The sequence below is a fragment of the Artemia franciscana genome, chromosome 5 (genome assembly GCF_032884065.1).
Source record: "Artemia franciscana chromosome 5, ASM3288406v1, whole genome shotgun sequence".
NCBI classification, from domain to species: Eukaryota; Metazoa; Arthropoda; class Branchiopoda; order Anostraca; family Artemiidae; genus Artemia; species Artemia franciscana.
In genome coordinates this window covers 7,711,718-7,991,640 of record NC_088867.1, presented here as the reverse complement: position 1 = coordinate 7,991,640, position 279,923 = coordinate 7,711,718, and the positions used below count along the sequence as shown (strand labels likewise).

At 35.3% G+C, this 279,923-nt stretch overlaps 4 protein-coding genes and 1 long non-coding RNA gene across 7 annotated transcripts in view; 1 reads left to right on the top strand and 4 right to left on the bottom strand.

The window, feature by feature from the left end:
* Positions 1–42,030, bottom strand: part of LOC136026943 (tRNA-uridine aminocarboxypropyltransferase 2-like) — a gene marked incomplete in the record, with an annotated part of 42,715 nt that extends 685 nt beyond the window's left edge. Inside the window, 3 exon segments of the mRNA XM_065703803.1 lie at positions 1,197–1,386; positions 11,473–11,658; positions 41,813–42,030. Of these exon segments, the coding sequence (XP_065559875.1) occupies positions 1,197–1,386; positions 11,473–11,658; positions 41,813–41,892 (456 nt within the window).
* LOC136026944 (uncharacterized) lies at positions 11,626–43,338 on the top strand. Of its 2 annotated transcripts, none has more exons than XR_010617460.1 (2): positions 11,626–11,713; positions 43,191–43,338. It is a non-coding gene; the product is annotated as an uncharacterized LOC136026944 (long non-coding RNA). The 2 variants fall into 2 exon arrangements; XR_010617459.1 differs by lacking the exon at positions 11,626–11,713 and adding an exon at positions 41,481–41,703.
* Positions 43,339–130,424: 87,086 nt separating this feature from the next.
* LOC136026942 (uncharacterized) lies at positions 130,425–233,598 on the bottom strand. 2 transcript variants are annotated; one of them, XM_065703801.1, is made up of 7 exons: positions 233,475–233,598; positions 227,474–227,685; positions 212,913–213,045; positions 203,555–203,694; positions 199,877–199,975; positions 195,072–195,216; positions 130,425–130,649 (listed from the first exon to the last, which is right to left on the bottom strand). In XM_065703801.1, exons 1-7 carry the CDS (start codon positions 233,524–233,526, stop codon positions 130,576–130,578), a joined length of 855 nt encoding a protein of 284 aa, XP_065559873.1. In that variant the 5' UTR covers positions 233,527–233,598; the 3' UTR covers positions 130,425–130,575. The 2 variants fall into 2 exon arrangements, with proteins under 2 accessions (XP_065559873.1, XP_065559874.1); XM_065703802.1 differs by lacking the exon at positions 130,425–130,649 and adding an exon at positions 189,845–190,090.
* An 11,832-nt stretch (positions 233,599–245,430) lies between these two features.
* Positions 245,431–245,892, bottom strand: LOC136026828 (uncharacterized). The gene has a single exon (XM_065703530.1). It carries the CDS (start codon positions 245,890–245,892, stop codon positions 245,431–245,433), a length of 462 nt encoding a protein of 153 aa, XP_065559602.1.
* An 11,404-nt stretch (positions 245,893–257,296) lies between these two features.
* LOC136026826 (craniofacial development protein 2-like) lies at positions 257,297–257,890 on the bottom strand. The gene has a single exon (XM_065703529.1). It carries the CDS (start codon positions 257,888–257,890, stop codon positions 257,297–257,299), a length of 594 nt encoding a protein of 197 aa, XP_065559601.1.
* Between the last annotated feature and the right edge of the window lie 22,033 nt (positions 257,891–279,923).

The following is a 279,923-nucleotide window of genomic DNA, read 5'->3' as shown; positions in this document are numbered from 1 at the left end:
AATGTATTCACCACATAATCACTATAACGTACATAAAAATATATTCGCTACATTGTCAAAATAAATTCGCTATAATCTTATCATACGAATTTATTAAAAGCTATGAGGAAATAATTCATCCAAGATGAGTTTAGGGCCACTAGCTGATTATTCCATTATCATACTCATGAATAGTAAAGTGTTTATTACTTCTTCTAGTGGTTTATAAAAATTATTTTTCTTTAAAAAATAATGGTTATTTCAATTTTCAAGGTAAACAATGTCTTCAATCACATAAATCTATCTATATAAAAATATACTGTTTGTACCTGTTTACCTCTGTTAATCTGTTATCCCGTAGCAGTAGGTACTAAGGGTAGCTTAGTAAACACAAAACACGAAACTAATAAATATACAATAATAAAACTAATAAACTAATAAATAATACAAAAAAAAGTTCAGGCGTTGGTTTCAAAGAATCATAATTTTTAGTAACTCCAAAACCAATAATAAATGATACACAGAAGTAAAACACAAAACTAACAATTGAAAAAAAAAAAAAAAAAAAGAGTTCAGGCGTTGGTTCCAAAGAATCTAACTCCAAAACCAAATTTTCGGCATTCGGGCTTTCCCACAGACTGCGTTGGATAAATAACAGATTACGTTGAAAACTTATTTACCTTATTTATGTTAATCTACTGTACTACTTTACTTCTGTTCTCTAAAAAATCTACTGTGGTTTTTGTTTAAGCGATCAACAGTTAAAAAAAAAAAAAAACTAAAAAAAAAACCGAAAAACTAAAAAAAAAACAATAAAAACAAACAGAGAAACTAAAAAAAGAGTAGTAGTTCAGGTGTTGTTTCCAAAGAATCATCATTTGTAGTAACTGCAACTGCAAATTTTCGGTTTTCGGGCCTTCCAACAGACATTACGTTGGATAAATAGTTTTTGGCACTGACACCCACGTGCTGCTGGGGCACGCAGCGCCACAGCAACGCGTGGCAGGGGTCAGTCCTCGTTAATTATAAAAGTTATGCAGCCAATGATGATAGCCAGGAAAAAGGGGACTAATAGAAATAATACATAGGTCAGTGCTGAACTGGAATAGGGTTTATTCAAATACTGTAAGCAACTGAATACCTTGTAATTAAAAGAAATAGACTGACATTCAATCTACAAACCCACCCCTCTATTCTCCGTCATAAAAAGGGCTTACCTTCGTTAAATAGTGTAATACAGGGCTGATATTGTAAATAGCATTAGCTTGGGCCCAAGTGCCATCTATCAAAATAATAGTATAAGGCCGATCAAGCTCGACAGCTGCTTCATAGATATTTTTTGAATCTCGGCCAGGATATAAAAGGACAGTTGATTTCGGATCCAAAGAGATTCCGTTTTCGTGAAACCTGAAATAGGTTAGGAGATATTTATGCAGCTGTATAACGGAGGGGGAGGGCTGTCTTACTGAAAATTTAAAATCCTTTTCCCAAAACTCGCTCATTTTCACGATTTTGGCTCCTCCTCCTAAATAAGTCTCTGAAACCCCAACTAAACTGTTGACTTTCCTACCAATGAACACACGTTATTCAAAAGAAGATCGGGAAAGTTTTTACCGGAAGAGAGGATCCTGGGCTTCAAAAAATTGATTCTAAACCAAAATATGTTCCAAAAAATTTTCCCAATTTTTTTCATTTAATATTTTTTCTTTAAAGATATAATGACTATTCTTAAATTAAACGTAAACAATGTCTTTCATCATATTAATTAATTATTAAGGATGGATAACTAACGATTATGGTGAGGAAAAATAGGACTAATTAATCCATATATCAGTGCTGAGCTAGGAGAGGGTCAATTTAGATGTTATAAGAAACTCTACTTACTACTTTTATTACTAACAACTCAGAGTAGCACCAAATAGGTCAATACAAGTAAGCACGATCCTCCTTCATCCCAATCTATTCAAAAGCTTCCTCTTTAGAACCAGGACAGGTTTCCTCAATCATCATGTGATACATGAAAAACAATTGTTACAAAGGATAAAGGATCGATATAGCCCATTGTTTCATTAGATATAGCTGAATCCCATTCAAAGATTAGCCCACAGCCCCTAGTAAATACTACTGCAACATTGGGTACTCTTGGTTTCATTTCACTTCCGCTAGCATGCTCAAGATCAAACACTATGAGTAAAACCACTCATAACCAATAGGAAAACATGTTATCTACGAATTATATCAAAAATCACTTTCAGAATCGAGGATTATTATTTCTTGTTTATTATTTTTACAACTTTCATTTTCAAGACTCCTTTAAAAATTATCTTCATTTTTTCGTTTGATTCCTTTTTTGCTTTGTTACCAGAACTTGCATAGGATAATTCTTTTAAGGGCTCATGTATCCTTCAGGGTCATTAACCTTAATTTTTACCACACGGTTAACAAAACAAGACTTAAATGCATTACAGAATGTTGACAAACGGCTTACCATTAGGAGGTTATAACAAAGATCTTGAATGGGGGAGGTCAGAAATACGAAGAGAACATCAATTTCAAGTCACAATCTTTCAATTTTTCCAGGGTACCACATGATAGTAACACACATAACAGGTTATATAATAATAACAATGAAAAAGCATAACAATTGCAAAAGAAAACTAACATAATAAGGCACATAATACCATAAAACTTGCATAATTACGCAAAATGTCGCAGACATGATCAACATATTTTAAATTGTTCAAAGCTACATGGATCATGGCTACAAAAAAGAAAAATGAAAATTCTTCAAGCACACCGCATAAAATAACTTTCAACATTCTATCGTCAACCCTCCAAATATCTCTCAGTGATGCATCCCCACCTTCCGCACATTCTTAATATCCAGTTTACACTTACTTTTTGAAATTCTGACCACCCAATCCTTCTCATTTACCCCAATCACAAAAGTTTCTACCCTCAAATCCTTCAACCCCTCACAATTGCACATAAAGTGCTCTAAGTCATCATTTTCTCCGCACATCGGGTAAAAATACAGACCCTTTCGTGACCTAAATCTCCCCAAATACTTCCTTCTTTCATCGATAGGCATACAATTACCCCTCACTGAAACGACCCACCTTATATCCTCCCCTGAAGTCCCACTTTAAAACAATATTCCTCCTCCCATGCCTTCTTGACCTCCACGTACACACCTAGAGACGCTGTCGCGGTCCGACTAGCCTGCCAGAGCAGGATCACCTGCTCTTGCAGTACAATCTTTACTTCTCTTGCCACGGATCCTACTTCTCCTCCTATGCCTACCCCCCTGAGTCCAAATTCCTGACATTCCACAACTATTCAATATTTTCCTTATTTGATTTGGCCATGTATATTTCCTATTACCATTTCTCTGTACGCTACCTTAACTAATCTATCCTTAGGCAATGATGTTATCCCTCTCAAAACTTAACCACTTTTACTAGTTTCTTGGTCCTAAGGGTATCTAGGGCTAAAGCCCCTCTTACTAATAGACTATTAAACCTATCATTTAAACCTAACAGTCTCTTAAAGTACCTGAGCTGAATCCTTTCTAAACATATCCCTTTCTCACATTCACACAATTCTGATCCATAATATACTACTGAAATCAATCTTCCCTCAAAAATTCTCCTCTGCAGCTTAATATCATTTAGACCTAATTCTTTAATACTACGTCTGAGGAACATTTCCATTAGCCTATTCCCTTTGATTGACACTTCCTCTATATAACTCTTCCGTTTTCCATTAGCCAATAAGTTAATTCCTAAATAATTAAATTCTTCAACTATTTTTATTTCCTCCCCTCTATAGCTAAATCTTAGCCCCCCTGTTTTCCCATAGTCCTAAATATCATAACTACTGGCTTATCTATATTCAAAGCTAACCGCTTTCCCTTAAAATAATCTGAAGCTAAGTCTAGGAGTTTTAAAAGATTTTCATTATTATCCGCCAGCAGCGCTATGTCATCTGCGAATAGTACTAAATCATATTATTTGTAAGCAACTTGACACTTGGTGCCTTTTTCTGCTTTAGATACTCCTCTATATCATTAACAAATAGAGATAATGGCCAAGGAGACAAAGTGTATCCTTGTTTCACTCTTATCCTCCTTTTTACTACCCTCGATATATGTCTACCAAGCCCTCATTGCCAAATGCATCTTAACAATAATCATTACAAATGCTCTTGGCAACCCTGTTTTCTAATAAGTTTTTTATCAGTAATTCTCTATTAACTCCATTAAACGCCACCCTAAGGTCTAGAAACGCTACAAAAAGCTCATCTCCCTTTTTCCTAGTATATTTTCTAATTAAACTATGTAAAATAAATACCTTGTATATAGTACTATAATTTTCTCTAAATCCTGCCTGAACTATAGCCTTCTACACAAAATCTTAGAGAGTAGCTTACTTAATGTGTTCCCTAATTTTATAACCCTACAATTCTCATGTTCTTCTGAGTTTCCTTATTTTAAAAGGGGTACCTTTTAAACGTAATTTGAACGTATGAACGTAACTATTGACGTAAACCATTGTTCCGGCCATTGGGGAATCTCTATCAACTTTGAAAAAATAATCGCTATCATCGGTATTCCCCAAACCCGTGTCCACTTCAAAATGATTGCTGGTATTCCATCTGTTCCAGGTAATGATCGACCTCTCATCCTTTTTAGAGATTTCCATACATCATCTTGGGTTAGAGGCTGAAAAAGCTTTTGATCTTCTTCTGTAAAAGGTCTATGTGACCGTTGGCTTTCTAATCCTAATATGTTCCTAAGATCTACATTTCAATATATTTACAAGAATGCAAAAATTATTAAAACAAGAGGCAGCTCTACCGGCTGCTACGAGACTAATAGATATTGGTAAAATTTAAAATTGGTACTAGTGTTGAAAAAATCCCCAACGCCATCTGGCATTCAGCGTTTGTGTAAACGCCAGGCATAATTCTTCGACATATTAGGTCTTTTAAATAGTTAATTACCGCCAACTGCTGCTGATTTGTCTCTTTTGACACTTTAAAAATTTAGAAGAAGGGAAGACGAGTAAAAAAAAAAAAAAAAAAAAAAAAAAAAAAAAAAAAAAAAAAAAAAAAAAAAAAAAAAAAAAAAAAAAAATCAAATTACGCCTTTAGTAGCCTATAATTTTACAGTCAGCTAGTCCACATAATCTGACAAGATTTACCTGTCAAGCCTAGTCCTACTTTATGCAGTCTGGGTTTAGAGTAAAATAAACTAAAGCTTGAAAACAAAAGGATTTTGGCAAATTTCTCCGTTAATTCAACATTAATACAGATAAATAGCCTCAGTTATTCTGTTCCCTTTGGAATTTCATATTTTCTTAATAAGCATACCAGAAGCTGCAGTAAAAGTGGCGCTAATCTTTTTTTTCATATCATCTTATGTTAAGTCACCAAAGATCCGAATCTTATCAGGTTCCTATAGACTATGAGCTGTTACAACCAGGTATAGAGTGAAAAAGTATATGACACCTTTAGGAATTTTCCGGGAGCGTAACATGGAATTTTATTCTTGGAAAAAATCACCTTTGTTAGTTTCACATACTAATAATAACATTAAATTACTTTTATTAGTTTCACATACTATTATGTGACCTTATATGACTCATTAGTTTAACATATTAGTTTCAAATGCTCTTTTGTGTTTGTGACCTTAGGTGACTATTACTAGTTTCACATTTTAGACTGACATATTCTTATGTGACTCTTATCAGTTTCACATTGCTAGTTTCGATGTAATAGCAATCACAGTGTAGGCACCAGGTCAATGGATGACTGCAAGGAAAAATCCAGTTCCCAATATTGTCGAAGCAGTAACGGTCAAAGACTCCGTAGGCTGGAAAGGAGGTCAAGACACCATCATCCCATCTATCATGAGGGATACACAAACAATCTTAAAATTCCGTGGAGTAAACTAAGGTTGATAAAGTTTAGGAAAAACTATCAGTTGTTAAGTTTCACACTAGTTTCACGGAAATAGATGAAAGACAAGTTGAATATTGTCGCAAGAAACAAGTGCTGAAGCCAGCTTACAGTGCAGAGATCCCTGTTTCCGAAGTGAAGAAGAGAGATTTTGCGGCCCTTTGCAAAATGAAGGTGATTCCATAGCCGTTCCATCGTGAATTCGAAAGTTTGAAAATTTCAAAGGGTATAAAAGAGACAGTTCTTGAGTTTGATGAAAACGAAGAGGCGGAAGAAAAAACGAATCGTCTGAAGACTAACCAATGACTCAGTGATTTAAAGTCTTTACTTTATGTATTTGAGTTTGTGTAAAAACAGTATAACTGAATTACATTGTTTTTCGAAATACACGTTTTCCGCTTGTAACTCTGCCATAATGCTATCAGAGATTTCGTCGGGCGGACACCACGTGCCAGTTTTTCTATCAGTACTGCTTTAGTTAAGTTGTTTTGTTCTTTACACGGGATCTACTATAAAAAGCTACCTTTCAATAGAATAGATGTATAGGTTTCAATAGCATAACTACTAAAGAGAAAAAGTTATCATGTTTTTTTTTTACTTCCTGATTAATTTTGGAAAAGGTAGATACGTGGTTTCTGCTTGACAACGACGATTTGTATGTTGTATTTATGTGATCTTACCCCAAAGATTGTTCAACAGAAATACTCCCCCAGAAGAATAGCAATATTAAGGTCCGTATTTTCTACGTTTGTAAACAACATAAAATGGATTCATTTGTGCTAAAATCGTCACACAGCTCAATCGAATGTCCTGTGGACCGATTTCTTGTGCTTGAAGACCAAGAATCACGGGGGAACCAGATCTTTAAACTCACAAAACTTGACTTTATTTATCGTCTTGCTTTTTACCGCGTGTAGGAACTACTCACCTTTTAATTTTGAAACCTCTTTTTAAGGCTCAAATTTACTAGCTATTTTCCTTTTCAATTTTACTGAGTGAAAACTCACCTCAAAATACAAGTATAAATTGAGCCGGAATTTATCTTTAATTGCATAGTTAAATAAGACTTGCTTAAAGAATTCAGCCTAAGTTGAATTTATAAAAAAATGACCATGTAAATAACTTTCAGAGTCGACAGTCTTCCATATTCCCTTCTTCTAAAAAAATCTACGGTAAAGACACTTGAGTGCAGAGATGCACTCAAAAAGGTTAGAAAGTGGAAACACTGCTAGTGTCTAGGTATTGGGGCAAGATAATAAAATAGAAAAAGAATAAACACACTAGACCATACTGACCGCGGAAAAAGGTTAATCCAAGAATGTTAATTCTCTACTGGCTAGAACTGACACAGCCTCACAATAGCAACCTCGGGTAGAATATGCAAGGTGGGTAGGTTTGTCATAATAATAAGGCTATGCTTATATTCTCAAAAAATGCAATGACAAACCTTCACAAGGAAAACATATTCCCAAAAAATAATCCCCACCCGGATTCCTCCGGACTCGGGCTGTTTCTTAGCCCATATTCATCTTGTCCCCCATTTGCTGCTTTACCTCCAAATGTAAAAAAAAAGGTTATTGTGTTTTACATTATGCGACAAATCAGCAAAAAATCCACAAAAAAAGCATTGGATATCATGCCGAAATGAAAAAAAACTATCTACTAATATGATAGACAATGGCTTTCAAAAATGGCAAAAAGAAATGGGGGTCGTATGCAGTGTTGTAAATGGTAAAATTGGGTATTTTACGTGTTTTACTGAAATTTTACGAACCCCCATAAAATGGGTATTTTACTTATTTTACTGTTTTATGTAATTTAAGTGTTTTACCACTATTTTACTTAGTTTACCGGTATTTTACTGACATATTTCACGGGCCCTTGTAGTTTTCAATCCGCAAAACCACCCAGAGGCTGGGAGAAACAGGTTTGGATATGATATTGTTATTGTGATTCTTACTGGTTACACAGCGGGGCAAAAGAAATGATAAAATTATTAATTGTGCTGATTAATTTCGCTGTGAAGCATTTGTGACTGAGTGATAAATTGGCAGTCAACTAACTTATTCTCTTTTAATGAATAGTTTATGTAATCTTTCCGCTTATACAAATTCAGATAGCAATATCATTTGCCCCATGGGTCTATAACATTATTACCCTGACCTCAGTCTCTTTTATTGGACAAAGATCAGAGAGCGATAAAGTACATTAAAGTACACAAAATTATCTTAAATTCTATTTAAGTCCCTAATTATATTATATTAAATTATAATTATATTAAAGTGCCTAAGAATTATCTTAGATTAGAGTCCTCTATATCTACCTTCTTTGGAGAGTCAATCTAGTCACCCTGAAGGAAAGGCAGCATAAATTTCTTTGAGTTTCACCAATAGACCTCTCCATAATCCCAGACAAATTTGCTTTACCAAGTCAATCCCCCCCCCCTTGACCTTATAATAATTGTATCTAACAAATTTGGCATGCAGCTCCGCTATACTTTAGCCCCCTCTCCTTAATGTGCAAATATATATCCCAAATTATATATTTCCCATGCATTCTGCCAATACGTCTCTCTTGTTTAAGCCCGTGTGCCTATTAATTGAATCAACTATGATGAAAAGAGAACTAGAAGAACAAGAACGAAATTTTGAAGTTTTTATATATATATATAGATAAAATACTTATCCGAACCTAAGCCCTGTCAAAGCAATGAGATATTACCTTAGGCAAAAGATTACTGAAGGGATAAACTAGACTGTTAATTATATTGGCGAAACTTGGCCCAAGTAAAATTCAAATCATAAAGAAAATTGATTAAAAGCTGAACAATTGAAAGATTTTTTTTTAAAAAAGGAAAAAAAGCACTCAACTGGTCTTGTAGCTACACGGCAATCTTATAACACCAATTTTACCCTACATTTGCTAGGGAGCAACTGATTTTATCTAGTTTTACCCTAGGGAGTACCTTATTTTACCCAATTTTACCCCAGGAAGTGCCTTATTCTACCCAATTTTACTTTATTTTAGATTTAGGTCTCAATACCTTTTCTTGGGGGAGGGGAGAAGGGCCAAAGGCTAACTAGTGTTACAAAAGTGCTTATGTTTGCGTTCAAGTGGCAGCCAATGGAACCCTGCATCGGAGGCTGTCAGCTCTTCACCGAATTGTTAGCTTACGGGATTTGACTATTGGTTCCTTCTTAGACGACCAATATAGGTGTCCTATTCCGTTAACTTGGTAAGATCATTGCCAAGCTCCTCCTGGAGATCCTCGAAAACTGACACAACGTCATTAATAGGAAGAAATGCTTACTTAGTTTTGGCGCTAACCAGACAAATAACTGGCCTGTTCGGCACCAATGGACTTAGAATTACTTCCGACGCCCACTTCGATCGGACGGCTGAGCTTTCCTGGGGATCTTATGCCAATCTCTGACCGTGCCTCCGGAAGCCTCCCCATGGTTCAAGGTCCCATTTGAACGTTGGCAAATATTTCTATGGTTAAAATCTGAGTTGCAAAGTTACAAGTGGGGTTTCCACTGGGGGGGGAGGCTATTTCATATGGGAGAAATTTTCAATAAAGAATTCCCCACGTTGAGGGAACTTTCTAGGGGGATTATGCCAAACCCCAGACAAATTTGACATAATGATGGCTTTAAAAAATAATGAATTATTCACTCTGTCAATTTGAATTTGTACCTTTTAACCAGTTTTATGTGGATTGCGGTTTTTAAAACTTTTTATTGAAATTTTTGTCCTGTTTGTGTTTTTTAATCCTGAAATATAAATTCGACCTCTTGGGGCTTGTGATAGCAATTTTTTGTAATAAATATCTTTTCTTACCTGAGATTTGTACCCAGAGATTGGTTAGACCTAACAAGTTAAAACAAGTCCTATATTACAGTGGGGTATGTCATCTTCATCCGCTATGAACTAGGTACAAATAAAATATATTGATGACAATACACCTTTACTTTACTGAAACATTGGATACTGCATTGGAATTACAAGTATGAGCTAGGATTGGTAGCAGAATCGTGAAAACTTGTATTGCCCCATCACTAACCTCAGAAACGGCAAAAAAAACGGCATACAAAGGCAAAAAAAAGCATTGAAAAAGCCTTGGAAAGATATTCTACGTAATTTCGATGGGCCTAATCAAATACTTACCGACCAGGACGCAAATCTTCTCTAGAAGGGGCTAAAAAAAACAAAAATTCTAGATCATATCAGCAAGACCGTTTCTGTACTACAAGTGATGGATCCAAGATTTTGAGTAGATGAGGGGGACGGCCTCTACTTAAATTTCGATGACCTTCTTGCTGCTTGGGAGATTCTTACAGGGTAAGAATATTATTTAAACCAGTAATTTTGAAACCTCTAAAACAATATTAGTGAAATTGCTGCGGCCCTCTTTTTTTCTGGAAGGTTCTTGGTAGGAGCAGGGCTAAGAAAATTTTTTGCCTGACAAATTTGCAGATGGAGGAGGTGAATTGAAATATAATTTGCATTAGTATTTTTGCAACTTTAATATGAAGATGTGCGTCATTGCAGTGACCTAGTTTATTTTGCCACCGAATGTGCTTTTTGTTCATCCAGAGACAAAAGGAAAACCTCTTCTGTTCGGTCTGTTTTAACACAGGAAATGAAACAAAATTTCCTAATTGAGTTATTAGAACAGTCGAAGCTGTCAACTGCAAAGTCAAAACTTGAGATCGCCGATATGATGTATTATTTCAACTAATTGCCAAAGCACGAGTGGAGACATCTGGATTTTGTTCTAATATCGACGGAACGAGATATAATGAGTTTTATGAATGTACCTAAGGTGGGGAAAAAAGAACTCAAGCACTGATGGGGTGAATGATGGGATGAAAATTTGTCGTGGGAATAAAAAAATGAGCTGAATTGAATAATTTCAAAGACCGAACATGTCATTTTCCCAATCCCAGACAGAATTGGCCTTATGAAAAACAAAACAAGTACGGACGAGGTTGGGCCAATCAAACTCAAACTTTAGCTAGATTCTGAAACAAGCTAGATTCTGATACGCTTATAATTGATTGAACAGATATTTGAATAAGAAAAATGATAAGGCTAATTCAACAATATTTCCAGTGTGAAGTTAGGGGCAATATTCAAACTAAAAGCAGGAGACGTTAAATCTAGTAAGCACAACTTAGAAGGAACAAATCCAAAGAAGACTTAAGTATAAAAAACTCATACCAATTATATGAAGAAAAGGTCTTGTCCTAGAGAGTAAAAGGCGATTTGCTATAAGACTAAATTTTAGCACGTATGAAAATAGCAAATAGTTAGAGGCAGCAAAAACGTCCTGAGGAATTTCAGGAGAGGGAGAGAGAGAGAGAAAGAGAGAGAGAGAGAGAGAGAGAGAGAGAGAGAGAGAGAGAGAGAGAGAGAGAGAGAGAGAGAGAGAGAGAGAGAGAGAGAGAGAGAGAGAGCGAGAAAGAGCGAGAGAGAGAGAGATGGGGTGGGGTGTTGGGGGGAGGGAGATAGCGAAAATGACAATCCAACCTATTTGAGTTAAATTTCTTCCCTCTTATGATTGTGCACATTCCATGTTGCAGACCGAGCTTCAGCATAGGAATAGTTTTCAAATTCCTTTTTTCTTCGGCTGGATGCTGCAACACAACAACTCTACCCATGATTGCTATTCTTGGATTTGGCAGACTTGGGCACCAGCACACTTTTTCAGGACGACTAGAAAATAAGACAGAAGAATTTCATGGAATAAACTTTTACTTTAGAACACGAGGTATAGTTACACTTCTACACTTCACTAAATTTTTATTCTTATAGTAAAATAAAAAGAAAAAACTTAAATTTGTTTCGCCTTTTTTTTATAAGAAAGTTTTTTTCCTCTTTCTGATAAAATATAAATTTTATTTCGAGGCTTAAAAAAGGTCCAAAATGAGTTTTAATAAAACAAGCGATGAGTCTCAGTCTATTCTTATTCTACCTTAGCCTATGAGTCTCAGTATATTCTTATAACTGAGTCCAATTTCGACACGAAGAATAATACTGATTTCGTAGGTTTAGAAAGATTAATACATAAATTTTCAATTCAGAAACTTCAAAAGAATAAATAATTGGAATAATAACAATAAACTGAACTTTTTTTTATAGACTAACTATTATATCTAGTATGCTAAGGTTTTTTCCAAACTAGTATTTAGTACTTAGTTTGGAAATAGTGGCATTTTTTTTTTTTTTTTTATTATTTTTTTTTTTTTTTTTGCTTAATGAATATACAAAAGTGGAGTTTTTCAAAATGTAGGGCGAGTAGTTTTTTCACTTTAAAAAAATGAAAATAACAACATATGTGTTTCTCAAAATAAAGAGTATATTACCCTACCCCCCACCCCATTTAATTGATGCTCCTAGTTGGAAATGGCCAAAAATTTTTTTCTTTCTTGTAAACGCTGGAAATTTGTGATTGCAAAGAGAAAATTGGCAATTTAAATAATGAAGAAATATTTTAAAACAAGGAATTAAGCAAAAAATTAATCAATATTTAAACAAGGAATTAATGATTTTAGCGCAAAAAAATATTAGCAAAGGAAGGTGAAAATACTGACATGACTTCAATCAAAATCTTCATCAGTAGATGCACAGTTATAACGAATTCAAAAATAAGGTTTTTACACACCGGCCAGTCGTTGAAATTCCTTGCATTGCAAAAAAAAAAAAAAATCAGATGACACATTTGTCAATAGGAAATGTTTAACTCTCAAAAATCGTGATTTTTCCCTAATTTTTAATAATTATCACAAAACTCACTTTCTAAAGTTTTAGTAACACTTACGACCCCTAGTAAAAAAGAAGCATTTGAAAACAATCTATATATTTTCTTCTATTGTTGGGTTTGTACATAAAATAATAAAAGATTAAATTATGCATAACTAGCTGTTGGGGGGGCGCTTCGCGCCACTCCAACACCTAGTTGGTGGGGGCACTTCGCACCCCCCAAGCCCCCCCGCGCGCGTAAGTCGTTACGCGCCATTGTAGTTGTGTCCCTGTGTCCCACCTGTGAACACATATATATATATATATATATATATATATATATATATATATATATATATATATATATATATATATATATATATATATATATATATATATATATATATATATATATATATATATATATATATATATATATATATATATATATATATATATATATATATATATATATATATATATATATATATATATATATATATATATATATATATATATATATATATATATATATATATATATATATATATATATATATATATATATATATATATATATATATATATATATATATATATATATATATATATATATATTAACTACGTAAAACTTGCGAATATACAGCATTCTTGGCTGTCCCATTGTCTGTGCATATAAATAGATTGTCAGGTTTACCGACTCTTGAACATGCAACATATAATTGTCCATGGGAAAAACAATCCGTATTCAGATCTATACCTCATTATTCTAAAGATTGCCCTTGAGCTTTGTTGATGGTGATTGCTAATCAAACATTCCCTGTGTCCCCACTGGCATTTATAAATCCCCCCTGTGCCCCCCGTCGTCCCCGTTGTAGTTGTGTCCCTGTGTCCCAGTCGTCATTTATAGTCGACAAACATGACGTCAGTCGACACACACGTCCCAGTCGTCATTGTGTCCCGGTGTCCCAGTCTGTTTTCCTTTCCTTTTTTCCTTTTCCTTTTTTTCTTTTTAGTTCTTTTTGGTTTTTACCTTTTTTTTTAGCTTTTTTAGTTTTTTTTTCTTTTTAGTTTTTCTTTGTAGTTTTTACCGTTTTTTTAGTTTTCTTTTTCTCCTCTATTTTTCAGTATTTTTCCTTTTTTTAGTTTTCTTTTCTTTTCAGTTTTTAGTTTTTTTTATTAGTTTTTAGGTTTTTTCTCTTTTTAGTTTTTCTAATTTTTACCTTTTTTAGATTTTTCTCTTTTTTAGTTTTTAGTTTTTTGCCTTTTATAGTTTTCTTGTATTTTTTAATTTTTTTTGTAGTTTTTACCTTTTTCAGTTTTTTTTTCTTCTTTTGTATTAAGGCTAAAGCCAAGGTTCGAACCTGGAACCTCTCGGACCTAGAACCTGGAACATAACGCTTTACCAACTCAGCTACTTCGACTTGAATACGTTCAAGCCGAAAATTTTTTAAGTTTTTTTTTAGTTTTCTTTTCCTCCTTTATTTTTCAGTTTTTTTCCTTTTTTTAGTTTTTTCTTTTCTTTTTCAGTTTTTAGTTATTTTAGTTTTTTTGTAGTTTGTACCTTTTTTAGTTTGTTTTCTTTTTTAATTTTTAGTTTTTTACCCTTTTTTAGGTTTTTTTAGTTTTTTAGCCTTTTTGGTTTTTTTAGTATTTTCTTTTTAGTTTTTTTGTAGTTTTTACCTTTTTTAGTTTTTTTTCTTCTTTTGTATTAATGCTAAAGCTAAGGTTCGAACCTGGAACCTATCGGACCTAGAGCCTGGAACATAACGCTTTACCAGCTCAGCTACTTCGGCTTGAATACATTCGTTTTTGAATTGGTATATGAGGAAATAATTAAGCCGTCATATGCGGACAGACAGACAGACACACAAACAAACAACTTATTTTTATATATATAGATAAAACATACATAAAAGTTACTTTATGAGCAATATTTATTTGGATCAATAACAAGATTAAAATTATTTTTTGTGAAATGAGAGGTCATTATAATCTGGTTGTCTGAACTGTTAATTTTAATCTTAGCCACTTGTTTCATGTCCAATAGCCTGCTCCTTGCACGATACAGGTACATATTTCAACCAAACTCCGGTGCAGCACGTTCCCTTATCAGACTGTTTTCATAGCCTTAGGGGTATGCGCACCACACTTTGGAAAATACTATTTTAGCCCAAACATATAGGAAAAACCAACAACATATATCCAATAATCTTTTCTACCACGTAATATTTTCTCTGGAACTCATTACATCCAAGCAAATGTTCCCTAAAATTGTAACAGTAGTATCTTACAGAGAACAGCACCCATAATTCTAGCGCTTATTAAGATAACTGTTGGCTTTATTATTAGCAATAACAAATCAAAAAATGATCGCAACTTCTTTGATCGTGTAAGAAAAGTGACTACGACCAGAAACAGAGGTTTCACCCACTTTTTGTAAAGAATATCTCAGACGTTCTATATACATATTAAATATAAAAAACTAGTTTTTTAACTGAAAGTAAGGAGCGACATTCAAACTTAAAGCGAACAGAAATTTTTGTAGATAGAATTTTTGTAGAATTATAGAATTCCATATTTTTGTAGATAGGAACTTGAAATTTTCGCTATAGAGTTCCCTGATACGCCGATTGAGATGGTGTGATTTTCGTTGAGATTCTATGACTTTTAAGGGGTGTTTCCCTCTATTTTCCAAAATCAGGCAAATTTTCTCAGGCTCGTAACTTTTGATGACAAAGACTAAACTTGATGAAACTTATATTCATCAAATATATTATTATATATATAGAGATATACAGATATATATTATATAGAGTTTCGTTTACTATTGAGCCGGGTCGCTCCTTACTACAGTTCGTTACCACAAATTATATATATATATATATATATATATATATATATATATATATATATATATATATATATATATATATATATATACATATATATATATATATATATATATGCATGCATATGATATATAATTAGCTGGGCTTAACCAATAATGCCAGGCGACTGCTAGACAATAGATAATATAATCTAGCTTTGTAACGTCTTAAGTTCCTCCTTCCTCCTTATTCCTCCGCCAGATTGTAGAGACACAATAGGTTGTTAAACTCAATCACTACAATATTTACTAGAAAGCTCCACAACAACTTTTTCTTTCCCTTCTTTCCGATCTCGTCTCTCCTGGTTTTGTGAAGCATGTTGGGCCCATAATATACAGGAAAAACTACATAAAGAGCTTGAGCAAGCTACCACGTCGAGAACAACAATAGTGAACTGACGTCCAACTTCCAAAAAAATGATTTTCAGCATTTCGATCTTGTACCCATTTACCATGAAAAATCATTGCAATACTTGTATTGCTTACAAGTTGAGAGTTAGAGCTTGCATGCATAAAGCATCTTAAAAGCGTCTTAGAATAAATTTAAATAGTTTCTTGGTGATGTATAATCAAGGCAGTTTAGGAATTCATTAATTTTTTTATTATTACTTGAATACTACGTAGAAAATCCAAGTGGACTTTGCACAAAGTCGCTGCCAGTGCGTCTACACTCTCTTTCCAGGTGACCTCGTTTCCGAGCGAACTAAACTGACACGCGGTACACCACAAGGTATGCTACAAGCCCTTACAGTCTAATAGCTGTAATGTCTAGAATTTGGCGAGAGATTCAAGAGAGACGTCGATGATCTTTCCTGACTCGAAAGCATTTCAAAGAGAAATTAAAATTGTGGCCACAATTCATTAATGAAACAACCCGAGTCTTTCTTTAACAATGTTGCAGCAATGGGCTCTAGCTCAAGCAAAAAAGAATTAAAGTGATGAGCTACAAGCTGCTGAAGTGAGACCTCCCATGCCAACAGCCGTGTTGCCCAGCAGTCTCTATTTTCGGACGTCCCTTTTAGTCTTGACTAGTCGTTTAGCATGCCCGTCACCAGTCTGGTGAAAAAGATCAATTGTGCCTATCTACTCTCAATGTCATTAAGGCGAAAGTTAGAGGAATCCATCGTTAAATCCGAGAAACATCGTTCACTGTTCCCCCATCCTCCTAGACCAGTCAATACTTACACCCTTCACAAAAACCGACTTGTGCTACACAAACGCGGTACAAGTGGTCATATGATTATTTGTGCCTAATATTCTTAGCGTTCTTAACCAATAATGACAAGTGTGTTTATTTACTCTACTTGTATAAAACATGCATTTAGTCGGGCTTTGATCACGACTATTATTGTTTTTTTATTTTTATTTAGATAAATGATTCCAATACTAGTTATGTCTTCATAAGGTTCTACTGATTTCTGAGCATTCCAGGCATTTCCTGCTTGGTTTTATATCCTGCTGGGGATATAATTTCCACTGGGTTTATTTCCCAGTGCCTGTTTTGGTACATTATTTTCCTGCTCTTTGACAGTTTTAACATGTCAATGTATGACACAATTTGTACTATCACTCCAAAGTTGTTGGCTCAAAAATACGACGGAAACTGGTCAAAATCGCTTAGAAATTTCCTTATTTTAAAAGCAAGTTTAGATCCTTCTCTAAGAAAAAGCTTAAGTAATCTCAAAACTCTGGCTCAGTGAATGGATACATATGAGACTAATGAGATCAAAAATACGAGAATCTTGTCCTTTTGGTGCAACTTACAGCTACAGACTTGTCACAAAATTACTTAATTCAGGGAACATATACCTTAATAGTTTCTAGAGCCTTGTAGACTTAAAACACAACTTATTTGAAATATAGCATCAAGAGTTCAGCCCATTTTGAGCTGTTAATGATATAGCTTGACAAAAATAATAAAGCTACCATCGGTGACATATACAGGAAGTTGTGCTTTTTGAGAGTAGGGAGATGAAAATATACCCAAAATGACACAAAATGACACATGACATTTGTCATTTCATCTTCTACAAAATGACACAACAGTTCTTTAAACTCAAGATTTTCTAAGCTAGGGAGGAAGGTCTATCTTCCCTATTCACATATATGGGTGAACTGCAAGAATTTTTTATTAAATTAATAAAAAAAAAGTTCTTCAAGGAAAGGCAGAGAAAAATTTTAAATTTAAAACGACCCCAAACTATTGTCAAAGAATGATTGAAACCTAAAATGAACAGATATTAAAATAAATAGTCAAATCAAAAATAAAAGTAACAGGTACTAAAAACGATGAATAATTAAATCCTAAAAGGAGTAAAAATTAAGATGAATATTAAAGTCAAACTCAAAATGAATAAGAAGAATGGCTACCCCCCCCCCTCTAACCGTAAACCTTCTAGAGCCTACAGTGTCATTTGCGTTTTATTGAACAGTGACCTTGACCTTGAAGTATTTTGAACAGTGACCTGGAATTTTTTACAGCACCAATAAAGAATGAAAAATAAAACTACTATAATAATCAAAATGCCTGGAAAGAACTAATTAGAAAGAACTTAATGTTTATTATAAATGATATTAATTATGAGAAATCTTGGCAATTCAAGATTTTATGTAACAGTATTTTTTATTTTTCAATATTATAATTATAAAATCTATGTTTAAAATACATATTCGTCTTTCAGTCCTTTTCAGACTGAAGTATGAAGTCTTTCAGGACTTGCCAATTAGTTGAAGTATGACAATCCACATCTGTGGATAAGACACATGACAGGCTAGACAGTGGATTTTTATAGTTTAATGCCGTGTGGTCAAAAAGATGGATAACCTACTCTTTTATTGGATTGGCAGGGTAGTTTATTGAAAGGCAACTGGCTCTCCGTGTCCACCCCTTGTAAATACGTGAAGAAGTTTCTTGCCTTTTTCGTCATTTTTTGCACTTGGAACATAAAAAAAATCCTAAAATGTATTTTTCTTAATATAAATTCAATTTCTGGAAGTTTCGCCATGATTTTTGTTTTAAGAGCATTTGTTTCCTATTTCGACATCTTATGAGATAAGATATCCCGAGGTTTTTGAAGCATAGATAAGAGATGCCTGTTCGGTTGTACCTGCGAGATTCCCATTCTCGAGCCTAGTACCAAGAATGGCGGCGATTGAGCAATATCATCAAAGGGAGTTTCCAACTGTGAGGTTTTCACCGGGACAGTTTCTCGTAGATTATAGGGAGACAACCTATAAGTCGTCATCTGTATATAGCAGTGTTGCCACTTATGCCGCATTTCGCGGCATTACGCCGCGATTCTGAGAGAAATGCCGCATAAAATTTTGATCATGCCGCATGCCGCGAAATGGCTTTTTATACCGCATTTGTTCCCGTATGTAAAATTTGTCCAACTTTAAGTTTATTATCTTTCGCGAATGTTTTTGTTGCATAGAATGGGGATTTCAAAGTTTCGCGGAAGTCAACTACGGACCTTAATTAGTGACCCGTCGGTCGGCAGCTTGTCCCCTGGGAGGCCAGTGTGTTCGAATGGGGTTGAGTTATTTTTGCCGGTTAGACGAAACTTTGACGTTTGAGTTTCTCAGTTCATCTCATGACTTCATGACCTCTGTTAGCTCAGCCCAAGTGTTTTCATGCCAAGTGTTTTCAGAAATGTTTAACACTTCTTCATTTCGATCAAACATTAGACAAAAATGGCCGTTGATGTAGATTAATTTTAGAATTATCTTTTTCAATTATCTTTTTTGCAAGTATATAATTTATATTTTAGTGTTACGAAGTAGTCAAAATAATCGAAGGTCTCTTGACAAGTCTATATCCATTGAAACTTTGAAAAAATAATTGTTGTTAAACAGAAGGATACATGGTTGAACAAAATTTCTTTAAAAGACTGCTTTGAATGGGGAGGGGCTTTAGAAATTGCTATGATCCAAAATAATTATAAGTAGACTAGCTGTTGGGGTGGCGCTTCGGGCCACCCCAACACCTAGTTGGTGGGGGCGCTTCGCGCCCCCCCTAGCCCCCACGCGCGTAAGTCGTTACGCGCCATATTAGTTACGCGCAATTGTAGTTGTGTCCCTGTGTCCCACCTGTGAATATAGATAAAAGAGAAAAGATTTCTCTTTTCGTTATAGATATATATATGTTTTTAAATACGTAAAACTTGCGAATATACACCATTCTTTGATGTCCCATTGTCTGTGCATATAAATAGATTGTCAGGTGTACCGACTCTTGAACATGCAACATAAAATTGTCCATGGGAAAAACAATCCGTATTCAGATCTATACCTCATTATGCTAATGATTGCCCTTGAGCTTTGTTGATGGTGATTGCTAATCGAACATTCCCTGTGTCCCCGTCGTCACTTATATATCCCCCTGTGCCCCCGGCATCCCCGCTGTAGTTGTGTCCCTGTGTCCCGGTCGTCATTTATATTCTCAGTATCCCGGTCGTCATTTGTGCCCCAGTGTTCCAGTCTGTGATTTCTCTTTGAGCGTCCCGGTCGTCATTTATATTCCCTGTGTCCCGGTGTCCCAATCTTCATTTGCGTCCCGGTGTCCCGGTCTGTAATTTATCTTTGAGTGTCCCGGTCGTCATTTATATCTCCCGGTCGTTATTTGTGTCCCAGTGTCCCAGTCTGTAATTTCTCTTTGAGTGTCCCGGTCGTTATTTATATTCCCTGTGTCCCGGTTTTAGTTTTCTTTTTTTCCTTTATTTTTCAGTTTTTTTCCTTTTTTTAGTTTCTTTTTCAGTTTTTGTTTTTTTTTAGTTTTTTCATTAGTTTTTAGTTGTTTTTTTTTCTTTTTAGTTTTTTGTGGTTTTTACCATTTTTTTAGTTTTTTACCTTTCTTTTAGTTTTTTAGCTTTTTTAGTTTTTTTAGTATTTTATTTTTAGTTTTTTTTGTAGTTTTTACCTTTTTTAGTTTTTTTCTTCTTTGTATTAATGCTAAAGCCAAGGTCCGAACCTGGAACCTCTCGAACCTAGAACCTGGAACATAACGCTTTACCAACTCAGCTACTTTGGCTTGAATACATTTGTTTTGAGCAGCTTCCTCGGCTGTTGCCATTGTAGGTTCTTCAGTCATTTTACAATTAGAAATTTCTCTTTCAACGATCTTCTTACAATTAAAAATTTGTCTTTGAACGATTTTCTTAAATACCTGTGTCCTGGTCGTCATTTATATTCCCTGTGTCCCGGTCGTCATTTGTGTCCCGGTATCCCAGTCTGTAATTTCTCTTTGAGTGTCCCGGTCGTCATTTATATTCCCTCTGTCCCGGTCGTCATTTGTGCCCCGGTCTGTAATTTCTCTTTGAGTGTTTTTTATTTTTATTTTTTTTTAGTTTTTACCTTTTCTCTTTTTTCAGTTTTCTTTTTCTTCTTTATTTTTCAGCGTCACTATGAAATACATATCGCCGAACCTTTGTTATTTTTAACTAAAATCTGGTATGCATTGATGACCTTATCCAAGTCAAAATTCCAAACCCAATCATCATCGCTATCATTTTCAGTTTTGATATGTTTTGACTCTCGCTGTCCAGGTGGATTTTCATCTAACTGCGCGGTTTTGCGTTCTTTAGCCGCAAGCCTGTTTTCTTGCTGTTCTTGTGATTCCTCGGCACGCTTTCTTTTCTTACTTTCTCTATCAGCCGCAAGCCTGTTTTCTTGCTGTTCTTGTGATTCCTCGGCACGCTTTCTTTTCTTACTTTCTCTATCAGCCTCAAGTTTTTTGGCATAGACTCTTTGAGCAGCTTCCTCGTCTGTTGCCATTGTAGGTTCTTCAGTCATTTTACAATTAAACATTTTTCCGTCCACGATCTTCTTACAATTAAAAATTTGTCTTTAAACAATTTTCTTAAATACTTTTAATGACGTCATCGTCATAACAAACATGACGACAACTAACTTTATGACGACATGATGACATGACGTCACTCGACAAACATAACACACATACAACTTATTTTTATATATATAGATATACGTATAATTTGCAAACTGTCTTTCCAACACATCTCCCTGTGGACATATGCTGTTCTACTCCAGACCTTTGTGTGTTGCTGCTTTGTCTTTTGGTAAATTTGGAGCAAACCATATAACTAGCTTTCATAGAAAGTAAATATACCACTTGATGCGTTTTTATCTGCTCTTTATGAATATAATTATCGCTTCTAGTGCAAATTCAGATTTAAGCACTTTTTTAGCTCTTAAAAATGACAATAAAAAAGTATGACAGTTCATATAACTGACTTGCCAAACAAGCAAGCATGCCACTTGATGCCTTTTCTTATGTTCTTTGCAAATATGATAATTGCTTCTACCACATTTTCAAATTTAAGAACTTTTTAAGCTCTAAAAATGACAAATTTTCAAAGAAAATACAAGTTATCTCTCATTTCCAACAAAATAGTACTATGTTTTCTCTGTGTTATTTTCAGCAAAATAATACTACATTTTCTCAGTGCTAAAATTATTTATAATAACGTTAGGTTAGGTTAAAATGTACTTGAATCTGAATTTGTGGTAGAAGTTATTAGTGTATTTGTAAAGAGCATCAAAAAGGCATCAAGTGGTAACTTATTGATGGGTTGGATCAAAATGCTGAACATGCTCAGAACAAAACACTACAAAAAAATAATATAGCCTATTGTCACTTCTATAGCTTATCTAGATTAGAATGAGGATAAAAGTACATTATAGTATAAATTTAAGTTTTAATTTCTTGTTCTGTGCTTTTAGTTTTGATATTGTAATTCCTGTTATTTGAGCAAAATGGTAAAATTTTAGAGTTGCTACTTGTTGCTCTCTTGAAAAGGGATTAGGTTAGAAAAATGAAACTTTCAGTATTCTTGCAAATCCTGGTAAAAAAAATATACTCTGGGAAGGTATTGCCAAGCTTTTATGTTCACCCTCCTCTGATTTCTAAGGCTTCAACATTTGCCTATTTGACAGGTCCTATACCTATTGGAACTTTGGAAAAACAACATTTTACCTTAATTTTCAGTTAACAGTTTCTTTTTCTCTGGTTTTAGTTCTGAAAATGCAATTCCTGTTGCTTGAGTTGCATTTTAGTTGCATCCGTGAGTTATTTCTAAATTTAGGAAATGTTTTTGTGGATCTTTAAAACCTCATAAATTGGTATTGAGCAAAGTTATGAAGCCGAAAACAGTTTTGTTGTACTTCATTTAAGCAAAAAAATCTATTTTGTAAGGTATCTCTTTTATATAACAAAGATTTTAAAGGTCATCAAAGGTCAGAGCCCTCTAGAGGGAGGAGTGATGGTAGGTATATCAAAATACCTTTCTGGTACATGCTTTTAGTCTGTAGACCCGTCCCTTAAAGTTAAGTTTTATTACCATAGGCTTTTCCAAGATAGCAAAAAGTAGAATTTTACCAAGCAAAATTTCAGGCCACATCAATTTTTCAGAAATCAGACCAGATTAAATTAGAAATAGTCTCTTCCCCAATTCAAATATATGGGGGAGTCGAGGGATGGTTAATTCAGAAAAAATAGAAAAAATGAGGTATTTTTAACTTACAAAGGGGTTAATGGCTCTTAATGAAATTTGATATTTAGAAGGATCTTATTCTAAACATCAGAGCTCTTATTTTAAGTCCTGACTAGATCTGGTGATATTGGGGGGAATTGGAGAGAGAAACCAGTGGAAAATGCCTAGAGTGAGTGGAGAGATCAGGATGAAACTTGGTGGGATGAATAAGCACAAGTCCTAGATACATGATTCTAGAATAACCAGACTGGGTCTACTCTCTTTGGGGGAGTTGGGGGGTTCAGTGCTTTGGCAAGTTTGGTGCTTCTGAACGTGCTAGGGCAATGAAAAAACAAGACCAAAGGTTCTATGGGATCCCAAAAATTCAATATTTAATCCAGACATTGGGTTTTGTCTTCGCTAGATCCAGTCTTCGCCAGACTCCTTGGACATTTTTATTCTTAAAGATCTAGAAACAGATTAAGGCCAAATGGCTAATCCTCTGAGAAAACCAAGTTCAGATTTGGATTCAGCATGTGTGTTTACCTCTATAATTATAATAAGCATGTGTGTTTACATCTATAATATAAGTCATATCTATTTTGACGATACCGATCGAAACGATCCTACCTTCTGCCAATTTTCCGGTTTCGCCGAAATTCCGGAGCTACTTGTCTGGCGAAAAATTGAAGCTCAGAAACGAATTTAGCGTATCTCCTTGAGTCCTTACCCCTATTTCCAACATCTAGTCAACTTCAAATAAAAAATATAAATATAACAAATTATCCGGTTTCAGCCAGATTCCGGACGAAATATATGTCCGGCTAAAAAACGATTGTCATATACGGTTTCAGCATGCCCTCTTACCCGAAATCGAACATCTTATCAACTTCAAATAAAACTTTTACTTTTAACTAACTTTCCGGTTATTGCCGGATTACGGGCGAACAACTTATCCGGCGAGAAGATGGTTTTCATTGCCGTGTTCAGCATGTTTTCTTACCCCATAGTCGACTATCTCATTAGCTGTTTAAAAATATTTTGTCTGTCCCTTAATTTGAATCCCCACCCCTAAGTGTAGGGCTACAGAGCCCATCTACAAAATTGACCTTTCCCTTGACCCAAAGGATCCTCCCATCGAGTTCCATCAAAATATCTCATTCTCTTCGACAGTTATCGTGCTTAGGCTACAGGTACAGACGGACAACTTCTGCAATGTCATAGGTATCCCTCCACTTACGTTTTGGGCTCCCGACAAGCAAAACAAAAGAAGTCCAAAACGGATGATAGTTGAACAGGCATCCACAATGAACAAGACCAAAGGTTTCTATAGAATCCCAGAATTTAATCTGTGATCCAAACAATTGGCTCTTGTAGGTATCCGTTCTTCACTGGACTCCTTAAAGTTTAACTGAAAAGCAAATTTTTGTATGTGTATTTTAAGTGAATACAATGCAATATCGGATTGTGTTAAGAGCAGTTTTTGGCATTTTTACTGTTTTCTCTAGCATGATGTTCAGAATATTTAAGGCCATGCTCACAGCACTAAGTTATACTATGACGCGGAAACTTTGAACCTCAATACAAACTCGGCTTTTCAGTGGCCCAATCAAATGAGCTTGGTTAACACTGCTCAGTGCGTGAACGCCTATTTGTCGTAAATCGTTTTCGTCAAGCATGCAACACAGCTACTAGCTGTAGAGGTACCCCAAATCTGACAGGGAATATCACTGTATAGAATTTTATTAATCGCGAATATATTCAAGTAATGCATACAACGGATATTTCGGCCCTTCTTAGCAAGGGTCCTCGTCAGGCTGTCAAACTTCATGATCAACAGGGAAGGATACTTTCTCTGAATAGGATCGTAATTGACATATCCGTTTGATACGTTGCTTGAATATGTGTGTCCAAGTCAGCAAGGGCTCAAGTCATAGCAACGAAGTAACGCATTTTCATTTGGTCTTTCAGCCCTTTTCGGTAAACAAATTTTACTATTCAGATTTAGAAACAGAATTTTTCATTGAGTGGTTTTTGTTGTTGGGTGTTATTTTGTACTCTCTCTATTTCTTTCCTTAGATTACTCCACTATCTTAAACCTATAGAGTGGGTCATAAATATTATTATTATAGGATAATAGTTGCGTTTTTGCAGATACCATGGTATTCGATATACGGTCTAAAGTCGTTTCTGCAGCTACCATGGTATCCGATACCAGGGTCAAAAGGCGTTTTTGCAGTTCTCGTGGTATCTGGTCAGCTACCGCGGTAACTGATATTCAGATATCACGGTCCGACCGTGGTATCTACTCGTTGTATTTAAAATGTAATCTCATTTTCATCAAATTTTGTCAAATTGGTGAGAAAGAAGTTCAGCACTTAGTTTTGTAATTGGATATCAGTTTTTCTTTTGGGATGACTTTTGAAAAGTGCAATTTCGGCAATATAATAGTCATTTTTGCAGTGGACCGTATATCAGATATCACGGTAACTGCAAAACCACTAACTGCAGATCCACAGTTACCGTGGTAACAGGGGTATCAGCAAAAACGCAACATATGTGTGTTTACGTCATATCTACTGTGACTCGACGTCATATCTGCTTTTGACGAAACTGATCAAAACTTCCTGCCTTACTTCTGCCAAATTTCCGACTCCAGCAGGATTCCTGGCGAAGGATTTATCCGGAAAGTATAAAGGGTTCTCAGCAGGCTGGCACTGGAAGAAATTAAAGTACTGCAGGTTCGTTTCTTTCACCAGCAAGTCAATCCATGAAAGAAAGGACATAATAGCTAAATATTTCTCTTTTTTATAGACCAAACGTGTTGCAACATAATGGCAGAAGTGATAGATATCGATTACTACTACTACTACTAATAACTCACTGCAGCACCAAGCCGCCTGAGGCCAACACAGCTACGCACGCTCCTCCTCCAACCTAATCTATTTAAAGCCTCCCTCTTTACACCCTCCCAGGAAGTTCCCATTTCCTTTAAATCCTTATTTATGACATCCTCCCAACCCAGACAAGGACGACCTGCTTTCCGTGTAGCCCCAGACGGTTGGCCAAAAAGGACAATCTTCGGTAATCTGTCATCCTTCATCCGTAGAACGTGGCCTAGCCATCTCAACCTTTCTTTCATTATAGCCCCAGAAAGCGGGATTGAACCACACTTTTCGTACAACCTACTGTTTGAAATACGGTCAGTCAGCCGGGTACCCAGAACAATCCGTAGGCAATTTCTCTGGAAAACATCTAGTAAATTTTCATCTGCTTTTCGGAGTGTCCATGCTTCAGAGCCATATTTGACCACTGTCATCACTGTAGCTTCCAATATTCTAATCTTGGTTTGTAGGCTTATCTTTCTATTCTTCCAAACTTTTTTTAACTGTGAAAAAACACCCTGAGCTTTAGCTATTCTACTTTTAACATCTTCACTGCTCCCACCATCTTTACTAATAATACTACCAAGGTAACTGAAGCTCCCAACCTGATCAATCTTTTCGTTACCTAAGGTCACCTGTTCATCTTCACTTATTCCTAACCTTAGTGACTTAGTCTTCTTAACATTAATTTTCAAGCCTATTTTAGCACCCTGAACTCGTAAAACCTCTAAAAATTCATTCATTTTGCTCACACTTTCATCTAATATGCTTAAATCATCAGCATAATCTAAGTCCAGGAGCGTTCTTCCTCCCCATTTGATTCCATGGTCTCCAATTGCCTTTCCTGTGCTCCTTAAGACGAAGTCCATCAAAATGATCCATATAAAGGGGGATAGAACACAACCCTGCTTAACTCCTGATTTAATACAAAACCAGTTGCTAACCTCATTTCCTACCTTAACCGCAGCAGTATTATTCTCGTACATAGCGCAAATCACTTTAATGTATTTTTCTGGTATACCATATAACGATAAGACCTTTGTTAACGCTGTTCTATCAACAGAATCGAAAGCTTGCTCATAATCGATAAAACTAAGGACCAAAGGTGTTTGACAACGAAGGGACTTCTCAATTATTAACCTAAGAGTGAAAACATGGTCGACACATCCTCTACCTTTTCTAAAACCGCATTGTTCTTCCCTTAAAACTTTATCTACAGCATGTCTCAGTCTAAAAAGTATCATATTACTCAGTAATTTGCTACCTACAGAGACCAGACTAATGCCTCGATAATTCCGACATTCACTCTTGTCACCTTTCTTATACAGTGGTTTAATTAAGGTTTTCCTAAAATCATTGGGTACTTCCCCTTTTTCAAAAATCATGTTCATAATCTTCAGTAGCTTATTCCTAACCTCAGAGCCACCATATTTAAGGAACTCATTAATCATACTATCAGCACCTGGGGCCTTACTATTTTTTAATCCTTCTAGTACTGTCGCTAAGTCTTCCTCACTAAACAAATCTTCCTTCACATCCAAGGTATCACAAACTTTTTCATTTTCATCTATATCTTTTCCTGCAACTGTATCTCGGTTTAGCACATTCTCAAAATGTTCCACCCATCTTTCTTTAACTTTTTCCTTATCACTAATTGTGACCCCATTTCTATCTTTAACTGGGACTAGTCCGGATCGGCTACTCCCTTTCAATTTATTAACATGCCAGTATAATATTTTACTATTATGCCGTCTAGCCGCATCTTCCAGATCCTCAGCAATTTTATCCATCGCCTCCATTTCACATCTCCTTAGTTCATATTTTAATGCTTTCTCCACTTTCTTTACATTCCTTTTGTTTTCATACGACCTATCGCTCAGATAATTCTTATACAAACCCCTTCTACTCTCTATTAAACCTAAAGCTTTTTCACTAATATTCCTAGTTGCTGTCTTAGCACTCTTCCCTAGGACACCATCAGCAACTTCACAAATTGTTTTTCTGAAATTATTCCATCCATCTTCCACATTGTCAAATTTTAAACCCTCAAGTTTAGTACTCAACTGTTCCTGGAATTTTTTTCTCAAATTTTCATCCTGAAGTCTACCAACATCATAACTTCCCGGGAGGGAGTTACTCTTCCGAAATTTCAGCTTTAAATTAACCTTAGACACTACTAGATGGTGATCTTTACTTTTAACATCAATAACGGCACTCCTATACACCCTAGTATCTTGTATTGATCCTGCTAGTCTTCTGTTTACAATAACATAATCAATAAGGTTTGCTGTCTTACCATCACGTGAATACCATGTCAACTTATGGGCCATTTTGTGACCAAACACCGTATTGGTTATAACTAGGTTGTTATACCTACAAAATTGCAAAAGCCTATAGCCATTACTGTTTTCTTTTCCTACACCAAAATTACCTAGGCTAGGATACCATCTATCCCTATTTCTACCAACCTGGGCATTGAGAACGGTGATAAAGACTCAGACGATAGTGAACCCTCCAACAAAAAACCGAGGATCACAAAGAAAAGGGTAGACCAAAGATACAAGACTGAGTGGGAAAGAGAATCTGACTTTAATGAATGGTTACGAAAAGGAAAGGTGCAGACCAGTCAAAACAGTGGATATTTAGCTCACTGTCTTTACTGCAAAAAGGATTTCGTTTGTAAAAAAGGGAAACACGACGCAAAAAGGCACAAACAGACCAAAGCTCACGAAGAAAATAAAAAAGCGTGGATAACTTCGTCTTCTAAGACCATGCCATTGAGTCTTCATTTTTCTGGTGATTCAAAAATCGAAAGAGTGGCCACTGTTGAAGCGAAACTAGTGACATTTCTCGTTGAGCACGATCTACCCTATTCGCTTTCTGAAGACTTGTGAAAAGTATGCTAGGCCCAGATCTTCTAAGCCAGGCCACTCTTGGTAGAACTAAAGCAACTAATATTGCTCGACAAGCGTTGGCCTCTCATTTTCATGAAAAGCTTCTTGAAAGCCTGAAAACGAATCTTTTCTCCGTAGTAATTGAAGAGACCACAGATTCCTCTGTAGCCAAACAACTTGCTGTTTGTGTCAGCTTTTGTGACAAAGCAATGAATGTGCAGGTAGATTTGCTCGCTCTTGTCGAATGCAGCGACGGATCATTGTCTGGTCTATTCAACCAGCTAGTGAAGGTGAGGGATGATGTCAAGAAGGCGGGTGTCCCTCTATAAAACTGGGTCAGATTCTGATCTGACACAACAAATGCTATGATGGGGATAAACCACTCAGTCAAAAAACTTGTTGAAGGGAAATATCCCTGGGTTACAGTTGTGAAATGTAGCTGCCATCTGTGTGCCCTAGTTGCAAGTTATGCTTGCAAAAAACTGTCCAAGAGCCTCGAAAATCTATGTCGGACTGTGTGCAATCATTTCAGGCACAGTGCAAAACGCCAAGATGCATATAGGAAGGAATTTCAAGTCTTTACTCAAGTAGAACAGCACAGATTCCTTGCTTTGGCTCGTGACAACACACTGGTTGTCGTTTCAAAACTGTGCACGCCGTATTCTTGAACAGTGGGATACTCTTACGTTGTACTGGGACTCGTTGGTACTTGATGATCCCTCGCATGCTAATGATCATGTAAGAATGACACTAAACAACCCATACTCGAGGGTTATGATGTTTTTAGTCGAGTACGTGTTGGGAGAGCTGAATGAGTTCAACACCATCTTCCAGTCTGAAAAACCCCTATTTCACCTCATGAAAACCCAGGTAGAAAAACTTCTTCAGACATTAGCCGTGAACTTTATGAAGCCTTCATATGTTAGAACAGTCAACCCTTTTGACATCAATCCGCATGACGAAGTGAACTATCTTCCCGACGAAAATGTCTATATCGGCTACAAAGGGTACGATTTCCTTGTGGGCTCAAAACGAGAGAAGTTACCAGTGGCCGTTTTGTAGCGGAATGTCTCCGAATTTGTCGCCCCGCGAGGGATTTCTGCGTCGAAGATGTCCAACAAATTCTTGACCGTTTTCCATTCTCTGAAAGGATCTATGACCTGGTACACTTTCTTACCCCAAGCTTTAGTTATGAACTGAAAGTTCCCAGTCTTCGTCAGTTCTTCGACTACTACGATTTTGCGCTTTGGAATAAAGCAAAGTTAGAGCAGGAATGGCGGTCTATACCGAGTGTAGCTCTACTTAGTACTTTCGATCTCCCTGACGTGGATGACACGGACACTGTCGTTTACTGGCGCCACATCTTGCAAACGAAGTCACCAAATGGTAGTCGGATGTTCCCAAATGTCAGGAAAATGATTCAGTACTTTTTTCACTCCTTTTCTCAAACGTTATTGCCGATCGTCTCTTCAGTTTGCTCAAGGAAGTGAAAACTGATGAGCGAAACCGACTGAGTGCAGTGACTCTTTCGGCAACACTGAAAACCAAGTGTGGCCTTAATCGCAATTCTAAAGGAGGGATTGACTCGGGCAAGTCAGTGCTAGAGCTAGAACCCGGACTAGTCAAGCGTGTACTCAAAGTGAAGGCTAGTGCCTCTTCTCGTGACTGTAACGTTTTGAACCAAAGTATTGTGTATGGTCTGGCCAAAGATATTGTTTGTGACACACGTGAACAGTCCGATTAATCTTGTCTGTTTGTCTTGTATTATTTATATGAAATTAATCTTGTCTGTTTGTCTTGTATTATTTATCTGAATGTTCCTTCTTGAAGCTTTTGATATCGATTTTCATTAAACATTAATCGAAAAAGGTTGAGATACGAGAATCTAGTTACCCATCAATTATTCTATTGGATAGGCTTGAGGGCCCAAGGGAAAATTGGTTTTAATTTCTTCACTTCACATTTATACGGTTTACCCACCGTGGACTTTCCCTGCTCTGGTACCTCTGCACTTTTACTTCTGTTGCGTGCTTGACGAAAACGATGAACGACAAATGTGTGTTCACGGCCTGAGCTGACCATGCTTACATTTGACCGCTGAAAAGAAGGATAGACAGCACGTGTTTTCTCAAATATATGACAGACCTTTACCACACTTCACTGACACTGAATCAACATTCATACTAAAGCGAGATTGTTCACCCATTCTCTCTCAAAAATACAAAACACAGCTTTTCCGAGAATTTTGGGCATGCCGCGGTTTTTACCGCATTTTGGTTCAAGGATGCCGCGGAAATGCCGCTTTTTGAAGAGGGCGGTGCCGCGGAGCGGTGCCGGTCGAGTGGCAACACTGGTATATAGGTGCCTTTAAATTAGGAATGAAGTGTAAGCCTCAGTTGACTGTTGGCCCTCTCCATAACCTAAAACAGTCATATCATCCTCGGAGCCATAATCATCTGACCTTTAGATTAATTTTAACAAAATTCATATTCTAAAATTTCGATCACATGTCTTTGAGGAAAGAGGAAACAGAACAGGTGTGGAAGGGGTCTGACTGCTCTCAAATCACTTTCAACTCTTACAAAATGAGCTAAAACTTGTATTTCCGATCAAACATATCCCCTCCGAAGTTTCTAAGTAGTATTACTAGCAAAGATGGTGGATACAGGGAAGGTGTTAAAAGTTAAAAGTGAAGAGCCCTTGCTCTTTACGCGAAAGCTCAACTTTTTGTCATTATTCTTTTAAAAGAGACTGCTCAAACGCAAAGGTGGTTTAATTAGAATAAGAAGCTTTTTAACATTCTAAAATACTTTAGTGTGAAGTGAGTTATTGAGGAGGGCGACTCCCCTCATATAAGAAATAATTTCTATTCTTTTAGGCTATAAAGTTGCTGCTTCCCTCCAGTTGCAATTTTTTTATTATTTAATTTTTAATCGTTGTTCAAATAATGTTGAGAAATGTGCATTCACTCTTCGTGAAAAAAAAATCCAAACCCTCCCCCATGAAAAATTCCACACGCAGAAAATTCCTCCATGCAAAATTTACCCTCCAGAAAGTTTCCCACGGACCATTTCTTCCTTGCTGAAAACTCTCCTAGATAATTCCCCCTAGAAAATTCTACTAGCTTTCATTTGAATTATTTTTTTTTCTATTTAATTTCTTATTGTATAGAAAAATAATACCAGGAATTCCCCTCTAGGAGAATTTTCTCCAAACCCCCTTCCCCTTGGAAAGTTCCTTCTAAAAACTTTCCGTAAATCTCCCAAAAATAATACTAGATATGAACAATGGGCAAACATCATAACTTACAGCCCCCCCCCTCATAAAATTTCCCCTGCCTCCCACAAACTTTCCAACTCACTGAAAATTACCCCCGTGGAAAATCCCTCCACCGAAATTCCTCCCGAAAATTTTGCCTAGGTTCCGAAATGGCAAACAATGGGCAAATGGGCGAATAGCATAACTTACAACCCTTTCCTCAGGGACTTTGGGGATCATGCCATCCCCAAAGGTATAGATATTGGACTTTTTGATATAGCCTGCTGAATCAAATAGCTATCTCAAAACTCTAACCAGAAATTATCAGGAAAAAACGGGTGTACGCGGGGGACTAGTTTCCCTCCAATATTTTTGGTTGCTTAGAAAGGGCAATAGGACTTTTAACTTCAGGTCAAATTAACCTTTTCCCGATCACCCCTGGCAAAAAAAAATACAAAATACATGATGTTTGTTCAGATGAAAAAAAGAAAAATGTATTCCAAATTGTTGCAGAGAGGAGTTTGATGCCTCTACACTAGGGTTCTCTTGTATGCTAAATGAGATAGTGTGATTTTCATTAAGATCGCTTGTCTTTTTTGGGTCTTTTATCCCTGAATTTCGAGGGAGCATTGGAAGGTGGGTGGGTTATATGAATTTATAATTCTGACTTGAGATTAGACTCCGTGTGGTATTCTGACTTGGTTTATGCATATTCTGGTCATTAAAAGAGCATGTATGTAGGCCTCATATCTCGGAAATGGCTTGAGAAATCGAGTAAAAACTTTTAGGTACTATGGGAGCAAGGAAAGGAGGAGACCAGAGTAAGAAAAGGTCAAATTTAGCTTTGGAGAAAGGGAAATGACATGCCCATCATCATCTAAAATCCAAGCATATACAAGGTTTTTACACCATAACTTCCTGTGGAGTGTATCTTCATGCACGTTTAGAAACCAAGATAGATAAAAAGGCACTATAGGATGCCAGGTTGTCAAAACGGCATACCTACAAAATCTCGGAAATGGCCTAGGCTACTAATTTGAAATTTTCAGGGAATGTTGAAGGGGAACAAGCTGACCTAAGTTTATGACTTGGGGAAAGCAGAGAGCTCAATCCAAAAACACTTAGTGCATACAGGATACAAAAGTACCATAATTACAGTAGGCTATCTTGCATGAGGAAATTATCAGCTTAGGGAATACAGTTGAAATTTCGAGGCAGTGCTGGATGGGAGGGGGGCAAGAGGAAATTATCAAGGAAAGTAAATTTTGAAACTGTGATTATATTGATTCTTACTGCAAAACATTCTATTTTATTGGGCTGATTTGCTTTTATATTTTAGACCAAGAAGCAATTTGGATTTCAGAACCAAGGGAACCTCAAACAGAGAACAAATCTGGTTGTATCAATTCTTGATGTCCTTTTTTAATAGAATAGAATTTCTTTTTTAAAAATGAACTCAAAATACATTTATTTAGACAGGCAACCAGTTACAACAAAATATAAAAGCTACAATAAGATTCCTATAAAAGGATTATCAATCCATATTTGTCTGAATTCAAAGTTGTAACATGATGATGGTCATGATGGCATCAACCCTACAGAAGGCTAAAAAATTATGCAGATGCTCAAACAATTTGAATAATATTGTCTCTTCTCATATGGTCAGAGTTCTACAAACGCTTCAGCATTCAGAAGGCTTTGGGTCACTAGCCCTGTCTCTGTTTGTGGTGAATTATGTTCGTTTCAAGTTTGACTTGATTATTCAATTTAGTTTCTGTTGGTTTTAAATTCAAGAATTATATGTCTTTATTTATACTCATCTTTGCTTTAATATAGCACTTTAATGTTTTTAATATAGCTCTTTAGATATCACATTATAGCTCTTAGATTTCTTATTATAGCTCTTAGATATCATACAGAAAAAAACATGCACGCTGTTTGTATTTTTATTGGCTTAATTTGGCATAATGAAACAACTTTTGAGGAGAAAGAAGCACAAAAAATAGTCAAACTAATTGATTTTGGCAGACCAGATTAGCAAAATTTTGTATATAGCCAAAGGCTATTTCTGGCCATATTGAGGGGTTGTGGTCTGGGGTGCAATCAAAATGGTGATGATTATTATATTTGGAGAGGATACTGAATAGCTTTTTCTAAAGTTCCACTTCTAGAAAAAAACAAAAGAAATCATGTATTATCACAAGGCAAGAGACCTTAAGTCAACCAGGTCACTATCTGCCAAGCTATACCTTATCAGTATTCTATGTGCCTTTATGTATTTTTTGGGGCAATTTTTTCAGTTTATACAGGAGCTTCAACTATAATAAAATTTTCAATAACCTCAGAATCTAATTTCCTGCTTTTATAAAACATTATCAAAAATAAATAGCCGACTATCTATGATTAAGCTAAGTACTTGGAGGATAAGCTTTACTCAGTGACAAGGAACATTATTTTTAACCTCTTTTGTAAAACAACTATAATTTTGTTTTATTACAGTAGAAAGTAGAACCAAAAGTGTATTGGATGTCTGGGCATATGTGATGTCATTTGCACAAAAAATGTTTTTGAAAATGAATTGAAGCCTTAAACATATTTTCCAAAGCCATGACCAACATAGATTCTTTCCTGTGACACTAGAAAATGAGCTATTACTTTATTCCAAAAATTGTTAATAAACAAACTATAAGCATCAAGTAAATTCACAGCTACCTGGTATACAAATTATTATAGTGAAATTTTCAATAATTTCAGAATCTAACTTCCTTCTTTTATAAACCATAATCATGAATAAATAGCCTACTATTTAAAGTAGGTTAACCTGTTTAACCTACCTGATTAAACAAAGTACTTGGGAGCTAAGCTTTACTCAGTAACAAGAAACACTATATTTAATCTTGTTTCTAAAACAACTTTAATTTTACTTTATTACAGTAAAAAGTAAAACCAATAGTGCATTGGATGTCTGGGTATTTGTGATGTCACTTGCATGAAAAATGTTTTTCAAAATTAATTAAACCCTTAAACAAATTTTCCCAAAGTCCCTATATGAACCATTTTTTTCACACCTGAAAATGAGCTATTAGACTACTTTATTGCAAAAACTGTTAATAAACAAACTATAATCATTAAGCAAATTCACAGCTACCAGGTACATAAATTATTATAGTAATGTTTCTGCCATTAAATTTTAGCATTTGACAAAAAGCAATTAAGAACCCAAGACTTCCTTTACTTATGCTCAAGGCTTTCAACATTCAGAAGTTACTATTTTCAGTCAACAGCTAATTTACAAAAAGAAATAAAATAAAAAGAGGGTCGGATAGGGGGAAAACAAATTTCCCAAAGTAACAAATTATCTAGATTATTTTTCTCACACATGAACATGCAAATAGCCAATTTTCTGAAAAAAATTGTAGTGCTGTTTCTTAGAAAAAAAAATCAAGATATAGGTCTACATACATGACTATTGCTTATTTAATGAGATAAAATTACTTAAATACAAGTTTGGGTGTCTTCAATTCTGGTACACTGATCACATCTACTTACTGGCAAGTAAAAATCGTTTATTGGTATTTTAAATGTGGAATTTGTAAATTTTCAAATTGATTAGTCTAATGGACCAACAATATTCTTTAATTAATTACTTCTAGTTAAACTTCCACTACCTCTTATCCTATTCCGTGTCAAGGTGGCATCTGTAAGACTGAATGGACACAGAACTATCAGTTACCTTAATTCATCCTTTGGAGCAAAATTAAGCTCCATATTGGATCTGTTGTGCTTCATGACAACAATAGCAAACTTTGGGTGGGATTAACATCAGTGGATGGATGAGTAAGATGGACAGTCCCACTCACATTCCAATGACTTTTTTTTTTAATTTGTTTCCAGTGCTTTATGGCTCTTTTTGTGAAGCATATTTAAAGGATTTTCAATTGATAGCAAAGTTTTAATAGCTCTTGGATTTTCACTTTGAGCAATAATGGCTGGTACTATGACTATCACTGAAGATGTTAAGAGGTTTGGAGAGGGTTACTTGGAAAGACTGTGAAACGTTGCATTGAATGGTAGGCTATGTTTATCTTTTAGATAGTGGATAAATTTAAATATCAAAACATTTACTCTAATGTGGGCTAGTCTATAACTTATTTAAATCTATTTCTTGTAAACATAGGCTACAGTATAAGGCAATAATCAAAGAGGAAAAAAGGAAAATACCATTGGATTTTTCTATTCAGTGCTATTTCTTTATATAACAATCACTGCTAACACACCCTCCCATGTAAAGGGATCAAATATAGGCAAAGATTATGTTGTGTTTAAAAGTTTGCATTTTTTTTTGTTCTAGTTACTTTATTTGGCATTATAAACCAACTGAAAAGGAAAAAATAAGCATAAAAGATAATGGTAAACCTGCAATATCAGTATACTTTTTTAAATGGGCCTGCGCTACCCAGCATGTGGGTGATTTGGTATAGCCTGACTGTCACAACAGTTGCTATTATATTTAGACTATATTTAGACTATATTTATATTTTATTTATATTTATATTTATATTTATTATATTTATATTTTTTTTATTATATTTAGACTATATTAGACTATATTTAGAATAAATATTTGATTTATATTAGAATAGATAATATAATGGTGAGATTTATCAGCATTGATAATGGAGAAATTTATCAGCATTGATACTGAATGTATCCATGTATCCATAACATGAATGTTGTGGATATTGTAGACCATTTTCCCAATAAATCATGACAATATCAAATATTTGCATATTATGTGCTAGGGTGCTGGCCAATACATTCTCTTATGGGGATGGGGGGTACCTAAGCATCCAAAGAACATTTTAGGCATGATCCCATGTTTTCATACTTTGTATGAGAGGTTCTTTTAATGAATTGAATGGGTAGATTATTTAGTATAATTTACCTAACTATATTTATAATATAATTTAAAGTATAATTTATATATGTTTATATTATTTAGCTATGAAGAAAATAAATACATCACATAATGCTGATTTTTTTACTCTTTCCAAATTCAGTAATTGCTTCTGGGGCAGATTTCATTTTGAGAACTTAATGGGGCCCCAAAAGATAAGTTTTTTTCTTGTCTATTATTTTTCAACTATGATGTGAAGTTAAAGAGTTTGTTAAAAACTAATTATATATAAAAATTAGCATTTAAGCCACACATTAAACAATTCTTTATGATGTTTCAGTATACTGTTAGCAAGAAAGAAAAAATATAAATGAAAAAAGAAAAAAGAGGATGCATCTCTTCTACCCATATATAAATTGTGATTTTCCTTGTTGTTCAAGGTAGGTATGTAAGTTTCTTATTTTGGAATTTCAACAAAAGTGGTCCTAATGTTAGGCTTTTTGTTTTGCTGGGATACCTATTTTGAGGAGTTTCAGGATTTTCCTGTAAATGTAAAAAATCCTGTAAATTTGTTCTCAAATTAATATTTTACTATTACCTTAAATTGCCACCTTTGGCAATTTAAGGACTTCTCCTTGTGAAGCTCCAGAGTTGATGATTGAATCTGTTTTCTGTGTTATTCAGTGACCAGGTGCAATCAGGCAATCAGACAATCAGTAGATACCCAGTTGAGCTTATACTCTTTAGAGGACCATTCAGCATCCAGTTTTTGTTTGAAAATGTCAATGAATTCTGTATTGACTGTATCTTCAGGGAGTCAGGAAGTTTATTGCAACTGCTGATAATTCTTGAGGAAAAGAATTAAATATGGACTCTGGATAAGATACACTGCTAAACAAGTTCTATTTGATGACCTCTAGTTCTTGAATTAGGACCAACAATAGGAGATAATACTGGGAGGATATAAGCCTTCAATAATTTATTGGTTAGAAAGGATTCACTACTATTTCTCTTGTATATGAGTATTGGGAATTTTAGCTTTGCTAGTCTTGAAGGGTACAAAAGCTCCTATATGCTGGATATCTCTTTGGTGGCACATCTTCCAAAACTTTAATTTCTTTAATGTAAATAAGGGGAGACTAGAGACATCCTAACTTTGAGCTTGGGACTAATAAGTTCTACATAAAGAAGACTAATGACTTTAGGGGAACAAGTGAAAGGGTATGCTTGACCTACTCCAGAGTTGAACTAGCACCAGCAGCAGGCTCCTCAGCATAAGTAACAGGATGCAGTGAATATCCACCACAAAGGTAATATGAGAGTATGGCTTATTTGTGATGCAAATGAATTTTATATTTAGATTCAGGATGCAATCTAGGTTTATATTTGCACATTAGGGGGTTGGGGCATATACCTGTTAAATACATACATTCTATGAATTTCTTGGAAAAACAAGGAAAGAATTGATGATAAGAGTTCTCCCCCTGCAAAACATATTGACTTTGATTATTCTGCATGTTATGGAGTAAGAATTGTTTTCTTAACATTTTTTAATATGCTGAGTTGGGCTCCAAGGCTTATAATACTGGTTGGCTAAATTAGGGATTTGTATATAGCCTATATAGTAACACACACACAAACATATATATATATATATATATACTAGCTGTTGGGGTGGCGCTTCGCGCCACCCCAACACCTAGTTGGTGGGGGCGCTTCGCGCCCCCCCCAAGCCCCCCCGCGCGCGTAAGTCGTTACGCGCCATAATAGTTACGCGCCATTGTAGTTGTGTCCCTATGTCCCACCTGTGAATATATATATATATATATATATATATATATATATATATATATATATATATATATATATATATATATATATATATATATATATATATATATGGTTTTAACTACGTAAAACTTGCGAATATACAACATTCTTTGCTGTCCCATTGTCTTTGCATATAAATAGATTGTCAGGTTTACCGACTCTTGAACATGCAACATATAATGGTCCATGGGAAAACAATCTGTATTCAAATCTATACCTCATGATTCTAATGATTGCCCTTGAGCTTTGTTGATGGTGATTGCTAATCGACCATTCCCTGTCCCGGTGTCCCGGTCGTCATTTACATCCCCCTGTTTCCCCCGGTGTCCCCGTTGTAGTTGTGTCCCTGTGTCCCGGTCGTCATTTATATTCCCTGTGTCCCGGTCGTCATTTGTATCCCGGTGTCCCGGTCTGTATATACATTCGTTTTTTAGTTTTGTTTTTCTCCTTTATTTTTTTCCTTTTTTTTCTTTTTTAGCTTATTTAGATTTTTAGATTTTTTAGTTTTTTTATTAGTTTTTAGTTTTTTTTTCTTTTTAGTTTTTTTGTCCCGGTCGTCATTTATATCCCCCTGTTTCCCCCGGTGTCCTCGTTGTAGTTGTGTCCCTGTGTCCCGGTCGTCATTTATATTCCCTGTGTCCCGGTCGTCATTTGTATCCCGGTGTACCGGTCTGTATATACATTCGTTTTTTAGTTTTGTTTTTCTCCTTTATTTTTTTCCTTTTTTTTTCTTTTTTAGTTTATTTAGATTTTTAGATTTTTTAGTTTTTTTATTAGTTTTTAGTTTTTTTTTCTTTTTAGTTTTTTTGTAGTTTTTACCTTCTTTTTAGTTTTGTTAATTTTTTTTTTTTACTTATGTCCTGGTCGTCATTTATACTCCCTGTGTCCCGGTGCTTTGTTGATTGCTAATCGAACATTCCTTTTGTCCTGGTCGCTTTCTCTTTGAGTGTCGTCATTTATTTTTTTCTTTTTTAGTTCTTTTAGTTTTTACCTTTTTTAGTTTTTTTTAGTTTTTTAGATGAAAATTTTTTTTAGTTTTTTCCTTTTTTTCTTTTTAGTTTTTTATTGGTTTTTACCTTTATGTTAGCTTATTTTTCAGTTTTTTCCTTTTTTTTATTTTTTTTTTATTTTTTATTTTTTTTAGTTTTTTACCTTTTTTTAGTTTTTTTAGTTTTTTTTAGTTTTTTTAGTTTTTTAGCTTTTTTACTTTTTTTATTAGTTTTTAGTTTTTTTTGTAGTTTTTGCCTTTTTTTAGTTTTTTCAGTTTTTTTTAGTTTTTTATTGGTTTTTACCTTTATTTTAGCTTATTTTTCAGTTTTTTCCTTTTTTATAGTTTTTTTTTAGTTTTTAGTTTTTTTAGTTTTTTACCTTTTTTTTAGTTTTTTTAGTTTTTTTAGTTTTTTTAGTTTTTTAGCTTTTTTATTTTTTTTATTAGTTTTTAGTTTTTTTTGTAGTTTTTGCCTTTTTTTTAGTTTTTTTAGTTTTTTAGCTTTTTTATCAGTTTTTAGTTTTTTTGTAGTTTTTGCCTTTTTTTAGTTTTTTTAGTTTTTTAGCTTTTTTATTTTTTTTATTAGTTTTTAGTTTTTTTTGTAGTTTTTGCCTTTTTTTAGTTTTTTCAGTTTTGACGTCACCTGATCCAGTTTTTTCAGGTGACGTCACCTGATCCACGATCCACAGATCCACAGACAACTTATTTTTATATATATAGATAGTTTTTTTTTTTTACTTATGTCCTGGTCGTCATTTATACTCCCTGTGTCCTGGTGCTTTGTTGATTGCTAATCGAACATTCCTTTTGTCCTGGTCGCTTTCTCTTTGAGTTTCGTCATTTATTTTTTTCTTTTTTAGTTCTTTTAGTTTTTACCTTTTTTAGTTTTTTTTAGTTTTTTAGATGAAAATTTTTTTTAGTTTTTTCCTTTTTTTCTTTTTAGTTTTTTATTGGTTTTTACCTTTATTTTAGCTTATTTTTCAGTTTTTTCCTTTTTTTTAGTTTTTTTATTTTTTATTTTTTTTAGTTTTTTACCTTTTTTTAGTTTTTTTAGTTTTTTTTAGTTTTTTAGCTTTTTTACTTTTTTTATTAGTTTTTAGTTTTTTTTTGTAGTTTTTGCCTTTTTTTAGTTTTTTCAGTTTTTTTTTAGTTTTTTATTGGTTTTTACCTTTATTTTAGCTTATTTTTCAGTTTTTTCCTTTTTTTAGTTTTTTTTAGTTTTTAGTTTTTTTAGTTTTTTACCTTTTTTTAGTTTTTTTAGTTTTTTTAGTTTTTTTATTTTTTTTATTAGTTTTTAGTTTTTTTTTTGTAGTTTTTGCCTTTTTTTAGTTTTTTTAGTTTTTTAGCTTTTTTATTAGTTTTTAGTTTTTTTTGTAGTTTTTGCCTTTTTTTAGTTTTTTTAGTTTTTTAGCTTTTTTATTTTTTTTATTAGTTTTTAGTTTTTTTTTGTAGTTTTTGCCTTTTTTTAGTTTTTTCAGTTTTGACGTCACCTGATCCAGTTTTTTCAGGTGACGTCACCTGATCCATCCACAGACAGACAGACAGACAACTTATTTTTATATATATAGATATATATATATATATATATATATATATATATATATATATATATATATATATATATATATATATATATATATATATATATATCCCCTCCCCTAATGATTAAATACATACCCTGGATTGTACATAGGCCTAGCCTATCTAATGAATTTTCTATTGTTTTGGTAAACTATTGAATCAATTTGGAGAAAAACATAGAGATTCACAGAGTATTTATAATTCATGGTATATGTTTGACTATTATGGAGGTGGTATACAGTAAATTTGCAACATAGACCTACATGAAATTTATATTTGGGTTCAGGATGAAATTTCTGATTCAAAAGTAAGCTATTTCTGTTTTTTAAAATATCTTCACTGTCGGTTAATCTAGAATCTTCCCCTATAGGCTAGATTAGAACATATCATCAGACTGGTCATAGCCTAGAGCATACTTGCATGTTTCACACATTTTTCTGCCTGATGAATCTTCAATATGTAAGGAGGAGCTCAGCTCTAGATTTTCAATAATCATTTTGAAGGGTCTCTTCTCCTATAATCAGTTTCTCTTTCATAAAAATCCCAAGTTTAAACTTCAACTTCCTGATTAAAACGAAAAACTGACAAATTAAAGCATTTATAAGATTTAAATTTATTGCTCAATGCGCAGGGTTGGGGTCGGAAAATTTCGTAACATCCAAACTCTTACAAATGTAACTGTTCTGTAACTTTTATCAGGAAAATCTTTTTTCAAGTTCCTTTAATTCACTATTAAGAGTGGCACTTAGAGAAGGGGCAGTTTTGGGCCTGTATATTTTTGAAAATATTTTTATGTAATCTTATTTAAAAGATCCCTCCTTCAAATTTTCAGAGATACCTTTTTGTATCTTAATTAAAAAATTTGAAACCCCCCCCCTTGTTTCTAAATTTTAATTAATTGGAATCTTTTTTTATTTGCAAAGCTTGGACGGCCGTGCATTGAAAACATCCAGTTGATTTGTGTACAATTTGGCCTTTTATCTCGAGCAATTTCAAATCACACTGGGCTCTCACAAAAGAAAAATGAACCATTAAATCACCTTTTCTTCTTCGAAAAGGTGATCTTCAATCACCTTTTTGTAAACGAAACTCCCAAGAATTCAGAAGAATGAAATAAATGAGGACCATATTATGAATAGGGTGTATTTGCTTAAGTTTTGCTAAGGCGTGCCTTAGTTTGTTTTCAATTTGTCATTTATCTGGATCTAATTTAGGACACTTTGAAGAAGAAGACAAGGAAAGATTGCATTTTTATTCATTAAAATGTAAACAAACAACTTAAGTAATTCGCTTTAGACTTAATTTTAAACTTACTTTTAATCCAAATATAAGACCCAACTTATTAGATACTTTTATAGCGAAGCAAAAATAAGTAATTCGAGAACATTGTTAACTTACTTTTCTTAGAGGGCTATCCGGGACTTCCCTTGAGCTTGGGTCGAGAATAAATCTTCTGACATGCAGAAGATCAGAAGTAGTTTTCGGGTTGATTCTATTGCGGAATGGGTTTTTTACTTTTTTTAACTCAGAAAACTGATGCTCTGCTCCAATGCTGAAATGAGGCAGACAAGTAACTGTCAGCATAAAATTCGACAAAAACTGTTAAGAAGGACTATCAGCCCCATCTTTCAAATTGGTAACACACTACCAAAAATTGACTACAGACTTTCAAATCTATCTTGCTTATACTAAAAGGAAGACGTCTTTACTCTGCGTTTAACCTCTCAAGATTGATATGAAGGGAGTATTCTTTAAACATCTTAAATATAAGAAAAAAAAAATTTTTTCTTCTAGGACAGACTTTTTCAACTCTTGCACTTGGCCCTTGTCAACCGTTTTGATGCTTTCAAGCTCGTATAGTTGAAATTCTGCAACAAAATGCATATCTTGTATGTTCCTGAAGTTTTGATGATCTGAAAAATAAATTTTAAATATACAGGTTTTTCCTAACATTAGCTGACTTTCACTAATGAAATTAGATCCTGTTTTTTGAAGAAAGGATAAAACACTAGACTTTAATTTATGTACTTTTACACCTGCAGTCTGCAATTTGAACTTTAGTCTGTTAACAAAGGGTAAAACATACTTAAGTAACAAACAAAACAGTTTTACTTTTGGATTGAGTAAACCCAAATAATCATTGACAGCAATGATGTCCTTTCCTTCTAAGAATAGAATCCTAAAAATATTTAAGATACCACCTTTCTAGTTATATTCCCAATAGCCTTTCTACTAATATTCATATTCACAATTATCTTGTTATCACTAAGACGAAGCTGAGTTTTATCAGAGTTGAATTAGCAGAAACTCGTATTAACAAGAAAAAATGTCATCATGAGATTCAACGCAACAATGAAATACATTTCTACAGTTATGCAGGGGAATTCGGAAGGAATGGGGATTAAAGTGTCAAAAAACTGACCAAGATGCTTGAAAATAGCCTAGAATAGACTCAAATTTCAAAAAAAAACTGCAAGTTTTGTTTATAACATGATATTATGTCTAACCATTCGGAAGGTGGTTTTGGTTGTTACCTCAAGAAAACACATTTATCATCTTGTAATCAAATATTTAGAAATGAATTAGAAAGAAAATAGCTTCTTTTAGTATCTATCTATGTTTTGATTATTAATTTTACTTCTGACTTCAGCTTGCTTCTTCTCCTCATAATCTAGTATGACTGTTGACTGAACAAGATTCAAGCTCAACCGATGCAAGTTGGTGAATACTGACAAGATAGTGCAAAATCTGTCTGCTTTTTCAGTATTCTCACATCATTGCAAATGACAGTCTGATGAAAAAGAATTTTACCCTAGCCTACTATGCGACCAAGCGAAGTGGGTATTTTTTCACACTAAAAATTTAGTGGTAATATTAAACAGTCACGATGTGAAAAAAATACCGTTATTCATGTGAGTGTAATTAAACTGGAAACAGCAGAATTTTTCACGGAAAAAAAAAAATAGATTACTCAGAAACCGTACAAGTTATTCATAATTCAAAGCATACCATAAATTCTGAAACCTAACAAAAATGGTTCGTTTTTAGGACCGTAACACAAAAAGTAACATTTTACTTGAAATGCACCAAAATGGTAGGAACGTAACTTTGGTGGCAACTTTTTTAATGCTTAGCCTGGTTCAGTTGTGTTTCCAAGCACCAGGCTTTAAGCGTGTTTTGAGTGGGAAAACTGTTTTCATGTTCTCCGTGTTTAACTCAGCCAAAATTTAAAGTGTTTTCATCTTATGAGTTACAAACGGGCTGGAAAAGGGTTCTTTAAAATGATAACATGCCATAATAGCGTGGTTGAAAATGGGTTCTGAAAAAATCCCAACTGATGCTGAACACTGCACTCAAATCAATAATCTGCACAACCTGTCTTGAACTTAATCGTGTTTAACTGTATTGGATGTAGGTGGTCTGAAAACGGAGTTTTCGATATTGCCGTTGGTCTTTTAACCGTTCAAACATACAAAAATAGCAGAGGTTCTTATTGCCAAAAACAAGTATATTTAATAAAAAGCGTAAATTCCTGTGCAAAAGAAACACAACTTCCAAGGAAATTTTTTTTTTCGTATGACCAGGTTTTTTCAGCGGTAAAACACACTTAGAATATATTTACCAATGTATTAAAAGTAAGAAACAATTTTAATCAGGTTCTATGTTCTCTTTTATTCGATGGAAACACCCTTATTCCCAGATTTGATAAGTTAAAAAATGTTGAGTCGGAAATTTGGTTCGAGGTGAAATCCATCAATTTTGTTTCAGTCATTAAGTGTAGAGCTCAAAATCCTACCTAACGTACAAATAATAATTGTCCCCGAAAGATATTCTAATCAGTCAAAACGATTATAGTAGTAGTGTAGTCTTCAAATAAACTCGAGAAAGAGTAACGTCTATCCAATTATTTTTAATATTTTATTATATTTAGCGTAGAATGACTTAGGGTAACAAATGATATTAGGAGTAAGTAATCATGGTAAGACTGGCTATAAAAGAAAAATATGTTGTAGGAAAGTTCATGGTTAAAACAGTATTGGTGGTGACACTGTTGATAAGAATCATGGGTACCCCAAAGAGGCATCAAAGAGCTGCATCCCTGCTCGCAACGAAAAAGGCACTTAAAAATCTAAAAATGAAAAATCAGAAATATTTTTATTTAAGTCTTAAAACACCTCTTAAAACAATAGGACAAATAGGTCACTCTGTGAAACAGAAAGCATGGTAGTGAGGAGGAGACAACCCCTCAACATGCAGAAACATTTCTGTTCGTTTTGATTTTTAATGCTACTCTTCACTTTCAGATTTGAGTAAAAAAACCTTGTTTTTGTTAAATTTAATTTATGATCGTTTTTAAAATAATGCCGGTAAATCTGGCTCACCCTCCATGAAAAATTATTTACCCTTACGGGAAACGTCCTTGTTGAAATCTTCTCTCACATGAATTCCCCTCCCCCACCCCATACAATGGCCTCGGGACAGTTCCATTTTCGCTGAAAATCCCTCCCGTAATTTATTTTACGAAACACATTAAAAAAAGTATCCTTTTCTCAGACCGCACTGCCGTTCTACGACAAACAAATACAAATTCAAATGAGGATAAATATTTGATTAGACAACGAAAACAGCTATAGAGTCTTAATATGTCAATGAACATTTGTGATCGAAATATCTAGACTTTTGTACTTGTTTTCACCGTCTAATTAAATGGACTTATCTGGGTTTGAAACTTTATTTGTTCCCCCCGTAAAGTTTCTTACGGACAACTCAGCTTGATAGATTCATTTTAGCATTCTTTGACTTGAAAAAACTTTAATTTTTAGTCGTTACCCCCCTTCCATTGAAGTTTTTTACCAGAAATCCAAACAAGCTGAAAATAGCCCCTGGATAATTCCTTTGGAAATAGTGTGCTATTAACAGGGCTAACGACACACATAGGGGGTACAGATGGACCAATAAAGATTGGCAAACCCCTCAGTTATTCGGTCTATTGTTTTCATATGGAAGTTCAAACGATCTTGCCAATAAAGTAGTTTTTTCCAAATCTAAATCCAGATGACATAGGTTTTATGCTAATTTAAACATTTAATGCCCAAACAGGTTTTTAGGATCCATGACGCTTGATTTAGTTCTCATATCCATCATAACAGGTCGACTGTCCTGTTATTTTTTAGTGTAATACAATCGAGCAAACCGGTTTTCTAGTTGCCATGCGTCGATAATCATTGTTTCTGGCATTTCTTGGCGCCATTCCAACAACAAACATAGTGCAATGATTTAAGATGGCTGCTAAGCAGTTTTGATAACGATTGGGGAACTAACGCATGTACACTACAGACCTCAGGACGTTCTTTATGAATCAAAGGTGGCTGTTACGTTTCACTGCACGGAATTTAGCGTGCATTTCGTATTATGATGTTCTTGGAATAGGATTAGTAGGATTTTATCTTAGAAATACATTCAAAGCACTAGGTTTAGTGCAAGTGAACTTCTCACCTTATGAATTAACTAATATGGGATTTTAAGAGGGAACTTATAATAATTTTTTCACCCACTACCTTTAAAGCACCCCATGTCCCTCTCAAGGCTCCCAATGTCAACAAACTTCGTGCTAGCGACCTTTATTCCTCTATGAATCAATTAGTATGAGATTTGTTTAGAGGGAACTTATGGTAATCCATGTCCTCATTCAGTGCCCCAATGCACCCTTTCAAAGTTTTTGCATTCTCCCCACCCCAGCTTTTTTGAACATTGAGATTTTTCAAATTTTTGTCAAGTCTTTAATTGACATTGCACATACTTACAACAAAAAAATTGGTTGTTGGAATATGAAATGATAGTAAAATCGTTTTTGGTATTATCAAATTCTTATCAAGTATTTCAAAAAATCAAATATTTTTAAAAACAACATTGTATATTTCCTCATCATATTTCAGTCAGCAATTTTTTTTGTTAAAATAATTGATATTTTGAAAAATTAATTTGTTGTTTCCATCTTTTTTCAAGAAATAATACATTTTGAGCAACACCATCATATATATGCTCATCTTATTTCAAGCAGCAAAACATTCTGAAGAAAATATTTGGCATTTCGAAAAATATTACATTTGCTTATTTCCTTTTCATTTCAAGAAAAAATATATTTTGAGCAAACCAATCTTATATTTCCTGATCTTATTTCAAGCAGCAAAATATTTTGAAAAAATATATATAATATTTTTAATAATGTATGGAAGAAGAAGCAGTCCTTAGATCCAAAGAATAGAGTTTTTCAACATTAAAGCAAAACTATTGATCAAGCTGGCAGCAAGTCTTTTTCACTCTTTATATAGCTTTAAATTTTAAAATGCTAAATTAAGCTGAATAAATTTATTTGTTCCTTTAAAAAAGTATAAATATTAATATTTATAAGAAAATAGTTTTAGGACCTTTCATTTTAATATTGCTCGACAATACCTATGCATATATAAAAGCTCTAATTCTCATTAAAGGGGTTTTGGCTCTTAGTGTCCAAATTACTCAAATTAAAAGACACCATAATTCTGTTCTTACTAAACAAAATTTATGTAATAAATATTGAGAACAGAAAAAACAAATCAATTTAATAATTGAACAGTAAAGAGAATATCAACAGTGAGATAATACTTCTTCTGTGAAATCAAGTTCATATCACAGAATCAATATTCTTTTACTTAAAGTAGTTGATTTAGGGTTTGGCTCATCTGACGCTAAAGAGAGAGAGAAAGAGAGAGAGAGAGAGAGAAAACACTTTCAAACATACAGAATCAGACACAAAACAACCGGAGACACAAATGGGGACAAGGAAAAGTCCACGAGCAAACATCCACGACACCTAAGCTAAACTGAGTTAATTGCTTTCAAGTTGGGTCCATTTAGGTTCATTTAGCATGGTTCACCCGCTGTATTGAGCAAACCTAAGCAAATCTGACCTGAAAGCAGTTAACTCAATGATACGTAGTTGTTGCTAATTAAAACACTCGATTTCATCATCTAGCTAAGTTTTTGTAGTCAAAACTGCTTTTATTTCTCTTTCTTTTTCTCTGTGCCTATTTGTCTGAGTGGATATTTGATTGTCTCGATGTCCGTCTTAGTATGTTTTTGTGTCTGACTGTGGCTGTTTGACTAGCTGTTTGGTTTTCTCTCTCACTGTGCTTGAGTGTCTAAGCAGGTGTTTGCCTGTGTCCGTATAGGTCTTTTTCTGTTTGTATGTCTGAATCCGTGTGTTTGTATGGGTTTTTGTCTCTGTTTTCAGGCCTATGTGTCTAATCGGATGTTTGCTTTTCCCCATACCTTTCTTTGTGTTTTTGACTCTGTGTGTTTGTAGATGTTTTTGTCACTTTCTCTTTGTGCCAGTTTGCTTTTCTTTCTCACTGTTCTGGTATATCCAAACAGATGTATGCTTGTTTCCGTTTCTGTTCTTTCTCTCTCTCTCAGTGCCTATGTGTATGAGTGGGTCTTTCCTTGTCTTTCCCTGTGTGCCTGTGTTTATGACTGACTGTTTGCTTGTATCTCTCACTGTTTGCTTGCATTGTAGGTGTTTTTCTTTTCTCCCTCTATCTCTCCGTGCCTGTGTGTCTGAGCAAGTGTTTACTTGTATCTGGGTCTGTCTTTTTTGTGTTCATGTGTCTGACTCTGTGTGTGAGAGAGAGAGGGAGAGACAAAACACCTTCAAACACACAAAGTCAGACGCAAAAACATACAAAGACAGACATAGGACAAGCAAACGTCCACATGTAAACATTCCCAACAACTAGGTTATACTAGGTTAACTGCTTTCAAGTTAGGTTTGTTAAGTTTCACCTTGCATGGCCCACCTCCCTCCCTTAGTAAACCTAAGCAAACCTAACTTGAAAGCAGTTATCTCAATGTATCCTAGTTGTTGTTAATCAAAATACTCGAGATTTACCAGCTAGCTGAGATTAGTGTAGTCCAGAATACTATCATTTCTCTATCTCTCTCTGTGTCTATGTGTCTGAGCGGATGTTTTCTTGTTTCCATGTCCGTCTTTGTGTGTTTTGTGTCTTGCTCTTGTGTTAGAAGGTAATTTGGTCTTTCTTTCAACCTGCCTGTGTGTTTGAGTGAGTGTTTGCATGTTTCTCTTTGTGTGTTTATGTGTCTGACTCTGTGGGCTTTAATGTGTTTCTCTCTCTCTCTCTTTCTCTCTCTGCTTGTGAGTCTGAGCGGTCATTTGCTTGTCTCTATCACTCTGTGCCTATGTGTTTGAGAGAGTGTTTGCATGTCCCTATGCCTGCATTTGTGTGTGTGAATCTGTGTGTTTGTTTGTGTTTGTGTCTCTCTCACTGTGCCTGTGTGTTTGAGTGGGAGTTCGCTTGTTTCCGTGTCTGTCTTTGTATTTTTGTGTGTCTGACACTGCGTGTTTGTAGGTGTTTTTTCTCTTTCCCTTTATCTTTCTTTTACCATGTGTCTGAGGGGAGGTTTGCTTGTCTTTCTCACTGCAGCTTTGTGGCTGAGCGCTTGTTTTCATTTTTCGCTATTTGGCTTTGTTTGTCTGACTTTGTGTGCTTGTAGGTGTCTTTTCCTCACTCTCTCTCTGTGCCTGTGTGTCTGACAAATGTTTGCATGTATCTGTGTCTGTCCTTTTTTGTGTCTAACTGTGTGTGTGTGTGTGTGTGAGAGAGAGAGAAAGAGAGAGAGAGAGAGAGAGAGAGAGAGAGAGAGAGAGAGAGAGAAGAGAGAGAGAGAAATACCCTCAAACACACAGAGTCAGATGCAAAAACATAAAGAGAGAGAAATGGGGGCAAGAAAACGTCCAGAAAGATACATACACGACTACTATGTCGCACTAGGTTAATTGCTTTCAAATTAGGTTAGTCTAGTTTCAATTAGCATGGCGTCCCACCATGAGCCAGCCTAACTCGAAAGCAGTTAAGCAGTTAACTCTATGTAATCTAGATGTTGTCAACTAAAACACTCAAGATTTATCAGCTAGCTGAGTTTATTGTAGTCAAAAGTGCTTTTGTTTCTCTCTCTTTCTCCCTCTTTCTCTTTATGCCTGTGTATCCCAGCGGATGTCTGCGTTTCCCCATGTTTGTCTTTATGTGTTTGTGTGTTTGACTTTTTTTGTTTTTAAGCATTTTTTTCCTCTCTTTCTCCCTGTCGGTGTGTCTGAGCGGGTATTTGCCTTTCTCTGTGTTTGTCTTTGTTTGTCTGACTCTGTGTGTTTTTATGTGTTCTCTCTCTCTCTCTCTCTCTCTCTCTCTCTCTCTCCCTCTCTCCCTCTTTTTCTTTCTCTCTCTCTGCCTCTGGTTCTGAGCAGATGTTTATCTGTCTCTCTCTCTCTCTCTTTGCCTGTGCTTCTGAGTGGGTGTTTGCTTGTCCCCCTGTCTGTTTAAAAGTTATAGAATCTTAATGAAAATCACACCATGTGTTTGTGTGTCTGAATCTGTGTGTTTGTATATGTTTTTCTCTATCTAATTCTCTGTGCCTGTGTGTCTAGTGTTTGAAGTTGTTTTTTTTCTCTCTCTCTCTCTCTTTATATATATATATATATATATATATATATATATATATATATATATATATATATATATATATATATATATATATATATATATATATATATATATATATATATATCTTTCTCTCTCTCTCTCTCTCTCTCTCCCTCTCTGCCTGTGTGTCTGAGTGGCTGTCTACTCGTCTCCCTCTCTTTGTGCTTTTGTGTTTGAGCGGGTGTTTGCCTGTCCCAGATCCTGCCTTTTTGTGCTTTTGTGTGTCTTAAACTGTGTTTTTGTGTATGTTTTGTCTTTTTCATTCTCCATGCCTTTGTTTCTGAGCAGGTGTTTGCTCGTTTCTCTGTGTTTGTTTGTGTGTGTGACCCTGTGTTTGTTAGGTGTTTTTGCATATTTTTCTTCTTGCCTGTGTGTCTGAGCGGGTGTTTGCTTGTCTCTCTCACTATATCTTGCTGTTTGCTTGTCTCTCTGTCTCCCTTTGTGTGTTTGTGTGTCTTACTCTGTGTGTTTTTATAGTGTTTTCTTGTTTCTCTTGTGTGGTTGTCTCTGTGTCTGTCTGTGCGTGTGTCTGACTCGGTTTGTTTCAGTGCGTCTCTCTACCTCTCTGTATGCCTTTTTGTCTTATCGGCTATTTGCTCGCCTTTGTGTCTAAGTTATTGTGTTTGTATGTCTGACGCTGTGTGTGTTTGTAAGTAAATTTTTTCTCTCTCTCTGCGCTTGTGTGTCTTGGCGGCTGTTTACTTGTCTGAATCTGTGTGTTTGCATGTTTTTTGTCTATGTCTCTAGGCCTATGTGTCTAATATTCACTTTTCCTGGTATCTTTCTTTGTGTGTTTGGCTCTGTGTCTTGTCAGATGTTTTTGTCTATCTCCTTGTGCCTGTTTGTCTGGCTGCCTCTTTGTTTTTTCTCTGGCTACTTTGGTATGTCTGAGCGGATGTTTGTGTGTTCCTGTGTCTATCTTTGTGTGGTTGTATGTCTGATTATATGTTACTGTTTGCGTTTTTGTCTCTCTCTCTCTCTCCATTTTCTTGTGGGCCTGACTGGCTGCTCACGTGTCTCCGTGTCTGTCTTTGTGTGCTACTGGTTCTGAGTCTATGTGTTTGTATATGTTTTGTCTCTCTTTTTCTCTGCCTGTGTGTCTGAGTGGATGTTTGCTTGTCTCTCTCACTGTTATGCTTGTTTGTTTGAGCAGATGTTTACATGTCTCTGTGTCTGTCTTTGTATGTTTGTGTGTCTGAATCTGTGTGTTTATATGTTTTTCTCTCTCTCTATGCCTTTGTGTCTCTGAGGCTGTTTGTTTGTTTATTTCTCAGTGCCTGTTTGTATGATCGGGTGTTTGCTTGTTTGTGTGTCTATCCTTGTGTGTTTGTATGTCTGACTTTGTCTGTCTCTCTCTCCCTGTGCCTGGCTATCCTAGTGGATGTTTGCTTGTCCCTGTGTCTGTCTTTTTTGTTTTTATGTCTGACCTTGTATGTGTCTGTAACTGTTGTTGTATCTCTGTGCCTCTGTGTGTGAGTGACTGGTCTTTTTTTCCAACTGTTCTCTCTCTCTCTCTCTCTCTCTCTCTTTCTCTTTGTACCTGTTTGTCTGATTTGCTGTTTGCATGTCTCTCTCTCTCTGTGTCTTTATGTCTAAATGCGTGTTTGCTTGTCTCTTCCAATGTGCCTATGTGTCTGAGTCGATGTTTGCTTGTCCCAGTGTTTCTCCTTGTGTTTTTCTGTGTCTGACTCGATTTTTGTTTGTAAGTGCTTTTCTCTCTCTCTGTGCCTTTGTGTTTGACTGACTCTTTGCTTGTCTCCGTCACTGTGCCCGTATGTTTGAGCGGATGTTCGCTTTTTTCTCTTTGTGTGTGTTTGTGTGTTAGACTCTGTGTTTTGTATGTGTTTTGTCTCTCTTTCTCTCTCTTCCTGTACCTCTGAGTCAGAGATAATGTTTGCATGTCCCCTGGCTATCTTTGCGTGTTCGTGCGTCTGACTGTGTGTGTTTGCAGCTGTTTTCTTTCGCTCTCTCTGTCTTTGCCTATGTGTTTTAGGTGATGTCTGCATGTCCCCGTGTCTATTTTTGGGTGTTAGTGTGTCTGACTGTGCTTCTCCCCGTGTCCGTCGTTGTGTGTTTGTAGGTTTTTTTATTGCTCTATGCCTGTGCCAATGTGTCTGAGCAGATGTTTGCTTGTCCATGTGTGTGTCTTTGAGTGTTTGTGTATCTGAGTCTATATGTTTGTATTTGTCTCTCTCACTCTCTGCGTTTGTGTGTTTAAGCAGATGTGTGCTGGTCCTCGTGTACGTCTTTGTGTGGCTGACTCTATGTGCTTGAAAGTGTTTTGTTTCTCTCTCCTTCTGTGCCCGTGTGTCACTCAACTAGGTTGTGCTGTCTTTAGTATTGTCCTTTAAACTACTAGTATAATCCTGCCATTTAACAATATCTTTGGTGGTGATGAATTTTTTGCCAACTTTACTATTGGCTCCTGTTAAACAACCGATGAAGTCAATAAAATTATACACTTTCCTGCAATATTTCTCTGAGAGGTCAACCTCAATTAGAAAGGAATATGTGGCCATAATTGTGAAACTGGTTTCAAAGTAAGAAATTTCAACTTTGTCGAAGAAAACTTCATCACAATAGATTACCAGGTAAACTAGAATGGCGAAAACACCGAATTTTTTTTTGCCTAGAACAGTTATTTACCCAAATGCAATTATGTTTGATATCCCTAAAGTGACAAAAAAGCCCAATATTCAATTTAAGATTTAGGTAAGAAACCACTGTGCATATTTGCGTAATTGTGTGACTGTCTGAAAAACAGACTGTTTTACTCTTATTCCCAACAATTTCACCTTGGCTTGCGGGCATTACTGCTTCCAAACGTATCTGTTTAAATATAACATTTGCTATAAACTAATCTTACATTTACTCTAACTTTTGGTGAAAACTTATCGTACAAAACAAGCTGAATCTTTAGCGTATATGATTGACCATACCCATGTTTTCATTCTTCTGTTTGGAACGCAGAAACCAAGATTGTGACAGCACCTGGTGCCACCAAGAGTGGAGAGGGGGCAAGTGCTGCCTAGAACTTTGCTTTTACTATGATTTAAGGAAATATTTCTGATTTTCCTGTTTAAACGTATCTTTTAGCGTCCTATACATTTCCCACAGGAGCCATTGCCCACCTGGTTTCATTTTGCCAACTGCACTGAATCTATATCAAAGAAAGAGCTTGAGGTACAAAATACAAAATCCGTAAATTGACAAAAATAATTTGACATTTGCTGTTGCATGAATCCATAAAGCCTTTGAAGCTTTAAAAGACATGAGTTTTTGGACACGTGAGCAATCCGCGACCGTTACTACTACTGCTAGTAACTCACTGCAGCATCAAACCATCTGAGGCCAACTCACCTATGCACGCTTCTTCTCAATGCAAATTGACTCAAAGTCTCCTATTTTAAACCCCTCCAAAAAGCTCCAGTTTCCACTTCAAACCCTTAATTGTTTCCCTTAAATGTATTCTTAAATTTTTTACTATTTTGCAGAACATAAGAGATGTTACATCCTCTGCCCTAAAGAAACATACCATGATTCCTGACACATAACAAACACTTATTGGCGCATCGCAATACATTTATTGAAAATAGCAACAATAACGGTTTCAGTTGAGAAGTCATGGATTAATCTCCTGGCCAAAGAGTCTAAATAAAGATCAACGAACAGCAAATGAAGTTGCTAAGATAAAGTGGCACTTTGTTCCAATCAAACTTAGACAACTTAATATGTTTCATACAACTATAAGATGCCATTCATACTCAACCACATCGTCCGATTTTAGTTCACTAATTTCTCATGCTGTTTTAGGCAAATTTTCTCATGCTCGTAACTTTTGATGGGTAAGAATAAATTTGACGAAACTTACATATTTAAGATTAGCATAAACATTTGATTCTTTTGATGCATCTCTAGGTACTAAAATCCTGTTTTTTAGAGTTTTGGTTACTATTGAGCCGGGTCACTCCTTACTACAGTTCGTTACCACGAATAGTTCACTTAATGGCAGACAAGGAAACACAATTAGAGTATGTAAATAGTTTTTTCTCACAACTTTATGATTTTTTAAGGAAGAAGCTCAGTCATTTACGGCACTTAAGTAGTTGTTGAAAAGTGTTCAGTGACAGGAATGATATCTAATGCGTCTGATTAAAAGAAAAGAAGACAATCAAAACCAAGTGAAATACATAGAACATATTCAAAGCTAGGCCATGAAAAATTTGAAGAAAAGAATTAATTCAATTTATGGAGCACGATCAAAACCACAACTAAGATTATCTAAAGACGCCACATTAAATTACGTTTATTGCAAATGTCACATGAAGAAGACCAAACAATCAAAAGATATATATAAAAGTAAGTAAAAGCAAACTCTTGACACAAACTATATTTTTGTGCTAATCTTCAAGAAGTCGTCATGTTACCGCACATAAGCCCCTTTAAAGCAGCCGTGTTTACTAGAAGAATGGTGGAATTCAGTAAAAGTTGTGTGGCATCTGGCACTCAGGCAATCTCAAAACATTAGCTTCATTGTTGTTTCAAGCAGCTAGTGGAAGAAAGAGGAAGACAGCTTAAACTGGATGTTTGCCTTTTTGTCACCTTAAGAATGCAAGACATATTTGTGTTTGGGTAGATAACTGTTCTAGGTAAAGTAAAAGATCAACGTTTTTCACTGTTCTGCTTTACCTGGGTTTTTGGTTTTGTGATAAAGCTTTCTTGGTAACATTTGTACGTAACAAGTTTTTTCTTGCCATTCTTAGTCGTTCATTTTCTAAGAAACAAGATTTTTCAAATGAAAGGATGGAGCAACATCGTTACATGAAACAAATAAAAATGAAGGGCTGTCTTCTCCTCAACCCTTCACTTGTTATGTTAAAGTTTTTCAGAAATTCCCTTCCCCGGGAAAAATTCCTCCCAAGAGAATCCCCCATGGGTGATTCACCCAGGCTCAAAACACTCCCAAGAAATTCTTTCCTTATCATTCCCTAATTACTGAAAATTTACCCATACAATTCTCTCTACAAAATTCTTCTTGCTTTTATTGTATTTTTTTTTATTTAACTTCTGATCGTTATGCGAGCCATATCGGCAATTCCCTCCCTCTTCCTTTAAGAATACTCTCCCCCCAGGGAAAGCTCCTCCACCAACTAATCTCTGTTTCACAATGACGAATACTATACGGGCAAAATGGGCAAATTCCATGGCATAAATCCTTTTCTGAGGGGCTGTGGGGGTCATGTCATCCTAGAGGCAAAGTTATTCGATCTTTCAACTATGCTGAATCAAATGGCTATCTCAAAATTTTGATCAAATGCCATTGGGAAAAAAAAGATCATAGAAGGACGACTAGTTTCCGTCCAATACCTTTGGTGACTTAATAAAGAGCACTAGAACTTATAATTTCGGTACAAGTGAGCCCTCTCTCAATATTCCAGGATAATTAAATTGATACAATCACTCCTGGACAATGGAAACAAACAAATAAACGCATCTGTGATTTCCTTCTGGTAAAAAAAAAAAAAATCAGAATTCCACCTTTTTGTGGACCTGTACAATATCATTAACTTCTATGCTGAATCTGAGAATATGAGTTGTATTAAGATTGCTTGGCTTTTCAGGAGTATTCCGTCTTTTTAGAATATCAATCAAATTATTCTACGGCTCATAGCTTTTGAGGAGTAACATTAATCTTAGGGAATTTTATAGATTGGGAATCATTATAAAAAAAACAATACTTTCGTGTATTAATTTTTATTAAACTTACTTTTTAGAGTCTTAGTTACTGTTGCGCCAAGTCGCACTTTACTTGCAGTTAGGTACCACGAACTGCTTTATTATGGTTCTTATTAATAACATTCTTACCATTCTTTACCATTTTTTACATTTACGTTAATCCATTCGTAATCGCTTCTTTTTGGAACTGGGCTGTTCTCTAATTATTTTTAACACGATTTATCACGGAGGTATGCTCTTTTTGATTGTGAAGGCTTAAAGGATATATCAAGGGGCAGCTTCTTTGGTACGGGAAGGTTGCCGCCATACCCTCAACCTTGGACATCTCCCTTGAATATATTGATAATGTTCCCGAAAGAATTTTTCTTTTTAATTTTTATTCCAAGGAGATACAAATATAATACTTTGACATGCAAATGCATTTTTTTTTTCATTGGACTATCGATGTTTGGCAGTTAGATCAATTTTGAGTAGTGTCAAAGTTTTGTCTTATTCTAAGCTCAAGTCGTTTTTTCTATTTTAAAGCTATATTCATTTAAGATTTGATAGGCCAAATCTCATAAGGTATAGACCGTTTAATTCAAATCTTGTTTTTCCTGCTTCTCCGAGGTCAATGAAGGGCGTATAAAGACTGGATTGCAGAAAGCCATTTCATAAAAATGTTTTTACAGTCCATAAGATTCTCCTCCCCTGACTTTTAGACAAGATTGGAAATAGAAGTCGGCTCCTAAATTGATCGCAAACAAGGATACAGATGAGTTGCTGGAAGTAAATTGAAGACAGAAAATAGGAATAAAACTATAAATAAAATACCACGACTCCTAACATTAACTATTGAATTGTTAATAAAAATATAGTCTGTTGCTGAAAAATTATATATGGGTGCCCCAAAGAGGTTCTTTGGGGAAAAGGCGAGGTGGGGGGGGGGTACTAAATTTTTTGAAGGCTAAGGTTTGTAGAAAAATTTTAATGTTGCTCCTTACTTTCAGTTGAAAAAAACTTATTTGTTTTATCCAATTTCCGATCGTTTTTCAAATAATGCTGTGAAATCTCCCTGACCCCAAACCAGAAAAAAATCCCTCTGAAATCGTCTTAATGCTTCCCAATAACCAACACTATATTTCAACAATGAGCAAAGTTCGTAACTTGCAGCGCTTCCTCGGGAGAAGCGGGGATAAAGGCATCCTAAAAGACTTGGTTATTAGGTTTTTTGACTATGCTGAACAAAATGGCTATCTAAATATTGTGATCCCGTGACTGTAGGATAAAATAAGTGTGGGAGGTGGTCTAGTTACACTCTAATTTTTTGATCACTTAAAAAAGGCAGCATAAGTTTTAATTTCCATTTGAATAAGCCCTCTTGCAATATTTTAGGACTCTAGGTCATTACGATCATCCCTGGGAAAAATAGAAAAAAAAAACAATAAACACGCATCTGCTATTTTTCTTCTGGCAAAACATACAAAATACCAGATTTTTTCAGATATGAGTTTGAAACCTCTATAGAAGGGTTCTCTGATATGCTGATTATGATTGTGTGATTTTCATTAAGAATCTATCGCTTTTAGGAGTTGTTTTCCCCTCTTTTCGAAAAAAGACAAATTTCCTCAGTATTATAGCTTTTGATAGGTAAAAGTAAACTTGCGTATTTTAAATCAGCCTAAAATTTCGATGCTTTTATGTATCTATTTTCATCAAACTTTCGCTTTTAGAGATTCGGTTACCATTGTGCCTAGTCGCTCTTTACTTAGAGTTTGTTGCCACGAACTGTTTGATTAGTGATGATGAGTTATGTATACTAGAAAACAGTGCTGTCTGTTTGTTGAACGATTCATTTGTCCAAACAATCAATTAACGTTTGCTGATCTATGTTTATTGAAATTCAATTAAACGGTGTTTTACAAATTATATTTTATTCTGCTGAGTTTCTTTGTAAAAATAAAATGTTCTGAATAAATTGTTTTTTAACAACCATCATTCATTATAATGTTTTTGAATGAAACTGAATAAATGTGAGTACGGGCACAAAAAAAAATAATTAAAATAGTATTTTCAATTAAATCTACATACATAAATCATAAATGCCTTGCACTCTGGCAAAAGCAATGAATGAACTGGAAGCATTGAATGACTAGATTATAAATCTTAGGAGAAGCAATTCAGTAAGGTTGTCTGGATTATCCCTTTACAATAACTAGCACAAAATTTGTCGGCTACTAAAAGGATGTTCGGTTGGACATCCGTTTGGTCCTTTTAGCGCAGAAGTCACAAAGTAGAAATTTATAGTTCAATCCAAAATGCCAGACAGAATTACAACAAAATGCCAAACAATTTGTTATAATTAACAGTAAGCAAGGAACGACGCAACTCAATAAAACAGTTCGTGGTAACGAACTGTAGTAAGGAGCGACCTGGAATTTTGATACCAATAGTTACTTCAAAAGAATCAAGTTTTAATGCTGATTTTAAATATATAAGTTTCATCAAGTTTAGTGTCAATCATCAAAAGTTAGGAGCCTGAGAAAATTTGCCTTATTTTAGAAAATAGGGGGACACACCCTTTAAAAGCCACAGAATTATAACGAAAATCACACCATCAGATTCAACGTATCAGAGAACCCCACAGTAGAAGTTTCAAGCAATTATCTGCAAAATGTGGAATTTTTTTTATTTGGCTCAAGACAGATCACGGATGCGTGTTTATTTGTTTTTTTCCCAAGGGGTGATCTTATCGACCCAAAGGTTGTAGAATGTCGCGAGAGGGCTCATTCTAACGGAAATTAAAATTTTTAGTGCCCTTTTTAAGTGACCAAAAAATTGGAGGGCACCTAGGCCCCCTCCCACACTAAATTTCCCCCCAAAGTCACCGTATCAAAATTCTGAGATAGCCATTTTATTCAACATAGTAGGAAAACCTAATAACTATGTCTTTCGGGACGACTTACTCCCCCACAGTCCCCGTGGGAGGGGCTATAAGTTACAAACTTTGACCAGTGTTTACATATAGTAATGATTATTGGGAAGTGTACAGACGCTATCAGGGGATTTTTTTGGTTGGAAGAGGCGAGCGTGAGGGTAGGGGATTATGCGGGGGGAACTTTCCACAGAGGAATTTCATGGATGAAGAGAATTTTCATGAAGGTGGCGCAGGATTTTTTTTCGCATTTTTTTAAAAACAATGAGAAAATAAATATGAAAAAGTATTTTCTTCTGAAAGTAAGGAGCAGCATTAAAACTTAAAATGAACAGAAATTATTACACATATGAGGGGTTCACCTCCTCTTAATAACTAGCTCTTTACGCTAAATTAACTTTATTAATTTCAACTATTTATTCTACTGCCTTTGTGATTTAGGGGTCATTCTGAAGGAATTGGGACACAATTTAGGCTTTAATGTTAAGAGCGACATTAATGCAAAAAACTTATATACGTAATAAAAACATACGATTATAAAAGTTTGTTACGTAAGTTAATTCGTAAGTTATGTATATTTTCATTAATAAAAACGTTCGAAGAAAAAGGAAAGTTCTAGTTGACTTTTTAAGTAACCAAAACATTGTAGGGTAACTAGGCCTATTTCCAAGCCCCTCCTTTTATGTTTGACATCATCATATTCGAAAATACTCCTTCTTATTAATAGATAGAAAATGAAAAAAAACCTGCAAATCGTTCTCAAGAAATCATCTAAGGACCAAAAAACAGTTATTATAAGAAAAAACAACTCAACCTGTAAACTATTAAACTTTTAACTATACGCTCAATTCCTAGCGATTAATATCATTACTTTTCTCTCTCTTTGTTAGTCCTAATTTAAAAATCTTCATTGCAAAGTTTAAGTTTTTTTGTTTTAAATTCTGAATTCTTTATGTTGTTCCTATACATTGTAAATTTACATTGCTTGTCAGTTTTTCCCCGACTTCAACTGAAATCTTGGATTGTATTTGTAACCGTTAAGATTGTCTATCCATTCTTTTATTGAATCTGCTTTATTTTAAAAATACTGATGCCATTGGATTTGGAAAAGTAATCAGTTTTCTGTCAAACACAGCCCGATTTAGTAAAAATACTGTTTTGGGCTATCTCTGGAAATTGGAGAAAAACATGGCAATATTGCTCCCATCTTTAATACCATGGATGTTGGAGACATATAATTAAAAAGGGAAAAAAAAACTCAATGAACTTTCAGGTATTTATTATTGAATATATGCCGGTAGTAATTTCTGAGAAACGGCAACCTTTTCTGTAATCACATTTTGGATAGAGGAAAAATGTTGTTGGGAGAAAAGAACAAAACAAATCTCATTCTCTATATTATAAACATATTTTGTGAAACACATCCTTAGATCCCAAAAATGGTGCCCACACCAAAAAATTGAAAAGCTTCAACACCCTTTGAAAGACTGAGAATATGCAAAACTGTTTTGAAGACCAGAAATATCCCGTAAAAAAATTATATTTTGCTGCTGAGAATAGCCTATTCAGACCTTAGTCTTCCCATAAAGAAATTTGCAGCCCTCCCCCCTTGCTTCAAAAAATAGCACCAGTATCCTTAATACCAACGTGATATAACTCTGCCATGAAGCGTTAATGATATGTATGGTTTCAGAACAATAAACAGGTTGTTATGCTAAGACCTATTAAAGCAACTCTCTTAAGCGGTTTTCACACTGCACACATAATTTTCTATGCTGAGTAATTATAACCTGTCACGAAATAGTAAGTTCTTTCACACTGGACTAGTGAGGAAATCTATAGAATCTTCGTGTAAATTCATCACAGTCTTCATCAATAAGCTATTCAAAAAATAAACATGCAGAGCAAAAATAGAGGGTTGAACTGGAATTATGACGTGGACAGCGTGAAAAAGTTTATGGGAAAGTTCACCAATCATTTAAATCTTCTTTAATTCCTTATTACAAAATTCCACATTATTGATGCTATACTGATTTTAGTGCTATACTAACTTTTACGTACCGTAAAGTTCTAATAGGTAATTTTACTCTACTAGGCAATGTCTACGTACTAATAGAGAAATGTCTAGTAATGTCGTGTTAGTGATCTGTAGGCTAGTAGAGTAATTCTACTCTACTATGCAATATCTACTTTACTGCCAAAACCTGCTCCCTAAGATCTCATGACACAAAGTAAAGTGTGAAGATGCGCAAGCGTTAAAGTTTCTACGGTGTACGGGGACATTGTAATTATAACCAAACGAATAAAAGCCAAGACTGTACATACAATACAACTTTCGACAGTGTCTTAAATATCTTGGAATTTTAATCTTTAAAAGAAGTTAATCTTTTAAAAATCTTTATATTGATTTTTAGAAAGAAGCTTATTCCATTTTGTTTTAAAATGTGAAAATATTAGACTACCTGCAAATCAAAAGTATGAACAGTATTCTTCGAAAACGATTTAAATTTAACTAAAATCCGATGTTTTTTTTTATTTTGCAGGTATTTCCTAGTTCAATTTTGCAACGATACGATACGATACTTTATTAATAAACACAATTATAACTCTTTACATTACGCATCTACAGCATTGATGGAAAAACATACGTTTTTGTTGGTGTGCAGTAGTAAAAATTAACCGATTTCTAAACACAGCTATAAATAAAATAATAAATAGCTAACAAAAAAACATACCATAAAAAAAGAAAAAAGAGGTTAATCTCCTTCACAATATCCCCTCAAAAAAAAAAAATCCCAACAATCCTACTCCCTCACTGCCACCCATCCACCCACTCGTCCTTACCACCCCAACCATCCAAAACTCCCTATCACCTCCTATCGCCTCACCAATAAATACAAATTCAACCATTCTTTTATTAAATAATCTTTTAACTTTCTCGTAAGCTCTAGAAGATGATCAGCCACCCTGATGCTCACTGGTAGAGAATTCCAGACTGCAGTTCCAAGAAACTATAATCGAAATCCTGATCTTGTGCTAATCTCAAGTCACCAATTTAACCTCAGTCACCAATTTATTACTATTTCTCATATCGTATTCATGAATATCACTGTTACTACGGTAACTGTCACGAAAAACACCTGGGACTAAATTATGATGGCACTGGAAAATGAAAACTGCTGCTTGATAATCCCGCAGTTGGCCCACATTAAACAAATTTAGATCACTTTTGTCATTCACACCCTTGACATACTTGATATGATCCTCACGGCATTGTTCTGAGGAATCTGGACTCTTTTGAAATTACTATAAAAATTGCTGCTTCAAATCAGACAGTCATAAGAAATATATGGGTAAACAATTGGATGATAAATCATTAGAAGAATCCACTTTGGCAAGAAATGCTTCAATCTACGAAGCATTCCAATTCCTCGAGAAATTTTTAAAGAAATAACATCACTGTGATGCTTCCATGAAAGGTTTGAATCAATAAAAAATCCTAAGTATCACAATATTTGAACTTTTTGAATAGGCTTTCCGGATAAAATAACTAGATCTCTAGCATAAACTGGCATGCCTACTCTACAGAAAGTCATTACAAATGACTTTTCACGTTTGTATACAGCAAACCAAGGTTCATAAGAACCTCCAAGCTTCTCAACGCATCATTTGCTTTCAGCACAACCTCTTTGATCGATTTAGCACACACTGTCAAAGCTGTATCATCAGTAAAGGTTGTTACATTGACATCTTGAAGACAAAAACGCATCGCATTTACGAACACAAGATAAAGTAAGGGATCTAAGACAGAGCCTCGCGGAACTCCATATTTTAGTCAATAAGAAGATGAAGTCACGTCAATAAGTACTACACGCAGGGACCTTCCAAGGAGACAACTTTCAAACCACTGTAAAGAAGTGCCGTAAACTCCCAGACACTTGAGTCGGTCCAGCAAAACCTTGAAATCTACAGTATCAAATGCTTTTCTAATATCAATGAAAATTGACATTGATAAGTACCCTTTATCCAATGTACCACTAACACATTCCACCAGATACTGCAAGGCATGAGTCGTGGAGTGTTCCTTTCGGAATCCAAATTGGGATTCACCTAGTAATTCGTTAACCTGGATAAAATCATATAGGCGTTTATGGACAACTTTTTTTTTAACATTTTTCCTTTTAATATTTAATATAAGAATTTAAAAGGTGGTACTGCTGCGGGTGTTGATGGTATAACAGTATTGTTATTTAAAAATTTTCTTTCCATTTTGATGCCGATAATTGTTCTTCTTTGTAATAAGGCGTTAACGTCAGGGCAATGGCCAAGCGCTTGGAAGACATCATTGTTTATACCCCTTTTTAATAGAGGAAACCCGAAGGCTCACGAAAATTATCGTTTAATAGCGCTTGTCCCTGCCTTAAGTAAGGTTTTGGAGAAAATATTAGATACCAGACTTTCCAATTGGTTAAATAAAAATAATTTAATACATAAGGAAAGAGGAGGTTTCAGGACAGTATATGGGACGACAGATAGTGTGTTTATTTTAAAGGCATTAATAGATAAATATGGAAAGGGTAAAACTTGTCTTTATGTGGGATTTCTGGATCTCCATAAGGCTTTTGATAGTGTCGACAGAGAGTTATTGAATGATGCCATGCTAAATATTGGCCTTCCCCATTCATTTGTTAGATTGATAGTGAGCATGTATACTTGTGTGAGTGAAATCATTCAAGTTGGTAATAGGTTTTCGAAGCTTTTTGATATTAAGCGGGGAGTAAAACAGGGCAGCACCCTTTCACCTAAGTTGTTTAATACTTTTATTAATGATGTTGTTAACTTTCTAGAGAATAGATGGGCTCCGAAAGTTAGCCTAGGGACTCAAAAACTATCTCTCTTATTATTTGCAGATGATATTGCTTTGGTGGCTAATAAACCGCAAGATCTACAGACTCTTTTGAATCTCATAATCATTTGAATCTCTGTTTATCGACTTCTAAAAATAAGATACTGTTAATGATGCAGCGTTTCAAGCAGTTTGATGTTGCGCTAGCTAAATTCAAGAACTACCCCCTATGGCCTGTGAGAATTTTGCAAATAGGAAAGGATTCGCACGGAAAGCCCATTTATCTGGTCTTTTGTTACGGTAGTCATGATGAATTTAGGCTAATAGAAGCGAATCTTCAAGAATATAACCCTAAAACGATAGATTCATCCACACCTGCTGTCAAAAAAGCAATTGTGGAACTTGATAATACCCCCGAAGTTTATAAAACTCTTTCTAAGATTTTTTTAGCCCTGAAAGCAAGTGATAAATTAGGGTCTAACTCAGTTTCTTCAAGTATTGCCTCAATTTATGACAAATTAGTTGCAACTGAAGCCCAACTAGAGAAGACAAGAAGTGATCTGCTGGATAATATTACAAAGAAAGTGACTGAAAAGTTTAAAGACCCAAGGTCACTGAAAGAGGCTACTGAACTGATAGTCAGCCAGGTTTTTGATTCAATCTCACTCGAGTTTCATCCAAAGTTTGTAAAAATTGAGCAGACTCTAAGTAGTCAGAGAAATCAAATTGAAAATTTGGAGGAGAGGATTAGTAGAATAGAAAAAAAGCTTGATGATTATGATCAAGAATCCTTACTCGATAGTCTTGTTTTTCATGGGGTAAAGCAGTTACCTGGTGTAGACACTCGTACGACAATATCTCGCATTATAAATAGCAAAATGTCTGTGACAGACGTCTCCTCTTCTGACTTGATTAATGTATACCGTCTCCGATTGAATAATCCGACTACACAGCATGAAGAAAGGTCTATTAGAGTTGCTCCGATCGTTATTAAATTTTCTGGCAAAGATGTGGCCCGTAGAGTGTTTAAAGCAAAAGCTAAACTTGCTTCAACTGGTGTTTTGTCTCTAACTAAACGTCGCCGGGACATTTTGAACGCAGCGAAAGACAAGTATGGTCAACGAAATGTTTGGTCAGATCAGGGTCAAATTTTGGCAAAGCCTAGTGCAGGGTCAACAGTCATGAAAATCCGTTCTATTACCGACTGTATTTAGTTACTTAGTTTCATATGTTATGATTAGTGTTTTTTTATATTTGTTTATTTGGTTGTAAGGTTTTTGCTTATATTTTCTTCTTTTCTTTTTTTTCCGTTTTATGTGTATTTTTTCTTTCTTGCTTTTTTGTCATTTAGAGAGATTTGTTTTGGTAGGAGATTTCATTTACTCTCGCTGCGTCTATACTGGATGATTTAATGAGCCGACCTTTTCTCCTTGAACAGGTTTTGTCGGCACAAATAGCAAATGATATTGAACCTTGTATGAACCAAGTTAAATTTAAACAGTTGAGAAACAGTGCTTATGTTCAATGTTCGCAGTTAAACCCCGTGGAATCTGATTTACTGAGTTTATGTGCCTGGAATTGCCACCTAACCACGTGTTATGAGGATGTGTTGCAATTTCTCTCGTATTCTCAAGGTAAAGTTAGTTTTATTGGTATATGTGAAAGTTTTTTGAGTCAGGAACACTCTGTCTCACTGTATTCCTTTCCAGATTATAATTTGGAGATTAAAAACCGGACGTCACTTTATAGAGGAGGAATTGCGTGTTTGATTTCTAAGTCGTTGACATACCATGTTAGAAATGATATTGATGTTTGGATAGAGGGTAAATTCGAAAGTTTTAGTCTGGAATTAGATATGGGAAGTAGTAAATTTTTGATTAGTGTTGTGTATAAGCCACCAAGTGCTAGCTGGGAAGAATTTGAACGTGGGTTTGATCAACTTGCGCGCGCAGCGTCTCGGACAGGTTTAGATTTTATTTGTATGGGTGATTTCAACTTTGATCTGCTTCCATTGAATGGAGCGAATTGTGATTTTTTTAATTTGATGGTTGCTCATGATCTTCTCCCCATAGTAAATATTCCAACACGTGTTACGAGTCATTCAGCCGCTCTTATTGATAATATTTTTGTTGGTTCTAAGTATCTGGACCGTAGTTATGCCGATGTGGTTCTATACCCTTGTTCAGACCATTTCCCAGTTGTTGGAGCGGTACCTTGTTGTCGAATAAAAAGAAATAAAATAAAAAAAGTAATGACTAGGTCATTGAAAAAGGTGAATTTACAGAGGTTTGGTGAAGAGTTGAGTACCATTGATTTTAGTGAGATTATGGATATGAAAGATAACGCTTCTGGTGCATTTGATCGTATGATGGGGGTCGTACAGCCAATTTATGATAAGACTTGCCCAGTGAAATTCTTGAAACCCGTAAGTGTGAACCCAGGAAGCCCTGGATAACTATTGAAATTATTAAAGTGTCAGATTTGAGAAATCAAGTGTATGTGGAATATTTAAATAGTGAATGTGCCATTAAACTCGAAGAATTCAAAATAATACGCAACAAAGTAAAATCGATGAGAAGAAAGGCTAAAAAAGAATACTTTGCCAACCAATTGAGTTTAAATAAGGATAATACTAAAAGAATTTGGAAAGTTATTAATGACCTATTGGGAAAAGAGAAAGAAGCTCCACTTAATTCGCTACTGTTTTAAGGTGAACTTGTTAAAGATGAAATAAGTATCACGACTAAATTTGCTGAGTTTTTTTCAAGTGTTGGGCAAAATGTACAGGCGCAAGGGTTAGTGAACTTTAATAATGATTTAATGAAAGATGAATTTGTGGATGATAGAGGAATCGGAAATGAAATTGAATTTCAGCCTTGTACTGGAGATGAAATTCTGAAGGTTGTGAAAACAATCAAATCGAATTCAGCATGTACAGATGGCATTAATCTGAAAACTTTTAAGTCAGTGATGTTTTATTTAATGTCATGTCTAGTCCATATCATCAATCTTTCCCTCCAAACCGGTATATTACCTGATGCGCTTAAAAGGGCAAAAGTAATCCCCCTTCACAAAGGTGGCTCTAAGCTAGAAATTGAAAATTATACACCCATATCAATCCTACCCTTGTTTTCGAAAATATTTGAAAAATTGTGCATAAAAGGCTTTATGATCACCTTATGAAAACGGGGATGTTAAGTGAAAACCAGTTTGGCCTTAGGAAAGGTCATTTGACGTCGGACGCCGTGCATTCCCTTTGTGATATTTTAAATAAATGCTTTGAACGTGGTGAAATCCCTTTGACCGTTTTTATCGATTTTAGAAAAGCATTCGATACAGTGGATTTTAATATACTACTCAAACGTCTACAATCCCTTGGAGTTCATGGTAACTATTTAAAGTGGTTTAATAGTTTTTTAAGTGGTAGATCTATTCAAGTTGTATTAAATGATGTGTTTTCTTCTCCTTTTCAAGTGAGGCGTGGTGTACCTCAGGGGTCTGTTTTGGGACCACTTCTGTACCTTTTGTATGTTGATTCAATGCGTTTCTACTTACCTGAGTGTTGTATTACGACTTTCGCGGATGATACAGCTTTAACTATGTCTAGTCAATATGTCGATGATTTGTTGTTGAAAGTTAATAGGGTATTAAAGGCATTTTTGTATTTACAAGTTTGAGCCTTCTGTCAGTGAACGTTAATAAAACTAATTTTATGATTTATAGGAGAGTTGGTAAGCCTCCATGTATTGATAAAAAGATATTTTTAACGGCAGGCCTTTGTCACAGGTGCATGAAGTGCGTTATTTGGGGTTCCAGCTTGATTGTAATCTATCTTGGAAGAACCATAGTGATCTTGTTGCAGCTAAAGTTGCTAGAGGTTTGGGAATTTTGCGTCGATTAAAGAATGTTTTACCATTACCAGTTATTTTATTATTATACCACACCATTGTTGCGGCTTATATTTCTTATGGTTGTGTCCTTTGGTCTAGTAATTTCTATGCAAATTTTAAAAGAGTGCAGATCCTACAAAATAAAACAGTACGTCTTCTTGGTAATTATGTAGAAAATGTGAATGATACCGCGTCATGTTTTAAGAAATTACGAGTGCTTAACATTGGTCGGATTCGAGATTATCAAGCTGCTGTTTTTGCGTGTCGATGTTGCAATGATGTATGTTCTCCAGTTTTTACCAGTTTTTTCGAGTAAATGGTTTACTCCGTGGGTGTGACACTAGAGAGGCAGATAATTTTATTGTTGAGTACCGAGACACCACACGTGCAGCTTTCGGAATTAGGTATTTAGCTCCCGCTATTTGGAATGATATCCCAGCTGGCATTAGGGAGGCGGAATATATTGGGTTGTTTAAAGTACTATTTAAAAAAAATTATTGGGAGTGGAAGATAATTCTTTTTTTTCTTTTTTTTTATAATTATTGTTAGCCTTTATTTATCTATATTCTGGTATTAAGGAGTAATTGAGTGAGAGTGTTTTGTCCTTCTTTAATTTCTGTTTTTTTTTTGTTTTTTTTTTTTTTATTAAATTAGGTTGAGAATCAGAGGATTGCAGCCGTCCAACATCAGGCTCTTTGAGGCTTCCTCAGGGCGGTTGTGTGTATTTATAGTTTTTGTAATTTAGTAGTTAATAAAGACAGTTCACATTTTCATAGAAGAATATTTGCAGATAAAAAAATTAAGGCTGAATACTGAAAAGAGCGAAGTTGTTATTTTTAAAAAAAGGAGGGTTGGGGGCGATGAAAAATATACATTTAAATTTGATAATAAGGAACTATTTATAAGTAAAAGAATAAAATATTTAGGCTTTATCTTATCGAAAAATGGAAGCCTAAGGAGTCATGTTGATGAAATAATTAAGAGAGGTAGGGTGGCCATGTCAGCAATATTTAGAAGCCCGACGATAATGGGGATTAAAAACCTAAAAATGCATAAAAGAATATTTAACACAAAAATTTTACCCGTGATAGAATATAGAGCAGAGATATGGGGTGGAGAAACGGTGCTGGAATTGGAGTCCCTTCAGCTCCAGTATTATAAAAGAGTGTTTGGTCTACATCAGACAACTCATTCACAGATTCTGAAAGGTGATATGGGCCTGTTTTCTTTAAAGCTACGAAGTTATATTTTAATGCTTAGATTCTGGTTGAAGTTAACTTAGAGTAATGAAAATAGACTAGTAAGAGTGGCATATGAAGAGATGTTGAAATGTGGTTTAAAAACCTCGTGGCCATCCCAAATTAAATCATTACTAGAAAAAGTAGGAATGCCTTATTTATGGAATAATGGTCTTTGCTCTAGTGATGTACCAACAAATTTAGAAAGCCAGGTACGATTTATATTAGAGAGTCAGGAAATTCAGCATTGGCAAGGGCTGGTTTTAGATTCTACAACCCTACAACATTATAATCAGGCAAAACCTAGTTTTGGAGAGGAAGTTTATTTTAAATTTAATTTACCGGCTATGATTCTACGTCGTTGGATCCAGCTTAGGGCGAATTGTCTTCCAATCCAGAACAGGCAAAAAACGTTCGTCAAAAATAAAATGATAGTTGGTCTTGATAGGCGGTATGTTTGTCCCTTTTGTAAAGAGGATGATGAAGACTTGGATCATTTTCTCCGGAAATGCCCGGTGCTCTTGGATTTACGGGAAATTTATTTGCATGGGATTAATTTGATGCTTCCGGGTATTCTACAAAATAGTAACCCAACCACAATATTTCGAGTGGGAGTATATATAGATAAATCCTTAATAAGAAGAAAAAGTTTTATATGACTAATTTCTTTTGTAGTTAGATTAGGCACTTTTTGCGTTGAATTCTGTTTTTTGTGCGTGTTCGTACTGTTGTTAATTTCCTTGCTTGTTTGTTATTTATTTATATTTTTGTGTGTATATGGCCCATGGGTTTTTGAAATACACCTATCTATCTATTTATCTATCTATTTAATAAGTATTCCTTTTGAAAGCAACTACAAAAACAAGAAATTCTTGGAAAGCTATATTTTCATCGCTGCTAAAAAGTTACAGGTCTAAAATGACTTTCACATTATGTCGGTAACTTTCTATGCTAAAAGGCTAAGTTACATTGTGCATAGAATTCCATGCTTAAACAAGTTCTTTCACACGAGGCTAACCTAATAACCATAAGACCATCATGGTCACATAGTCTGTGGTAACGAACTGTAAGTAAGGAGCGTTGCGGTTCAATAGTAACCTATACTCTAAATAACCAGATTTTCAACAGCGATCAATATATCGAAAGCGTCTTATTTTTATGCTAATTCCAAATATATACAGTTCTTTAAGTTTATTTTTACCCATAAGAAGTTACGAACCTGAGAAAATCTGCCCGATTTACGTGAAAGGAGAGAAACACCTCCAAAAAGATTTCCGGTCCCAATGAAAATCACGGCATCAGATTCAGCATATCAGAGAACCATTCTATAGAGGTTTCAAGCTCCTACATTCAAAAATGTGGAATTTTACGTTTTTGTTAGAAGAAAGATCACGCTTGCGTGTTTGTTTCTTTTTTTCCCTGGACATAATCGTATCAAACTAGTATTTTGGAAGATCGGGAAAGGGCTCATTTTATTAGAAATAAAAAATTTTAGTGCCCTTCTTAAGTGACCAAAAAGACTGAAGGGCAACTAGTCCCCCTTCCATGCCCACTTTCTCCCAAAATCGTCCAATCAAAATTTTAAACCGCGTGTTTTCTTCAACATAATTGAAAGATAATTAAAATCCAAAAGCAATGTCTATTGAGACATCATGGCCCCCCAGCCCCTGAGAAAGCGCTCTAAGTTTCAAAATTTAACCATAATTCATGTGTAGTACTTGTTATTGGCAAGTATAGAGATGTTTTTATTCTTGGGGGGGAGTCTTCGGCTTGGGAAGACTTTCTGAGGGGAGAATTTTCTGTGGGGAGTGAAGTCTCTGGGGTGAACTTTCCAGGGTAAAATTTACATGGGGGAATCTTTCAGAATTCCTCTGCGAAAGTCTTTTTATTTGTTTTTTTTTGTCTTTACCGACTCAATTCTATATGTGGAGATGTCCCGGGGAAATTGTCAGCAGGATTGAAATTGTCTGGAGGATTGTCCGTAGTGAAAATTCTCCATGGGAGAATACCAGGAGACAAATTCTCCATGGGGTGTGAGTCAAGAGAATCTTATGTAGTAGTCATTCGTTGGGGTTCCATCCCTATTTTTTCTTTTTTTTTGTTTTTACAAATGACCTGTTTTCGTTTCCATAATTACATTTGATTAGATTTGCCTTTAAAAGTCCCGTTGCTAAGCTAGGGTTCTCGCAGTAAGCTTTGGTTAAAAATATATTTTTGTTCAGCTGATCTGTGCCATTAAAAGATAATATTACTCAAAATAGGGCAGTGATTTGAACTTTAATTTAGCGGATTGGCCAGGGTAAATCAAAAGTCCACCCCTACAAAGAGTAATTGGTAAACAAACGGTGTTTTCGTTTTCAGTCTGTTTTTAGCGTTTAGAGAGGTGTGTTTGTCAACTGATTTCGAAAGAATACAAATGAGTTATTTTATACAAGCGTGTTAGATTATTTTTCTAGGCTCCCAGGCAGGTTAGGAAAAGAGTTTCCCAAAAAGGCCGTCATGAGTATATCGACAGGGGACCCGGTTACCCTCCAAAGAGATAGCTAGAGATTTTAGAAGTCACCCAGGTAGTGGCTCCCTTGGTCTAAAGTTTTGGCCTTTTGATCGCTCGATCACTTTACCATTCCCTGGAACAGGGTAGACCGTAATAGGGTATTACCATACCCTATATTCACATTAAAGTGGTGGCCATGAGGTTTTCCACTCCAATAAGTGGTACAAGTGCTATATCATTAACCAATATTTGGTGGCAGCAACTAAAGGACCTATCAGGAATACTGGTAGTAAAAAAATCTGCGTTTTCCAAATAAAAAGATTTAATTCAGCCCACACAGTAGTCAATTGTGACTACATATAAAAACAATTGCGGGAGAAAGACGGAATCAATTAAAAAGACTACGAAAATCTGAATGGGCGAACCATGAAGACAATATAGAAATCTAATAGAAAGTCAATGTATCTTTTCACTTGGAAGTTAGGCTAGCTTACCTTAAGTTCACATAATTTAACAAATGAAAAAATAGAGAAAAAACTGGTATAATATGTAAATCAAGCAGTGGAACGAAAAAACGTTAATGATAAAAATCTGGATGCTTCAAATCGACGTCCAAGTGCTTTTATTAACGGGCCAAAACGAACTAAGCTAAATTAATCACAATGTATAAAAATAAAATAAATAAATAAAATTCACGTTTTAACAACTTCCAAATATCACTGAATTAATCACTGCAAAGCTTAGGCATTGTAATAGCGCTGCATAAGTGAAGGACAGTGTGGTCATAATGTATTTCTTAGTTGTTTGCATCTTATGACCAAGACAAGTCGTATGCAAGGAGTTGTCGTAGAAAGTTCCAAAGGAGTGCATTCAATCAAAAATTAAAAGTTCTAGTGCTCCTTTTAATAGTAGAAAGTAATTGGAGGGTAACCAGGCCCCAACACCAATCATTTCTCTAAAAGTATCTAATCAAAATATTGAGATAGCAATATTGCTCAACATAGTAGAAAGGTCCAGTACTTTTGTTTTTGGGATGACAAGGACAAGACTGAATTTTGAATTACATAGGGAATTTGAACTGAATCAAAATGTATAGGAGCATGCAGATTATCCAATGAGTGTATCTCAAGAATGTATCTGGGCATTAAGTTGGAACTTTCAGATTATATGGTAATGGAGAAAATCAATTGACAAAAAGGTAATATGTGCATGCAACGCTAACACTACTACCAGGACTACTTTTACTAATGCTACCTTTACTGCTGCTAGTACTACTAGTGCTACTAAACTACTCAAATTACTAATTTAATTTCAGCAGCTTGTAAGGCTTAGAGAATTAAAACGGAATGAGCATCAAAGGGGGGTTGAAAGGGAACATTAACAATGTTTTTCGAACGGCGTACCGTATCAAGATGGAACTTCCAAGGCATTTTGAGAGTGATGTTCAACTGACGTAAAGGCAATATGTAAATAAAATGATGTTATTAATACTGCTTCTACTACCACTAATAATACAACACTGCTACTACTTATCCTACTACCACCACTACTACTGGAATATTAGTGCTATTAAGGCTAAGTGTATGAAAGTAATAGCTTTGAAAAAATAGTGAGGGTAAACTTAAACTAATCAAAGTACACTAAGCACATTCAGATTGTCAAAAGGAGATATCTCAAGAATTTATTTTTGTATTAAGTTGGAACTATCAGAGAATGCTTAAACGGGAAGATCAACTGATGGAAGGGCAATAAGTATACACTACTATTAAAAATACTACCACTGACACATTTACTATCTCTTCTACCGCCATTACTATTGCTCCCACTACTACTTCTATTGCAAATACATATAAGGCTACGAACATTAAGATAAAAATTTCAAGAAGTACATTAATACATAGGTTATTGAAAAAACAATCTGGAAAATGTCATAGCAATGGCTAGTTTTAGTAATTTAGAACTTCCAGGACTTTATGAGAGGGATATTCAACTGATTTAAAAAAATGTATGTTCAATACTATTGCTGCTACTAGTAATAGGGGTATTACTATTAATCCCATTACTTGTACTGCTCATACTAATACTACTACTGTGGCTACTATTACAACTATGCCTAAGGATATGAAGGCGAAATTTTCAGGGAAATTTGAGGCTGGGGGATTTGAGGTAAACTGAATCACAACACGTCGTCTGTATGCAGGTTGTCAAAAGGAAATATCAACAATACCTAAGGAACAGTTTTGTGTATAAATTTGAAACTTACAGGGCTTGTATTCAATAGACTTTTTCTTTCTTTTTTCTATTATTTGAGAAATTATCTTTTCGGGATATCCATTCCCAACTAAAATATCTTCAATAAGAATGAAGTTTTGAATGGAAAATCAGTTTAGTTTAAGAATTTATTAATTACCTTAGATTTCCTTCGGCCAGCTAAATGCTTTCCCCAGGAGTCTCCAAAAATACTGAATTTGTCCAGATTTTCAATTTTATTTCTGATTTTTTTGTATAATTTCTGTTTCTTTACTGCTAATTCTTCATTTTTGGCTTCTTTACTTGTCTTTAAAAAAACTTGTTTTGTGGGAAAAAGTTTTTTACATTAATATTGTGAATACACAACACGGAATGACATGCAGATTGTCTCTGGTACAAGTTCAATTTGATTATTAAATCTGACAGAGAATGAAATAATATATTTATTTGAAAAAAATTGTGTATGCCCTAGGCTATGATCTATAAAAAAAATTGCAAGGTTAAAATCTATTTTAAAGGAAATTTAAGGTTATAGATGGTAGCAGATCAGGAAACCTTATATATTAAATATTGAATAGATATTTATTTGTTAATTTAGCTACAGTACGTTGACTTTTTCCAGAATTGATGTCATCCTGACTTTTACTTATAAGGTTTTTCTTTGTTTGGGGACTATTTTTTAAAATTTACCCCCCTCCTCTTATTAAACTATTATCAATTGGACTTAATTTATAATCTCCTTCATCTTTTTAATACTAATACCCACATAGATAATTTTTTTTTTTAATTCTCATGATTTCTCGGGACATTTTTAAGAGTCCCGCAGAAGTACGACCTATCTTGTTTTTATCAGGAAGTACACTATGGTGCTAAAGTCAAACAAACCTGATTCGAAAGTTTCTGTGTTTTTTATTAAAAAACAATCTATTGCATTTTATGCTGTTGTAATCCATTTTCTATAATTTACAAATAAGAACAAAACTCACCACAAGGTCAAGAAACTTCGGGTAAGGACTGGGAGGGATCCATTTTTAAGTGGTACCCTCCAGAAAAAATTTTCAGGTCCCTAGTGACCAGCAAGTGTTATTGATTTTCTTCAAGAAGCCGGTATTATTGATTATTCACACCTGTTTGTCACAAGATACTATTGTTATTGTTAACCTATCCCAATTTATTGAGGATGATGTAGTATCGCTAGAATAGTTTTGATACAGCTTAGTGGCCGCTAGTGAAGCGGGGAACTCCTGAAAGTTACTGAGAATGACGCACGCGCACGTGGATGTTTCGTAATACCTTAGGAATTTTTTTTTCTTCGAGATATTTTTTTCTTCAAGATTTTTTTCTTCGGGATTTCTTTTTTTCTTCAAGATTTTTTTCTTCGAGACTTGTTATGATAGAATTTACACAAGACATGTTTTAGCGGTAGACCTATTTAATTTGTAATCAAAGATTTTTGTCCGGTGCAGGAATCGAATGTAAGACCAAGGGCTTCCCCAACCGATTGGTGCCTTAGACAACTGAGCAAAAAGTAATTGATGTTATTATGCTCAAGGAAATAGATTCTATGAAATATTTTTCAAAGAAATTGGCTCCTCTGTAAGCTATGAATCGAGTGTTTATTCGGCCAATTTCTTACATGCATTAAAAAACGATTACTACATTCTTTGATTCGTATGGGACTCTCCACTTTATTGTTAGGCCGTGATACATCATGAAAATCCATATCAGCTTGGCAAAATCGGGCTGCTCAGTGCCCTCCTGTGGGACCCGTCATCATCACTTAAGCAATTTCTAACATTTGAACATCCTGAAAGATGTTTGTTTTTGTAAACTGGGGACTTAGTATTTCATTATTAGATCGTGATAATTCATGGCCATTCCCGACCTGTGGCACTCCCTGGTTGGCTTGTGGCACCCTCTGGCACACAATACCATTCCTAAGGAATTTTTACAAATTTTGTTGATAAAAATAATGTTTTAACTCGATTGGTCTGTGAAAGTCTTCATTTCAAAGAAATCAGATTTGCATATTGTCTTCCATTTTTAAGCATCAACACAGTTCACGGCCCATCCTGGCACTATGTGGCTGCCCTTTGGTTCTCTGTGGCACACATTATAATTCCTAGAGAATTTCAGCCATTTTCCTACAAAAATAACCGTATAAATTAAAATTGATTATTGTTTTTATTTAAAGAGAGGGCCTGTCCATTTCATTGTTAGATCGTGTTGACCCATGGGATTTCAGGTCTTCTCCATATTTCCAGTGCTATTTTAAAAAATTCCCCTTTTTGTTATAAAGGGCTTATTTAGCCCTATTTTCCTCAACCAGAGAGAGAATTTACCTTCTAAAACGAGAATGAGAAAATATACACAAACACACAGACACACAGAGAAATTACCTTCTAAAACGAGAATGAGAAAATATACGCAAACACACAGACACACCGAGTAAGAGACACAGACAAAGAGTGTATGAGAGAGAGAGAGAAAAAAAGAGAAAGGGATGAAAACACACATGAAGTCACTGAGTCAGACACAAGAAAACACAAAGACAGAAGCAGAGACAAAGACACACATAAAAACATAGACAGTACTGGGAAAAGCACACATGAACACACAGTCAAACACATAGTTACACAGAATGAGAGACAACAACAGACACATAAACACACAATGAGTCAAACACATGAGCACACAAAGAAAGACAGAGAGAAAAACACAAACAAAAAGAGTCAGATACACAGGCACAGAGAGAGAGAGAGAGAGAGAGAGAGAGAGAGAGAGAGAGAGAGAGAGAGAGAGAGAGAGAGAGAGAGAGAGAGAGAGAGAGAGAGAGAGAGAGAGAGAGAGAGAGAGAGAGAGAGAGAGAGAGAGAGAGAGAGAGAGAGAGAGGAGAGAGATAGAGAGAGAGAGAGAGAGAGAGAGAGAGAGAGAGAGAGAGAGAGAGAGAGAAACACAGACACTCAGACGCACGAACACACAGAGACAGACTCAGAGACAAAAAACTCAAAAACAAAAAGATACAGAGAAACAGGCGCAGAGAAAGAGAGAGAGACAAAAACAAAAACATCGAGTCAAACGCAAAAACTTACAAAGACAGTCACAGAGACAAAACACACACAGAGTAAGAAAAACAGCCACAAAGAGAGAGAGAAAGAGAGAGAGATACAGAGAGAAAGAAAAATACACGCACAAACACAAACAGTCAGATAGATAGGCAAATAGCGAGAGAGACAGAAAACACAAACACACAGAGACAGCTACACAAAACAGACCTAGAAACAAAAACACACACACAAACAAACAAAGTCAAACACACAGGCACAAAGAAAGAGACAAAAACACAAACACAGAGACAAGAACATGGACTAAAAAGTGTCAGGCATACAGGCGCAGAGAGAAATAGACACAAAAACACTCCCACACACAAACACAAAGAGTCATACAAACGAGCACACAAAGACCGACACAGAACACACATAGAGTAATAACCACAGGTACAAAGAGAGAGAAAACACATATAAACACACAGAGTTAGAAACACGAACACAAAAAGACAGACAGGGAGAAAAAACTGTCAAAATACCGCGCATCTGCAACCTACCTACAACTCTCCCCCGATACCTGCAACAAAAAAGCCGCACCCAAGGTGCCTACAGTGAATCTACTGTAGGTAGGTACAGTGTATCTACTGTAGGTATAGTGAATCTACTCTCTCTCTCTCTCTCTCTCCATCTCTCTCTCCTTCTTTCTTTTTCTGTGCCTGTTTGTCTAGCCCTGTGTCTTTGAGTAAGTTTTTGTCTTTGTGTCTGTCTTTATGTATGTGTCTTTTTGTTATCGTTTGTCTGACTCTTTTTGCTTGTGTGTTCGTTTTTATCTCTATCTCAGTGTCTCTGTGCCTTGCTCTGTGTTTGAGTGTGTTTCGTCTCTCTCTCTCTCTCTCTCTCTCTTTCTCTCACACACACTTTGTCTGTGTCTCTTACTCTGTGTGTCTGTGTGTTTTTGTGTATTTTCTCATTGTCGTTTTAGAAGGTAATTTCTATATTATGTAGACGGTTTTAATTTTGCACGGGAAAATAGACCACTGGTTGAAGGGAATAAGGGAAAGCCCTTTTTCAGGAAAATGTTTTAAATTCTATGCCTTTTTTAACCATAAAGGGAAAATTGTTACAGAATCCCTGGAAATAAGAAGAAGGGGGTGTGAAATGCAGTGGAGCATTACGATCTAACAATGAAATGGAAATTCTCGCTGCTCAAATAAAAGAATGATCAATTTTGGTTAATGCTGTTATATTTTCTGCAAAATGACTGAAAATGCTTTAGGAATGATAATATTTGCCACAGGGTGTGACAGAGCAGCCATATATATTTCAACGGTACGGTGTGAAGTGTATTGATGCTTGAAAATCGAAGACAATATGCAAGCTTCCGCAAACCTGTGAAGTTAAGCATTTTTTTTATCAGGAAAGTGTCTGAAAATGGCTTAGGAAGGATAATGTGTGCCAGAGGGTCTTAGATGTTGAATTTTCATGGAGATCACGATCTAATAATAAAATGGCAAATTCACACAGTTCAAATAAAAAAAACATCTGTCAGGATATTCGAATATCAGGAAACGCTTAAGTGATGATGACGGGTGCCTCAGGGTGCCACTGGGCAGCCACACTGTACCACGCTGGTGTGAAATCTCATAGTTTATCATGACCTAACAATGAAATAGAAAGTCCCATATGAAACACCGAATGTACAAACCATTTCTGAACAAGCCGAGGCAAAAATAAAACCACTTTTGAATACGATTAAGGCCGAATCCTTAAGAAATAGGAGAACTTTTAATGGAATGCACACACAAACCAATTTAGTTTTTCTAGCTGTTAACACAATTTTATATGACTCAGAAAAGGTACAAACCCTTTCCGAATGCATATAAGTAAAATGCTGAATCCTTAAGAAAACGTTGCGACTTAACCCAGAATGTTTGTTTCAACAGTTTGCATGTAACTAAAGCTTTCCATTATCAAATTATAGTGATTTTTCTTAGCCGAAAAGGATTTCATATCAATTCACAAAATCCAAACACTGTAAAAACGTTCCAGAATCTTTGATTTTTCCGTTTGGATGTAACTAAAACCATTTATACTTGCAATATACAATCAGTTTTGATCAAAATCATACAGTAAACCAGTTGTTGTTTGCTCTTGCAGTTTGTATGTAACTAAACCCTTCCATCACTGAATAATTTGAATATTTTTCACTTTAAAAGGATTTTATATACACCCACAAAATCCAGAAATTACACAAATGTTCCAGAGTCTTTGATTTTGTAGTTTGCATTTAACTAGAGCCTTCCATGAAGATCAAGAAGCTTATTGCATAGAATCTATTGCCATGGTAACGCAAACACACATAAATTAATTAATAGATCGAAGCAATTACATAATAATGGAGTAACATTCACGCGTGTGTCAAATGAAAAAAAATAATAGTTCTTCCTTCCATGCGAATTATTATCGAGTGTAAGAACCACGCAATTCATACCTTACAAGGAAATGGGAAATTTTCATTAAAATCAAGAAGCATACTTCATAAAATTCATTTCCTTGGACATAATAGCATCAATTGCCTTTCAGTTCATTTGTCTAAGGAACCATTCCGTTGGGAGATCTCTGGTCTTACGTTCGATTCCTAAACCGGAAAAAATCTTTGATGACGGATTATATAGTACCCACGGATCAAAACCGATCTTCCGCAAGCTCTATCATAACAAGTCTCAAAGAAAAAATTGTCTTGTTGATAATTTCTAGAAGAAAAAAGAATTCTGAAAGAAAAAAAAATCTTGAAACAAATATAAGTCTCGAACAAAAAATCTTGAAGAAATAGAAATTTCGAAGAAAAAATGTCTTGAAGAAAATCTCCTTGAAAAATACCTTAAAAATATCTCCTAAAGTACTGCCTAATACCTAAGTGTGCGCAAAAAGTCACCCTCTGCTACATCCAAGGGTTTCCTGCTTGACTAGCGGCCATAATAAATAGGTATGCATAATCAATAACGTAGGCATCTCGAATAGAATCAATAACACCTGCTTGTTGGACTTGGAACTGGTTCCTGGGGAACACCGCTTAAAACTGCCATCACCCACTACTTGTAAACCCGCTTTGTAATTTTTTTCGAAACGTTTCTTTTCTATTATTCAGTAAAGAGCCCTTAGCTAGGTGAGATTCAAAAGCTTTTATAAATAATTGTTTTATTTTTTCCTAATATTTGTGATAAAGTCGGAAGATATGGTAATTTTTTTTTATTGGTTTTTTTGATTTGAAAAATTTTCCTCTATTATTCTCGGTTCAATAGACTTTTTCTTCTCTTTTCTATTATTAAATTAAAAAACAATTTTTCTTAACTGAAAGTAAGGAGCGAGATTAAAACTTAAAACGAAATTACTTCGTATATGAAAGGGGCTGCTTCCTCATCAACGCCCCGCTCTTTACGCTAAAGTTTGACTCTTTCTCTCAACTCTTCTTTTTAAAACAGTAAAAAAAATTAGTGTAAAGAGCGGGGCGTTGATGAGGAAGCAGCCCCTTTCATATACGAAGTAATTTCTGTTCGTTTTAAGTTGTTCTTATTACATATATGAGGGGGTTCGCCCCCTCGACAGTGCCTCGCTCTTTTCACTAAAGCTTAAATTTTGTCCCAATTCATTAAGAATTACCCCTGAATCACAAAAGCTGTAGAATAAATGCTTGAAATTACTAAAAATATTTTAGCGTAAAGAGCGAGGTATTAGGAGGAGGTTAGCCCCTAATATGGGTAATAATTTCTGTTCGTTTTAAGTTTTAATGCTGCTCCTTACTACCAGCTGAAAAAAACTTTTTCATATTTATTTTTTCATTTTTTTTTTATTGAATAATGCTAGTAAATCCTGTGCTTCCTTCATGGAAATTTTCTTCCCTCTTGAAAAATTTATAAGGTTTTTCGACTACGCTGAATAAAATGGTTATATCAGAATTTTGATCCGTTGACTTTGGGAAAATAATTAGCGTGGAAGGGGGCTTAGGTGCCCTCCAATTTTTTTGGTCACTTAAAAAGGGCACTAGAACCTTCATTTCCGTTAGAATGAGCCCTCTCGTATCATTCTAAAACAACTGGGTCGATACGATCACCCCTGGGAAAAACAAACAAATAAATAAACACGTATCCGTGATTTGCCTTCTGGCAAAAAATACAAAATTCCACATTTTTGTAGATAGGAGCTTGAAACTTCTTCAGTAGGGTTCTCTTATACGCTGAATCTGATGGTGTGATTTCGTTAAGATTCTATGTCTTTTAGGGGGTGTTTTCCCTTGTTTTCTAAAATAACGCAAATTTTCTCAGGCTCGTAACTTTTGATGGGTAGGACTAAACTTGATGAAACTTAAATATTTAAAATCAACATTAAAATGCGATTCTTTTGATGTAGCTATTGGTATCAAAATTCTATTTTTTTAGAGTTTTTGTTACTATTGAGCCGGGTCGCTCCTTACTACAGTTCGTTACCACGAACTGTTCGATTTGAGAAACCATCTCTTCTGGATACCCACTCTCAATTCAATTACATTTAATGAGAATGAATTCTTGAACAGAAAGGCGACACAATAAAATATTATGATGTAAGAAATCATTTATAGCCTTAGGTTGTGTCAACTAGCTAAATTTTTTCCTCAGGAATTTCACAAAATACTGAATCGGTGCAGATTTTCGCTCAGAATAAGCTCGGGGTCTTTTTACTTACATTACAGAAACAATAAACTACAGCTCAAAGTCTGAGAAAATAGAAACAAAGCCAATAGTTAAAAACAGGTCAAACAAGAGAATAAATCAACCGGCTTCAACTAAACATTTCGAATATTCTATTCGGGGAACTTGTTTCCATAATAAAGCAGGAATATTTGCAAATAATTTGTTCCAGAAACTAGTTTCTGAGGTAAAACCTTCACAGCTTTTGTAACTAAAGCGGGTTGATTTTATGTGCCGTTTGTGTTTTATTTTTAACACGAAAAGTTAAAGTACTTTAACTTTTTTAAAGTAAATGCTTTACATTTAAAGTACTTTAAAGTAAGAAATAACCGGGAGATTAACAACATTTGAGAAAAAGAAGAATAAACAAAGAAGAAGAAGAGAAAAACTTTGAAAATTGTAGACAACTGGACGCTGTTAAAAAAGGGTCATGTTTGAATTTTAGCGGCCTAGAAAATTGCATGAACTATAAAAAAAGTAATAGAAAAGAAAGACTATAGTGAAAAATATGAAGACACACTTCCGTAAAATACAATTTATGAAGCAAAAACGAATGATTTCCTATAATTTTGAGGCTGAGAATGAGAAACAGAAGAAAACAAAAGGATCATTCTGATATCGAGCCTATTGAGATGTTCCGGGTAAGCCAATCCGAAAGTAAATTAATTTTATTCTCCTATGACTATTAGCCTTGTATGCTTAGCAAAGAATAGTAACATATGGAATAAAAATATTTCTTGTGAATAAATAGGGTCATATAACAATAGTTTTGTTTACATTCTTGGTTGTAACCTAGTAATGAGTAAGCCACGGTCGATAGGAACCGAAATTTCAGAAATACGCTTAAAAAAAGAAAACTGTCTAGTTAGAAAATTGCCATTTTTAGCTGACCTAGGAATTGTAGCCATTATTTCGTAAATCTGAATAGTAAAAGTTTGCTGCAAAAAAGTCTTCTACCAAAAATTATTCTGAGACCTCTCAAATTGGCGATAGATCAACATAAAGAGTACACCATTAAAAGTAACCCGGTCGAAAACCCAATAAATGAGAATTACCGTGCCTCAACTTGAACAACGATCTTGTTGTTCAAATCGATCTTATTAATTGATGGAAAGTCAAACTGGATAGTCAAATCGATCTTGTTGATCATTTCGATTAGAAGTGATCATTGCGACCCCGTGGCTATAGAATGATAGAAGTTTCACTCACCTAGGTAGTATCAAACAGTTCGTGGTAACGAACTGTAGTAAGGAGCGACCCGACTCAATAGTAAACGAAACTCTAAAAAACGGAATTTTGATGCTAAAAGATATACAAAAAGAATCGGATTTTTGTGCTGATTTTAAATATATAAGTTTGATCAAATTTAGTCTTTGTTAGCAAAAGTTACGAGCCTGAGAAAATTTGCCTTATTTTGGAAAATAGGGGGAAACACCCCATAAAAGTCATAAGATCAATCACACCATCGCATTCAGCGTATCAGAGAACCCTACAGAAAAAATTTCAAGGTCCAATCTACAAAAATGCGGGATTTCATATTTTTGCCAGAAGACAAATCACGGGTGCGTGTTTATTTGTTTTTTTTCCCAGGGGCCATCTTATCGACCAAGTGGCCCTAGAGTTTTGCAAGAGGGCTCATTATAACGGAAATGAGAAGTTTTAGTGCCATTTTTAAGTGACCAAAAAAATTGGAGGGCACCTAGGCCCCCTCCCACGCTCATTTTTTCCCAAAATCAACGGATCAAAATTTTGGGATAGCCATTTTGTTCCACATAGTCGAAAACCATAATAACTATGTCTTTGCGGGTGACTTCCCCCCCCCCCCCACAGTCCCTGGGGGAGGGGCTGCAAGTTACAAACTTTGACCAATGTTTACATACAGTAATGGTTATTGGGAAGTGTACCGACGTTTACAGGGGGATTTTTTTGGTTTGGGCGTGGGGTTCAGGGGAGGGGGCTATATGGGAGGATCTTTCCTTGGAGGAATATTTCATGGGGGAAGAGAAATTGAATGAAAAGGGCGCGGGATTTTTAGCATTACTATTAAAAAACAATGAAAATATAAACATGAAAAAGTTTTTTTCAATTGAAAGTAAGGAGAAGCATCAAAACTTAAAACGAACAGAGATTATTACGCATATGAGGGGCTCTAAAAATATTTTAGCATAAAGAGCGAGGTATTTAGGAGGAGATAAATACTTCTCTCTTTACGCTAAATTATTTTTAGTAATTTCAACTATTTATTTTACGGCCTTTCTGATTCAGGGGTCATTCTTAAAGAATTGGGACAAAACTTAGGATTTAGTGTGAAGAGCGAGATATTAACGAGGGGACAAACCCCCTCATATATATAATCAAAAATATAAGAATATAAAAGTTTGTTACGTAAGTTAAACCTTAATTTACGTATATTTTTTACTAATAAAAAGTTCGTTAAAAATTAAAAGTTCTAGTTGCCTTTTTAAGTAACCGAAAAATTGGAAGGCAGCTAGGCCTCCTTCCCCACCCCTTATTTCTCAAAATCGTCTGATCAAAACTAAGAGAAAGCCATTTAGCCAAAAAAAGAATTAATAGCAAATTTCATTTTAATGAAATCAGACATGCATTAATTCAAAAACTTTCAGAAATTAAATAAAAAAAACATGTTTTTTGAAATGATAGTAAGGAGCGACATTAAAACTTAAAACGAGCATAAATTACTCCGTATATGAAAGGAGCTTTTCCTCCTGGACACCCCGCTCCTTGCGCTAAAGTTTGATTCTTTCTCGCAACTCTACTTTTTAAAACAATAAAATTCTTTAGCGTAAAGAGCGGGGTGTCGAGGAGGAAAAGCTCCTTTCATATACGGAGTAATTTCTGTTCGTTTTAAGTTTTAATGTCGGTCCTTACTTTCATTTCAAAAAACTTGTTTTTTTAATTAATTATTAGTAAAGATGGATGATTCAGAGAAGATGTTTAATATAAATTAGCCAAGGCTCAGGGTGTTTTTTGTCACAGTTGAAATAGGTTGAGAATAATAGGAAGGTAAGTCTTCAAACCAATACTAGAATATTTGAAGCTACAATGACAAGAGTAATCAAGCATGGTTCTGAAATGGAGGCACTTCTAATGACGAAGGAGGATTTGCTAGATGTTTTAGACCAGTGGACGATTTTTTGGAGTTTTTTAGGGCTATAATTAGAGAAAGGTTCAGATGTATAGGACACGTTCTGTTGATGAAGGATGACCGATCCCAAAAATTGTCCTTTTCGGCAAACCATCTAAAGCCAAACAAAAACTATAATGTCCCTAAATTGGGTGAGAAGAGGTCGTCAGTAAAGATTTAAGGTATATTGACACTTCTTGTTTGGATATAAAGTGAGAAACTTTAGCTACATTGGTATTTAGGTGGATGGTACTAGCTTTGTTGGCCTCAGATGACTTGGTGTTACACTTTCACATTAGGAAGATTATGTGTTTTAGTATAACATAATTACCGCAGTGAGTCACGTGTTTATTCATACATTTTATTTCGATAATTACAACAAGCTGCAGGAAGAACAGCAGGAAAAGACACTTTTGACGATATAGCATACATGAAACAACACGACAATCCTTAGTGGTGGAATACGACGGAATTACAGGGCTAATGTATTGAGAATAGATGCATCTTCATCGCATTTTTATGGGTTCCTCGTCACTTAATGTACCTGTGCGAATTGCATAAGGTCCTATATATCAATTCCCTATCTAAGTCGTCGTAGGAGAGGTTTGTATATTGAGGAATAGTGGGGGGGCTAGTAACGGCTAAAAGGGGGTACAGGGGCTAATCGCTACGCCTTACAGTGGGATAACCTGTGATTCGTAGCATTGCTCCTCTTTGTAATAGCTACTAGCCCGTGACTTTTCTTTCTGAGAGGATGGTTGTCGTCTCAAGCAGACTTGGGTAGCCTATGTTGCCGAACATCCATTCTCAAGGTATTGATTTCTGTTTATAAATTTCTTACCGAAAGCTCTTAAGGAAACAATCAATCGATTGGTAGAGCTCTTAAGGGAAGCAAGTAGTTCGAATCAGTACACAAAAATTTGGTGAGAACTTGATTTTAATGTCAAATTTGATGTGAGTAAAAAGGGAGAAAACGTTGTTTCAATCGAAACAACCTGGTGTCCTCGAAACTAATTGGTGTGGTATGGTGTGTGCTTGTAGTTCTAAGGAGGCTGTCTCTCCTATGAGCAGAGATTCTTCAATTGATTAAACGAGACAAATCATTCATCCTCCAAATTCTTGGTATTGGTAGTGTGACAAAGGGGTATACAGAACAGTTAAATGATTCTATCCATTCTTTGGCAACGAGTGGCCAATCATGGGGTCTAACTCGGGATATAATCTTTCCTCAGGATATCATTAGCATTTTTGTTAAAACAATCAACAAGAGCAACTTTACGCTTTTCCTCAAATTTTGTGGCAGGGAAGAGGTTTGTCCAAAACTAGCATCTTTAATACCTTTTCAACCTATTAAATGCCACTTTTTTTTAACTTTCTGCAATTCATATTTATAAAAACCACTGAAAGTTTCTCTCATCATTCATATCACGTAGACAATGCATTATAGGTTTAGTGTCTAAAACTTTTGAAACCTTAAAACCCCATTGGACCAAAGATATTTCCTCCTTTCAGAAACATTAGTTGTTCAACTGATCGAACTATATCGCCAACATTAAATGTTTTTCACTTGCCTTTCATTGGAATTTATTTAAGAAAATATAAAGTATATCATGGCCTCCTCGGTCAACTTCCAGAGGACTAAGATTGGACAGGGATCACTGAAGGCACGGATTGTAAGTAAACATGATTTTATTTAAATTATGATTGAAACCAGTGCTATTTTTGAACGTCCAATATTTTGAAATTAAATAAATCTGCTAGTAATACTTGTAATGGGCAAAAAGCTTTTGTTTTCCGATAATGACTTCCGTAAAAACTGTACCCCCCAAGATCTATTAAAAAGGAGACTCCAATAGTCCAGCTATTTATCCATTTAAATTGGTTTGGTTTTAATGTGAATAAAGATGCATTATTTTAGCAGTTTGGAAAACCTATAACTCTATTTTTTAAAGGACCAGGGCCCTCCCCTTCCCAGAACTGTTGAACAGTAGGGCTTCCGCAGTCCAAGTTATTTTCTCTTTGAAAGAGTAGTGTTTTGCTAACTTGAAAAAGAATTAATTCACCAGTTTGAAAGACCTATAACTATTTTTAGGAGGTCCTGAAACCTCGAAAGGGGGGGGAGTGACAGACTATTGGACCGTAGAGCAAGGAGAGGGGGTTAAAACTTCATTACCTGGGTAAATTTATTGTTTCTTTTACAGACTCCTGCATGCGTAAACACTAAAACGTTAAGTTTTTATCACTAAGACACTGTTCATACATAATTACTCTTGGAATTCTGCGTTCTTTTTGAAAAATTAAATAAAACAAAACAAGTTTTTTAACTGAAAGTAAGGAGCGACATCAAAACTTGAAACGAACAGAAATTACTTCGTATATGAAAGGGGCTACTTCCTCATCAACGACCCGCTCTTTACGCTAAAGTTTGACTCTTTCTCTCAACTCTTCTTTTTAAAACAGTAAAAAACTTTAGCGCGAAGAGCGGGGCGTTGATGAGGAAGCAGCCCCTTTCATTAGCTTCAATATAAGTAGCCTATATTCTTCGTATTTTAGGGAGGACACTACTATGGATAGGAGTCAACTCTACCCCTTAATGTCCTTATAAATTAAATTCTTACCTGGAGGTATGCTCAAATCATCCCCCTTTTAAATTCCTTCTTTCTCTGTTCATCTTGAAAACTGTGCTGTTGACTCTCCTCGCCTGTATGCACATTTTACATAGTGAAAAAACAAAGGAACTACCCGGTCCACTATCCGGTAAGTTGATTAACGAACTCTCGCTTAAGTCAAGTAACGGGAAATACCCGGTGTTTTTGTCCATGAAGCTTTTTGAAATCAAAACCAGTCTTATGTAGGTCACGTAATGGGCTTGACCAACTTGGATTACGCTGATGATGTCGAACTACTCTCTGACCCTGAACATGCTCAAGAGTTGCTAGATGATATTGTCGAATGGTTAAATCTGATTGGACTTAAAGTAAGTACAGAGAAAACTAAATTCGTGATCATAAATTATCCGACACAAATATCTTTGTGCTTAAACTTAACTCAGCTAGAAAGGGTTTTATGCTTTACCTACCTAGGCTCCATGTTTTGAACTGATGGCTCCTCAGACTTAGACATTCAGCAAAGATTACATAAAGCGTAGTTTGCTTTCGTATCCCTTCGAAAACCCCTCTGGAACCACCGAGAAATCTCTACTCCGACTAAAAGTCATACGGCCATGGTCCAAGCCATCCTACTCTATGGATGCAAAACTTGGTCCTTAAAATTTCCACACAAGAGAGCACTAGCTGCCTTTGAACATGGAATGCTTACGCCAAATACTTAGAATTCGCCAGCAAGATCGTACATCTTACTCCGGTATTCGCCAACTCTGCAAGATTAGAAGAGATGTCACTACCACCGTCAAAAAGTGCCACTTAGAATGGCTGGGTCACGTCCTGTGGAGACAGCCATAATAACTGCCCTGTCGAATTCTTCTAGTTGAGCCCAACTACTCTTTGAAGAGGCATCAAAGAGGGCAAAAGAAGAACTGGCGGACCCGATAGAGGCCGACCAGGCCCCATTAGTGCCTTTAAGATATTTTGACATCAATATTCGGCCCAGTGGCTCCCGTTAGCAGAGCAATGGGCAGGAGATCGTTAAACCTGGCCCAAAGAGATCACAAGGATCCTGGATGCTGGACGAGGCGGAAACGCCTGACTCCCGCCACAAGTACAAGTAAGTAAGCACCCGTAACGGGAATATTTATCCATGGGGGAGGTTGATGCCTCCCCCCGAGATTTTTGTTCAACTCGTCAAAACGTAACAAAAATGATAATAAATATATTTTTGGTGTGTTTTATAGTTTTTTTTGTCCCCCTAAGAAAACCCCCCCCCCCCAGAACAAAAATCCTGGATATGACCTTGACTGAGAGCTTCTCAATTTAGTCTTTTATTTTCATTAGGCTGCTTATTGTATTTCTGCGCCTAGGAGGACATTCTACATTTTTTTGGAAAGAGGGGGGTCAGCTTTTGGTCTTAAATAAGGTGTTAGTTTAGCGATTATACAGATATTGGGAACTCCAAAGGGGCTGGAAAGAGGATAAGAGAAGGTAACAAATCATCTCCTTTGACAATCATATACATTGTGATATAGATCCATAAATCTTTCCATGCGAAACAAAATTATCGGAGAGATCAAGACGGAACTGTCGAATGAGGCAGAAAATTCGGGATGACTGTAGAATGTGTATTTTCGGGTAAAATCATATTTCGATAGTAGTTGTTACTTTTCATTAAGAAATCTTTATCTTAATTCAAGTCATTGGCTCTGACGAGTTTGTTTGTGGACTTTTTTTCAATCCAGCATTTAGGACTGGGCATAAAACACTTCTTGACAGCTGTAAGTAAGAAGCGACTCGTGCCAATAAAAAAAAATAAAAGAAATAACTTATGTGGGCCTGAGCTCAGGTTAGGAGCTTTACAAAATTTGCTTGATTTTCAAAAAAGGGGTGAAACGCTCACCCCCAAGACGGAGAAAAGGCGAATGATCCTGATGAAATTCAGCATTCAAATTAGCGTCTCAGGGCCTATATATCAAACAGTTCGTGGTAACGAACTGTAGTAAGGAGCGACCCGGCTCAATAGTAAACGAAACTCTAAAAAACGGAATTTTGATGCTAAAAGATACATCAAAAGAATCAAATTTTTATGCTGATTCTATATATATAAGTTTCATCAAATTTAATCTTTGTCATCAAAAGTTACGAGCCTGAGAAAATTTGCCTTATTTTGGAAAATAGGGGGAAACACCCCCTAAAAGTCATAGAATCTTAACGAAAATCACACCATCGTGTTCAGCGTATAAGAGAACCCTATAGCGAAAATTTCAAGCTCCTATCTATAAAAATGTGGAATTTCGTATTTTTTGCCAGAAGACAGATCACGGGTGCGTGTTTATTTGTTTTTTTGTTTTTTTTTTCCCAGGGGTCATCGTATCGACCAAGTGGTGCTAGAATCTCGCAAGAGGGCTCATTCTAACGAAAATGAAAAGTTCTAGTGCCCTTTTTAAGTGACCAAAAAAATTGGAGGGCACCTAGGCTAATCCCTTGCTCTTTACGCTAAAGTTTGATTCTTTGTCACAATTCTACTTTTTAAAACAATTAAAAATTTTAGCGTAAAGAGCGAGGGATTGCAGAGGGGACAACCCATTTCATATATGGAGTAATTTCTGTCCGTTTTAAGTTTTAATATCGCTCCTTACTTTCAGTTTAAAAAACTAGTTTTTTTATTTAATTTATAATAAAATGCCATTCCAGAGGTTTCAAGCTTCTCTCTTTTAAAATGCGAATTTGTTTTTTTTTTTTCTGAGGAGGATGATTACAAATGCGTGTTTACTAGTTTGTCTGCTATTTCCCATGTAATTAAATCTAACCAATGGTCCTGGAACAACGAAAATTTGTTTTTAGAAGAAACTAAAAGTTCTGTTGCCAAAATTAGATTTTTTTTTTAATTTTGGCACTAGAAAATTATGTAGCTAAAGATTAGACTATGCCACTAGTTGTCAAAGTAACCAAAAGATTATGTAACATCAAAATGAGATTTTATTTCACTTTTTGGCCAAAAAGGAGTCAGATTTTATTGATTGGAAATTCTGATACAGGTGATCTAATTATTATTACTGATAACTTATACATTGTACTTTCCTGTTTCAGAAGCTTCTCCTGTTCTAATGCTGTGTGATGGCAAATTCGTTCCTTGAAATTTACGCAGTATAGTAAAATAAAAGGCTAATATTGACATTTGTTTTGAAGTTTCACTTGACTAACCTTATTATTTTAGGATTGACACAATTGCATGAAGTGATGTATGATTGTGTAAAAGCTATTACGGAGGAGGGTAAGTGGATGCTTGTGTAGTTGTGGCGGGTAGTGTGGTAAACATCTATAAATGTATTTCATATCAGAATTTTTCAATTCCCCATGCCTATAGATAGGCCTATAGAAAAATATAGAAGATAGCTCAGAAGGGGAGAGGAAGTTAGAAAATTATTTCTAACCATCAATATTTCCAAGGAATATTTTTAAGCATGTAACATGACCGATCGAATACGATAGATCCCATTTTGTTACAGAAATAAATTACAACATCAAATTTACATTCGTATGCTTAATAACAAAAAAAAGGTGATGCTGTTCACACCGAGATATTAATTCCGAAGAATTTGCATGCATAATTGCGGGAGATTCATGGGAGGCAGTAGCCCCCTAATATCTTTGATATGCTTCTGCATGCTTTGAAAGTAGTAGTTCAGAAACCAAATAAAAACAAGGTGATTTAAATGAAAGTAAGAGCGACTTCAAAACTTAAAAAAGGATATCCTTTATATGAGAGGGCTGGCCCCTCCTACCCCTTCGCTATTCAGACTAAAGTTTGCCTTTTAGCTCTCGATACTTAAAGAACAACAACTCAAGCACAAGAGATGACGGAAAAGGGTAAAAATTATTTTTCACAAAGGTTTCAGTAACGGGAGAACTTAGCAATGCGTACTTGCTTTAAAAAAAAATCGTTTCAATTATTGCAAATCGCAATTGATAAATAAACACTTGCAATTAGCCATTAACAATATTTGTTGCGCTAATAAACGGTTTTACTACGGTGCTATAAGACTTTAGCGTACGTATCCGGAGTTTGAAACAGGGCAACTTCCCTCAAGCAGAGTAATTTGTGATCGGTTGAGGTTTTAATACTACTCCCTACCCTCATTTGAATTTTATTTTAGATAAATTTACGTATGAACTAAAGTAATTCAGTCGTGTAATAAAAATGGACCAAATGCACCGTTACGACTCTCAAATAGGATGGTATCCGTAGGCATCTCATACTTAGAACTATAAGGAAATGGTGACCCACAGCAATAGTAACCGAAAGTCTAAAAAACTGAGACTGAGAGAGAATATACGTATCAAAAGAATCTCTAATTTTCGCTTTTTTTTCAAATATGAAATTCGTAGACCAAATGGTGGTGCAGTTTCCGATATTTTGGCATTAGTAAGAAATGCATATTACATATTCACAAGCATGAAGAAGTACCCTTGGATAAGGCATAGAATCAGTATAAAGACCAAGATGAATTTATATGAGGTGACCAACCGGTCTATCCCGTTTTACACCTGTGAAAACTGGTCTATAAAGCCCAAATAAAGTTGCTCCCTATGTTTCAAACTCTAAAGTCGTATTCTATGTCTTATCTCATGCATAGACTATCAAATGCTGTCAAGCATATCAAACGCTGAAGTTCAAAGGCTCTGGCGCAAAATACCTCTCGTCAGTTGTTATAAAAAAAAACCACAGCTGAAATTCCCTAAACATACGCTACTACGAACAACCCGTACCTGATCTCACACTCTCCTCAATTATCCAACCCCCTCTGACTTGTAAACGAAAAAAATTATGGCTAAAATTCAAATCTCTGGTAGAAACTCAAGAATTTTCAAGTACTTTCAAGAATTCAACAACTCCTCTCTTGTAATGTTAGCCTCAAATTTGAGTTAAATAGATAAAAAAAATCCTAAGTTACTAGCTTTGGTGAAAATAAACACTAATTTTGCAGTGAATACTGAATATTGCAATACTAGCCTTGAATTTGTAATGATAACCCCACAAATTCTTCACAAAGCTCAAGGAACCTTTCTAGAGCCCTCCAGTCTGTAAGATCAAAAATCCATACTTAACTCTGACTTCAACAAGATGGAATATGTGTGCGATAAATAAAGTCTACATTAAATGTTTTTTAACGGTAGATGACTACCTCATACAATTAGCCTCATATTCGTTATCATCATGCTCAGAAATCCTTATAGGTCCAATAAGATGGCAGTCAAACACTGTTAGGAGAATTGGAACGTTTGAACTGTCACACTTCGGTCTTGATTTTTTTTCTGGCATTTAATCATTTCGGGTCATTCCTTAAGTAATCCTTGAATGACAGCGGTTCGAAAGAGGTATACGTGTAAAAATAACACTTTTGAAGGCCGGCAAGATGGAAAGGGCCTTGGTCCAAAAATCTCTCTTTTGACTATCTAATCCATAGAATCCAAACCATTGTACGACTGTGCTTCAGCAAGAAGGGATAAGTCCACCATTAAATTGAGCTGAATTAATGAAGCCTCTGTTTTATTGGGTCATTTAAATCGGTTGAAGCTCCTGTTTCTAAGACCATATCAATCAAATCACCCTCAACGCCCTTTTACCACCTTTTCGACTGTTTGTTTAATGGAGTAGCTGGAAATTTTGACTCTAATGCCATGTTGGGCTATGGGGGAGCATTGGGCTTTGAAAAGAACGCAGGTTGTCCTTTTATCAATTTTGCCCTTAAAAGGGCACAAAAAATCCAGTTATTATTTAATGAGACCCTCCCTTCAAATTTCCCACGAATAGTTGTCCTATAAGATGAAGCAGGAAAAACAAATCTAATGAAACAGGAAAGATGAATCGCTCTTTGTCAAGTCATCACTAATGCGTTGACTATGGAAATTCCTTCAAAATAACTGGATAGTCCATAAAATAATCCACATAACGGGTTCTATGCAAAAATTGAATATTTATAGATACTTTAAATCTAGAATTCTAGTAACTGATTATGTTTTTCCTACTTCATAATCCACAATAGGGTTATGAAATTTTTTGTTAAATAATCTTTTTTACATTATCAAATTAGGAGTCATGATATGCTCTGTGATAAATGATGATCTTCAATTCTACTATATGGAATGTCTCCAAGACTCGTATTATCGAAAAGAAAACAAAATTATCTTGTTTCAAATTCTCCGAGATAGCCGATAGTAATATTTTCCAGAAATTGATTCCACTTTTAGGAAACAAGAATTTTCCCCCCAGGGAGTTATTCTGTCAATAGTTGTTAAAAGGACGATTTTGTTTTTGACATAGAGAGGAACGATAAATTGTCAGAATACAAAAATCAAGCTGTCGCACTGAAGTTGTTACATTCCAAAATCAGACAATAAAGAAAATCAAACACATAGGTTACTCCTAAGCAGAATCAATTACACTTGTTTTTTTTTTATCTTAAGGTTTAAATATATAGCCAGATTGCCAATGCATTATCCAAAATTACACTTGCAACCCATTAAAAGCTCTGCAAAGTTAGACCATGCTAAAAACTATCTCATCATCATGCCGGCATCTATTCAGGTGCATATTTACCGTCTTAAGCCAAGTGAAACGTCAGGTTCAGACAGCCTGCAACCCGGACATCTCTTATAGGGGACAGGATAATTATTAGAAAATCTGGCTATTTTATTCCAGGCTTGTATGGCCCCGCAGCCTATTCCTGATGCGCTATGTGAAGGTCTAGCTGCATGAATTCTTATGAAATAAAGAAACCTGAAATGCTGTGACGCACATAAACCGGAAGCTGCATGTTTGACGATTGCTTCTTGTGAAGCTTATATATATAACGAAATTAGCACGAAATGTGATCATGGCAGCATTCAAATCGGTTTTCAGGAAGAATTTGGTGACCAGAACACCATGCAACTTTTCTAGCGATTCTTGAAAGGCATAAAAAAGGGAAAAAGTAGCCTTTAAGTTAGTGCCATCGATATTCTATAGATTCACTCCCAAGAAATTTTGTCTCTCTTTAGAACCGGAATTGATTCATTTGCTTGTATCTGCTTATGGCAGTAGTAGCAAAAGTCCTCAATCCGGATACTTTAGCAAGATACTGTTAGTAATCGTATTCGTATGCGCCTTGGTGTTAAGCAAGGTTCTGTTCTTAGTTTGGCAATATTTAATAACTCTATTAGAGTAGTCACTTGACAGATTCCACCATGTTTAATTGAGCCATATAACGACGCAAGTCACTTGTCATATGCCAACGAAATTCTTCTATTCGCTGATAATCTTGAGGAACTCCAGAACACCGTTGCCGTTTGCTCTGAACTGAATGAAGTCATTTTTTCAGTTACTACTTCCAAAACAAAGTTTCTTGTCTTTGGACCAGAGATTGCCCTCAGTGATACAATCCAAGTCGGTCCCGCTACAATCTCATCTTCCAGTTCACTAAGGTATTTAAGCATTCCATTCGGAACTTCAATTAGATCCACTAAGCAGCTTATAATTAATTCTCTGAAAGAAAAAACTAAGAAAATTCAACGACTTTCTCGCTAGGAAATTTGATAAGAGAACCCTTGGTCCGCGTTTTTTACACCACATGAATTGTCTTTGACACATTTTGCAATTTTTTCTCTGCTTCTTATAAAAGGAAAATATGATCGCTGTTCTTTCAGTTTTGCAAGTATTTTCTTAGTATCCCCATTTGGACTTGTATTAGGTGCATTTCATGACGTTGCAGTGTTTCTGAGATGTTTCAAAAAAGGACGGACAGCCACATAGGTTTGTTGACCGCTGCAACAGAAATGTCAATTTTCCACTGAATTGTCTTCCATCAAGTGCCTGGCATCACTAGTTGTGAAATCTTTTTGTATTTCACTAAATATCTAAAGCATGAAAAAGACAATGGACTAAGAGTTGATTCGTTAATAGTTATGGAATGTGTAGAAGAGATTGGGAGTGGGTGGGAAGAAGCTTTTAAACTATTCGGGACAGACAGCTCAAATAGCTGCATTTCCCACAGCCCATCATTCAGTAATTTTGTATGGATAACCCGTTGTTAGCTGATTGGAGGATGTTTTTATTTCCAGGAGCTTGTTTACAGAAGAAGATGAAGGATTGCTGACTATCTGAAGAAATTTTTGGAGAGTCAAAGGGGTGAAAGGACTAATTTTGCAGTCCATGTATTCTTATTGGAATTTTGGAATGGAACTAAATGCTGAATGAGCGTTTACAAAGCCAATGTTGCCAAGAATTGCATGTAATTTTGGTCTGTGTCCTTTTTGATTTTCTTCTTCTTAAACTCCTCTTTAGTGCATTTTGTTGTTTAGAGAGGGTAACAATAAATTATTATGATCATTATTAGTACATGACATTAGGAAATCCGACTTGGGATCATTTGAATAGAAATTTTTGATTGGATATTGAATTTGAGCGGAGTTGAAGTTAATTTGAATGGAAATTAAATTTTGACATCAAAGTTTTATTCAGGCAATGCCAAGGCTGAGTCCCTTTCCGTCTGTACTGTAATTTTTGCAAGAAAAATTGTTTTTTTCTGATTGTTTATGACCTATACTCTGAAACTGCCCGTTACGTACTATTTCGCTCTCCCCACACAAATTAATAACCCATTAAAGAAGTGAAATAATCGTGGGCATGGTTCTGTACCATCCTATTTTTATTGTCAACGGTATACTGTTTTCTTAATCAAGTCACATAGAGAATATAACATACATAAAGCGGAAAGCTCATTTGATCCCTAATTTTGGGAAACAGTGTATTTTTGAGTAACAAAACTAACCAGAGGCCACTCAACAACTCTTTCCACGAATTTTGCAAATTGGGTCACCCATTACGGTCCAATGCAACATCAGATGAAAATTTCAAGATTTTGATCGAAAGGTACAAAAAATATATTACTGCTAATACACTTATTTTTCTTTGAATCCTAGTCACCACTTGTCGAACGTGTACATAACATCTTTTAATGCTGAAGATGCATTTTGTAATAGTAACCTCAGATTCGGGATCAGCAAGATATGATACTTCTAAATACCATCTGTCGTTGAAGGCAACAATTTATTTCAAAATATGTACTTAAAATTATTTCGGTTTATATTTTTCTATTAAACAGTTGTGTAAGTTTCTTGGTTTAGGGATTAAACAATGGGTACCATGTATGAGGGCATAGCTTGTTATGGATTTTAGGAATTAAATTTTATTATGTTTGTTGTCTGTCGGTTAAAATGTTGGCCCTTGGGTGGTGTTTTTTTTTTCTTTTACTTTTCTTGTTTTTTTGTTTATTATTTAAAGTTGAATTTTGTTCTTTTTGCTTTGCTTGTAGGTTGTATTTTCTGTCGCCATGACCTGCAGGCTTTTTGCAAAAAAAATCGTATTTTGTCTTTTCTTATCTGTTATTTTGTAATATTACCAAAATTCTTAAAATGTAAACTAAAAAAAAAAAAAAAAAAAAAAAAAAAAAAAAAAAAAAAACCTTGAATGTATCAATAGCAGAAACATGTAAAAAGTTCATTTAGTATTTTATTGTTTTACACGTGGATCGGACAAAAGGAACTCGAGAATTGCATGTGTATTTGCAATATCAAGATTAACTGATTAAAGAAAATATGCATTAAGAAGACCTTTACGGTTTAGGACATTGCAAAAAAGCTTGTTATTCTATTGCCCTTGTCTTTGTGCATTTGTTCTCGAAGTGTGTAGGGAGGGTAGGTTCATATTTTCTCCTGAAGAGGGGAGGGCAGCCACTTTTATATGGAAGAGAATTTTCGTCCGTTTAAAATTCAATTTCCCTCTTCCCTTTCATTAAAAAAAAAAAAAAAAACTGTTATGATTTCTTATGGGGCTTACGCCATATTGCCCACCTCATTCCTTTAGACACTACTGAACATACACATATCTTAATACGCCATTTATTCAAAGACTTTTTTCATATTCTGATCTTTTTTTTAACAGTTAAATTGTTTAAAAAAGGTATTTCAAGGGAATTCTAATTTGCTGTCTTAGAAAAAAATTAACGTCAGTAATACTAACAACCAGGTTGTTTTACCTAAGCTTTATGTGGCAATCAAGGTTCCCTTGCCCATGTCTAAATTTCATATAATTTTTAAGCAGGTCAGGAAAAAAAGTCAATAAGTGTTTATTTCAACAACGAATTTATGTAATAATTATTTTCTTTCTAAATTTGTTTTGCTCATCAAGGGCACCTTTGTCTAATGTACGTCTGAAAGTTTCAAGCGGCTCGGAGGAAATCAGACTTTGGCTCATTTCGGATTGTCACGAATCGATGCGACCATTTTTTTTAATCTTTTCTTTTGTTAGGCTCAAATTTCCCAGTACACATACCCAGTAAGTTTCAAGCAGATCATGGCCAAATAAATCTGAACCTATTTTGGTCGTGATTGCCCGTACGCTTAAATCCTATCAGAGACAATAAAAATTGTACCCATTTTTAGGCTTAATTAATCGATACAGGCAAAGTTAGCTTTATCATTTTTTGCATAGAGGTCCAATGGACTCAGGATAGTGGGAATGAAATGTTAAGCCTATGGGAGACATCAATTTCATGGTTCTTTTTTAACTGCAACGAATCTTTTAGTTTTTTGTCTTACTCCTTTTAGTCTGAGCTGAACAAAAACATTACGAATTCTTGCCAACTGAAAACAACAAATAATTTCAGTTTAGGACAAAACAAACTTTTTTTTTCAAAATTGTCTGTGCAAAGGAGTCCTCTTGATGTAAGGTCTTGACCAAGCTTTACAGACAAAGGTGCGCGGCTTCTTTCGGGACCCATTATCGGGAGGACAATATTTTGAAGCAGAAGTGTTTTGTTCCTACCCTGCCCTAAACACAAAATTTGAAGTCCCCTTGTTAAAAGCCCAACTCTTCCTGAAAATTTCAGGTCAATCACATAAAAGGGTTATGAGATAATACCTTATTTTAGTGATTTGGTTCTCAGACTGTATTTTGATTTACCTGGTGACTTGCCGTGCATACATTGTATTTTTCAAATACAATTAATAGAAAAAACCTCTTAAAGGGGCGGGAAATTTTTCTAGTTCCCCCTCTGCGCCTTCCCTTTAAGTAAAAACTTGAGGTTCAATTGGCCTCTCCGATAGATAAAGCATGTTAGAGATAACATATCCAGTAAACTCAGACACACATACCATATGTCCGAGTCAGACAACTGAAAATCAGAGACATCTTGGCCTAACAAATAATCTCTAAGAGTTTCAAGCTGATCCGGCAACCAAGACCAAAAATGTCCAATTTTTTCCTATAACTAATATGAACAATTATTAACTTACATACTCTATGGTCCTTCACCCTGTGGCTACGATGTTTATTTCAGCCCTGAAAGTGTACTTGTTAGACCTTACAGCTATTTCAAGCAAATGATTATCTACAAAATTTTAATCTGAGCCCATGTGAGGCTGCGACAGTGCCCAGGGGCAATACCATTGGTAGTGTTGGGCTGCTTGACTCTCGTGTAATTTTGTCATTAAAAAAGATACTGTAACTTTTGATTTTCAAGTATTTTTGCCTCTTTATACATTTATAAGACCGTACCTGCCGTATAAAGAAGTAGAATATAAAAGAGCACATGGAGAATAATGACTTTTTACTAAGGTAACACTCAATGCGTCACCTATGATTTCTATTGGTTTTAATACCATAAATAGGGTTTTTCTAAGTATGGAGGAGGGGTTACTGTCCCCTCACTCTTCATTCTTTACATCAAAGGTTAACTTCTGCGTAACAATGCTTTGAGAAAAGTGTCCAACTGTTAGTATTAGCTCAAGAAGTTAAAAGAGAATTTGGGGTAATCAATATTTCTTCCTCTTTTTCTTGCATCACTAGAACCCTTAGCACACGAAATTGCAAATACAAGTTTCGAGTCGATCAGAAAGGAAGTTTCTTGTGCATTTTAGGGAAGGCTATTCCTCCAAATAGTTTTTTTGTGTGTGTGTGTATTAGCTTCCTCTTTCCAAAGGTCGTGAATCTACAAGTTTCATGCTGTCTCATGAAACATGTACAGGCACTTCAAAGGCTCATTTTTCGGGCCTCTAAAGTCCTAACACCCCCTTTAAACAAAATGTGTATTCTTTTTTCCCTAGGGAATAATTCCTGAAATCTTTGGATCAATCGGAAAAATTCAGATAAAATATAAATCTCCTCCTTTTCTACTATAAAGTCTCTTTGTAAATAATTGGCAATTCGAAAAATTCTCAGTACTTCCCCTAAGGGTGCTAAAGATCACTTTATCTCCAGAGGGGTTGATTGGAATTTTTGGATCTGATCTAAATTAGTGCCTTCAAATTTTGATTGGATGTCTTAGGGTCTAGGGGGGCTTACAAAGGTGTGGAAGGAGCATATCTAGATGTTTGACATTTAAGAGGTGAAATGTAGTTTATAAATACAAACACTTTGAAAACTTCACGAATTCTGCCATAAAAATCTCGTTTACTTAACTTTGAGTTTATGCAGTACACACCCATAACGTGCCTAAATACCCAAAATATATTCATAAAATAATCAAGATATTTTTTCAACACTAATAATGCACAGAAAAGATCGTAAATACTGCTGAAAAATTGATTGTTTAATGAATTCTAAATTCAAGCAATTTGAATCAAGTTTTACAGTTCTACTTCACTTTTAAGCCCCTTGATTTATTTTTCTCCCTTTAAAAGTATCCCTTTACATACTCTCACTTTTTACATTGTCAAAATACAAAATCTTCATATTTTACTGAGAAAGAAAAGTTCTCCCCTTCATGATATTAAGAAAAGTGATTTCTTGCGTTGCTCTGATAAATTACTAGCTATAACCGCTGACCGGGGAACTGAATCCTTGGATTAATGAAATTAAGAAAAAAATTAATTAACTTTTTGGGGCTCAAACAGAGTATAGTGTTAGCAGAGAAGGGAAATAAAAAAGTTTTAGCAATAATAACGGCTTTCGAACAATCTGACCAATAAGTCATACCCGTTGACAAATCCTGGCGGAGAAAGTACATCTTGTAGAATGAAACTTTTTCGTACTTCTTAACCTAGTTGCTAGCAGGATCCAAGCTTTCTTTTTTTCTCTGGTTTTTGATTTTTCTACGTTTTGCTGTTACTCCGTCTTGTCTTTGTTGTCATATGCTTACATTTTTTTTTTAATTCTATTTAAAACTAATTCAATTATCTGCATTGTAAAAAAAAAGCTGTTTGAAATTCATCAAAATTTATTTGTGACGTTTATTAACAAAAAAAATGGAATTTCAATAGCTGAAAATCGTTGCAATTGAATATTTAGGGTCTCATCGGAATTTCATAACTATTATTGATATTCTAACTTGCTCAGAAACAACAATTGGATTGACAAACCCAAAATTAAATTTCAATTTGTTTACTCAATTACCTATAAATCTCCATATTTTGATCTATTTTTAACAAAATGGCTACCTCAAAATTTTGATCTGATGCATTTGGGGAAAAAGGGCTCTGGGGGGCTAGTTGCCCTCTGATCAGTTTGACTCTTAAAAAAGGCACTAGAAATTCGTATTCTCAATCAAATGAGCCCCCTCCGAAATTTATAAAACCATCCCTTCCAAATGAAGTGCATCTGGGGAAAAAGAACATTGGAGCCTATGACCCGGCTCAATAGTAACCAAAAGTCTAAAAAATGGAATTTTGGTACCAATAGCTACATCAAAAGAATCGCATTTTGATTCTGATTTTAAATATATAAATTTCATCAAGTTTAGTCTTACCCATCAAAAGTCATAGAATCTTAACGAAAATCCCACCACCAGATTCAGCGTATCAGATAGCCCTACTGTAGAAGTTTCAAGCTCCTATCTACAAAAATGTGGAATTTTATATTTTTTGTCAGAGGGCAGATCACGGATGCGTGTTTATTTGTTTTTTTGTTGTTTTTTTTCCAGGGGTGATCGTATCGACACAGTTGTCCTAGAATGTTGCGAGAGGGCTCATTCTAATGGAAATGAAAAGTTCTAGTGCCCTTTTTAAGTGACCAAAAAAATTGGAGGGCACCTAGGCCCCCTCCCACGCTAATTATTTTCCCAAAGTCAGCGGATCAAAATTCTGAGATAGCCATTTTATTCAGCGTAGTCGAAAAACCTTATAACTTTGTCTTTGGGGACGACTTACTCCCTCACAGTCCCCGTGGGAGGGGTTACAAGTTCAAAACTTTGACCAGTGCTTCCATATAGTAATGGTTATTGGGAAGTGTACAGGCGTTTTTAGGAGGATTTTTTGGTTGGAAGCAGGGGTTGAGAAGAGGGGGATATGCTGGGGGAACTTTCCATCGAGGAATTTGTCAAGGGGGAAGAAAATGTCCATGAAGGGAGCGCAGGATTTACTAGCATTACTTAAAAAAACAATGAAAAAGTTTTTTTTCAGCTGGAAGTAAGCAGCAGTATTAAAACTTAAAACGAACAGAAATTATTACCCATGTGGGGGTCTCACCTCCTCCTAATACCTTGCTCTTTACGCTAAAGTATTTTTAGTAATTTCAACTATTTATTCTGCGGCTTTTGTGAATTCTTAATGAATCCAATTCTTAATGAATTGGGACAAAATTTAAGCTTTAGTGTAGAGAGCGAGGTACTGACGAGGGGGCGAACCCCCTCATATATGTAATAAAAACATAAGAATACAAAAGTTTTTTACGTAAGCTAATTTATAAGTTACGTATATCTTTTACTTATAAAAAGATTCGTAAAAAATTAAAAGTTCTAGTTGCCTTTTTAATTAACCGAAAATCGGAGGGCAACTAGGCTTCCTCCCCCGCTCTTTTTTTTCTCAAAATCATTCGATCAAAAATTATGAGAAAGCCATTTAGCCAAAAAAAAAAAAAAAATATACAAATTTCGTTTTAATTATTCCTCTGCGGAGAGCCAAAATCAAAACATGCATTGATTCAAAAACGTTCAGAAATTAAATATAAAAAAAACAAGTTTTCTAAATGAAAGTAAGGAGCGACATTAAAACTTAAAACGAACAGAGATTACTCTGTATATGAAAGGGGCTTTTCTTTCTCAACGCCCCGCTCTTTACGCTAAAGTTTTTTTTACTGTTTTTAAATGTAGAGTTAAAAAAGGAGAAAGAGTCAAACTTTAGCGTAAAGAGCGGGGCGTTGAGAAGGAAAAGCCCCTTTCGTATACGGAGTAATCTTTGTTCGTTTTAAGTTTTAATGTCGCTCCTTACTTTCATTTAGAAAACTTGTTTTTTTTTTATTTAATACTATAGGCAACGCTAGAGTGTTGCCTATGAAAAGCTCGCCCATACCACCTTGCTTTAACCAAAATCACGCAATATTACTGGATAGCTGACATTATTTATTACCAGAGGCTTAATACTTTCTTCTTTCCTCTACTCCCCCAACTACCTCTCCTTCCATGAACTGTTCAGTACAAAGGTCAGAATAATTGCCTTTTTAGAAGGGATATAATGAAACATTATTCAAAATGTATACTTGGATTAGAAAAGTGAGCCCATGGCCGCAGAAGCAGCCTATGACCCTTCCCACCAATTTTAATAAAAACAAATGCGTTTTGTGTCTTAATAAAAGTCATACGAGACAAGAAATTTTGGGCCTGCATTATTGTAGCAATGCACCGGGTGTGAGATCTGTTCTATTTTCAATTTTTTAACATAAATTTGAAATTTTGCACCTTAATTGAAGTAGAATCACGCAAAGATTTTTAATCTATATTATCAGAAAAGTAAAGTAGGCTAGCGATCTTCGAAACCCTCTCCCACCCTTCCCATGCCATAATGTTTCCAAACAATTACGCATGTTGTAACTTGTTTGAACGAAAATAATAGAAGGATATTCAATCTCAGCCTTTCAACGAAATTACTCAGACCTAGTATATTTGGCCAAGGAGACAAAGGGGACAGATTTATAGAGGCGTATGTTACCCTTGAGTCCCAGCTAGCTCCCCATGAAAAGTCCATATTAACTAGACAATTTGTGATCAAACATCGTGGAGCAGTTTAATCTTTGGAAGATGGGAATCGCATAGTTCTGCCAATGTTTCTTCCTTTTATTTGTTTCCGATACATTCGAAGAAAGAGTTTTTGGTGGTCACTAAATGATTATAAATAAACACGAAACTTAATTACGTTCTTCCATAGCTGTTAAGCAAAAAAACATTTCTTTTTTCAAATGAAAGTGAAAAGTGACATTAGAACTTAAAACGAGCTGAAATTATTTCGCATATAAGAAGGCTTCCTGTGTTCAACCCCTGCTCCTCACATAAAACGTTTATAGTACTTTAAAAATCTTTCTTATTCTAGTTTTATATCCTTTGTCTATGAGAAAACCTTCTTGTGAGCAATCCTTCTTAAGGCACCTCTCTCGAGGAATGGCGCCCCTCGAGGAAATTATAGCCTAGCAAACGACACACCATTCGCAGGGATCATAATTAATGGATAATTCTTCTGGACCTGATCTGTTTCGGCAGGCCTTTTCGGGCTGAAAAACCTCTTCCTAGCTAATTTTTCTACAATGGGTCGCCTCCCTGTAGTAGCATAATATTTGTAGGCATAAATATATAATGAGTCGGAGGCAATAGACTTTGGATAGAAAATCATCGCCAAGTGCTGAAAACCATGTAGTGACCAAGATGGGCCCGTTATTACACAAAGCCTCCATTCATACTGGAGGTCCCAGGGACTTCTTGCTGTCAGGTTTTAAGCCGGCTTAAGCGTTTAGGTATAGACTTGAGAAATATGTTCCGACGACGAATTCCGACGACTCGGAATGGGCTTATTAGGATTTTCAGAAACTCATATCCCATGGGCAGGAACCGTGAAATTAGGTGATATAGAATTTGCTCACTCAGTCAGGAAGGATGGGGTACAACCACAGGGAGTAAGGCTCATGATGAATAAGGAAGCTGCTAAGTTTTGTTTAGGCTGGGAAGGTGTTAATAATAGAAAATGAATTGCGCATTTTACGACTAAAAAGTTCGAGTATTAGTTACAGTAGTATATGCCCCTGTTGAACCGACTGACGGAGATAATAGTGAGATTCGGATGAATTTTATTTACAGTTATAGGAGCCAATAGACAGAAATAGAGTCCTAGGTAGAAATATGGTGTTTTTACTAAGAGATTTCAACACCCAGGTTGGTACAAATAGGGATAGATGGTATCTTTGCCTAGAAAAACCTTAGTGCAGGAAAAGGAAACAATTATGGATACAGACTTTTGCAATTTTGTATGTATAACAATCTAGTTATAACCAATACGGCGTTTGGCCAAAAAATGGCCCATGATTTGACATGGTACTTACGTGAGCCAGCACATTTAAGAAATTCATTTACCACACTATCAGCACCTGGAGCATTTTTATTTTAATTCCTCTTAGTACTGTTGCCAATTCTTATTCACAAAACAAATCTTCCTTCATATCCGAGGAATCACAGGCTTTTTCATTTTCATCTAAATTTTTTCCTGCAACTGTATCTCGCCTTAGTACATTCTCAAATTGTTCCGCCCATTTCTCTTTACCTTTTTCCTTATCATTAATTGTGACCCCGTTCTTATCTTTAACTGGGACAAGTCCGGATCGATCACCCCCTCTTAGTTTGTTGACAATATTTACATGTATTACATATTTTCTATATTACATATATATTATATATATTACAATATTTTACTATTATGCCGTCTACATGCATCTTCCAGGTCCTCGGTAATTTTATCCATGACCTGCACTTCACACATTCTTAGTTCATTTTTTTATGCTTTCTCCACTTTCATTACATTCTACATTCCCTTTGTTTTCATATGATCTATCACTCAGGTAGCTCTTGTAAACCCCTTCTCCTCTCTATCAAACATGAAGCCTTTTCACTAATATTCCTAGCTGCGTTCTTAACTTTCTTCCCTAAGACACCATCAGCAACTCCACAAATTATTTTTCTAATATTATTCCATCCATCTTCCACATTGTCAAATTTTAAACTCTCAAGTTTAGTATTCAACTGTTCCTGGGAAAGTTTCTCTCAAATAGTCATCCTGGAGCCTATCAACATCATAACTTCCCGGGAGGTAGTTTCTCTTTCGAAATTTCAGCTTTAAATTAACCAGAGACACTACTAGATGGTGATCTTTACTTTTAACATCAATAACAGCACTCCTATAGACAGAAGTAATATCTTGTATTGATCCTGTCAGTCTCCGGTTTACTTTAACATAATCAGTAAGGTTTGCTGTTTTGATCCTGCAGTAGTATCTTGTATTGATCCTGCCAGTCTTTGGTTTACCATAACATAATCAATAATGTTAACTTTTTTACCATCATTGAATACCATTTCAATTTATGGGCTATTTTATGACCAAACACCGTATTGGTTATAACTAGACTGTTATGCCAACAAAATTGTAAATGTCTGTAGTCATTACTGTTGTCTTTTTTACACAAAATTTACCTAGGCTAGGGTACCATCTATGCCTATTTCAACCGACCTGGGCTTTAAAATCTCCTAGTAAAGACACCATATTTCTACCTAAGACCCTGTCTATTCGCTCCTGCAACTGCAAGAAAAATTCATCTGAGTCACTAGTATCCCCGTCAGTCGGTTCAACTGGAACATATACTACCATGACTGATAACCTGAACTTTTTAGTCATAAAATGAGCAATTAGTATTTTATAATTAATACCTTCCAAGCCTAAGCAAGACTTGGCAGCTTTTTTATTCATCACGAAGCCTATTCCCTGTCTATTTACCCTATCCTTCCTGCCCGAGTCAACAAATTCTACATCACCTAATTTTATATCTCCTACCCCTTGGACATGGGCCTCTGAAACTCCTAATAAGTCCAGTTTGAATCATCTGAATTCTTCTGTCAAATTGTCAATATGATAGTCATTTTATAACGTCGTAGCATTCCAAGTTCAAATTTTCATATTCTCATATTCAATTTTCTTGAAATTATTTTGGCCTCAGGAAAAGCATGATGCCGGTTACCAGTTCAGGTCGGGGATCCACAAATATTCTCAAGTCTACACCGAAGCTCTTAAGCTGGCATAGAACCGGACAGCAAGAAGTCCCTTGGACCTCCAGTATGGATGGAGGTTTTGGGCAATCCTAGGCCCATCTTGGTCACAACATGGTTTTCAGTACTCGGTAATGCTCTTCTATCACCAAGAGTCGAAGTCCTGCACGGACAGTCCCAAGCCTATTACCCTCGACTCATTATATATTCATGCCTGCAAATATTATACTACTACAGGGAGGTAACTCATAGTAGATAGATTAGCTAGGAAGAGGTTTTTTCCCGAAAACATCCGTAAAAACAGACCAGGCCCTGAAGAACTATCAACTCATCAGAATCCCATGCGAATGCTGTGTCGTTTACTAGGCTATAATTTCCTCAAGGGGGCATTCCTCAAGTGGAAACAGAGTTGTCCGCAAGGTTCCCAGTCTTGCAGGTACTCCAAAGGATCGAGGCAGCCCTTTGCAGAGGCCGTTGTCTATAGATCTCGATCTTACGCCCTGCCGCAATTGTCCTACTAAAGAAGATTCTCCCACTATGGTGTTCTGCGTCACCATACAATTTAACCCATTACTGGGAGTAAGTTTGTAACTCATGGGACGTGTGGGAACACCGGAGGGCCTCTCCTCCACCTGCATTTATAGCCTCTGGGCGAGGGTGTCCCAGTTTCTATTATGGACCCCCATGGACAAGGTCCCCCTTGGTCCATGCCTCCTTGGAGGTACCCTATATATCTGTAAGGCGTTCCCCTATCGCCACCAGAGGACACTTTGAGTGGCCTGGGGGAGGCCCCTAAAGAGCAGTAGAATCATACAGATTTTATTTCTTAAGTTCTCTAAGTTAAATGATGAAAATTGAATCCTTTTTTTTATTATATTTCAGTAAGATAAGTCACCTATTAAAATACCAATCTACTTTCAGAATAATAATTTTCCAGCAAAGTCTAAGAAGAAAACCTGAACGACTGCCACTCCTCCACCAGTCGTTCCTTACTTACAGTTTATGATCAGAAATTGTTTAATTATTTATGAGTTTTTTAAAATCCTGGTAATAAACGCAGTGCCAAACTGTCGCTAGCCTGAACTATATTAGGAACTACAACAGCTACTGTTGCTTAGACACAGTAAATGTTGTTTTTGTTCGTTTTAAGTTATAAATTCGCTCTTCATATTCATACAGAACACTAATTTTTACCTGCTTAATGTACTTTAAGCCCAAATGCTGGTTATGTCAAGTAAGAGAAACTGATTGATCTGAAAGCCAAGCCTACCCTATGCAAAAAATTTGAAAAGATACATAAGTCGATATATGCTGGATTAATATTTGAAATAATTATCTAAGCTTTATTTAATCATTTTTACAAGCAGGGTTTCTAGAAAGGGGGTAGGGCTGACTCGTGAGTAATTTTCTTAGCATTCGTCACCATATTTACGGAACTATCTTACTTCATGTAACTGCTAGGTGTCCTTAGCTCACTGCTAATCACTAATCTGAACACAATCAAATGGTCCAATACAAGAGTTGTCGTCAGCGCGGACTTTTATGTTATGCGATCAGAGCCAGTAGCAAGTTTGTTATGATCTTTACAGTAGGATCTTTCCTATGCAATTGTGTATATGGTCCAAGACGCTCTTTGGTAAGTAAAAAAAAGAAAGAAAAAAAAAGTTTTCTAGTGCCAGTAATTTTGAATTTTAGGAAAAAAAAACATGGACGTGAAATTTTGACAAAAACCTTGAAAGCACAGAAAAGCAATAAATAACAATACACAGTGTGGAAATTAGTTATAAAACCCCATTTGATCGGAAATGTTTTTGCCACAGACCGTTTAGCCTATTAGTGCTAAAGAACCGTTCAATTGAGCATATGGAAAATAGTGGGTTTTACGTTTACTTCTTTTGTCAGAGTTGAAAGCGGCAGTGCAAGTCTTTCAATTGGAGTCTTGTCTAGTGAAAACCTTCCCAAATGACTTGATATTTACAATAACTGAACCAAATAGTCCACTTTAAACATAATCTACCATCCTCTAAAATCCTTCCGCGCAAGTGCTGTATTCCAAACGCCATCTTATTATATCGAGATTTTACTTAAAAAAGGCTTTAGATATATCTTTCCTCATGAATAAAGTATCTGGATCTTCATTTCTGGATCGTCATTCAGTATCAGTATCTTGGATCGTCATTTTGTTCAGTATCTGGATCAGTCACTTCAGTATCTGGATCGTCATTTTGAAATTGTTGAGCTCTATAAAAGATATATGTTGAATATATAGGGTTATTCCAATTATGCTCCTTAATTATTCAAAAGAATTGATAATGCGTGTTAAGGCCAAAAACTACCGCAGTTCCTGATTAAATCGATACTAAATATAAATAAGTTAAGTCAAAACATGTTTTACATAACTACTTTTCTGCTTACAGAGAAACCGCATATTCTACGCCTTTTCAGCACCAGGAAAGCAATAAAAAGGGCAACAGCTATGCAGAAAAACAAAAACCTATATAAATCTATACAAAAAAGGAAGGTATTCTAAAAACCTGGTCAAATTATCTTGGAATTTATAAAAAATAAAAAGCATAAAATAGTACAACTTTTCACAAACATATTAAACAATTATACAACATTAATCCTGATACTTCAATTTCACCTTTGAATTTATGTTTGAACGAAATCACAAATAAAATAAAAAGAAAAAAAGAGAAGGAAGTAGTTAGAAAAGAAAAAACTGAAAAAGGTACTGGAGTTTGTTTTGGTTTCCATTTTAATGTAAAAAAAGAAACAGAGATGATAAAACCCGGATAAATTGATCATAAAATTCATGAAAGTAGAAGACACGTAAAACGGGTAAAGCCTTAGATTAAGATAGTGAGCAATTGCATAATTACGATCCAGATACTACAGTTATTTTGAAACATTTATTCATTCAAAATGGCACATCAAAAACAAATATATTATTAAAAAGCATTTTTTGTTTTACTATTTTGATTATGTCTACTCCGATATTTGAGTGAAATTATAACATTTTCCACACTATGTTTCCCTTCCAAAATCAATGGTAAAAAGATCCCTCTTGACTTTTAGACCTTAGAGGGCTGTAATTTGTTACCTTACTGATGAGGTTCCAATCAAGCTCTGAGGCTTCAAACCAATGTGACAGAAAGGATTCTTACCCAATTTGCCGCTTTTTGAGCCTGGAAAATTGGTTTATCTCGCAGCGGATGATTTCTCCATGGGGAGTGAAAGTGAATTTCTACTTCTGAGGAATGTAAATACCAGGTCAGCTTTCTTTCTCTCTTTATTAAATAACATAGAAATCTGGAAGTCGTGCATCATTTTCAATCGATTTGCTGCATGGATATTCAGTGAGAAACAAAGATTCAGTCAGGGATAAAAGGTCAAATAGACTTAATTAATTTGTCGTAAACTTATTCAAATAACTTTAGCTTTCCCTCAAGGAGTCTTCATAATAAGACCTAAAAGCGAAAAAGAAATTTTCCAGGAAACCAATAGAGTGCTTTTTAAGAATATGTTTCCGAATCTTTCTGGGAAGTCCTTTTGACCAGTTTTTGGGAAAGGGATAGCATTCCCCTTCCCCCAAGCCTAAGTGTGGGGCATTTTTTTTAAATAGCGTAAAAAAATTGAAATCATCGATCAATTTTATCGATCAGCACCATAAAGATTCAGTGATAAATACAGAATTGGATAGAAAAAAAAGATAAATTGGACATAGTTTTCTTGCCTTAAACTTATTTTAAACAACTTATTTAAACTTCAGCTTTCCTCCTAGGATTCTTCATAAAAGGATCTAACAGCAACATTCTTAGAAATTAGTTTAAAAATTTTTTTCCATAAAACAAGTTTTCAAAGAAAAGTAAAGAGCTCAATTAAACCAAAAATGAGTAGAGATAAAGTCAAATAATCTTCCAGGCGTAAAATTACCACAAATCACAACCATTAAAATAAATAAAACCCGGAACGAAGGGTAAATACCCAAGTCAAACTAAAAAACGAGCAAAAATTAACATGAGTAAATTTGACAATCCCATACCTTCTCAAGAAGATCTTGTGATGTTCTTGATTATGCTCTGGTCTTGACAAAAACAGGACATAACTTGCACTTAACTAAATTAAATGAATTTGGATTCACAGCTTAATATGCATAGAGTGATATTTATTTCTAAAATTCTGTATTTTTTAAAGTAAAAATGAAAAGATTTTTCTATATATTTTATTCTCAGTAAAGTACAAATTATGTTTTAGAAAAGGCATGGGGGCTGTCAATCCTACTGTTCACTTTTTATTGACAGGCTTTTTCATGGAAAAAAAATCATAATATTTTATATCTTTTCATTTTTTTTCTATGAGAATCCACGTTTTGGCATGCTATTTGTATGTTAGAGGAACTTATTCATGAATTTTAATCCTAATACAAATTGCACTGTTTAATTTGGTTTTATACCTCCTCAAGAGGACCTGAAAAATAAAACTTAATGCCATTCCAAAAAAATTCTACCTGTGCTCTTTGACAACCTGGATACACTCATACTCTTTTGATTTAATTAATTTGTAAGTGCAGAAGTAATATTTTAGTAGTCCTGAAAGTGTCAACTAAACGCTCCCAGTTGTTTTGGAGATATTGGTGAGGCGTTTTATAGGCAACCATACACAGTGCATCTTGATTAAGTTTTAAAGCAACATTTAGTTTTGAAGCATAATGGGTAAATTGAATAATTGAGACATAGTTACTGGACCGTTCAACTATACTGAACAAAATGGCTGTCTCAAAATTTTTATTCGGCGTGTTTTGAAAATGAATGGGCTTGGGAGGAAAGCTGCTTGCCCTCAAACCGCATTTGAATCTTGAAAAGGGCTCTATAGATTTTAATTACCATCAAGTTAGCTCCTTTAAATGTTTCAGTGATATTAGTAGCTATTGTAGAACAGCGCTGCCTATGATAGATTGTATGCCCTTTTGAAGACTTGCAGACAAATAGTTTTTTCGTTGAACTGAGACTCCCCCTTTAATTCTTACAATTCTAATCAGATTCGTTTGGTGAAGATGGGTAGTCAGCGAGGGAGGGGGGGGACTAGCTGCCTTCTATCATTTTTGACTCTTAAAAGGACTCTTAAAAGGACCAGTTTTCAACCAAATGAGCCACCTCCAAAGTTTTGCTATCATATCTTCCATATAAATCTTAAATTATTTTGGGCATAGATTACAACCCTTGCGCCCAGGCTCTGAGGGATTGTTTCAACCCCAAAAGCCTTGCTATATAATATTTAGACTATTTTGAATAAAATTGCTATGTCAAATTTTCTATAAGATTTATTTTTGGACAATTTGAGGTGTGTGTATAGGGGGGGGGGTAGCTGCCCTCCGATTACTTTGACTCTTAAAAGGGGCACTAGAACTTTGAATTACCAATCTAATGAGCCCCCCTCCGAAGTTTATATGACCAGGCTTTCTATAAAACTAATATTTGCCCCTGTGTATAACTCACAATCCTTACCCTCAGGACTGGGGGAGATTTTTCATGTTCAAAGAAATAATTTTCGTGTCTTTCAACTACGTTAAACAAAATAGCTATCTTAAAGTTTTGATTGAAAGTGCTAGTAGAAATGATGGGCGTGGGGGGATATTACAACTTAGATAACTTTTGACTAATAAAAAGTGCACTAATCCTCTAAATCTCCAATCAAATGAGCCCGTTTTGAAGTGTCATAACTAAGTGGCATAACTTACAGCCCTTGTCCTGAGAGCTGTGGGGGGGGGGAGGGGGGTCATTCTCAAAGATATATTTCCCAGGCATTTCAACTATGTTGAACAAAATGGCTATATCAGGATTTCGATATGAAGTGTTTGGGGAAATGATGGGTGTGGTTGGAGGCCGCCCCCAAGCCCCCCCGCGCGCGTAAGTCGTTACGCGCCATATTAGTTACGTGCCATTGTAGTTGTGTCCCTGTGTCCCACCTGTGAATAAGATATATATATATATATATATATATATATATATATATATATATATATATATATATATATATATATATATATATATATATATATATATATATATATATATATATATATATATATATATATATATATATATATATGTATATGTTTTGAACTAAGTAAAACTTGCGAATATGCAACATTCTTCGCTGTCCCATTGTCTGTGCATATAAATAGATTGTCAGGTTTACCGACTCTTGAACATGCAACATATAATTGTTCATGGGAAAAACAATCCGTATTCAGATCTATACCTCATGATTCTAAAGATTGCCCTTGAGCTTTGTTGATGGTAATTGCTAATCGAACATTCCCCTGTGCCCCCCGGCGTCCCCGTTGTAGTATTGTCCATGTGTCTCGGTCGTCATTTATATTCCCTGTGTCCCGGTCGTTATTTGTGTCCCGGTGTCCCAGTCTGTAATTTCTCTTTGAGTGCCCCGGTCGTCATTTATATCCCCTGTGTCCCGGTGTCCCGGTCTTCATTTGTGTCCCGGTGTCCAGGTCTGTATATACATTCATTTTTGAATTGGTATATGATGAAATAAATTTTTAGTTTTTTTCCTTTTTTTCTTTTTAGTCTTTTTATTGGTTTTTACCTTTTTTAGCTTTTTTAGTTTTTTTTCTTTTTCCTTTTTAGTTTTTTTTGTAGTTTTTATCTTTTTTAGTTTTTTTATTTATATTTTTTTAGTTTTCTTTTTCTCCTTTATTTTTCAGTTTTTTCCCTTTTTTTAGTTTTTTTTTAGTTTTTTTAGTTTTTTACCTTTTTTTGATTTTTTTTAGTTTTTTTAATTTCTTAGCTTTTTTAGTTTTTTTTATTAGTTTATAGTTTTTTTAGTTTTTACCTTTTTTTTAGTTTTTTTTTTTTAGTTTTCTTTTTCTCCTTTATTTTTCAGTTTTTTCCTTTTTTTAGTTTTTTCTTTTTTAGTTTTTATTTTTTTTAGTTTTCTACCCTTTTTAGTTTTTTTTATTAGTTTTTAGTTTTTTTTGTAGTTTTTACCTTTTTTTTAGTTTTTTTTTTAGTTTTTTAAACTTGCGAATATACAACATTCTTCGCTATTCCATTGTCTGTGCATATAAATAGATTGTCAGGTTCACCGACTCTTGAACATGCAACACATAATTGTCCATGGGAAAAACAATCTGTATTCAGATCTATACCTCATGATTCTAATGATTGCCCTTGAGCTTTGTTGATGGTGATTGCTAATCGAACATTCCCTGTGTCCCCGTCGTCATTTATATATCCCCCTGTGCCCCCCGGCGTCCCCGTTGTAGTTGTGTCCCTGTCTCCCGGTCGTCATTTATATTCCCTGTGTCCCGGTCATCATTTGTGTCCCGGTGTCCCAGTCTGTAATTTGTCTTTGAGTGTTCCGGTTGTCATTTATGTTTTCTGTGTCCCGGTGTCCCGGTAGTCATTTGTGCCCCGGTGTCCCGGTCTGTATATACATTCGTTTTTGAATTTGTATATGATGAAATAAATTTTTAGTTTTTTTCCTTTTTTTTCTTTTTAGTTTTTTTTATGGGTTTTTACCTTTTTTTTAGCTTTTTTAGTTTTTTTCTTTTTTCTGTTTAGTTTTTATGTAGTTTTTATCTTTTTTAGTGGTTTTTTATTTTTATTTATATTTTTTTAGTTTTCTTTTTCTCCTTTATTTTTCAGTTTTTTTCCTTTTTTTAGTTTTTTTCTTTTTTAGTTTTTAGTTTTTTTTAGTTTTTTAGCCTTTTTAGTTTTTTTATTAGTCTTTAGATTTTTTTTGTAGTTTTTACCTTTTTTAGTTTTTTAGTTTTTTTTCTTTTTTAGTTTTTTACCTTTTTCTAGTTTTTTTTTATTTTTTAGCTTTTTTAGTTTTTTTTCTTTTTAGTTTTTTTTGTAGTTTTTACCTTTTTTAGTTTTTTTTCTTATTTTGTATTAATGCTAAAGCCAAGGTTCGAACCTGGAACCTCTTGAACCTAGAACCTGGAACATAACGCCTTACCAACTCAGCTACATCGGCTTGAATACATTCGTTTTTGAATTGCTATATGATGAAATAATTCAGACGTCATCTTATGTATTAAAAAAAAATTTTTGGTTTTTTTCATTCTTTCTTTTTAGTTTTTTTATTGGTTTTTGCCTTTTTTTTAGCTTTTTTAGTTTTTTCTTTTTTCTTTTTAGTTTTTTTGTAGTTTTTATCTTTTTTAGTTTTTTTTATTTTATTTATATTTTTTTAGTTTTCTTTTTCTCCTTTATTTTTCAGTTTTTTCCCTTTTTTTAGTTTTTTTTTAGTTTTTAGTTTTTTTAGTTTATCTTTATTTGATTTTTTTTAGTTTTTTTAATTTTTTAGCTTTTTTAGTTTTTTTTTATTAGTTTTTAGTTTTTTTTGGTTTTTACCTTTTTTTTAGTTTTTTAGTTTTTTTTTCTTTTTAGTTTTTTTTTTAATTTTTACCTTTTTTAGTTTTTTTTCTTCTTTTGTATTAATGTGAAATAATTCAGACGTCATATGCGGACAAACATGACGTCACTCGACAGACAGACAGACAGACAGAGAGACAGACAACTTATTTTATATATATAGATAACCTGATTTCGCAAGATAGAAGTGTCGATTATTGTTAATGGGTCAGTTGATACCAACATAACTTTGCACATCCGTCGTCCACAAAATTCAACTCTGACTCCTTGGTCTTAATTACATTCCTGGTTCCATCAAATGCGATATTGCGAAGGGTTTTTTCCAAAAATACGTTAAATTTCTGTCAACAAGGTAGTGTTTTATAGGTTGAGAATCTATCACAGTAGTCAATAATCTAAAAGTTTTGAGGACTTTGTGAGCAGAATTAGCTAAAAAGTGTCCAGGAGAGCTCCATCGGGGAATCCTCTTCCACCACTCGCCAGCACACTCTTTAAGCGCCAAAACATAAGGTTTGAGTGAATGTCAGTAGTAATTGCTGCGACATACAACTTATAGACTAGACCCAGTCTTCTTAAACTATGGGTCGTGACTCCAAATGAGGTCAAAAACAAACACTGGGATCGCGAGAGATTTTAGTGTCAAATATTTAAATACATGATTGTATCAGATCTCTATTTGTGCAGAGTTGCACTCACACACCTGTACATAAACAAAGGTTGGACTGTGCACACACACCTGCAGCGAGACTTGCTTTGTAAAAAGTGGGGTAGTATTGTAGCAATGCTACTTCGGAGTTTTCAAGTCCTAGTGAAATTTGTTGTCAGATTTTGTCTGAAAATACCAGTGCTTCCACCATCCCCAAATTTTCTGGGACTTATCCAAGAATCTCTGTCTTATCGAGAAAAAATCGTTGACACGAAAATTCTCTTTCGTTCAAGGTTGCCACCCCAAGTGATTTATCACAAGTGGCTATCCCCCCCTAGTGTTTGTCACTTTCACTCTACTTGACATAATTTTTTCACTAGTTTCCAAAATTTTGTCTCAATTATTTACTACCCATTTTTTTTTTTGAAGTGATGATAACCCTAACCAAGACACAACGGTTTAGTTTAAAGAAGCCATCGTTCATTTCTCTCACTACGTTTGTTACATAGCAACAGTTTAGAAGGGCCTCGTAAAAATGAAGTTACAACTGTCAGCAGATGATACAGTTGGTTCTCAAAACAGCTTCTTTCTTATCGACAGATTTCTTATACCATGGCATTCCCGTAGATTTACGCCAGAAACCTCTGATGTCGTGAGGGACGCGTTTTGAGATGGATGGGGATGTGGTTTCTGAATTGGGAGATTTTGCAAGAATTTCTAAAGAAGTGGTAGCTAAAACTTCACGGAAACTTTGCAGCTTCTGAGAAAAATTTTTACGAATAACCTCAACAAAGTTTTTTGTTGCTGCAAAATGGTATAATCCAGCTGATGAACGGACTGCGATTATAGGAAATATATTTGATACCCGCTCGGTTTGACGATCGGGAAATCTGAAAAAAATATGAATTCCTCTTTGATCCTGCAAATTAAGAAGGTTTTCATAATTTTCTGTGAAGTTCAGTTCTCGATTGTGGCATTCCTAAATGTCTTCACCTCTTATTGAGCTGTTTGTGCAAGACGTCATGCGAATCTGTTGTCGAGAACATGGGTGGTACTATGGACACACGTGCTTGTGGCCGTAGGGCTATATTCACCACTCTTTGCAGTTAGTTACTTACTCAGCGAAAGGCCACCCTATAAATGAAATATATAAGGCATTCATTGAAACGGTTTTGGACGTTCACTTCTGCTCGCGGAAGAATTGGTATTTCTTCTGCGCAACTGATTGTACCGATAAACTGAAATTTTGTCATGTTGTGAAATAGTACACCGGATTTACCCTAAAAAGCCCAGTGTTCCACTTCCTTTATAGATACCATTATGTACTATATTTTCATTAAAACTATTATGAAATCCGAATCTTTAATGTTTCAAGACGTAGGTAATCCTAGAGATTGGTATCGAATTCAGTAAGTACATTAGAATGACTTTAGTACGTATTTAGACCAGTGACGTACTATCCCGCTTTGGTGGAGAGTTCTCACGCTGCTGCTCTTTAAAACTATTTCAAACTAAAAGCTCAATGAGTTTCAATGTCGCTACATGACAATTCCCTTTTAAGCCGTCGTTATCCTTCGTTTTTGTGGACAGGTTTTTACTTACTTCACTTCTCTTCAACTGAAAGTGAATATTTGTCTGGGTCTCGGACAAATAGCCAAATTCTCTCAAAACTGTTTATTGGTCAGATAGAAAAAGGCTTAAGAGGACTGGTAGCTATCAAGATGTATATACAATTAAATCTTGAGATGGAAAAGCAGTAGTGTGGAAGATTAGTAGCCTAAACCAGCAAAACTATAATGTAGCAAAATTTCTCTGTTCCTTTTGGGTCTAGATCAGGACAAAGCCAAAACCCCAGCTTCATAATGCATGTAAATAGTCCAATGCATAATCCAAAAAAAAATGAAATAAATTATTTTTATAGTTATAGCATAGCAATCAATTAGTATCAAGCATGCCATTGGTTACATATTAATTTTATAATATTAATAGCATTCGAGTGTACAACTCCATCCATAAAGTTACAACAGTAAGATATACACACTATGCTTCAGCCTTTCAATACCATGCTATGCTAGCAGTAGTAAAGTAAATATTATACAGTACTTTTGATAAAATGGTACGTATAAAACAATGGAGTATGATGTTTGTGGCTAGTGCATGGCTTGCCAATGAATTAGTGAACGTTGTTATTGTAATTAAGAAAACTATTGATATTTCTAACTGTAAGCTATACTAAGTTACATTTCTTATTGTTCTGCAAATTTTACCTAAGAAAATACCTTTTACTCAAAGAAAAGCTGTCAAAACACAACTTGTGCTGCTAAACTGTCGGCAACTTTTGGCATACCTGACAGAGAAAATAATTTAATATAACTGACTGTAATGTGAACTAGTATAGCATTGATAGCCTTCTCAATGTTGCCACATGGGCTAATTTCCCGCCAGACTAGCTTATTCTGATTGTGGCTGCCGGAAAAATTTTAGAATGTACCCGCCAGCTTAAATCTCGGCCAATTTTATTGTGACAGGGCTTATTTTGGGAATGAACTTCTTTTTCGGGAAGAAATTATTTTCTTCAGAAATCCATACGTCATTTGAGTCCAATAGTTTTCACGTCATATAACAAAGCTGTAATCTCTGTACACGAAAAGCTGAAGAGGACGAACTAAATACCTTTGGTTGTCAATTCTTCCAATATTTCAAGGGTTATGCTCTGGGAGATTACGTTGGACGCTGTAAAGTTTGTTTTTCATGGATCTGGTATGTTTTTGGTCCGCCTTCTGGCTCCTTTAGCGTATTCAACTGTCAGTGTTTCACCGTAGCGATATTTTTTGTCAAGATTTTTATTTTTGTCAAGAGGTTAAAATTTACAAAAACGAAATCGAAATATTTTTAACAGAAGGAAAATGTTAACTTGCTCCTTTTTTTCAAAATGACTTATGGCTATCCAAGCTGTGTTATTTGTCAGGGATCTTTTGCAAATTAAATTATGTCAGCTTGTCTTTTGAAGAAAAAATAAATAAGATATATTTACTTGGAATGAAAAAATTCATAGTTTTAATAAGAAAATAAACATTTGGAAATTAAAATAGAAAACAATTCATCTGAAAGGTTTTCCAGTGTCGATAATATTATAATCAAGAAAAATCATTCTAAAAATTTTATAGTAAATATTCTTGTAGATCAGTTGAAAGGGCTAGATACACAGTTACCTATATTTTTAATATCAAATATTATTTTCAAAAAGGTAGCTTGGAACCAGGAGACTGTTTGGATTAATTGAAAGGGCTAAAAGATCAAGGGCTAAAGAGATCAGTTGAAAGGGCTAGATACAGAGTTATATTTTTAATATCAAATATTCATTTCAAAATAGCAGTTTGGATCCTAGAGCCGTTTTGGATTAATTGAAAGGGCTAAAAGATCAAGGGCTAAAGAGATCAGTTGAAAGGGCTAAATATACAGTTACTTGGATTTTTAATATCAAATATTAATTTCAAAAAGGTAGCTTGGATCCAAAAGCCGTTTTGGATTAGCTTAAGTGGATTAATCACCTGCTTCTTGAAGCTCAAGAGGAAGTTACTGAGCTTTCGAGTGACTAAAACTTAAATCTGCAATTTCCAAAAAAGCCCTTGACTGAATTCCGGATCAGAAGTAAAATTGAATTTCCACAATTGTTGATGTAACGTTAAATGATCTTCTGCCAATCAATATTACACATTTATGTTAAGTTTCTTTTTCAGCCCTAACATATATTAAATTCCAATATCGTTCATCACCAAAAAATTTGAAGAGGTCTTTAGTCCAGCAGTCTCAAATATTTCACAAAGATTTAATTTGTAATGCAATAAGAAACAGGTTTACCATATCACTAAACTTTCACCTTTAATTTTAAATTAATAATTGCCACTCAACGATCGTGTCCGAATGTGTTCGAGTGAACTAAGATGGTCAGAATTCCTTTTTATAAAAAAAAAGAAAATAAAAAAAAATAAAAATGCAATTTTGATGAAATATAAGGCATATAATTTTTCTTAACTATAGTAAATACAATTTTACAACTTTTTGTGCAATTTTAAATTTTAGGTTTTTGTATGTTTCTAAACGAATTCTAAAACTAAATATTTTCATATGTATATGTATAATGTTAACCGATAAATTATTCATAAAACAACATTTATTTATCTTTCTTTTATATCTATATGGGGTCGCCAGGAAACTTTGAATTATAAATAGGGTCGTGAATGAAAAAAGTTTAAGAAGCCCTGGCCTAGACCTAGTCCAATCTGACTTTATGTTATACCCCGACTTTTCCACTGGCACCTGAGAAATAGCACCGAAAGTGCCATTTTTAGTGTCATCAGGCACTTGCAGATGGCGAAATTTATTTTAAAAAAAGCTCGTAGATATGAGTAATATCATTTAAATTGGCCACTAAACATCTCTCTATGATATTCTGGCAACCTGCTAGCCCTGGAAAAAAGAGAAAAAAGAAATGAAGCATCAATCTACCCATGCTGCCCATGCCATAAAGGGATTTCCCTTGTTGTTCCACACGGACGACTGTAGTTCTTCTATGTGAGGTTTTCGACCATGCTGATTCTAATGGTACACTTTTTATTTCAATTTGACGCCATTTTTGAGGGGTTACAGCCTTTTTTCGAAATCACTTTAAATTGGTTTGTGTAATAAAATTTTACATTTAAGATTATCCGAATAATAATAGTTAGCATTCCTGAATCAGTGTCAGATGGCAATTTTTCCTCATCAGGCAGTTTGTTTTTCAGAAATTTTTTTTTCAACTCTTGATTACTATGGGTTGTGGTTTGACCTTTACAAGGCTGCAGCTATTGCTGCAACTATAGTAAATACCTTTTTCTTCCCTTTTTTAAGGCTAAGGACGGCCTAGCAGAAGTTTTTTTCGATATTTTTGCTTTGTCTTTCTAGTTTTTTTATGGCACTTTGTATTAATCAAGTGACATATAGCAATCGCCAATTCTGTCGGTCTGTCTGTCTGTCGGTCTGTCTGTCGGTCTGTCGGTCCCCGTTTTGCTACTTTAGGCACTTCCAGGTAAGCTAGGACGATGAAATTTGGCAGGCCTATCAGGGACGGGACCAGCTTAAATTAAAAATAGTCATTTTCCCAATTTGACCATCTGGGGGGAGTGGGTGCCGGTTAATTCGGAAAAATAGAAAAAATGAAGTATTTTTAACTTATGGATGGGTGATGGGATCTTAATGAAATTTAATGTTTGGAATGATATTGTGTCTCAGAGCTCTTATTTTAAATCCCGACCGGATCTGATGACATTGGGGGGAGTTGAAGGGGGGAAACCTAAAATCTTGGAAAACACTTAGAGTGGAGGGATCGGGATGAAACTTGATGGGAAAAATAAGCACAAGTCCCAGATACATGATTGACATAATCGGAATGGATCCGCTCTCTTTGGGGTAGTGGGGGGGGGGGTAATTCTGAAAAATTGGAAAAAATGAGGTATTTTTAACTTACGAACGGGTGATCGGATTTCAATGAAATTTGATGTTTAGGAGGATATCGTGTCTTAGAGCTCTTATTTTAAATCTCGACCGGATCTGGTGACATTGGGGGGGGGGGAATTGGGAGGGGGAAACCTAAAACTTGGAAAACACTTAGAGTGGAGGGATCGGGATGAAACATGGTGGGAAAAATAAACACAAGTGATAGATACATGATTGACATAAACGGAATGGATCCGCTCTCTTTGGGATAGTTGGGGGGGGGGGATATCGTGGCTCAAAGCACTTATTTTAAACCCGACAAGATCTGGTGACATTGGGGGGGGGGGTAGAGTTGGGAGGGGTAAACCTAAAACTTGAAAAACACGTAGAGTGGAGGGATCGGGATGATACTTGGTGGAAAAAATAATCACGAGTCTTAGATACATGATTGAAATAACCGGAACGGATCCCATCTCTTTGGGGTAGTTGGGGGAGGGGATAATTAAAAAAATGAGGTATTTTTAACTTACGAACAGGTGATCGGATCTCAATGAAATTTGATATTTAGAAGGATATCGTGTCTCAAAGCTCTTATTTTCAATCCTGACTGGATCTGGTGACGTTGGGGGAAGTTTGGGGCGGGGGAAACTAAAATCATGGAAAACGCTTAGATTGGAGGGATCGGGATGAAACTTGGTGGGAAAAATAAGCAGAAGTCTTACATACGGGATTTACATAATTGGAACGGATCCGATCTATTGGGGGGGGGGGGGTAATTCTGAAAAATAAGAAAAAATGACGCATTTTTAACTTACGAAGGAGTGATCGGATCTTCATGAAACTTCATATTTAGAACGACCTCGTAACTCATATTTCTTATTTTAAATCTCATCCGGATCAAGCGTAATTGGGGGAGGGCAGTTGGGGGGGGGGTGGAAATCTTAGAAAATACTTAAAGCGGTGAGATCAGGATGAAACTGGATGGGAAGAATAAAAACCTGTCTAAGATACGTGACTGACATAACCGGACTGGATCTGCTCTCTTTGGTGGAATTGGAGGGGGGGGGGGTAATTTTGAAAATTGAGGTATTCGTCACTTACGAAAGGGTGATCGGATCTTAATAAAATTTGATATTTAGAAGGATCTTGTGCTTTAAAGTTCTTATTTTAAATTCCGACCAGATCCTGTGACGTTGGGGGGTGCTGGAGGGGGAAACTGGAATTCTTGGAAAACGTGAAAATTTGGGTATTTTTATCTTACGAATAGATGATCGGATCTTAATGAAATTTGATTTTTAGAAAGAATTCATGTCTCAGAGCTCTTATTTCAAATCCCGACCAGATCGTTTGACATTGGGGGGAGTGGGAGGGGGAGATCTTGGAAAAACACTTGGAGTGTAGGAATCGGGATGAAGCCTGGTGGATAGAATAAACAAATGTCCTTGATACGTGATTGATAGAATCGTACTGGATTCGCTCTCTTTGGGGGAGTTGGGGGAGGTGTTCAGTGATTTGGCGAGTTTGGTGCTTCTGGACGTGCTAGGACTATGAAAATTGATAGGCGTGTCAGGGAGCCGCACAGTTTGACTTGATAAAGTCGTTTTCCCAGATTCGACCATCTGGGGGGCTAAAGGGAGAGGAAAAATTAGAAAAAATCAGTTATTTATAACTTACGAGTGGGTGATCGGATCTTAATGAATTTTGATATTTAGAAGGACATCGTGACTCAGAGCTCTTATTATTTTAAATCCTGACCGGCATTAAGCCTCTTATTTTCCTTTTTAAATCAATCTATTGATTCATAGAATTTTGTTAGAGCTCATACCATATGATCTCTTGGCTCTTAGCTCTTCTCGCCTCGTCACAAGTGCCATATGAGCTCTTAGCTCTTGTTTTCTTTTTCTTTATTCATTGGCTGAAAATCACCCTCATTTGGTTATTGTTTGATTCACGTCTATTTTTTCGTTCGATTTCATCGTAGTCTTGTCGAAAACCTCAGTGAAGTAATGCAGTGAACTAATTTTAGATAGCCAACAAGTAACCTCAACTTCCCGTCAAGGAGTCTAAAAGTTTTTTAATAAAAAACAGGTTTTTTCAACTAAAAGATAAGAAGCAGCACCAAAACACAAAACGGAAGGAAATTATTCCGTATATGAAGGGAGATGCCACCCTCCTCGATACCTTGCTGTTAAAAGTTTTCAACACTTATAAAAATCTTTTTATTTTAACTGAATAGCCCATGTGTTTCAGAGTCTTTCTTAAAAACTTTAGCTTAAAGAGCAAGGTATCGATGAAAAAAGCAACTCCCTTGTATACGGAGTAACTTCCGTTCTATTTGAGTGTTAATGTTGCTCCTTACTTTCAGTTGAAAAACATATTTTTTTCATTTAACTTTTGATCGTTTTTCAAATAGTACCGGCCGGTAAGTCTGGCTCCTCTTCGATTAAAACTCCACCCCTGCAAGAGACTCCTCCATAAAAAACTTCTCCGACGTAAAATACCCCCAACTCCCTGTAAAATTCTATCCGGACAATTCCATCCTCGCTGGAAATTCTCCTACGTAAAATTTATTGCGGGCGATTCCGCCTGAAAAATTCTACTAGGCAAGATTCCATTTGAAAAGACTTTTATTTCTAATTTTTCTCAAATAAGTCCAGAAATTCCCCTCCTGCAAAAAATTTCCCCCTAACCCCCTCCCTCCTTCCCCAGTTGGAAGTAGCTTCCACAGAAAATCCCCCGTGGATAATTTCTCCTGCAAAAAGTCTCCCATGACAAATTCATACCGTGAATACACCCCCCCACCTACCACGGAAAAAATCCTCAAGCAATTCCAAATCCGGTGAAAATTTCCCCATGACAATTCCCCTTGAATATCTCCACATGCAAAATTGAGTTGGCAAAAAGAGAGACAAATAAAAATTATTTCGTATAGGAAATGGAATCCCTGGTGTAAAATTTCCCCCGGAAACTCCAGAAACTTTCCTCCCAATAGAAAACTATCCCCACAGAAAGGCACCCTAATCAGAAAATTCTCCCCTCCTAAAAATGTCTTTATACTTCCTAATTGTAAATGCTCTACGTAAACAATGGGCAAATTTCATTATTTACAGAACTTTCTCTACGGCCTATTAAGTTCATATTAACGTCAAAGGCATAGCTATTGAATTTTTCAACCATCCAGAATAAAATGGCTATCTCAAAATTTTTATTGGACGACTTTGGGGGAAAGAGGGCGCGGGAGGGGGATTAGGTTTCCTCCAGTTCTTTGATCACTTAAGAGGACACTGGAACTTTTAATTCCCGCTTGAATGCACCCTCTCCCGATCTTTCAGGATCATTGGTTCGATACCATCACCCCTGGCGAAAAAATAAATAAAGATAAACACGAATCCTTGATCCTTTTTCTGGCAAAAAATACAATATTCTACATTTTTGCTGATGGGAGCTTTAAACCTCTATAGGAGGGCTTTCTGATACGCTGGACCTAAATGTGCAATTTTGTTAAGATTCGTTGAATTTTGAGGGGTTCCTCCTTTTATCGAAAATCAGACAGTTTTTCTTAAGTTCGTAGCTTTCGACACTAAACTTGAGTATCTTATAAATTTCAAATCAGCCTAAAGACTCAGTTCTTTTGATACATCTATTGATATAAAAATTTTGTTTTTTAGACTTTCGGTTGCTTTTGAGCCGAGTCGCTCCTTACCTGCAGTTCGTTGCCACAAAGTGTTTAAATATAAAAATTTCATGGAAAAAAACTATAAATATTTAAACGTAACAAGTGTTTTAGGGTGGATCAGTAAGAGAAACAAATAATGCTTAAGAAGACTGTACCGAAGGAGATCTAGGCAAAGAGAAAAAAAGAGATTACTTTCCGAAAATTCTATACTATAAAGTGTGCTTTAAAACTATTGGTCAGCTTCTAAGTCAAATATTTGAAAGCCAGTCATGTTGTTTCTTAAGCGTATGTCAGAAAAAGAGCCTAATACCCCTATTTTAAAAACTCATTTGGTTATCATGTGTACCTTTGTGGAATTCAAAGCCATTAAAAAGATCGGAAAGTTAAATTCCACTTTGTTCTAATCTGTAAAAATTGAATCCAGTGAGACCATTAGCAATTTTTGAGTCTTAAAAATTCTAACAAATACTCTTATATTTCTCTCTAAATTAATGTAGGGTGTCTATTCAGGAGAAAACTTTGCGCACTCTTGGTGAGCTCTGATGTGAATAGAAATTTAATTTGGCAGCCAAATTTTATGCTGCTCAGTGAAAAAAGTGTCTTCACGTGGGATAAGATTTGACTCATTTTTGTTTCAGATTAATTAAAATTAATATTGACAAAGGAAGTTTTTAAAAAAAATTGAAGAGCTACATTAAACCAAACCTGAGCAGAAATAGTCCCAAATAATAATTGAACCTTTAGACGACCATAAATCCCTATCAATACACCACTAAATTTCAAAAAACCAGAAGAAATTACAAAAACTTATCAATTCAAATTTAAAACCAACAGAAAACTCACGTAGATATGGATAACAGCTCTTGAATGAACCATTAAACATTTTAATTCTCTAATTCTAATTCAAATTTTATTCTATTTTATTTTGCGATAGTCTGTTCTTGTTGGGAGACGCATCAGCGCCACTTTTGCAAAAAGTGATTTTACTTGTTGATCAAGTCAGGGTATTTCTCTTGTTTGGGGTTTTTGGCCATGATGGCTTGAATGAACATGATGAACTTTTGCCTCGAGCAGCTTCCATTTTTAAGGATGTTAAGCTCCTTTTTGGAACTCCCATAAGTTTCTATTCAAACTTTACTTTTACTATTAGAATAGACAAAAATAATAGTTACCCTTCTCAATTCAAGGTCAAATAGAAATTTAAATCACTAGACTTTTTTTTTTCACAAAACACATTTTCAAACCTTTGGTTACTATGGGCGTGATCCGCTCTTTAATATACATGAATAGATAAAAGTAAAGAGAATAAAAGAAAAAAAATGATAAAAAGAAAAATAAACTAAAATAAATAACACTAATCCTTGATCTTTCTTCTGGCAAAAAAAAAAAAAAAAATACAAATTCACATTTTTTTACAAAACACATTTTCAAACCTTTGGTTACTATGGGAGTGACACACTCTTTAATATTCTGTAACTATCGATGCCCGTATCAATCAGAAAAAGGGAGATCCCTGTCAAAACTTCCCCACTGAAACTCTTGGCTTCCCCACTGATTCTATTCACTTAAAGTCAGAATTAGTCAAACTTTCATTGGTATGAGTCTTGTGTAATCTTAAAATGAACTTTTTCTTGCTTTACAGAGTTGCGTTCAATAAAATTATCTGGCTATTTTCTTGTTTTAAAAGTTTTAGTTATGGTCTAATTAAGCCTTTCGGGTATGAATTTTTCTGTCTGTCAAAAATTGCAAGTGGAAAACTTCGTTCAAACTATTTTAAATATGGACCATAAAGCACCTCGTTTATAACTTTATAATTAGAAACGAGTAACTTAGGAAAAAACTTTTGCAAAAGGGATAACATAATAAGATTGCCCGAAAAGCTCTTTGTCATTTATTAATAGGACATATTTACAATAGTAAAGGGGTCAATGAAACTGACAGAAGAATTGAAACTGACAGAAGACCTGGAATTGCTCCAAGCAAATTAAATTTTGTTCTTTCTGTCTGATTATTTGAAGACGCTAACACATTATCTCCATGCAATGGCAGGCCCTATGTCAGCTAGTATTGAGCCCTTGACCAGTGTTGCCAACAGAGATCAATCAAATGTGCTGTCACGGGGTGTAAATTATTGCCCCAAATAATCAGCCTATTTATATTATAAAATTGATTAAATTAAAATGAGTAGAATTAATAAATAAGTAAACCATTTACAAAGTCTTGTCCCAATGAAAGGCTAAACTCTGTAATATGCATGGGGGAAAAATTTTAAATCACCAAAAATACTAAGGAAAAAGAAATGATCCGAGGCCAAACCAGCTACGTACGTTCCTACTCCTACTCTATTCAAAACCTTCCTTTTGAAGTGCTATCACGGAGTGTAAATCATTGCCACAAATAATCAGCCTATTTCTATAATAAAAGTGCTTAAATTAAAATGAGTAGAATTAATAAATAAGTAAACTATATATAAAGCCTTGTCCCTATGAAAAGCTAAACTCTGTAATATGCGTGGGGGAAAAATTTGAAATCCCCAAAAATACTAAAGAAAAAGAAATCATCCGAGGCCAACCCAGCTACGTACACTCCTTCTCTCACTCTATTCAAAACCTTCCTTTTGAAGAGCTATCACGGAGTGTAAATCATTGCCACAAATAAGCAGCCTATTTATATAATAAAAGCGCTTAAATAAAAATGAGTAAACTTTATAAATAAGTAAACCATTTATAAAGCATTGTCCCTATGAAAGGCCAAACTCTGTAATATGCATGGGGGAAAAATTTAAAATCACCAAAAATACTAAGGAAAAAGAAATGATCCTAGGCCAACCCAGCTACGCACGCTCCTACTCCTACTGTGTTCAAAGCCTTCCTTTTGAATACCTCCCGGGAACTTCCCATTTCCCTAAAATACTCCTTTACGACATCGTCCCACCCCAAGCGGGGATGACTTACATTTCGTTTGACCCTAGATGGTTGGCTGAAAAAGGTAATCTTTGGTAATATGTCATCTTCCATCCACCAAACATGCCCTAGCCATCTCAATTTTTTCCTCATTATAATCCTAGAAAGCGGTATAGAACCTTACTTTTCATACAGGTTACTGTTTGAGATACGGTCGGTCAGTCAGGAACCCAAAACAATCCGTAGGCAGTTTTCTGGCAAACATATAGCAAATCTTCCTCCGTTTTTCGGAACACCCACGCTTCGGAACCATATTTGACTGCTGTCATAACAGTAGCTTCTAATATTCTACTGTTGGTTTCTAGACTTATCTTCTTATTCTTACAAACATTTTTCAACTGTGAAAAAACACCTCGTGCCTTGGCTTTTCTACTTTTAACATCTTTACTGTACCCACCATCTTTACTAATAATAGTACTTAGGGAATTGAAGCTGTTCACTTGATAAATCTTCTCGTTATCCAGTATTACCTTTTAATCTTCACCTATACCTAGTCTTAGCGACTTAGTCTTTTTAACATTAATTTTTAAACATTTTTGCATACGGAAGTCGCAAAACCACTAAAAGTTCATTTATTTTGATAAAACTTTCATCTAGGAAGCTTAAATCGCCAGAATAACCTAAGTCCAGGAGAGCTTTACTTACCCATTTGACACCGTGTTTTCTCATTGCTTTTGCTGTGCTTCTTAAGACAATGTCCATCAAAATTATCCATATTAATGGGAAAACCCTGCTTAAATTGTGATTTAATGGAAAAAACCGCAACTAATCTCATTTCCTACCTTAACCGCAGCAATATAATTCTCGTCCATAGCATCGACCACTTAAAATGCATTTGTCTGATATACCATACAAGGATAGGACCTTCGCTAAAGGTCTTCAGTCAGCTGAATTGAACGCTTGATAATAATCTATAAAACTGAGAAATAAAGGTGTTTGAAGGACTCCTCAATTAATATTCTATGAGTGAAAATTTAGTTGACACATTATCTACCCTTTAAAAAACATACTGTTTTTCTATTGAAGCTTTATCTACAGTATCTCTCAGTATAAAAAAGCATCATCATACTAGTTAATTAGCTACCAACAGAAAACGTTCTAATGCCTTTATAATTACCATACTCACTCATCCTCTTTCTTATAGAGGGATTTAGATAGCTTTTCCACAATCGCTAGGTACTTCCCCTTTTTCAAAAATCATATTTATAGAATTTAGTAGCTAATTTCTAGCCTCATAACCACCCAATTTAAGAAAATCATTTACCACACTATTAGTACATGGGGCATTATCATTTTGTAGCCTTTTTAGTACTGTCACTAATTTTGCCTCACAAAATCAATCTTCCTTCACATTCAAAGTTTCACAAAAATTTTCATTCTTTTTATATTTCTTCGTGTAACTCTATCCCGGTTCATCATCTTCTCGTTCTACGAGAAATGTTCTACCCTTCTATCTTTAACTTGCTTCTTATCGCTAATTGTTAACCCGTTCCTATTTTAGTGCCATTTGAAATTCTCACGTGGTGAAATTTATAAGAAGATCGTAGAAATAAGCAATATCCTTTTTATGAGCAATTAAAAAATCTGTCAAAGATGTTCTAGTAGCCTGCTAGCCCGTAAGAGATCGGGAGAGGGAACATTTGATCGGGAATAAAAGTTCTAGTGCCCTTTTTAAGTAACCAAAAAAATTGGAGGGCAGCTAGCCCCCATACACGCTCATTTTTTCTCCAGAGTCACCTGATTAAAATTTTGACATAGCCATTTTTTCACCATAGTCAAAATCTCACGTGGGGGGATCTTCCCATGAATGAAATTTTCAGGGGAAAAGGAATTTTCCATGGAGGGAAAGCCGGCTTTCCAAGCACTATTTAAAAAAGGATCAGAAATGAAATAAAAAAAACCAAGTTCTGTCAACTGAAAGTAAGGAGTAACATTAAAACTTAAAATGGACAGTAATTATTACGCATATGAGGGGAGTCGTCCCCTCGTCAATACATCGCTCTTTAAGCTAAAGTTTTTTCTTAGTACTTTTGAAAGAGCTTCTTATGCTAATTAAACGACCTTTGTGATTCAGGAGTCATTCTGAAAGAATTGGGATAATTCGAATTTTAGCATAAATATCGAGGTATTGACGAGAGGGTGGCCCCCTTCATATACGTATAATTTCCGTTCATTTTAAGTTTTAATACTGCTCTTTACTTTCAGTTGAAAATCTCGTTTTTTGTATTTAATATATGAAAGTGGCTATCACACACTCTTCATGCCGAAGTGACTGGTTTGTTGCCTCAAAAACAAATTTTTTTGCGCAAGAATAATGCGACAAAACGCAGAGTGATTTCACAAACCTGTTTCGAGATTTTGAAAGCTTATTCTCTGTTTCTTTCATTTATTTTCTGTTGTTTTCAATAGTAAAATGTATCGTCCAAACGTTGTGAAAGGCTATTGGTAAGTCAAGCACTTGATGCTACCGACAGACTTTATTTCGAAAGAAGTATTTCATTGTCAGGGTCTCTTGAGAAAATTCGTCTATGTACATCCAAGACAGCTACAGCATCTGAGTAGAAGATACGATCGAAAGAATCGAAGCTGGTTGTTTTCTAACGACAGACGTAATGGTTTCTAGAGAAAGAGAGAAAGCTTCGCATGAATTTTACTGTTAAGAAACTTATCACCAGGAAACGGTGTGAATCAGCAACATATTTGTCCTTCTTTCTTTCATTATTTAGTAAAAAAAAAACAGTTTTCGAAAAAGAAGTCCTTCAAAGAAAAGCAAAGATATAATAAGATATAATACTAATTCAAACGCAAAGGATAAATTCTAGGATAAATTAAATCCAAAACAAACAAAAATGAAAATAAATGATCATATTAAACATAAAGTTAACAGATATCAATATAGATTAATAAATAAATCTTAAAATGAGTAAAAATCAAATAGAATTTTCAAGTCAAAACTTGAAAGGAACAAAATTACTTTAAGTAGGAGTTTAGCTACTATCTCCTTCTCCCTACTCTAACCGTAAGAGTTGTAAGGCCAATTGCGTCATTTGCGTTTTATTTAAAACTATTTGTGTTTTGAAAAGTGTGCTTTGTTTTTCAAAACATCGACAACAGATGCAGAACGAATCAATATAATGATAAAGATAACTGGAGAGAACTAATGAAAATAAACTGAATAATTAATATATAATGATAATAATCTCTGGAAACTCAGCAATTCGAAGTTTTCTTATCTTCTATTGTTTTTACTTATTTTCAAATTATATATGTAGAAATAAACGGGTATAATATAATTTGTATTCAGTAAAACGCAAATGAGGTGACGGGCCTTGTAAATTATACAGTTAGAGGAGGGGGATGAGGGCTGTAGCTAAACTCATTCTTAGAAGTAATTTTTGCTCGTTTCGTATTTGACTTGAATATTCAGTTTAATTTTTATTCGTTTTAAGATTTTCTTATTCATCATAAAAGTATCTGTTATCTATTATGTTTGATATGATTATTTATTTATAGCTTCAGTTTGTTTTGGACTTTACTGACATTCACACTTTCTAATTTCGATTGAAGAACACATAGAAATGATACCAAAACTGGCCAAAATGGTCACCTTCAAAAATTCTAATAAATTCAGAGCTATTTTATTAGCGGCAAAGATAAAGCGAGCCTCATTTCGGGCAGTGGTGTTTATAGGGTTCCCTGGTCTTGTGGTTGTTTCTATGTTGGAAGAACCCATCAGAAATTGGGAGAGAGGTTTTCAGAACACAGGTCCTCAATTGACAAGCTATGGAGCTACGCCAAAGACATGAGACTGTTGATTCCGCCTTGGCTCAACTGAAAATTTCATTCATTTCATTCTATTTGACACCACCTCCATTATTGTCCCCGTTAAAGGTCTCCTGCAAGTTTTCAGGTAGGCAGTTGCCGTATGAATAAGAATGCACGTTTACCGAAAGGTAGTGACACTGGAGAAAGCTATTTAAGCCCTATTTATACTGTACTAATTAATTCTGATCGTTTTTATATGAATCAGCAAAATCATATATTGTAACCTAACCTAATCTGTGATGATGTCTTAATTGAGAAGTGATTAGCTTTTAAAAATGCTCTGTATAAATCAAAAAATTGAATTGCCATTCATTGTTGTATTTTTATACAGTTACCCTTTCACCGTTACATTCAGAAGGTGCTCTTATTTTATTTCTTGTGTTTGTCTTAAGGTTTGATTTTTTATATTATCCTTGTATTTTTATTAGTAATATTTATTTTATTATTGCGCACTGAGGACGGTCAAGCGGACTGTACCGAAATATTTACATTATAGTCTACGTTTTTCACTGGCTGGTATTATCCACATTTTTTCTTCTTTACTATTTTTTATTTTTCTTCGTTTGTCATGATTAGTTGTCTCAAAAATTATGTAATTCGTTTTAAAACAACAGAATATAGAATAATGAGGACTTTTTTTTCCAAGACAGTGAACCAACAAAGCCTATTTGAATATTTCGGCCCTATATTCGGCCCTATATATTTCGGCCCTATAATGTCTTCAGCAAAGAAAATAATAAACAATAAAACACTTACAATAAAAGTTTTTGGTTAAAAATCCATTCTTTTTTTTTAAATAACCTTGGCATCATTACTTCTTAACAAAAAGTTTAGCCAAGACTGTGTGATAAAAGCTAGCATTTTACAAGCTAAAAAGGTTCATTCATTAAACTAACTGTATTTATTAAAAATTGGAATAATTTCTTATTACGATATTTGCCTTCTCTGCAGCTAATCTTGTAGTTCTTTTGGGATTGTTTTTATTTGTTCCTATTTTTGTTTTATTTTGAATTAGATTATTTTCTGTATTTAATTTTGTACACATAGGGTTGAGTGTGTATTCATTCACCTAAGTCTATATTTAGGGATGTATTATTATTTAAGTTTTGTTTGATTTCGTTTGCCTCGCGGACAGTTGGTTTGATTCCTAGGTCATTGCTAATTAGAATTGTTTCGTCAAATAGAACATAATGGTTTGATTTTCAAAAATATGATTGCTTAAAGCTGAGTCGAAAGATATGGAGTTATTTCTAGATTTTAATGCTTTTTCAATACTTTCTTTGTGTAGTTGTAATCTTGTTCCTAAATTTTGGTGGGTTCGACCAATGTAATAATTTCCACAACTACATGGTGTATGATACACCCCTCTTAGACGAGTAACTGGGGTTTCATCCTTACCAGAATTGAGAAGATTCATTATACTTAAATTACTTATGGATACAACACGTAAATAGTTTTTAAACAAACTTTTTTCAGTTTTAATGTAATTTTCGGAATTACATATTTTGAAAATCCAAACCATTATGTTCTATTTGACGAAACAATTCTACTTAGCAATGACCTAGGAATCAAACAAACTGTCCGCGAGGCAATCGAAATCAAACGAAACTTAAATAATAATACGTCCCTAAATAGAGACTTGGGTGAATACACACTCAACCCTATGTACACAAAAATGATTACAGAAAATAATCTAATTCAAAATAAAACAAAAATAGGAATGAATAAAAACAAGTCCAATCCCAAAAGAACTACAAGATTAGCTGCAGAGAAGGCAAATATCGCAATACGAAATTATTCCAATTTTTAATAAATATAGTTAGTTCAATGAATGAACCTTTTTAGCTTGTAAAATGTTAGCTTTTATCACACAGTCTTGGCTGAACTTTTCGTTAAGAAGTAATGTTGCCAAGGCTATTTAAAAAAAAAGAATGGATATTTAACCGAAAACTTTTATTGTAAGTGTTTTATTGTTTATTATTTTCTTTGCTGAAGACAGCCCTTAAATATAGGGCTGAAATATTCAAATAGGTTTTGTTGGTTCACTGTCTTGGGAAAAAATTCCTCATTATTCTCTCTTCTATAGTTGTATTATGGAAAGGCAGTGTGGTCTTTGTAATTATTTATTCATTTTATTATACAATTATTATATTAAATCATTATATATATATAATCATTATTATATATATATATATATATATATATATATATATATATATATATATATATATATATATATATATATATATATATATATATATATATATATATATATATATATATATATATATATATATATATATATCGTATATATAATATACTATTATATTACTTTATATTATATTGTATAAATAATAAAACACAATATAAAATATAATAAAATTTTACAAAAAAATTCGTGCAATATCATGAGCAATATCATGAGATAAATTTCTAGCCCCCTTTTCCATTTTTAGAAAATAAGACACTAGTACCAAATCCACTTAGAAAGTTTGTCTCTTTAGTGGTTTGTAAACAAAAAATTAAACATTAGAAACAGGAAGGTCCAAGTCTCTGTATGTCCAACTTTTATAAATTATTATTTGCATTGTAAAAGTGATTCAGAAGAAGGGGAAAATGCTCACACAGAGTAGGAAGAAGTTGGCAGTTGTATAAAATTTGTTCAAAAGAAGAATTAAAGAGCTTCAAAAAGACACTATCTTTTTCAAACTTTATTAATTCTTATAATTAAGAGGATTAGAAACCATACACGATTACCCGATTTCTTCCATTATAAACGTTTGTAATTTGCGTCGCAGAATTATTTACTAACGATTGGGTGGGCTCGCTTAAACTTGTAGATCTTGGAATTTAGATAAGGATAAAGGAAAGAAAGCTAAATGCTGACACCTACTTTCCCAGAAATCTTAAAAAACCTATTTAGCTTTTCTTGTTTTGTGGTAGAGATATTCAGTTTTGGTGAAATTTGCATCATTAGAAAGTATGAATATAGTTTTTTTACTAAAAAGAGCAGAGTTTTGTTTTAAGTTCAGGGAAGGAGGGTTCCTAAGAATGTTCTAGTTTATCTGCTAGAAGAACTCCAAAAATTAAATAAAAATAAATGTCATTTGACCAATTTTGCAGCCCTAAGAGCCAGAGCCCTGTTACCCACCTTGACTGAAAATCTTGCCGACGCAGTTTCACTGTCTTTTCAATCAAATTTTAATATCAAACGAAAAATTATCAATATATTTTGGTAATAAGTAGTTTTTTGGAAACTTTACTTATGAAACCCTTGTCTTTAGATTGTTAGCTCTCTTTGAGGCTCACAAAATGATCTCTATTTTATGGAGTCCTCATAATATCGGAAATAAAGGGAAATAATAAGTCATTTTCAACGGTAATTTTTCACAGTATTTAAATTGCAAAATCCTATTTGTGTCTTCTTGAAAGAAAAAAAGAGACTTTTGTCCAGTGTTAATAATTGTGCTACAACTCTATTTGTTGAATTTTGTGACGTATACTCCGCAACCATTATCCTCTCGCAAAATATAACTGGGTTGGAAACTAGCCTTTTTAAAACCGAGTATCTAAGTCGTCGGAATGACAATTGCTAAATGACAAGTCTAGATAGTCAAGAAAATGAGATTCATGGAGAGATAAATGAAACTGCCTTTCTTAAACCTTATTGGCTCTTTCATGCTATTAACCCAGTAAAAAGAACAATTTTGTTATTCGCAACGTTTTCCGAGTAACCGAAACGTTTTTTCTCAGTATTTTTTATTATTATTATTAGTATCGTTATTTAATTTTTAACTGAGAGGAAAAGCAAAAGTATAATAAACTCAACTAGCCTAATTTAAACCACATCAAATTTTATGCTTCTCTATCCTTCTAGTAGCCTATTATATAACTCTAAAAAGGTTTTTGTTTGGAATATTACAACAGCAGAAAAACCAGCAAATTGATGGAGTTTTTGTGACAAAATACTTTATTGACTAATTTTCAAAAATTGCTTACGAATGTTCTTAAGAAAGTTCTGGAGACTAAATTTAATATCTTGCCATGAAATAGCAAAAACAACTTTTTCCAGAATAAAAACTTTTTCTTTGAAAAGCTAATGTCATGTTAACATTAACATCTACTTTAAACTCTCATTAAGAGAGAAAGCAAAAATTAGCTAAGCTAAGGTAGTCAAATCTAATCTATGGCTGTTTTTCCGAGAAATACAATATTGTTCGGGGGCAGAAAAAATTCCAGTAATTTTTTGCTCGAGGATATTTGGTGGTGCCAATTTATGAAAATATGGGGAAAGGAAAAGTTTTTCTCTTTTTTTTTTAAGAAAGACAAACAAATAAAAGTCTCTTTAAAATATTGCGGGGGAAGCATTTTATGTTCTTTCGATCTTTTGAAGAAAATACATAGTAATCCAATTAAAAACTTAGGAAACGATCCCAAAAAACCCCTCCTATTGCCTCCCTTTATTTTCACCCTTGGAAATTTTTTTTGGAAAATCAAGGTAAGGTAAAAAGGGGCTAATTAATGCTAAGGGCACTAAGGTAAAATAGTTCTTCATTAACTTTAAGATACACCCAACAACCTAAAATTGTTAAACCGTTGTAATTACAATCGCTTACTTTTACCCCGCATCATGCCCCCGTTATGACACTTGTGGGGTAGCAAAAAAACAGTCCTTAAGTGAGATTAAAATAAATTTTGGTTAATAAAACGAACAAACTATGATATGGCAAAATCAACCATAACATACTGATGATATACCGATGCAACATATTGATATCCCTGTGTTACTATGGCTCATTTCTGTTCTATTAAGGAGGTTACTCTGCATCTATGTTTAGCCACTGTAAGAATCAATACCCATTTTCACAAATTTTCCGTTCAATTTTCTGAGCCTTTCGACCTTCCATCTCTGGTCAATGTCCATGTCACCACTTTTGTCACCTTAGCTTAGGGTCAGTAGAACGATTGGAGGCGTTGTTATGGACCATAGCCCAAGCTATTGTCTTCTGGATTTTTCAACCATCTCTAATGGGGCAATTTCTATTGACTTGCCATAGAGTGCCACAGTTTTAAATGTTTTCGTTGTATTTGAAGTAACTTTTCTAATTTCGACATAATGGTCTGCTAAATTTACAATTTTCTTGTTTGTTTCCGGCTGTTTTTCTTCTATGTATATTCTAAACCCCCGAACGTGTTTGACAAAAGCTGTTCCACCGTCATTTTATTCACAATTTCCTTGTTTTTTGGTTTTAGTTGATTGTCATCCTCTGTTATGGTGTTTTCATCTGTTGCTAGCCATTTATGACCTACATCATCTAATTTATGTTGAACTTTTTCCAAGATTCTGAATTTGTTTTTGGTTTATTTCTAGATTTTTGAAGGACGTTTTCCAGAGATAACTCAAATAGGTGAGAACTTCCTTCTTTTAATTTTCGAAAGTCCCTCGTGCAATCCCTCGGTAAAACCGCTAAGCCAGTTTATGCTGTGTGATTTAGGAAGGTTTTTATTATGGCTACCCGGTGTTTTTTAGCCATCCCTTGTATTCTTTTTTTTTTATTAGAGATGTATAAACATCTATCTTTGTTTCTTCGTAGAATAAAGGCCTATACTGTGCATTGACTATCTTGTAGACGATTTTTGAGGAGCTTGACTTCCTGAAAACATTTCCATTATTAATCTCCTCTCTTTTCCATCTACCTCTTCTATTCTTTTTCTAGCTATTATGGCAGTCTCCTCTTTCGTTTTCTGACCTCTCTTTCCTTGCTCTTTTCTCGCTCATATACTCCACACTTTGCACTAAATATAAATATTCTTGATAATCTTGAACCGTCAGTCTTACTTTATGCAAGCTCAGCTTTTTGGGCGATTTTTTTTTAATATTTCTTATTTTATTCCCTGAATTTTTGTGCTGAAGACTTCTTTGGCCGAAATATGACCTATACCTATCGAGCGAATCATCCTCATTTTTCCTTACATTTGATGGGGAGTTTGCCTCGCTTTTCGTATCTTTCTCTATTTCTTTTTCATTACTTGGGTCTCCATGAACGCTGGCTTCCATATATTGTCGGTGTTAAGGCTCACTGCCAAATGTGAAATTCTACGATCGCAATCTTTCTACTCTCCTTATTTGGATGCTTTGTTTGCGGAAAACCCTCTATTCGGCTTTGGGGTTTATCTTAGTCACTCCTTTCGGTTTGCGCGGGATCCATGGCTGTCTGGGAATTCGATGGTAATTTACCTCCAACGGACGAATCTTGTTTCGTCAATCGATGACTTACTTCTGCTTTTTTTGAAAACATCTTAAACAAATGTAACTAATGTAGATCTATCTTTGTTGGTATGTAGGGATGTGAACTTCCTGATCAAATTACTGTTAATTTGTAATTATCTGTGTTGGCTTACAAAGTTCCTCTCTTCTCCTAAGAGAGCAAGAACCCGTTATTTTTCTAGATACGTCCGATACTGTCTAAAATTTTTCTAATATTGTAAATTTTTGGGAATATCGGTATGGAGAACTGAAGTATCCAGTCCCGATATAGTTCGCTTAAAAGATCTGAACGCAAAATAAATTTCATAAAATTTTAATGTGTATTTCGAATGGGAGAAGAACACCCATACATTTGTTAAGACGCAACGAAATTCTTTTTCATTAATAAGGATGACTAGGGCAAAACATCTTTTTTTTACCAATTTACTATTACGACCAACATCCAAAACAGTTGAACTTACAACTTCCTAATTAGAAAGTATCCTTTTAAGGGACAGGCTTCACATTTCCCTGCACAACCGATTACTTAATCTTCCACCTGGTGGAATACAACAAAAAGACAAACATCCTAACTTTTTTCTTCTGACTCACGGCAAATTCTGAAATATAATATAATATACTTAACCCCCCCTCCCTAATGTGAAAATGCATAGCCCAAATTATATATTTTCCGTCAATTCTGTCACTTCTCTTTGTATTGTCTCACGCTAAGCTGAAAGAAACTAACGGAAAAGAACCAGTTCTATAATGCGTCAATGAAGGAACAACTTGAGCGGTAGGGGGTTTATACTGCAAGTACCGACTATAATTTTATGCACATTTGGTTCGTATCATCAGAGCAACTTGCCCGCATCTTTCAGTGCGGCTAGTCTGCTGCCAGCATTATTCAGCACTAGAGCGGGAATGAAGAATGGTATTTAGTATTCTCCTTTACTCTCTAAGTAAAACAACCTAATTAAGTTATGTCTAGTATGGTTATGCCTTTACAACCAATCGGATAGTCTCTTAGGAACCTCTGTTAAACATCTTGCTTATCACCCCACTCCAAATCTCCGGACTCACGGCTAGAGTGGGGGAGAAAAACTTTTGGTATAAACAAGTGGCGATCTTATCTATGCTTGATGAGCTACCTCAAACCATATAGTGGTATATTCAAACATAGTCAAACAGTTCGCGGTACCGAACTGTAGTAAGGAGCGACCCGGCTCAATAGTAAACGAAACCCTAAAAAATCGGAATTTTGATGCTAAAACATACATAAAAAGAATTGGATTTTTATGTTCATTTTAAATATATAAGTTTCATCAAATTTAGTCTTTGTGATCAAAAGTTATGAGCCTGAAAAAATTTACTTTATTTTGGAAAATGGATAAACCGCCTAAAAGTCATAGAATCTTAACGAAAATCACACCATCGCATTCAGCGTATCAGAGTACCCCATAATAAAAATATTAAGCTCCTATCTACAAAAATGTGGAATTTCATATTTTTTGCCAGAAGACAGATCACGGGTGCGTGCTTATTATTATTTTTTTAAGTTCTAGTGCCCTTTTTAAGTTACCAAAAAACTGGAGGGCACCTAGGCCCCCTCCCACGCTCATTTTTTACCCAAAGTCAACGGATCAAAATTTTGAGATATCCACTTTGTTCCGCGTAGTTGAAAACCATAATAACTATGTCTTTGGGGATGACGTACTCCCCCACAGTCCCTGGGGGAGGGGCTGCAAGTTACGAACTTTGACCAGTGTTTACATACAGTAATGGTTATTGGGAAGTGTACAGACGTAATCAGGGGGATTTTTGGTTTGTGGGGTGGGTTTGAGGGGAGGGGGCTATGTGGGATGAGATTTCCCTGGAGGAATATGTCATGGGGAAAGATAAATTCAATGAAAAGGGCGCAGGATTTTCTAGCATTACTATAAAAAAAAACAATGAAAAAAATAAGCATGAAAAGTTTTTTTTTTCAATTGAAAGTAAGGAGTAGCATCAAAACTTAAAACAAACAGAGATTACTAAGCATAAGAGGGGTTCTAAAAATACTTTAGCATAAAGAGCGAGGTATTTAGGAGGAGATAAATACCTCGCTCTTTATGCTAAAGTATATTTATTAATTTCAACTATATATTCTACGGCCTTTCTGATTCAGGGGTCATTCTTAAAGAATTGGGACAAAACTTTAGATTTAGTGTAAAGAGCGAGGTATTAACAAGGGGACAAACCCCCTCATATACATAATACAAATATAAGAATATAAAAGTTTGTTACGTAAGTTAATTCTTAAGTTACGTACATATTTTACTAATAAGAACGTTTGTTAAAAATTAAAAGTTCTAGTTGCCTTTTTAAGCAACCGAAAAATTGGGGGGGGGGCAACTACGCCTCCTTCCCCATCCCTTATTTCTTAAAATCGTCTGATCCAAACTAATAGAAAGCCATTTAGCCAAAAAAAAAGATTGATATGCAAATTTCATTTTAATAATTTATGTCCGGAGAGCCAAAATCAAACATGCATTAATTCAAAAATGTACAGAAGTTAATTAAAAAAAACTAGTTTTTTTTTAACTGAAATTAAGGAGCGACATTAAAACTTAAAAAGAACAGAAATTGCCCCGTATAAGAAATGGGTTGTCCCTTCCGCAATCCCTTGCTCTTTACGCTAAAGTTTGACTCTTTGCCAAAATTTTACTTTTTAAAACAATTAAAAACTTTAGCGTAAAGAGCGAGGCGTTGAGGAGGGGACAACCCATTTCATATACGGGGTAATTTCTGTTCGTTTTAAGTTTTAATGTCACTCCTTAATTTTAGTAAAAAAAACTAGTATATATATATATATATATATATATATATATATATATATATATATATATATATATATATATATATATATATATATATATATATATATAGATATATATATATATATATATATATATATATATATATATATATATATATATATATATATATATACATATATATATATATATATATATATATATATATATATATATATATATATATATATATATATATATATATATATATATATATATATATATATATATATATATATATATATATATATATATATATATATATATATATATATATATATATATATATATATATATATATATATATATATATATATATATATATATATATATATATCATGAAAAGAGAAATCACCAATGCTACAGCACAAACACAAAAAAAAAAAAAAAAAAAAAAAAAAAAAAAATAAAATAAAGAGACAGATGGAGAAAAGGAAGACTGTTTTCCTAAATTAGTGATTAATATAGACCAGCACTTGAATGAGGCCTTAACCCTACTCATCCATACAATCACATAGGTCAAACAGCATAGCCACACACAATCAACCATAAAGAATAATCCATGGACAGGCAGTCATGTCGTCAATAAGTATAAGTCGTCATTTACCGAACAATAGAAAAAATAATATAGACAAATAATTCAGAGGCAACACCCAACATAAGGGCTCATCAGGAGAATACACTGGCCTATATAGGGTTTCGCCACTCTAAATTCTCTACCCAGCACAGTGTTGTGGCTACCACAGAATATCCATGGCATCCCCGCGTCAGGTATCACCCCCAAAATACATGCCCATGAAAAAAAACAAAAAAACAGCAAATGTAAAACAACCAAGTAAAACCAAAACAAGCTTATCCTGTTAATATATCCCTCCCTTTAGCAACAATAGGTAAACTAAATATTATAAATTTTACCAAATCACAAATATTAACACATTGCAAAAAACCTGAATGAACTAAACAATTATAGAATTCAACTTTACCATGTGGCTAATTTTTTAAAAAATTCCGCTCAATTAGAAACGCAATTCAAAATAAATGGCGCTGTGACAACATTTCTCGAACCTCCGAAATTAGTTAAAAATTTCTTTAAGTATTTCTAGATAATTCTTTTGATATTTAGTTAAAAGTTCGTTATAATGAAAACTAAATTTTTTAAATTGCCAAGTTAATTTATTTGCAGAAAAACCTCTTGAAGTATAAGTCGTCATTTACCAAACAATAGAAAAAATAATATAGACAAATAATTCAGAGGCAACACCCAACATAAGGGCTCATTAGGAGAATACACTGGCCTATTCTCTACCCAGCACAGTGTTGTGGCTACCACAGAATATCCATGGCATCCCCGCGTCAGGTATCACCCCCAAAATACATGCCTATGAAAAAAAAACAGCAAATGTAAAACAACCAAGTAAAACCAAAAACAAGCTTATCCTGTTAATATATCCCTCCTTTTAGCAACAATAGGTAAACTAAATATTATAAATTTTACCAAATCACAAATATTAACACATTGCAGAAAACCTGAATGAACTAAACAATTATAGAATTCATCTTTACCATGTGGCTAATTTTTTAGAAAATCCGCTCAATTAGAAACACAATTCAAAATAAATGGCGCTGTGACAACATTTCTCGAACCTCCGAAATTAGTTAAAAAAATTTTTTTAATATTTCTAGATAATTCTTTTGATATTTATTTAAAAGTTCGTTATAATGAAAACTAATTTTTTTAAATTGCCAAGTTAATTTATTTGCAGAAAAACCTCTTGATATCAATTTTGGCTTAAGATTTTACATCTATTTTTAAAATCAATATAATTACAACAAATCCTTGCATAACTAAGTAACTGTGAGAAAAACGCTGAATATGTGATATTTGAGTGTATATTACTTTCAGGGAATGGGAAACTAATCACTTCAAAATCAAAATCATCCGTTTTATTACACATTTTAAAACTTAATTTATTATTATCACAAATATTAATATTTAAATCTAAGAAATGATCTTCATGACCAGCGCCATGACTAGGCTCAAGAATAAGCTCTGATGGATATATATTTTTAGAAATATCAATGAAATCCTTACAATTTAAGACCAAAATATCATCTAAATATCTTTTATTATTTGACAAAGCATGTTTTAAATTAATTGGATTATTCTTATCCATCATATATTTATATTCTAGTTGACTTAAAAACAAGTCAGCTATAAATGAGCTGGCATTCCCCCCCCCATGGGAATTCTCACAATTTGCTTGTACAAATCACCCCCAAATCTTATATAAGTATTGTATAAAACAAATTCCAATAACTCAAAAATCATATCCAAGCTGTAACATCTCAAGTTAACTGTAGTATTAAAGCAGTTTGTCCATATAGCTTTTTTATTATAAATGTCTATTTTTAAGAACCTTTTACTAGATAGATAGATAGATAGATAAGTGTATTTCAAAAACCCGTGGGCCATATACACACAAAATATAAATAAATAACAGGCAAGCAAGGAAATTAACAACAGTACGAACACGCACAAAAAAAAAACAGAATTCAACGCAAAAAGTACCTAATCTAACTACAAAAGAAATTAATCATATAAAACTTTTTCTTCTTATTAAAGATTTTTCTATATATACTCCCGCTCGAAATATTGTGGTTGGGTTACTATTTTGTAGAATACCCGGAAGCATCAAATTAATCCCATGCAAATAAATTTCCCGTAAATCCAAGAGCACCGGGCATTTCCGGAGAAAATGATCCTAAGCTGACAATTTGCCCTAAGCTGAATCCAACGACGTAGAATAAGAGGAAAGATTTCTTGATAACAGTTTTTAAATTATCAAACACTAAATTAAGTGATAAATTAGTATACATTGTCGCAAAATCGAAAGACTCAATTCTTTTAGCTGAAACCATTGTTAAAGAATCTATCACCTGCAGTGAATTATTAACACTCCAATATGGATTAAAATTCGAAAACTTTTTAATACCAGAACAATAGGTTTTAAGTTTATTTACAATTTCCTTTAAAATTAAAGAGAGGTCAGTAGCAGCAATGCGGGTTGGACATTTAGCTGCTCCAGCAATAAACCGTGGTTTAGGGGGATTCTTATGAAATTTTACAGTCCAATATAGGAAAGGGAACTTTTTATCATTGTCATTTATTTTAATATTAAAATTTTTAAAAAGTATTTCTTCAGTCTTTTCAATTAAATTCTCATCCTCTATATTTACCTTTTCGTAAACATTAGTTGTGCATAACTCCCTTTTTAAGATATCACAATACAGCTTCTGACAAATTATGGCAAAATTATTATTATCTTTATCCACTGGCACAATTACAAATTCATTCTTTAGATTAGCAATTGCTTGTTTAATCTTCGCATTATAAAATAATGATTTAGTGTTACTATTTTTTAAGTTAGAATATATTTTATTTCTTACTCTACTAATAATTAAATTCTTCCAACTTTGAAAACTCTCTTTATTTTTATTCTCTTTCTTACACCACTTATCAATAAATAAATCAAAATCATTTTCCAAGCCATCAAGAACACTCGATGGTTTCAAATGATGAGAAAGACGGAAATTAGCCCTTTATTCATTATAATTTGAAGATCATCTTGCTTTATTTTATTTATTATATATATATATATATATATATATATATATATATATATATATATATATATATATATATATCGTATTTGAAACTTGAATCAATTTCCCAAGACCTGTAACCTAGGTGAGAATAAAACAGATAGAAAAAACATTATAGACGCTGCCTCTTGTGTTGCATTCTTTTGGAGGTCCTGACCAATGAACGTAATTCACCCAAGGTCCTAATTGCGTAATCCAAGAATCAATGGATTTTCTAACTGAAACTCGATCTAAACACATAGCTTGCAACCGTCTCGGCTGTCCAAATGAGTAAGTGTCAAGTCAAATTTTATCCCTATTTCGATTAGTTCCTCTTTCAAACAGTTCGTGGTAACGAACTGTAGTAAGGAGCGACCCGGCTCAATAGTAACCAAAACTCTAAAAAATTGAATTTTGATATCAATAGCTGCATCAACGCATTTTAATGCTGATTCTAAATATATAAGTTTCATCATGTTTAGTCTTACCCATCAAAAGTTACGAGCCTGAGAAGATTTGCATTATTTCAGAAAATAGGGGGAAACACCCCCTAAAAGCCGTAGAATCTTAACGAAAATGACACCATAGATTCAGCGTATCAGAGAACCCTACTGTAGAAGTTTCAAGCTCTTATCTACAAAAATGTGGAATTTTGTATTTTTTGCCAGAAGACAAATCACGGGTGCGTGTTTATTTGTTTTTTTTTTTTTTTTTTTTTCCCCAGGGGTCATCGTATCGACCATGTGGTCCTAGAATGTCGCAAGAGGGCTCACTTTAACGGAAATGAAAAGTTCTAGTGCCCTTTATAAGTGACCAAAAAAAATTGGAGGGCATCTAGGCCCCCTCCCACGCTCATTTATTTCCCTAAGTCAACGGATCAAAATTTTGAGATTGCCATTTTGTTTAACATAGTCGAAAACCATAATAACTATGTCTTTGGGGATGACTTACTCCCCCACAATCCCTGGGGGAGGGGCTGCTAGTTACAAACTTTGACCAGTGTTTACATATAGTAATGGTTATTGGGAAGTGTACAGACGTTTTCAGGGGGAATTTTTTTTGGGGGGTGGGGCTGAGGGGAGGGGGCTATGCTAGAGGATCTTTCCTTGGAGGAACCTGTCATGGGGGAAGAAAAATTCAATGACAAGGGCGCAGGGTTTTCTAGCATTACTATAAGAAAACAATGAAAAATAAACATGAAAACGTTTTTTTCAAATGAAAGGAAGGAGTAGCATTGAAACTTAAAACGAACAGAGATTATTACGCATATGAGGGGTTCTAAAAATACTTTAGCATAAAGAGCGAGGTATTTAGGAGGAGATAAATACCTCGCTTTTTATGCTAAAGTATTTTTAGTAATTTCAACTATTTATTCTACGGCCTTTCTTATTCTGGGGTCATTCTTAAAGTATTGGGACAAAAATTTCGATTTAGTATAAAGAGCGAGGTATTAACGAGGGTACAAACCCCCTCGTATAAATCACAAAAATATAAGATTATGAAAGTTTGTTACGTAAGTTAATTCTTAAGTTACGTATATTTTTTACTAATAAAAACATTCGTTAAAAGTTAAAAGTTCTAGTTGCCTTTTTAAGTAACCGAAAAATTGGAGGGCAACTAGACCTCCTTCTCCACCCCTTATTTCTCAAAATCGTCTGATCAAAACTAAGAGAAAGCCATGTAGCTTAAAAAAGAATTCATATACAAATTTCATTTTAATAATTTATGTGCGGAGAGCCAAAACCAAACATGCATTAATTCAAAAACGTTCAGAAATTAAATAAAAAAAAAAAAATTTAGCTGAAAGTAAGGAGCGACATTAAAACTTAAAACGAACAGAAATTACTCCGTATATGAAATGGGTTGTCCCCTCCGCAATCCCTCGCTCTTTACGCTAAAGTTTGACTCTTTGCCACAATTCTACTCTTTAAAACAATTAAAAGCCTTAGCGTAAAGAGCGAGGGATTGCGGAGGGGACAACCCATTTCATATACGGAGTAATTTCTGTTCGTTTTAAGTTTTAATGACGCTCCTTACTTTCAGCTTAAAAAAATTAGTTTTTTTTTTATTTAATCTTTATAATAGGGCAAACGAAGAAATGAGCTTAAATTTACACTTGCAATTTAAAAAGATATTTAAATGATTTTGAGGGCTAGGAACCATATTTTAAAGAGAGAGTTAAGATAGAAAAAGGATATTTATCTGATAAAGAGCCAGGAGCCTAACACATACTAAGAACACCAATTTAAAAATAAATTTGAATCGGTTAAATCTAATTTAAAAAAAAATCAAATTCACTGTGTCTTCCTTGAAATGGATTGGGGGATGTCGTCAGGTCTTAGGTTTAAGGGTAAAGGGAACTTCTTGTTAATGAGTAAAGAGGGAGGCTTTGAATAGATTGGGTTAAAAAAGAAGTGTATGCAGCTATGTTAGCCTCTGGCGGCCTGATGTCACGTTGAGTTGATAGTAGTAGTTGTAAATTTACTATGAGATGTGCTTTTTAATCAGAAAGTTATTTCAAAACAATCAATTTGGGAAATTTAAATTTTTTATTTATGAGACCAAGAATGGCAAAATTAAACACTCTTTTATTGAATAATTACTTAATTGACTAATTTCAAGTACTTGGCTCTGGGTGTGTCCTAGAATCCAATCATCATTAATTATGCTCAGCTGTTTTTTAATTAATCTTTCGTAAAATGCCTCAAAAATGCAAAATTGACCCCGTAAGTGCTCATTATCAAACAGTTCGTGGTAACAAACTATAAGTATGGAGTAAACCGGCTTAATAGTAACGGAAACTCTAAAAAAAGGAATAATGATGCCAATAGATATATCAAAAGAATCAGATTTTAATGTTAATTTAAAATATATAAGTTTCATTAAGTTAATCTTACACATTAAAAGTTACGAGCCTAGGAAATTTTAAATTATTTTCGAAAAAAGGAGGAAACACCCCTTAAAAGTCATAGAATATTAATGAAAATTACACCATCAGATTCAGCATGTCGAAGAATTACGCTAAAGAGGTTTCAAGCTCATATCTGCAAAAATGTTGAAGTTTGTATTTTTTTGCCAGAAGAAAGATCACAGATGCATTTTTATTTGTTTTTTTTCCTAGGGTGATAGCATTGACCCAGTGGTCCTAGAATATTGAGAGAGAGCTCATTTAAAAGGAAATTAAAAGTTCTAGTGCATTTTTAAGTGAACAAAAGGATTGGAGGGCATCTGAGTCCCCTCCCACGCCCCTTTCCCCCCAAAATTATCTGATCAAAATTTTGAGATAGGCTTTTTGTTCCGCATAGTTGAAAGATCAAATATTTATTTCTTTAGTTGTAAAGTCCTTCCCCTTCCCCACAGTCTGTGAGGAGAGGCCAGTCAGTTATGAAATACTCCTATTGTTTACACATAGTATTCGTTATTGGGAAGTAAACATAATTTTTTTTTTGGGGGGGGGGGTTGCTTCGGGTGGATTTCTATGGGTAAAAGCTTCCTTGGGGAGAGAAATTTTACGGGGGGGCTGAATATCCCAGGAGATATGTTACACTGGGGATTTGACAGAACAACTATACGAAATTCTTTTTAATTGTCTTACATTCTATTGGCCAAATTTTGCATGTGGAGATATTCCCGGGGAACTATCCAGGTTTTTTTCCACGTGTTTCGTTTTCTGGGAAATAATTACCGCACGAAGGGGGCATTTCTGGAGTGATCGTGAAACCCATTAGAGATTAAAGTCCTATTCATATGAAAGAATGCTAAGGAGAATTTTTCAGGCTGAAAAGTCAGCAAGCAATTTTACAGGCAGGGAGATTCTAGTAAAGGATCAAACTGTCTGGAGGGAACTTTGACGGGGGTGGGGTGCACTTTACGTTGGATGAAATTTCAATGGAGGAATTTTCCGTTTAGGGAGGGTTACTTTTCATAAAGGGTGAGCCAGATTTAACCGCATTATTTGGAAAATGAACAGAAATGATTCCATATATGAAGGTTTGTCCCCTCCTCAGTATACCTTACTCTTTACTGTAAAGTTTGACTCTTAACTAGAACTGAAACACGGGGGCCGTTTAATTAGAATATAAAGTTTTTTAAAAGTGCTAACAGCTTTAGCTTAAAGAGCAAAATATTGAAGAGGGGGCAACCCTTCATAAATTCAATAAATCTGCCAAAATTAGTATGCAAATTTGGTTTTAATTTTTCATGTACGGTGAGCCAAATTCGAACCTGAATTAGTTGAAAAACGTTTAGAAATTAAATTTAAAAAAAATAGTTTTTTTAACAGAAAGTAAGGAGCGATGTTAGAATTTAAATCGAACAAAAATTATTCCGTATCTGAAAAGGACCTGCCCCTGTTTAGCGCCTCGTTCTTTATGCTAAATTTTTATTGTTTTAAAAAATTGATTTGTGACAGAGTCGAACTTTAATGTAAAGAGCGAGGCTTTGAAAAGGAGACAGCCTTCTTCATATACGGAATAATTTCTGTTCGTTTTAAATTTTAATGTCGCTCCTTACTTTCAGTTAAAATAAACTTGTTTTTTTTTTAATTTAATAAGCAGAAGAAGCTAAGATGTTTTTCCTGAACTCATCAAACAGTTCGTGGTAACGAACTGTAGTAAGGAGCGACCCGGCTCAATAGTAAACGAAACTCTAAAAACCGGAATTTCGATGCTAAAAGATATATCAAAAGAATCGGATTTTTATGCTGATTTCAAATATATAAGTTTCATCAAGTTTAGTTATTGTCATCAAAAGTTACGAGCCTGAGAAAATTTGCCTTATTTTGGAAAATAGGGGGTAACACCCCCTAAAAGTCATAGGATCTTAACGAAAATTACACCATCGCATTCAGCGTATCAGAGAACTCTATAGAAAAAATTTCAAGGTCCAATCTACAAAAATGTGGAATTTCGTATTTTTTGCCAGAAGACAAATCACGGGTGCGTGTTTATTTGTTTGTTTTTTTTTCCCCAGGGGTCATCGTATCGACCAAGTGGTCCTAGAGTGTTGCAAGAGGGCTCATTCTAACGGAAATGAAAAGTTCTAGTGCCCTTTTTAAGTGACCAAAAAAATTGGAGGGCACCTAGGCCCCCTCCCACGCTCATTTTTTTCCCAAAGTCAACGGATCAAAATTTTGAGATAGCCATTTTGTTCCGCATAGTCGAAAACCATAATAACTATGTCTTTGGGGATGACTTACCCCCCACAGTCCCTGGGGGAGGGGCTGCAAGTTACAAACTTTGACCAATGTTTACATACAGTAATGGTTACTGGGAAGTGTACCGACGTTATCAGGGGGATTTTTTTTGGTTTGGGTGTGGGGTTCAGGGGAGGAGGCTATATGGGAGGATCTTTCATTGGAGGAATATTTCATGGGGGAAGAGAAATTCAATGAAAAGGGCGTAGGACTTTCTAGCATTATTATAAAAAAAACAATGAAAATATAAACATGAAAAAGTTTTTTTCAATTGAAAGTAAGGAGAAGCACTAAAACTTAAAAAGGAACAGAGATTATTACGCATATGAGGGGTTCTAAAAATACCTTAGCATAAAGAGCGAGGTATTTAGGAGGAGATAAACACTTCACTCTTTATGCTAATTTTTTTTTAAATAATTTCAACTATTTATTCTACGGCCTTTCTGATTCAGGGGTCATTCTTAAAGAATTGGGATAAAACAAGATTTAGTGTGAAGAGCGAGGTATTAACGAGGGGAACAACCCCCTCATATATATAATCAAAAATATAAGAATATAAAAGTTTGTTACGTAAGTTAATTCTTAAGTTACGTATTTTTTTTTACTAATAAAAACGTTCGTTAAAAATAAAAGATCTAGTTGCCTTTTTAAGTAACTGAAAAATTGGAGGGCAACAAGACCTCCTTCCCCACCCCTTATTTTTCAAAATCGTCTGATCAAAACTAAGAGAAAGCCATTTAGCCAAAAAAGAATTAATATGGAAATTTCATTTTAATAATTTATGTACGGAGAGCCAAAATCAGTCATGCATTAATTAAAAAACTTTCAGAAATTAAATAAAAAAAACAAGTTTTTTTAAATGAAATTAAGGAGCGACATTAAAACTTAAAACGAACAGAAATTACTCCGTATATGAAAGGGGCTTTTCCTCCTCGACACCCCGCTCCTTGCGCTAAAGTTTGATTCTTTCTCGCAACTCTACTTTTTAAAATAATAAAAAACTTTAGCGTAAGGAGCGGGGTGTCGAGGAGGAAAAGCTCCTTTCATATACGGAGTAATTTCTGTTCGTTTTAAGTTTTAATGTCGCTCCTTACTTTCATTTAAAAAAACTTGTTTTTTTTATTTAATAACACAAAGAAATGAGTTTTTTTTTACTATTGGGCGTTTTATAACGTAGATAAAAGAAAAAATAATTAACGGCAATGATGGTTATCTTATGATTAATTTAAGCTGTTGGAACACAGTTTAAATTAAAGATATTCTCACATAAATTATTTAGAAATGTGGAATTGGTGCCCAAAACTAGGTGAAACACTATAACAGTAAAATGGATACTCATTTAGAAAAGAAATAAAAGAAAATTTAAAATGGAAACTATTGCAAATTTTCCATAACCCAGTCCTAGTAAAACAGTTTCTGCAATGTACAAACCATCCAATAATTTGGCTTTCCTTCGTAAATTTTTTCGATAAGAATGGGGGAAACGATTGAGGTTTTAGTGTCAATTTACATTATCCATTAACTTACGAAAATTAAATCTGAAATGTTTCTCAGGGAATTATCCAAAATTACATTTGCTCTCTAATATAAAATTACATTTGAGCAGTATAAATAAATATAGAAAATTATTTGACGAACCAACCTGACCCATTCCCTACAGAAATGTTCTCAAAGTATAAAGGATATTGATAATGAAATCTGACTATTTGAATTAGTTGAGTGAAAATTTGGCCAACATAAATATGTATTTAAAAATTAGGAGGAATAGGGAATTCACTTTTAATGAACAAATCCCCCATGTGCAGTTAGATTGTTTCTAGTCGTAGCAGATGCCAACTTAAAAAATAAATAAATAAACTTACGTCTCAAATCAAAATCAGCTAGAATTAAAGCGAAAAGCACATGTGTCCAAACATTAAAAAAAAAAAAATACATTTCTCTTTTGAACTTTTAGGATCAACGGATTATTAATGGTTGAATTATTTGAACGGAAAGCGCTTCAAATTTAATTAATTAGTTTTGTGAAATTTATTTTTATGATTTAACATGGAAACAATGACAAAACTAAGGTGCCGCCCTAACAATCTCAAAATTCTGAAACAACAAAAAGCAACATTTTAGAAAAATAGCTGTTTTCAAATATAAATGCACCTAATATTGGTCTAGAAGAAAGTATGGTTTTATTTTAATGTTCTTGGCACTTCTAAATGTTTTCATCTATAAGAAAATAGAAAAGAAAAATTAACTAACCAAAGTTTGTTTCAATAAAAAATTAAATAACAAACAAGTTTTTTTTTAACTGCAAGTAAGGAGCGTCACTAAAACTTAAAAGGAACAGAAATTATTCGGTATGTGAAACGGCCCCGTTCTTTAAGCTAAAGTTTGACTCTTTGTCACAGCTCTACTTTTAAAACAATTAAAAAATTTAGCGTAAAGAGCGAGGCGCTTAGGAGGGACCAATCCCTTTCATATTCGGAATAATTTCTGTTAGTTTTAAGTTTTAATGTCGCTCCTTACTTGCAGTTAGAAAAACTTTTTTTTTATTTAATTTCTGAACGTTTTTGAATTAATGCATGTTTCGATTTTGGCTCACCGAATATGAGTAAATAAAGCGGAACTTGCATATTATTCTTTTTTGATAAATGGCTTTCTCGTAGTTTTTATCCGAAAATTTTGATAAAAAAGAGGTGGGGGAGGAGGCCTATTTACCCTCCGATTTTGGCTACTTAAAAATTCAATGATATTTTTTTTTCATTTTCTTATGAACATTTTTGTTAGTAATAAACATACGTACCTTACGAATTAACTTGCGTAACGGACTTCTATATTTGTGTATTTTTATTACGTGTATGTGGGGGTTCACCCCCTCGTCAACACCTCGCTCTTTACAATAAAGCTTGAATTTTGTTCCCAAATCTTTAAGAATGACCTCCGAATCACAAAGGCCGCAGAATATATAGTTGAAATTACTAAAAATACTTTAGCATAAAGAACAAGGTATTGTGGAGGAGACGAACCCCGTTATATACGTAATATTTTATGTTAGTTTCAAGTTTTAATGCTGCTCATTACATCCAGTTGAAAAAAATTACTTATTTTCTCTTTTTTTTAATAAGGCTAGAAAATCTTGCGCCCCCTTCACGGAAATTCTCTTCCCTCATGAAAAATTCCTCCAAGGAAAGATTCCTCCACGTAGTTGGGATGCCTGGGATGCCGGTTTTCTTTTATGCCTGGAAAGGGCCTTTTTACATCTAAAGCTGGTGACCAGCTGATTTTGATACGCTAGAAACGCAAAGGTGCGCTAACACCAATGCAAAAGCTAAGAGCTCATATGGCACTTTTGACGAGGTTGGAAGAGCCAAGAGCTCATATGGTATGAGCTCTAGCGAAATTCTAAGAATTAATAGATTGATTCAAAAGGTCCTTGATTTTGATATTTTGAAACGACATGAGGTCCTTCAAAATATCTAAATTCATTAAGATCCGATCACCCACTCTTACGTTAAAAATAACTCATCTTTTCTAATTTTTCCTCTCTCTTTAGCCCTCCCCCCCCCCAGATGGTTGAATCGGGAAAAACAACTTTACCAAGCCAATTTGTGCTGTTCCCTGACTAGCCTACCAATTTTCATCGTCCTAGCACATCCAGAAGCACCTAACTCGCCAAAACACTGAGCAACCCCCTCCTGAACTCCCTAAATCCCCCAAAGAGCAGATCCAGTCCGGTTACGTCAATCACATATTTACGACATTTGCTTTTTCTACCCACCTGATCTCCCGATCTCTCCACTCTAAGCGCTTTCCAAGATTTCTGGTTTTCCCCTCCAACTCCCCCCAATGTCACCAGATCTGGGTAGAATTTAAAATAAGAGCTCTGGGACATGATTTCCTTCTAAATATCAAATTTCATTAAGTTCCGGTCATCCGTTCTCAAGTTAGAAATACCTCAATTTTTACAATTTTTCCGAATTAACAACCGCCCCCCTCAAACTCCCCCAAGGGCTGATTCAGTCCGGTTATTTCAATCAGGTATCGAGGACTTGTGCTTATTCTTCCCACCAAGTTTCATCCCGATCTGTCCATTCTAAGCGTTTTCCAATATTTCCCGTTTCCCCCTCCGACTCCACCAATATCATTTGATGCGGCCGGGATTCATAATAAGAACTCTTAGACTTGAGGTCCTTCTAAATAACAAACTTCATTAAGATCCGATCACCCATTCGTAAGTTAAAAATACATCTATTTTTTTCTATTTTTCCTCTCTCTCTCCAGCCGCCCAGATGGCGAATCGGAGAAACGACTGTTATTAAGTCAATTTAGGCAGGTCCGTGACACGCCTACCAATTTGTATCGTCCTAGTACGTCCAGGAGCACCGAACTTGCCAAAGCACTGGAAATCCCCCCCCCCCCACCAACTCCCCCAAAGAGAGCGGACCCGTTTAAATTATGTCAATCACGTATCTAGAACTTGTGCTTATTCTTTCCATCAAGTTACTCTAAGCGTTTTCCAAGATTTCCGGTTTCCAAGATTTCTGTTTCCCCCTCCAACCTCCTATGTCCCTGGATCTGATTCGAATTGAAAATGGAGCATAAAATACAAAAGATCCTTCTATATATTAAGTTTCATTAAGATCCGATCTCCCATTCGTAAGATAAAGATACCTCAATTCTCACGTTTTCCAAGAATTGCAGTTTCCTCCTATAACTCCCCCAATGTCACCGGATCTGGTCAAGATTTAAAATGAGAGATCTAAAGCATAAGGTCCTTCTAAAAAACAAATTGCAGTAAGATCTGATCACCTGTTCCTAAGTTACAAATACCTCATTTTTTTGATTTTTCCGAATTACTCCCCCCAACTCCACCAACGAGAGCGGATTCGGTCCTTTTATGTCAGTGACGTATTCTTCCCACAAAGTTACATCCTGATCTCTCCGCTTTAAGCGTTTTTAAGATTCCCAGTCCCTCCCCCCGCCCTTCCCCAATGACACTGGATCCGGTCGGGATTTAAAATAAGAGATCTGAGTTACCAGGTAATTCTAAATATGAAATTTCATTAAGATCCAACCACTCCTTCGTAAGTTAAATATACCTCGTTTTTTCTAATTTTTTATAATTACACCCCCCCCCCAATTCCCCAAAGAGAGCGGATCTGTTCCGGTTATGTTAGTCACATATCTTTCACTTGTTCTTATTTTTCCCATCAAGTTTCATCCCGATCCATCCACTCTAAGCGTTTTCCAAGATTTTAGCTCCCCCCCTCAACTCACCCCAATATCACTGGATCTGGTTTTGATTTTCAATTAGAGCTCTGAGACATGATATTCTTCTAAATGTCAAATTTCACTAAGATCCAATCACCCGCTCGTAAGTTAAAAATACTTTATTTTGTCTAATTTTTCTGAATTAACCGCCCCCACTCCCCCCCCCAGATAACAGAATTGGAAAAAGGACTATTTCCAATTCAATCTGGTATGGTTCCTGAGACATGTGCCAAATTTGATCGTCCTAGCTTATCTGGAAGTGCCTAAACTAGCAAAACTGGGACCGACAGACAGACCGACAAAATTTGTGATTGCTATATGTCACTCGGTAAATACCAAGTACCATAAGAACGGTTATACCAATTGTTAATTTTGGTGCCTAGAAAAATCATTCAAGTGATGTTGATAGGGGTATGATATTGCCTCCAGGCATATAGTGTACCCAAATGACTGTTATTTACTATAACCATTGCACTAGGAATCCAGAACTCGATAGTATATACAAAAGTCTATTCAAACATATTAGATCGGAACTATTACGAATTAAGTAAGTATAATTAAAGAAATTAGTCATAATTAAATTTTTGAAGTTTGTCACTCAAGTAATTTTATAATACAGTCACATTCGATTTTCTCTATTTGATGCTCTCATCTTTATTCCAAACGAAGACCAAAAATTTTGTTAATTAATAATTATGAAAAACAACTCTCGGACTAAACAGTACCTCTCAAGACCAATTTGATGGGGTTACTGGTTTTTTAGAGTTTAACTGGGGTTTATGCCACGTTTAACTTGGTAAAGTTTAATGTGCTTTTATTGGCATCATATAAATTTTTCAAAGGAAAATGGTTCACGTTAAAATCGGACCTTCGGTACTCGGCTCTTTGCTCCGTTGCTCAATTGAGATAGCATAAGGCCCCCCACTAAAGCCCAACACTAAAGCCCCCCATAAATACTTTTCAGTAGGATTATGACTTTGCATTGCTGGTTCTGGGTGTGGGAGAAGTTGTTGAGCAATATATCAACGAAGTTTTGTTTCCTATTTTCAGTTTCTCTATTTTCTTCTGTATGCAGATGCAAATAGGAATAGCATATAATATTCTTATATAAGGGCATGGCAAGCAAATAATTTGCAGTTTTTAAATAGTCATTTTACAGCTACTTTTTACAAGTGCTATTTATGAGTATGTAAATTATTTATTAATTTTTTAACCATAATATAAATATCTTGTAAAGTAATAATCTTTTAGTTCAATTAAATAAAGAATCCAATTATTAACTATAATTTTCATTTTCATTTTCGAATTATGATTCTGTGGTTCAGATATCAAACAATTCGTGGTAACGAACTGTAGTAAGGAGCGATCCGGCTCAATAGTAAACAAAACTTAAAAAAATGGGAATTTTATACTAATAGATTAATCAAAGGAATCGGATTTTTATGCTGATTTAAAATTATACAAGTTTCATCAAATTTAGTCTTACTTATCAAAAGTTACGAGCCAGAGAAAATTTGCCTATTTTGGAAAATAGGGATCCCCTAATGTCATATACACCCCCTAAATGTCATAGAATCCTAACGAAAATCACGCCATCACGTTCAGCGTATCAGAGAACCCCACTGTAGGATTTTTAAGCTCCGATCTACAAAATGAGGAATTTATTATTTTTTGCCAGAAGACCGATCACGGGTGCCTGTGTTTTTTCTTCTTTTTTTTTTCCAGGGGTGAACATATCGACCCAGTGGTCTTAGAATGTTGCGAGAGGGATCATTCTAAAAAAAATTAAAAGTTCTAGTGCCCTTTTTAAGTGACCAAAAAATTGGAGGGCACCTGAGCCCCCTCCTACGCTCATTTTCCCCCAAAGTCAACGGGTCAAAATTCTGAGATAGCGATTTTGTTCGGCATAGTCGGAATGCCTAATAAATATGTCTTTCGGGATGAATTACTCCCTCACAGTCCCCGAGAGAGGGCTACAAGTTACAAACTTTGATCTGTGTTTACGTATAGTAATGGTTATTGGGAAATGTACAGCCGTCTTCAGGGGATTTTTTCTTGGAGAGAGAGGGGGTTGAGGGGAGGGAGTTATATGGGAGGATCTTTCCATGGAGAAATATGTCATGGGAGGAGAGAATTTCCATGAAGGGGTCGCAGGACTTTCTAATATTATTAAAACAAAAAACAATGAAAAGATAAATATGAAAAAGTTTTTTCAACTGAAAGTAAGGAGCAGCATTAAAACAAAACGAGCGAAAATTACTACGCGTATGAGGGGCTCATCTCCTCCTAAGTACCTGCTCTTTACGCTAAAGTATTTTTAGTAATTTCAAGTATTTCTTCTACGGCCTTTGTGATTCATGGGTCATTCTTAAGGAATTGGGACAAAATTTAAGCTTTAGTGTATAGAGCAAGTTATTAAAGAGGGCGAACCTCCTCATATACGTAATAAAAATATACGAATATATAACTTCGTTGCGAAAGTTAATTCGGAAGTTGTGTATATTTTTAATTAATAAAAACGTTCCTAAGAAATAAAAATTTCTAGTTGCCTTTTTAAGTAACCAAAAGATTAAAGGGCAACTAATCCTCTTCTTTTTTCCTCCTCCTCCTCCCACTCAAAATCGTCCGATCAAAACTAAGAAAAAGCCATTGAGCCAAAAACAATAAATATGCAAATTTCGTTCTAAGTATTCATGCGAGGAGAAACAAAATCAAAACATGCATTATTTCAAAAATATTTAGAAATTAAATAAAAAAACAAGTTTTTTTAACTGAAAGTAAGGAGCGACATTAAAATTTAAAACGAACAGAAATTACTCCATATATGAAAGGGGCTGTTCCCTCCTCAACGCTCTGCTCTTTACACTAAAGTTTTTCACTGTTTTAATAAGTAGATTTGAGAAAAAGAGTCAAGTTTTAGTGCAAAGAGCGGGGCGTTGAGGATGAAACAGCCCTTTCATATACGAAGTAATTTCTTTTCGTTTTAAGTTTTAATGTCACTCCCTACTTTCAGTTAAAAAAAAAGCTTTTTTTTATTTAATTCATAGTAAAGACTACTGGCCAATCACTATGACTTAGCCTTGGCGTTTGGGAAATGATTTAATAAGGGATTTCAGTCAAGTAGGTATCCCAAAAGTAATTTCAGGTTACCGTTCACGAAAGGACATTTTTGAATATTTTTCTTGAATATTTTCATTTTTGAATATTTTTCTTGTTTTGAGGTTTTCTGTAACTATTCAGAAGAAATGAGATGGTTTTGAGTCAAAATTGCAGCACAGTGGGAAATAAAAAATAGGTTTTTCAAGTTCTCCTTACTTATCAGATGATTAAGACTTCCAAAACACATATTTATGCTATTACAAAGAAAAAACTAAATTGCTATCCTATGTATCCATGCTAAAAAGATTGCTCTAACTCTGCTGGATTAACTTTGTGTCTTGTTTTCGTGGCCAAATCACGCTATATGTATTTACTATTTTTTATTTGCTCGGAAGGGTAGCCAAAAAGCTATCTTTCTATGCGTTTCTTATGTCAGGTTCTTAGCCAATAAGAAGAGCTTCGAACCTGATTGGCTCTATTGTATAAAATCTTCAGCCAGTAAAAAGAACGAAAACATTTGAAGTCACAAATTTTTGCATGGAAATCCTCTGTTTCACTGCGATTTTATTTAGTTTCTTTAATTAAATGGACCCTTGTGTGTGGAAGAAAGAATGCATAAAATTCCCATGAAAAACTGAATGTTCCCAGGGGATAAATTGTTAGATATAGTAGAAAATCCTGAAGTTCATTTCTTCAATATCTCTTGGTGAAAGACCCTATTTAGTAGAAACATTTCATCTTGACTGGAAACATAAACCATTTGTCAAAGGTCCCACATTGTTGCTCACTGGAATTCTCCTTTATTGCGGTGTGTCTTTTTCTCGGTTGGAATAGATGGGAAAAATTTAAATTGGAACACTCTTAAAGGAAAACAATTTAGGCTAAAATAATATACTTTATCATTCGATAATTTGTAGTAAGTAAAAGAAAATCAGCTTATAACTAGTAACAAAGCAGGCCACTTCTAGCTTAAAAATTTTACTTCGGAATAGGGGTCGGTAACGTTTCTGTTTTTTTTTTTTTTTTTTTTTTTTTTTTTTTTGAAAACTAAAACGCAAAGAACAAGTACCTGTTTTTCATTACCATTTTTGTTTCTATTCCGTTTTTGTGTCTTACCATTTTGCCGTTTTTTTTTGTTTTTTATAGACCCATTTTTCTTCATTTTTCTTGTTTTTCTTGTGAATAGAATCCTATCGCATTCATGTGGCTTTTATTGGATTGGAATGCTTACTGTGTTGGGAATGGTCTTGTCTTCAAGTGCTCTGAAGATGAGATGTGCCCCTGTGAAAATTAATCTAGCATTACAGCCAGTGTTTCCATTTCTATTTATTTAGCAGTGAGAATAGTTACTTTTTGACTGTTCTACTTTCAAATTCCTAAAATCACTTGTCTACTTGCTTTTTACATTTTATGCTGCATGTTTTGGAGTTGCTTCCTCTTCCCCGGAGCAAACTTTCGTCAAATAAATTCTTTGTGTACTTGAATTCTTTCGTCTGTATATGATTTTATTCATTTTCATGTTATTCACCACAGTAAAGATAATTGATAAGATGACACCTTTTTCGCATTCAATCAATTCCGACTTCAGAGATTCAGACAAAAACGACTTATTGTGGCAAGTATTACCGACTGAAAATGAAAAGTTAATAACAAAACAATAATGAAAACTCTGGATTCTTGATAACCTCGAGTCAAAACAAAAGCCAAGCACGCAGGGTGAATTTCGTCAGTTCAAGAAATTTATATCAAGGAAAAGGAGCTTGCAATCAGAGAAATTTAAGATGAGGTAATTATTTGATCCTCTAATTGGTAATTATCACGTTATTCTTTAGTTTTAAATCATGAGGTGTCAAATAAGCAATTTCAATTGAATTACAAAATTCTGGAGTCTGTTCAATTCTTTTTACCTGCCCTTTTACGGGCAAATTTTGAGATCCTTTGGAATCACATTTTGTAGACACTTTTTCCAGACCAAATAAACAGTGAAGATTTCGAATGTTTATTCAGAAAAGACATAAATAACGAAAAAATGACAATTTTACGGAGTTTTGCCCCTTGTGAAATCCGCCCATTACAGACACGTGTGAAAACATTCAAAGCATTCAGGGCAAACAGGAGTTGGGCACTTTCACGCTCAAAACTTGTTTTACGTTTACAGGTCTGCTCGCAGCACCTCGATGCGTTTTCTTTTCGGATTTTGATGGCCATTGCCCTGAAACTCTATCCAACCTGATTTCTTTTGAAACTGACTGGGCAACAATCCGCTTTGGATGAGGCAGACGAACTGGACGCCTGGGACTTCTGCGCATCCTAACCATGTCCTTTTTCAGAAGCAACACTGCGACAGATGCTTTGAATTCCAGAAGGTAAGATTCGGTTCCGAGCAAATGTTTGCGGTGAATAATCCAGGAATTGACAACATTAACGTCAATAAAATGATGAACCAGTCACGTATACCTCCTCTATTTCCTAAAATCATTCCTATAGTGTGATGTGAGAGAGTCCAAGAGGTCAACAACTCCCATACATTTATTGTATTCTTTGACAAGGAATGGTCTTTCAACACCTAATTTCTTCTTCTCCGAGCTACTCCATCTCTCTACAACATCAGCTGGAGGGTACCCAGCGTATGAGCAGCATAGGGCAACAAGGTTGTTGTTTTTCCACCGCAACACAGTAATGCCTTCAGCTAACGCTGCAGATGAGGTGGATCCTCGGTCTTTCTTTTTCATTTCTTTTTCTACGACTAGATGGTCCCAGCGTCACCAAGTTTGTTCCCACGCAGTGTACCGACGCTGTAAATGTTTTCTTTTGCTAATGTTTCTACAAAAGGGATTGAAGTGAAGAAATTGTCGAAATACACTTTCTTTTTTTCAAGACCACGACAATGGCGAATAAAAATATTACCAACTGAGCTATGTTCGGAGGTCTGAGTGCAACCACTGCTTCCCTGGTAAGGTTTGATGTTGTAAACGTATCCTCACACACCAGAACACACCCAAATCTTAAAGCCCCATTTTGACGGTTTTGACGCCATACAATTTTTTGAGGTACTCCTCCCTTTGTAAGGTACCATCATTTCATCAACCAAATTGTGTTCTTCATCAGACTAGGCGGCTTTGTATGCACTGAGAAGAAGCTCGAAAAAACGCCTTAACTTATAATACTTGTACCCGTTGCTTTGTATCTGGCTTGTGAAATGCAGGTTTTCATGGATCTGTTTGACACACTTTCTAAATATGTAGTCGGCTACAAGCGGTATTTGCAAAGGCCTGGAACAGTTCTCAATCCTTGGATAGCGAACGTAGCTCATCATCAATAAACAGCCAAATGTGATACTCCTTGTCACTTTTATTCTAACCGTAGATTTCGTTTCCTATTGTTTTCAATTGGGATTCTTTGTGATGCTTTGAGAACACACCCAAATCTTAAAGCCCCATTTTGACGGTTTTGACGCCATACAATTTTTTTTAGGTACTCCTCCCTTTGTAAGGTACGATCATTTCATCAACCAAATTATGTTCTTCATCAGACTAGGCGCCTTTGTATGCACTGAGAAGAAGCTCGAAAAAACGCCTTAACTTATAATACTTGTACCCGTTGCTTTGTATCTGGCTTGTGAAATGCAGGCTTTCACGGATCTTTTTGACACACTTTCTAAATATGTAGTCGGCTACAAGCGGTGTTCGCAAAGGCCTTGAACAGTCCTCAAGCCTTGGATAGCGAACGTAGCTATTCACCAATAAACAGCCAAATGTGATACTCCTTGTCACTTTTATTCTAATCGTAGAATTCGTTGTCTATTGTTTTAAATTGGGATTCTTTATAATGCTTGTTGTCGCATGTCTTGTAGCCGTAGATCTTGTTTGTGCTTCATTTTCTTGTATTATTGCCTATGACATGTTTCCATGCATTTTGTTTCAGCTGTTCGGATTCATTCGAAACCATCTGTAATTTCAAATGGCATTATAGATACCGAAAAAACTTCTTTCCCAGCTTTTCCCATTCGTTATATTTTGCCTTAATTGCATTGCTGTACAATTCAATAACAGCAGAGAATATTCTGTAACTGTACCCTATGCTACATTTCAATTACACATTGGCATAATCATCGTTGTTTTATTTGGTTTCAAATCAAAGGGTGGCAAATCAGTTCTTTCAGACCATGACGTGAATTAAATTCACTCTTCCTGTTTATCCATTACAGAAGCCACAATAACACATTCCTTATTCCATTATAATTTCTGAAATATCTAAATTACGCATTAGCATTATTATCGTGTTATTCTTTAGTTTTAAGTCACATTTTTGTTTGCAATTGAACTTGGTTTTCGCTTTTTCTTGTTCCATGCCACTTTCTTTAGCCGTTCAAAATCATTGATATCCTGTGCAATTTTTGCACCTGTAACAGATACTAAATATTGATTCCTCCGTCCTATCCGTCTTTTGCAAATTCATACACGTTAAATTAATACGTTGCTTTATTCCATTGCAATTTTGCTTTGTCTCCTAACCATATACTTAGTTGTGGAACATTTGTGTTTGCGAATCAATGGGATTTTTGCCGTTTCTCGTTCCATGCCTTTTTCTTTGGCTATCCGGAGTCATTTGTCATCTTTTGTAATTTTGCATGAGGCACAGATATTAAAAATGATTACCAATTTTCACCTCCAGCGAAAAATGATGTAATTTTTATTCTTTGAATGTATATTCTTAGAAGACTCGCAAGATTTTTTTTTACTATAAATTCAACTCCTTTTTCCTGTATATCCTTCACAGATCGAAAAACAAATAAATTCATTCCAAAAAGCCCAAATAAATTCATTCCATTCCAGGGTCGTTAAGAAATTCAGGTGTGAATTCATTTTCTCCTTCTTTTGTATTTTTGCAGAAGCTAATGTAATACTTCTTCACTTTATGGTGGAAAATCAGCAATTTCGATTGATTTAAGTAATTCTGGCATGAAATCAATTCCTTCTCCCTCTTCATCAAACAGTCCGTGGTAACTAACTGTAGTAAGGAGCGACCCGGCTCAATAGTAAACGAAAATCTAAAAATCGGAATTTTGATGCTAAAATATACATCAAAAGAGTCAGTTTTTCATGCTGATTTTAAACATATAAGTTTCATCAAATTTAGTCTTTGTCATCAAAAGTTACGAGCCTGAAAAAATTAGCCTTATTTTAGAAAATAGGGAAAAACACCCCTTAAAAGTCACAGAATCTTAACGAAAGTCACACCATCGCATTCGGCGTATCAGAAAACCCTGTAGCAAAATTTTCAAGCTCCTATCTACAAGAATGTGGAATTTCGTACTTTTTGCCAGAAGACAAATCACGGGTGCGTGTTTATTTGTTTGTTTGTTTTGTTTTGTTTTTTCCCCAGGGGTCATCGTATCGACCAAGTGGTCCTAGAATGTCTCAAGGGGGCTCATTCTAACGGAAATGAGAAGTTTTAGTGCCCTTTTTAAGTGACCAAAAAAATTGGAGGGCACCTAGGCCCCCTCCCACGCTCATTGTTTCTCCAAAGTCAACAGATCAAAATTTCGAGATAGCCATTTTGTTCCGCATAGTCAAAAACCATAATAACTATGTCTTTGGGAATGACTTACCCCCCCCTCCCACAGTCCCTGGGGGAGGGGCTGAAAGTTACAAACTTCGACCAGTGTTTACATATAATAATGGTTATTGGGAAGTGTACAGTCGTTTTCAGGGGATTTTTTTTTGGTTCGGGGGGTGGGGTTGAGGGGAGGGGGATATGTGGGAGGATCTTTCCTTGGAGAAATATGTCATGGGGGAACAGAAATTCAATGAAAAGGGCGCAGGATTTTCTATAATTACCATAAGAAAAACATTGAAAAAATAAACATGGAAAAGTTTTTTCAATTGAAAGTAAAGAGTAGTATCGAAACTTAAAACGAACAGAGATTATTACGCATATGAGGGGTTCTAAAAATACTTTAGCATAAAGAGCGAGGTATTTAGGAGGAGATAAATACCTCGCTCTTTATGCTATAGTATTTTTAGTAATTTCAACTATTTATTCTACGGCCTTTCTGATTCAGGGGTCATTCTTAAAGAATTGGGACAAAACTTACGATTTAGTGTAAAGAACGAGGTATTAACGAGGATTCAAACCCCCTCATATACATAGTAAAAATTAAAGAGTATAAGAGTTTGTTACGTAAGTTAATTCTTAAGTTACTTATATTTGTTGCTAATAAAAATATTCGTTAAAAATTAAAATTTATAGTTGCCTTTTTATGTAACCGAAAAATTGCGTGGCAACTAGGCCTCCTTCCCCATTTTTTTCTCAAAATCGTCTGATCGAAACTAAGAGAATGCCATTTAGCCAAAAAAGGAATTAATATGCAAATTTTATTTTAATAATTTATGTGTGGAGAGCCAAAATCAAACATGCATTAATTCAAAAACGTTCAGAAATTACATAAGAAAAACTAGTTTTTTTAACTGAAAGTAAGGAGCGACATTAAAACTTAAAACGAACAGAAATTACTCCGTATATGAAATGGGTTGTCCCCTCCGCAATCCCTCGCTCTTTACGCTAAAGTTTGACTCTTTGCCACAATTCTGCTTTTTAAAACAATTAAAAGCTTTAGCATAAAATTCCACATGCACACAGAGTCAAGCACACAGGCGCAGAGAGGTAGAGACAAAAACACACACAAACACACAGAGGCAGACACGCAGGCACAGAGAGAGAGAGAAAAAAACACACGAACACACAGAGTCAGACACCTGAGTACAAAAGAAAGACATATAGAATAAACCCACACAAACACACAGAGTCAGACACACAGGTACAGAGAGAGAAAGAGACAGAAACATACACAAACACACAGAGTCAGACCCATGAGCAAAAAAAGAAAGATATAGAGACAAAACACGCACAAACCCACAAAAAGACACTAAAACACACAGATTCAGTCACACGAACACACAAAGACAAACACAGAGATAAAACACACACCGACACACAGAGTAAGACACACAGTCATAGAGGGAGAGAGAGAGAGAGAGAGAGAGAGAGAGAGAGAGAGAGAGAGAGAGAGAGAGAGAGAGAGAGAGAGAGAGAGAGAGAGAGAGAGAGAAACAAACATGCAAACACACTGAGTCAGACACACGAGCACACAAAGACAGACAGAGAGCCAGAAACACACACACAAGCACATAGAATCAGACACACAGGCACAGAAAGAGAGAGGGAAAGAGAGAGAGAGAGAGAGAGAAAGAGAGAGAGATAGAGAGAGAGAGAGGGGAGGGGAGAGAGAGAGAGAGAGAGAGAGAGGGAGATAAATATACCCACAGAGTCAGATACATGAGCACACAAAACAGAACCAGAGACAAAAACACACCCAGACACACAGATTCAGACTCACAGGTACAGACAGAGAGAGAGATAGACAAAACATACATGCAAACACACAGAGTCAGACACACGAACAAACAAACACAGATACAGAGACCAAAACACACCAATTCAGACACTCGAACACACAAAGACAGATACAGAGACAGAAATATGCACAAACACAGAGAGTGAGGCACGTAGGCACATAGAGAGAGAAAAAACACATACACAAACATAGAAAGTCAGAAACACGAAAAAACACAAAAACACAGAGTCAGACGCATACGCACAGACAGAGAGAGAGAAAACAAACATACAGAGTTGGAAAAACGAACACACAAAGAACGACACAGAAACAAAAACACACACAAACACACAGAGTCAGAAACACAGGCATAGAATGAGAAAGACAAAAACACACATGCAAAAACGCAGAGTCAGACACATGAACATACAAAGACATACACAGTGACAAAAACACACACACAAAGACACAGAGTCAGACACACAAACACACAAGAACAGTCACACAGAAAATACACACACAAACACACAGAGTCAGACAGACAAAGACAGACACATAGAAAATACACACACAAACACAGAGTTCGACACACAGGCACAGAGAGATAATAGCGTGTATATATTGCATTTTGTTAGATATTTTCCCCCTTTACAATTCTCAGAAAGTTCCAACTTAATAGCCAAAATCCTGAGATACGCTCTTTTGTCAATGTGTATACTCATAGCGTCTTTTGATTTAGTTCATATTTTCACTCATTATTGTAAAGGGAGTAGTCTGGTAGTAGTTGTGGTAGCAGTAGTAGTAGCGGTAGTTGAGCACTAGAGGTAGCGTGCAATTATTCCCCTTTTCATCACCTCCCTTATCGTTTCCTGAAAGTTCTAAATTAATATTTCCAGTAATTCTTGAGTTACACTTTTTTGGCAGTCCATATACCATATACATATGTAAGTGTTTTTATTTAGTTGATTCCTCCCCTGAACTGTCTGAGGAAGGCTTACCTGAATTCCCATCGTCTTTTCGGAAAATAAAGTTCAAACATACATATCTTTCTCAATAATATACATTATATAAACAATGAACGAATTTCCTAACTTACATCCCTTAGCCTGAGGACTGTGGGATGGTTGACATCTTCAAAGATATAATTACTGGATCTTTCAACACTGATAAAAGAAATAGGTCTCTTACATATTTAATCAGATGATTTTTTGGGGAATGAGAGGAGTGCAGGGGAGGGGCTGGTTGCCCTCCATTCACTTTTGATCTCAAAAAGGGCACTATATCTTCTGACTTTTAATCAAATTATCCAAACCCGGTTCAAAATTTATATGATCATACGTTCCATAAGAAATTTTTATGGCCGGGGAATAAACTACAACCCTTGGCTCTGGGCTCTTGAGGTTATGTCCACCCTTAAGGCATTGTTATATGCTCTTTGGACTATTGTGAATAAAATGGCTATCTCACAATTTTAATCGGATGCGTTTGGAGAAAAGAGGGTGTCAGAAAGGGGGACTAGTTGCCTTGCATCATTTTGACTCTTAAAAGAGTACTAGAACTTTAAAAGTCCAATCAAATATACCTCTTCTAAAGTTCGCACAACCATCCCTACCATAAAAAGCTTATATGCCCCCAGGACACAACTTACAATCATTGCCATCAGACTTTGGGCGGTTGTGTCCACCCTAAAGGCCTTGTTATGTGATCTTTGGACTGTTTTTGAACAAATGGCTATCACAAATTTTCTATCGGATGCAGTTGGGGCAAAAATGTCGAAAGGGGAGGTTGTTACCTGCCCTCCGACACTTTGACTCTTAAAAAGGACACTAGAACTTCTGATTTCCAATCTAATCAGCCCCCTCGAAAGCTTATGTAATCAATCTTTGCATAAAATATTATATACCTCCGGGGTATAACCTACAGCCCTTGCCCAGAAAGCTGTTGGGATGATGTCATCTTCACAGACATAATTACTGGGCCTTTTAACTGCGCTGAACAAAATGGGTATCTGAAAATTTTGATTGGATGTATTTGGGGAAATAATAGATGTGGGGGAGTTTGGTTGCCCTCCAATAAATTTGGACTGTTAAAAAGGGCAATAGACGTTGCAATTCCAGTCAAATGATTCCATTTGGAAGTTTTTACGACAACTCCTTGGATCGGTAGTTGCCTGGTTTAAGCCGAAAAAAGGTGGGGGTGGGTGCCCTCCGATCACTTTGAATCTTAAAAGGAGACCTAAAACTTCTAAGTACCAGTCTAGTGAGTCCCCTCCGAAATTTATATCACCACCTTTTCTATAAAAACTTTATATGTCCACAGGGTATAACTTACAAACCTTCCCCGAGGGCTGTGGAGGGTTGTCATCTTGAAAACCAGAATTCTCGGACATTTTCAGCTACGCTGAGCAAACTGGCTATCTCAAAATTTCAATCGGTTGCATCGACCGTAATGGGGAGAAGCTAGTGGCCCCCCTAGCTAGTGCTAGTGAAGCTATTGACCTTGTGATTCAAAATTTGAATCATAAAAAGGACACTAGAACCTCTGATTTCCATTCCAATGAACCCCTCCAAGGTTTATGCGACCACCCTTTACATAAAGATGTTAAATATCCCATGGGTGTAATTCACAACCCTTGAACTTGAGGTTGCCATCTTCAATGACATAATTAACGGACCTTTCAACTACGCTGAACAAAATGGCTATCACAGAATTTTGATTGGATGTTTTATTTGATTGACCTTTGAATGGAAGATTGTGGGAGGGGGGCTGGTGTCCGTCAAAACACTTTTGGTTGTTAAAAAGAGCAATAGACTAAAAAGAGCAACATTCAAATTGAATAATCCCCTCTACGATAAACCCTTCTCCACGAATTGTTCTGGTTTGAAAAGAAAAAAAGGGGCAATTGTCCTACAATCCCTTTAAGTATTAAAAAGAGCCCTAAGACTTTCAATTATCAGTCCCAAAAAATCCCCTCCGAATTTTATAGGACTACCATTTCAATAAAGACCTTATCTCCCAGGGCATAACTTACAACCCTTCCTGAGGTCTGGGGGGTGTGATCCTCAAAGATATAATTTCCAAAGCTTTCAACAACGCCGAATAAAATGAATATCTCAACATTTTGATTAGATTTGTTAGGGCAAATTATTGGTGTGGAGGGGCTGGTTCCCTTCCGATCACTTTCGACTCTTAAAAAGGGCACTAGAACTTTTTATTATGTAATGAGCCCCCTCTAAGGTTTATAAGACAAACCTTTGCATAATCTGTACCCCCGGGGCGTAATTTTCAACACTTGCCCTGAGGGCTGTGGGGGGTGTCATCTTCAAAGACATAATTTGGACCTTTCAACTACTCTGAACAAAATCGTTATCTCCAAACTTTGATTGGATGTGTTTGAGGAAATGATAAAAGAGAGGGAGAGGGGGTATAAAGAGAGAGGAGCTGGTTGCCTCAAATCCTTTCTGACAATCACTTTCAACCTCTTACCGCTTTCACAATAGACATTGCTCTTTTCAATCGAATCAGCCCCTTCAAATTCTCTGATGACTCCTTCTGTACGAAGTGTCCTGCTCTAAAACAAAAAAGGGAGGTCAGCTGCCTCTGATCACTTTGAAGCTGAAAATGAGCCCTAGAACCTCCGATTACTAGTACAATGAGTCCCCTCCGAAGTCTATGCAACCACCCTTTCTATAAAAACCTTATACGCACCCGAGGGCACAACTTACAAACACTACCCTAAGGGCTGTAAAGGAGGTTGTCATCCTCTAATGAATAATTTCCTGACCCTTTAACTACGCTGAACAAAAGGACTATCTAAAAATTTTAATTGGATGTGTTTGAGTAAGAGATGGGCGTGGGGGGGATTGTTGCCCTCCAATAACTTTCGAAAATTAAAACGGGTAGTAGTCCTTTCAATTTCCAACAGAAGTTTCTACGACAACTCTTGCTATACGAGTTGCCCTGGTCTAAACCCCCCCCCAAAAAAAAAAAAGATAATTAAATAATACATTATGCCCACATCACGTATGATTTAATATCGTAATATCGTATATCGTAGTAATATCGTAATAATCAAGATCACTGACAAGAACAAATGAATATGAATTGACAGTTTAATATTACTGATTTTCATTGCTAAAAGACCTAGTAATTTCGGATTTGTTGAAGTTACAAAGAGGTAAAGTTTAATATTTATCTTGTTTTCAATAGAGTTCAAATTTAGGGCACAGTGGGCGTTAGCCCTGTTCCTGCTTGTATTAAATAAAAAAAAAATACAAGTTTTTTCAACCGAAAGTAAGGAGCGACATTAAAACTTAAAACGAACAGAAATTACTTCGCATATGAAAGGGGCTGCTTCCTCATCAACGCCCCGCTCTTTACGCTAAAGTTTGACTCTTTCTCTGAACTCTTCTTTTTAAAACAGCAAAAAGCTTTAGCGTAAAGAGCGGGGCGTTGACGAGGAAGCAGCCCTTTCATATACGAAGTCATTTCTGTTCGTTTTAAGTTTTAATGTCGCTACTTACTTTCAGTTGAAAAAACTTGTTTTTTTATTTAATCTCTGAACGTTTTTGAATCAATGCATGTTTTGATTTTGGCTCTCCGCAGAGGAATAATTAAAACGAAATTTGTATATTTATTTTTTTTGGCTAAATGGCTTTCTCATAATTTTAATCGAAGGATTTTAAGGATAAAAGAGCGGGGGAGGAAACCTAGTTGCCCTCCAATTTTTTGATTAATTAAAAAGGCAACTAGAACTTTTAATTTTTTATGTATCTTTTTATTAGTAAAAGATATACATAACTTATAAATTAGCTTACGTAAAGAACTTTTTATTCTCATGTTTTTATTACATATATGAGAGGGTTTGTCCCCTCGTCAGTACCTCTCTCTTTATACTAAATCTTAAATTTTGTCCCAATTCATTAAAATACTTTAAGTTTTAAATACTTTAAAACTCAAGTATTTAAGTTTTAAATACCTTAAGTATATTAAAATACTTTAGCGTAAAGAGCGAGGTATTAGGAGGAGGTGAGCCCCTCATATGGGTAATAATTTCTGTTCGTTTTAAGTTTTAATGCTGCTCCTTACTTCCACTGAAAAAACTTTTTCATATTTATTTTTTTTTTGTAATTAATGCTAGTAAATCCTGCGCGCCCTTCATGGAAATTTTCTTCCCCATGACAAATTTCTCAATGGAAAGCTCCCCCAGCATATCCCCCTCTTCTCAACCCCTCCCCCAACCAAAAAATCCTCCTGAAAACGCCTGTACACTTCCCAATAACCATTACTATATGTAAGCACGGGTCAAAGTTTGTAGTTGTAGCCCCTCCCATGGGGACTGTGGGGGAGTAGGTCGTCCCCAAAGACAAAGTTATAAGGTTTTTCGACTACGCTGAATAAAATGGCTATCTCAGAATTTTGAACCGTTGACTTTGGGAAAATAATTAGCGTGGGAGGGTGCCTAGGTGCCCTCCAATTTTTTTGGTCACTTAAAAAGGGCACTAAAACTTTTCATTTCCGTTAGAATAAGCCCTCTCGCAACATTCTAGGACAACTGGCTCGATACGATCACCCATGGGAAAAAACAAAACAAAAAACAAACACATTTTTGCAGATAGGAGCTTGAAACTTCTACAGTAGGGTTCTCTGATGCGCTGAATCTCATGGTGTAATTTTCGTTAAGATTGTATGACTTTTAGGGGGTGTTTCCCCCTATTTTCTAAAATAACGCAAATTTTCTCAGGCTCGTAACTTTTGATGGGTAAGACTAAACTTGATTAAACATATCAAACAGTTCGTGGTAACGAACTATAATAAGGAGCGACCCGGCTCAATAGTAAACGAAACTCTAAAAAACGGAGCTTCGATGCTAAAAGATATATCAAAAGAATCAGATTTTCATGCTGATTTTAAATATATAAGTTTCATCAAATTTAGTCTTTGTCATCAAAAGTTACGAGCCTGAGAAAATTTGCCTTATTTTGGAAAATAGGGGGAAACACCCCCTAAAAATTATAGGATCTTAACGAAAATTACACCATCGCATTCAGCATATTAGAGAACCCTATATAAAAAATTTCAAGGTCCAATCTACAAAAATGAGGGATTTCGTATTTTTTGCCAGAAGACAAATCACGGGTGCGTGTTTATTTGTTTTTTTGTTATTTTTTTTGTCTTTTTTCCCCAGGGGTCATCGTATCGACCAAGTGGTCCTAGAATGTCACAAGATGGCTCATTCTAACGAAAATAAAAAGTTCTATTGCTCTTTTTAAGTGACCAAAAAATTAGAGGGCACCTAGGCCCCCTCCCACGCTCATTTTTCTCCAAAATCAACAGATCAAAATTTTGAGATAGCCATTTTGTTCTGCATATTGCAAAACCATAAGAACTATGTCTTTGGGAATGACTTACTCCCCCACAGTCCCAGGGGGAGGGGCTACAAGTTACAAACTTCGACCAGTGTTTACATATAATAATGGTTATTGGGAAGTGTACAGTTGTTTTCAGGGGCTTTGTTTTTGGTTTTGGGGTGATGTTGAGGGGAGGGGGCTATGTGGGAGGATCTTTCCTTGGAGAAATATACCATGGGGGAACAGAAATTGAATAAAAAGGGCGCAGGATTTTCTAAAATTACTATAAAAAAAAACAAGGAAAAAATAAACATTAAAAAGTTTTTTCAATTGAAAGTAAAGAGTAGCATTGAAACTTAAAACAAACAGAGATTATTACGCATATGAGGGGTTCTAAAAATACTTTAGCATAAAGAGCGAGGTATTTAGAAGGAGATAAATACCTCGCTCTTTATGCTATAGTATTTTTAGTAATTTCAACTATTTATTCTACGGCCTCTCTGATTCAGGGGTCATTCTTAAAGAAATGGGACAAAACTTACGATTTAGTGTAAAGAACGAGGTATTAACGAGGGTACAAAAAAGAATATAAAAGTTTGTTACGTAAGTTAATTCTTAAGTTACGTATATTTTTTACTAATAAAAAAATTCGTGAAAAATTAAAATTTATAGTTGCCTTACGTAATCAAAAAATTGCATGGCAACTAGGCCTCCTTCCCCATCCCTTATTTCTCAAAATTGTCTGATCAAAACTAAGAGAAAGCCATTTAGTCAAAAAAGGAATTAATATGCAAATTTCATTTTAGTAATTTATGTGTGGAGAGCCAAAATCAAACATGCATTAATTCAAAAAGTTCAGAAATTACATAAAAAACTAGTTTTTTTAACTGAAAGTAAGGAGCGACATTAAAACTTAAAACGAACAGAAATTAGTCCGTATATGAAATGGGTTGTCCCCTCCGCAATCCTTCGCTCTTTACGCTAAAGTTTGACTCTTTGCCACAATTCTGCTTTTTAAAACAATTAAAAGCTTTAGCATAAAGAGCGAGGGATTGCGGAGGGGACAACCCATTCCATATACAGAGTAATTTCTGTTCGTTTTAAGTTTCAATGTCGCTCCATACTTTCAGTTACAAAACTAGTTTTTTTTTATGTAATATATTTAAAATCAGCATTAAAATGCAATTCTTTTGATGTAGCTATTGGTATCAAAATTCCATTTTTTTGAGTTTTGGTTACTATTGAGCCGGGTCGCTCCTTACTACAGTTCGTTACCACGAACTGTTTGATTAGTTTCTGCTCGTGCTGATTTTGAGTTGATTATTTATTGTAATTTCTATTCTTTAAGGTTTCATCTACTGATCGATTTATGGTCATTTTGCGCTTAAATAATGATTATGATTTGACTTTATGTTTGCTAATCTTTGGTTTAATGTAGATCTTCATTTTTCTTGAAAAAACTTCCTTTGTGGAGCAAGTTTTTTGAATTGATTTCTATTCGTACTTAATTGACATAGCCATTTTCACTAGTTAAGAAACGAATATTTTAAATATTTTCTTTTTTTTTCTGTGAAAATCCAGGTTTTGACATACTGTTTGTATGTTGGACAAAATTTTTGAAACCCTTTTTAGGAATTGTTTTACTATAATGCTTTGAATTGATGGACACGTGTAAAATATTCAAATAAATGGGTTGAAAGCCTCTATAACCCTTGAGATTTTATAGGGCTGACGGAATTCTAACACTAATTATGTTACAACCTTTACCATAGAGAAAAATTAATCAATCAGTTTCAGGGAATGTGGATGAGGGCCTCCATATTTCCTGAAACTTAAACTTAATTGTCTTAACCTCTTCTTACGCATCGTAGATACACCCTTTTGACAACCTTGGATGTACATAGTTCATTTTGGTTTGGTTCAATTTTCAGTTCAACACTCCCAGATTAATTTAACTTAATACCCTGAAATGTTCCTGAGATACCGCAGATATGGATCTTGGACAAGATTGGATACACATAGTTTTTTTTTTTAGTTTAATATCCCCAAAAGCAAGCCTTGAAGTTCTAAAGTAACTCCGTGAGTTTCTTCTGCGCTATTAAACTGACTCCTTTTTGATGATCTGAATACACATAGTTTGTTTTGACTTAGTTTTACGTCCCACTCATTTTTACCTGAAGATTTCGGCTTAATACTATATTCCATTCCTGAGATTTTGCATATATACCATTTTGACAACCAGGATGCGCTTAAAACCAAGTCCTTGGCAATACAGAAAACTAATATTAACGCTCAAAACCACAAATCAACAGCATATACAAAGTAAAATTAAATAAAATAATTTTATAAAATATTATTAATTAAAATTAATTTTAATTAATAAGTCTTTAAGTTTTATAAGTTGTATGAATTAGTAATAATTAATTTTAATTAAATAAAATAAAAAACCTGAATAATAAAAATTAAGTAAAATAAAGAAATAAAGTAAATAAAACTGAATAAGGCAACGAAAAATAACATACATACCTACAACAATATTCTGAACCCTCGCCCCCTCTCTTTTACTAAAAACAGTTTTCTCTATATATCATTCTTCATTTAATTTTTATATTTGTTAGTTGTCCCAAAATCCTTCTAACCCATTACTGAAGCAAACCACTCATTTTGCCCCACCTTACTTGAAAAAGAATTCTCCCGAACTCCAGTAATTTGGGACAATGGGGCATAAAGTGAAGTAGACCCTCACTTGGTTCTCTGTACATAACGCATAAGTAGAGACTGTATGTCATTCTTACCATCCCTGAACATTTTCTTTTTTTCAAGTGCTAGAAAATGACCTCATCCTGACCTATATTACTTAACTGCGTTGCTATTTGAACCCGCTTTGAAATAAGTATCATGACCTCAGACCTCCATTCATTTTCAATCAACACCGAGGGGTGTCGAATCTGCAACTTCAAAGTGCTATCCCTGTATTTCATGGTCTTCCAACATGCTGTTTACTAATTTCGCTACATTTCCTACCTCCAGTCTTATCCCCGATAGCATAACTCATTTTTTCTCAAAATACTTTTTTCCTCTTATGTTTGTTTGCCCTGTGTGCATTCCCAGTAAGCCGCATGTCGTTTGGGACAAAACGAAGTTGGGCCTATTATAGCCATTCTAGGAGTCTTCCACCGCCAGAAAATTTCTCCTACAAGAAACTCTCCGAGGAAAATCCTACCCATGCGGGAAATCCCCCCTAGAAATATGCCCGGAATTAAAACTGATTAGCCACAGGTAAGGCATGACAAGTGCAAATAATGAAGAAAAAAAAAGGAGTTTTGAAATATTCTACCAATATTCTAAAACGGAGGCTGTATATTTGGTTTAGAATATACTATAGCATATATTTTTACATTTTTATTTTATTTCAATTCTTTTTTCGGGTTTCTAGGGGTCGAGCTATCATATCACAGTAAAATAAAGGTTAACAGTTTGACTATGGGGATGATATCGAACCCAAAGGCAAAATTTTTAGACAATCCAAAATTTGTAAACAAAATAAATACCTATAAATTTTTACTCGGTATCAATAGTTATTTGAACAAAAGTTAACCAACGAATAAAATCAAATGGAAAACAAGATTTTAAATTGGAAATAAACATCAAAATTAAAACATAAAATAAACACAAGCTAACCTATAATCCAGGGAGGAACGCTCCCAGTCTCTCCCTTAGCTCCCACCTTCTTGTGATAAACTTTAACCTTTTTATAATTACTAGAGTGGTGCATCCGCTTTGTTTCTGACCCTCTTCCGTCAAAATCATTGGCATACTATGTAAGTCTGACCTTGGAGATAGAAAGCGAGTATTCACTAATATTTGTAAGACAAAAGGCACGTTCAAGCAGGGTAGAACCAGAGAAGCATCTTTCTGATTTTGTGGCATTCCTTTTAGGAACTATAATCAGTATTAATTCCCAAAAGCTTCTTCAAGTTGAAATGAAGCATTACATGTTCTTCCATAAATGAGCCGTTTACATCAAAACTTGTAAAGCCTAGGGAAATAGGATGCTGAGGTATTTGCTCTCTGTTAAATTACTTTCAAATATTGATCAATTTCCAGCAAATGAAAATTGTTGCAGTAGGTAAAATGGTTTAGTAATTCCTAAAGTAAAGATGACATGTTGAAAATGAAAATAACTGTTCAAACGGTTGTTTTGTCAAATAGTACTTTGAAAACCAAATATGCCCAATTTGAAATGGCAGACTGGCAGAGAAAAACAATAAAGACGTTGGCCCAAAAATATAATTAACCTCACGAGTCCAAAAGACGAAACAAAAGAACAAATGTATTTTCTGGGCAGTTGAATATGTGCCTCTCTATATCTTTTTTATTGTCAGAGGCAACGCTATAGCATTGTCTATAGTAATGGCAATACGGCTCCAATGTTTTGTTATTTTTTATTTTCAAAGGGACTTCATATCGAAGGGGTCGTCACATAAACTTAAAAGAGGGCTCAATCGATTGAAAATCGAGAGTTCTAGTGTCCTTTTTAAGAGTCAAAAGTGATAGAAGGGCAAATAGCCCCCCGCGCCCTTTTTCCCCAAATACATCCGATAAAAATTTTGAAGTGGTCATTTTGTTAAAAATAGTTCAAAGATCCTACATCAAACTCAGGTGCCTACACAACCCCCCACGGCCCGGGGGAAGGCATTGTAAGCTATGCAGTGGGGGTAAATATGGTTCTTATGGAAGGGATGCTCGTATAAACTTCAGAGAGTGCTCATTTGATTGGAAATTAAAAGTTCTAGTTAATTTATTTCAGAGTCAAAAGAGATCAGAGGGCAACTAGCCATCCCCCCTCCATGACCTTTTTCCCCAATGGGACCAGATTTTTCTTTTAGATAGCCATTTTGCTCAAAATAGTTCAAAGGTCAGACAACAAAAACTTTGGTGTCAACAAAACCCCCCAGGGCCCAGAGGCAGGTGTTGTAAGTTATACCCTGGGGGAAAATATGGTTCTTATAGAAGGGTTGCTCGTATAAACTTCAGGGAGGGCTCATTTGATTGGAAATTAAAAGTTCTAGTTCACTTTTTCAGACTCAAAAGTGATCGGAGGGCAACTGCCCCCCTACTACGCCCTTTTTTCAAAATACATCTGATAAAAATTTTGAGATAGCCATTTTATTAAAAATAGTTCAAAGATCATAAACTCCAGTGTCAACACCATCCCCAGGGCCCGGAGGCAGGCGTTGTAAGTTATGCCCTGGGGGCAAATGTGGTTCTTATGGAAAGGATGCTCGTAAAAACTTCAGAGGAGACGAATTTTACGCCCTTTCTCCCAAAATGCACCAGATAAAAAATTTTAGATAGTAATTTTATTAATAAAGCTTAAAGGTCAGATAAAAAATTTTCCAGTGGCGATACGACCCCCCAGAGAACGGGAGCAGGTTTTGTAAGCTATATTTTGGGGATATTTTTGGTTCTTGTGGAGGGGATGCTCGTATAAAATCCAGAGAGGACTCATTTGCAATTAAAGTGAAAGTTTTAGTTCCCCTCCAAGCTCTTTTTCTTCAAATGCATCAGATAAAATTTTTGAGGTAGCCATTTTGTTCAAAACAGTTAAAAGGTTAGATAACAAAAACTCTGGTGTCGACATATCCTCCCAGGGCCTGGGTGCAGGCGTTGTAATTTATGCCATGGGGGCATATAGGGTTCTTATGGAAGGAATGCTTGTATAGACTTAGAGAGGGCTCATTTGATTGGAAAGTGGAAGTTCTAGTTCACATTTTAAGAGTCAAAAGAGACCGGAATGCAACAAGCCCCCCCCCCACGTTCTTTTTCCCCAAATTCATCAGATAAAAATTTTAAATAGCCATTTGGTTAAAAATAGTTTAAAAGTCAGATAATAGAACCTCTGGTGTCCACACGAACGACCCCCAGGGCCTGGACGGCAGTCATTGTAAGTTATGCCCTGGGGCATATATGGTTCTTGTGAAAGGAATACTCGTGTAAACTTCAGAGAGGGCTCATTTGATTGGAAATTGAAAGTTCTAGTTCATCTTTTAAGATTCAAAAAAGATTAAAGGGCAATCCCCCCCCCCACTCCACGCCCTTTCTCTCCCAAACCCTTCCAATAAAAATTTTGATAGTCAATCTCTTAAATACTTTGCTCTTCTTGTTGATGAGACAAAAGACGTGTTTAGAAAAGAACAATTAGCGATCCTACTCAGGTACATATAAAACATAAAATGTGGTGGAGCGACCAATCGGCTGCTCAAAAAATGCACAAAAAAGACGCCGAAAGCTTATCCACCTCGATTTGTGAAACTATAGAAAAGCTTGGTGTAGATTTGATGCTGTATACTGCCCAATGTTATGACGGCGCACCCGTTTTGAGTGGGGATTTTAACGGAGTTCAAGTAAAGTTGAGGGAGAAGGTGTCTCGTGCAGTTTATATACACTGTCACGCTAACAGATTAAACTTGATTTTGACTGATTGCCTAAAAAAGACCAGCGAACTTTCAAAATTTTTCTCTGTGGTGCCAAGACTTCACGCGTTTATATCATGCAGCAATACTCGACACGAGCTATTTGTGGAATCCTAGCCTATTAGCGGGCAAAAAGTCTTGGAGCTTGAGAGGACTGTCTAGACTTACTGATTTTATGTAGTCCGCTCTGTTTCGAGGGTGAAGGCGAAATTTTCTTATCTTGTTGCTGTACTTGCCTCAGTCTCTGACAGTTCCAATAGCGAGGCAGCGTGTGAAGCAGAAGGACTACTGGACACAATCTACTCTGCCTCCTTTTGTCTCAACTTTGCGCATAACTGAAAAAGTATTAGCCATTGTAAGTTGTTAATCAGAGCAACTTAAATATGAAAGTTTGTTAATTTATAAAGCACTTGCACTGATTTCTGGAACATATGAGACACTCCAAAAGCTAAGACTTGAACAACTTAATGGAACAACTTAAGCAAAAAATCCAAATTCTTGGCTTTACACGATATCCAGGAATCGAAATCTCCTCACTCTAAACCCAGTGCTCGAAGCAAGAGAAGTCAAGCCATTTTCATTCGTCTCAAAGACTTTCTTTCAAACTCAAAAAACGGTAAACACAACACCAGTCATCCAGTTCAATTAGAACCCTGTAAACTTCTATTCTTTGAGGTAGTAGACCGTTTCACGAGCGAGTTGGACCAACTTTTCATGCAAAATATGCCTCTGCTCGACGCTTTATCTGCCTTCGACCCTTCAAGCTCTGATTTTCTCAAACTTTCGAAACTGGAAAGGGTTATGTTCAGTATTAAGGGGTTCTCGATGTCGATGCCCATTTCATAGAATACAAGCTTTCTCTTGCAAAGCTGTATCTATCAAAAAGTGATATTTCAAAAATAGACCTTCTTCGAGCTATCAAAATCTTATCAGATTTCCCAGTTGCCTATTTGGCAGTGCTAAAACTGATGAAGATAGTTGCTACTTTGCCTGTGACCACTGCCAGCCATGAACCATTGTTCTCAGCATTACGGCGTGTGAAGGACTATCTGCGATCGACGATGGAAAACAACAGACTCAGTGATATCATGATAATGGAAGTTGAAAAAGAGGAGGTAAACAAACTGGATTTGGATCGATTAGTCGAAGATTTTGCCAAGCAGCGGAGTCGCCACTATTCCCTGTTTTAGGTATGTTTGCTCAATGTTTTTTTGGTATCTTCATTAAAAAATAACAAAAAAAAATCCTTACACCCCCCTACATTTTACGTATCTTCGTAATTTCTACGTTCGCACGTAATTTCAAGACTCATGCCATATTTTCTAACCAGAATTGTTGGTATGCTATTAGATACCAAAAAAACATAAACAGTTGAGGCTTGGATAAAATTTTTGACCATATTGAGGAAATTATGAGGACCAAGTGAGCATATGTTTATCAATGCATCGACATAATTATTATCTGAGTTTGAAAATGTGCAATTCTACCGCTGGAGTAAGTTATTTGGAGGGATGAAAGACGGTCGTTGCTGCAAATCCATGAAATTTGTGGTACAGCTATAGGTGCTTTTAGGGAGAGGCTGTTCAGATCTTGCCTCTCTCCTTCTTTAAAAGAACAAAAACGCATAAGAATGGGTGAATTTTGGAAACATGGGAATTTTATTTGTCTAGCCCTCTCGCAAAAGCTTATCAAGGCATACACTCCTCCACTACAGAAACATTTCTGAGAGCACCAAAGGATATTAATGATTATGTTTTGAAACTATTCACTTATCTCTTAGGTGGTGAAGTTATTTTACTGCGTGGATATGATAATAAAATCAAAGAAACTTCGTGTTCTCTTTTTGCGTCAAAACTCAGATTGGAAAATCAATTCAAAGACATATAGTAAGTAACTATTCATGCTGTCAAATTTGTTATCATCTTAGCTTTTTTCTTGTTATCAAAAAGGGGAGCTTTAATATCAAAATGGATGAAAATATCCATAAAACAAGACTAATTCCATGTCACCAGACCTATGTCCTAAACCGTCCTGAATTTTCTCTTTGGAATAGAAGATAACAAAGTAGTGAGGGGGATGTTGATAAATTCAGAGTAGCTGGAGAATTTTTACCATGTGCTGTGACTGAATAAATAAAAAAAAAAGACCTAGTACTTTCAAATGACCAAACTGTTCATTTGTGATGAACGGTGAATAGAGGGTGGTCCCTATCAATCATGAAATAATTTTTTTTCAACCAAAAGTAAGGAGTAACATCAAAACTTAAAACGGATAGAAATTATTAGGTACATGATGTGGCTTTTCATTACATTCAGTTAAAAAACATACTTTTTAAAAATTAATTTCTGATTGTTTTTTAAAAAATGCCGGGAAATCTGGATCTCCCTCCATGGAAAATTTCTTACTCTCACAGAAAGTTCCTCTATGTAAATTTTTCCCCTGTAGAATATCACCCTTATGCCAGAAAAATTCCCCCCAGACCATTCCATTCTATCTGAAAAATTGCCCACTTTTGAAAAAGTGAAAAAATTCTTGCGGAAGATTCTGGGTGAAAAATTTTTCTTAGCGCACTTTTATTTAAAAAGAATTTAATTTTCGATTGTTTTTAAGATAATGCTGGAAATCCTCTCGTTCATAGAAATTTTCCTCGAAAATACCCCTCTCCTCACACCTTACTAGACAGTTGCTCCCGCAAAAATATCTAGACAATTCCAATCTGTTAGAAATTTTCTCCAGGACAATCCCCCTTAACATCTCCACGCATAAAATTGAGTCGGCAAAGAGAGAGTTAGGCAAATAAGAAGAACTTTGTATTGTAATTCTAGCAAATTCCCCCATTATAAAATTTTCCTAGAAAGTCCCTTCCTCCTCGAAACTTCTTTTCCCACTAAAATCCTCCCCGTGGAAAATCACCTAAGCAAAAAATACCCCCCCCCCAAGAAAAAAAAATGTTTGTACACTTCCCAATAACAAATACGTGTTAACCAATGGGCAAATTTCCTGACTTATAGACCTTTCCCCAGGGCCTGAGGGAGAATTAAAAACGAGTAGAATTAATATGAATAGGGCTCACAACTCCTATGCCTTCTCAAGACCAGAACATAATTTTCACTTTATTGAAATTGTTTTAAGTGTTTTTACTTTAAACTCTAATAAATAAATATATATTAAGGTTTTAAAGATATCAGCATGTGTATAGACATGTTAATTTCTGCTCGTTCTGCGTTTGACCAGGTTATTTATTGTAATTTCTGTTCGTTTTGGGTTTCATTTATCTATTGATGCTGATTTGTAGTAGTTTCAAGCTTGGTAGATTATTAAATAAAATAACAAGTTTTTTTTAACTGAAAGAAAGGAGCGATATTAAAACTTAAAACGAACAGAAATTACTTCGTATATGAAAGGGGTTGTTCCCTCCTCAACGCCCCACTCTTTACGCTAAAGTTTGACTCTTTCTCTCAACTCTACTTTTTAAAACAACAAAAATGTTAGCTTAAAGAGCGGGCGTTGAGGGAGGAACAGCCCCTTTTATATACAGAGTAATTTCTGTTCGTTTTAAGTTTTAGTATCGCTGCTTACTTTCAGTTAAAAAAAACTTGTTTTTTTTTTTATTTAATTTCTGAACGTTTTTGAATTAATGCATGTTTTGATTTTGGCTCTCCGCACATGAATAATTAAAATGAAATTTGTATATTAATTTATTTTTATGGCTAAATGGCTTTCTCATAGTTTTGATCGGACGATTTTGAGAAAAAAGGAGCGAGGGAGTAGGTCTAGTTACCCTCCAATTTTTTGGTTATTTAAAATGCAACTAAAACTTTTAATTTTTTATTGTTTTTATTAGGAAAAATATACGTAACTTACGAATTTACTTACGTAACGAACTTCTATATTCGTATGTTTTTGTCACGTATATGAGGGGTTCCCCCCTCGTAAATACCCCGGTCTTTACACTAAAGCTTAAATTTTGTCCCAATTCCTTAAGAATGACCCCTGAATCACAAAGGACGTAGAATAAATAGTTGAAATTAATAAAATCACTTTAGCGTAAAGAGCGAGGTATTAGGAAGAGGTGAACCCCTCATATGCGTATAATTTCTGTTCGTTTAAAGTTTTAATGCTGTTCCTTACTTTCAGTTATTTTGCAAAAGTGCTTAGGCAACATCAGGTTAAATCATTAGTGGAACTATCAAGTAAGGGCACAAGTGATCCCGATTCCGCATGGAAAGTGCTTAAAAGGAATAATTCAAAAGCCTATAATGCTGTCAAAATTACCAGTGACCAGTGGTATGATTACATGAAAGGGAACTTGATGGTTGCTTGGGTCAATCAGTTGTTGAGATCAGTTTTATTGTTATTCGATCTGCGGCTATCGGGTGCATTTCTAAGCTACAAAAGAAAACTTTTCTTGGTGTTGATGGCCTCTGTGCAAAGCCTCTGAGATGTGGGTCCCCTTTCCTGATTGATTATCTGGCCTTACTCTTGCAGATGCTATTCTGTTGTGGTATAGTTCCTGATTTGTTCTGTGCTGGAGTAATAGCACGGTATTAAAAAGGGAAAAGCCCATGGACCAATGTTTTTCTTTTAGGCCAGTTACGGCGTCACTGGTTTTGTGCAAAGTTTTTGAGTTATTAGTTATTGACGAGACATCTGAAAATTGTTATGCACCGAATAACCAATTTGTGTTCAAGAGATGAGTAAGCCACGACTATTTTCACTACTTGATTGCTAATTTACTTCTACATCCTCACGAAATTATGAGGTTTTGTATTTTGCTTGATTAGACGCATCTAGAGTTTTCGACTCGGTTGTACATTCACGTATCTTATTGACTGCTTTTAGGCGTGGAGTTAATATTCCCATCACCAAAGCGATAGGTGACGTGTATGAAAATCTAAATGCTAAAGTTAAGGTCACCATCTCACCTGATACAGTGGAATTTACTCCTTCAGTTACAGTAAAAAAGGGGTATTAGACAGAGCCCTGTTACTTCTCCGCCCCTGTTTAATAATACTGTCATTGTACCACAGCACAAAGTTCTAACGACATGTATATTTAAAGGTGATGATGTTTCGCTAGCTAACTATGTAATATTCTTGATATTAGAAGAAACAACCTTTGGAATTAAGGAAAATTTTTAATTTTTTATATTAGTAGAACAGCCTTTGGAATTGAGGAAAATTTTCGAATTCTCCATAGGGACTATAAACGTATTAGTATTTGATTTAATGAAAGTAAGACTGAGTTCCTGGTGTTCAATCACCACTCAGATTGCCCGACAAATGTTCAGTTGGGTGAACACGTTAATAAAACACAAGATACACTGACACATACTGGTGTACCGATTAGGTCAAACCTTCTCGCCACGCGTCAACTTCTGAAGGATTTTTTTTTTTTTGCAAGAAAATCTGGGAATGCGTATGGTTTACTAGTTGCAGTAAAGCTTGAATTTAACCGCCGCATCTTAGCTCGCGTTTATAATACATCTGTTGTACCGCATCTACTCGTCCTTGCACCATTTTGGTCTCTTCTTAGTGTTTAAGATATTACGGATATAAAGAATTGTTTCTACAATTATGCAAAATATTTGCCACGACTGCCTCTCTATACTAACAACCGCTCTCTGTCCTTGTGTTACGGAGTTGCTAGCCCAGCGTCCACGGTGAAGAAAAAAAATGAGAGATATCGGAGGCAAACTATGAGAGATATTGGAGGCACATTATATCGGAGGCTTTTTCCGCTACGCAAAAAAGAGGCTTTCACGCTACGCACGTAACTTTTCGATATCAATCATCACAAGCAATATTTTCATAAAACTCTTTCTACAATTTTCTTTTTTATTTCGTTTCCAAATTTATTTATTGTTCATCAAAAATCCCAATTCATTGCTTCCGCATTGCGTTTTCCATACCGTAACAAAAAATTACGTAACACGTAACGTCATGGAACGTTATAAAAGTTTTTGTTCTGTAAGGTTGCACAAGGTAAGGTTAAAGTTATGCTTGTGTGAAAGCTTTATAGGTATAGTGTGAAAGAGCCATTAAACGTTTTTAGCCAATGCTTAAGGCAAATGAAAATCGTTAATTTTACCACTAATTTTGACATGTTCATGATCCTCATTTGAAAGGTTGGATTAGACAAAAGATAAAGATTATAAACTTGTCACTGTCGAACATTCGTTTTGACAGTAAGGAATGTTCACATCTTTTTTTGTGTCATAACTATCGAGAAAAAATTTCCAATAATCATGACTTGAGCTTGAAAGAGATGGATTAAAATGTTTGTTCTGCTGAAGAACTTTTTTCATCATAACTAAGTTGTCTAAACCAAGGAAGTTTGTTCCTTTTTCTTGTTATAATAAAACATTTCTGTTAAGTTGGCTGGTAAAAAAAAAAAATTAATATTGAAAACTCTTCGAATTTAAGGAATCATACATAATTGTGATCATAAACATCTTCAACCTAAGTGATGAGCGAAGGGCCTTCCATGTGTTTTTTGCAACAGGTTACTTTTTTGGAAAGGGTGGTCATAGAAACTTGGAAAGAGGCTTATTCGACTGCAAATTGAAATTCCTACTGTTATTTTAAAGTTAGAAAGTAACAACCCGTCTCCTTCTCACTTCTTTTTATAACTTTTCACCCAACCCCAACCCGACAAAACTTTTAGATAGCCATTTTGGTGAAAATTGTTGAGAGGCTCAATAAGTATATCTCAGGGGATCATCCTGGGCTTTCAAAAGGGCCAAAGGGTATTTAGGTGAAACTGTCAGTGAATGTTGAACTGGATGTCAAGACAAATCAAAAGATATTACGTGCAAGTAGACAGTCATACGGGCGTATCTAAAAAAAACAATATCAGAAATTACTAAGGGAGGCTCTTGCTGCAAAAATTGAGGAGAATGTTGAACGTAATCAAGAGACAATATGTGCGTTCAGGTTGTCAAAACGGTGCATATGTACTATATAGGCAATAGTAACTTCGTTAAGTTGAAACTTTTAGGGCATATTGAGGAAGAATTTAGCCTAAGTCCTATGACATTTTGTACATCCAGTTTGTCTAAAAGACGTGTCTTAAATATCTCAGGAACAGTTAATAGCATTAAGTTGAAACTTTCAGGACATGTTGATTTGTAACCAGATTTAAATTTTTAGGTTATGTTGAGGGAGATAAAAACTAAATCCGAAGACACTCTTTTCATTTAGACTATCGTCAAAGCGTTTTTGTAAAATCACGGAAAGCGCTAAGTGGATTAATTTGAAACTTTCGGAGTATGCTGAATTAGATCAAAGACACCATGTGCATCAAGGCTATATTGCAGCTAAAGATAAGCAAAAGGTATTACCTACAATGTCTCAGGAACAGCTAAGGATATTAAGTTACATATTTCGCAGCATGTTAATGGGGATCTTTAAAAAAAAAACAAAAGATTCCAAGTGCATCCCGGTCATCAAAAGGTCGTAATTCCATGACTCAGGAAGGGCCAAGGGTGTTAATTCGAAGCTTCATATTAAACAAACAAATACTGTGCGCATTCAAGATTTCAAAAAGACATATTTGAAATACGTCAATGACATCTGAAGTTAATATCTTGAAATATTTAGAAAGTTTTGAGGGGAATATTGATCTTAATCAGAAGACAGCATATGCATCCTGATTGTCAAAAGAGTATATCTACTATATCTTAGGAATTATCAATGGTAAGAAGTTGAAACTTTCAAGGAATGTTGAGGGGGTGATGAACTGAATCAAAAGATTTTATGTGCATCCAGGCGGTCAAACTAGTTTGTGTAATGCCTCGGGGGCATTTAAGGTAAACAAAATTCTATAGGAATGTTGAAACAAATCAAAAGACACTATTTCTATCCAGGTTGTCAAAAAGGTGTATCTGTATTATATCAGGATGATCTAACAGCATTAGGTGGAAACTTGCAGGAAATGTTGAATTAAATGAAAGATACTAAATGAATCCGGGCTGTCAATAGCATGTATCTGAAATTTTCCAGGAGTAGGAAAGGGTATTAAACTAAACTGCTTCTTAATATTATTTAATCTTGAATTGCTTTTGTACTAAATAAAAGACACGTACTGTATTCGAATCCAGTTTTCAAATGAGCATATCTGAAATATCTACTGAATGGATAAGGGTATTATGTTGAAACTTTCAGAAAAAATTGAAAAGGATTGTTAACTAAAGCAAAAGACAGTACGTACATCGAGGTTCTCAAAAGGATGTTCTATAATATTTTTCCAACAGTTATGGGAACAGTATTTATTTGAAACATTCAGGAAATAATGAGGGGTTTTTGAATTAAATCAAAAGACTTTATATACATCCCGGTAGGCAATATACTATATTTTAAGAACACCCAAGACTATTTAATCAAAACTTTCAGGTCAAGCTATGGGGCATATTGAACTAGATCAAAAGAGACACATTAAGAGGGACTGCACATATGTGCAGTTGTCAAAACTGCACATATGCGGAACCTTAAAACCGGTTATTCAATTGAAATTGTTAATGAATATTGAGGGAAGAGAGGTATCCAGCTAAATGATTGGTCAAAGATAATAAGTTAATTGACACAGAGAATTGTGTGGGAGATATTAAACTTGATATAAAGTTATTATATGCATCCAGGTTGCCTAAAGCATGAATCTGCAATACCTCAGGATCGACTAAGAGCACTAGGTTGAAAGTTTGAGGACATGTTGAAGAGGATCTTAAAGCAAGTCCTAAAACAGCGTGTCCCTAGAGTTTTTCAAAATAGTAAATAGCAACAGATCAGAAAACGTTTTAACACATGAGCAAAAATTGTATGTACTGAAACGTACAGGCAGATAAAACAAAATGTAATACCATAAGATTGTTATGACATAATGGTCGATTAATATACTTCTATATTCAAAGTTTTAACAGCTTGTAGGAAAAAAGCAAATCCAAATCTTCATTCTTACTCCTAGTAAAACTCCTCAGTTAAATACGAAAAGAAACCACTTTTCGAAAACATTTTTCCTATAAAGAACTTCTTCAAAGAAAAGCCAAATAAAACAACAAAGATGAGCAGACGAGTTCAAAGAATAATTAAAGTTGAAAGTTTAAACTTTAAAGCCGACACTATCAATAAAACGAAAATATATTACCACAAACTAAAGCAGGTGTAGAGCCTTCGAATCCTTCAAAAGGACAAAGTATCCTTTGTGAAAACAAAAGCCCTGAAGATTCATAACGTTAATAAACTGAAAATTTCAGTGACTTCCAAGAATTAATAGGTATCACTATATATAAAACAGTCAATTTACTTTCATTAATTTTTTTAGCCATTTTGGATATTAATGTGATTTTTTTTTTACTTTTTTGGCTGTTGTTTGTGTTTTGATTAATAAAACCAAAGCGTAAAAGATAAAGAGTTATTTTTGGTAAAGTGGAAATGATATTTTGGTTTTAAGAAGGCTTAGGTTGAGTTAGTCTTATTTCTCTTTGTAAAAATTGTTATTCGCTTTGGTCCTACTCGGAAGACTTAACTATTCACTGCAGTTTCTGTTCCTATTTAGTTCCATTTATTCATTGATATTGATTACTGTTTATTTTAAGCTTTACTAAGCTATATATCGTTTTGCTTTATTTCTTATCTTCTTTTGTCTAACGTAGCTCTTTAATATTCATTGAAAAACTTCTTATTTTGATTTTTTTTCTAATTAATTCCTATCAAACTTGTAGATTGGGTGGGAATTCTAAAAATGTCTTCCTTTAATTACAACCATGCGTGCTCCAGTCACAGATATTTTTTTTCCTTGTAATCGCAACACTTTATTACAATAGACTAGTACGAAAAAAGAAGTGGTAATGCTATTTACCTCCGATCCATGCCTACAAATGCTACGCCACTACGGGGAAGCGCCTCGCTCTTTACGCTAATTTTTATTTATTGTTTTAAAAAGTACAGTTGTGAGAAAGAGTCGAACTTTAGCGTAAATAGCTTGTCGTTGAGGAGGGGACAACCCTTTTCATATACGAAATAATTTCTGTTTGTTTTAAGTTTAAATGACGCTCCTTACTTACAGTTGAAAAAACTGTTCTTTTTATTTAATTATGAAAAAAAGCGGTCACACATTAGTTATAAGTTTATGTGCTATTAGCATTGAACAATAACAGTGGGACGTTAAGGCTCGTTAACTTCATAAGTAAAGGTGGTAAAATGACATGGTAGACTCTGTAGACTGGGGAATTAAGTAAACTGAATATAAAATATAGTAATGACATTTTTTTTTACGCTAATTTTTTTTTATTGTTTTAAAAAGTACAGTTGTGAGAAAGAGTCGAACTTTAGCGTAAATAGCTTGTCGTTGAGGAGGGGACAACCCTTTTCATATACGAAATAATTTCTGTTTGTTTTAAGTTTAAATGACGCTCCTTACTTACAGTTGAAAAAACTGTTCTTTTTATTTAATTATGAAAAAAAGCGGTCACACATTAGTTATAAGTTTATGTGCTATTAGCATTGAACAATAACAGTGGGACGTTAAGGCTCGTTAACTTCATAAGTAAAGGTGGTAAAATGACATGGTAGACTCTGTAGACTGGGGAATTAAGTAAACTGAATATAAAATATAGAAATTAAAATATAGGATGAAAGCCGCTTAGCCCACAATTTAAATAGCAGAAAACGAGCATGCCCAAAATTCCAAATTTGTGTTTCAAACATTGTATGTTTTCATTGCAAGGGTATTAAGGCATCTTGCTAAATTTAGATGGTGGAGTGGGATGGTAGAATAGGTGGTAGAAGGTATAGAATGTATTAAGAACATAGAATAAGAAGAGGGGTGCTTAACACACAATTTATAAGAAAGAAAACGAGCATAGCAAGTAAAATAGGCGCTTAGACGGTATATAATCAGAATTTAAAATCTAGAGAATATAGAATTGAAAATTTGATAATTATAAAATGACATGAAAGCTGCTTGACTAACCATTTTTATGGAAGAAAATGAGCATGCCCCGGCTGTAAATTTTTAGAGCTTTTAAGTTATTTTCATAAATTTAGACGGTAGACAGTATAGAACGAATATATATCATATAGCGATTATTTGATATAGAATATGGTAGTAAGAATGTAGAATGATATGAAAGCTGCTTAACCCTCAAGATATATGGGACTAAACGAGAACATCCAAGTTTTTCTTTGTTTCTTGCATTGAATAATCTAATTGGAAGTCTAAAGTAGGCCTGAAGTATCTTTATACATGTAGAAGGTAAAGTGAGACGGTAAAATAGACCCTGGATGGTATAGAGTTGGAATATAGAATATTGTAAGGAGTAGAATAAGATGTCCAAGTCCTTTATATAGTGTTCCTTAGTAAATCAGAAAATAGCTTTGCGGGTCCCATTTTGTAAACCCTCATATTGGCAGATACTGAGGCAAGCAATATTTGGCTGTTCCTAAAAGTCTCATTAGCAAATACATTTGTTCCAGACAATTATTTATTCAAACGTATTTATTATGTCCAATATCTTAGGCAAGGATTATAAAAATTGAATGCTTCATCATCTATTCATTTTAAATAAAAAATCACTTCATTCGCACTTTTAACTATTTCACAAAAAAGTCTAATTAGCATATTCCGCTGCTTTTTCCAGCAGCACAAATGTAGTATTGCCTATAACAGCGGCTGCATGAACACATAAAATGTATATAAATGAAGAAGCAGTAGCCATTCTACAAAAAAAGAGTGAAAAAGTTACTACTCAATATCTAAAGCAATAAATGAACAAGAAAGATTAACATATTTATGCTGCATTAGCGGAAATTCAAGTTTTAATCACTTTTAAATCCTTTCTAATGACTTCTTCTGAACCCCTCTAGGGCCAACCTGCTTTTCATTTGTCCTTAGTAATCACTTTCTCTATTTGAATTCAGCGCAAGAGTGCTATTAAGACCATTTTAGATGTAGACTGAAGAAGAACATTTTCCAAAAGGTATAATATTTCTTTACGAGTTGGACAACTTGAAAACTAAAATATATATATTGTGCTTCAACTGAGAAGGTATATTTCATGTTTTCATAATTTTACCGGAGATTGAAAATAGCCCTACTACTACTAACAACAGTCAGCCGCAGCATGAAGCTGATTGAGGCCATCACAGGTGTGCACGCTTTCCCTCTACCCGTTTATTCAATTTTTCACTACTTACCCCTCTGATGAAGATCAAAGTTTAGTCAATTCTTTTTCTTATGACCTTTTCTTATCCCTTTTTTAGACGACCTGCTTTTTATTTGACCTGGATAGATAGCTAAAAAGCACGATTTTTGCACAGCCTACGACTGGAAACTAAATGACAGAAGAAGACGATACCATGCAAATATTACTTTTCTACAAACTGTTGACAGAAATTTGAGGACGGCTGAGACCTCCTTAATAAAGACGTTACCACTGCAGCACCGCTTTTTGGACGAGTGGAGAGGCTTTATCGCCGCCCTATGTGCCCCCGATGGCTCCCAAGGAAGTAAAACCTAAGGGAAGGTAACCCTTTATCTGTAAAACGTGGCAAAGCTAATGTACCATTCTACTAAACTTTCCTTTATACTAAGCCCTACTAAACATGATAAACATGAAATGAAAAAATTTATAAACAAACTAAAAATTTCTAGAACTCTCAAATTCGAAAAAATAACACTTCTTTGATTGAAACAACAAAATAAGGTTTTTTAGAAAATAACTTAAGATAAATAATTTAATAGCAGAAGCTGAGAGCATTCTGCCATGCTTTAACAGCTTCATTTACCAGTAGATATAGTAGCTAAGTAGCTCAGAATTAACTGGTATCTGGGGGTGAACAAAGCTTCTGAATAAGGTTCTCCCATGATGGCAGGTCCTGTGCCAATTCTTCGAGGAGCCTTAGCCTGCACTTATCCCACTTGTGGCCGAGTTTGCGGAAACTCTCCAGCAAGTTCTAGATGTTGCTTAACTAGTAACCACCTAATTGTCTTCCTATTCTTCTACACTATGTTGATAAGAGTTCAGCAAGAAGTGTAGGTTTAATGAGGCAGTCGTTGGGGCGATGCAGAACGTGCAGAACTGTCGGTGGAGCTTGATGACACTTGAGATATTGTCGATGTTGAAACAATGTCGGCAGAAATCGTCATTTGAACCTAGCCCAGTTCCTATTATTGTAGCTATTCCATCTTTTTCCGGTAAGCCCTGCTTATTTCTACAACGTAACTAAATTTAAAAAGAATTTCTCTCTTTCATAAAATTTCTAGAACCTTTCTCTTAGGTAGCTTAGCTTGAGAGACTTTGATGGTTCTTCTCGAGGTTTGAGAATTTAACATCACCAAAAATTTGTCTTAACATCATCAAGGACAAACTTTAATTGAAAGCCCGCCTCCAAGGACCTTATTTTTCATACTAATTCTAAATATTTGAAATTAATTAATTTTAGATTTACCTGTTAAGTAAAATTTTGAATAATTTGGTAAATAGGTGGAATCTTTCCACAAAAGAGGGGTGTCGTTACAACATGAATTATAATATTCTTGAGAACTTGGAAATGAAGCTTTCAAGTTAACCTATACAAAAATATGAAATTTTGTACATTTCACAAGAACTGATTTTTTTTTCTTTTTTTGTTGGTTTTTCGCATCGAACCAATGGTCATAGGTTATCATAAAATTGCTCATTTGAACAGAAACTTAAAGCTAAGAGCAATAATTTTTAAGAAATAAGGAAAGAGGTCATGCTCAGGATCAGTACCAATTTCTGCTATTTTGTGCCGAAAAAAGCAGCGTTATTCTTGTTAGAGTCAAAATCTTGCAGAAAAGGTCTCTACTGTCGAATCGATCTGCTGTCGAAGCTGTTAAACTCTGCTGTCGAAGCTTAGAATCAGCTTAGGCGTTTTATGGAATAAATCTTTTCAAAATTGCTTTGTATTTCTTTAGATTGAAAAATAGATCGAAAGTACGCCACAAACATGCAAAAAAAGGATAATGCTCATCTGTTCAAGCAACTTTAGATTATTCTAAAGGAAAGGGCCCAAAGAATCCAATAATTCTAGCTCAGTGAAGTAAATACACCTAAAAATTAATGAATCTAGTCTTTTAATTGCAAGTTATAATAGTAGGCATGTGGCAAATTTGCATGTTAAAGAGCCTCTGAACTTTAAATAAAATGTTTTTTATATATCATCATGCTTCTAGTATGCCTCTGTAGTTTTTTTGCATGTTTTAAGTAGTATTTGTCTTAGGTTTAATTAACCTTCATCTTTATTTAAATTCATCCTGATTTGTCAAATGAAAATAAAGCGCAGTTTTTAAAACTTAAAATGAGGACAAAATTGTCGTTTATATAAGGAAGGCAACCCGCCGCTGTTTGCACAAAGCCACTTTACTGGAAGGGTTTTACTGGAAGCGTACCCTCAGCTGTGCTCAGTGTAGAAAGAAGAATACGGAAATATAGATAAAAGTCTAAAGGACATAATGAAAAGATTCAAAATATGTAAAACTCATCAAATTTAATGACACCCATCAAAAGTTACGAGCCTGATAAAATTTGCTCAATTTTTGAAAAAGGGGGAAACATCCCCCAAAACATCAAGGGATCTTAACGAAAATCACTCATCAGTACCTGTACCTCATCAGTACTCATTGCCTCAAAAATCTCAATACGTCAATCCAACCTGTATGGGAAGATGTCTGGGTGGCCGCAGCGATGAGAGATGACTGACGACTCTTTTCGGATGCCCTAAGCGCCTTTGGAGGCACAGGAGGATCTAAGGCAAGGTATACAATTTTTTTAGTTACTGATATTTCCAGAAAATAACATTATTGTAGTCTACATTAAACCCACAGTTTACTTCTACTTGCTTTTCCGGTTATCTCGATTATTACAGAGAATTCATTTCACTTCATTTTCCGTTGATACCATGAGAAACCAAGCCACATCATAAAAGAAATGCAATTTTTAACAAAACAGAAAAACTACAATAGCCTTTACAGAGTTTACAGGAGGAAGGGGATTTTTAGTAACTTAATTTATGTTTTTAGTGATGTTTTTTGTGATTCAAGTTTGATTCCAATATTGATTTCAATACGATCCGATGATTATTGCAACCTCTTAATTCTGGAGTTCTAAAAATGGGGGATTCCTTTTCATTTGTGCGTTATTTTATTAATCTTCATTTTAGGTTTTTGTGTTACACTGTGTTTCCTGATGAATATCTACTTTACTAAAGCCTTTTCTTTAAGACTGCGACTACACTGTTAACTAGACATACTGTACACTGTACACTGTAATCTAGAAGTTAGATTGTAGGCCTACTAAACTGAACAACGCTAGTGATGGAAATCCAATTAAAGAACAGGAAATTCAACAAACAGTGTGAAAATCCAATAAGGCTCTTAAAATCTAACACGTTGTTTCGTCAACAAATTGAAAATTCAATTTGGTAATGGGAATCCAAAATATTTGTTTCTCAACAAATTAGAAATTCAATAATGATCCAGGAATTCCAACAAGACCTTTAATACTAAATTCGCCTAGTTTCAGGAGTTGAAATTCTAATTTTGTCCTTGATTAGAAAAATTTTTGGTTGAATCTCAAACAATTTTTTTTACAGTGAACTTTAATGGGCATTTCAATGCAAACATTTTGAAACTTCTGAATAAAATAGCTTAGATGATGTCCAAAAACATAAGTTTTTAAGAACGATAACGTAAAAATCGATTTGCTTAAAACCTTACTTATGATGCTTACAATACATCACAGGCTATGAATTTACACTGCTAATTCAATAGGCCCGTAACAAAAATATTCTTAAATTAAAACTGTTTGGTTAGCCACCGCAAGAACTAAAACGAAATTGGTTATTAGAACTTGAAAGGTTAAATCCATGTAGGGCATATCTGAGGGTGTCAATTACAATTTAGTAATTTAGATTTTAAAAGCTTTCAGTGACAAAAGCTTTCAAAAGCTTTCAGAATATTATCAACATTTTTGAATCTATAATAGATAAAAAATTAAAATAAAATACAGGGTTTTTTGAGCGAATTGCTGAAACTTCCTGCTGAATTGCTGAAACTTCCAGGAATTAATATCATTATCTATTAAATATTCAGTTTATTCTCCGCAGTTCTATTCTGATATCTTTATTATTATAGTGATTCATTTTTCACTCGTCGTCGATGTTTTGAAAAATTCATTAGTGCCTTGTACAAATACATTTAGTATTCAATAAAAGGCAGATTAAATAAAAGGTTAGAGGAGGGGGAGTGGCGCATTACCCAAACCCCTGTTTATTCTAATTTTGTCGGTTTTAAGTTTGACGCGAATATTCGATTTAATTTTTAATCGTTTCAAAATTTCTTTATTCATTTATATATTCATCTGTATCCAACTTTATATTTATTTTAATTCCTGCCTGTTTGGGTTTTATTTATTGCTAAGTGTAATTTTTGGTGGTCTTGGATTTCATTTATGATTTAAAAATAATTTCTGGTCGTTTTGAGTGAAAATGATCATAGGACTTCATTTCTTCTAGCATTGAGTTTACTATAGCTCTTTACTTTTTTTGAAAAACCACTTGTTATGATTTATTCTTTATTTATTTGACATTGAATATTCACCAAATTATTCATTTTAGTCAGGAAGTCTATCGTATCTTGTGGGTTTGATTTATTTGTCTTATATAAGTGCCACCTTACCCAATGACGGAATTCTTGCTGAGCTAGAGAACATCCTTTGTATAAAGCCTTCTTTATATGCTAAATACTCCGCGGTTTCTTTATATCTATTTTTAATTGTTGCTTCGCAAATGATGGTAATCTTTCCATTTTCGAAGTGCTTCTCCTGAAATAAAAAACCTGTTATTTTACTTTTCCTGATTGGGCCACTTATTTTAAGTGCAAAGAAGTGTCAATTATTTTAAGGATATTATAAAAATCCAATTGAAGTTCAATTTTCACTAGTCAAACCATAATCAATCTCTAAGAAGCAAAACGATGGATTCAACATTATTATTGATTTTGCTTTTCCCATTGAAGGGCAATAAATTGTAATATGAATTATAGCCCGTAATTCTGGATGTATCTCAATCTTGCCAATTTTTGCCTAATAGATTTTTTACTTGAAAAATTTCATTGCGGATTTTCTTCAAAATTTGCATACATCGAGGAAATGATGATAACACATAGTGTTTCTTCTAGATATAATGTTGAAATGGGTATGGACCCAAAAATCCAACTTTCGGACCTCCAAATATTCTGGTTCAAAATTCTTATACGACTAATATTTCAACAAGGCGTAATATGACCACCAATAATAGGTCTATAATCAACTGTTATACTAAGAAGCAGCCGGGGCTTATAGTAACTGAAACTCGACTTTAAGCCGTCCTGGCCGAATGGGTTGGTGCGCTGGATTCAGGATCCCTTGTCTGAGAGGACGCGGGTTAGAATCCCGGTGTGGCCAATTCTTCAGTTTGGGACGGGGGTCAGTGGCGTGACTGTAAGCTTAGCCAGAGTCGACCCAGCTCTAAATGGGTACCTGGAGAAATCTGGGGAAGGTAAACAGGAAGGGTGTGCGAAAGCACAGGATGGCTGGCCCCCAACCCCCCATTGCACTTCCTGGCTGAAGGGCCAAGAAACGGAGATCAGCACCGCTGGTACGGACTTTAAAGTCTAATGCCGTATCCTTTACCTTTACCTTTAACTGCAACTCTAAAAAAGGGAGTTTTGACAATAATAAATATTAAAAGAACCGATTTTTTTTATGATTTAAAACTATTGAAATTTATTTAATTTATAGGTGCCCACCAATAACTGAGAGCCTGAGAAAATTTGCCTCGTTTCCCAAATTTACTTCATTTACGAAAACTTGCGTCATTTCCGGATGACGTTGATTGAAATTATACCGTTAAAACTCACCTATTAGAAAATCCAATTGCAAATGTTTTAAGCCCCTATGTATATAATACAGTTTTCAGAAAAGACTGGCAACGGGTGTGTTATTTGTTTTTGATTTCCTCGGGCGCAATCGTATGTAACCAAGGGTTCGATTTTGACCTCAATAAAACTTGACTGAAAATTGTGAGATAGTCAATTAATTTAAAATTGTCGAAAGGCTCTAGATTGAGCTTCCTAGTTTCAGAGGAAGTAATTCTGCACGTAAGGGGTTTTTAAAACTGCATGACGTCCTTGCAAAATAAGTGGTTAATAAAGGAATCTGTTTTAAAGCTTCATTAAACAAAGTTAATTCACTTGAGGCATAGTTAAATTTTGTACATGCTGCATTCACATATATAATCTACTATGGAGGAAGGTTGGTGGATCTTCGTGTAAGTGAGAAGAAGGAGTATGCCTGAAACACTCAAAAAGTGTGTTTGATGCCCACATTTTCCAACTATCTTTTAGCCTTCAGGTTAAGGTTGAATCTACGGAGGGGATTAGGAGGTTTGAACCTCTATCCCCATGAATGTTTGTCTGACTCGTGAAAACATACCAAAATGAATATAAAGAAATTTTGATGCGTTTTTCAAAGTTTTTTGTCCCCCCCCCCCCTGTAACTTACAAATTAGCTTACGTAACAAACTTCTATATTCCTATATAACTTCTATATAACTCAAACTGCTATATAACTTCTATATGTTTTTATTACGTATATGAGAGGGTTTGCCCACTCGTCAATACCTCGCTTTTTACACTAAAGCTTAAATTTTTTCCCCTGAATCACAAAGGCCGTAGAATAAATAGTTGAAATTACTAAAAATACTTTAGCGTAAAGAGTGAGGCATTAGGAGGAGGTGAACCCCTTATATCCGTAATATTTTCTGTTCGTTTTAAGTTTTAATGCTACTCCTTACTTTCAGTTGAAAATACTTTTTCATATTTATTTTTTCATTGTTTTTTAAATAATACTAGAAAATGTTGCGCCCCCTTCATGGAAATCTTCCTCCCCTATGACAAATTCCTCCATGGAAATTTTCCCCTGCCTAACCCCCTCTTCCCAACCCCTCCTTCCAACCAAAAAATCCCCCTGAAAACGTCTGTACACTTCCCAATAACCATTACTATATGCAAACACTGGTCAAAGTTTGTAACTTACAGCCCCTACCACGGGGACTGCGGGGGAGTAAGTCGGCCCCGAAGACATAGTTATAAGGTTTTTCGACTATGTTGCATAAAATGGCTATCACAGAATTTTGATCCGACGACTTTGGGGAAAAAATGAGCGTGGGAGGGGGCCTAGGTACCCTCCAATTTTTGGTCACTTAAAAAGGGCACTAGAACTTTTCATTACTGTTCGAATGAGCCCTCTCGCAAAATTCTAGGAGCACTGGGTCGCGCATCCGTGATTTGTCTTCTGGCAAAAAATACAAAATTCCACATTTTTGTAGATAGGGGCTTGGAACTTGTACTGTAGGTTTTTCTGATATGCTGAATCTAATGGTATGATTTTGGTTCTATGACTAAGATTCTATGACTTTTAGGGGGTGTTTCCCCCTATGTTCTAAAATAGAGAAAATTTTTCAGGCTCGTAACTTTTGATGGGTAGGACTAAACTTGATGAAACTTATATATTTAAAATCAGCATTAAAATGCAATTCTTTTGATTTAACTATTGGTATCAAAATTCCGTTTTTTAGAGTTTTGGTTACTATTGAGCCGGGTCGCTCCCTACTACAGTTCGTTACCACGAACTGTTGTTTGACTATTTATTGTAAGCTCTGTTTTTTATAAGTTAAATTTATTCATTGATAGTAATTTCTGCTTGTTTTAACTTTGATTTGTGATAAGACTTACTTCTTTGCGTCTTACGTTTCACTATTTCTCTTTAGTCCTGATTTATGAAGGAGAATCTTTCCAGTCATCTTGATTATTATGGTGATTCTTTTGTTCCGTTTTTTTTCGATTTTTTTACAAATAAAACCAAAATGTTCAAATGGACATTGATTTCACTAAAACGCGAATAACACTAAAGCCTTATAGCAGGTTTGAGAGGGAGGGGCAGTAGCACCACTCTCATTTTCAAATTGTAATATTATTTATTTGTTGTTTTGTTATTGAATTTATGGCAAATAAATATCAAAATGCTTTAAATACAATCATCAAACAGTTCGTGGTAACGAACTGCAGTAAGGAGAAACGCGGCTAAATAGTAACCGAAACTCTAAGAAACAGGATTTCGATACCAATAGATGAATCGGATTTTTATACTGATTTCAAATGTATATATCTTATAAAGTTTGGTCTTATCCATCAAAAGTTAAGAGACCAAGAAAAGTTGCCTTATTTTCGAAAAAAGAGGAAAACAACCCCTAAAAGTCACAAAATCTTAATGAAATCACACCATCAGATTCAGCGTATCAGGGAACCCTACTGTACAGGTTTCAAGCTCCTATCCTTAAAAATATGGAATTTTGTAATTTTTTTTGCGGAAGAAAGATAACAGATGCGTTTTTATTTGTTCACAAAAAAATTGTGGATCGATGTCTACAAATGAATGGTTTCCAAGATTATTCCGTTTGCCTCCAACTACCATGGTACATAGGTAGCCTCTGTAAAGATAAAAATTATGGTGGGTATACCTTCATTATCACAGCCCCTCAAGCAGTGAAAGGCTATAATGACTATATAGGGGCTGTAGACCGTTTGGATCAGAAAAGGGCAGAAATATGGGAGAGATAGAAAGTCCTTGAAATGGTGGCACATGCTCTTCTGGGTTTTGTTGATTTGACGCTCTGTAATACTCAGATTTTTATACTCTACTGTTTACCGAAGAAAAAATGACCCTGTTTGAGTTTCGGCGAAGGGTCGCGAGAGGACTCGTGTGTATGCCATAGTCGAAGAGAAAAAACACTGGCTGTTGCAGTTAATAAAAACAGACGAAAAAGTTGTGATGCCTCGTTTCCAGATGATGTCCGTATTAGTTGTCTTGTTCTCTAGAGCAAGTTGAGTCAAGACCGTTATCGATTTGCTCCACATTTGGCTTGATGCCCTGCATCAATGAACGGTAGAATTGCTTTGTTGAGCATCATTAATGACAGTGTGGTAATTAGCATTTTTGATCGAAGTTCTCTATCCTGATTAAACTTGTTTTTTAGAAAAATGTGATTTGCTCAACGAGACTTCTCAGTCCCTTCCGCTAGCATATGATCACGCTGTTTTGTCAATTGGGACCTTGAAGTCCCGCTTTGAACTGTTTTTTTCCTATTAATTATCAAAGGTTTCTTTTAGCATATTCAAAATCAGCATATCTTTCTAGTCAGGAATCATATATTTTTCGTTCAATTCTATAAAAAAAAAAGACAGGGTTGGTCGTAAAAGGGATATACACTTCCAAAAAGCTGTTTTATTGACCTGCATGATCATCAAAAGATTGATAGTAAAAACTTCTGATAACTTGAATCAAAGGACCACTACAGTCCTTCAGACTTTAACTAAAAACACAAAAGAAGACTCAAGTAAAACTAAAATGATTTAAAACTGAAGAATGCAAAAACAATGTTTACCTGTACAACAAATTTCAGCAATGATGAAGAACGCTCTAGTGTGTCTGGTCCCCTATGTAATTTTCTTATGGGGTCATGAGTCACTAGTTGAGGTGCCACCTACAATATTTTCATTTAAAATACTGTTTATTCAATTTTATTCTAAAAAAACGGCATCGTTTACCAAAAACTTGGTAGAACAACCCTTTAAGATGGCAGTAGAAAAGGTAGGTGAAAAAAAAAAACAAAACAAAATGCCATCACTAAAAGTAAAGATTGTAATTACGTTAGAAGTAACCTATCACTTCCAACTATGCAAGATAATCTATTAGAAAATCTGTTTCAACAAAGAGGTTTTTCACCTGCGGTAGCTCAAAAATGGTTGCAAACCCAAAATGTTTTCTTTTGAAACTGAGATTCTAAACATAGTCTGCCGTACATCCTTAAAGTCTTTTATCTCTCCTGAGCATAGTTTTTAGCAAAAGAGACAAGTTAAAAAATTTACAAAACAAAGAGCCATCATTCAATTAAAAGTAAAGACAGGAATCACGTTAGAAGAAACACATCTATAGTAACTACTCAAGGCATTGTATTAGAATAAATATTTCAACAAGGAGGCTTTTCACCTGCGGTCGCTAAAAAATCGATGCAACACAACATATCCTTTTTTGAAACTGAGATTCTTAACATAGCCTACGGTACATCCTTAAAGTCAGCCTACAATTTGTTTTTCGTTGTCACTCTTGATTCTCAAGATACCCAGAAGCTTCTACTTCCTTCTTTTATGAAAGGTCGTTGAACATAAATCCTAGCATACATAGTACAATAGACAAGTGAAAAAATACCAAACAAAGAGTCATCATTCCGTTAAAAGTAAAGACGGGAATCACGTTAGAAGAAACTTATCTATAGCAACTACTGAAGGAATTGTATTAGAATAAATATTTCAACAAGGGGACTTTCCAACATAGTTTGGAACATAGGCTTTCCAAAAATTCAGTTATTTCCATATTGTTTTCTTATATTATTTTCAGTTTTTCTTTTTTTTTTTTTTTTTTTTTTTTTTTTTTTTTTTTTTTTTACAACTGCTTGGTCTTTATTTCTTACTCAGCTACCTAACAACTGTGTTGCAAGATTGATCAAACAGTTTTTGGTACTGGATTGTAAGTAACTGACCCAACAGTAATCAAAACTCTGAAGAAGAGCAACTTTAAAACAAAAAAAGAGCAAGAGAAATAGAAATAGAAATATTGTGATCACCTCTCCACCCTCTGAACCCTCCTAAAAGGCTTAAGTGATATTTATTTTTTACAGGAAGCAATATGTATTTTCAAAGATGTTGGTTTTTATTTGTTGAAATATCAACAACAACAAGAGGGCAAATACTCATCTATAACAACAACAACTCATCTATAGCAGCTACTCAAGGTATTCTGTTAGAATTTATATTTCAACAAAGAGGCTTTTCACCTGGGGTCACTAAAAAATTGCTTCAACTCAAAATGTTCTTTCTTAAAGCTGAAATTCCTATTATAGCCTACTGTACATCCTTAAAGTTAGCCTATAATTTGTTTGCGGTGTCACTCTTGATTATCAAGATACTTAAAAGCTTCTATTTTCATTTTATTTTTTTTCTTTTAATGAGGGATCTTTTTTCCCTCATGAACATTGTTTTTTACTGAGCTTGTAGTATTAAACTCTTAGGACTAATAACAGGAAAAGCAAAATAAATTATATTTTCAAAATTTTCATCGTTTCGTTTAACCTATGCTAGGAAGGAGGTTTCAGCTTCCTATGTGAAAAGGGGGGCTAGGTCGCGAAATCTTGTATTTCCTTAGGAATTATAATCAAACAAGTGTGCTTATTTGCTGAGTCTTTTTTTCCTTTTTGGGTATTATCCCCCCTCCCCCAGCGATGGTTGTCTCAAGCACACAACTTGCGTTCACCTATGCAATCGTATACAACTGATAGCATTATTCTATAAAGGAAAAGCAGCACCTAATAATTTTTTCTTATGGACTGTACGTATGTTTAAAAACAAATAAACTAATGCATAGCAATAGGGCTACTAAAATTTGAAGCTAATGCAAACAGCTTTCTGATAGTTCTAATCCGAATGACAATCTTAGAGTTTTTGTTCGGTAGGATTCCGCCCTTGACAGAGTTTTTTTTGCAAAATTGGACATTAAAAATCGACTGAATCGGACAATCTGTTGTGGTACAACATCCTTTGTTGCACGAAAAAAGACATTATGACCTTGAATGTCTGTTTAAATGTTCCCATACAATATTTCAAAACTTCTAGTTTGATGGAATTATCTCTCTAGGACAAAATGTCAATAATGGACATGGAACATCATGGAATTTTCGGGAAAAAATGGCATGATTTTGTATTTCTATTATAGGGGCTCTAAATAAAACTATTGGATATTTTAATTTCATTTTTTAACTTTCATCAAAATTACGACATTTTTTGGGGTTCTTTTTCCCTATTTCTAAAACTTAAAAGTGAATTTTAATTATTGCTATTAATAAGTAGCTTTAACTGACTTCAAATTATATATATATATATATATATATATATATATATATATATATATATATATATATATATATATATATATATATATATATATGCAAATTAGTACTTAAAGCACATCTAATTCATGCGTATATTGCTATAACATTACTGTGTTTTCAAGTTTTATTTCCTGTTGACAAAGGTCACTCCTTACTAACCGTTTGCCATCGGATATAATTTTTACCACTTCTGGATCAAAGTTTCGGTTACGACTGACCAGGGTTACTTCTTACTTATTGGGATTACGTTGAACGGTTCGAAAATGAAAATACAAGCTACATCTTCCAACTAAAGATGATGAAAAATAAGCATGAAAGTCATGAGCCGGGTATCGGGTTCATAAACCAGATATGTATCGGGTAGTATTTAAGTAATTGTTAGCAAGTAGTTGATAACTATTTTACAAGTTGAGGCATACATTGTGGTTCGAGTATTATCAAGAAGGTGAATTAGTAGCTTTGCTCTGGATTTATGGTTTCAAACATAAGTTTCGCACAAAATGGGAATAAAAAAAAAGGATAAAGATCCTCCAGAGCCATTGCTGGCGCATAGGGCGTCGAATCGACGTTTCAGTTGCTGACAAAATGGGAATCCCAGAAGAAATTGAAAAGATCTCAATTCAAGCCTTTTTGTAGAACTTTCTTTTAGATTCTTTTTCCAGCCTATTGTAAGTAAGTAGATAAGAATTTATGGATTGGCTTCCACTTTTTTTTAGATACAGTTAAGAAATAAAGCTCAAACTAAGAAAACCTACACCACTGTCTCAAAACATACTCCTAAGTATGTTGTCCCAAAATTTAGTATTTTCTTAGTATTGTGTCCCAAAATGTACTAAGCAAACATACACAAAAGCAAGATCTAAATTTTGCTTTTTTTAGAGGAAGGTTGGTGACAACTTTTGATCCGGTGGCTCACTCTACAAAGTAGTAGATAATAGAAGGACATATACTCTGTCAGTACGGGTGGTCATAGTCTCTCAACCTCAGAGGCTATCCAAGCAGGTACAAAAAAACAAAGGCTGTCTAAAAATGTATTCTTTGAAAAGTAAACCCTCGCTGGAAAATCTCTCCCTCCTCTAGAAAAATTTATCTATGTGAAAATACTGGAAAGACACTCACCTTTTGACTGTTGATAAACCAAGTTATATTAGCTGCAGGAAAGGACGGAGGTGTGTCACATTTCAGAGAGATTTTTTCACCCATTCTGTAGTTTTGACTAGAATAATATGAATGTAGAATTGGGGGCTCTGAAGGTATATCTAGAAATATTGTATTATTATTTAAATTTGATAGAAATTCACTATTTCAGTATTATTTTAACCGTACCAAAATGTGATAATAAATCACATCAATTAGCAAGTTAGCATTACTTGATACAGTGGAGTGGCCTAGCTAGACGCTAAAAACCTTTTAGAGTGAAGTAATGCTCAAAGCTTTCAAGTAAGTGTTCAAGTAAGTTTATTAAGCAAATAATTGAGTCCAATGTAAGGGGTGGACTGATGGATGTCATAGCATAGGACCAGGACCACCGACACTAAGGATATCACTTGACTGTATGACGAGCATAAAGGATGCAGTAAAACTCAGATTAATTTATAATCAAAGGCAGTGCAATAGCGATAAGATATTGAAAGTTCACAGTCCATTTTAAGTGCAAAAGTGATTGGAGGGTAGCCACCACCCTCCCACGCCCATCAATCCCCAAACATATCCCATAAGAATTTTGAGATATTTATTTTGTTCAGCATAGTTTAAAGGTCTAGTAGCTACGTCCTTGGGGATTTCAAATGCCTCCTCCCAAACCCTAAGGGCTGCAACTTTTATACAATTCACACACTGTTTACATAATGTATTTGTTATTGAGAAATGAGGGTATATTTGACCTTTAGCGTCCAAAGGAGACATTCGAAAGAGCCTTTCAGAGACTGTTGAGGGGAGTGTTTAACTAAATCAAAGCATGTTATGTGCATATAGGTTGCCAAAAGGGTTTAACTCTGGAATGACTCAGTATATTAATTTGGAACTTTCAGGCAAAGAAATGGAAGATGATCAATTGACCAAAAGGCAGTATTTGCGCTCTACTACTATAACTACAACTACCACTACTACTACTACTACCACAAAAGCTACTGCTTCTGTAAGAAATACTACCAAGACTAAGGATATTGAAGTAAAAATCTGAGGAAATGTTGCGGGGAAAGTTGAACTAAATCAAAACATACGGTATGTATACAAATTATCAAAAGGGCCTAGCAGCAATATTTTTGGAACGGCTTAGCATATCAAAATGCAACTTTCGGAAAATGATGAGGGGAAGGTTCGACTGACCAAAATGCAACAAGTACATACTATTACTGCTATTAATACTGCTGCTACTGCTACTGTCGCTCCTACTACTACCAATTTTGCTATGATACTAGTACTATTAAGACTAAGGGCATGAAGGTGAAAATTTGAGAGATAGTTAAGGGGAAATTTGAACTAAATCAAAAAACACTATGTGGATGCAAATTGTCAAAGGGTGTATTTCACGAATAGATTTGGGCATTAAACTGGAACTTTACGAGATTTCTCAAAGAAGAAGATCAGTTGACCAAGGGCAATATCTGCACGCTATTACTAATGCTAATACCACTGATGCTTTTAATCTAGACGAAAATAGCGACGAAGACCACACTGCCTTTCCATAACAAACAAATACAACGTAGAGACAATAGGGAAAATTTCAAGACAGTGGAAATTATTTCTGTAGATATTTCGGCCCTATGTCCAAGGGCCGTCTTCAGCACAATACAAGAATAAGAGAGAAACTATATATATATATATATATAAAAGAACTTACATCAAATTGTGAGGATTAAAAACTGAATAATTAAAAACACTTTTTAAAACTTTTTTTAAAAATAGCCCTAGCATCCTTACTTCAACGAAGTTCAACCAGGACTGGCGAAAAGAATGAAATGAGAATATAAGCTCATTCAAACTGAAGAGAATAAAATGATTAGATGCAATCTCTTAAAGCTAATCTTGCTTGTTTAGCAGCCTGTCTCAAAGGCCTTTTCGTAGTTGGTTCAGTACTATTATAAATCGGTTTAGTAAAATATTTTGTTAGATCATTTTTAATTAAATTTGAGTATAAAGAATTTAGTGAGTATTCCCCCAAGTCCCTGTTCAAAGAAATATTATTATTTATTTTGAGATTAATTTCGATTGATTCTCGAACCACCTGTTTTATTCCCAAATCATTACTAATGAGTGAAGAGTTTTCAAAATGTATCATGTGGGACGGATTATTAAATATATGCCAACCTAAAGCAGAATCAAAGGAGTTGTTGGAACTATTTGAAATTAAGGCCTAGTCTATTTCATTTTTATGCTGTTGTAACCGTTTGTCTAGATTCTGATGGGTCCTGCCGACATAGTATTTTCCGCAATCAGATGGTATTTGATAGACCCCTCTTTGGCGAGTAACTGGGGTCTTATCTTTACCCAAATTTAAGAAATTGATGATTTTAAAATTATTAGTAAAAACTACGTACAGATTATTTTTTTGTGCAAATATTTTTTAATTTTGTTGTGATCTTTGGGATAAGAAATTGATGATTTTAAAATTATTAGTAAAAACTACGTACGGATTATTTTCTGTGCAAATATTTTTTAATTTTGTTGTGATCTTTGGGATAAGAAATTGATGATTTTAAAATTATTAGTAAAAACTACGTACAGATTATTTTTTGTGCAAATATTTTTTAATTTTGTTGTGATCTTTGGGATAAGAAATTGATGATTTTAAAATTATTAGTAAAAACTACGTACAGATTATTTTTTGTGCAAATATTTTTTAATTTTGTCGTGATCTTTGGGATAAGAAATTGATGATTTTAAAATTATTAGTAAAAACTACGTACAGATTATTTTTTGTGCAAATATTTTTTAATTTTGTTGTGATCTTTGGGATAAGAAATTGATGATTTTAAAATTATTAGTAAAAACTACGTACAGATTATTTTTTGTGCAAATATTTTTTAATTTTGTTGTGATCTTTGGGATAAGAAATTGATGATTTTAAAATTATTAGTAAAAACTACGTACAGATTATTTTTTGTGCAAATATTTTTTAATTTTGTTGTGATCTTTGGGATAAGAAATTGATGATTTTAAAATTATTAGTAAAAACTACGTACAGATTATTTTTTGTGCAAATATTTACGTACGTAAATATTTAAGTAGTAGTAGTACAGCAGTAGTACTACTACTACTGCTGTTGCTATCATTACTGCTAGCACTGTTACTGCCGCTAAGGCTAAGGCCACTACTATTAGTTCTACTACAACTACTGCTACTGCTACTACTATTACTGGTGGTACTACGACTACTTCTATTAAAGCTGAGGGTATTAAGGCTAGAGTTTGGGGAATTTTGAAATAGTGTTGAACTAAATTAAAATATCTTACCCGCATATCGTGTATCAAGAGGATGAATGAGAAATGCTTCAGGAGCGGATTAGGGTATTAAACTTAAAACTTCCGGCGTGTGTTGAGGGGGATGTTGAGGAAAACCAAAGGTGCTTTGTGCATGCTACAACTAGTATTATTACTATTGCTACTAATACTATTGCTACAGCACAAGTAAAAGACATTAAGCCGAAACTTTCAAGGAATGTTTTGGTGGATGTTGAACTAACTCAAACGAATTATGAACATGTGGATTGCCAATGAAGTGCAACAGCAATATCTCAAAAACGGCTTGCATTATTAAGCTTGACCTTTCGGGGTATGTTGTGGCGGATTCCTCTATGTTTATACTATTAATACTACTACTACGACTGCTTCAACTAACGACGTTAAGGGCATTAAGATGAAGCTTTTATGGATAGGGGGGTTTCAATTAAACGAAAAACTGTATTTATGCAAGTTTTCAAAAGGCCATATAAGTAATATCATAGGCAACGCATTGCTGCCATAGGTAGCAATACCATAGAGACTTTCAAAGGAGCACACTTGACTGGAAGTTAAAAGTTCTAGTGACCTTTTTATCAAAAGTGATTCTACTACTACTAGTGCTACTGCAACTATTATTACTGGTGGGACTACCACTACTTCTACTAACGCTAAGCGTATTAAGGCTAAAATTTTTGAAATAGTGCTGAACTGAATTAAAATATCTTATGCGCATATCGTTTATCAAGAGGACGCATGAGAAATACTTCAGGAGTGGATTATGGTATTAAACTGAAACTCTTGGTGTGTGTTGAGAGAAATGTTGAAGAAAACCAAAGGTTCTTTGTGCATGCTGCAACTACTATTATTACTAATGCAACTAATACTATTGCTACAACATAAGTAAAAGATATTAAGCCGAAGCTTTCAAGGAATGTTTAGGCGGATGTTGAGCTAATTCAAAACGATCTATGAACACGTAGATTGTCAAGGAAGTGCAACAGCAATATCTCAAGAACGGCTTGCATTATTACGCTGGACCTTTCAAGGTATTTTGTGGCGGATTCTGAGCTAACCAGAAGGCACTTTGTTTTCACTATTAATGCTACTACTACGACTGCTGTGACTAATGATTGTAATGGCATTAAGATGAACCATTTATGGAAAGGAGGAGTTTCAATTAAACGAAAAATTGTATTTATGCTTTAAGTTTTCAAAACGGCATATAAGTAATATCATAGGCAACGCACGTCTATCATAAGTAGCAATACCATGGAGACTTTTAAAGGAGCATATTCGACTGGAAGTTAAAAGTTCTAGTGCCCTTTTTAAGATTCAAAAGTGATTCGTGGCAAGCAGCTCCCGTCTAAAGCCCATTAATTCTCCGAACACATTCAATCAGAATTTTGAGATAGCCATTTTGCTCAACACAACTATTTTGTCTAGCATAGTTACCAGTGGAAAACCCCCCATGGAGAATTTCTCCTGTGGAAATTCCCTCCCTACGAGAATATACTCTAGGATATTCCAACCAAGTAAAAATTTCACCCCAGGTAATTCTCCTTGAAATTCCCACATTTAAACTTGAATTGGCAAAGAGAAAGTAAGACAAATGCAAGGAATGTCGTATAGGAATTCTGGAAAATTTTCCCAGTTTAAAATTTCCTTTGGAAAGTTCACCACCCAGAGACTTCCCTCCCCAGAGAAAATTATACCATTAGAAAGTTTATTCAGCTAGGAATTCACCCTAGCCACAAAAAATATCTGTATGCGTTCCAATTTCAAATACCATACGTAAACAATGGGGAATTCTCATGACTTCCCGACCTTTTCTCGGGGGCTGTGGGGGTCACATTACTCCAAAAGTTGAGTTACTGGGCTTTTCAACTATGCTGAAGAAAATGGTTTTTGATCAGACGACGTTGAGGAAAAGAGGGGTATGATGAGGGTTAGTTGCTCTTCCAAATTTATGGTTACTTAAAAAGAGCTCTAGAACCTTTAATTTCCGTTCGAATGAGCCCTTTTTCAATATTTTAGGACTATTGGTTCGATGCTACTGGGAAAAGAATATTTTAGGACTATTGGTTCGATGCTACTGGGAAAAGAATTAATAAACAGACAAACACAAATCCATGATCTTTTTTCTGGCTAAAGATGCAAACAAATATTCCTTAAAGTCTAAGAAGTTTCTAGCTTTAAGATTGAGACCATATTTATGATTGCAAGAAGACAATAACAAGTTTTTTACAGTTTACCATGCCTATATTTATCTTCTAACCTTGGTTTTCAGATTTTGAAAGGTTCTGATAGGAACTATTGTTTTAGAGAATTTGTCTCCTATTTTTATGACGTTATCTTATGATATAAGATGACCCTCAATTTTTGAGTATAGATAAAGTTATAATTCCGGCCTATGAAAAATGTGGCGGCCTGAAGTGGCAATCGGTTAAAAGTGTCAAGAGAGGATTCTAAACTGGAATCTTGCTCTTCTCCGGGCGGCTTTCCATAGGTTATAAGGATATAACCATTCAAGACGTAATCTGTATAGGTTTTTTCGCTTTGGGTGAAAGAAATATATTCTACATTGAAGACAAGCTAAGCTTATTAAGTTTAAACTTTCAAGAAATACCGATTTGAATGTTGAATTAAACTGAAAGACACGTTGTGCATACACGTTTTCAAAATGGCAAGTCTGCAAAGCCTCAGGAGCAGTAAATAGTTTTTAGTTGAAACTTTCTAGAAATATTTAGGTGGATTTTGAAGTAAATAAAAAAAAATTCTATGTGCATTCATGTATGCTATGTGACGCATGTTTTAACATTATTTTTAAATACGGCATTGAAAAAAGTACTGTCACACAATATTGCATCATAAACTCCTAATATTTTCAAGAGTTAATATCATTATACACTATGCATTCAGCTCATTTTAATTAGTTGTTTTTTCCAGTCATCTTGATTGTTATAGCGATTGTATTGTTTAATTTTCGCCGTTACTAGAAAAAGAACTCTCAAAATACACATAGTTTTTAACAAAATTCAAATGTCACAATGGATTTTAGAAGGTGGCGGTTACGCAGGCTGGGGGGGGGACTTTCATTTCCAGTAATTTGTGCTTTTTTAATTTTACTTAATTATTCATTTTAATTTTTACTCTTTTATGATCTAGTTATCTATTTATATCAGTACCTATTACCATTACGTCAGGTTTGATTATTTTTATATTTTTTTTTTTCGCTTTGGGTTTCAATTATTCTTCGACGTAATTTCTGATCCTTTTAAATTTTAATTATTTTAAGACTTCATTTCTGCTCGTCTGGGCCTTTAAAATCGTTCATTTCTTATCTTTGAAAAACTTCCTTTTCGGAAAGATTTTGTTTTCAAATTAATCACTAGCAAAGGGAACTCGATCACAGCAGTTGTTATCGGACGAATCTTCTCCCATCCTTGTATGATAATCTGTTAGTGTGATGAGTTGGGAAAGGAAAAAAAAATACAAGAAACAGATGCTCTTTATTCTATGATTAGACGATTATACTCTGTGAATCATATTCGTTACCGGCTTATGAGCAACATTAGTTTGTGCAATTAAATTTGAAAAAAAAACAAGTTTTTTTTTTAACTGCAAGTAAGGAGCGACATTAAAACGAAAAGAAGTTATTCCGTATATGCATGGGGTTGTCCCCTCCTAAAAGCCTCGCTCTTTATACTAAAATTTGACTCTTTGTCACAACTCTACTTTTTAAAACAATAAAAAAAACTTTAGCATAGGGAGCGAGGCGTTGAGGAGGGGACAAACCCTTTCATATACGGAACAATTTCTGTTCGTTTTAAGTTTTAATGTCGCTCCCTACTTGCGGTTGAAAAAAACTTGTTTTTTTTTATATTTAATTTCTGAACGTTTTTGAATTAATGCATGTTTTGATTTTGGCTCACCGCCCAAGAATAAATAAAATGAAATTTAAATTTCCTCAATACCTCGCTCTTTACACTAAAACTTGAATTTTGTCTCAAATCTTTAAAAATGACCCCCGAATCACTAAGGCCGTAAAATAAATTGTTGAAATTACTAAAAATACTTCAGCCTAAAGAGCAAGGCATTGTAGAGGACACTAATCCCCTTATATACGTAATATTTTATGTTCGTTTTAAGTTTTAATGCTGCTCATTACCTCCAGTTGAAAAAAACATGTATTTATTTTCTCATTAATTTTTTAAATAATGCTAGAAAATCCTGCACCTCCTTCATGGAGGTGCAGGATTTATTAGCATTATTTAAAAAATTAATGAGAAAATAAATACATTTTTTTTCCCTCGTGATAAATTTATCACGAGGATAAATTTTCCCTCGTGATAAATTTATCACAATGATAAATTTATCACTAATTCTTTTCCCTCGTGATAAATTTCTCCATGAAAAGATCTTCCCACATAACCCGGTCCCCCCAACTCACCCTCCACCCCAACGCGAAAAGTCCCTCTGAAAACGTCTGTACACTTTATAATAATCATTACTATATGCAAACAATGGTCAAAATTTATAACTTGAAGCCCCTCCCCCGGGGACTGTGGGGGATTAAGTCGTCCTCAAAGATATATTTATTAGGTTTTCGACTAAGTTGAACAGGGTGGCTATCTCAAAACTTTGATCCGGCAACTTTGGGAAAAAAATGTGCGTGGGAGAAGGCCTAGGTGCCTTCCATTTTTTTTTCACTTAAAAAGGGCACTAGAACTTTTAATTTCCGTTAGAATCAGCCGTCTTGCAACATTCTGGGACAACTGGGTCGATACAATCACCCCTGGAGAAAAAAAACAATAGGAGCTTAAAAAACAACAATAGGTAGATAGGAGTTTGAAACTTCTACAGTGTGGTTCCCTGATACGCTGAATCTCATGGTGTTATTCTCGTTACGATTCTATGACTTTTAGGGGTGTGTTCCCCCCATTTTCTAAAATAACGTAAATATTCTCAGGCTCATAACTTTTGATGGGTAAGACTAAAACTGATGAAACTTATATATTTAAAATCAGCATTAAAATGCGAATCTTTCGATGTAATTATTTGTATAAAAATTCTGTTTTATAGAGTTTCGGTTACTATTGATCTGGGTCGCTCCTTACTGCAGTTCGTTACCACGTACTGTTTGATAAGGGCCTGTAACAGTCGTAAGCATTTTAAAATATGGTCAGGTGTATGGAGCCTTTATTGATTGGTTGCAAAAATTGACAAGACTTTACAGTCCTTAATGACGGTGTTGATATCCGTTTCATGGCTCTAAGGCCAGGAAGTGTAATGGGGTGGTTACAATGGAATTATAAAGAATTTTCTGGTAGAACTTATTTTCTACGTTTTTTTAGAGATACAGGTTGTTTAAAAAAAAAGCCAACGAAACAACTTAACCCTTCTCACGCTTTCACGTGCTTGAATAAAACCTTAAACATAGAAATAAAGATTAAAGAAGAGAAGAAAAGATTAAAGAAGAGAAGAGATGAAATAAAAAATCTTTAAAATAAAGGCTTCGGTTTTGCAGCTTCTTTGCAAAGTATGGATAATCAGTGTCAAGGATGGATACAGATTTAAGGTGGGGGGTGACGTGGGCAACTATAAAATTGTGGCTCCCCTGTCGGGATTATTTGCCCTTCCAAACCTGTAATTAGTGAAATTTTTGAACTTCTGGGGAGGGGTATGCTCCTAAAATCACCCTGGAGCCATCCCTGGGTATAGCGTCTGGCTATCCTAATGGGAAAAATTGATTAGACCTAAGTCTAGTTGACATATCTTATTGAAAAACTAAAAGGAATTATATTTTCAATGACCTTCTCCATCTATTCATAAGTTTACAGCATGTTTTTTCATAAGAATTTAGGGGGTATAGAAAATATATAAAAATCTACATATCATATAGGAAAATAGAAAAAGAATGCACGATAATTATTTAAATTTTCTAATCTTAAAGCCATATAATCTAGTAAGTTTAATAGTGATACTGCATAATTTTTAGTCTTTTTTTTCTTTATAATTACTATTATAATTATTACCTAGAACAGCCAAATACTGCTTCCTACTATCCGTGACAAAGGTATGTTCAGCGGTAACAGCACATTCAATAAGTCCAGTGGCACTTACTTGTAAGTTCTTCAAGACAACTGTTGAATCAGTTGAGGACTTTTCCTACAAAAATAGACAGTGTTAAAAAATATATTCCTGTGTATCTATTATCAAATGCAACATATCAAAGCTCATTTAATGAATTTACTTTAAGGAGTAAAGTATAATAATCCGAACTGAACTATCAAATCTGTTACAAGAGAAGAACTGCAATAAGTTGAGATGCGACATCTTAAACAGCAATTTGACGCTTTCAGACTGATAGATTCAATGTTTCAAACAGTTCGTGGTAACGAACTGTAGTAAGGAGCGACCCGGCTCAATATTTACCAAAACTCTAAAAAACGGAATTTTATACCAATAGTTACATCAAAAGAATCTCATTTTAATGCTGATTTTAAACATATAAGTTTCATCAAGTTTAGCCTTACCCATCAAAAGTTACGAGCCTGAGAAAATTTGCCCTATTTTAGAAAATAGGGGGAAACACCCCCTAAAAGTCATAGAATATCAACGAAAATCACACCATCAGATTCAGCGTATCAGGGAATCCTACTTTACAAGCTCCAAGCTCCTATATACAAAAATGTGGAATTTTGTATTTTTTGCCAGAAGACAAATCACAGATGCGTGTTTATTTGTTTTGTTTTTTTTTGTTTTTTTTTCCAGGGGTGATTGTATCGACCCAGTGGTCCTAGAATTTTACGAAATTGCTCATTCGAACGGGAATGAAAAGTTCTAGTTCCCTTTTTAAGTGACCAAAAAAAAATTGGAGGGCACCTAGGCCCCCTCCCACGCTCATTTTTTCCCAAAGTCGTCGGATCAAAATTCTGAGATAGCCATTTTATTCAGCATAGTCGAAAAACCTTGTAACTATGTCTTTGGGGACGACTTACTCCCCCACAGTCCCCGTGGGAGGGGCTGCAAGTTACAAACTTTGACCAGTGTTTGCATATAGTAATGGTTATTGGGAAGTGTACAGATGTTTTCAGGAGGATTTTTTGGTTGGAAGGAGGGTTTGGGAAGAGGGGGTTATGTGGGGGAAACTTTCCGTGGAGGAATTTGTCACAGGGAAGAAGATTTCTATGAAGGGGCGCGGAATTTCCTAGCATTATTTAAAAAACAATGAAAAAATAAATATGAAAAAGTTTTTTCAACTGAAAGTAAGGAGCAGCATTAAAACTTAAAACGAACAGAAAATATTATGCATATAATGGGCACACCTCCTCTTAATACCTCACTCTTTACGCTAAAGAGTTTTTATTAATTTCAACTATTTATTCTCCGGCCTTTGTGATTCAGGGGTCATTCTTAAGGAATAAGAACAAAATCTAAGCTTTAGTGTAAAGAGCAAGGTATTGACGAGCGGGCGAACGCTCTCATATACGTAATAGAATCATGCAAATATAGAAGTTTGTTACGTAAGCTAATTTGTAAGTTACGTATATGTTTTACTAATGAAAACGTTCGTAAAAAACTAAAAATTCTAGTTCCGGTTTTAAGTACCCAAAAAATTAGAGGGCAACTGGGCCTCCTCCCCCTCCTTTTTTCCCAAAATCGTTCGATCAAAACTATGGGAAAGCCATTTAGCCAAATAAATAAATATGCAAATTTCGTTTTAATTATTCATCTGCGGAGAGCCAAAACCAAAACATTTCTGGGCTTGGTTTGTTTTGATGGGCGTTTTGGGGCTGAAAAACCTCTTCCTAGCTAATTTATATACTATGGGCTGCCTCCCCGTAGTAGCATTATATTTGTTGGCATGAATATATAATGAGTCGGAGGTAATAGGCTTGGGACTGTCTGTGCAGGATTTCGATTCTTGTTGATAGAAGGGCATCGCCAAGTGCTGAAAATCATGTTGTGACCAAGATGGGCCCAGGATTGCACAAAGCCTCCAACTTACTGGAGGTCCTAGGGACTTCTTGCTGTCCGGTTCTAATCCGGCTTAAACGCTTCGGTGTAGACTTGAGAAGATATGTTGGTCCCCATCCTGCACTGGTATCCGGGGTCACTGCTTTTCCTGAGGCCAAAATAATTTCAAAGATTTAAAGAACATGAAAATTGGAAGTTGGAATGTTAAAACGTTAAAAAATGACTATCGCATCGACATTTTAACTGACGAATTCAGACGGTTTGAACTGGATTTATTAGGAGTTTCAGAAACTCATATCCCAGGGGTAGGAAGCATGAAATTAGGTGACATAGAATTTGTTTACTCAGGCAGGAAGGATGGGGTACATAGACAGGGAGTAGGGCTCATGATGAATAAGGAAGCTGCTAAGTCTTGTTTAGGCTGGGAAGGTATTAATAATAGAATACTAATTGCTCATTTTATGACTAAAGTTTAGGGTATCAGTTATAGTAGTATATGCCCCCGTTGAACCAACTGATGGAGATACTAGTGACTCACAAGAATTTTACTTACAGTTACAGGAGCAAATAGACAGGGTACCAGGTAGAAATATGGTGTTTTTGCTAGGATATTTTAATGCCCAGGCTGGTAGAAATAGGGATAGATGGTATCCTAGCCTAGGTAAATTTGGTGTAGGAAAAGAAAACAGTAATGGCTATAGGCTTTTGCAATTTTGTAGGTATAACAACCTAGTTATAACCAATACGGTGTTTGGTCACAAAATGGCCCATAAGTTTACATGGTATTCACGTGATGGTAAGACAGCAAACCTTATTGATTATGTTATTGTAAACAGAAGACTAGCAGGATCAATACAAGATACTAGGGTGTATGGGAGTGCCGTTATTGATGTTAAAAGTAAAGATCACCATCTAGTAGTGTCTAAGGTTAATTTAAAGCTGAAATTTCGGAAGGGTAACTCCCTCCCGGAAAGTTATGATGTTGGTAGACTTCAGGATGAAAATTTGAGAAAAAAATTCCAGGAACAGTTGAGTACTAAACTTGAGGGTTTAAAATTTGACAATGTGGAAGATGGATGGAATAATTTCAGAAAAACAATTTGTGAAGTTGCTGATGGTGTCCTAGGGAAGAGTGCTAAGTCAGCAACTAGGAATATTAGTGAAAAAGCTTTAGGTTCAATAGAGAGTAGAAGGGGTTTGTATAAGAATTATCTGAGTGATAGGTCGTATGAAAACAAAAGGAATGTAAAGAAAGTGGAGAAAGCATTAAAATATGAACTAAGGAGATGTGAAATGGAGGCGATGGATAAAATTGCTGAGGATCTGGAAGATGCGGCTAGACAGCATAACAGTAAAATATACTACTGGCATGTTAATAAATTGAAAGAGTAGCCAATCCAGACTAGTCCCAGTTAAAGATAGAAATGGGGCCACAATTAGTGATAAGGAAAAGATAAAAGAAAGATGGGTGGAACATTTTGAGAATGTGCTAAACCGAGATACAGTTGCAGGAAAAGATATGGATGAAAATGAAAATGTTTGTGATACCTTGGATGTGAAGGAAGATTTGTTTAGTGAGGAAGAATTAGCGATAGTACTAGAAGGATTAAAAAATAATAAGTCCCCAGGTGCTGATAGTATGATTAATGAGTTCCTTAAATATGGTGGCTCTGAGGTTAGGAATAAGCTACTGAAGATTATGAAAATGATTTTTGAAAAAGGGGAAGTACCCAATGATTTTAGGAAAACCTTAATTAAACCACTGTATAAGAAAGGTGACAAGAGTGAGTGTCGTAATTATCGGGGCATTAGTCTGGTCTCTGTAGGTAGCAAATTACTGAGTAATATGATACTTTTTAGACTGAGACATGCTGTAGACAAAATTTTAAGGGAAGAACAATGCGGTTTTAGAAAAGGTAGAGGATGTGTCGACCATGTTTTCACTCTTAGGTTAATAATTGAGAAGTCCCTTCGTTGTCAAACACCTTTGGTCCTTAGTTTCATCGATTATGAGCAAGCTTTCGATTCTGTTGATAGAACAGCGTTAACAAAGGTCTTATCGTTATATGGTATACCAGAAAAATACATTAAAGTGATTTGCGCTATGTACGAGAATAATACTGCTGCGGTTAAGGTAGGAAATGAGGTTAGCAACTGGTTTTGTATTAAATCAGGAGTTAAGCAGGGCTGTGTTCTATCCCTCTTTATATGGATTATTTTGATGGACTCTGTCTTAAGGAGCCCAGGAAAGATAATAGGAGACCATGGAAAGGAATGGGGAAGAAGAACTTACCTGGACTTAGATTATGCTGATGATTTAGGCATATTAAATGAAAGTGTGAGCAAAATGAATGAATTTTTAGAGGTTTTACGAGTTCAGGGTGCTAAAATAGGCTTGAAAATTAATGTTAAGAAGACTAAGTCACTAAGGCTAGGAATAAGTGAAGATGAACAAGTGACATTAGGTAACGAAAAGATTGATCAGGTTGGGAGCTTCAGTTACCTTGGTAGTATTATTAGTAAAGATGGTGGGAGCAGTGAAGATGTTAAAAGTAGAATAGCTAAAGCTCAGGGTGTTTTTTCACAGTTAAAAAAGTTTGGAAGAATAGAAAGTTAAGCCTACAAACCAAGATTAGGATATTGGAAGCTACAGTGATGACAGTGGTCAAATATGGCTCTGAAACATGGGCACTCCGAAAAGTAGATGAAAATTTACTAGATGTTTTCCAGAGAAATTGCCTACGGATTGTTCTGGGTACCCGGCTGACTGACCGTATTTCAAACAGTAGGTTGTACGAAAAGTGTGGTTCAATCCCGCTTTCTGGGGCTATAATGAAAGAAAGGTTGAGATGGCTAGGCCACGTTCTACGGATGAAGGATGACAGAGTACCGAAGATTGTCCTTTTTGGCCAACCGTCTAAGGCTACACGGAAAGCAGGTCGTCCTTGTCTGGGTTGGGAGGATGTCATAAATAAAGATTTAAAGGAAATGGGAACTTGCTGGGAGGGTGTAAAGAGGGAGGCTTTAAATAGATTAGGTTGGAGGAGGAGCGTGCGTAGCTGTGTTGGCCTCAGGCGGCTTGGTGCTGCAGTGAGTTATTAGTAGTAGTAGTAGTAATAGTTACATCAAAAGAATCACATTTTAATGCTGATTTTTAAATGTATAAGTTTCATCAAGATTAGTCTTACCCGTCAAAAGTTATGAGCCCGAGAAAATTTGCTTCATTTTAAAAAATAGGGGGAAACACCCCCTAAAAGTCATAGAATCTTAACAAAAATTACACCATCATATTCAACGTATCAGAGAACCCTATTGTAGAAGTTTCAATATCCTGTCTACAAAAATGTGGAATTTTGCATTTTTTGCCAGAACACAGATCACCGATGCGTGTTTATTTGTTTTTTTTGTTTTTTTGTTGTTGTTTTTTTCCCAAGGATGATCGTATCGACTCAGTGGTCCTAGAATTTCACGAGAGGGCTCATTCAGAAATTGAAAGTTCTAGTTCCCTTTTTAATTGACCAAAAAAATTGGAGGGCACCTAGACCCCTCCCACGCTCATTTTCCCCCAAAGTCTCCAGATCAAAATTCTGAGATATCCATTTTATTCACCATAGTCGAAAAACCTAATAGCTATGATTTCAAGGACGACCTACTCCTCCAAAGTCCCCGTAGGAGGGGCTGTAATTTACAAACTTTGACCTTTGTTTACATATAGTAATGGTTATTGGGAAGTATACAGACGTTTTCAGGGGGATTTTTTTTGATTTGGGGGGGAGAAGTTGATGGAGGGGAGTCAAGTGGGAGGATTTTTCCATGGAGGAATTTGTCAAGGGAGAAGAGAATTTCAATGAAGGGGGCACAGGACTTTCTAGCATTATTTAAAAAAAAAAAACAATGCAAAAATAAATATGAAAAATTTTTCAACGGAAAGTTAGGAGCATCATTAAAACTTCAAAAACGAACAGAAATTATTACGCCTATGAGGGGATTACCTCCTCTTATTACCTAACCCTAATTACCTCTAATTACCTCCTCTTTTACCTAAAGTATTTTTAGTAATTTCAACTATTTATTCTACGGCCTTTGTGATTTAGGAGTCGTTCTTAAGGAATTGGGTCAAAATTTAAGCTTTAGTGTAAAGAGCGAGGTATTGACGATGGGTTGAACCCCCTCATATACGCAATAAGAACATACGAATATGGAAGTTCGTTGCATAAGTTAATTCGTAGGTAATGTATATTTTTTACTAATGAAAACGTTCGTACGAAATTAAAAGTTTTAGATGCTTTTTCTAGCAATCAAAAAATTGGAGGGCAACTAGGCCTACTCCCTCGCTTCTTTTTGTCTCAAAATCTTCCGATTAAAATTATGAGAAAGCCATTTAGCCAAAAAAAAAAAATATGCAAATTTTGTTTTCATTATTGATGTGTGGAAAGCCAAGATCAAAACATGCATTAATTCAAAAATTTCCAAAAGTTAAATAAAAAAGAACTAGTTTTTTTAACTTAACCCTTTCAGACCTGAACCAAGAAGGAGTTGCGTAAAAATTCTGAAAATAGCAGAGAGTGATCCTGGAGGTTCAACTAGAACACGTTTATTTTTTTAAATTTTTATTTCATTCCATATCCAAAATGTGAATGGTTACCATATGGTCACGTCAGGTATATACAGATACTATTTTAGGTGAAAATTTGTGAAACAGTTGCGATCTGAGTTCAAACACAGTCGAACTTTGCACTTCGAACACATGATTCGACTGGTTCCACCCCTAACGCACTTCTCATAGCGACACCTTCCCTTTTCAGTCGTATCTGGAAAATGCGAGGTCTGGTCAAACCTCACTGATTCCGAAGGCATCCCGTCTCGCGAGGTAGTCGTATTGCGCTTGGTCACTGATAAGGATGGTCTTCCAACTCGAGGACTTTGAGATACGCCAGTAAGAACCAACCCACGAGCAATGTCCATTTTGAAGTACAGCAGAGACATGTGCTGAACATTGATCTGCTTACACTGTCGGCGGTGTATCAGCCAGGCGTTGTTCACAGCCATGTCAAAGAAGTAGTAAACAATCCTCATATACCATTTCTTAGAGCGATTGTCAGCCCTGTAAAGCTCCAGAAACATGTCAGCAAGATCTACGCCCCCCATTGATTTGTTGTAGTCACAGACGATTCGGGGGCGATCAACTTCGACGTATTTCCGTGTTGTGCCATTCCATCTCTGACACTTATCAATTGGGGTGACTGCACAGTATGAAGAAGCCAAATGGACTGGTTTGTTGTCATACCATTTTACTACCGATACTTCTGAATGTCTTTCAAAACGGAAGTCCACTGACCCTCGTCCTTTCTTCTTCATGTTGGCGTCGGTATCTAGAACAGCGCCCCTCATTCTGTTGCTGCGTATCGTACCACATGACTCGATGCCATATTCAACCCGGAGCTTGTGAATGGGATCGATGCCAGTATAGAAGTTATCAAAGAACAACTTGAAGTTCATGAACCTTGGCAGATTTTCTACAAGCCGAAGGACAACGTCAGTACCTTGGCCAAGTTCAGAAATTTCAACAGCTCCTTTTCCTGTATATATCTCTATGTCATACACTATTCCGCTGATGCCGGCTCTCGTGAAAACCTTTACACCCCACGAGTGGGGCTTGTCCTTCAAGTACTGTCGAAATCCAATTGTTCCTTTGAATGGGATCATCTGTTCGTCAAAACTTTGGATCTCTTCAGGGTCTATTTTTTTCAGATTCTCCCTGAATGCGTCGTATAGTCTTCTGATCTTGAACAGTTTATCATGACCAACCTCCCCTTTCGGTATCATTAAGGTGTCATCGCAAATGTGGAAAAAAGACCTCAAGCTGATGAACCTATCTCTGCTCATGGTATCAGCCACCGGGGAATATCGTATTCCATTCTCCCAGTACATTCTAATAGCCGGAAGTTTGAGAAGGCTCATAAGCATTTGAACTCCAAGAAATCTGCGCAGCTCTTCAAGGGAAAGTTTCAGAGCAAGATAATTCTTTCTCATGGCATTCAGATTCGTTTGGTCTACAATGTTTGAAAGAATGTCTTCTGTGATAAACATTCGGAAGAGATCAAGGGGCGTTTGTACCTCGTCATAGTGTGGCATAGAACCCTTCCATGTAATATTTCGAGGTTCGGGCTCCGTTTTTATTCACTTGTATTGCTTTGCCTCCTTCGCTACCTTTTTTTTTGCTACTGGTTTTGCCGTGACCTGAGGAGCATCAGTTGGAGTTACTAGACCGGCTACTGCTTGGGAAGGAGCATTTTTTTGAGCTCTTGTAAGGACAAAGGGTTCCGCAGGTGCAGTAACTGTTGCTGACTGTATTGCAGAAGAAGCTGACAGTGGTGCTGATGATGTGCTTGAAGAACTGTTTGACGCTGTTGTATCATTCAAGCCCGGGAGAGGCAAATCGAATTGATCCGTGTCATCGCCATTGTCTAACTCGAACCTGCCAAGCATTGCTAAGGGGATGTCGTCTGTGTGGTCGATATCCTCTTCATCTCTTCCGTCTTCATTGCCATAACAGTTGAGAGAACGTAAAGGCTGAAATTCTTGATCTGGATTGTCTGGTGCCCAGTTTGGGTCGTCGTCGTCGGAAGAGATATCTATATCTGAATCACAATCAGGTATGAATAAAAGCCTTGCTGCTTCTTCTGCAGTCATTTTCTTGGTAACTCTTCTACTTCTTTCCTTGATCAGTCTCTCTTCCAAGGGCTTGGGACCATGACCTCTCATGGAGTCAGAGCTCGTGCTTGGATCAGCTGAAAAGAAATTCAAGGTAAGTGCATCACTTAATAATAACAATAATAATAGTATATTGCAATAAAATAGGCCATTGGCCTCAACACTTGCCTGAGGCATCCCACAAAATAGTTTTTTTACCCTTGTTTCAGTAAAAATGAGGAACAGAAAGAAAATGTGCCTATTCCCGATCATAAAAAGGACTTGCTGCCTCGTTTGCTGCACAAATCTGCCTAGGTATGGTTTGGCACTGAATGCCTGACGTGACCATTTGGTAACCGATCGTTAGCAACCTTGTTTGCGGCTAAACTACAGCTCAGAATTAGACTAGTGATATCTCATTCGAAAGAACGCATTCTTAGCTACAAAATAAGATCATAATCAGGCTCTGAACTTACCAGAAACGTCCAGGTCATCGAGGTCGAAATCTGCACCTTTCCTCTTTTTCGACATTTTATGTTTTGTCTAAACTTGGACGCTCGCTCGACCGCTCAGGTAAAGCCTTGAGGGACAATAAATTCAAACGCGACAGAGTCAAGCAAGCGCTATCTAGTGGAAAAGAAATCACGATTGTGACTTTGTCGAGTCGAGAGAAAAAAAATAGGAGGCGAGCGGTATCCGTATGGTGACCACAGGCATGAAAGGGTTAAAGTAAGGAGTGACATTTTAACTTAAAACGAACAGAAATTACTCCTTATATGAAAAGGGCTTTTCCTCCTCAACGTCCCGCTCTTTACGCTAAAGTTTTTACTATTTTAAAAAGTAGAGTTAAGAGAAAGAGTCAAACTTTAGCGTAAAGAGCGGGGCGTTGAGGAAGAAAAGCCCTTTTAATATACGGAGTTATTTCTGTTCGTTTTAAGTTTTAATGTCGCTCCTTACTTACACTTAGAAAAACTTGATTTTTTATTTAATTATAAGAAAGAACGACCCCTAGCCTATATTAACTGAAATTTTATAATTAAATTAACTTTCGAAAAACTGCTTCTCTATGGTGCCAATTGCAGTACCATTTCTTTTTGATTTTGCTACCTGATTTCATTTGGTTCATTCATAGTTTCTTCATTATTATAGCTAGGAGGTAGCAAAAATAAGTTTCTTTTTTAAACTTTAACTTTAAGATACATAAGGGATAGGTATAGTTAATTAAAATGGGATAAGTATAGGATAATATGGGATAAGTATAATAGAGGTTTTGTATAGACTTTGACTTGACAAATGTGTAAAAACTGTCTGGGGCAGGAAATGAACCTCCGACCTTCGTAGAAGAATACCAACACGCTATCCACTATGCCATGAAGGCCTTCAAGGATACAATTTTAGATAGTTATATTAAAGAACGATATTGAATGTATGATGATGCAATATTCACTTATCTTTCGACAAAATAATACTCCACAAGTATCTTTTGAAAAGTTTTTATTGTAGTAAATTATGGTTGTACCAGTTACTGCAACCTAGTAAAAGGCGAACCACAGCCCATAGTACCCAAATCTGTGTTGCAGTGGTAGTTTACATAAAGGATTATTATAGTTCGTAATAAATAGTGTTATATAAAGGATCCTTATTTATAATAAATTTACAAAAAGAATCAATCCATATAAACCTGCCGTGTGTCGAGTACTGTGGCTCGGTGTCGAAATTGACTATATCGTTTTTTTTTGTTTTTTTTTTAAACAGGGATATTGACATTTATAACATTTCTGTAATCTAAAAATATTACAACTTTAAGGAAGAATTTATATTTTTCCCAGGGTGGTTGTATCAAACCTATGGTGACATCAAGAAGAGGTTTACAATGTCTGTGGTTAGAAGACAAGTGACAACGAGAATCAACATTTACAAGCCTGCCGCGTAGCCCTGCAGGGGTCTGGCATTGAAACCGGCTACATATTTTTTTCTTAGAACTTGCACATTGATATTCCTGCCAACAAAAACGATCTAAATAGGTCACAACCTTACAGAAAAATTTGAATTTTGCCCGGGTTGGTCATACCGATTCAATGGTGACGCCACAACATAAATAAGAGGCTGTAGTTAGAAGAAAAGCGACAATGACGTTCAACCTTTTATAAAACCTCCAAGCAATGAAATAGATATAAATGATTACATCGGAGTTTCTAAGGACGATAACGCTGATACTGCATCAATCTCTGTTAAAGAAAAAAGATTCAGCATTATGTTTTTCATAATGACAAAAGACGGGCCGAGTCAAAAGTTAAAGGTCTAATCGAAAAAAAAATGCAGTAAATAAACTACTATTACTGCTATTACTACTACTACTACTACTACTACTACTGCTGCTACTACTACTACTAACAACAACTCTCCGCAGCACCAAGCCGCCTGAGTCCAACACAGCTACACACGCTCCTCCTGCACCCTAATCTATTCAAAGCATTTCTCTTTACATACTCCCAGGAAGTTCCGATCTCCTTTAAATCTTTCTTTATGACATCCTCTTACCCTGACCGTGGATGACCTGGTTCCATTCGGCCCTAGGTGGCTGGGCAAAAAGAACAATCTTTGGCAATCTGTCATGCTTCATCCACAGGACATGCCCTAGCCATCTCAACTTTCTCTCATAATAGCCATAGAGAGCGGTATTGAACCACACTTTTCGTACGGTTTATTGTTTGAAATACGGTTAGTCAGCTGGTTATCCAAAACAATCCGTAGGTAATTTCTCTGGAAAATATCTAGCAAATCTTCATTCACGTTTTGTAGCACCCATGCTTTAGAACCATTTTCGACCACTTTCATCACTGCAGCTTTCAATATTCTAATCATGGTTTGCAGACTTATCTTCCTATTCTTCCAAACTTTTTTTAACTGTGAAAAAACACCCTGAGCCTTGGCTATTCTACTTTTAACATCTTCGCTGCTCCCACCGTCTTTACTAATAATACCACCAAGGTAAGTGAAGCTGTCCACTTGATCAATCTTTTCGTTACCCAACGTCACCTTTTCATCTTCACTTATTCCTAGCCTTAATGACTTAGTCTTCTCGCTAATGAAATCTTGCTAAATGGGCTCTGTTTCCCGAAGCATTACTATGCGAAAGTTAAATTTAAATTTTAAGAGTCAGATTTTATTGGGAAAGGGGCAGCCTTCTTTGCATTAAGAGCAACCATGGGTAAGCTATTAAATGGGTAAGCATGGTAAGCTATTAAAGCGAACAAAGGTGAACAAAAATGATTAAAACTTGCAAAAAAAGAAACAACTCCATATATGAGGGACTTCTTCCTCATCAAACCTGATTTTAAAAAACCTGATTTTACGGTAAAGTATGACTTATTGTCCGAATTCTCTAAAACCAATTTTTCAAATGTAAGAGCCATTCAGTTGGAGTTTGAAGTATTCTTAAGCAATTAAATGATTTTATCATAATAAATTTTGGTGGTGGGGCATATGGGGCATATGAGCTGGCAGCGCCCCTCAATTGCGAAAAAATTTCTGTTGTTTTTAGATTTTGATGTCGTTCTTTAGTTTCATTTGAAAAAAACTGTGTTTTTAATTTTACTTATTCGCATTGAAAATTAGGGACGTCCATTTTATTAATACTCTATCTTAGAATCCACCTGATCATCTAGTTCATCTGAGTTTCATCGATGAAGGAAAGATGGGGACTATGGAGGAAATTTTCTTTCAGGAAACGAACTTTGTGATTTTCATGCGTTAGGTTTCAACTTCTTGATGGGGACTCTTTTATTTATTTATTTATTTTCTTTATTTCCCTCAAAAAATGAGGAGTAGGCTACAATATAAATATAAAGAAAAGACAAATGATAACGCTTACAATCAAAAATATCAAATATTGATCAAACACTTAAAAAGAGAAAAAAAAGATACAAAAACACTTGCTAAATAATTTAGCCTGTAAATCATCAAGAGCCAGAACTGTTACTAAAAAAAACGGACTTTTGTCCGTTTGTCCGTTTGGATTTTGTTTCATGATCTTTGTCTTAGATTAAATAAAAAACAAGTTTTTTCAACTGAAAGTAAGGAGCGACATTAAAACTTAAAACGAACAGAAATTACTTCGTATATGAAAGGGGCTGCTTCCTCATCAACGCCCCGCTCTTTACGCTAAAGTTTGACTCTTTCTCTCAAATCTTCTTTTTAAAACAGTAAAAAAAACTTTAGCGTAAAGAGCGGGGCGTTGATGAGGAGGCAGCCCCTTTCATATACGAAGTAATTACTGTTCGTTTTAAGTTTTAATGTCGCTCCTTACTTTCAGTTGAAAACACTTGTTTTTTTATTTAATTTCTTAACGTTTTTGAATCAATACATGTTTGATTTTGGCTCTCCGCAGAGGAATAATTAAAACGAAATTTGCATTTTTTTTTTTTGGCTAAATGGCTTTCTCATAATTTTGATCGAATGATTTTGAGAAAAAAGAGCGGGAGAGGAAGCCTAGTTGCCCTCCAATTTTTTGGTTAATTAAAAAGGCAACTAGAACTTTTAATTTTTTACGAATCTTTTTATTAGTAAAAGATATACGTAACTTATAAATTAGCTTACGTAAAGAACTTTTTATTCTCATGTTTTTATTACATATATGAGAGGGTTCGCCCCCTCGTCAGTACCTCTCTCTTTACACTAAATCTTAAATGTTTTCCCAATTCATTAAGAATGACCCCTGAATCACAAGAGCCGTAGAATAAATAGTTGACATTACTAAAAATACTTTAGCGTAAAGAACGAGGTATTAAGAGGAGGTGAGCCCCTCATATGGGTAATAATTTCTGTTCGTTTTAAGTTTTAATGCTGCTCCTTACTTCCAGCTGAAAAAAAAACTTTTCATATTTATTTTTTCATTGTTTTTCTTAAATAATGCTAGTAAATCCTGCACTCCCTTTATGGAAATTTTCTTTTCAAATGACAAGTTCTTCGATGGACAGCTCCCCTAGCATATCCCCCTCTTCTCAACCCCTCCCCCAACCAAAAAATTCTCTTGGAAACGCCTGTGCATTTCCCAATAACCATTACTATATGTAAGCACTGGTCAAAATTTGTAACTTGTAGCCCCTCCCACGGGGACTGTGGGGGAGTAAGTCGTCCCCAAAGACATAGTTATAAGGTTTTTCGACTACGCTGAATAAAATGGCTATCTCAGAATTTTGATCCGTTGGCTCTGGAAAAATAATTAGCGTGGGAGGGGGCCCAGGTGCCCTCCAATTTTTTGGTCACTTAAAAAGGGCACTAGAACTTTTCATTTCCGTTAGAATGAGCCCTCATGCAACATTCAAGGACAAATGGGTCGATACGATCACTCCTGGGAAAGAAGACAAAAACAACAAAAAAACAAATAAACACGCATCCGTGATCTGCCGTCTGGCAAAAAATACAAAATTCCATATTTTTGTAGATAAGAGCTTAAAACTTCTACAGTAGGGTTTTCTGATACGCTGAATCTTAGGGTGTAATTTAAACTTATATATTTAAAATCAGCATTAAAATGCAATTCTTTTGATGTAGCTATTGGTATCAAAATTCCATTTTCTAGAGTTTTGGTTACTATTGAGCCGGGTCGCTCCTTACTACAGTTCGCTACCACGAACTGTTTGATCATGCGAATGTATCTAATGATCAGATCCCTGTGAGTGTCAATGCAGTTCTGTATTTGAAACTCTGTGGCTATCCATTCTTAGAACTTCAGATCGATCAGTAGTACTTTAGCCACCTAAACAGTAAGCTTTTATCTATTGGAAGTAGGTTATTAATAAAATGCCATGTTTTATTGCTATAATTATAACTTATTTTATTATTGTTAAAAGAGCAAGACAATTCACTTGGTGGATAACACATTTCAATAAAAAAAAATAAACAATTAAAAGTTTCTTACATCAACGTTTATTCCTGGTAAATGAAAAACTCCTTTTGTAGGCTGACCAGATGGTAAATATTTGAAGGTATAAAAATCATGAGTTCCCTTAGTCCATGTAACACTGTAAAGTTTATTCTGTCCAAGGTCAAATTCGCAAACCAAGGTCAAGTTGTCTCCTCTAATTGCCTGATCGGGAACATGGAAATAGGTAATATGAACACAACCGATGCCTAAAAATGATTAATTCAAAGTTAGTTTTTACCATTCTAGTCATTTTAATGTTTAACCATCATAACCAGTAGTATATGTAAACTGTTATCATCACCAACAACAAATTAAGGATTGGCTGAAATATCGAGATGATTGAGAGGGACACAAAAAAGTAAAAGTTTCCTCTGGATAAAGTGTATCAGTTTCCTTTCCTTCCCTTTCAGTTTATTGAGTTTTCATTGGAGGTCTTCTTTCAGTTTCCTTTGAGTAAGAAACCAAAAGACGAAAAATTATTTCTGAAACAAAAAATTCTGAAATTATATAAGCACCAATAGGATAAGGAGTGTACTAGATATCCACTCGCACTAAAACACTACAATCAGCTCAATATTATGTATCGTTTGAAAGAAACATTTTACTTTTTAGCACAAAAGTATAAAATCTTTTATACTTCCAGCACTCTTTGAATTTTCTTCGTAGACCCTCCCCCTATATAAAAATAAAGATTAGAGATGGCAACTATAAAAATGGAATATAGAGAATGTAGTAATGGAAACTTGAATAATAGCTGGAATACCGTGTATTTTGAAAATAAATATAACTCTATAAAAAAGAGCAATAAGAAACTCTTCTTTTCAGAAAATTATCCGTAAAACATTGCAAAAAAGAAAATCAAAGATGAAATAAGTTTTGAAGCAGACAATCTGTATTCAGAGAAAGTGTTTAAAAGTTTTAGAATTTTAAAGAAGGATTTTTCAAACATTAAGTCGTCAATTTTACTTAGGTTGTATGCCTTTTGCTTGAGACAAACTAAAATCAAACTTGAGGACAAAAATAAAAAAATGTGTAATAGCAGTGCCGATACTGCATCACCTACGTAATTGGATAATTTGCAGACAGTTCAACCTGCAAGCGTGTTTTGCATGAATGGCTAATTAGAGTGAAGATTCAAGGAAGAACTTTAAAAGGGTTGGAGCTTGGAATACCAGTTTACTTATTTGTGTAACAAATTGGACAATCCATAAACACGTAACGTTAGTAATCAGTGATTGTTGAGCAGGTTAACTTTGATATATTCTTTTCAAGGCAACTTCCTGTAATTGTTATGTACATCCTTTGTAGTACAATTGCAACGTTAAAATCAACGAAAAAGGCAGGTCATTCATAGGTCTTGGCTTCTTTGACAATATGTGTGACTGTGATGTGCCTCAGGCATTAAATTCAAAAGAAATGAAGCTCGATTGCTTAAAAATAATACGATAGTACTAATAGTGCTGTGAGGAAAACAAACGGGTACTTTCAACCAGACTATATTCCCATCCCTACCATCAAAAATAAAGAATGTAAGAAAAACAACTTAAAAACGAAGCCTCTTTTGTACTTATTGCCTTTTGGAATATGATAACATCAAAAGTTGGTTCTATCCCATATAGCTGCAAATTTTTCCATTTTCAGTTTTTTATCTCCTGGGTATATGAACTTCATTTTTAGGTACTTTCCTAACTTTTTTCTTTTAATGCTTTTCTTTAAATTTTCTCTTTGTGTTAGTGCAGAGGGTTGACTGCAACAAGCAATCTTAAATTCCTGTCACTTTGTTCGCTATCATTAGTTGTATTTTATTGTTTTATTTTTAAATGAATTTCGTTAATGGATACATTGGTCGATTCTGTATACATCCATCTTATCAGGAAAAATTTTGTATTACTAAGTAATCATAGGTACCCCGCCCTATATAATCCTTTTTCTACACAAATAGACATTTGCGGCAGTCTAACCATCAACTTAATCACTCTAACAACACAGCAACAGTCTTGTTACTGAAGGATCGGTAATATCTACATTGCGTCAAAACAGAAAGTATCCCTTGAGGTTACTTTTTCTGACAAGCTATATGAAAGTTCAAAGCTTAATCCTGACCTATGGGGAATACTTGCCATGAGTAATCTTTCGTTGTTCACCACTTTGGGGCGATAATTGAGGGTAAATTATCTTTTATTTCAATTCTATAGGGATTGAGTGTTTTGAGGACTTTTCCCAGATAGACAGTGTTATTGGACTAGACTTGCTGAACAAAAGCGAGAGGGAGAGGTATGCTGAACCTCTCTTTGATATACCATGATTTTTGCAAACTGATTACTATATACAACCATTAATTTATCATTTCACGTTCTTGTATTGTTTTCTACGTTTTCTGTGTTCTTTATTCTACTTTTTCGTTTTCTACTTCTACTTGTCCGTTTTCCTTATTCTATTTTTTCTACTTCAATCTTTATTTTACTTTTTCCTTAGGTCAGCTATTAGATACACTGCACAATTTCAAAGAATTTTCTTCTGCAATTCACAGTTAAACAAATAAAAGTTCAAAATGAGATAAATCCTTTTATCAGCCATTGAGAATAGATACAAAAACTCTGGATATTTCGACCACATACACCGGTGTTTAAAATCTCCTTATTATATTACCTTATTTATTGCCTATCTTTTGCAAATATAATTTTTACTCCACGCTAAAATATTTATTAAATAATAGGAAATTCATTCTCCCCTTAGCGTTAATATTAAATGCAGTAATTGAAGTTGAAAAATTCACCCTAAGAATTCACTTTTGATGGTTTAGGTACCCTTTTCCTCCAAAAAGGACCTTTCAATCTCCCCAAATAGTGGTGTGGGATAATGCACTACTATATAGCTGTTAGTAATACTGTATACAATCATGTTCCGCATTACAACTTTTCATTTTGTATGGCATGTACAGCAAATTGGGGAAGAATACGGCACCAAGTTGCAGTGAGATCTTTCAAATTCGCACAACTTTTATATATCTTTTCGACAGTTCCGGGTTGATTGGCTATCAAAGCCCATTGGGCAACAATTTTCTGTAATAGTTCGGGCAAAAATTTATCTTTTGCGGCACCAAATGAAAGAAATGGGCATTTGGCCTTGAGAAACCTAAGACTTGCAATTCTTGTCATATTTTGTCACTAATTATAAACCGATAAGCAAACTCAGGATTTTCATTGAACAGAATTTCGCCCATGTTTGGATATAAAATCTCAATTGCAGCACAAAACGGCAGAAATTAGCGTTTTCCTATGGTGCATTCACCTTTATTAGTTAAGACGGCGCTAGAAATTATATTTTTTTTCTGTTGGAATGAGCCCTTCCGCGATAATCTACAAATATTACTTGGATATATGTTCATCCCTCGGAAATAAAAACAAATAAATAAACACGCAACCGTTATACAAGTTATTTGCCACATATTACCAAGCGGAATAATCACTTCCTGTCTAAAAACAACTTTTCACGAAGTTGTCAATAAAATCGGCCAAGAAAATATTGTCGAGAAAAAATTGGTGCTTCAGGATCGTGGAGCGTGAACCAACACTGGACAAAGCCCGGGCCTCGAGTTTTCAATTCAATATTCTACCCTTTAGTGCGCAATATGTGCACTTTGTTTAGTACGTTCAATACCTACTAAGCAAGTATGCTATACATTTGGTATTGCAGCCTTTGTAATATGGGCAGTTGATTTTCTGAATTCTCTTTTAAGCTGTACTCGCTCAAAGTCGATTTTATAGCAAATTCCATGTTCCATTTTTATGTTCCAAATTTTACTTCTAATGTACGTTTCGTTTTGATCTCCACATACATTTTGAAGAGGAGTTAATAATATTACACCACATAAGAAACATTCCGCTGGAACTTACCCAACTCTATGCGCCGTTTATTGTTACTTTCGGAACAACCTTTTCTCTGTAATAGTTTTATTATATGTAGACATCCTCCCTAATATAAATTTGCACATTTTCATATTTAATACACAACAAACTCTTCTTTTTTCCTGACAAACACTTTGAAAGACCCTTGGAATTTGTGGAAAGGTCTAATCCTAATAACCCCCTCCCTTCTCTGGGGAAAACTAACTGCAACTGGAACGTCAACAATAGCCTCGGATACTTCAACCTCCCTGATAACGACCCCTGCACACCCCAGACTCGATTTCAGACTGCGAAAGGAACCACCAAAATAAAATTTTGGAATATACCGAAACACACCCTCCGACGACAGTACGACCGAGATTTGCGGAGTGCTGAGGTGTCATTAAAGCCACAATGGTAGGACGTCACGGCTGCTGTTCCGCTCTGGTATGTCTAGCGACACCTATGTGCCACACCTTTCCATGGAGGAACTAAGGCCTAAGGTCTACTCCTAATGTACCTACATATACAACTAAGCTACACATACAAGTACTACTTGCCTAGTTCATATTATACCCCTAGCATAAATTTTATGCTCCAGACAACAGCTCTATTAGGAAAATTCAGTCGTCTCAGAGCAGGTTTTTTGTACTATATGGTCGGTTTGACTTAAATTTACAGAAGGTCATTAGAATTTATACAATTACCTAATGGAAAAGCCAGATTCCATCCTCTTTGTACATATGTGAATTTGATTTGTTTCATAAAAGTTTGGCGAGACGGACAATGATAGATACAAGAGCGTTCTTATATGTTCCATGGAAGGGACGGCTCCCATCCTCGATACATTACTCTTCACGATAAAGTTTTCAGTAATTCTAAAGGTTTCCTGTTCTAATTCAACAGTCCTTTTGCTTCAGGAGTTGTTCTTTTAAGAAATGGGATACACAGTCAAACACGATCGTGTTTGTCAAACACGAGAAAGGACATCCCTTTGATATACAGAACAACTTTTGCTTGCTTTGAATCTTAATGTCGCTCGTTACTTTGTGTTGAAAAAACTTGTTTGCTTTTGTTTGTTTTTTCAAATAATTCCGGTAAATCTGGTTCAACCTCCATGAAAAATCCCTCTCCTCTCGGGGAACACCTCCTTGGAAATATGCTTCCACATAAAATACATTCCCCTGTAAAATTCCTTTCGAATAAGTCCATCCTCGCTGAGCCCCCCCCCTCCGTAAAATTTCTTGTTGAAGATTCAGCCTGAAAAGTCTTCTTGGCATACTTTCATTTAAAAACAGGCTAAGTTCTAATCGTTTCTCTGATTACTCCGGAAATCCGTTTCTGTAAAGATATTTCCAGGGAATACAAACACGCTGACAATTTTTCCAGGACAATTCCCCCGGAATATCTCCACATTCAAAATTGAGTAGGCAAATAAAAATTAAGACGAATAACTGGAAATACGTGTAAGAATTCTGTCAAATCCACCCACTGTAAAATCTTCCCTTGAAATTTTGACCCTCGTAAGTTTCCCTCCACATGGAAATTTATCCTCAAGGGAACCCATCCCATGGACAAAATCCCCCCCGAAAAATGTCTATATACTTCCCAATTTACAAATACTATACGTAAGCAATGGGTAAATTATCTAACTTAAAAACCTATCCCCAGGGGCTGTAATAAAAAAAAAATAAACAGACATCCGTGATTATTTTCTTCAGGCAAAAAATACTAAATTCCAGATTCTTGCAGATGGGAGCTTGAAACTTCTGCAGTAGGGTTCTCAGATACGCTAAATCTAATAGTTGGATCTTCATTAAAAATTTGTTTACTCTTAGGAGTTGTTTTACACCTTTTTTGATTAGCAGACATATTTTCTCAGGCTCGTACGTTCTGATGGTTAACACTAAACTGAAAGAATCTTATATATTTGAAATCATCACAATAACCCAATTCCTTTGATATATCTCTTAATATCAAATTTCGTTTTTATAGGGTTTCAGTTACTATTGAGAGACGTCGCTCCTTAGACCTACCTACAGTTCGTTACCACGAACTGATTGACAATATCCTCATATATAGTCAACTAACATGCTTCTCAATCTTACCTTCTAAAAACAAAATAGAAAGTAAAAAGGAATGACCCATTTTGTCTTTCATCAATCTCGCAATTTTTCTTCACATATCAGAGCTTTTTCCAAATCCCTTATCAGTATCAAACCTTTTCCTGTTGCTCACTGACTAAGTAAGGAAGATTTCTTGTTCCGAAGGAAACCATTTCATCTCTTAGTACGCGCAGATAAGTTTGCACTCATACCATCCTTTTCTTATAGAATGTATACCTACTGCTTTCTTAATCTTTCTCTCTGTTCTACAAAACTCTTTTATTACAGATATGAAAATACCAACAAACAAAATTTATCAGCTGAAAAAAAACTGGTTATCTTCAGAGGCATCAAGTCAGTAAATTTAGGGGTGAAGGCAAGGGGTGAAGGGATGGGGGAAGAATGTGTTTTTAACATATTTTTTCTTTTTCGAAGAATTACCGAAAAAATCTTTGCTCAGAATCGAGGGGGAAATCCATCTAGGAAGGCAAATGCATACTTGGCCCTTTTGTCTGTTTTTGAGCGATTAAAAAGTAAATGAAATAAATGCAAGGTGTTAAATTCCCAATGCTACTACTGCGTTGGATATGTTTTATTTATTCTGAATGAAATTAAGATCTGATTAAAATCAAGGAAAAACATATCATTCATGCATGTTATATTGCTTCATCTTCTGGGATGGACTATAATGTTTTGTAATTCCTTACAAAATGTATGCTTGAAGTTTTCTAGATGTTTTTCTCTGTTTTGTATAACTCTTTTATTTCAGAAACGAAGTATGGTCATAAATCAAGACATAGCAGATGAAAAAAGAAACTGGTTGTACTGGATGACTATAAAGGAATTAAATATACTCTCAAATCCCTCACGCTAGTGGAAAACTATTCTGGGTATTTTCATTTTTTGTATTTATATCCTCCGAGGTAGGCACAAAACTCCGAGCATCCGGCTATGAATGACAGGTTTAAAATCAAATATAAATTACCTAGGTCCCTTTGAAGCCTATAAGTCAATGTAAACCTTTATCAGGATGAATCATTGATCATCTGCATTTTTAGCCGTAAATTAATTAGCAGATTGTTTCCGCACGTCTCGTAATAACAGCTTAGCCCAGGCTTTAAATATTGCAATTAAAGATAAATGAAGGAAAATTTACAAAAAAGAATATTTATTCTAAAAAACGGGCCAAAGGCGCTAACAATCGCCAAGAAAATAATTCCTCTCTTGATAAACGCCATTTTAAAACAATAATTTTTAACAGGAGGGAAGCATTTCTAAACAGGTTTAAGGAATTTAAAAACAGCAGAGCAACTTTAGCATCTGTCAAAAATCCTCTTAATATTATGATAACCCAGTTGAAATTTTCTCCTTTTAAAATCGGCATTGGTACCTTTGAAATAGAATTGCTGGATTTAAAAAACAAGGAGATATAGCACTCTAAATTCAAACATCTTTGTGTTGAATTGGAAATATTAAAGAACAAAAAATGGGATCTTAGTTCACAATGCAAGTGGTCTCCTTTGAACACAGCCTATGTTTCTTTTGAACCTAGACACCAGTTGCGCAAACATTTTTAGAAGCAACACATAGCTATCGTCGTGACATCGACGGTGAGCCGAGATCTTTCCGCGCTGATTGGCTGTGGGAGCGCCGGAAGTTAACGCCTATGTGTGTTGAAATCCTTCTATGGGCAAGATATGACTCCGTGCAACTGGTGTCTATATTGGCTGTGTCTTTGAATGACATCATATTCATCGTTTAAAATAGTATTGCTGACTCTTAGGATCTGCTGAAAAAGCTCGCGTTTGCTGCTCTTTCCCTTTTTGGGTCTACATATATATATGAGATCATTATCAAGAGTAATTTGAGAAGTCATCTGAAAACTTAGAATCATGCCATAAAAAAAAACAACTACACCCAAACCTGACTTTCTCAAACTTTCTGAAGAGATGCAAGCACATTGTCCGCATTAATAAATATTTATTAAGCATGAAATTTTTTTTAGTGTACTAATTATCCAGTGTAATAAAAGTTACATAATGTGTAAAAGCAGGTCTGCCTCTCGTTTTTTTTTAAATATAATTGTTTTAATATTCATAACTGGCTCTTCGACTAATACATTTGCCCACCACTGCCTTAGACTCCTAACTTCTAAAGGATTGCTGGTAATTTACTGTAAACAATGATTTTTTGTATTTTTCGTTTAAACTTAAAACATGAAAAAATTAGTACACAAAATTTTAATCACAAGTAACAATATGAACGTTTTGTGTTTTATAAGTGTTTCATGTTCTAAACATTGCTGATTCGTTTAATAGCTTTTGCCTTTCAAATTCTCGTATTTTTTCCCTTTTTATATTATTTTATTTCAAACGTAGTGTTAAATTTTCAACTGTTTTCTTTCGCTTTTCGTCTCTAAAAAAGTTTTTAAAGTGAAAAAACAAAACTTAAAAGTTTCTGCATGTCAGAAGGGTTGCCTCCTCTTTAAATAGAAAGTTTCTTCTGTGCTTTAAAAAAGATTCTTATTCCAATAACAATGACCCTTGAGTTTCAGATGTCGTTTTTAAACATTGGAACGAAAAATTCCAACTTCTATTTAAAGAGTGAGGGATTTAGGAGGGGTAACCCCCTCACATATGGAATAATTTTTTCTGATGCTACTCCTTACTTTCATTTAAAAAATTGTTTTAGTTTCATTTGTGATTTTTCTCAAATCTGACCGGGAAATCTCCTTCCCCCTCTTCATGGATATTTCCTCCCAGAAAAGTTTCATACGCTTCCCAATAAAAAATACCACATGTGAACCATGCGGAAGCTCAGAAACTTACAGCCCTTCAACCAGGGGTGGCTGGAGGTTATGTCATCAAAAAGTATAGAAATTGGACATTTCAGTTATACTGAACAAAATGGCTATCTCAAAATTTAGTGGAAAAAGGGGCATGTTAGGGGAGCTAGTTGCCCTCCAATCTTCTTGTCATTTTAAAAGGACACTAAAGCTTTTAATTTCAGTTTGCGTGAGCCCTCTTCCGATCTTCTGGTATCTTTGGGTTGATAAGGTAACGCCTAAAAAAAAATAAGACGAACAAACCAAACAAACAAATTAACTTGCATTCGTGATCTTTTTTCTTGTAAAAAAGGGCAAAATTAAATATTTTTGTAGATAGGAGCCAGAAACCTCCGCAATAGGGCTCTCTAACATACTGAATCTGCTAGCAAGAATTTCATTAAAATATTTAAAATTTTTAAATATCAGGCTAATTTCCTCAAGCTCGTAGCTTTCCATGATTAATATTAAACTTAATGAGTTTATTTATTTGGATTTATCATAAAAAGCCAATTCTTTTGATGTATTAGTCATCATTAAAATTCCTATTAAACGGAAATTAAAGAACTTTTTCCGCTTGAAATCCATAGTACTATTACTACTAAAAATTCACTGGAGCACCAAGCCGTCTAAGGACAACACAGCTACGCACAATCCTCCTCCAGCCCAATCTAATCAAAGCCTCTGTCTGCAAACCCCGCAAAAAGTTCCGATAATCCAAAAATATATCCTTACGGCAATATTCCACCTCATTCGGGGACTACCTGATTGCTTAGCCCTAGATGGTTAGCTGGTAAGGGCGATCTTTGGCAATATGTCATCTTTTACCGCAGAATATTTCCTAGCCATCTCAATATTTCTATTGAAAGCGGAATTGAACCACGTTTACCGTAGGGCCTACCTCCGAAGGCCGGTCTTTACGTTTCGAGCTTGAACCGTATTTTCGGCCGGCTATGTTTACAAGCTAGTGAAGATGGTTTATCTCTTTCTACTTGAAAATATGTTTCAGATTAAATTTACATTTGATGCCTAATCGTCTGTGAAGTTTGGCTCCGTAATGCTCTGTAAAGTTTAGCTCCCCTTTAGTTTGGTACATTTGAAATTCCAACAATTTTGATGCTACATTTCATAGCTCCAAATCATCTTTTCATTAAACACAAAGGAGGACTAGAAAATAGCTTCCAAAGTAAAATTATCCCTAATTTACAAAGTTTTAACTTGAAAATTGCGACTGCACTAATAGCCCATGGCACAAAGAGGTTATATTGTTCCTAAGATATCTTCTCAGTTAATTGGTGGAGTGATTGAATCAACTGGTGCTCCAAACTTGGGACAATAAATTTCTAGGGAAGTCCAAAGGCTTAGTCTATTCATATAAAACAAAATTTTAAGCTATTTCATTTTAATGTACTTTCCTAATAGTTTTTTACTTCGTGATCCTTCCAGATGCATCAGTTCTCGATTTTTTGGGGGTGAACAAAAAAAATTCGGAATCAAGGGGACAATTTAATTGTCTTTTCGTTTTATAAAAACACCAAAAAAGATATTTCTTAATGAAAATACAAGTAAAAAATATTTTTCAATATCTAAGGGCAGATTTAGAGGGGCAATTAACCTCTTCAGACCCTATGCCCCTAACTGGTATTCCTGTGTTTTGTCTAGCTTCTTTTGTCTAGGAAACTAAAAATAAATATTGCAAAGAAGCACGTACGATTTTTTCTATGAATTTCAAAAAATTATAAATTTTTGAAATTTTGGAGTTCTTTTTGAAATTTCATTAAATTTGAATTTTTAAAGAGCCCTACGCACTATCATCCAATATTTAGTTGTAGATAAGGGACTGGAGAATGTTACGTGCTGACTTTTTCTTCAAGCTCTCAGAAGAGCTACTACCGCCAGTTAACTCTATTTTAATTGGTGTTAAATAAATAAAAACTAGTTTTTTGAACTGCAAGTAAGAAGCGACATTAAAACTTAAGACGAACAGAAATGATTCCGCATATGAAAGGGGTTGTCCCCTCCACAACGTCCCTCTCTTTACGCTAAAGCTTTTTATTGTTTTAAAAGTAGAACTGTGACAAAGAGTCTTTAGCGTAAAGAGGAGGAAGTTGAGGAGGGGATAACCCCTTTCATATACGGAATAATATCTTTTCGTTTAAAGTTTTAATGTCGCTCCTTACTTGCAGTTAAAAAAAACTTTATTTTTATGTAATTTCTGAACGTTTTTAAATTAATGCATGTTTTGATTTTGGCTCACTGCACATGAATAATTAAAACAAAATTTGCATATCTTTTTTTTTCGGCTACATATCGTTCTCTTAGTTTTGATCGGACGATTTTGAGAAAAAAGGGATGGGGGAGGAGGCCTAGTTGCCCTCCATTTTTTGAATACTTAAAGGGGCAACTAAAACTTTTAATTTTTTACGAACGTCCTTGTTATTAAAAAATATACATAACTTACGAATTAATGTACGTAAAGAACTTCTATATCTGTGTATTCTTATAACAAAGGGGGTTTGCCCCCTTGTTCATACCTCGCTCTTTACATTAAAGCATAAATGTTGTCCTAATTCTGTAAGAATGATCTCAAAATCACAAAAGTCGTAGAATAAATAGTTGAAATTACTAAAAGTACTTTAGCGTAAAGAGCGAGGTATTTAGGAGGAGATGAGCCCCTCATATGCGTAATAATTTCTGTTCTTTTTAAGTTTTAATGCTGCTCCTTACTTCCAGTTGAAAAAATTTTTTCATTTTTATTTTTTCATTTTTTTAAATAATGCCACAAAATCCTGTACCCCCTTCATGGAATTCGTTTTCCCCCATGACAAATTCCTCTAAGGAAAGACCCGTTCACGTAGCTCCTTCCCCTCAACCCCCAAACCGAAAAAATCACCCTGAAAATTTCTGTACACTTCCAAATAACCATTACTGTATGTAAACACTGGTCAAAGTTTATAACTTGCAGCCCCTCTCCCGGGGACTGTGTGTGTGTGGGGGGGGGGGGGTAAGTCGTCCCCCAAAAAATACCTGTTATGTTTTTTTACTATGCTCAACAAAATTGTTATCTCAAAGTTTTGATCCGTTGACTTTGGGAAAAAATGAGGGTGGGAGGGGGCCTAGTTGCCCTTAAATTTTTTTCGTCCCTTAAAAAGGGCACTATAACTTTTAATTTCTGTTAGAATCAGCCCTCTTTTGAAATTCTAGGACCTCTAGGTCGTTACGGTCACCCCTGGGGAAAAGAAAAGAAAAACAAACAAAAAACAAATAAACGCGCACCCGTGATCGGTCTTCTGGCAAAAAATACGAAGTTTCACATTTTTGTAGATAGGAGCTTGAAATTTCTACCGTTGGGTTCTCTGATACACCAAATGCGATGGTGTGATTTCTGTTAAGATTCTATGACATTTAGGGGGTGTTTCCCCCTATTTTAAAAAATAAGGCAAATTTTCTGGTTTTGAAATAGTTCAAAACCAGCAACTAACCTCATTTAATATCTTAACCGTAGCGATGTTGTTCTCATACATGACACTAACCACTTTAATGTATGTATTAAATATAAAAAAACAAGTTTTTTTAACTTAAAGTAAGGAGCGACATTAAAACTTAAAACAAACAGAAATTATTTCGTATGCGAAAGGGGCTGCTTCCTCATCAACGCCCCGCTCTTTACGTTAAAGTTTGACTCTTCCTCTCAACTCTTCTTTTTATTAAATAAAAAAAAACTAATTTTTTTAGCTGAAAGTAAGGAGCGACATTAAAACTTAAAACGAACAGAAATTACTCCGTATATGAAATGGGTTGTCCCCTCCGCAATCCCTCGCTCTTTACGCTAAAGTTTGACTCTTTACCACAATTCTACTTTTTAAAACAATTAAAAGCTTTAGCGTAAAGAGCGAGGGATTGCGGAGGGGACAACCCATTTCATATACGGAGTAATTTCTGTTCGTTTTAAGTTTTAATGTCGCTCCTTACTTTCAGCTAAAAAAATTAGTTTTTTTTTATTTAATTTCTGAACGTTTTTGAATTAATGCATGTTTGGTTTTGGCTCTCCTCACATAAATTATTAAAATGAAATTTGTATATTAATTCTTTTTTTTGGCTAAATGGCTTTCTCTTAGTTTCGATCAGACGATTTTGAGAAATAAGGGGTGGAGAAGGAGGTCTAGTTCCCCTCCAATTTTTCGGTTACTTAAGAATGCAACTAGAACTTTTAATTTTTAACGAATGTTTTTATTAGTAAAAAATATACGTAACTTAAGAATTAACTTACGTAACAAACTTTCATAATCTTATATTTTTATTATGTATACGAGGGGGTTTTTACCCTCGTTAATACCTCGCTCTTTACACTAAATCGTAAGTTTTGTCCCAATTCTTTAAGAATGACCCCTGAATCAGAAAGGCCGTAGAATAAATAGTTGAAATTACTCAAAATACTTTAGCATAAAGAGCGAGGTATTTATCTCCTCCTAAATACCTCGCTATTTATGCTAAAGTATTTTTAGAACCCCTCATATAAGTAATAACCTCTGTTCTTTTTAAGTTTCAATGCTACCCCTTCCTTTCATTTGAAAAAAACGTTTTCATATTTATTTTTCATTGTTTTCTTTTAGTAATGCTAGAAAATCCTGCGCCCTTTTCATTGAATTTTTCTTCCCCAATGAAAGATTCCTCCAAGGAAAGATCCTCCAACATAGCCTCCTCCCCTCAGCCCCACCCCCAAACAAAATAAAATCCCCCTGAAAACGTCTGTACACTTCCCAATAACCATTACTATATGTAAACACTGGTCAAAGTTTGTAACTTGCAGCCCCTCCCCCAGGGATTGTGGGGGAGTAAGTTATCCCCAAAGACATAGTTATTATGGTTTTCGACTATGTTGAACAAAATGGCTATCTCAAAATTTTGATTCGTTGACTTTGGGAAACAAATGAGCGTGGGAGGGGGCCTAGATGCCCTCCAATTTTTTTGGTCACTTAAAAAGGGCACTAGAACTTTTCATTTCCGTTAGAATGAGCTCTCTTGCGACATTCTAGGACCACTTGGTCGATACGACGACCCCTGGGGAAAAGAAAAAAAAAAAAACAAACAAACAAATAAACACGCACCCGTGATTTGTCTTCTGGCAAAAAATACAAAATTCCACATTTTTGTAGATAGGAGCTTGAAACTTCTACAGTAGGGTTCTCTGATACGCTGAATCTGATAGTGTCATTTTCGTTAAGATTCTACGACTTTTAAGGGGTGTTTCCCCCTATTTTCCTTAATAAGGCAAATTTTCTCAGGCTTGTAACTTTTGATGGGTAAAACTAAACTTGATGAAACTTATATATTTAAAATCAGCATGAAAATTCGATTCTTTTGATGTAGCTATTGATATCAAAATTCAATTTCTTAGAGTTTTGGTTACTATTGAGCCGGGTCGCTCCTTACTACAGTTCGTTACCACGAACTGTTTGAAAACAGTAAAGAACTTAAGCGTAAATAGCGGGGCCTTGATGAGGAAGCAGCCCCTTTCATATACGAAGTAATTTCTGTTCATTTTAAGTTTTAATGTCGCTCCTTACTTTCAGTTAAAAAAAAACTTTGGGCAACTGAGGGCAACTAGTTGCCCTCCGATTTTTTTGTTACTAAAAAGGCAACTAGAACTTTTAATTTTTTACGAATGTTTTTATTATCAAAAGATATACGTAACTTATAAATTAGCTTACGTAACGAACTTTTGTATTCTCATGTTTTTATTACATATGTGAGGGGTTCACCCCCACGTCAGTACCTCTGAATCACAAAAGCCGTAGAATAAATAGTTGAAATTACTAAAAATACTTTAGCGTAAAGAGCGAGGTATTAGGACACTTAAAAAGGGCACTAGAACTTTTCATTTCTGTTATAGTGAGCCCTCTCGTAACATTCTAGGACTACTGGGTCGATACGATCACCCCTGGGAAAAACAAACAAACAAACAAATAAATAAACATGCATCGGTGATCTGCCTTCTGGCAAAAAAATACAAAATTCCACATTTTTGTAGATAGCAGCTTGAAGCTTCTACAATAGGTTTCTCTGATACGCTGAATCTGAAGGTGTGATTTTCGTTAAGATTATATGACTTTTAGGGGGTGTTTCCCCCTATTTTCTAAAATAAGGCAAATTTTCTTAGGCTCGTAACTTTTGATGGGTAAGACTAAACTTGATGAAACTTATACATTTAAAACCAGCATAAAAATGCGATTCTTTTGATGTAGCTATTGATATAAAAAATCCATGTTTTAGAGTTTTGGTTACTATTGAGCCAGGTCGCTCCTTACTACAGTTCGTTACCACGAACTGTTTGATTAAATAAAAAGAATAAGTTTACTAAACTGAAAGTAAGGAGCAACATTAAAACTTAAAACAAACAGAAATTATTACGTATATGAGGGGGTTTGCCCCTTCGTCGGTACCTCCCTCTTTACGTTAAAATATTCTTAGCATTTAAAAAAAAATGTCTTATTGTTCTAATTAAACGGCCCTTATGCTTCAGAAGTCATTATTAAAGAACTGGGACAAGATTCAAACTTTAGCGTAAAGAGCGAGGTGTTGAGAAAATTTCTCTCCAGAAATTCTTGGAATTCTTCTAGCTGAATACCAAAGAATTGGATCACACTTCAACTCTGCTAAATCTAAGATTGTTCTTTTTATTTGGAAAATGGTTAAAAATGTTCCCGGTGTAGCTATAGGACAATGGTTCCATGTGTAGCTCTTGGGAATAGATCTGCCCAACCTGTTGACCACCTCATTTATTTTGGCCTCCCCGTAGGCTCCTCCATCTGCACACATACACATAACTCTCCTTGATCATCTTAAACGCCCAATTTCAGCAGCTTAGGCTTCTATTGTTTCATGCAAACTTCGCCTCAACAGGATGCTTCTAGCTAGCCACGGCACTATAATAACACGGCACTTCCTCAAAAACTGTACACTACTCAATTTTGAGAACTGCTAAAAAAGCTTATCAGCATAAAATAAGATCCCTGTTGTTCCGATTTGCTAAATATCCCACCTCTATGGTATGGCAACTCACAAACTGTTGCTAAAAATCTTAGTTGGTAGACGAATTGCAAAACATTATCGCAAAACTGAACATCGGCAAAATGAGTGGGTGCAAGTAATAAAGCTGTGATTATGATAAGTATTCAAATATTTGAATAAGTGTTAAATTAAAATAATTAGGTGATTGTGTTTAATGCGTGTTTTAATTGCAGTTTTTTTGGTTTATTTACATAAGAATATATGATAGTGTATGCGTGGATTTTCTTTTGCTTCATTTGATTTTGTTTTTATTTTGTCCCTAATTTTGCTTTGTTTGGTTCTTGGTCTTCTTTTTTGCTTGTTTTATTTATATTCTGGCTTTCTTATTTGATTTTATTGGTTATTTGTCTCGCACTAGGCTATAATTTGTCATGGTCGTTTCTTTTATTCCATCTTATGCTTTGTTCTTTTTAAGTTTTTGTTGACCGGTTGTCAATTAAATAAATAAATAAGCTGTCCAAAGTTTATATACAAGGTTGGTTAATGGTTAATGGAAACTCTTAGAAAATGTTGGGGGATGTCAAACAAAACCAAAGCACACAATATGCAGGAGGGTTGTCAAAAGGAATCAATAGCAATATCTAAGGATTGGCTAAGGATATTAATTTGAAATTTTAAGGGCATGTTGAAAGGGTTACTGAAAAAGGAACAAAGGGCAACCACCCCAACCCTCCTGATCTTATAGATGCATCCTTTAATACTGATAGAGATCTTAACGACCTTAAAAAGGAACAGAAATTACTACGAATAAGAATTTAGCAACAGCCCCCTTCTCCCTAACTGTAAAAGTCTTAAGCCTACCACGTCACTAGCACTTCACTGAACATGAATTATATTACAAACATTTTCTTTTGTACTTACAACTTGTAAAATAAAATTAAACTTACAACAGAATGTAAAAAAAATATATCAAATATTCAGTTTAATTCTAGTAGCTCTTTCCAAGAACTATCCAAGACACATAAAGTTTTCAGTAAAAACCAAAAGACGCAGCAGGCCTTAGAATTTTATAGTTAGGAGAGGGGAAAGGGTGATTTTGTACAACTCTTGTTTGTATTGATTTTTGTATGTTTTAGGCTTGATTTGAATATTCAGTTAAAGTTTTATTCGTTTTAAGATTTATCTGTTTATTTATATTAGTACCTGTTGTATGTGTGTTTGCTATTTGTGTTTATTTAATATTTAAAACTTATTTTAGGTTTCATCTATTCTTCTTTAATTGTAATTTCTGGTCATTTCGAGTTTCAACTATTATAGAAATTTATTTCTGCTCTTGACTTACTTGACTTAATGCTCCTGCCGAAATGTTTCTAGCGTCGACAGTGATGCTACATGGTGCCCCCATTTAGACCGTTCTATTTCAAGGATGTGGACGTCCTCCTGAATATTTGCCATGGCTAAGAAGGCACCTGTCGTGTCCTTCCATCTGGCTGGGGGACGACCTCTTGGGCGTTTCCCGCCGTGCAGCACGGGATCAAAGTCAAAAATCGTTCGTGCGGGAGTGTCGGGGGGCATGCGAAGGAGATGTCCGTACCAGCGTAGTGTTCGTTGGGCGAGTTGGACTGAGAAGGGTGTTTGAGCAGTTAACGCCAAGACCGCTGTACTACTGGTTCGGCGCTGTACCGCTGAACCAGGAGGTTCGCGTTGCTAACAAAATCATGCCAGCTTAGTCCTTCAATGCGGCGAAGATGTTTTGTTTGGGCTATATTTACGGTGCTAAGCACAGACTGAGTGGCTGGCCAGGTTTCGGCTCCGTAAAGAAGCACGGACCCCATCAAAGCATTGTATATGTGGATCTTGGTCCTACGGTTGATAGATGGTTTCTTCCAAAGGGCACTTAGTCTTCCCACTACTGCTGGGGCTTTGGCAATTCGGTGCATTAGATCTTTGAGGATTGATCCGTCATTTGAGAGGATAGAGCCAAGGTATGTAAATTCCTCAACAATCTCAGCTAGTTTGTCACCGACCATTAGGACTGGCGGGGGACGCGGTGAGTTACGGGGTTCAACAAACATCACTTTTGTCTTCTGCCAATTAATCGACAGCCCTATCTTTAGGGCTTCATCAGCAAGGATCTGTAGGGCTTCTGTTTGCTTCGACGGAATCAGAGACAAGAGTAAGGTCATCGGCATAGTCAGCGTCTGAAAGTACTCTATCGCCGTAACACAACCCAAACTGGAGGTGATTTATGGTCCGAGTCATAATGTAGTCGATGACACAATTACATAGCTCTGGAGCAGCAGCACAGCCATGAATGACTCCAGTATTGATTTCAAAAGATGAGCTGCGTCTGCCATTGACTTGCACGCAGCTCTCAGTCCCTTCGTGGAGCCACTCGAAAAGGTTGCAGTACTTCGCTGGTAGTTCCGTTGTTTTCAGTATGAGCCAGAATGATGGCCGATCGACAGAATCAAAAGTAGCCTTGAAACCCACAAAGGCAACATATGCTTTTTGATGAAATTCTCGAGTCTTTTCTATCAGCTGCCGCATTGTGAATATTTTCTCCACGGTGGACCTTCCTGGCATGATGCCAGCCTGTTGGATTCTTCGTTGACTTCTGAGGAAAGTGGTACAGCGGTCCAGGACTTAATTTCTGCTCGACTTAAGTTTAATATGGCCCTTTCCTTTCCTTTAAAATCTTCGTTTTCGGAAAGATTTTTGTTATTAATAATAAGAAATAACTACTTTCAAATGTCACTAAAAAAAAAAAATTAAAACTAATCGCAACAACTAACAGCCCTGACACCATAGAAGCAAGCATTTGAAAAAAATAATTTCTTTGATCTATGCAAAAGATTTTCAATGGCCAAAATACAATATAGGTTTAGAAATGTCTTCCCAGTTTATGTTCAAACAGAGATCGTTGGTGATTTCTGACCTATAAAAGTAATTCACTTTGATTTTCATAAAGAATTCCCGTTTTTTTATATCCTGATATCATAACAAGGAATGAAAAGACTGCAAATGAAAACAGAATTAGGAACTCTTTTCAAAGGTCACGATCAAAAGCGATGTGAAAGAATTACGAGGATAAAAAGGTTGCAATCAGAAACAAAAAAGACTTTTGACAGTTCTTAATAACTACCGTCTTTTCTAACAGCTTAGCCTGCAATCGCTGTTGTAAAAAGGGATCAGAATATGTTTCATACCAGTTTGTGGCAATAACAAATGATAGAAAGCTTAATTGCAAGTAGGGATGGATCTGCGTGTCTGAACGGAGCTATCTCATTATGCGGCAATTTTTCTTATAAAATCAATGTTCCAGTAAAAGAATATTTGTTAGTGTCTATTCTTCGCGACATTATAAGAATTTGGGTACTTGTATGATATGCGCCCTACCTAATGTTTTTTTATTATGTTTCTCTGAAACTCAATCTTAATGAAATATACCAAAGTATGATAAAAATGTAAAATTTAGAAACAAATTTGGGTTATATATTTTCACATTAGGGGAGGGGGAGGGGTTAAATTATAGCGGGTCTGCATGCCTGATGTGTTAGGTACGATTATTCTACATATTATATAGTAAGAGGGGTTTTCTAATTGTACACTGTCCAAATATTTTACCCCACCCCCACCCTTAATATGCAAATATATAGTCCAAATTATACATTTTCCATCTATTCTGTCACTTCTTTTTGTCTTGTCTCATGCTAAGCTGAAATAATCTAACGAAAAAAACCGGTTCTATAATGCGTCAACGAAGGAACAACTTGAGCAGCAGGGCGTTTATCATACAATTACCAAAATTTTGTTTTAACCATTTAGCACAGGCAAAAGATTATCCTTTGAATCAGCCAAAAGTTGCAAAAGAAAAAAAATAGCCACTGGGTTGCGAAAAGAATAAGAACAGTAGGATAAATATATTATTTAAATATCATTTAACGCCCATTATGATAATGGAAGGAAACATGAAATTCTGATTAATAGGAACTTTACACATATGAATGAATGAATGAATGAACTTTATTACCCGTAAAGTATAAAAAACACAAAGTACGGAGTATTATAAATAAATAAACAAAAACAAATACGATAAACAGCGAAGAAATACAAAATTCAAACTAACAAAAGACAATATGGATTAATCAACCAGTATCAATATGGAAAAAAGGCTGCAGAGGGTCATAAACGTGAATAAAGTTGACAGTCTTTTTACATAAATCATCACTGGAAGACCGAATCCGAGAAGGCACATCTACTAAACCAAATCGAGCAATTATTTTTTTGTTTCGGTGCCATCTAGGAAGCCGGAGGAGGAATTTGCAATATCTGAAATAAGCCGTACGTAGAGTATGTCGATCTTTCTTACGAAACAGATGAGCCATGCCTGATAAAAACAAAAGCACAGGGGCGCAATAAGCGTTATAAATCATGCACAAACCGTTGCGGTTGTAACGGCTTTTGTTTGGGGATATTTTTCCGTAAGCGACGCGTAGGTTTTTCACGGCTTGATTCACTAGGGATGAACAGGTAGCGGAAAGTGTTGGGCCGAAACACAGACCAAGCCAACTAACTAAAGAAGAACATGGTAGAACTGCAGTCCCAGTAACTGGGACTAATATGTAACTAATATGTTAAATGAAAGTTTGTGTTATAAAAGCATTTTCCTGTAGTTATGTTTAGGCTGTAGGCTAGGGCAAAATCGATTCAAATGCTTAATCAGGTTCATTCCAGATGCGACTGATTCATGAAGAGTCTTCTCATTATTTTGTATTCTCTCTTAATTTCCTCTTGAAAATCAGCAATTCCATACAAAACATCGACGGAAAATGCTGAGTAAACGAAAATAATGTTGTTTTGACTTTAGGATTAAATCTTGAAAAATTATCGATGAAAGTTTTTGCAAAAAGTGCTGGTTATATTTATGTATAGCCTATGGTTTCCTTACTTCGCTGTATAAGCATTTATGAAACACTAAGAGATAAGTACTCTACCAGACACATAAACATAAGGGGGGAGGGTTAAATTTGTCTTAACGGCCAAAAACCAGACATAGTCTATAAGAACAGCGAAGGACAAAACATCATGCTGTGATTGGCGCAAGATTCCTTTTCGGACTATTATACTATAAAATCAAAACTCTTACTTCGTAGTATCCGAAAATTATCTATTTATTAGGTTTTTAGAGGTGTTTCCAGTTTAGCAAACGTAAACCGTTGAGACATTTTAGCTGACACATGTTAATAGTAAAATATATGAAACTCGAAAAGAAAAGAAAAAAAAACTTACTTTTATATATACCAATAACCATAGGCTAATAATATATAGTTACTCGGTGCAAACTGAAAGATACTGATTTAATGAATACCAAAAAATAATGCAGAATCTTAACGATCTGATTGTACGTCACGTTTCAGGGGTTTCAGTTTGCTTGAGTTTCTTAGAGAAATAAAATTGTATTCTAAAATTTATTGATTTCCTAGTCGGTGATAGACTATCGAGAGCTTCATAAATTGATCACTAGTGGAAGTTACAGATAAAATTTCAATTCACCGAAATAAGAGTGATTATTATTGTAATTTTTTAGCCAAAATGCAGCTATGAAAGTTTAACTTCTCAAAGGGCCTTATCCAGAGGGGGTTACCCAGCTTAACCCCCTCCCCTCCAAAAAACAAATTCATATAAAATAAAAAAAAGTGGATGAATGACATCAACAGTTCTATTTTTATTGTCATATGACGCTTACAGATGATAAAATTTATAAGAAGCATGTAGATTTGAACAATAGTTTTTAAATGAGCCATTAAACATCTCTCTACGGTGGTGTGGTAGCCTGATAGTCCTGCTGACGTTGCCGTAGCCTGCTGGCGAGCAGATGATTCATGAATTTGCTTACTAGGCTGAGAGGGGGAGCATACGGAAGGGGTGATTGTAAATCTACAGTTAAGAGTTTATACCATAAGTATTACAATGATGCCTCCTCTATGCTTTCAAGCTTTTGCAATTGAGAAATGGCACCAAAGTGCTGTTTTAATGCCAAATTCGATTTACTGATGCAAAAATTGATAAAAGCATGAATATATGAACAATAGCTTTTAAATAAGCCATTAAATATCTCTCTACAATGTTCCCGTAGCCTGCTAGCCCCAGCTTTGCCACGTGAGATATGGCACTGAAATTGTCATTTTTAGTGCCATGTAGCACTCGCAGATAATGAATAACACGTAGCTGTGAGCATTATATTTTATATGAACTTTTAAACATCGGTCTACGATGTTTTCTATCCCCATCCTCTTGAGAAATGGCACAAGAAGTGCCATTTTTAGTGTCATGTGGCACTTGTAGATGGTTGCACCTAGATATGAGCAATAGCCTTTAAATGAGTCATCAAACATCTCTCTCTATGATGCTCTGGTAACCTGCTAGCCCTGGTAGGAAGAAAAAGTAGACAAATCAATGCTACCTATGCTAAAACTTAATTTTCTTTATAGTTCAAGATGGGCGACTGTAATTTTACTGTACAATGTTTTTTACCATGCTAATCCCAATGGTGAACTTTTTGTTTCGATCTGATGCCTTTTTCGAGGGGTTTCAGGCAGGGGCTTTCATTGGGGGAGGGGGTAATAGGAGATCCACATCTAGATATTTAATGGACATGAGCTATCCTTTATGGGAAACCAGTGGTGGTTATGGCCACTTAATTTTACTTATACTTACAGTAAATATTAAGTATTTTATATACGTATTACAGTAAGTAAGTAACTTACTGTCAACAACGATCTCTACTCTATTTTCATTCAATTTTAAAAAACAGGTTTTTTTAACAAAAGTAAAGAGCGAAAATATGTCTAAAGCAGAGTAAAAAAAACAGACGTTATAGTGATTAATGAGCAAAAAATTAATAGAAACAACTTGATAAAAATGAAACCAATGATGAACTTATAATTTACACAAAAATAAAACTAATATTCAACTAAAACTCAAAATGAACAGAAATTACTAGACAAAATGAACGAAGAAGTTGCCTTCCAAGCGCAAAACTACACAAATCACCATCAGTAAGCAAATGGAACTCATAACGAATAAAAATTACAATAAATAACCGAATCATAGTCAAAACGAGCAAAAATTCACATAAGTAGGGCTCCCCCATGCCTTCTCAAAACCTGAACACAATCTGCACTTTACTGAAAACAAATGAATGGATTGTCAGTTTAATATATATATATATATATATATATATATATATATATATATATATATATATATATATATATATATATATATATATATATGTATATATATATATGTATATATATATATATATATATATATATATATATATATATATATATATATATAATATATATATATATATATATATATATATATATATATATATAGGCTACTGATATATGTTCCTTAAATTTTTAATAGTTTTCTATTTTTTAAGTTAAAAAAATGATTATATTTTAAGTGTATTATACAATAAAAGACCAACTCGAATTCAAAACGAGCAAAAATTAAAGAAAGAAAAAGATCAAAAATGAGGTTATTAAAGGCCAAATGGAAATAATGAAGAAAACACGGAAAACAAATATTTCGAGAGAACAACCGCCTCTCTTCTTCAGCGCGAACAAAATAATATGATCAAAGAAAAAACAAAAACCAAAAAACAAGCGCGGAAAATACAACAAAACCAATTGTAAAAAGCTCCAAAAAACTCAAAAAGATTCAATAAAAGACCAAAAATTAAAACAATTAAAATGAAATACCTAACAAACAATAAAGCGAGTTATTCACCAGTATCTGCGATTTGCACGAAATCAAAACAAATATGAACTGCCATCGACGGATACTAACGAACAACTGAGAAATAAAAGAAAAAATTTCATTCACTCAAACAAACGAAGCAGCAAGTGAATAAATTGGAGAGCTTGGTCACCTTATGTTTCTTCAGTATTTTCATTTGGCCTTTAAAAACCCCAGTTTTAGTCGTTTTCTTTCTTTATGTAATGGTAGGCCAATGTGGTTTAAGAAATTATCTTTGAGCAAAAATTAACACGAGTAGGGCTTACAACCCACATGCCTTCTCAAGACCAGAGCAGAATTTGCGCTTTACTGAAAACAAAATACATTTAAAATGTTGTCACTTTGCTTTTACTTGTTTAAAATGTTTTTACCATGTATATGAAGGGGCAAGTCTTCCCCTTGCACTCCAATTACAGCGTGAGTGACATTCACGCTTTACTGAAAGCATAGATTTTAAGCAATTTCAATGCAACTGTGAGCAAATGGATTTTTTGCCAAATAAAACTCAAGGTTGCATCCAGAGTAAAGTTCTTACCTAACTTAAGCTGACCCCCCGCTCTCCATCGCCTAAAGATTAAATTCTATTCTTAAAAAAGATACAAAAATGCAAATAAACTAATATTGATGCGTTTTGTAAATTTATTTGTACCTCTCCCCTCGAACAAAACAAACTAATCAAAACAAAGTTCGAAAAAATCTAGAAAATCTTAACAATTTTTGGCAGCATTGTGGTAGAAACCTTTTATTAATTAAAAGTTACCAGGTATGCCAATCGGATGGGAAAAATTGATCCATAGAATTTAGAAGGATCTTCCCTTTGTAACCTTGTTAAGGGAAGAAAATCTAGAAAAATTACACAAAATTTGTTTTGTGTAAATCAGGAAGGGAAGGAATACATTTCCCAAAGGGGGTGGGCTGAATATTAAAACTGATAACAATAGATAAAGAGTATGGGCTAATATAGCTTGTTTGTGAGCATAAAATTTATAAATTGTTAAAAAAAATGCTTATATTGTTTGGAATCACTTTATCCTACTTGCAGCAGACATCTCGTGCAGCATGCTGATCTCGTGCAGAGACAATGGCACATAAGTATCACCGGCATTACGTGAAATACAACTAATAACAGCAATCATCTTCAGCAAATTTATATCAGTTCTTTTTTTAGGAGCTGTTTAAAAGAAATATTTTGAAAAGCGAAAATGGTGGGAATTTAGCATGATATCAAAGAGTTCGTGGTAACAAACTTTAGTAAGGAGCTACCTGGCTCAATAGTAAGCAAAACTCTAAAAAAAAGAAATTTTGATACCAGTAGCTAGATCAAAAGAATTGCATTTTAATGCTGATTTTAAATAATATATAAGTTTCATCAAGTTTAGTCTTACCCATCGAAAGTTACAAGCCTGAGAAAATTTGCCTTATTTAAGAATATAGGGGAAAACACCCTCTAAAAGTCATAGAATCTTTAAGGAAATCACACCATCAGATTCAGCGTATCAGAATGTCCTACTGTATAAGTTTCAAGTTCCTATCTATTAAAATGTGGAATTTGTATTTTTTGCCAGAAGACAGATCACGGATGCGTGTTTATTTATTTGTTTGTTTTTTTTTTGTTTTTTTTTCAGGGGTGATCGTATCGACCAAGTGGTCCTAAAATGTCGTGAGAGGGCTCATTCTAACGGAAATTAAAAGTTTTAGGGCATGTTTTAATTGACCGAAAAATTGGAGGGTACCTAGGCTCCCTCCCACGCCCATCTTTCCCCGAAGTTACCGGATCAAAATTTTGAGATAGCCATTCTATTCAGCTTAGTCCAAAACCTAATAACTATGTCTTTGGGGACGACAGTCCCCGGGGAAGGGGCTGCAAGTTACATACTTCGACCATTGTTTACATATAGCAATGGTTATTATGAAGTGTACAGACGCTTTCAGGGGGATTTTTTTGCGTTAGGGTTGGGGGCTGGTCAGGGATGTGGGTTTAAGTGGGAGGATCTTTCCATGGAGGAATATATCATGAGGGAAGAGAATTTCCATGAAGGGGGCGCAGGATTGTCTAGGATTATTTAAAAAAAAAAAACAATGAGAAAATGGATAAATAAAATTTTTTTCAATTGGCAGCAATGACCAGCATTAAAACTTAAAACGAACAGAAAATATTACGTATATAAGGAAGTTCGTCTCCTCCACAATACCTCGCTCTTTACGCTAAATTATTTTTAGTAATTTCAACTATTTATTCAACGGCCTTTGTGATTCAGGGGTCATTCTGAAAGATTTAAAAAAAAATCAAGCTTTAGTGTAAAGAGCGAGGTATTGAAGAGGGGGCGAACCATTTCAAATACGTATTAAAAATGCACAAATATAGAAGTACGTTACGTAAGTTAATTCGTAAGTTACGTATGTTTATTACTAACAAAAACGTTCATAAAAAAAAATAAAAAATCTAGTTGCATTTTTAAGCAACCAAAAATTAGAGGACAATTAGGCCTCCTCCCTTACCCCTTTTTTATCAAAATTGTCTGATCAAAACTACGAGAAAGCCATTTAGAAAAAAAGAAATTAATATACAAATTTCAGTTTAATTATTCACGTGCGGTGAGCCAAAATCAAAACATGTATTAATTCAAAAACTTTCAGAAATTAAATAAAAAAAAATTTTTTTACTGTAACTAAGGAGCGATATTAAAAAAAATGAACAGAAATTATTCCGTATATGAAAGGGGTTGTCCACTCCTCAACGCCTCACTCTTTGCGCTAAAGTTTTTTTTGTTGTTTTAAAAAGTAAAACAAAAGAGTTGTAGAGTTGTGACAAAGAGTCAAACTTTGGCGTAAAGAGCTCTCACGACATTTTAGGACCACTAGGTCGATACGATCACCCCTGGGAAAAACACGTAATTAGGAACATGGATAGGAAAAAACACGTCACATTTTTGTAAATAGGAGCTTGAAGCTTTTACAATAGGGCATTCTGATACGCTGAATCTTATGATGTGATTTCCGTTAAGATTCTATGACTTTTAGGGGGTATTTCCCCCTATATTCTAAAATAAGGCAAATTTTCTCAGGCTCGTAACTTTTAATGTGTAAGACTAAACTTGATGAAACTTCCATATTTAAAATTAGCATTAAAATTTGATTCTTTTCATGTAACTATTGGTACCGAAATTCTGTTTTTTAGAGTTTTGGTCACTGTTGAGCCGGATCGCTCCTTACTACAGTTCTTTACTACGAACTGTTTGAAAACAATTTGACTTGAGCAAACGTGGCGAAACAGGAAGTATAGTACATTTTCGCAATTTTGCTATAAACTAGGCTCATCTATTTACTTGATGATAAGGTTTTAAAGGCGGTATATTTGTGGAAGTATTGATGTAGAACACATAAGGACTCCTGTTTTTCGTTTTTTTTATATTAAGAACGATGATGGATTAATTAAAAATAATTATCTGCTAAAGTAAAAATTGAAGTTGAAACTTAAAATAAGCAACAGTTTTAAAGGTACTTAATTTTTTGTATCCAAATTATTGAGGGGACAAAATACTCCCCAGTCCCTTCTCCCCTCTATTAAGTATAAAGCATTTTCTCTAATATTCCTAGCTGCGTTCCTAATTTTATTCCCTAAGACATCATCACTGGCTTCACTTACTATTCTCTTAAAATTAGGGCCGTAGCTGTCAAAAGAAATTAAAACAAACAAATTTAGTAAATTAAAAAGATCAATAAAAGCATAAAAAGGAGGAGAAAGGTGAGCATATACAAATAAGAAGCAGTAAATTAGTTGGATTTTTTGTTAATTAATTCTGTATTGCAAGGTACAAAAGTTTTTTCACGTCCTGAAGTCAAGTAGCGAATAAGATACGAACAGGATGAAGGTTAGCCCAGGATGGACAAGGTTTGGGTAGGAGTATATTTTGTTTGAAATATTCTCCGTGTGAGAGTTTTGCATTGTATTTTTGAAAACAAAGGGACAACCTAACTCTCCTCCACTCTAGTCTTTCTAATATTACTTTTTAAAAGAAAAAAGTATGGAACTTCACCTTCTTTCAAAATTAATTGCAAGGCTTTTTTGGATAGATTTAATTTTATCAGATTCTTCCCACGAAATGTCAGAGTGCTAAACAGGACGAATATATTCGAGATGTGGATGGAAGAAGGAGGTATAAATCCTTAAAGATTGGGTAGGGGATACAAAATCTATTTAGTAGCTTAAGAAAGAAGGACGCATTCATTTGTGGACTATATTATTAATATTAAAATCCTCCTTTAAATTAGAAGAAATTATTCCACCAAGTAATTTCAAGGAGGATGCAGACATTTCAGGATGGATATGACAGACCAAAAGGGGGTGAGGATTTGAGGAAGTAAATTAGCATTATCATGGATTTGGATGCATGTGAAATTCAAAGGTATCAAGTTCAAGGTCTTTGAGGATGCTCATAGGGTTACTTATTAAACTTCTATGGCAAGTTTCAACGACCGTAAGGTCATCAACGAATTTCCATCTGCTGAAAAATCCTTAACGAGACTGTTGATCGTAACTGCAAAAAAGAGGGGACTAGGAGAGAACATTTGGGTACTTTAGGGTAAATAGCAAGGATTTAGAATAATAACTACCTGTGATTTATTTGATAAGAAAGAGGCAACTAATTTCACCATGAAAAAGTTCATATTAAATTCAGTGACAAGCTTCTGAACTAAAACTTTATTATTAACAAACCAATGGAAATTAAATTAAGTCGAATATTAGGCTTTTCGATGATTCCCAACATAGAGTTGATAAGATAGAACAGGTATTGGGAAGCAGAGGTGGATTTCAGGTTTACGAATTGCCTCATACTTACTTGTACTTACTTATACTTGGGCCACGTTCGAGCCTTGTCAGGCCCATTGTGGCATCCAGAATTCACGGACAAGCGCCCCTCCATCTATTCTTTTTCAAGTGCAACTGGCTCGATCAACTGAATCCATTTTCTATTCCAGCGATGCCCATGCTTCTTGAAACCTCCTATTGGCTCGAGGTCGGCTCTAACTGTCGATAACCATGTCTTTTTCTGTCCTCCTGGCTTCTTCTTTCAGTATGTAAGGGGTTGGATTTCAAGCACTGTTTGCTGAACGAGTCATCCGGTCGGTGCAGTGTATGCCCCAACCACTGTAGTCGTCTCGCTTTGACAACATCTGAGACAAGTGTTATATCACCACGTCTTCTTGTGATGAAATAATGAGAGACGCGGTCAGAGAGACGCAGGCCAAGAATACAGCACAGACGCTTGCGGTGGAAGGCGTTCAGGTCATTAGCTTCCCCAGCTCTGAAGGGCCACGTTTTGCAACCATAAAGAAGTACAGAGAGGACCAACACGTTATATATCTGGAGCTTTGTTCGAAGGGAGATTTCATTTCGTAACTAGATTCACTTAAGAAGCTGAATGAAGGCTGCCCAGGCGGTGGAGATGCGGCTTTGTATTTTGTTTAGAACTTCACTCTTGGGATTTATTAGGGAGCCTAGATATTTGAAATCCTGGACCTCCTCGATTGGGACGCAATTTAATGTGATCGGAGTTTCATCTGGCCCAGAGGTGCGCATTGATTTTGTTTTCGATTGGCTGATCTTTAGTCCGGTAGCAAGGGATCTAGCAGCAATTTCGTCCAGCATGAGCTGTGCTTCTGTTACAGACTCATCCAAGATATCTACATCATCGGCGTGATTAAGGTCTGTTATTGATAGTGTTGGACTGATTGTCAAACATTAGACCAATATGCTTGTTTGTTTGCCTTAGCAGATTTTTGACAATCTTTGCGGAGTGCTTTGAAAGAAGCAGAGTGTCTATCGGTCATTTGTTTCTTCCTTAAAGAGAGCTCTATTGTCTTCTGTGAAATCCACTTTTTGGGGTTTTTGTCCCTTACTCCGAGAATTTCTGTAGCTGCCTCTTTCACTTGATTTCCACTTGTTCCATCAACTTCTTCCAGCACTTTTCTATACTGAGCGATGGGTTAGAAATTCCTTGCTTGGCCATGGCTCTTGTCTCGGTCTCAGAAATTGCTTAATTGGTCTTAAATTCTCGGTCATTATCTTGCAACGCCGTAAAACAGTTTGAGAGTTCGAGCATAAAGGTCTCTTTAATTTCAGGGACTTTGAGTTTCTCTATGTCTAGGATGCGTCTAGGTGTAGATATTTTTTTTAAGTGAGTCTAAATCTTACTTTTGTTTTTAGTAAAAAATGGTCGGATCCACTTTTTGATCCAGTGTCCGCCCCTCTGTGTGCTCTTGAGTCTTCAATCATTGACTTCCAGCGACTAGAAACGAGTAAGTAGTCAATTTGGGGTTGGACTAGACCATTTCGGGATCTCCAAGTGTGAGTGTGGCACGATTTGTATTGAAACCATGTATTAGCTACACTGAGATTATTCAGTATAGACAACATGAGAAGTCTAACTCTGCTAATACATTGGTCGCCAAAACCGTGGTTGCGAATGGCCCATTCAGAACTTTTTAGTCTCGTGCCAATCCTGGCATTGAAGTCACAACCGATTACGAGGATGTCCTTGCGAGGAATTTTATTCAGAGTCAGTTGGAGGTCGGCAGAGAATTTGTCTTTCAAGTGGTCAGGCGCATCACGAATAGGAGCATATAGAGATAGGATGGTCAGGTTATCGCTCTGACCTTTTAAACGGACCATCAAAATTCTTTCAGACACTGCTTCATAGTCCATGAGTCCCGATGGGACCTTGGGTATCAGGATTATTCCTACTCTTACGAGGCCAGATCCATCCATTGGGCCAGAATTGAACAGAATGGCCTTTTACCTTAAGGGGCTATTAGTTCAATTGTTTTTCGTCCATTCAATCTTGTCTCTGAAACACAGATTATGTCAAGGTTATATAGATAAAATTCTTCTGTTACGAAGGCTTGCGTTAGTGAATATTTGATGGAACAGAGGTTCCAGCAGCTGATATTCAGGCCTTGTCTCCTTGATAAAATGGTAGCTAGCTCACTTTTTGACGAGGTTGCCAGCCTTGACGCATCGCTTAAAGCCAGGAATGCAGTAGCCAAATTCACTCTCATATTAGACCTATTCGACATAATTCTGATTGTTTCTTGGGTATGATTAACCGCAGGGGCTTCAGTCCTACGTGTCACCCCGAGTACTTTGGCCGTCACTTTACTTCGCATGAATCTAGGTGACGTTTACACCCTCTCACCGCTATGAGGTGTGCTGGCGGTTTTGCTCTGCTGCCTAGGGACGGAAGGGAAAGCATCCTTGCTTGCGACGCCACCACCACCGTGGTAATTTACAAGCTTAGCTTCCACCTTTGCTCCTACCTAGAATCAGCAAAGCCTTCAGGAGAGTTTCGATGAAGTAGGAATGAGGGAGAAAAGACAAACACCTTCGAAACCCAGATTTCCGTCTTTCTTTTTTGAGGGGCTTATGAAAACCTGAGTAATTCCTAACGTAGTACCAAAAGGCTTTGGACGATGATAAAGAGGAGCCTGTTATAATTATTGACGATAGTTGATAATGTAGTGCCAAAAAGCTTTGGACGGTGAAAACGAGGAGCCTGTTAGAGTTTTTTGGTGGTAATTCCTAACGTATTACCAGAAGGCTTTGGACGATGAAAAAGAGGAGCCTGTTAGTATTATTGACGATAGTTGATAACGTAGTGCCAGAAAGCTTTCGACGATGAAAACGAGGAGCCTCTTAGAGTTATTGGCAGTAATTAATAACGAAGTACCAGAAGGCTTTGGACGATGAAAACGAGGAGCCTGTTAGGGCTATTGGCGGTAACTTTTTCAGATAGGTTTAAATTAAGCTGTTCGGGCGCTCTGCCCAGCTAGTTTTTAACCTCAGAATACCAATTTTTGGTATTCTATTACACAATTCTTCAACCTTGTTTTTATAATAGTCTCGGGCAGATTTACAAAAAAAAATTAGCATTTTTCTTAGTGCTTTAGCTTCATCCAATATCCCATTTCTGAAAAGTTTTAGTTTATTCCTAATTATTATTTTGATAAATTGGTTTATGTAGAGTTTATCACTGTAGAAATTATTTAATATTTTTTTCTGGAGAAAAAATATTTATACTTCTGCTTTCTATGGAAAGTAGCCAGGGAGCAAATCTGACGGTGGTATTATAAAAACTATTCATTTCAATCAAAATCAAACAGTTCGTGATAACGAACTGTAGTAAGGAGCGACTCGGCTCAATAGTAACCGAAACTCTAAAAAACGGAATTTCGATACTAAGAGATACATCAAAACAATCGGATTTTTATGCTGATTTTAAATATATAAGTTTCATCAAATTTAGTCTTTGATATCAAAATTTACGAGCCTGAGAAAATTTGCCTTATTTTGGAAAATGGGGCAAAAACCCCCTAAAAGTCGAATTTCAGAGAACCCAACTGTAGAAGTTTCAAGATCCTATATACAAAAATGTGGAACTTCGTACTTTTTGCCAGAAGACCGATCACGGGTGCGTGTTTATTTGTTTTTTTTTTTTTAGTCTTTTTTTTTCAGTGGTGATCATATCGACCGAGATGTCCTAGAATGTCGCAAGAGGGCTCATTCTAACGGAAATGTAAAGTTCTAGTACTATTTTTAGTGACCAAAAAATAGGAGGGCACCTAGGCCCCCTCCCACGCTCATTATTTCTCAAAGTCAACGGATCAAAATTTTGAGATAGCCATTTCGTTCAAAATAGTCGAAAACCATAATAACTATGTCTTTGGGATGACTTACTCCCCCACTGTCCCCGGGAGAGGGGCTGCAAGTTACAAACTTTGACCAATGTTTACATACAGGAATGGTTATTGGGAAGTGTACAGACGTTTTTCAGGGGGATTATTTTGGTTTTTGGGGGGTTGGGTTGAGGGGAGGGGGCTATGTTGGAGGATCTTTCCTTGGAGGAATGTTTCATGAGGGAAGAGATATTAAATGAATGTGGCGCAGGATTTTCTAGCATTATTATAAAAAAAACAATGAAAAAATAAATATGAAAAAGTTTTTCAACTGAAAGTAAGGAGCAGCATTAAAACTTAAAACGAACAGAAATTATTACGCATATGAGGGGTTCATCTCCTCCTAAATACCTCACTCTTTACGCTAAAGTATTTTTGGTAATTTCAGCGTTTTATTTTACGGCCTTTCTGATTCAGGGGTCAATCTTAAAGGGTTTGGACAAAATTTAAGCTTTAGTGTAAATAGTGAGGTATTAACGAGGGGACACACCCCCTCACATAAATAATAAATATATAAGAATATGAAAGTTCGTTACGTAAGTTAATTTTTAAGTTACGTATATTTTTTACTAATAAAAACGTTCGTTAAAAATTAAAAGTTCTAGTTGCCTTTTCAAGTAACCAAAAAATTGTAGGGCAGCTAGGCCTCCTCCCCCACCCCTTTTTCTCAAAATTGTCTGATCAAGACTGAGAGAAAGCCGTTTAGCCAAAAAAGAATTAATATGCAAATTTAATTTTAATAATTTATGTTCGGAGAGCCAAAATCAAACATGCATTAATTCAAAAACGTTCAGAAATTAAATTTAAAAAAAAATAGTTTTTTTTAACTGAAAGTAAAGAGCAACATTAAAACTTAAAACGAGCAGAAATTACTCCGTGTATGAAAGGGGCTGTTCGTTTCTCAACGCCCCGCTCTTTACGCTAAAGTTTTTTACTATTTAATAAAGTAGAATTGAGAGAAAGAGTCAAACTTTAGCGTAAAGAATGGGGCGTTGAGAAGGGAACAGCCCCTTTCATACACGGAGTAATTTCTGTTCGTTTTAGGTTTTAATGTTGATCCTTACTTTCAGTTATAAAACTAGCTTTTTTATTTAATCACATCAAGAGAGGAGTAGTAGTGAATCACGTTCCATAGTAGTTGGCATTTTAACTATTTGCTCAACATTAAGAGAATATCCCTCCTTCAAGCAAGGCTCAGTCATTACATTACTGTATTAGCACGATTATTTTCCAATATGTCTTTATATTGTATATATACATATTTTATATATACATATATAAAATACATATTGTATATATATATATACATATATATACATATTGTATACATATTGTATATATATGTATATATTGTATATATACATATATTATATATATGTACATATTGTATATATATACATATTGTATACATATATATACATATTGTATATATACATATATTATATATGTTTTCCAATATTTTCCAATATGGGTTTCCTTCTTAAAAATCCCAAACAAGGTCGCAATGGCTATACAGCCCATTATCAGAAGTTGCCCTTCATTCTTTTAGTAACTTAAAAAGGACACTAGCAATTTTAATTTCCGTTCAAATGAGCCATTAAACATCTATTTTATGTTGTTTTGATAGCTCGCTAGCCCTGGTTAAAAGAAAAAGAACGACACATCAGTGCTACCCATGCAAAAAGTGATTTTCTTTGTTGTTCAAGGTGGGGGATTCTACTACCCTATCCAAGATTTTTGACAATTTTGATTCCAGTGGTGCAACTTTAGTTTTGACCTGATGCCATTTTTGGGGGGTTTCAGACACTTTTCAAAATTACCTAAAAATTTGTTCTATCAGTAGCCTAAACTCTTACTTTTAAGATTAACCAAATAATAGTTACAGTTCTTGAATCAATTTCAGATGGCAATTTGCTGCAAAGATGATCGGAGATTTTGAATTCTATACTTTTTGTTATATGTTTACTATTCGGATATGCTGGCACGGTAGTGGCCATTTAGCTCACAGAGTATGTGTATGGCCCCTGGCCCTAGTTATAAAATTATTGTAGTGGTTCTTTTAAAATGTATCTAATTTCACCCGCACTTTAAATTATTCTATATAAAGCACTTTCAATTGTGGACCTAGGGGTGCACAATGCCAAGGGCGCAATAAATCATCACTTCCTTAACAAAAAACTTGACTGTGGTGATTTATCATCAAAGTGCCAGGTCCATTCCACCGCCACACTGCCTATTCACAACATAGTGATTTTAAAATAACACAGGAATCCCGTGGCCGCCTACGAACTGTTAGATTTCAGTAGTGACACCTCACTGGTTTTAAGCGCACCCATGGGCGCTGCTCCTTTCTTCTTCACTGATAACCCTGAAGAAGTTTAACGACGATTCCCTCAAGATGCAGGTCTTATTAAATTTCTTCAAGACGTCTGTGTTTGTTACGTAATAGGGAATGTTTTCTAAAAGATGTCGGTGTTTGTTACGTATTAGGGGATTTGTTTACTTTTGGATGTTGTACAATAGGAGTTGTTAGAGTTCAGGGCCACTAGTTAAGATGCAAATGTGCACGTTACCTAATAGTGAGTGTTTTCTTTAAGACATTGTCCAAGACTTTTTTAAGGAATTTTTTCTTAAGACGTTTTTCAAGTGGGTTTTTAAGACGTTTCAAGATATTTTTTAAGACATTATTCTTCAAGACGTTTTTCAAGACGTTTTCCTTCAAGTGGCTTTTCAAGACGTTTCATGACATTTCAGGACATTTTTAAGACATTCTTGTTTAAGACATTCTTCAAGACGTTTCAAAACATTTCAAAACTTTTTTAAGACGTTTTTCTTCAAGACGTTTCAAGACATTTCAAGGCGTTTTAAGACTTTTTCTTCAAGACGTTTTTCCTAGACATTTCAAGATGTTTTTTAAGATATTTTTCTTCAAGACGTTTTTCAAGACGTTTCAAGATATTTCAATAAGTTTTTCAGCATTTTCGTCAAGACATTTTTTCAAGACATTTCAAGACGTTTCTTTTGACATTTTTCGTCAAAACGTTTTTGAAGACTTTCAAGACGATTTTTAAGATATTTTTCTTCCAAGCGTTTTTCAAGACATTTCAAGATGTTCTACGTTTCAACACATTTCAAGACTCGCTTGACATGCTAGACTTGTGGTCTCTCACGTAATGACGGTGCACACATGGTTGTTAGATACTGGCAGCGCAGACGCGGGGTATAAGGTAATGACGATCCACATGTGAGTGTCACGTAATACTTTAAAAGATTTCTTTTCTTTCAATATGTTTTTTTCTCAGGGAACCTTTATAATCCAAAAGTTTTCCGTATTAGTTTTTGAGAGAAATTGCCCCTCAACAGAACTAAGCGCTATACAACTGGACCTAAAAAGCCGTTCTAATATTATTATTCGGGGAATACTTTCTACGTGATAGCCTATTCCACGCACGGAAAATTTTCTATCCCGCTTTCTAGAAAGATTAAAGGGATCACATGTTTTTAACCCTTTCCATATGAGAGCGTGCAGGTACTCCAATGCTATTGATTTTTGATTTATTAAGCACACCTCTCTGTCATAGCGCTAATAATTTTCTAACATGACCTAGACAGGTTAAGTTAGCTGTTGAATCAATGACATGTTACATAACATTAGATTTAGATATTTCATTGGTAAACAATGACGTATTTAAGACTCATCTAAGAACAACAAATCTAAAGAACGATGGCTTTTTTGTACATACAAATTTTATAAATAAGGAAACATTAAAAACATGAAATCACAGAAAAATCAATTAAAACTCAACAAACGGAAAAACAAAACGTGAAAAAAAAGCTGATATAGAGTAAAATATAAGCAAAAAAGCGTTAATTAACAAAAGATTAGGAGCCCTAGCAACCAATTCCAGGAAGAGAGGGGTGGAGGGTTGTTATTAGAGGTTAGTTTAAGCCATATTAAGACATATTTCTGAAGCATCTGAATGAAAATGCAACATTTCTATTGCTTCATTAAGCGCACCTGCCTGTCACATTGTATTAATTTAAATCTTGATATTAGCAAAATAACATTTCAAATAATCCGTGAGTATCATGCTCTATGCAGCAGAAGCCTCATTACTTACAATAGTAATAATAGGGAGAAAATGTGAACTTCACAATACGTTTTCTCGCTCTTAGATTTCACTCCCCCTCCGTCAAATTTTTAATTTAATACCTCCCATGGTTTTAATGAAAATGTCTCGTTTCTTTGAGTCAAGACTATGCATTCCTAGCTGAAATGCACACATTTGGACAATATTCTTCTTCGTTTGTCGTATAATCTCGTTAGAGGTAAATTTAACCCACATTAAGATGCATTTTTAGAGCTTTTAATGAAAATATACCCCGTTTCTTTGACTGAGTGTTAGATTTAATTCCCCTCCATGAAAAACAATTTTTACAGCCCCCTCCCAGCTTAACTTTGAACTGTAAAACATGTTAGTCCAAGCAATGCATCTCACCATGACAAATTACGGATACCATACGGGACCCTCTGGCACTCATTCCTATGGCATTTTTCCTATATTTTCTTTTTGAAAATCATGCTTAAGTTCATTGGTTTGTGTTTTGATAGCCAGCCCTCTGTGATATAACATGCCACTTCACGCCACCCTGGCTAACTAAGGATGGCACAAAACACCCTCTGGCATCCCTAATCATTTCCAAAAAAAAAATTTCAGGTATTTACTTTTTTTAAATATGCTTTAATACGATCAATCTGTGTTTTTGCAAGCCAACCATCCGTAATGCAACATCTCATTTCATATCACCGTGACACATTATGACTGGCACCCCTCTTCATTCCAAAGAGATTTTCCAGATGTCTTCTTGTTAAAAATAATGCTTTAAGTCCCTTAGTTCGTGTTTTGCAAGCTAGCCCTCCGTGATACAACATGTCAATTCAAGCGATCGTGCAAAATAATCACTGCCCCTCTGGAATCCCTTATCATTCCTTAGACATATTACAAATATTTTTATGTTAAAAATCATGCTTTAAATCCACTGGTGTGTGTTTTTCAAAGCTAACCCTCCTTAAGACAACAAAACATTTCACACCACCGTACCATACTTTTACTGGCCCCCTGGCATCCCTCATCATTCCTAAGACATTTTTCAAATTTTTTTTTAACTAAGTAGTATCCAATTCCGCTTCCTTTGTTTCTGACCTCCGGTTCCAGTCCCAGTCCAGGTTCCAAATCTGGCTCCGGTTGCGTCAATTCTAGTCCCACCACTAAAGCCTCCGCCCCAACAATTCCACGTTGCATATTCAACCAATTTCGCTCCAAGAACCATCTCTTCCAGTCCCAGCCCAAGTTCTACTTATTCTGGCTCCTTCATTTCCGAATCTGGCACTTCTACCCCCGATTCAACAGTTCCGATTCCACCAATTCCGCTTCAAACTTTGTCAGTTCCAGGATTTATACGTTGCTGCCACATGGTGATCTTTGAATTGTCATTGACAATAGCAAGTTTATCATACGTTTTTGATTACTACCATTTGTACATTGGAAGAATAATCACTCACATCCTAATTAAAAAGGTGAAGATGAAACATTCCAAGAAAGCTTATCCACATGATAAGGTTATCGTAGAATTGAATCTTGACAATGAGGAATATTTGAAATATGAAACAAGCATTAATGGGAATCTTATTGGAAATGTATGGGTGTTGTCATGACAGTGAGGCGTTAAATGCCTCTGGGAATCCGAAAATATGCAACATATGTGATAGTGGAGATGCGAGTAACATTTGCAGAGATGATATTTCTTCAAGAGAATGCAAATTGAAAACTTTCAGTTGATGACGAAGGCTAACTTCTTGCTACTGTCTTTAGTTATTCTTAAAGAATGATAAAAACTTGTTATTCCACATAAGACGATAGTCCTTCTTAGAGAAGTTTTAGAGATGTTTTCTTAGAGATTAATAGAAACTTGTTCAAAACATAGAAAAATAGTCCTTCTTAGAGAATTTTCAGAAATGTATTCTTAGAGAATGATTCAAGCTGACCCATAACGTAGGAAAATAATCCTTGACCACTATAAGTACCACCTCCCACAGCATGGCTACCTGCAACCAATCTATAACTAATCCAGGCTCCTGCAACCAACTTATCGCACCCTGGGTACCTGCAGACCCGTTCAAACAGCTAGAAAACAATATGATTTTTATGCATATTTCATGTAAACTCACGCCGTCTTTTTATAATTCAGCCTTTTGTCTTACATGCTAGCAGGCTCAGTTAACCTAACCTATCATGTGTAGGTTAGGTTAGGTTAGCTTAGCTTACTAGCATTTAAGGAAATCACTGAATCCTTAAAAACGGTGCGAGATACATGAAATACCCATAAAAATTATACTGTTTTTCTATCTGTTAAAATGGATCGTTAGTTATAGGGGGATATTGCGGTTTTACTGTCTATTACAAGACTGTCTATTACATTGTTTGTAGTTTCGAGAAAATGGATAGGATATGCATTATGACATATGTAATGTAGTAGGCTTGTCTTATTCGTGTCTACTTTTGAGTGGCAGTGCCAGAAATATGGTGATAGGATCTATAAACGTGTAGTATGTTACTAGCAAAAGTACCAAGAAGTTGGCCTTCGTCATCAGCTTGAACTCTTAGACAAGCATTATCTTTGAGCACTTTCATCTCTGGAAATGTTACTTTCGCATATTCACCATCACATATTATGATTTTTTCATTATTCTTCCAATGTACAAATGATAGTGATCGAAAACGTATAATAAGTTAGCTAGTGTCAATAACTAACCATAGATTACCGTTGGACAGCCGCGTAAGAAATGCTGAAACTGGCGGAACTCAGAGCAGAATTGGTGAAATCGGGGTGGAACGGGGACTTAAGGATCCAGAATTGGTGGAACTGGGACTGGAAGTGATGGAGCTTAGAGCGGTATTCGTGGAATCAGAGCCGTGGAGTCGGGGGCGGGCAGAAGTGGAGGAACCGGAAATGACGCAACCGGAGCCAGATTTAGAACTGGGAATGCAACCGGTGGTCAGAAGCTGTCGAAGTGAAATTGGATATCAATTTACTAAAAAACAAAAGATCTGAAAAATGTCTTAGGAATGATGAGGGGTGTTAGAGGGCCAGTAATAGTGGGTACAGTGGCGTGAAATGACGTTTTGTATCACGGAGAATTGTCTTGCAAAAACACGAGCGAATGAATTTAAAGCAGAATTTTTAACAAGAAAATATCTGGAAAGTGTCTTAGGAATGACAGAGGTGCCAGGGGGTACCTGATGGCTAGTCATAGTGTGGCACGGCTGTGTGAAATGACATGTTGCATCACGGAGGGTTGGCTGACAAAAACACGAACCAATGGATTTAAAGCATATTTTTGATAGGAAAATACTTGAAAAAGAATGTCTGAGGAATTATGAGGGATGCCAGAAGGGGGGTCTTGTGCCATCTTAAGGTTGACCTAGTGGCGTGAATTGACATTTTTTTATCATGGAGAGTTGGCTTGCAAAAACACGAAGAAATGGTTTTAAAGCATGATTTTTAACAAGAAAAATTTCTGAAAAAATCCTTAGGAATGAATGATCCATAATTCGTCATGGTGACATGCTCTGCTTAGATTAACCTGTTCTACAGCTTAATTTTAAGCTAAGGGGCGATAAAAGAACTTTCTGACAGAAGGGGACGGAAATCTAACACTCAGTCAAAGAAACGGGGGGAATTTTCATTAAAAGCTCTAAAAATGTCTCTTAATGTGGGGTAAGATTACCTCTAACGAGCTTTTTGCGAAATATGAAAAGATTATTATTCAAATGTGCGCTTGTCAACCAGGAATGCATAGTCTTGGCTCAAAGAAACGAGGCATTATCATTAAAACTTCTGGAGGTGATAAAAATAATCTTCTCGTCAGAGAGAGAGTGAAATCTAGTAGCGAGAAAACGTATTGTGAAGTTGACATTTTTTTTCCTATTATTATTGTTATAAGTAATGAGGCTTCTGCTGCATGAAGCTAATACTTACGGCTCATTCGAAATGCGATTTTTCTAATATCAAGATTTGAATTGATACAATGGAAAAGGCAGGTGCGCTTAATAAAGTAATAGAAATATGGCACTTTCATTGAGACCTCTAATAAATTTCTCTTAATATGGCTTAAATTTACATCTAATAACAGCCCTCTACCCCTCTCTCCCCAAAATTGGTTGCAAAGCCCCCCCCCCGTCTTTATTTAACTTAATATTGTTTTTGCTTATATTTTATCCTATATTGGCTTTTTTCACGTTTTTTTCCGTTTGTTGAGTTTGAATTGCTTCTTCTGTGAAATCATGGTCTTATAATGTTTTCTTATTATTAGAACTTTTATATACAAAAAAGCCTTCATTCTTCACATTTCTTGTTATAGGATGAATCTTCAATACCTAATCGTTTACACAATGAAGTATCAAAAGTTAATTCGATTCAACATTTCACTGATTCAATAGCAGACTTAACCTGTGTATGTCACGTTAGAAAATTAATGACGCCATACTAGGCAAGTGTGCTTAATAAATAAAAAATGAATTTCATTAGGGTGCCTTTGCGCTCTCATATGGAAAAGGTTGGAAACATGCGAGTCATTTAATTGTTCTAGAAAGCGGTGCAGGGAACAGTCCTTGCATAGAATGGCCTATGACGTAGAATGTATTCCCCGAATAACAGCAATATTAGAAAGATTTTCTTCGCGCAATTGTCTAACGTTCCATTCTGTTGAAAGGAAATCTATTTAAAATCCTATTGCGGACGAAAATCTTTCGAATATAAGGGTTTCCTGAGAAAAAAATGTTTTGAAAGAAAATGAAATCTCTTGAAGAATTACGTAACATTCACATGTGCATCGTCATTACGTAACATCCCACGTGTGCGCAGCCATTACATAACACCCAATTATGGAGCCTCATTACGTAATACTCACGTGTTTATCGTGTACAGCTACAATCAGGGATTCCCCCACGGGTCCTATGAAGGTTAATATGTCACGAGAGAATGTGTCAACCTTAACATAAGTAAACCTTCCCCTATTGCATAACAACCAAAGAAATCTTGAAAAATGACTTAAAAATCCTCTTGAAATGTCTTGAAACGTCTTGAAAAACTTTTCGAAGAAAGATATCTTAAAAAACGTCTTGAAGAAAAATGTCTTAAAAATCCTCTTGAAGTGTCTTGAAACGTCTTTAAAAACTTTTCGAAGAAAGATGTCTTGAAAAACGTCTTGAAGAAAAGTGTCTTAAAACGTCTTGAAGTGTCTTGAAAAAACGTCTTGAAGAAAAACGTATTAAAAAACGTCGTGAAATGTTTTGAAACGTCTTGAAAAAAATGTCTTTAAAAACCACTTGAAATGTCTTGAAACGTCTTGAAAAATGCATTGAAGAAAAATGTCCTTAAAAACGTCTTGAAATTTCTTGAAACGTCTAGTAAAACATCTCCAAGAAAATGTCTTCAAAAATGTCTTGAAACGTCTTGAAGTGTCTTCAAAAACAGCTTGAAGAAAAATATTTTAAAACGTATTGAAAAACCTCTTGAAAACGTCCTGAAGAAAACTGTCTTAAGAAACACCTTGAAGAATGTCTTGAGGAAAACTCCCTATTACGTAACGCATACGTTTGCATCTTGACTAGTGGCCCTCGAACTCTAATTAGTCCTATTACGTAAAGTAAACAAATCCCCTATTACGTAACAAGCACCTGCATCTTTCAGAATACATTTGCTATTACGTAACAAACACCTGCGTCTTGAAGAAAAATAATAACACCTCCGTCTTGAAAGGATCACTGTTAAACGTCTTCATGATTAATCGCGAAGAAGAAAAGAGTAGCGCCTATGGGCGTACTTGAAACCAGTGTTGCATCACTACTGATTTCTCCCAAGAATGGCAGCTGAGAGTACAGTATAGTCTCTATCTTCCATTACTTTTGGCTCATCAGTTGCGTTCTGTTCAGTGCTTCTACAATCCCTGAATTTTCAAGCACATTCACAAAAATTTTGCAAAAATGGAGTAGAAGAAACCTTCGGGCCTAGGAACGTCAAAGCCTTAAATCCGATCCCGAATTTTTGGTTGTTCCCTAGCTCAGTTAGGGGAAAGGAGTTTTACGCAAGTTCTTATTATATGTTCAGGGGTAGGACCCACATTTACCATAAATAGTTTCGAAATTTTTTTAGGGGGGGGGAATTTCATGAAAAAAACTACAACTTTTAATAGAAAACGTCAAATTGAAATAAAAACAAACAATTTGGAACACCATGTGGAGAGACAAAATTATGCATTTAATAGCTAATTAAAGTGTCATGTCCTATTGATAAGTTGGCACAGATTGCCATCTGGTATCGAAAAGTGCCGCTTTTGGCTACAAATCTAGAATGGAATTGACGAGAGAACTGAAAAGCACACTGTTGAATGTGTCATCATCAAAACCTCTAATGGAGTGTTTACAGTCCCTGGTTTAACGAAAGGTTTAAACCATAAGCAGTCTAATAGCGCTGCCTAAGTAAAGAACGACATAGGCACGATTTTTTTCCTTTTTTGAACCAGGGCACTTCACATAGAAGAATTCGTCGTAGAAACTCCTAAAGGGGCTCAATCAATTGGGCCCTCAAGTTTCTAGTGCCCTTCTTAATAATATGAAGTGATTAGAGGGCAACCAGACCCCCCCCCCCCACACCCATCATTTTTCCAAACACTTCCAGTAAAATTTTTGATATAACCATTTTGTTCAGCGTAGTTCAAAGGTCCAGTAATTACGTCTTTGAGGATAACAGCCCCCTCAGCCCTCAAGGCAAGGAATATAATTTATGTCCTGGGGGCATATAAGGTTCTTATGGAAAGGTTGGCCGTATATATTTTGTAGAGGGGTCAATGCAATGGAAATTAAAATTTTTATTTCCCTTTTTAAGATTCAAAGTGATCGGAAGGCAGTTAGCCCCCCCTCCCACTCACACCCTATATTTCCCAAAGACATCACATGGAAATTTTGATCAAAATCAGTCGAAATGTCACATAACAAGGCCTTTGGGGCTCAAACAGCCCCAGAGTCTGGGGGTAAGGATTGTAAGTTAAGCCTCGGAGGATATAAGATTTCTATGGAAGGGGTGATTGTGTGAAAATTTAATGAAAACTAATGTAGCTTGAAATTTAAAATTCGAGTTCCCTTCTAAGATTCAAAAGCGATGAAGAACAACTAGCCTTCTCCCCTCACTGACGGTCTCTTTTCCCCAAACTCATCTGATCGAAATTGTGAAATAGCCATTTTGTTCCTAACAGTACAAAGAACATAAAACAACACCTTCAGTGTGGACACAATCCCTAGAGTCAAGGGGCAAGGGTTGTAAATTATGCCCATCTATCTATATATATATAAAAATAAGTTGTTTGATTGTGTTTGTCTGTTGACTGACGTCATGTTTGTGTGTCGACTGACGTTATTGTAAGGATTGAGCATTATGCCGTCATGAAGTTGTTTGTCGACTGACGTGGGGACGCCGGGGGGCACAGGGGGGATATATAAATGACGACGGGGACACAGGGAATGTTCGATTAGCAATCACCATCAACAAAGCTCAAGGGCAATCATAAGAATAATGAGGTATAGATCTGAATACGGATTGTTTTTCCCATGGACAAATGACGACCGGGACACTCAAAGAGAAATTACAGACTTGGACACTGGGACACAAATAACGACCGGGACAAAGGGAATATAAATGATGACCAAAACACAGGGACGCAACTACAACCGGGACGCCAGGGGGACAGGGGGGATATATAAATGACGACCGGGACACAGGGAATGTTCGATTAGCAATCACCATCAACAAAGTTCAAGGGCAATCATTAGAATAATGAGGTATAGATCTGAATACGGATTGTTTTTCCCATGGACAACCGGGACACAAATGACGACCGGGACACAGGGAATATAAATGACGACCGGGAAACTCAAAGAGAAATTACAGAGTGGGACACCGGGACACAGGAATATAAATGACGACCGGGACACAGGGACACAACTACAACGGGGAAGCCGGGGGCACAGGGGGATATATAAATGACGACGGGGACACAGGGAATGTTCGATTAGCAATCACCATCAACAAAGCTCAAGGGACATTAGAATCATGAGGTATAACTAAAAAAAAAACTAAAAAAGGTAAAAAACTAAAAACTAAAAAAAGACCAATTCAAAAACGAATGTATATACAGACCGGGACACCGGGACACAAATGACGACCGGGACACCGGGACACAGGGAATATAAATGACGACCGGGACACTCAAAGAGAAATTACAGACTGGGAAACCGGGACACAAATGACGACCGGGACACAGGGACACAACTACAACGGGGACGCTGTGGGGGTGCAGGGGGATATATAAATGACGACGACAACACAGGGAATGTTCGATTAGTAATCACCATCAACGAAGCCCAAGGGCAATCATTAGAATCATGAGGTATAGATCAGAATACGGATTGTTTTTCCCATGGACAATTATATGTTGCATGTTCAAGAGTCGGTAAACCTGACAATCTATTTATATGCACAGACAATGGAACAGCGAAGAATGTTGTATATTCGCAAGTTTTACGTAGTTAAAAACATATATATACTAGCTGTTGGGGTGGCACTTCGCGCCACCCCAACACCTAGTTGGTGGGGGCGCTTCGCGCCCCCCAAGCCCCCCCGCGCGCGTAAGTCGTTACGCGCCATATTAGTTACGGGCCATTGTAGTTGTTTCCCTGTGTCCCACCTGTGAATATAGATAGATATATATATATATTTTAATAGGTGTTGGGATGGCGCGAAGCGCCACCCCAACAGCTGGTTTTATATATATCTATATATATAAAAATAAGTTGTCTGTCTGTGTGTCTGTCTGTGGATCAGGTGACGTCATGTTTCTGTGTTGACTGACGTCATGAAATTAGTTGTCGTCATTTTTGCTTTGACGGTGACGTCATTCAAGATATTTAAGACATATGTTCACGTAGAAATCTATTAATGTTTAAGTTTACAATGACTGATGAACTTACCATGGCAAAAGCCGATGAAGATGCTCAAAGAGTCTATGCCAAAAAACTTGCTGCTGATAGAGAAAGTCAGAAAAGAAAGCTTGCCGAGGAATCAAAAGAACAGCAAGGAAACAGGCTTGAGGCTGATAGAGAAAGAAAGAACAGAAAGCGTGCCGAGGAATCAAAAGAACAGCAAGGAAACAGGCTTGAGGCTGATAGAGAAAGAAAGAACAGAAAGCGTGCCGAGGAATCAAAAGAACAGCAAGGAAACAGGCTTGAGGCTGATAGAGAAAAAAAGAACAGAAAGCGTGCCGAGGAACTACCAGAGCAACGCGGAAGCAGACTTGCTGCTAAAAGAGAAAGTGAAAAAAGAAGGCGTGCCGAGGAATTACAAGAACAGCAAGAAATCAGGCTTGCTGCTGATAGAGAAAGTAAGAAAAGAAAGCGTGCCGAGGAATCACAAGAACAGCAAGAAATCAGGCTTGCTGCTGATAGAGAAAGTAAGAAAAGAAAGCGTGCCGAGGAATCAGAGCAACCTGAAAGTTATCGCCTGGCATTCAGGTACAACCCAGTCGATGATTAAGTTTACAATGACTGATGAACTTACCATGGCAAAAGCCGATGAAGATGCTCAAAGAGTCTATGCCAAAAAACTTGCTGCTGATAGAGAAAGTCAGAAAAGAAAGCGTGCCGAGGAATCAAAAGAACAGCAAGGAAACAGGCTTGAGGCTGATAGAGAAAGAAAGAACAGAAAGCGTGCCGAGGAATCAAAAGAACAGCAAGGAAACAGGCTTGAGGCTGATAGAGAAAGAAAGAACAGAAAGCGTGGATAGGAATCAAAAGAACAGCAAGGAAACAGGCTTGAGGCTGATAGAGAAAAAAAGAACAGAAAGCGTGCCGAGGAACTACCAGAGCAACGCGGAAGCAGACTTGCTGCTAAAAGAGAAAGTGAAAAAAGAAGGCGTGCCGAGGAATTACAAGAACAGCAAGAAATCAGGCTTGCTGCTGATAGAGAAAGTAAGAAAAGAAAGCGTGCCGAGGAATCACAAGAACAGCAAGAAATCAGGCTTGCTGCTGATAGAGAAAGTAAGAAAAGAAAGCGTGCCGAGGAATCAGAGCAACCTGAAAGTTATCGCCTGGCATTCAGGTACAACCCAGTCGATGATTATAGCTTGAGTAGATGTGTTCAAATCGGGACAATGTCTAAAATTTGTCCCTATTGCAAGGCCTTGAAATTCAATGGTGAAACAATGGGAATGTGTTGCGCCTCAGGAAAAGTTAAACTTCCTCTATTGGCTGCACCACCAGAGCCATTGAAGACGAATGAATGCTTGCCTGAAAAATTCTAATTTATGGGCACACGTAAAAATATTAAAATTAACTACAAATATGCGTGTCCGATTTCAAAACGATGACTCTGGTCAAACATTTTCAGATCAATTGCTGACAATTGGAAACGGAAAGGTCCCAGTAGACTCAATTTCAGGACGTATACAACTACCTGCTGATTTCTGTAATTTAGTGACGTCCAAAAATGAATTGATTGAAAAAGTATTTCCGAATATTCTAAAAAATTATAAAAATAATAAATGGCTAAGTGAAAGAGCGATTCTCACACCCAAAAATATATACGTCCACGAAATCAACAATATTGTTTTGACCAAGATTCGAGACCAGGCAGTCCTTTACAAGTCAGTCGACACAGTTTTGGAACCAAATGAAGCGGTTAATTATCCATCTGAATTTTTAAATTCCATAGATCTTTCAGGGTTTCCACCACACGTGCTACAACTAAAAATAGGCGTACCAATAATACTTTTAAGAAATATAAACCCACCAAAGCTTTGCAATAGCACTCGACTTGCCGTAAAAAAAACAATGGAAAACCTAATAGAGGCCACAATCTTGACAGGGCCTTTTGAGGGTGAGGCTGTTCTTATTCCTCGCATTCCCATGATTTCAACGGATCTGCCTTTTCAATTTAAAAGATTGCAATTCCCAATTCGATTAGCATTTGCAATCACCATTAACAAAGCTCAAGGTCAATCATTAGAAAAATGTGGTATAGATCTTAATACTGATTGTTTTTCCCATGGACAATTGTACGTTGCATGTTCGAGGGTCGGTAAACCTGACAATCTATTTATATGCAGCGACAATTGGACAGCGAAGAATGTTGTATATTTGCAAGTTTTACGCAGTTAATTTGTATTGTATCTATCTATCTATCTATCTATATAAAAACGAGTTGTTTGTATGCATGTTTGTTTGTTTGTAAAAAGAGCGTTTGCATATGATGTCATTATTAGTACATACGGCTTTGTATATGCAGAGACAATGGGAAAGCCAAGAATGTTGTATATTCGCAATTTTTACGTAATTTAACTCCTGCAGACGAAATGAATGCTTGCCTAAAAAATTGTAATTTATGGGCACACGTAAAAATATTAAAATTAACTACAAATATGCGTGTCCGATTGCAAAACGATGACTCTGGTCAAACAGTAGACTCAATTTCAGGACGTATACAACTACCTGCTGATTTCTGTAATTTAGTGACGTCCAAAAATGAATTGATTGAAAAAGTATTTCCGAATATTCTAAAAAATTATAAAAATAATAAATGGCTAAGTGAAAGAGCGATTCTCGCACCCAAAAATATAGACGTCCACGAAATCAACAATATTGTTTTGACCAAGATTCGAGACCAGGCAGTCCTTTACAAGTCAGTCGACACAGTTTTGGAACCAAATGAAGCGGTTAATTACCCATCTGAATTTTTAAATTCCATAGATCCTTCAGGGTTTCCACCACACGTGCTACAACTAAAAATAGGCGTACCAATAATACTTTTAAGAAATATCAACCCACCAAAGCTTTGCAATGGCACGCGACTTGCCGTAAAAAAAACAATGGAAAACCTAATAGAGGCCACAATCTTGACAGGGCCTTATGAGGGTGAGGCTGTTCTTATTCCTCGCATTCCCATGATTCCAACGGATCTGCTTTTTCAATTTAAAAGATTGCAATTCCCAATTCGATTAGTATTTGCAATCACCATTAACAAAGCTCAAGGTCAATCATTAGAAAAATGTGGTATAGATCTTAATACTGATTGTTTTTCCCATGGACAATTGTACGTTGCATGTTCGAGGGTCGGTAAACCTGACAATGTATTTATATGCAGCGACAATTGTACAGCGAAGAATGTTGTATATTCGCAAGTTTTACGCAGTTAATTTGTATTGTATCTATCTATCTATCTATCTATATAAAAACGAGTTGTGTGGATGCATGTTTGTTTGTTTGTAAAAAGAGCGTTTGCATATGACGTCATTATTAGTACATACGGCTTTGTATATGCACAGACAATGGGAAAGCCAAGAATGTTGTTTATTCGCAATTTTTACGTAGTTTGAAACACATATATAAATCTATCTATATTCACAGGTGGGACACAGGGACACAACTACAATGGCGCATAACTAATATGGCGCGTAACGACTTACGCGCGCGGGGGGACTGGGGGGGGGGCGCGAAGCGCCCCACCAACTAGGTGTTGGGGTGGCGCGAAGCGCCACCCCAACAGCTAGTATATATATAGAAGATAGATAAGTTGTTTGTTTGTGTGTCTGTCCACTGACGTAATTATAAGGATTGAGCTGTATGTCGTCATGAAGTTAGTTGTCGTCATGTTGTTATGACGAGGCTTAGTATATGACGTCATTATAAGTATTTAACAAGATCGTTCAAAGAGAAATTTTTAATTGTAAATGACTGAAGAACCTACAATGGCAACAGCCGAGGAAGCTGCTCGAAGAGTCTATGCCAAAAGACTTGCGGCTGATAGAGAAAGAAAGAAAGAAAGCGTGCCGAGGAATCACAAGAGCAGCATGAAAACAGGCTTGCGTCTCAAAGAGAAATCACCAAAAGAAAGCGTGACGAAGAATCACAACAACAGCGTGAAATTAGGCTTGCGTCTCAAAGAGAAATCACCAAAAGAAAGCGTGCCGAGGAATCACAAGAGCAACCTGAAAATTTTTCGCTTGGCATTCAGGTACAGCCCAGTCGATGATTATAGCTCGAGTAGATGTGTTCAAATCGGGACTATGTCTAAAATTTTTCCCTATTGCAAGGCCTTGAAATTTAATGGGTGAAACAATGGAAATGTGTTGCGTCTCAGGAAAAGTTAAACTTCCTCTACTGGCTGCACCACCAGAGCCATTGAAGACTTTGCTTACTGGAACTACGTCAGAATCTAAGCGGTTTTTTTTATCACAGATCAGAAAATATAACTCATGTTTCCAAATGACGTCGTTTGGTGCCCAAATCGAAAATCCAGATCAATTTATGCCTACTTTCAAAGTAAAAGGGCAAATTTATGATAGAGCAGGGTCCCTTCTACCATTCTCAAGCGAGAATCATAAATTTCTACAACTGTACTTCATCAGTGATAGAAATTCTGAATTGAATGCACGTTGCGAAATTTCTCCCGACGTTGAAAGGACTATCGTTTCCCAATTGCAACATCTTTTCCACGAAAATAATAATTTTTTGCCTCTGTTCAAAACAGCCATCGATTTGATGCCGATTGGTACGCATGAAATTGTTATTTCCGCTGACGAAACGCCTCCTGGCCAACATGTGCGTAGATACAATGCTCCAACTATCGACAAAGTGGCAATCGTTATGGTCGGTGATCAGTTTTTACCTCGAGATATTATTCTTCATAAGCGAAACGCTCAGTTGGTAAGAATTGCTGAAACTCATCGATGCTACGATGCCCTACAATATCCTATCAATTTTTGGGATGGAGCCGACGGCTATCACTTTAATAATAAATTGCGAGATCCATCCACTAACAAACAAACGAATAAGATATGCAGTGCAATGCATTATTATTCCTATAGACTAATGATTCGGCAGGATGAAGACAATTATATTTTAAAATGCCGTCAATTGTTTCACCAATACATCGTTGATATGTATGCAAAAATTTAATCAGAATGTTTGCTATTTATCCGTCTGAATCAGACCAAGCTCCGCTCTGAACAATACATTCATTTGCGAGATGCAGTTGTAAATGACGGTAATACCACAAACGTTGGAAGATTAACGATTTTACCTTCGTCATATGCTGGCAGTCCCCGTCATATGCATGAATATGCTCAAGATGCTATTGCGTATGTTCGTCTCTATGGTCGTCCAGATTTATTTATTACATTTACATGTAATCAATCTTGGGACGAGATACAGCAGCTTTTACTTCAAGGACAATCGGGGGTTCATAGACATGACATTACGGCCCGTGTCTTCCGGCAAAAGTTGAAATCACTGATAAACTACATAGTAAAACTTAAAGTGTTTGGTCAGTGCGATGCCGGATGTACTCAGTGGAATGGCAAAAACGAGGATTGCTACACGCACATATACTAATCTGGCTACATGATAAAATTACTTCTAATGAAATTGATGATGTGATTTCCGCTGAAATACCTGATGAAAATGTCGATAAGGGCTTATATGGTATTTTGGTAAAAAATATGATACATGGACCTTGCGGTGCACTGAACGAAAAATCACCATGCATGGCCAAACGAAGGTGTACAAAGCAATATCCTCGACTTTTAGTACCCAACACAATTACTGGCAATGATGGTTACCCACAATATAGAAGAAGATCTACTGAATATGGCGGTAAAATAGCAATAATAAAGAAGCGTAACGGTACCAGCATCGAAGTAGATAACCAGTGGGTTGTTCCATATTCCCGTTTATTATCTAAAACATTTGATGCACATATAAACGTTGAATACTGTAAGTCCGTAAAGGCAATCAAATACATATGTAAATACGTCAACAAATGCAGTGACATGGCAGTTTTTGGCTTGTAGTCCGAAATCAGTGATATCGATGAAATCGTATAATATCAGGCTGGAAGATACATAAGCAGTAATGAAGCTGATTGGCAAATTCTTTCATTTCCGATACATGAACGAAGTCCAGCTGTTGTTCACTTAGCGGTTTATTTTTCGGAATCCAAAGTGCAACAAAGAGCCCTGAATCCACCGGATATAACGTTAACTGCTTTCTTTTTGTTATGCCAAATGATTCTTTTGCAAAAAAACTACTGTATACTGAAGCCCCTTCGTATTATACGTGGAATACTAAAAATAAAGTATTTGAACGTCGAAAACAGGGTAAGTCAGTCGACGGCCAACCTACCATATTCAAAGATACCACGATAGGAAGACTCTACACCGTTCACCCCGAACAACATGAATGCTTCTTTCTACGCCTGCTTTTGGTGAATATACCCGGTCCGACGTCCTTTGAGTATTTGAGAACTGTAAACGGTACTATACATGGCACTTACCGTAGTGCATGCCAAGCTCTGAATTTATTGGAGAATGACCAACACTGGGATAACTGCATCAATGACGCGTGCGAAACGTCAACTCCAAGTCAAATTCGTGCATTGTTTGGAATCATACTAACAACTTGCTCTCCTTCAGCTCCTACAGAGTTATGGGAAAAATATAAATGGAAAATGTCCGAAGATATACTCCATCGAAAACGGTTAGAGACGTCAGATATGACTTTTGATTTTACATCAGAAATTTATAACTACACTTTAGTTATAATTGAAGATTTGTGCGTATGTATGGCAAACAAACCTCTTCAGGATTTGGGAATGCCTTCACCTAATCGTACCGCTGCTGTTTCGACATGTGTAGAATTGGATCGTGAACAAAGTTACAGCACGAATGATCTATTGTCGTATGCACAAAATAACATTTCTAAGTTAACGTCGGAGCAAAAGAACATTTATGATACGGTAATGCATTGTGTCGATAACAACGTTGGAGAAATCCTCTTTTCGGATGCACCAGGAGGTACTGGTAAAACGTTTGTGATAAAACTGATTCTGGCATCAATTCGATCAAAAAATGATATAGCGTTGGCAATTGTATCGTGCGGAATAGCCGCAACGTTGCTGCCTGG

What these genes read in the sequence shown, in the direction of transcription:
- LOC136026942 (XM_065703801.1), bottom strand. Translation starts at nt 233,526, where the DNA reads ATGAAAGACAAAATGGGTCATTCCTTTTTACTTTCTATTTTGTTTTTA. An exon ending in GCAGTATTTGGCTGTTCTAG is followed by an intron (nt 203,695 to 212,912) that starts GTAATAATTATA and finishes CAATATTTCTAG; the next exon opens with ATATACCTTCAGAGCCCCCA. An exon ending in TGCTGAAATTTGTTGTACAG is followed by an intron (nt 195,217 to 199,876) that starts GTAAACATTGTT and finishes TTTTTATTTCAG; the next exon opens with GAGAAGCACTTCGAAAATGG.
- LOC136026828 (XM_065703530.1), bottom strand. Translation starts at nt 245,892, where the DNA reads ATGCCAGGAAGGTCCACCGTGGAGAAAATATTCACAATGCGGCAGCTG.
- LOC136026826 (XM_065703529.1), bottom strand. Translation starts at nt 257,890, where the DNA reads ATGGATGGATCTGGCCTCGTAAGAGTAGGAATAATCCTGATACCCAAG.